The sequence below is a fragment of the Carex rostrata genome, chromosome 22, assembly GCF_964058835.1.
Source record: "Carex rostrata chromosome 22, lpCarRost1.2, whole genome shotgun sequence".
NCBI classification, from domain to species: domain Eukaryota; kingdom Viridiplantae; phylum Streptophyta; class Magnoliopsida; order Poales; family Cyperaceae; genus Carex; species Carex rostrata.
Genome location: NC_135939.1, coordinates 7,182,690 through 7,468,400, shown reverse-complemented (window position 1 = coordinate 7,468,400; position 285,711 = coordinate 7,182,690). Strand labels below are relative to the sequence as shown.

The 285,711-nt window shown below is 33.7% G+C and overlaps 30 protein-coding genes, 2 long non-coding RNA genes and 1 pseudogene across 49 annotated transcripts; 18 read left to right on the top strand and 15 right to left on the bottom strand.

The window, feature by feature from the left end:
* Positions 1–1,658: 1,658 nt before the first annotated feature.
* LOC144574109 (uncharacterized) lies at positions 1,659–3,639 on the top strand. 2 transcript variants are annotated; one of them, XR_013518133.1, is made up of 4 exons: positions 1,659–1,873; positions 1,959–2,083; positions 2,261–2,312; positions 3,239–3,639. It is a non-coding gene; the product is annotated as an uncharacterized LOC144574109 (long non-coding RNA). The 2 variants fall into 2 exon arrangements; XR_013518134.1 differs by lacking the exon at positions 2,261–2,312 and having other exon boundaries at positions 1,663–1,873.
* Positions 3,640–6,079: 2,440 nt separating this feature from the next.
* Positions 6,080–13,568, top strand: LOC144574449 (Prolyl oligopeptidase family protein). Its single transcript, XM_078324420.1, has 11 exons — positions 6,080–6,548; positions 7,267–7,457; positions 7,879–8,101; positions 8,361–8,502; positions 8,792–8,974; positions 10,259–10,393; positions 10,464–10,592; positions 11,053–11,465; positions 11,988–12,204; positions 12,678–12,868; positions 13,159–13,568. Exons 1-11 carry the CDS (start codon positions 6,193–6,195, stop codon positions 13,331–13,333), a joined length of 2,355 nt encoding a protein of 784 aa, XP_078180546.1. The 5' UTR covers positions 6,080–6,192; the 3' UTR covers positions 13,334–13,568.
* Positions 13,569–15,387: 1,819 nt separating this feature from the next.
* Positions 15,388–19,009, bottom strand: LOC144574448 (uncharacterized). The gene has a single exon (XM_078324418.1). The coding sequence runs from the start codon at positions 18,397–18,399 to the stop codon at positions 15,676–15,678; it is 2,724 nt and encodes a 907-aa protein (XP_078180544.1). The 5' UTR covers positions 18,400–19,009; the 3' UTR covers positions 15,388–15,675.
* Positions 19,010–23,433: 4,424 nt separating this feature from the next.
* Positions 23,434–27,006, bottom strand: LOC144574139 (uncharacterized). The gene has a single exon (XM_078324004.1). The coding sequence runs from the start codon at positions 26,436–26,438 to the stop codon at positions 23,715–23,717; it is 2,724 nt and encodes a 907-aa protein (XP_078180130.1). The 5' UTR covers positions 26,439–27,006; the 3' UTR covers positions 23,434–23,714.
* A 23,348-nt stretch (positions 27,007–50,354) lies between these two features.
* MEE14 (maternal effect embryo arrest 14) lies at positions 50,355–51,532 on the top strand. The gene is made up of 4 exons (XM_078324233.1): positions 50,355–50,666; positions 50,796–50,869; positions 50,973–51,134; positions 51,177–51,532. The coding sequence occupies exons 1-4, from the start codon at positions 50,438–50,440 to the stop codon at positions 51,333–51,335; spliced, it is 624 nt and encodes a 207-aa protein (XP_078180359.1). The 5' UTR covers positions 50,355–50,437; the 3' UTR covers positions 51,336–51,532.
* A 1,963-nt stretch (positions 51,533–53,495) lies between these two features.
* LOC144574243 (hydroxyproline-rich glycoprotein family protein) lies at positions 53,496–57,815 on the top strand. 3 transcript variants are annotated; one of them, XM_078324168.1, is made up of 7 exons: positions 53,496–53,711; positions 54,949–55,231; positions 56,016–56,130; positions 56,305–56,745; positions 56,840–57,308; positions 57,415–57,455; positions 57,579–57,815. In XM_078324168.1, the coding sequence occupies exons 2-7, from the start codon at positions 55,002–55,004 to the stop codon at positions 57,615–57,617; spliced, it is 1,335 nt and encodes a 444-aa protein (XP_078180294.1). In that variant the 5' UTR covers positions 53,496–53,711; positions 54,949–55,001; the 3' UTR covers positions 57,618–57,815. The 3 variants fall into 3 exon arrangements, with proteins under 3 accessions (XP_078180294.1, XP_078180290.1, XP_078180293.1); XM_078324164.1 differs by having other exon boundaries at positions 53,509–53,705; XM_078324167.1 differs by lacking the exon at positions 53,496–53,711 and adding an exon at positions 53,990–54,129.
* An 8,285-nt stretch (positions 57,816–66,100) lies between these two features.
* Positions 66,101–68,871, top strand: LOC144574447 (putative thylakoidal processing peptidase 2, chloroplastic). 2 transcript variants are annotated; one of them, XM_078324417.1, is made up of 6 exons: positions 66,101–67,250; positions 67,360–67,428; positions 67,535–67,603; positions 67,701–67,787; positions 68,131–68,198; positions 68,380–68,871. In XM_078324417.1, exons 1-6 carry the CDS (start codon positions 66,390–66,392, stop codon positions 68,486–68,488), a joined length of 1,263 nt encoding a protein of 420 aa, XP_078180543.1. In that variant the 5' UTR covers positions 66,101–66,389; the 3' UTR covers positions 68,489–68,871. The 2 variants fall into 2 exon arrangements, 1 of the variants encoding a protein (XP_078180543.1); XR_013518218.1 differs by having other exon boundaries at positions 66,106–67,250; positions 67,701–67,857; positions 68,380–68,435.
* A 1,091-nt stretch (positions 68,872–69,962) lies between these two features.
* Positions 69,963–74,025, top strand: LOC144574111 (golgin). Its single transcript, XM_078323974.1, has 12 exons — positions 69,963–70,030; positions 70,114–70,176; positions 70,268–70,315; positions 70,396–70,488; positions 70,866–70,952; positions 71,055–71,648; positions 71,961–72,434; positions 72,643–72,704; positions 72,796–72,883; positions 72,967–73,046; positions 73,514–73,747; positions 73,829–74,025. The coding sequence occupies exons 1-12, from the start codon at positions 69,986–69,988 to the stop codon at positions 73,860–73,862; spliced, it is 1,902 nt and encodes a 633-aa protein (XP_078180100.1). The 5' UTR covers positions 69,963–69,985; the 3' UTR covers positions 73,863–74,025.
* An 11,993-nt stretch (positions 74,026–86,018) lies between these two features.
* LOC144574119 (histone-lysine N-methyltransferase, H3 lysine-9 specific SUVH6-like) lies at positions 86,019–92,320 on the top strand. 3 transcript variants are annotated; one of them, XM_078323982.1, is made up of 3 exons: positions 86,019–86,189; positions 86,746–86,815; positions 89,999–92,320. In XM_078323982.1, the coding sequence occupies exon 3, from the start codon at positions 90,066–90,068 to the stop codon at positions 92,118–92,120; it is 2,055 nt and encodes a 684-aa protein (XP_078180108.1). In that variant the 5' UTR covers positions 86,019–86,189; positions 86,746–86,815; positions 89,999–90,065; the 3' UTR covers positions 92,121–92,320. The 3 variants fall into 3 exon arrangements, with proteins under 3 accessions (XP_078180108.1, XP_078180109.1, XP_078180110.1); XM_078323983.1 differs by having other exon boundaries at positions 86,035–86,185; XM_078323984.1 differs by lacking the exons at positions 86,019–86,189; positions 86,746–86,815 and adding an exon at positions 89,647–89,843.
* Positions 92,321–93,126: 806 nt separating this feature from the next.
* Positions 93,127–94,963, bottom strand: LOC144574118 (signal peptidase I). The gene is made up of 2 exons (XM_078323980.1): positions 94,424–94,963; positions 93,127–94,089 (listed from the first exon to the last, which is right to left on the bottom strand). The coding sequence occupies exons 1-2, from the start codon at positions 94,898–94,900 to the stop codon at positions 93,322–93,324; spliced, it is 1,245 nt and encodes a 414-aa protein (XP_078180106.1). The 5' UTR covers positions 94,901–94,963; the 3' UTR covers positions 93,127–93,321.
* A 4,809-nt stretch (positions 94,964–99,772) lies between these two features.
* LOC144573903 (uncharacterized) lies at positions 99,773–103,300 on the top strand. Its single transcript, XM_078323684.1, has 11 exons — positions 99,773–99,781; positions 100,392–100,675; positions 100,919–100,988; positions 101,210–101,269; positions 101,376–101,428; positions 101,532–101,598; positions 101,677–101,728; positions 101,964–102,035; positions 102,251–102,303; positions 102,537–102,593; positions 103,159–103,300. The coding sequence occupies exons 1-10, from the start codon at positions 99,773–99,775 to the stop codon at positions 102,570–102,572; spliced, it is 756 nt and encodes a 251-aa protein (XP_078179810.1). The 3' UTR covers positions 102,573–102,593; positions 103,159–103,300.
* LOC144574249 (transcription factor HHO3-like) lies at positions 101,701–195,239 on the top strand. Of its 3 annotated transcripts, XM_078324176.1 has the most exons (6): positions 101,701–101,721; positions 192,852–193,051; positions 193,147–193,358; positions 193,452–193,794; positions 194,372–194,448; positions 194,690–195,239. In XM_078324176.1, exons 2-6 carry the CDS (start codon positions 192,868–192,870, stop codon positions 194,942–194,944), a joined length of 1,071 nt encoding a protein of 356 aa, XP_078180302.1. In that variant the 5' UTR covers positions 101,701–101,721; positions 192,852–192,867; the 3' UTR covers positions 194,945–195,239. The 3 variants fall into 3 exon arrangements, with proteins under 3 accessions (XP_078180302.1, XP_078180303.1, XP_078180301.1); XM_078324177.1 differs by lacking the exon at positions 101,701–101,721 and having other exon boundaries at positions 192,692–193,051; positions 194,375–194,448; XM_078324175.1 differs by lacking the exon at positions 101,701–101,721 and having other exon boundaries at positions 192,692–193,051.
* On the top strand, positions 103,180–103,770 carry LOC144573902 (uncharacterized). The gene is made up of 2 exons (XM_078323683.1): positions 103,180–103,431; positions 103,612–103,770. Exons 1-2 carry the CDS (start codon positions 103,180–103,182, stop codon positions 103,768–103,770), a joined length of 411 nt encoding a protein of 136 aa, XP_078179809.1.
* Positions 106,463–108,097, bottom strand: LOC144574026 (autophagy-related protein 101-like). Its single transcript, XM_078323845.1, has 7 exons — positions 107,944–108,097; positions 107,811–107,847; positions 107,619–107,704; positions 107,423–107,518; positions 107,182–107,341; positions 106,932–107,097; positions 106,463–106,787 (listed from the first exon to the last, which is right to left on the bottom strand). The coding sequence occupies exons 1-7, from the start codon at positions 107,974–107,976 to the stop codon at positions 106,718–106,720; spliced, it is 648 nt and encodes a 215-aa protein (XP_078179971.1). The 5' UTR covers positions 107,977–108,097; the 3' UTR covers positions 106,463–106,717.
* LOC144574160 (serine/threonine-protein kinase Aurora-3-like) lies at positions 110,774–112,414 on the bottom strand. Of its 2 annotated transcripts, XM_078324031.1 has the most exons (4): positions 112,260–112,414; positions 111,210–111,282; positions 110,967–111,112; positions 110,774–110,881 (listed from the first exon to the last, which is right to left on the bottom strand). In XM_078324031.1, exons 1-3 carry the CDS (start codon positions 112,412–112,414, stop codon positions 111,011–111,013), a joined length of 330 nt encoding a protein of 109 aa, XP_078180157.1. In that variant the 3' UTR covers positions 110,774–110,881; positions 110,967–111,010. The 2 variants fall into 2 exon arrangements, with proteins under 2 accessions (XP_078180157.1, XP_078180156.1); XM_078324030.1 differs by having other exon boundaries at positions 110,774–111,112.
* LOC144574425 (uncharacterized) lies at positions 115,030–119,979 on the bottom strand. 2 transcript variants are annotated; one of them, XM_078324393.1, is made up of 18 exons: positions 119,612–119,979; positions 119,361–119,504; positions 118,919–118,984; positions 118,700–118,828; positions 118,515–118,604; positions 118,338–118,433; positions 118,184–118,240; positions 117,974–118,042; positions 117,781–117,858; positions 117,598–117,690; positions 117,404–117,499; positions 117,236–117,322; positions 117,045–117,140; positions 116,040–116,126; positions 115,905–115,931; positions 115,690–115,752; positions 115,498–115,566; positions 115,030–115,323 (listed from the first exon to the last, which is right to left on the bottom strand). In XM_078324393.1, the coding sequence occupies exons 1-18, from the start codon at positions 119,771–119,773 to the stop codon at positions 115,318–115,320; spliced, it is 1,515 nt and encodes a 504-aa protein (XP_078180519.1). In that variant the 5' UTR covers positions 119,774–119,979; the 3' UTR covers positions 115,030–115,317. The 2 variants fall into 2 exon arrangements, with proteins under 2 accessions (XP_078180519.1, XP_078180521.1); XM_078324395.1 differs by lacking the exon at positions 117,974–118,042.
* On the top strand, positions 115,473–115,859 carry LOC144574426 (uncharacterized). Its single transcript, XR_013518208.1, has 2 exons — positions 115,473–115,558; positions 115,685–115,859. It is a non-coding gene; the product is annotated as an uncharacterized LOC144574426 (long non-coding RNA).
* Positions 120,871–124,032, bottom strand: LOC144574184 (mitochondrial phosphate carrier protein 1, mitochondrial-like). 2 transcript variants are annotated; one of them, XR_013518138.1, is made up of 4 exons: positions 123,695–124,032; positions 122,869–123,218; positions 122,342–122,441; positions 120,871–121,712 (listed from the first exon to the last, which is right to left on the bottom strand). XR_013518138.1 is itself a non-coding variant. In XM_078324072.1 (4 exons), the coding sequence occupies exons 2-4, from the start codon at positions 123,024–123,026 to the stop codon at positions 121,462–121,464; spliced, it is 453 nt and encodes a 150-aa protein (XP_078180198.1). In that variant the 5' UTR covers positions 123,027–123,218; positions 123,695–124,032; the 3' UTR covers positions 120,871–121,461. The 2 variants fall into 2 exon arrangements, 1 of the variants encoding a protein (XP_078180198.1); XM_078324072.1 differs by having other exon boundaries at positions 122,398–122,441.
* On the bottom strand, positions 129,751–133,707 carry AUR3 (ataurora3). The gene is made up of 6 exons (XM_078323906.1): positions 133,498–133,707; positions 132,404–132,646; positions 131,881–131,976; positions 131,070–131,284; positions 130,005–130,077; positions 129,751–129,907 (listed from the first exon to the last, which is right to left on the bottom strand). Exons 1-6 carry the CDS (start codon positions 133,597–133,599, stop codon positions 129,806–129,808), a joined length of 831 nt encoding a protein of 276 aa, XP_078180032.1. The 5' UTR covers positions 133,600–133,707; the 3' UTR covers positions 129,751–129,805.
* On the bottom strand, positions 134,265–134,940 carry LOC144574066 (dof zinc finger protein DOF3.6-like). Its single transcript, XM_078323907.1, has one exon. The coding sequence runs from the start codon at positions 134,859–134,861 to the stop codon at positions 134,271–134,273; it is 591 nt and encodes a 196-aa protein (XP_078180033.1). The 5' UTR covers positions 134,862–134,940; the 3' UTR covers positions 134,265–134,270.
* On the bottom strand, positions 144,916–148,531 carry LOC144574250 (putative N-acetyl-gamma-glutamyl-phosphate reductase, chloroplastic; annotated as a pseudogene). Its single transcript, XR_013518152.1, has 11 exons — positions 148,329–148,531; positions 147,546–147,632; positions 147,325–147,375; positions 147,165–147,236; positions 146,948–147,067; positions 146,780–146,862; positions 146,364–146,443; positions 146,039–146,128; positions 145,411–145,539; positions 145,196–145,327; positions 144,916–145,073 (listed from the first exon to the last, which is right to left on the bottom strand). The product of XR_013518152.1 is annotated as a putative N-acetyl-gamma-glutamyl-phosphate reductase, chloroplastic (transcript).
* Positions 150,331–154,459, bottom strand: LOC144573974 (L-ascorbate oxidase homolog). Its single transcript, XM_078323771.1, has 8 exons — positions 154,228–154,459; positions 153,595–153,704; positions 152,482–152,752; positions 152,295–152,391; positions 151,731–152,076; positions 151,040–151,405; positions 150,866–150,944; positions 150,331–150,684 (listed from the first exon to the last, which is right to left on the bottom strand). The coding sequence occupies exons 1-8, from the start codon at positions 154,366–154,368 to the stop codon at positions 150,481–150,483; spliced, it is 1,614 nt and encodes a 537-aa protein (XP_078179897.1). The 5' UTR covers positions 154,369–154,459; the 3' UTR covers positions 150,331–150,480.
* On the top strand, positions 161,776–164,849 carry LOC144573975 (uncharacterized). Of its 2 annotated transcripts, none has more exons than XM_078323772.1 (6): positions 161,776–162,290; positions 162,927–163,047; positions 163,124–163,292; positions 163,752–163,832; positions 163,921–164,066; positions 164,490–164,849. In XM_078323772.1, the coding sequence occupies exons 1-6, from the start codon at positions 161,947–161,949 to the stop codon at positions 164,607–164,609; spliced, it is 981 nt and encodes a 326-aa protein (XP_078179898.1). In that variant the 5' UTR covers positions 161,776–161,946; the 3' UTR covers positions 164,610–164,849. The 2 variants fall into 2 exon arrangements, with proteins under 2 accessions (XP_078179898.1, XP_078179899.1); XM_078323773.1 differs by having other exon boundaries at positions 164,504–164,750.
* A 12,541-nt stretch (positions 195,240–207,780) lies between the features above and the next one.
* On the top strand, positions 207,781–212,560 carry LOC144574247 (mitogen-activated protein kinase kinase kinase 5-like). 2 transcript variants are annotated; one of them, XM_078324173.1, is made up of 10 exons: positions 207,781–208,466; positions 208,871–209,407; positions 209,505–209,592; positions 209,810–209,872; positions 209,988–210,151; positions 210,265–210,340; positions 210,452–210,511; positions 210,589–210,711; positions 210,990–211,202; positions 211,503–212,560. In XM_078324173.1, exons 1-10 carry the CDS (start codon positions 207,979–207,981, stop codon positions 211,944–211,946), a joined length of 2,256 nt encoding a protein of 751 aa, XP_078180299.1. In that variant the 5' UTR covers positions 207,781–207,978; the 3' UTR covers positions 211,947–212,560. The 2 variants fall into 2 exon arrangements, with proteins under 2 accessions (XP_078180299.1, XP_078180300.1); XM_078324174.1 differs by having other exon boundaries at positions 207,793–208,466; positions 208,874–209,407.
* Positions 212,561–212,956: 396 nt separating this feature from the next.
* LOC144574246 (vacuole protein) lies at positions 212,957–217,166 on the bottom strand. Of its 2 annotated transcripts, none has more exons than XM_078324172.1 (7): positions 216,624–217,166; positions 216,454–216,549; positions 213,889–213,929; positions 213,679–213,790; positions 213,509–213,589; positions 213,298–213,415; positions 212,957–213,119 (listed from the first exon to the last, which is right to left on the bottom strand). In XM_078324172.1, exons 1-6 carry the CDS (start codon positions 216,819–216,821, stop codon positions 213,359–213,361), a joined length of 585 nt encoding a protein of 194 aa, XP_078180298.1. In that variant the 5' UTR covers positions 216,822–217,166; the 3' UTR covers positions 212,957–213,119; positions 213,298–213,358. The 2 variants fall into 2 exon arrangements, with proteins under 2 accessions (XP_078180298.1, XP_078180297.1); XM_078324171.1 differs by having other exon boundaries at positions 212,957–213,102; positions 216,624–217,163.
* A 1,125-nt stretch (positions 217,167–218,291) lies between these two features.
* CAO (chloroplast signal recognition particle component (CAO)) lies at positions 218,292–219,800 on the bottom strand. The gene has a single exon (XM_078324170.1). It carries the CDS (start codon positions 219,632–219,634, stop codon positions 218,495–218,497), a length of 1,140 nt encoding a protein of 379 aa, XP_078180296.1. The 5' UTR covers positions 219,635–219,800; the 3' UTR covers positions 218,292–218,494.
* An 8,320-nt stretch (positions 219,801–228,120) lies between these two features.
* On the top strand, positions 228,121–228,728 carry LOC144574076 (uncharacterized). Its single transcript, XM_078323925.1, has one exon. The coding sequence runs from the start codon at positions 228,182–228,184 to the stop codon at positions 228,602–228,604; it is 423 nt and encodes a 140-aa protein (XP_078180051.1). The 5' UTR covers positions 228,121–228,181; the 3' UTR covers positions 228,605–228,728.
* Positions 228,729–229,872: 1,144 nt separating this feature from the next.
* Positions 229,873–230,927, bottom strand: LOC144573901 (uncharacterized). The gene is made up of 2 exons (XM_078323682.1): positions 230,898–230,927; positions 229,873–230,280 (listed from the first exon to the last, which is right to left on the bottom strand). The coding sequence occupies exons 1-2, from the start codon at positions 230,925–230,927 to the stop codon at positions 229,873–229,875; spliced, it is 438 nt and encodes a 145-aa protein (XP_078179808.1).
* Positions 230,928–231,822: 895 nt separating this feature from the next.
* LOC144573900 (uncharacterized) lies at positions 231,823–232,245 on the top strand. The gene has a single exon (XM_078323681.1). It carries the CDS (start codon positions 231,823–231,825, stop codon positions 232,243–232,245), a length of 423 nt encoding a protein of 140 aa, XP_078179807.1.
* Positions 232,246–233,517: 1,272 nt separating this feature from the next.
* On the bottom strand, positions 233,518–233,940 carry LOC144573899 (uncharacterized). Its single transcript, XM_078323680.1, has one exon. The coding sequence runs from the start codon at positions 233,938–233,940 to the stop codon at positions 233,518–233,520; it is 423 nt and encodes a 140-aa protein (XP_078179806.1).
* Positions 233,941–235,658: 1,718 nt separating this feature from the next.
* On the top strand, positions 235,659–236,381 carry LOC144574126 (uncharacterized protein At5g01610-like). The gene has a single exon (XM_078323990.1). The coding sequence runs from the start codon at positions 235,778–235,780 to the stop codon at positions 236,198–236,200; it is 423 nt and encodes a 140-aa protein (XP_078180116.1). The 5' UTR covers positions 235,659–235,777; the 3' UTR covers positions 236,201–236,381.
* Positions 236,382–240,950: 4,569 nt separating this feature from the next.
* Positions 240,951–244,738, top strand: LOC144573877 (casein kinase II subunit alpha-2-like). The gene is made up of 10 exons (XM_078323652.1): positions 240,951–241,317; positions 241,489–241,618; positions 242,008–242,202; positions 242,587–242,744; positions 242,836–242,926; positions 243,255–243,320; positions 243,869–243,951; positions 244,040–244,103; positions 244,193–244,261; positions 244,497–244,738. Exons 1-10 carry the CDS (start codon positions 241,046–241,048, stop codon positions 244,554–244,556), a joined length of 1,188 nt encoding a protein of 395 aa, XP_078179778.1. The 5' UTR covers positions 240,951–241,045; the 3' UTR covers positions 244,557–244,738.
* Positions 244,739–262,506: 17,768 nt separating this feature from the next.
* Positions 262,507–264,476, top strand: LOC144574055 (putative N-acetyltransferase HLS1). Of its 3 annotated transcripts, XM_078323884.1 has the most exons (3): positions 262,507–262,900; positions 263,000–263,172; positions 263,279–264,476. In XM_078323884.1, the coding sequence occupies exons 1-3, from the start codon at positions 262,715–262,717 to the stop codon at positions 264,138–264,140; spliced, it is 1,221 nt and encodes a 406-aa protein (XP_078180010.1). In that variant the 5' UTR covers positions 262,507–262,714; the 3' UTR covers positions 264,141–264,476. The 3 variants fall into 3 exon arrangements, with proteins under 3 accessions (XP_078180010.1, XP_078180012.1, XP_078180011.1); XM_078323886.1 differs by lacking the exon at positions 262,507–262,900 and having other exon boundaries at positions 263,043–263,172; positions 263,255–264,476; XM_078323885.1 differs by lacking the exon at positions 262,507–262,900 and having other exon boundaries at positions 263,048–263,172; positions 263,259–264,476.
* The last annotated feature ends 21,235 nt before the right edge of the window (positions 264,477–285,711 follow it).

Below are 285,711 nucleotides of genomic sequence, written 5' to 3'. Positions count from 1 at the left end.
CACAGATCTACTGTGCGAACGTGGCAGAATCTGAATTCGGAATTAACGGGTGGTATTGATTTAATTCTGATTTATCACGGTGGTACATAAAAAAAAACGGGACTATATCTATACTAATATTAAAGAGTTCTCTGAGTTATAGACTGCAACCAAATTGGCTCTGTTTAAAATCAGCCAACCGAGATGCGTTAACCCAGAAGATGCTCTTTTGAGTTAACGCAGACGATGCAGACTCTAACGCTAGGTGATCTCACCTTTAAATATGCCGGGATGGGGACAAGCCAGCTCAAATTTCAACGAAAATACTTGACAATGAGCTCATGACTTTATGTACATCTTTGATGCCAATACATATGTGAAAACATAAATGGCAGTAAATAAATAATAGTAATGTATAATTGTAAGTTACTAAAATATTTTCTTATTTTTTTCATCGGATCTGGCAATCCGGTAACCATCTGAAGTCTTAACCTGTTAACCATAATCTGGTTTTAAGGATACTAAGATGTACAGTATTTTCAATAAGATCTACTCAAGTTGTCTAATCAGTATTATTTCAATAACTTGAGTAAATTCTTATTGAAATATTTACAGTGTCCTTAAAACCAGTATTTTCTTTTCAGTTGATAGATCTTATTATTTAATATATGCTGCGTTTTAAGGATTTTATTTGAAAAATACTTGAAATGAGTGCTTTGATATTTTTTTTTTTTTTTTTTAAAACTTGGTAGTAGCTACCAAGGTTCGTGAGGGGGAATCGAACTCTCGACCTTTAGGTATAACAACTCTAGGACATTTTCCTAGCCAATTGTGCTACCTCCCCTTTCTCGTACTTTGATATTTCATACATCAAAATGAATAGGAACCTTATCCTTTAAGCACTCTATAATTTTCTCCTCTTTCTTTCTTTTGCATCCGATTGCATTCTTAACAATACTAAGATGTTACTAATCATGCTGTAAAATTAAAATAATGAGTCTAATAGATAAAATGAATATGCATAAGCATCCAAGCATCTGATTTGTAGTATAGTTTTATTTTTCATGAATTCAATTTCTTTCCATTTTTACATTAATACACATATATTCGGCATAAACATTATAAGGAGTAATATGAAAATAATATAATCAAGGACTTAGCCACTTAGACTCTTGATAAACAATATAATCCACTTTTCTCTCTCATCTAAGGAAACTTTTCTCTGGAGTTATTTTTTTTATTAGTTATTTCATTAAATGAGTGAGAGAGAAAAGTGAAAGGACAAAATTGATATTTAAAGAAAAAAAAATTCTCCTGCTTCTCAAAATCACAAAAGATGCTCTTAGTATAGCACCCTTCGAAACAAATCTGCTGTGATTGTTGAGAATCACAGGACCTGCTTTTTCAAATCTACCTATTAATTTGTTTTGAGATTTGTGCATATAAAAAAAATAGAGGGGTGGATTTGAAAAAAGCAGGTCCTGAGTCCTGACAGCAGATTTATTTCCTGATGCAGAGGATACGAATTCGTAAATCTGAGTATAATATACTCTCAGGTGAGGCGCGTAGCTTTAGGCCCAAGGCTCTCCAAATAATTTTCTGGACTCACATTTTTCTCGGCTTGACTTTCTAAATCTGGCCTACCGATCTGCTTACGGGCTTCGGCTTACCTTTCCAACCTTTTCCCTTCTCTTCTCTCCGCAACTAAAAAACCCAAGCCAAAACCCTCTCTCGTCTCGACAATGGCTTTTCGTGCCTCCATCTCGCGATCGCTTCTCAACACTGCGCGTTCTCTCCAATCACCATCATCTGCCGCCGCCGCACGTCTCCGCCCTGCTGCTCCTCCTTCCGCTCCACGCCTTCCCAGACGTCCCCTCTCGGCAAACCCTTCCAGGTGACTAACTGATCATCCAAATGGGGTTGGTTTTTCTTGTTTAACTTTCCTTCGATATCTCATGTAGATGTTTATCGTTGTGTAGAAATGTTGGAGCTTTGGCTGGATCTCAATCACTTCTTCTTCCATTTGATGGTTTGGTGAAGGTGGGACCTCGTCTCACCTCCTACTTATCAGTCAGCGCCAGAGCTTTTTGCGAATTATCACACGGTTAGTTTATCTTTGTGTAATTTTATCTATTTTATGGTTGTTTCCCACGGTTTAATTGCATTGAGAGATGTGTTTTACATATGGTGATTTCAACCTTTTGATTGTACCTGTGCGGTGTGAGGTGTTAGCCAGGAGCTATTTTATAAGGTTTATTTAGGATCGGGATTTCTTTTATAGGGAAAAGGGGGGAAGATGGCTGAAGCAGGATGCTCAACGACTTAATTTTAATGTAGGTTTTTATCCTGTTACATGTTTCTTTCCTGAATCTGCTTTGCAAACTATCAGTTCTGTTTGAAGAAAAAATGCTCAACAATTATGTCATTTAAAGTCAATCAGTAAAGAATATAAATTCAAAATATTTAGTTCGTTCTGGTCATTGTAGAGGATGTACAGTAAGGGATATATGCTGATAAGAATTAGCAGTTATTATGGTGGCACTTCAGAGAACTCTTTCATCACTCGCCTTTTTCTTTTCGTTTTTATCTAAAGCTTTGGCCATGCAAGACATCAATATATGATATTCTATAGACCTAGATCGCATTTTCCCTAAAAACATGGAAAATATTATATGTTGGCTCTATCTCATTCTCATGCTTGAAATACTCAAATTATGTCTCTTCAAACTTCAAATTTGATGGGGATGGGTAGAGTGAAACTTCATGTTTTTAAGGAAATTTGATGTCATTCTTCTTATGTTTTGTGTGCTATGGATTTTGTTGGTACTTTTTCTTTTGTTCCTTGAGCATTTTGAGCTTTTGCAAGGGTTTTTGTATAGATGCCCTGCCAAAGAAACAGTATTTATCAATTGCTTTTGTGCCTCTTTGTAAAGTCTTCTTTATTGTCCTCAGAAAAAAATGTAATTTTCTTAAAGCTTCAAGACATTATTTTTCCACCCGGTGTCTGCACATACTGGCCAGTATCTATCAGTAAAAGACCAACCCATATGAAAAATGCTGCGGGATTATATTATGGCATGTTTTACTGAAATTGCACTTCATTGGAAGAACACTGAAAGAAGCAAAATATGCTATAAGTTAAAATCCTAGTAGGAACCTTGAAACCGAATAGGATTAAACTCAAAACCCAAGTCAACCCCAGCCCCTCTTTCCCTCTTGTACTACTTTGATTACTGATATAAGTTTTTTTTTTTTTCAGGTACTTAGTGCAAGATATTGATGATTTAATTGTTGGATGGAAGTGTTCCTTTGGTGGTCCTCGGTATTCTCATGATCTAGGTCCTCAGCTGAAGTAGGAGATCTACCATTTTTTGTTACTATGATGAAATGGGGTATCACGCCCTTTTTTTTGCTGCTTTAATTCAGTGTTTAGTGTCTTTTTATTTTGCTACCAGTCTTGGTTTTGGTCATATGCGGCCATAGAACTTCTATGACCAGAGAAGATACCCCCGTAGTAGCTAAGCTACATCACTTTTGACTTTGTATTCTGCAAAAGTCCCAGTTCTAACTTGTTTCTTTTCATTTAGTTTTCGTTATTAATAAGACGGGGTTGTTTTCATACTTCACTTAGGAAAAGTAAAATTTTATTGAAAGAATTTTTATGGTAAAACAGTTATAAGATTCTTTTTAATAATTTTAGACATAAATAAACATCTTTTCTGAAACGTTAAATGTGTGTATAAGTATGAAAAATCCTACAGTGACAGAAGTGTTGTAATACTTTTTTGAGTTTTTTTTGGGTACCTTGTAGAAAATAAAATTATGCATCTATCATACCTCATTTTTATTTCTTGTCCAAACCAAATCTAATTTTTTTTTAAAAAGATTGTTTATGTATTGTTATGCATACAGAGTTAATTTATGCAATTGATATAAATTAAGTTATAAAAAGAGAGTTGTTATTGCAGGATTCCTTCTATTGTTAGGCATATAAAGTTAAAAGATCAATGTACTTTCTTTACTAAATTGTTATGCAAAACCTTGATCAGCACCTGTAAAAATTGAAGCAATTTAAACGGTACACAGTAAAACAACTTTAAATGTTCGAAACAATTCGGGTATTGTATCAGATACGGGTACGGATACGGCAATACAAGTATTGGATACCGAGAGAGAACTCAAATTGATGGAAGGTATTTGGATTGATTAGGAGTCGAGAGATAGTTGACATGACGGAGACAATCTAACCGTACAGCCGACAATCATCGTCAATAGACATTCATTGTAATATTAATTTGTATGGTTAACATTTTGTTTGACGTGAGAAGTGAGAACTGACCATCTAAATTGTTCTCTCTTGCGATTCTATGAAAAAGTACATCAAGTCCACTAAAATTGAAAGCTCCGTAACAATATTCCACGTGCTGAATAAACTGGTGTGATTGTTGGAATGTCCACATGAATTAGCTCAGAAATTGACATATTTATTGTGAGATCAATTGGCTTCAAAATCGATATATTTTTTATTTGGAATCCACTGATTTACAAATCGGAACGTGAACGGAATCAATAGTTTCTTTTTTAAGTAAAGGTTGAAGATTAAGCTATTTAATTATTTAATACTTATTTTTAGAGAGCTGATAATATTACTTACAGGGAACCATTGAAAATTAAATGTAAAAAGATAACTTTCTGTGGGATCGTAAAAATTCCACAATTTGATTTTTTTTCTAAAGTATTAATACCTAAGCACGGAAGTATTTATAGCTACGAGGTGAACAATTATTTATTGCACGGGTACTGTAGCGGAAAGATAATAGTACTCACAGTACTGTAATCGCACTGTACTCATAGGGACCACTGAAAATTAAATGCATAAAGATAACTTCGTGCGGGGACCACAAAAACTCGACAATTTGAATTTTTTTTCTAGTTTTTTTAATACCTACGTAATTTTCTCTTTCAAATAAGATCCATAATGACGTATTTTCAAGCTCGTCATCACGCAAGTATTTATACCTATACTTGTAAGTATTTTTTATATATGACACTGAAAGTATTAATATCTATGTATTGAAAGTATTTATATTTATATTGAAAGTATTTATACTTATATTGAAAGTATTTATACTTATGCACTGAAGTATTTATACAGAGTATGGCTAATATAACACCAGTGTCATTTTAGTCTATATAACACCAGCTCCAAAACCTATCAAATCGAGTTCAAATGGTGAATCCAAACCATTCAAACTAATTTACTTTATGAGTGATGCGTTTACATGCAAACTTTTTATATTTTTGAGTTATTTTAGTATCAAATCAAGCGGCAAAAAAATTAAAAATGAATGTATTAAAATTAACTTAAAAACTCACACATTTGATCGCTTGACTTGATATCAAATAAACTCAAAAACTTATAAATTTTACATGTAAACGTACAACTAATGAAGTAGATCGGTTTGAACGGTTTTGATTCACCATTTGAATTCGATTTGATAGATTTTGGAGTTGGTGTTATATAGATTGAAATGACACTGATGTTATATTAGCCATACTCATTTATACATATGAGATCAATTATTTTTGTTAGATGAAGGTTGACGAGGTGATGAATGGAGAACTCGAAAAGGAATGATCATAACATGTTACGCATCAAAATATTAATATCTTATTTTTTAAGTGTTAATATATATCTTCAAAGATATAAATATTTAAGTATTTTTTACATATGACACTAAAAGTATTTACACTCATGCATTGAAGTATTTATTCTTATGAGGTTAACTATTTTTGTTAGAAAAAGATTGATGTGGGGACAAGTGCGGGGACTATGAAAGGGGACCATAGAGAAATGGTGTTGCTGCGATTTTAGAATTAATAATTAGAGGAGACTATATAATATCTTTTTATAATAATAATGAGTGAGGATCATATAATTAGTAGAAATCATAATACAATCATTCCTCTAAACGCAGATGCTGTAACGCAGGTGCTAAAATAATTATTTTTATTTTTATTAAGTGAAATTATTTAAACCATAATTAAACCGTCAAAATCAATACAAAACCGGAGGAATAAAGAGTAATTTGCAGTAGTAGCAACCAGACATGACATATGACTTGCGTTGAACTAGGAACAACACGGAGCTTAAACCCTTGCTAAAATCCCATTCCCAAATTCCCTCCTCCCTGCTCCAAATCTATACACACCATGCTCCGACGCGGTTTCATAACGCCGGCGATGGTGTCCCGCCGCCTTATCCACCGTCGAGCCACGAAAACGTCCAAGCCACAACCGCCTCCGCTCCCTCCGCCTCCATCGCCGCCCAAACCCCCGCAAAAACCCACCCCGGTCTCTCTCCACGGAGAAATCCTTCAAGACCCCTACGCCTGGATGGCTTCTCTTTCTGACACTGTAGCCATGCGTCACATGGACCTCCACATGGAGCAGGAGGAGAAGTACACTGAGGCAGTGCTTGCTTCGTTAGGTGCTGATCGATTGGTCAGGAAGCTTCAGATAGAGATGGCACCACGACTCGCATCAGATCTTAGCACGCCGCCTGTTAGGTTGTATGATCAACTCTGATTCTGTATTTTTTTTTTACTTAATTTTGTGAGAGGATGTGATGTATATTTTTTCAGGAACATGAGAAATCAGAAATGTGGCACAAACGATCCCTCTGTAATTTAGTCCATTTTCTTTGTTTTGTCAAAAAATACACAAACAACCCCTATTTCTCTGTCCCTCAGAGCACAATGAGAAGAGAGTGAGGATGAACCAGATTGAACATTTTTAAAGACAATGAGGGACTAACTTGCAATGGGAGGTACTCATCTTGAGGTCACTGCGCATGTTAGGTGGAACCACAGTTGATTGTTTTACTATATCATTCAAACTCTCACAATAATGGAATTTTATGAAAGTATAATTATCTATCAGGAGTTAATTTATACTTTCTCATCTTCATGTATAAAATGCCAAAATGCTGGAATGTTGTGTGCATTCCGATTCTACCCTCTTTTTACATCTTCTGAACAACATATTTTCCATGTATCATGCAAAATGAAAAAAAAAAAAACCACACGTGTATAGTAGAACCCAGTAAAGCACAGGATAGTATGGCAAATGTCTCTTCTGCCACACATGGAAAAGAAAAAAAGGTTAGTAAGGAGCGGCAGTTTGCACAATTTTTTTTAGGAGCATATTTCCAGCAATTGTAAATGCCAACTGGAGGAGTTCATTATGGTTAAAATGCTATGAAACTGAAGCTTGGTACTTTAATAGGTGGGGCCCATGGTTGTATTACAGAAGGGTTGAAGAAGGCAAACAGTATCCAGTGCTGTGTAGAAGAAAGGCAAGTTTACATGAGGAGTTCATTTCTTATAGCGATCCCTCAGCTGGGTTTGATTTTACTTCTGGTAAAAAGATTGAACAGAAGATCATTGATTATAATCAAGAAGCAGAGCGATTTGGAGGTAGTTAAGACATAAGATTATAAATTTTTCGTGCACTTAATATGAATATGTCAACTTGAGATGGTCAGACCAATTGGCCATAAATATCTGGATGTTTGTGAGAGTTCATTAGAAGTTTTGTGGCGCCCTGGGGGCATGGGGTTGGGGAGGGGTGAACCAATTGCAGTTATTTTAATGTCTTTTTGTTCTGTTGGAAGTTTCAAGTTAGATGATGTCTTTATGAGTTGACAAGATAGTCTATTTATGTCGTAGAAAATCATCCATCTACAGCTCTCAGTTACATTCTGATGAATTAATAGCTTATAGGTGAAAATAAAATAATGTTTGAATCTAGGAACAAATCATGAGGTACAAACATGAAAAATGCACCAAACTTAACAACTAGATTGCAATCTGCAACTTAACCTCGTCTGATGCACAGGATATTCATATGAGGAGCTTTCAGAAGTATCTCCCGACCATAACTTCATTGCATATACCATGTATGACAAGGACAAGGACTCATTTACACTACTGGTACGGGATCTGACTACTGGTTTGCTTCTCAATCGACCCCGCGCTGACAGGGTTGCCGCCCTTTCTTGGGCCATGAATGGTCGTGCCTTGTTGTACACAGTTGTAAATGATGACAAGAGGCCATATAGGTCAGTACATTTACTGAATACACATAAGATGCATATTTTTTATTACCTCCAGAACAGGATATCATACACACTACAAATCGTATTCGTGATTCTCTTTATTCCCTTTCTGTAGCGGTACACAGGATTCTTTCTTTTCTTTTTTTAGTTTTTGAAAGGGCAACAAGCATGTATGCTAAAGATATATATATATATATATTTTTGCTAGTCATAATATGTAAACGTTTTCTTTGTTACTTATTCGTTCTTTTCCTTTGCACAGAATCTATTGTAGCATGCTTGGGTCAACTGAGGATGATACCATAATTTTGGAAGAAACTGATGAGAATATTTATTTGAGCATTAGAAATACCAAGGATTTTTCACTCATTACTGTAAATATATTTTCCGACAGTTCATCCAAGGTACAATAACTTAATCCCTCCTTCCTTTCTTGTAGTTTGGATATATCCTCTTTAGCCCCCGAGCTTCAGATTCTTGCACAATTCTTTGCCTATCAGCCAGCAATTATAGAGCAGTGCTTCTAGTTGTTTAAATTTAAGCCATAATTAAGCCACATGACAAAAATAAGAGCAAAAATAAATAAACAAATAAGTTGGAAGCAACTGAAGGATGGTTTGTGCAAAACTTGTGGAGTTCAGATTCTACTAATTGAATTCCACATTTTACTTTTCATACTTATTCTAGTTGTAGGTGTACTTAATAAGAGGAGATGATCCCTTGTCTGGCATGAAGCTTGTATGGGAAGGTGAAACCCAATCACATTGTGTTATAGAACATAACAGAGGAAAGCTTTTTCTATTTACTGACTCTGCAAGGGACACTCACTGTCTCCTATTTTCTGATGCCAATTCATCTTCAACAAACGATTGGCAGGTTGGTCTTCTTACTTTTTACGGTTCTGTTAACAGCTGCATGCAATGCATTCGTTAGAGAAGGCATATATTAACAGATGGTGGTATCATTTTGGTTGTTTATTTTTCTACTTAGCAAGCAAGCTTCATAGATCTGGGTGTTACTAAAATAATGAAGTTTTAAGAAATAATGACAAACGTGAATATTTTTTTTTTGATGGAAAATGTTGTAATGCATCTGAGCATTGGGTGCTGACATCATTGGCCACTTTTGCATAATTATGCAACCAATATACAAAAGGCTAATTTATATCCACTCAAAAGCTGAGATATCAAATGCAAACGGCGAACTAAATCTTACTTATAGTTCCAATTAAGTTTTATGACATTTCATCGTTTGTTGTTTCTAATTTGAGTAGACCTTTGGCGATTAACATTTCCCCTTTTTTGTGGATTTTGCTCACCTTTAAATGGTGACAGCAGTAAGCTAGTCTGCTTTTATTGTTACTTGTATCTTTGAGCTTTGATTTTTTTTTCTTTTCCGTATGCTCCTGCAGTACCAGGGAAATGATGTAAAGCCCTGGAAAACAAAGAAACATCATTGACCTTAGCTTATTATTGTATACCGCGCTACAATAATAGGGTTATCGTGTAAAACACTGGTAAATAAAGAAAATAAATTACATATCTAGCCTGTAGAGAATGAGAAATACTGTCAAATCCCCCACGTTGCCTACCTTTCCTCAAAATTGTTCTCTATCTAAAGGGGGGTAGTTTTGGTACTTGAAGAACTGATGGAAGGGATATAGGTGACAGTCCTTGCTTTATAGGGATATCTGAGATATATTTCGATCTGATGGAGGGATCACTTGACAATGGTTTTAGAAAAAAATAAAATAAAATTGGAAGAGTAAATTTATAGTTATGTTATTTTCCATTAAGATAGCCTAACAATCAAATTTCATGCAATTTTAGCTTTGTTTTATGATGCATTAACTGTTAATTTCAGACCATTGAAATTTCAAGTCATTGGATGTATGGTGAAACATACCCAAAATTTCATTATTTCTTATCGACATGATATGTGTGGATAAATATCGATCATGTCTATACTGTTGGATTTCAAATTTGAGCTTTATTTTTTAAGATTGTCAAAATACAAAAATTCCAAGTGATCCTCCCTCTATGCATTTTTTTTAATCTGTTCTAGGGGGTACAGAGCAGGCAATTTTTACTCATATTGTTTGTCAGTTTATGTATTACCTTAACTTCCTTCTAGATCACAGCTGTTTCTTATTTATGTCAGAACTTACTTGATGAAGAACCTGGGACAACTCTGTTGGATGTTGATTTTTGTGACTCGCACATGGTGCTTATTCTCAAGCAAGAGAATAAATTTCAACTCTGTTCTGTGAAGCTTCCTTTACCTTCAAATATAAAAGTACGCTCATATATGTTATTATTTTTTTTTCTTTTTAATTTTTCAGAGGACTAATCCTAATCTATTGTAGGGTCCTGTGCGGCTATCAGATCTTTATCCTTGCAACTTGGCACTTCCAGATCATGTTTGTCAGATCACATCAGGCCCGAATTACGACTTTTTTTCCTCTGTAATGCGTTTCACCATATCTTCACCTGTGGTAGCTATTTCTTCTTTTTGTTTTCTGTTAACTTTTATTCGTTGTTCTCTTTTTGTACTTTTGGCAAATTGCATCTGGTATTTGTAAATTACACCTTATTACTTTCAGATTTTTAACTGCTTGATAGTGAGTTGCGATGAACATCCAACTGTTACACTGTCAAATCAAACCAAGAGGATTCATATATTGGTTCAAATTTGTACAAAGCTGGTCATTTCACCTTGTAAAATATGAGATATTGCAATCAAGTTAATTTTTGTTGCGTTAATCTTCATTTTTGAGAGTAGTTTTTTTACTGCAAATACTCCGGACAATGCTTGCTACTAGATAAAAATATAAATAATGTGGGTTTTTTTTGCAACAAGGTAAAATGCCAGTATATAAATTGCAAAAAAAGATCTTTTAAAGCTTAATTTGGTTTGTCCTTCTTTTAATAACATTGTTTCCCCTGTGTCTGTAGATGCCTGATGCAGTTGTAGATTACAACTTGTCGAACGGGAAGTGGGCCACAGTGCAACAACAAAACCTGCTTTACGAAAGAACAAAAATACTTTACGGCACATCCTTTGCATCTACCACTAAAGAAAACCAAACTATAGACAATAATAATAGTATTCGTGACATCACCGATGGTAACAACGTATGGAATGATCTGCTTGATTACTATGAATGCCAGTATTACTATGCTGATTCTAAGGACGGGGAGATTTCAGTACCGTTAACAGTTGTTTATTCAAAAAAGCACAAGGTGGAGGGTGGCCCAGGATTGTTGCATGGACATGGTGCATATGGTGAGGTTATGGACCAGAGGTGGCGTAGTGAGCTAAAGAGCCTCCTTGACCGCGGATGGGTCATAGCTTTTGCTGATGTGAGGTTGATTTTTTTTTTCATTTGCAAAATTAGTTTTCTTTACAGTTCAAAATAAATAGATCTGATATTTTGTCCTGTAAAAAAGACCTATCATTTTGTTTGCAACTGACACCAAACAGTGGAAACATACATCAGACCATTAGTTGGTTGTGATGAAATGCAGAGAGAAGTTTGTCCCTGCGCTAAATTATCCTTTCAAGAAGTACCAAATTGGGCTTAAAATCAAGAGAACAGATCGCAGGTTTTAAACTGATGCCAGGCTAGTTATGAGGTGTCAACAGACTTAATGGCATTAAAATGACAAACCAAGTGGGTACAGAACATAATCATATATAAATTTTTTTGAGGTAGCAGAATATCATAATATTTGTTGGCTTAATGTTAAAACATTGGGTTTTTTCTTGTCAATAACTGAATTTATATTGGTTGGTAACTGCAAATGTGAGAAATTATGGGCTTATTTTCAAAGGTAGTGAAATATTGAGTTCAACCTGATTATACTCAAATGGTGGTTTTTTTGGTCAGGGGTGGAGGCAGCCATGGAAAAAAGTGGCATCAAGATGGGACCCGGACAAAGAAAATAAATTCCATAAATGATTTTGTTTCATGCGCAGAGTTTTTGGTAGAGAAAGGAATTGTGGAGGAGAATAGGCTAGCTGCCTGGGGCTATAGCGCTGGGGGTCTCTTGGTTGCTTCAGCCATTAATTCTAAACCAGGTTTATTCCGGACTGCAATAATGAAGGTAATTAAATTGTTATGATATACTGGATGTATGTTACTAAAAAGTATCCACGAACAAGTTATTCACGGAGTAAGCTAGAAAAGCAGAAAAATATTTGCAGTTGGTATCTCTTAGAGAAGTACAAACATAGTACATAAGAGTAGAGACTAAAAGTGAACTGTTTGTTGTTGGCCTTTTGTTCATAAGTTCTATAAGGGGTGGAGTTGTTGACTTGATATGGAGCAACTGAAGCAAAAACAGAACTCGCTGTCATATAGTAGCTGACACACCTTTGGTTTACATTTGCATAACATTATACAGTGCTTGGCTTCCTAGTAAAATCTCTTTGGTTTATAGGGAGGCCAAACCCAAAAGGCATTTGATCAGAAAAAAAAAACTCAAAAGGCAAAAGTTTGAATGGATGGGATGTTGGATTTTTTATTTCTTTTAAAGATTGATCTCGTAAAATTGTAAAATCATTTGTTTCGTTTCAGGTACCGTTTCTAGATGTACTGAACTCACTTCTCCGCCCAATACTGCCTCTGACACCCATTGACTATCACGAGTTTGGATATCCTATATTTGAAGAGGATTTTCTGGCAATAAAAAAATATTCACCATATGAAAACATTCAAAAAGATGCGCTTTATCCAGCTGTAATGATCACCTCCTCCCTTAGCACAAGGTAGTACCGGCTCTTGTTCCAGTGTTTTTGTTATTCATGCACAATCATTTATTTATTATATTTTTCTTAATTCTCAATGCACTCTAATTAAGGTCTGAATTAATTATTAACAGCAATACGTGGATCTCAAATCTTTAAAAAGAGAACATTGGAAATTCATAACATATGTACCAATGAGGTTTTGTTTTAGGTATCCAATAGCCCAACAGTATCCATCTCAAAAGGATGCATGAATTGTGGTTGGTCCTCAAGACTTGCACTAAAAGTCAGAGGGTTTATTGGTTATGTAGGTTTGGAGTATGGGAAGCTGCCAAATGGGCTGCACGGGCCCGTGATTTGACAGTTTATGACCCTCAACGGCCGATTGTACTCAATATGACAGCAGATATTGTAGAAGATAGCAAATATTTACAAACAAAGGAGCTAGCCATTGAGACAGCATTCCTCCTAAAGACGGTCACCTGATCCCTGAGATTAAGTGGCTTTAAGGATATATCAGGAAATTAGAATTGTAGAGCATGAATAGAAGATAACAATCCCTGAGATTAAGTCTTGATTTTTGTATACCAGCTGCCCAGTATGTATAGAAATTACTCATTCAGGGCATTTAGCAGTTTAGGTAATTATGGCAAGATCAAGACTATAGCCACCTATTGATTCCTTTTCCTTTTTATCCCATTGGTGAATGCAAAAAACCAAATATTTGTGGAAGTTCTTATTTTTGTCTTTTTTCTTTTTCAGTGAATGAATAGAACTATGTAATATTGCAATCAGAAATATTGAATTGTGGCCTTATGTGGGTCTCAACTCTCAAGGTAGTGTTGTCATGTCTGTTTGTCTGCTTGTGCTTTGAGTGTGTGAATAGATGGAGCCAAACAGAAGGGAATTCACAGAGGATCGTAGAAACTTTATAAATTGGTTACTTTTAACTTTTAAGCCTAATTTGAATGACATCTTTTTGTTTTGGCACCACTGGTAAATTGGCTTATCCGTGAGTGCGTTTTTATGTGAGAGAGATTGAGAAAAGTGAGAGAGAGAGAGAGAGAGAGGGGCCCCCGTAGGGTGCAACGGATTGGGTATTATCCGACCGTATCCGAATCCGTATTCAAAAATTAGATTCGGATATACGATATGGATACAGATACAGATATGGTTTTAAATTTTAATTATCTGTATTCAAATAATAGATATATACTATATAATTTAATATATATTATTAAAAAAATTATATTATTCACTATTATAAAAAACGGATATCCATATCCGTATCTGTTTAATATCTGATCCATATCAGTAATCGTCTAATATCCGATTTGTATTTGTATCCGAAAAATAAAAGTGGATATGGATATAGTTTTACCACTATCCGATCCGTTTGCACCCCTAGAGGGGGGTCGAGTAGTTGGTGGCTAATCAATGAAGATATGATGGTGATACTTTTACAGCAAGCCTAATCTTAAGCAAAGTGTGGTGACCACCATCCCCATTTCTTGTCAACAGAAAACCTCATAACAGTAGCTCTTGTCTTCCATTTCAGTTATGTCATATATCCCACTTAAAAAAAATGGTTCTATTAATCAACGACCTATCCTATAATCTTTTCCTTTTTGAGATTTGTTATGACTTGTGACCCTAAAACTAAACAACATGAATTGCATAGAAATATTGGAACTGCTAACCTTATGATGGGAGCCTGTAAAAATAATATTGGTCCATGTAACTTCTAGAAGTGCCTCTTCATTCTTTGTAATAACTACCTGATATTACTACAGTCATTAGAGGGCCTGTGTGTTGCTTTCAGTGTGTTTGGTCGTTATAATGGTCTTCATTGTGTGGTTCGGTACCAGAAAAAAACAAATAGCTTTAGTTGACATTTCATGATGGTTTTTTTTTTCTTTCTGGTTGAAGTTTGGAGGTTGATTTGTTCTTTTTATATTATTAATTATGTGGACATTGTGTTTGAAAAACGATTGATCAAAGAAAAAAAGATCGGACAAAAGGAGACGACTTGTAAGATGAGGCTAAATTGGTAGCTGTTTCAATCACTTAATACTCAACATTGAAAACTACTTGAAATATGACTGGTAACTCCCGTTCAGTCTCAACTGTTTGGTTTTCAATAGCATTAGACTGGGTCTTCCTTTTCTTATAAACAAATATTCTGTATAACGACAACACTCGAATGCCCCTGCTTCAAAATTTTGCATAATTTTCCCTCGTAAAGCATGCAACTGTGCACTTCAAGCAAGACTTCTTGTACCAGCATGTATGATAATGCTCCATAAACAACAACAGCAAAGAGAATATGGGCACAATTTAATACAAACAAAATTCATGCTAACTTCATAAACCAACACAGCATCTCTAAAATTATATTGTTTGTATATTAATCGTAAATCATGTTTTATACGGTACAATGAACAATGACGTTTTCTGATACCAGAACAAATACTAGAGCAGCAGGGGTAACCTCAATGTCAGACATCTATTTAATTGACTTCAAAACAAAATAGTAAATACCAATGACGAAGTATAAAAAAAAAGATACTAATTTCTGCTTTCCTATCCCAATCCAATCATAAAAACCGCACAACTAACTTTACATATAGATCTTATCCAAACTCTACACAAAAATAATTTTTAAAAAAAATACAAAACAAAAGTTTTAATCTCCCCATCCCACCCCTCAAAAAAGAAAGTACCAAAGAAGGCAAGAATGAATAAATTTTTACCATCTCAAACCGCACTACCCAAATAAAAGAGAAGAGGGAAGATACAAGCAAAATCCTAATATATGTTTTGTTTTGCTACAATTCAATTGGGATTTCCTCCTCTTCTTCAACAGTGGATAGCCGATCTTTCTCAAGAAAACTCGGGTCCAAAAATTTCGCAACAAAAGCCCACATTCTATACACATCCTCAAAATTTGTAAGAAACCCTAGTGACGCTGTCACCACCTCCACCTTCATAGTACCTGTACCACCCTTCTTACTGTCACGCCTTGACCCATTTGTACCACTCTTATGACCCGTATCAGCCATCCTCACATGGTTAAGAAAACCTAAGCCAAGAGAAATCCCCTCTTTCTCAGCTAACTTCTGTACCGTCTCAGGACTTACCACTGTCCCAGTATTTCTACAATCTCTCACATTAAATGCCACAGCAGCCCCCCTCTCGTACTTAATCTTTGGTCCATATATGTGCACAAGCTGTACCCCTTCAGTATCATCAGCATTTACTGGTATTCTCAGTTGCAACAAAGAGGTTACCAGCCAATTAATTAGAAATCGAAGCCTTAACGTGGTTTTATTCAGACCCAATTTATTGACATGGTCTAGGTGCCGGCACACAATTTCAGACTCTCTTCTCCCATCCCATTCCTGACCATCTGATTCGGTCAGCACTTCATCCTCGTAATCCAAATTTGCATGGCCTGACGACTCCCCTGGTTCAAAATTATTACTGCTTTCAAATGGCTTTTCATGATTCTGTGTTGCCTCAGTTGTGAAGGAGACCCTGCGCATACTTTGATCCGTTCCTGATTCGTCCACACCGACAAACCGACCCTCCCGTCGGCCCAAAAGACGAAACTCTCCCTCAGTTTCTCTCCTTATTGCAGCATGGTTCTCTTCACTGGTTGCTGGCATAAACCCATTTTTGTCATAGGTATGAGGCCCATTAGGCAATTTCGACAAGTGGGTTACGGGAACCTTTTTAATCTCTCGATCATCCTCTTCTATTTCCTCTTGGATCTCACTAACCGTCCACGGACTCTTCCGGGAGGTTTTAGAAGTTTCATGAGAACTAGTCACAGATGCCACTGCCGCATCAAAAGACATCACATGGTGGTTATTAGTATTGTTGTTGCTATCATACATTGGGCTCTTTGGTATCTTCCTACTATTTTTGTTTTTTCGACCTGAAAGCCATGAAGTGGTCAAAGGCGAACTGAACCCTAATCCAAACCGCTGCCTCCCACCATGAGGGCTTGAGTGTTCAGACCCGAACGGGCTCTTTCCCAGATCAATCCAGAATGAGTTATCTGACGAGCCATCAGAGAAAACTGGGCTCTTCATTACCTCCCCAACCGAAAGATTCTCGCTCTCCTCGTAAATAGTGCTAGTACCATCACGATCTGACCCATTATCTAGATCCATCTCACTCTCTACGACATCCCTCACCTGTGCGGATGTAAAAGCGCCAGAGAAGGCCGGCAAGCCAGATTCTTTGTGGCTGAGGGAAGCCGTGGTTTCCTGTGTGGTCATTATTGTGTCATCTTCAAGCCCATCAACCGTATTATTCGTGTCTAGTCCATCGATAGAATCACTGAGGTATTGCGGGAATACAGGTAAAATCCGCACCATCCCTGATCCGGTACCACCATTCCGGTTCTGCAAACAACTTATCACTGATTTCTTGATCATTAGGCACCCAAAACCCGTCGGATCTGACCCAAAAACCCTATAGAACGAGGTAATGATAAAATCTGGCCGAAATAAAGATAAACCTAAAGAATCCATGTCCTTCGGCCCAAGCGAACCCGCATCCAATAACACGTGCCAGTTGTTCTGTTGTGCCAGAGCCATCCACTGGTAGGAGTATTTTGAGCCAGTAACCCGCGATTGGACTGGGAAAACAAACAAGCCAACAGCCGAATCCTTCTTTCTCCTTTTCTTAACCGTTATTAATTTTCTCAGCTCCGACCCGCACGGCTTGAGACTCGGCCATTTAAACGAAGCAGACCCCACCTTTGCACCTTTCTCTCTAGCCGCCTGACCCATCCAATTGACAGATTGGCTCTCATGGTCAAACATAGCAACAAGCCTCTTATTGGTCTCAAACGGGTAATAATCTGCTAACAGCTTGAAAGCCGACCCACGACTGACAGTGAACACGAGGCAATACTCATTTTCTGGTATGTTTAAATAATCCATGATCCTGACCCGTATATCATCCTCAGCTGTGCCTTTCTCGGCCCCACCATCCAGAGCATGGTTCTTCAAATTTGCAGTGATTTCAGTTAAAGTAAAAGCAGACGACTCATAAGGCTGGAGAGGCGAGAATAACCCAAACCCACAATAGTCGAGGCAAACCCTTGAATTATCCTCTGACAAATGCGAATATTCTTCGGTTCTCAAGTTGTCGACCTCATTAGATGATGTATAGGTCGGGTACATGGTAATGAACTTTGCATAGGCTTCTTCTAGTGTTGGGATTGAATCAAGAGTGAGAAACACATGTTCGGCTGCAAGAGCGGTCCGGCGCAGAAAATCTCGCTGAGCCTGGAGCCGGGATAGTGAGCGGGACCGGCTAACTGATGGTTCATCGTCATCAGGATCAGGATCCTGTGGCTTGGGCAAGGATCCAACTTCGGATGCCTCCTCTAGGGCTTCCCGGAGCTTGGATTCATGGAGTTTGCGCAGGACAGTTGAGGGATTGGTCGAGGAGTCCGATTTGTGGCTTAACAGCCACCTTTTGTCAAGAATTAATGAAGCACAGTGAGAGAGAGGTTTCCATATGGAGAAATGCATGTGGTATGTTTGTGTTTCTTCACTTTAGAGAGAGATGAAGTTGAAATTGTAACCTTAGGTTGGGCCTAGGGGTAAAAATTGGAGTATTTTGTGTGAATTGGATAGAACAAGTTGAAAATCTAGGACAAAATTTCAGCTTTTCAGCATGAGAATGGTGGGTTTTGCTTTGTGAAAGGTGTTAAAGCCAGAAAATTGGAGATTCCAAGCAAAAATGATAGCTTTAGATGTTAACAGAGGTCCAATTAACAAAAAAGATAGAGGAACAGAAAGGTGAGATGATTCCTGTAAACAAAGTCTCACCACAAGATAACAACTTCCGATCAATTAGAGATCAAAGCGAACCTGATGAAGTGAGAAAACCCAAAAATCAAGCGAGGCTGAGATCTCTATATCTCTCTCTCTGTGTCTCTGTCTCTCTACCGCTCCCTTCCTCTCCGAAATTGGGTAGAAATATTTCTCCTTTTTTTTTTCTTTTTTTATCGACTTTCTCCACCAACTCACCTGAGACGAATTAAAAGCAACCCATCTTTTGTTCCAGCGGCTCCATTATAATTTACGAGCAATCCCACATAAATCAAAAGAGCTGCATTCATTATTTCCTACTCTTTCTCTCTCTCTGTCTCTCTCTCTCTATAGTAAACATTCTTTTTAGCTTTTTTACCACAGGAGTTGAAAATGTCGAGTAAAACGGATCCGGAGATTTATTTCCGATTTCAAAGTAGTTTAATGAAACAGAACCATAAGCATCATTGACTTGTATTAGATATTTGGCATACTAGCGCTTATAACCTTCAGTTTTTACAATTTTAATATTTTCTAGATCCCACCTTTCATTAGTGCCAACTTCCTTTGTCAAGGCAACAAGAGAACAAATTTAGAAAGAAAATTGACTTAAACAAATGGAAAATTGTGCTATTAGTGGCGGAGCCACTATGTAACAAGATAGGCAAATTAGAATTTTAAAATCGGGTATGAAGTATTACAAATATGTTGTTCTGCCTACTTCTAAAAATTAAATTGCCTACCACTGTCCTTTGATAATTCAATAATGCAATCCAATCGAATGAACTAAATTACAAATTGAGACTCATAATTGACTCAAATTATTGAGTGTTAATATTTTTCTTGATTTTTGTTTAAATTTAATTTAGTATTTGGTGAGATTAATTAAAATGATTCAAATATATAAGTTAATTTTGTCCATTGACCTGGTAATCCGAAACTTTTTGCCCACTCTTAACTCAAATCCTAACTACGCCACTGATTGTAGTGTTACTTAAATTTACTTCTATTTAACTGGCTTCTTAAATATTCTTTGTGAGTTTTTCCACACAATTTAAAATTCATACTTTAATATTATAAAATGTAATGAATGGCTAAGAGAAAGGTACCCGTTTTATGTAGGGGTGTACAACGGGTGGGTTGATGATATTTTATTAAAATTTGAATCCAACCCGATTACACCGGGTTAAAAAAAAAATTTACTTGACCCACCCATAACCCAACCCAACCCATCTATTTTTTCATATACGGGTTATTACGGGTTATGCGGGTTAGACGGGTTAAACGGGTTAAAATTTTGATCGAAATCTATTATATACTAAGTAACCAAGTAGACTTTATTTTTAAATTAAGACTTGATAAATATACTCACCTTTGTAATTACTTGCACCATACTAGTATACCAACCAATAGCAATATGGGTATGAGATTCTGTTTCTTATACAGAACCTTGTTAAAAAAATTATGCCTAATGGAAATTGTGACCTTAATTCATCCCCTCAAACACCTAACTAGCATTGAAATGCAATAGTTCCAGTCTTAGAAAATTTAGATAAAATTTTACCTAATGAAAAAATCATAACAGCCCCAAAAAACCAGTATCCCGCTGCATCAATCATTGCAATTTGAGTTTACCACACCTGCTACTAATACGAAGAAATTAGGCAATAAGATAGGAGGAAAGGGTACGGGCCATAGATTTGAGGCCGGGTCCGGGTATAAACGGGTTATTAAGAGAAAATTCATAACCCGATCTAGAGTAACGAGTTTGTCAAAATCCAACCCGTACCCGACCCAGTAGCATCTCAACCCGGTAAAATACGGGTCGGGTCGGACGGGTCAGACGGGTTAGGTGGGTCGATAGTATTTTTGTACACCCCTAGTTTTATGTATCAATACTTGATTTTTTTTTTTAGTTTTTAATGAAAATCGGTAATATTATCACTACTTTTAGAAAGAACATATTACAAAATATACATTCAATTAAATGAATAATGTATATTTCGGCTTATTGTAATTGATTTAGAATTTGGATATAGAACAACTAGATATCATCTCTGAAAAATATTAGGAAAAAAATAATTTTATATCTACAAATATTATCTTTAGATTATTTCTTTTATGATAACAAAAGCTGGTCAATATTTGAGAAAAGTCTTTTGTTGTACAAAACTATTCTCCGTTTTTGGACCATCCAGAAAGTGATTAGTTCTTTTAAGAAGAAAAGTCTTTTGTTGTACAAAATTATTCTTCGTGACATCATTCAATTTCTATGCACAAAATTATTTTTCATAACATAATTCAATTTATGTGCACAATACTATTTTTTAAGAGCGCATATTAATTTTCATGCACAGACTAATTCCTTTTATATAAATCATTTTCAATTTAATCAGACCAACAAATACTCATAAAATTAAGTTATAGGAAAGTTCAATTAGCTATATTTAATCATATCAAGTTGACGAGAGACGAAACCAGCAAAAAAATTTTGATGGAGTATTCCGATACACAATCGATTTGTAACAATTTGTTTTCCCATTGAATTGAGGCTGACACTTTCACCACTCGAGACACGGCATAAAATAGAGTTATAGTGTCTCATAACTATTATCGGGTTCCTAACTCCAACTCGAGACGGGTCACCACACACACGTACACATCCAGTTATACAAGCCATTACGGACCTTGTGTCATACATCGACATAGGCCGTATCAGGTAGAAATGACAATAAAATGGATGTAAATTTGTGAGTTTTTGAAATTTAAAAGAGTAAATATGATATTATGTAATTTCAAAGACAAAATAGGTAATTTAAAAGCTTTAGAGGAATATACATGAAATTCCTCCTCCATTAAATCCCACTCTTTAGTTTTCTCAACGATTTTTTTTTCTTTTCCAAGCTCCAACTGATGAGAATATTTATTTGAGCATTAGAAATACCAAGGATTTTTCATTCATTACTGTAAATATATTTTCCGACAGTTCATCCAAGGTACAATAACTTAATCCCTCTTTCCTTTCTTGTAGTTTGGATATATCCTCTTTAGCCCCCGGGCTTCAGATTCTTGCACAATTCTTTGCCTATCAGCCACCAATTATAGAGCAGTGCTTCTAGTTGTTTAAATTTAAGCCACATGACAAAAATAAGAGCAAAAATAAATAAGCAAATAAGTTGGAAGCAACTGAAGGATGGTTTGTGCAAAACTTGTGGAGTTCAGATTCTACTAATTGAATTCCACATTTTACTTTTCATACTTATTCTAGTTGTAGGTGTACTTAATAAGAGGAGATGATCCCTTGTCTGGCATGAAGCTTGTATGGGAAGGAGAAACCCAATCATATTGTGTTATAGAACATAACAGAGGAAAGCTTTTTCTATTTACTGACTCTGCAAGAGACACTCACTGCCAATTCATCTTCAACAAACAGTTGGCAGGTTGGTCTTCTTACTTTTTATGGTTCTGTTAACAGCTGCATGCAATGCATTCGTTAGAGAAGGCTTATATTAACAGATGGTGGTATCATTTTGGTTATTTATTTTTCTACTTAGCAAGCAAGGTTCATAGATCTGGGTGCTTTTAAAATAATGAAGTTTTAAGAAATAATGACAAACGTGAATTTTTTTTCTTTTGATGAAAAAATGTTGTAATGCATCTGAGCATTGGGTGCTGACATCATTGGCCACACTGTCAAATCAAACCAAGAGGAGTCATGTATTGGTTCAAATTTGTACAAAGCTGGTCATTTCACCTTGTAAATATGAGATATTGCAATCAAGTTAAATTTTGAATGGATGGGGATATTGGATTTTTTTTTTTCTTTTAAAGATTGATCTCGTAAAATTATAAAATCATTCGTTTCGTTTCAGGTACCGTTTCTAGATGTACTGAACACACTTCTCCGCCCAATACTTGAATACTGCCTCTGACACCTATTGACTATCACAAGTTTGGATTTTTCTGGCAATAAAAAATTATTCACCATATGAAAACATTCAGGCCCTGTTCGGTTGCACCAGTGGAAATAAAAATGGGTACGGGAATGAAAAATTTTAAACTGAAAATTACTGTTCACGTAGGAAAAAAAAATTCAGTCTGAATGAATTTTTATTTTCCCACGTGAACAGTGATTTTCACGGTGCAGCCGAACAAGCCCTCAAAAAGATGCGCTTTATCCAGCTGTAATGATCAGCACAAGGTAGTACCGGCTCTTATTCCATTGTTTTTGTTATTCATGCACAATTATTTATTTATTATTTTTTTCTTAATTCTCAATGCACTCTAATTGAGACCTGAATTAATGATTAACAGCAATACTACTTGAAATATGACTGGTAACTCCCTGCAGTCTCAACTGTTTGGCTTTCAATAGCATTAGACTGGGTCTTCCTTTTCTTATAAACAAATATTCTGTATAACGACAACACTTGAGTGCCCCTGCTTCAAAATTTTGCATAATTTTCCCTCGTAAAGCATGCAACTGTGCACTTCTTGTACCAGCATGATTGATAATGCTCCATAAACAATAACAGCAAAGAGAATATGGGCACAATTTAATACAAACAAAATTCATGCTAACTTCATAACCCAACACAGCATCTCTAAAATTATATTGTTTGTATATTAATCGTAAATCATGTTTTATACGGTACAACGAACAGTGCCGTTTTCTGATACCAGAAGCTGGGGTAAACTCAATGTCAGACATCTATTTAATTGACTTCAAAACTAAATACCAGTCACGAAGTATTAAAAAAAAAAAAAAAAGATACTAATTTCTGCTTTCCTATCCCAATCCAGTCATACAAACAGCACAACTAACTTTACATATAGATCTTATCCAAACTCTACACAAAAATAAATTTTTAAAAAAATACAAAACAAAATTTTTAACCTCCCCACCCAACCCCTCAAAAAATAAAAGTACCAAGAAGGCAAGAATCAATAAATTTTTACATCTCAAACCGCACTACCCAAATAAAAGAGAAGAGGGAAAATACAAACAAAATCCGAATATATGTTTTGTTTTGCTACAATTCAATTGGGATTTCCCCCTCTTCTTCAACAGTGGATAGCCGATCTTTCTCAAGAAAACTCGGGTCCAAAAATTTTGCAACAAAAGCCCACATTCTATAAACATCCTCAAAATTTGTAAGAAACCCTAGTGACGCTGTCACCACCTCCACCTTCATAGTACCTGTACCACCCTTCTTACTGTCACGCCTTGACCCATTTGTACCACTCTTATGACCCGTATCAGCCATCCTCACATGGTTAAGAAAACCTAAGCCAAGAGAAATCCCCTCTTTCTCGGCTAACTTCTGTACCGTCTCAGGACTTACCACTGTCCCAGTATTTTTACAATCCCTCACATTAAATGCCATAGCAGCCCCCCTCTCGTACATAATCTTTGGTCCATATATGTGCACAAGCTGTACCCCTTCAGTATCATCAGCATTTACTGGTATTCTCAGTTGCAACAAAGAGGTTACAAGCCAATTAATTAGAAATCGAAGCCTTAACGTGGTTTTATTCAGACCCAATTTATTGACATGGTCTAGGTGCCGGCACACAATTTCAGACTCTCTTCTCCCATCCCAGTCCTGACCATCTGATTCGGTCAGCATTTCATCCTCGTAATCAAAATTTGCATGGCCTGACGACTCACCTGTTTCAAAATTATTACTGCTTTCAAATGGCTTTTCATGATTCTGTGTTGCCTCAGTTGTGAAGGAGACCCTGCACATACTTTGATCCGTTCCTGATTCGTCCACCCCGACAAACCGACCCTCCCGTCGGCCCAAAAGACGAAACTCTCCCTCAGTTTCCCTCCTTATTGCAGCATGGTTCTCTTCACTGGTTGCTGGCATAAACCCATTTTTGTCAAAGGTATGAGGCCCATTAGGCAATTTCGACAAGTGGGTTACGATAACCTTTTTAATCTCTCGATCATCCTCTTCTATTTCCTCTTGGATCTCACTAACCGTCCACGGACTCTTCCGGGAGGTTTTAGAAGTTTCATGAGAACTAGTCACAGATGCCACTGCCGCATCAAAAGACATCACATGGTGCTTATTAGTATTTTTGTTGCTATCATACATTGGGCTCTTTGGTATCTTCCTACTATTTTTGTTTTTTTGACCTGAAAGCCATGAAGTGGTCAAAGGCGAACTGAACCCTAATCCAAACCGCTGCCTCCCACCATGAGGGCTTGAGTGTTCAGACCCGAACGGGCTCTTTCCCAGATCAATCCAGAATGAGTTATCTGACGAGCCATCAGAGAAAATTGGGCTCTTCATTACCTCCCCAACCGAAAGATTCTCGCTCTCCTCGTAAATAGTGCTAGTACCATCACGATCTGACCCATTATCTAGATCCATCTCACTCTCTACGACATCCCTCACCTGTGCGGATGTAAAAGCGCCAGAGAAGGCCGGCAAGCCAGATTCTTTGTGGCTGAGGGAAGCCGTGGTTTCCTGTGTGGTCATTATTGTGTCATCTTCAAGCCCATCAACCGCATTATTCGTGTCTAGTCCATCGATAGAATCACTGAGGTATTGCGGGAATACAGGTAAAATCCGCACCATCCCTGATCCGGTACCACCATTCCGGTTCTGCAAACAACTTATCACTGATTTCTTGATCATTAGGCACCCAAAACCCGTCGGATCTGACCCAAAAACCCTATAGAACGAGGTAATGATAAAATCAGGCCGAAATAAAGATAAACCTAAAGAATCCATGCCCTTCGGCCCAAGCGAACCCGCATCCAATAACACGTGCCAGTTGTTCTGTTGTGCCAGAGCCATCCACTGGTAGGAGTATTTTGAGCCAGTAACCCGCGATTGGACTGGGAAAACAAACAAGCCCACAGCCGAATCCTTCTTTCTCCTTTTCTTAACCGTTATTAATTTTCTCAGCTCCGTCCCACACGGCTTGAGACTCGGCCATTTAAACGAAGCAGACCCCACCTTTGCACCTTTCTCTCTAGCCGCCTGACCCATCCAATTGACAGATTGGCTCTCATGGTCAAACATAGCAACAAGCCTCTTATTGGTCTCAAACGGGTAATAATCTGCTAACAGCTTGAAAGCTGACCCACGACTGACAGTGAACACAAGGCAATACTCATTTTCTGGTATGTTTAAATAATCCATGATCCTGACCCGTATATCATCCTCGGCTGTGCCTTTCTCGGCCCCACCATCCAGAGCATGGTTCTTCAAATTTGCAGTGATTTCAGTTAAAGTAAAAGCAGACGACTCATAAGGCTGGAGAGGAGAAAACAACCCAAACCCACAATAGTCGAGGCAAACCCTTGAATTTTCCTCTGACAAATGCGAATATTCTTCGGTTCTCAAGTTGTCGACCTCATTAGATGATGTATAGGTCGGGTACATGGTAATGAACTTTGCATAGGCTTCTTCTAGTGTTGGGATTGAAGCGAGAGTGAGAAACACATGTTCGGCTGCAAGAGCGGTCCGGCGCAGAAAATCTCGCTGAGCCTGGAGCCGGGATAGTGAGCGGGACCGGCTAACCAACGGTTCGTCGGCATCAGGATCAGGGTCCTGTGGCTTGGGCAAGGATCCAATTTCGGATGCCTCCTCTAGGGCTTCCCGGAGCTTGGATTCATGGAGTTTGCGCAGGACAGTTGAGGGATTAGTCGAGGAGTCCGATTTGTGGCTCAACAGCCACCTTTTGTCAAGAATTAATGAAGCACAGTGAGAGAGAGGTTTCGATATGGAGAAATGCATGTGGTATGCTTGTGTTTCTGTTTCTTCACTTTAGAGAGAGAAGAAGTTGAAATTGTAACCTGAGGTTGGGCGTAGGGGTAAAAATTGAAACCTTTTGTGTGAATTGGATAGAACAAGTAGAGAATCTACGACAAAATTTCAGCTTTTCAGCATGAGAATGGTGGGTTTTGCTTTGTGAAAGGTGTTAAAGCCAGAAAATTAGAGATTCCAAGGAAAAATGATAGCTTTAGATGTTAACAGAGGTCCAATTAACAAAAAAGATAGAGGAACAGAAAGGTGAGATGATTCCTGTAAACAAAGTCTCACCACAAGATAACAACTTCAGATCAATTAGAGATCAAAGCGAACCTGATGAAGTGAGAAAACCCAAAAATCAAGCGAAGCTGAGATCTCTATATCTCTCTCTGAGTTTCTGTCTCTGTACCGCTCCCTTCCTCTCCGAATTTGGGTAGAAATATTTCTTTCTCCTTTTTTTATCGACTTTCTCCACCAACTCACCTGAGACGAATTAAAAGCAACCCATCTTTTGTTCCAGCGACTCCATTATAATTTACGAGCAATCCCACATAAATCAAAAGAGCTACATTCATTGCTGCAAACGAATCGAACTTATTTGAGTTTTTTTATTTAAATTAATTTCAAACTAAGTTTAATTTGAATTAATTTCGAATTAAATTTTTTACTCAATTTCAAATCTTTTATGAATTTTTTTACGAAAAGGAAAAGTGATCGTAGTCGCCGAAAACGAAATGTGAAAGTCGTCTAGGATTTTATAACTGAGAGCGAGAGTTATGACTTATGGCTGGACGGCTTTATATTTTAACTTTTAAGTCATCAGCGAACATACGTCATCAGCGGAAATCAACAGTTCACATTAATTTGAATTTCGAACTAGAATAGTTCGCGAACCTATTTCGAACGAACTAAGTCTTGTTTAAATTTAATTTGACTTAATTTCGAACTATTTCAAATGAAATTTTTTACGAACTTTTTTTGAATCAAATTCGAATCGAATCAAAAACTACGACTACAAATTTTTTGTGCCGCCCCTATTTCCTACTCTCTCTCTCTCTCTATAGTAAACATTCTTTTTAGCTTTTTACCACAGGAGTTGAAAATGTCGAGTAAAACGGATCCGGAGAACCATAAGCATCATTGACTTGTATTAGATATTTGGCAAATTAGCGCTTAAAACCTTCACTTTCCACAATTTTCATATTTTCTGGATCCCACCTTTCATTAGTGCCAATAAGAGAACAAATTTAGAAAGAAAATTGACTTAAACAAATGAAAAATTGCGTTATTAGCGGTCCTTAACATTCATTGTGATCAGTGGCGGAGCCGCTATGTAACAGGGATAGGCAAACATAAATTTTAAAATCAGGTATGAAGTAGTATAAATATGTTGGCATGCTTGCTTCTGAAAATTAGATTGCCTACTTCTATCCTTTGAGTCTTTGACAATTCAATACAGCAATCCAATCGAATGAACTAAATTGCAAATTGCGACTAATTATTGACTCAAATTATTGAGTGTTAATGTTTTTCTTGATTTCTGTTTAAATCTGATTTAGTATTTAGTGAGATTAATTAAAATGATTCAAGTATATAAGTTAATTTTGTATATTGACCTGGTAATCCGAAACTTTTTGTCCAGTCCTGACTCAAATTCTGACTACGCCACTGATTGTGATGTTACTTAAATTTATTTCTATTTAACTAGATTCTTAAATATTCTTTGTGAGTTTTTTCCAGACAATTTAAAATTCATACTTTAATATTATAAAATGTAATGAATGGCTAAGAGAATGGTACCTGTTTTAGGTATCAATACTTGTTTTTTTTAATGAAAATTGGGGTATTATCACTACTTTCAAAAAGAACATATTACAAAATATACATTCAATTAAATGAATAATGTATATTTTGGCTTATTGTAACTGATTTAGAATTTGGATATAGAACAACTAAATATCATCTCTGAAAAATATTAGGAAAAAAATAGTTTTATATCTATAATTATTATCTTTAGATTATTTCTTTGACGATGAAAAAGTTGGTCAATATTTGAGAAAAGTCTTTTGTTGTACAAAACTATTCTCCGTTTTTGGACCATCCAGAATAGTGATTATTTCTTTTAAAAAGAAAAGTCTTTTGTTGTACAAAATTATTCTTCGTGACATCATTCAATTTCTATGCATAAAATTATTTTTCATAACATAATTCAATTTTTATGCACAATACTATTTTTCTAATAGCACATATTAATTTTCATGCACAGACTAATTCTTTTTATATAAATCATTTTCAATTTAATCAAACCAACAAATACTCATAAAATTTAAGTTACAGGAAAGTTCAATTAGCTATATTAAATTATATCGACTTGACAAGAGACGAAACCAGCAAACTTTTTTCACGGAGTATTCTGGTACACAATCGATTTGTAACAAATTTTTTTCCTATTTGTAGCAGAGAAATAGAGGTTGAAAAAAGAAAAACATATATTGAGAAAACTAAAGAGTAGGATTTAATTGAGGAATTTCATATATACCCCCTAAAACTTTTTTTATTATGTATTTTGCCTTCAAAAGTTCATAATATCATATTACTTTCAAAAACTCACAAATTTACTCATTTTATTATCTTTTAATCAAAACTCATTTTTAACTTTATAAATACCCATTTTCTCTTTATTAAAAAAAATATGTAGCCTATTTAAGAAAAATATCATTCTTAGTTGGTTGTCTGTGAGGACAAATGATTAATTTGTCTACTTCTGATTTATACACGATAACATTCAGGTATGCATTTGTGTATGTGTTAAAAAAAATGAAATATTTGCTCTCGAAAACTGAGCAAATTAAAGACGATATTTTTCTTAAACATGCTATATATTTTTAGTTTTGATGAAGGGCACAATGAGTCCGGTAGAAATGACAATACAATGGATGTAAATTTGTGAATTTTTGAAATTTAGAAGAATAAATATTATATTATGAAATTTCAAAGGCAAAATATGTAATTTAAAAGCTTTAGATGAATATACATGAAATTCCTCCATTAAATCATACTCTCTAGTTTTCTCAACGATTTTTCTTTTCTTTTTCAAGCTCCATTTATTTGCTACAAATAGAAAAAAAAAAAAAGTTACAAATCGATTGTGTATCGGAATACTCCATTTAAGTTTTTCGTCTGAGCTCTCTTGTCAACCTAGTCAACCCTACGCACTAGCAACAAAAAAGCCTATACATCAGAAATAAATTTGCTGTTATTTCGATCCTGGTCGTTGATCATTATTGAGATTCGCATATGAAAAACTTACTTTGTTGAGATTCTTGTATAGAAGAGTTTTGTTATTTCCAAGGAATAACAGTAACAGCAGATTTATATAACCAACACCTTCCCAGCATGGATTTTTTTTTTTTTTTTAGAATTATGTTAAAATAATTCATTCAAACAAGCCTTCGAAGGGATGATTTTCTGTAACTAGCATCCACTGATCCTAGGGATCGGTGGAGCAAAAAAAATCAAAACTACACCGGTCCCTAGGACTGGTGTAGCTCACTTTTCCTCAGCGCAGTCACTCGGCCACAGAAGATCCCAGAAAGCCCTACACCGGTCCCTAGGATCGGTGGAGCTTTGTTCTCAAAATCCTCCGCGCAGCCACGCCCATTTCTCCTTCTTCTCCCCTGTCCGAGCCTTCTTCTCCAAAACGATGAGTTCTTCTTTCGTTTTTTTTTTTATTTTATTCTTTCAATATACTCAACCATTTGTCCATCCAATTGTTTCAAAATGTTCAGATCGTCGAAGAGAATTAGAAACTCTTCAGATCTACGATTTTGATAAGGTAAAAATTCTTCTTTTTTTAATTTTTTTATTTTAGCCGAATTAAAATAAATAACCATTTTAATTTAGTTTTTTTAGTATTTTTAGATTGTTTTTGTGAAATGTAGTGTGAAATTAGTATTTGGTGTAATTTAGTGTTAATTTGGAGTATATTTAGTGTTAATTTTAATTTAGTGCTAATGTAGTATTAATTTAGCGTTTATTTGATTTTAATTTAGTGTAATGTAGTGCAAATGTAGTGTTAATTTATAGTTCATTTGATGTTAATTTAGTGTAATTTAGTATTTATGTAGAATAAATTTGTGTAATTAAGTATTCATGTAGTATAATGTAACTTTTTAGTAATATGTAATACAATGTTTATAAAATTAGATAAATGTGTGATGACTCTCATGAAGTTTAAAATTAGATAAAATTAGATAAATGTGTAAAATTAGTAATATGTAGTATAAATTTGTGTAATTAAGTATTTATGAAGTTTATTATTAAAATAAAAATTAGATGATATGTTGTTTACATATAGTTAAAATTTGATTATTGTAGTCATATGCTTGAAAAAAATGTTTGTTTATATAATTATGTGTGATGACTCTCATCAGTTGCAAAAATATTGTTTATCAAATTTTCTAACAGAGTCAATGGATAATGTGAATTATCCGGAGCTGTTGAAATTAGCACCACAGAACCACAGAGCATGGAAAGTTCGTGATATGGTAATTTTGATTATATCTATTAATTATTTGTTGCAAATAAATATTATATGAAGTATTTGAAGGGTTTATAATGTTTTATTTCTTTTTGGCAGCCTTCCTCTTCATTGAACCAGATAAATTCACATCAGACTAATATTGCTTACAACAGTCTGATGGATGATGCTCTGAAGAGATTAGGGTTGTATCAAATTGCTCGCCTTAATGATTGCAAGATTGATCCGCATTTGATTAGTGCTTTGGTTGAGAGATGGAGGCCGGAGACCAATACATTTCATCTACCTGTCGGTGAGATGACAGTGACGTTGGAAGATGTTGCATGTCTATGGGGCTTACCGATTAAGGGTAATTAACTAATTAAAGTTGTTTATCGGTTAATTTAAATAACTATTTTTTAAGGTGAATTGTTGATTATATAATTCTTTTAATTTGTAGGTGACCCGATTACTGGCACGAGCGATACTGATTGGAACCCATACTTAGAGTATGATCTAGGGGCTGATCCGGCTATTTTTTACGATAACCTCATTGAGACAATGCCATATAAATATAGGATTTATAATCCTAACACATCGAAAGAAAGATTGTCCGTCTCTGCTTATTCGATTAGACTGAAATGGGTGTGGGCCAAATTTAGTGAACCCTTACAAGAGTGGCACAGTGATGAGAGAGTTGCACAGTACACCCGAGGTTTTTGTATGGATTTATTCGGGTCAGTTATGTTTCCGGATTCTAGTACGGATGGAGTCCCTGCAATGTACTTGCAATTCATTAATGATCTAGAGACTCCACAAGAATACAATTGGGGAGGTGCCGTACTCGCACATCTCTATCGAGAGTTGTCGCGTGCTTGCCTTGCAGGAGTAGACACGATAGCGGGTCCGATGTTGTTGTTACAGATTTGGTCATGGACTCGATTTACTATTGGTCGGCCTAATCCCCGGGACGAGGCACCTCCTTTCGGTGGTGCAGATGAGGATACGAGAAATGCTTTCGGTGTGAAGTGGACCACTCGACATTTGTGGAAACGCAACCCTCACTTAGGTATAAAGATTTATAATTCGAGATGAATTTGATAGATTTATAATTGTTTTTTAAAATTTATATTTTTTTTTGACAGGTGGTACAGCCACATATAGAGATAGCTTCGACAGACTAGCTGATGAGACAGTTAATTGGCGACCATACGTTGATTACTATGATCAGTTACCTAGACATGTTCGAGGACAAAAGAGGTATTGGATGAGCTGCGGTTACGTGATCCATTTCTGGATGGTAGAGTATCAGCATGCGGATAAGGTGATGCGCCAGTTTGGTAAGTACCAAGAGATCCCGCCTCCTCCTTCTCCTCTACCATGGGATGAGATCAGTTATTTAAGACAGGCGTGGCATCACGATGGCAACGCAACAAGGGATGGTTGTTGGAAGATTACTCATAGTGAGTTCATCGAGAAGCCTGCAATACTAATTAGAGAGCGGAGACCATATGACATGGGGAGGCATCATATGTACATGCATTGGTTCAACGCACGTGGTATGAGATCAGCGTATCTATCAGATAACAATCCGGAAGCTCTACGACGTCAGCCTCCCCCGCGAACAGAAGATGTTGCAACAATGGCGTACGTTCCTCATGGTCATAGGCATTCTCGTGTGGTTCGTACATTATTTATTTTTTCAATCAAATTAGATTTTTCAATAATAATGTGCAATATGTCACAGTTCAAAATGTGTTATGCAGATTTCTCGAGAGATACAATTCACTATGCAGGCAATAGATATGGTGAAGATCCCGGGACAAATGGCATATGGCAAGCTGATGATCGAGAATGCCCGTGCCATTATGGAGGATATTGATCAGATTCACATCTTCCGAGGCATACTCGAAAGTGCTGGGATCCCTACGGACCTGGACATGATCAATTTGAATGATGATATCCCTGATCAGCATTACCATCGCCCTTCAGCTACAGAGCCTCCCCCGACGTGGGACAACTTCATAAGCGGCACACAGCATGGACAGATTTCTCAGTTCATGATTGATGAACTAGCGGGAGGCTTTAGTATGATGGGACCATCCACTTCAGGTTATGCTCCATCCACTTCAAATTATGCTCCTTCCACTGCAGATCCAGGAAATCTTACAGCAGATTATGTTCCATCCTACTGGGATCCACCTGTTGGAGACCGTACAAGGCAGCCTACTGACCCGTACACTCCCGGGACTGGTGCCCTTGGACCACCGCGTGTGTGCAGACGAAGGAATTAACATGTTTTGACTGAGTAAGTATCTCTATTAAACATGATACATTTTAATTTTTGGATTGGATCCATCATTTATTGCATAATGCATGATACATTTTAAATTTTTTTTGCAGAGGTACCTGAAGAGTAATTAGATTGGATCCATTAATGTAAGGTTAATGTTAGATTGGCTTTAAATTTATGTTTAATGGACTATTGTAACTTTAATTAGACTTACTTTAATTATCCTTTAAATTATGTTTATTTGAATGTTTGTAGCATGACTAAATATGCTGTTCAAATTATGCTTGTTTGTTGCTGCTGCCTCAATACCAGCAGATTCTCCTGTACAAAAACACATATTTCACATAGCTCTGGACTGAGTTTTACAAAACTGTTTTACATGCATATAGATCATGACTTAAGGGAAATTTTCATATAAAGAACACAAAATTTGGTGTAGCCAATTGGCGGGAATTAATTTTTAAAGTTCAGGTGTGCAGAAAAATGCTGCTGCCATAGAAGGGATATGCTATGGAAGATACAAGTAATAAAAATGTGATACAATAAAAATGTCTAAATAAGATACATCCCTAATGATACAATACAATGTCAACACAATCAATTCTTAGAATACAATAAAAATGTCTAAATAAGAAACATTAATGAGTACAACTTTTACAAATGATGTCAACACAACCAATTCTTAGAAATTCCTAGGAGTTTATCAAGTCGATGCACCTGTTACAGATGAGTACAACTTAGTTCAAATAAAATGGTAATTATGCAAACGAATTGTCTTTTGAATTTTAAAATTGTTATACCCGAATGTCTTGCTGAAGTTGCCTCTTGATTATGTTGTCAAGCATTACGCCTCTTCGCAGGGGCCTCCATCTTGTCCATAGCCATTTTAATTCGCTTGTGTTTTCTCCTACCCTTATTTACTTTATCCGGATCTGGCCTTATAACGGGGCCATTATACAATGGCCAATCCCGTTTATTTCCAAATCCATTGAAACGACCAGACCAAGTGTTTATATAATTTTGTAAGCTGTAATATGGGCTAACATAGTTGTTAGGATTTAGCCTCCTCACGAAACAAACTGCAAGAACATGGTTACATGCGATTCCTGTTAATTGAGGTCTCTGACACAAACATATAGCCATTCCTTCCGGAGGGAATGTAACATTGTACTTCACTTCGCCCCGAACTCCCTTCAATTAAAAAAAATTATTTACATCAAATGTATTACGTGAAAGTAAATAATTAGATTTTTCATATAAGAACTTACTGTCTCGAGAAGTCCATCTTTATCAATAACCTCATAGTTGTTATGGCCATAATACATCGGTCTTACATCATGTTTTCTTGTTTTCTCATTACGACGATGTAAACCTTGTGTAATGTTCATTGAAAAATCCAATCCCGTTGCCTCCCATCCAATCGCAACCTCCCGCCTATTTACAAACCAGTCGACGCACTTATAAAATGTCTTATCAACAATTGCACACACAGGTAGTTGCCTGGCAATCCTAAATACACTGTTTAGTACCTCAGAGCCATTACTTGTCATTATACCCCACCGATTGAGGAATCCATCATGCACTTGTGCCCACTTATGCAGAGCCAAAGGCTCTGCATCAGAGTAGCGGAGCCGTTTGCCAAATTTCATAATGTAGTCATGTACAGCTGCATCTCTTTGCTTAATCAAATCCATCCCCTCTTCAAATCTCCAGATTTTTTTTTTCTCAACAAATTTCTTGAATACCTTTTTGATCCACTTTTGAGGGTATCTTTTCCAAATATTTTCACAAATATGCTGTGAACACAGTCGGTGTACAGCTTCACCTTGTTCCTCACACCATCCCAGATTAGGAGCCTCAAACACCCCTCGTATACCAAGATACTGGTCCGAGATGACACATATTTTTCCTGGTCCGACAACATTGGTACGCAACCAATTCATAAACCAACCCCAATTTTCTATAGACTCTTTTTCACAAATTGCAAATGCAAGTGGCAAGAGTTATTGCTCTGCATCGTAAGCACAAGCCATAAAAAGTTTACCCTTATACCTTCCGGATAAGAACCCGGCATCAACACTGATAACGGGTCGAAGATGAGGCCATGCCTCAATGCATGGCCCAAATGCCCATGCAACCCGGTTGAAAATATTGATATTAAACTTGGTTGATGGTTCACTTTCTAGTAGGTACTGTGTACCTGGATTAGACGCTTTGATGGCAGCCAAAAACGATGGCAGCACCTCGTAAGACTTCTCCCAACTCTCAAACAAGTCCGCAATTGCAAGTTCTCTACCTCTCCACAACTTATTATACGAGGGCACTACTGTCCCAAATTTAACTTTAACCAGATGCTTGACCATTTTAATGCTTAACTCCAGATCATCTTTCAAAGCCGGTTTAATAATATCAGCAATTACTCTAGAAGTCATTTGATGACTATCCAACCTTTCAGCACTGCCAAAACATGTGTGGATAAACGGGTTGGTGGAAATTGTCCATGCACCTGTTGGTACTACAATTGCATACAATTTCCATTGGCATTTTGAAGATTTACATTTAACTCTATACTTGGTTTTGCTGCTGTTTAGCACGTCTAACTCTGTGTTTTTGTTCAGGTGAAATTCAGCAAGTTCTGATTTTAGTTTGGCTTTGGATTCAAACATTTGACCTTCAGCAAATTTTTCATCTAACCTGGGGGGGTTCGCAAAAAATGCACGATCCGCGTATGGCATTGGCAAATCATCGTGGAATGAGGAACATGGATGCTTAGGTCCTCGATTGAGAAATGGGATCGAGTTGTGCCAATCCTTCAATATTTCTCGGTCGTTCATTTCAGCCTCCGCTTCGTCCATATCTGCGTTCCATGTTTCATCCGAATCATCATCATCAAAAGAACTTCTATCAGATTCTGTGTCTTGATCTGATTGCTCACAAAGGTCGTCACCGGTCTGAACCGGATGTGTGTAGGAGGGTATAGGTACACTGCCCGAATTAGGATCAAAGCCGGTCTGAACCGACGATGTGTTACTACCTCCGGGCAAACTATCTGGACACGGGTCATAACTGGTTTGGTTTCTAGCCTGGTGCGCCTCAGCTACCAATTCTATAACCTTAAATCCAGCCACTTGAGCTGCAGTTTGTTTAATGACATTCCAAGTTTCCTCATTTTCTATCCGAAATAGTGAGAAATGGTACGATCCGGGCGGTGCTGTGTTCATACGTACCCTGATTGTCAATTTGACTCGACTTGGAAGCAATTCAAGTCCAACGTATATTTGCCGTCTTATAATGGCAAAACTGGTAGAATCAGATACAGTAAAGGTAAATGCAGCCCCTATGTCATAACCAACACCTGTTGAAGTGCTTTGAAGGTTACCACCATAATACACATTGATCAATAGCAGTGACATTTTGCTGAACAAAAATCAAACACTAAATTAATAAACATACGAGTAAACAAAAATACTAAATAAACATATGAGTAAAAAAAACACACTAAATATATAAACATATAAAAAAATACTACATAATATATGAGTACAGAAAAACAATAAATATAAACATATGAGTAAAAAATAAACTAAATATAAATATATGAGTAAAAAAAATCAAAATATAAACATATGAGTAAAAAAAACTAAAATATAAACATATGAGCAAAAAATAAACCCTAAATCAAACTCTAAATATTTTTCAATTTTATAACACTAAATATAAGCATATGAGTAAAAAAAAACTCACAATAATAATCAGAAGACGATGCTGAGTACAATGGTGGTGGCGATCTGTTCATACGACAACTCCTCTATTGAATCTGAAAAAAACAAAATAAGAAAAAATAGAAGGAAGAAGAAAGAAAAATGGAGATCGGGAAGAGAAGAAGAAGGGTGCGGCTGGTTAAGTGCTAAATGTGAACCTACACCGATCCACAGGACCGGCGGACCAATTTTTAAGCTACACCGATCCACAGGATCGGTGCAGCTTTGTTTTGGTGTAGCCCTGCGTGCAGTCGGTGTGGCAGACACAGAATAGGCTCCACCGGTCCCTAGGACCGGTGTAGGTTTGATTTTTTTTGCTCCACCGATCCTAGGGATCGGTGGAGGCTAGTTACATAAAATCAAGCGTTCCAAGGCTTGTTTGAATGAATTATTTTAACATAATTCTAAATAAAAAAAAAATCCCCAGCATGTGCCGAATTTTTTATTAATACCCAAAATTAATAAAAAATTACGGATTCTAACCAGTTTTGTAGTTTTTTTTCAAAAGTACCCAAACCGGTTAGTAGCTAACCGGAAATTAGCTTATCTTTCCGGTACCCCAACACCGGGATCCATTCAAAATGTCCGGTTATTTGCTAACCGTAAAAATAATACCGGTTGTTGGTTAACCGAACTCATAACCCGGACCCGGTTATTGCATAACCGGAAAGAGAGTGGGGGTCGGGCTGGGGCGTGGACGCGTGGCGGCTTGGGGGCTCCGCGTGGCTTGGGGTGGATTTACTGTGGGCGCGTGACTTTCGTTTATATATGGGTTTTGGGCTGTTTTGGATGGGTTTGGCTGCGAGGAAGAGAAGGGGCTTCAAACAAGGCAGAGGAAAAGAGTTAGAGGACTGCAAATCAGGTTTTTATTTTATTTATTTATTTATTTCGTATTAAAATAGTTTATAGTATTGATTAGATTGTGATGATATTTTTGGAATATTATTTAGATTGTTTGGAAATTTATTTGGAAAATTATTAGAATAGTTATTTGGAATATTATTTAGAAATAACGAAGATAATCAAAGTTGTGGTTCGCGGTTAGCGGTAATGAGTATTTAGCTCGGGTACTGTAAAATACCACATCATCATTGTATTGAATTTCTCTTCCAATATAAATCTTCACACAAATAGTTCTATCCATTTTTAGTTTCAATTGGTCTGGCAATTCAAAAAATAACAACATATAAGTAATTAAAAATTGTCCGAACCTCTGAAAATTATTCTATATTATTTTACAATTTCCTAAATTATTCTAGCCCATTTTGAATATTCCTAAATTATTATGCACCATTTTGCAATATCCTTAACTATTTTCGAATTTTATAAAATATTCTAAACCATTTTGGAATGTTCGAAAAAATTCTAAATTATTTGGACAATATCCTGAACCAGTTGAAATGAACTAATTAATTATATTACAAATTAAAATTAAAATAAAAAATAAACTATTTTTAGTCTAAACAATATATGTAATTAACCTATTTTTAGTTATTGATTGGTACAAATAACAACATAAATAATTACAAATTAATTATAAAAAATAACCTTTTTCTTTTTTATCTTCCTTTATCTTTGCCTGAGTGTCTTCCTTTCTCTCCGTCTGAGTGTGATCGTGTGCTTCGTATCTGTAGCAGATTACAAAACCGGTTAGAAGAAATAATAATTAACATAATTTCAAAAAAATATAGATAGTTAACAGATAAAATAATTAACATAATTATTTATTTACTGATAGAGCAAGTAATATTTGTTTACTGATTTATTTTTGTATGAATGATTATAATTGATTCTAAACAATCTAAACAAATAAATTCTAAACATTCCAAATAAATTCTAAACATTCCAAATAAATTCTAAACAATATTTCAAAAATTTATTTAAATAAATTCTAAACAATCTAAACAAATAAATTCTAAACAATATTATTCCAAATAATTCTAAACAATATTTCAAAAAATTCTAAACAATTATATTTCAAAAATTTATAAAAATTCTAAACAATCTAAACAAATAAATTATAAACAATCTAAACAAATAAATTCTAAACAGTATTATTCCAAATAATTCTAAACAATATTTCAAATAATTCTAAACAATATTTAAAAAAATTCTAAACAATTATATTTCAAAAATTTATAAAAATTTCGACATAATTTGAATACAAAGAACTGGAGGAGAAATCTTCATTATATTTCAAAAATCGATAGTTAAAAAATAATAACTTAATTATAAAAAAAAACTTACTTTTTTTCTTCTTTCGTTTCTCTCTGGCTGAGACTCTTCCTTTCGTTTCTCTCTAGCTGAGACTCTGATTCTTCAGAGTAAAATGTGAGAACTATCTGCGGGTTATATAACCGAGTGATACGAATTTCCGGTGCACTGTTAACCGAATACAAAACTGGTTAATCAATAACCGTGCACATATTACATTTCCGGTGCACAAATAACCGGTTTCATATATTTTCGGTTAGCCTCTAACCGAACATATTGAATTTTTCCGGTGCACAAATAACCGGTTTCATATTTTTTCAGTTAGCCCCTAACCAAAAATATTCAATTTTTCCGGGCACTCATTTACCGGAAAGATTACTATTTTCCGGTTATTAGAAGACCGGGTTGGGTACTTTTGAAAATAAATTACAAAACTGGTTAGAATCCGTAATTTATTATTAATTTTGGGTATTAATAAAAAATTCGGCAGCATGTGCCTCTCTCTCTCCTCAGGCTCAGCTCCCTCCCCCAAATCCACCTTGAAACCTTGAAACCGCTAAAGCTAATGAATGAATCTGATGGCGAGAGGGGAAATTGATCAAGTGGAGAAATGGTGGATTGTAGTTAGTACAAGGAAAGGACCTCTCTCTCTCTCTCCTTGATATATTCAATCTAAAGCTAAAGCATGAGCTCTGGGATCATAGAAGCTGATATTAATTTAATTAAGGTTTCACGCATGGCTCTCTAGACATGTGATGTGAGAAGAACGCATGAAAGATGATGAACCATGGAATCTGTAAGTTGAAGCTGGGGCAACGTGTAACTCAAAATAAAATGTATCTATATGCATGAAACAGAGTACAATTTGAGAGTACTACGTCTGCATATATATCACAAAAATACATATTTAAGTTAACCATTGCAATGAATAATGATAACCAACTCCGTTCAGTTGTCCTATCAATCCGGTACATCACCTGTACCACTCATCTGGTAGATTTTGTAATGTTTAGAGCAGTGTTGTAAAAAATATCTAAACGCAATATAAAAAATCACAGCACCAAAATACATATCTAGCTATCAAAGAATATAAAATTGACTGATGAATAGTCAACTGCATAATTGCATTACTGAATACTTAATGTAGTCAAACTGTTACAAACTTTTCAATTCATCCCAGTGAACTTTGACCATAGAAAAAACAAAAAATCATGCCATCGCTAAGGAATGCGTATCCTCAGCATCAACTCAAAAGAGAATTGAATCTCAACCGTTTAATTTTAAACGAGTTAATCCGGCTAGCTTCTGTTTATAACTTAAGAGGGCTTTTAATATTAATACAGATTTAGTCTTTTTGAATTTTAAAACAGATCAGATGTGAAATTTATTAAGTCAAAAAATTAATACAGAGGATACCAATTCATCGCTAAGGCCTAAGGCGGTGCCGCTGCCGCTTAAAGAAAAAGGCGCCTTCCTCCAAAGTCCTCCATTTTATTTTTCTTAAACCTGTCCCAATTCCCAAACCGTCGAGATCAATTATTTTCGAAAGTGAAACGCCCACGGCGGTTCTAATTTTATTTGTTTTTGAAATGAGCCGTCTAGAATTTGAGTGATTATTTTTCTTTTTTTCTTTTTACAAATTCTCAAATTATTAGCATATCGATGGAAGATTTGATTGAGAAGTAAAAGTGTTCGTCAATTAATTTTTTTTTAATAATTAATATCGACCATATTATATATAATTATAACTAAATGACAGAATAAAAATTGTTTATGTAAATGTATGAAATTTCAGATTTATAATTTTTTTGTTATATTTTCATTTTTTTTAGTTATTCATGTAAATGTTTTCACTTTGAAATTTAATTTAGTGTTTTTGGTATTTAGAAAACATCGGTGCACTTGTGTTCGAATTTTATAAAGCATCGGTGGACTTTGAAATTTAAATTTTTTTAGTTATTCATTTTTTATAAAGCATCGGTAAGTCATTAATGCTTTTGCAAAAAAACATCGGTGCACTTGTGTTCAAATTTTATAAAGCATAAGGTGCATCATCGATTCTTTTGCAATAAAGTATCGACGCATTGTTCCAAATCTTAAACAACCATAAATGTTGATCAGAAACTATGATTTGAGCGTTTGACTACAATTCAGAAAAGACAGGAAGAGACTAAGGATCTAGTGTTCCAGGCATAAGTCTTTGGACCTCAGAAGATTAGAATTGTAAAATAATGTCGTTTAGAGCCTCAAAACTTCAGCTAAGTTGTTTTTGATTCTGGGCATCAAAACCTCAGAAGATTAGAATTATTCATTAGAAAAATTTATTTTAAAATAATAAACATTCAAAAATTATGTATCAATATTAAAAAAAAATAAGGAGCATCATTTACTCCGAAATTTTTAAAAGTATAATTTTTCCAAAAATGATAAACCAAAATACCACTATTCTGTGAAATTTTGAAAAATAGCATGGCCGCATTCCCTAGATGCAGCCACCCTTTTTTTTTCTTCAGGTTGAACTGCAGCACGAGAAGGCAAAAAAAAAAAAAGGTGGATGTCGCCACCTAAAAAGTGGCCGCATTTTTTAGATGCGGTCATGCTATTTTTCGAAATTTCACATAATCGTGGTATTTTGGTTTATCATTTTTGGAAAAATGATACTTTTAAAAATTTCGGTCATTTACTTCTTCTTTTTTTACTTGAACTAATACAATATTTTTATTATGTCTTTGTCATTTAGTCAGGGTTATATACAATAATATTCATCATTAAAATAATAATTAATGAACAATTTTACTCCTCAATTAATCCTTCATCCACATAATATTTGTTTGAGAATTTTCAAAATAAATAAATAATAGAACTGTCCAGACTATAGACGGTTCACTAGGAAGGTAACTGCCCAGAATCTGAGCAGTTGGGGCACATTTGAAGATAAAAAAAGAATATAGAGGACAGTTGTTAATATAATAAAAAAAAATGGAGGGTATTAATAAAAATTTGGGCTTGTGGACTTAATATATTAAAATTTCATTCATATTATAAGAGGGATCTATGCAGGAGTTGCACCTCCCAAAGATTTTCATGATATATTATGCATTGAAAGACCGAAATTTTTATTTTTAGCGCACACTAAAAAAAATAAAAATAAAAACACTCAAGGGGATTTTCATATTTACTCGGGCCGCAGATTGGCTTAGATGTCTCTCAAAAGCACAAAAAATGCATTGTAATATTGAATATATTTTAGTTTTGGGGACCTTTAAGCCAATCTGCGGCGCTCCATAAATGGGCCGCAGATTAGTTGTGCGGCCCGGGTAAATATGGAAATCCCTCAAATCTAGAGTGTTTTGATTTTTTTTTTATTATGGTATTTAAAAAAAAATTCGGATTGAAAGATGTTTACAATTTTGTAAAATCCTTTAGTAGATTTACATAAAACGATTAGCAATTAATAACTTTTAATCATTAATACAACATTCAAAAATATTGATAAAACTCTCGTACGGTAGCGCCAACCACAAAAACAATTTAATTCATAATTGTAAGGCATGATAACTCAGAAAAAAACTATATTTTACCAAACTAACTTGATTACTTTGGTTTTTACAAAAAACATAAGAATCAAAATGTCATTTCGGTCTGATTTTTTTTTTTGAGGGACTGAAATACCATTTTTATCCGAGCCATTTTCACATATTCCGATAAGAAAAAAAAAAGTGATGATAAAACTTGTGAAAACGCCTCAAACCAAAATAACATTTGGGTTCTGAAAAAAAAAATTCAAACCGAAATGACATTTCAGTTCTTATAATTTCTGTAAAAATCAAAGGAATCAAGTTGGTTTGATAAAATATTATTTTTTATTTATGGTTTTTAAAAAAAAAAATCGATAACTCACGTAGAACACTGGTAGAGTGAAAAAAACGTGTCGTGCCATGCCTAACACACTGTGACTTTGGTCTCGTGCCGTGCCGTGTCCAAACGTGACTGGTCATGTTTCTCACGTTTAACTATTTTTTTTATAATTTAAGTTAGTTTCTTCAAGATTCACCATTTGATTAAGACTTAACGGTCCTAATTACACGTGACTCGCGTGATTACGTGCCGTGACCAAAATATCAAGGGATGGTCACAGCACGCGACATGCAAATCACAACACGGAACAGTAACACGTACCGTGCCGTTCTGTAACAGAGCCGGCTCCGCTCTCCAGTGCCATTTTTCCCACACTAAACACAGGAAATAAGTGAACAACAAAAGGACAAAAAAAAGGAGGGTCAACAGATAAAGATTGGACAATTTGAATTTTATTAAACTTAAAGATTGACATGACAATTTATTAAATAACACTGACATAGTATAAGTTTACACTTGAGGATCTTTACCTAACTTCTCATGATACACAAAATCCATAATATCCATATATAATTGGGATGGCGGTCATAATGCTCAACTTGCACTAATTAGTTCGCATTTGTTATTTGAACCTTTACCAACTTTTTGTTTGCTATAAATTAATTAAGTTTTAAATAGCAATTATCCCTTCATCATAGAAAAGCTACAAAAACAGTTATAACTAGCTATTTAGAACACTATTAAAAAAGCGGTTGATAACGTTATAGTTTTATTATTTATAATCCTGAAATTAAGTGACGTCATAATTAAATCGCAGTTTTTAGTAATTAAGGCAAAATACTAAAAGAGGAAACTCACACATGTATTTAATTGATACTTCATAAAAAATTTAAAGCTTCCAAATATTTTAGCTTCATTGCATGATTGCATCATATATATTTTGATCCATCTGATTTAGTTTTATTTTTCTCTCTTCTTATTTTACCGTTGTGTTTGATGTTCCTAAAGTGTAATATAATTCTTACAAAATTACGATATATTCCTCTGTTAAATTATTGTGCAACTATTTTTCTTTCTTCTTCTTTTTTTTTATCACTGTACATGTCTTTAATGTTTGAAAAAGATATTTTATTTTTACTTAAAATTAAGTTTCTAAATGACAATAATTTTTCTACATTATTTCATTTGAAAACTATTTTTCCTTCAAGGATAAGGGCCTAAGATTAAATCTCTTAAATGCTATTAAAGTGCTAAAGACACTAAATTTATCTCCGTGTCACAATTTGGCAATTAAATTGTGATTTTTTTCGAACCATTAAATATTTAGTATATTTTAATTAAGCCGCTATTTTATCTCTCTGTAAAAGTTTATAATGAAGTACATAGTATAATCCGCATTAACAACAAAAAATGCTCATATTAGCAAATGGGTATATAAATAAAATATTGTACATGTTAATAAAGAATTTGGCAATTCCGCAATTAAATTGTGTATTTGATGAATTTAAATTTAGCAAACTTAATAAAACATTATACTAATCCTCAAGCTCTTAGCCATTTATTAGTAATTTTCAACTGTTTTAGTCAAGCATTATATAATATTGAAATGAGCATTATAACAATAGTGTGTATCTTAGAAGAGGAGGGATCCACTTGCACTCTTTTTTGGTGACACCTTATTACACTATACATTTTTAAAGTCCAAACGGTCGATTTAAACCGTTCAACATGATGGATATATTAAAATGTGCTTACAGATTAAATTTTATATTTTTTTTTACTATTTATTAAGATCGGTACAAAAATTCAATAGTCTAAAAACAACAATTTTGTAAAATACTTAATAAATAAAAAAAAATTAAAAATATAATATTTGATCTGCAAATACATTTTAATATATCCATCATGTTGAACGGTTTGGATCGACTGTTTGGACTTTGAAAACTTAAAAAATATATATATATATAATTCGGTGTCACCAAGTAAAGATATAAGTGGATCCCTCCTCATTTTAAAAATGATATATAAGTTTTAAGTTGAAAACAACAAGTGTATATTTTAAAATAACTAGTGTGCAATTTTAAATAAGTTGTAGCAGCATGTGAATACCTAAAAGATGCTTTGGAACACATTATTCTGAGTTTCTGACATTTTTAATGGAAGTCAAAAGGAGCCAATGAGGTCCAATTAAAGTGCTAATTAAGTTAGTTCCTCTATGTTTTTGCACTGAATAAGAAAAGAGATTTATTGAAAAGTAATTATCGCAGCCGACTATCAACGAGTCTTCATTATTTTTTTCTACCACTATGCGTCTAAGTTCAACATCAAGAAACAGAAAAGTAAAACCTTCTCCAATCCGACTTTTCCTAATTACTTGATGCACCACGGAAACAGTCATCCACCACTGAATTTTTTTTTTTTTTCCTAACATGTAAAGTGGGGTTGCAGATTGGCTCTGTGGTCCCTCCAAAATGAGGCCGCAGAGTCAATGTGCAGTCTGGGTAAAGATGTAATTCTTTCAAAACGGAGGTGTTTTAGTTTATTTTTTTTATTATTATGGTATATAAAATAAATTCGGTTTAATCTATTTTAATTTAAAATAAACAATTTAATTCGGAATAACTTTACTTCACAATCAAACATGACCATAAAGAATATCGGTATGTATTGTTTTACTTGTGTCAAAATTTAATAACACAATTTAGATTTATGATAAAATAGTTTTAATTTTCTATAGGAATCTTAATACGGATCAAACAGTTTCAACCGAACATCGGACCAAATTTAGTATAGTGTCTGAAATACCTCCTGCATTTGGATCATTTTATATTTTAAACAGATGATCTGAATTATTAAACAGCAATCAAATCCGTCAATTTATGGCTTCTAGCAAATACTGTGTCAAAAAGGAAAAATTGAATATTATGATATTTTAATGGGAATATTGGATATTTGATGAGATGTGTATCTCTTGTTTATCTTATTTGATTAATTAGCTGTGTATTGAGTAATGTGATTTTGCTCCATGTTCGGAAACTAAAAAGAGAAATCTAAAATTGATTTATTTATTAGGAGACAGCTTTCAGAATAATTAATGAATTTGAATTGACAGACAGTATATTGAACCTTGCAGCCACATATTTGACAAGCACGAGCAACTTATGCTCCAAGATACATGGTTCAGAAAATAAATTCGAAAATGACAATTGGTCCCTAAAAAATACCTTTTTAAGTTTAAAAACTATTAATTCTTAAACATTTCCACCCCGACGCGACTATACAAACTACGTGCATTCATTAATTTTGAATCTTCTTGGGCTCTCTGGGCCGGCCCGGTTTTCCTCCTTTTAGAGGCCTGGCAAGGCCATTTCTTTTATCTGATTTTGCATGTCATAAACCAATTGATGTTTTTGCATCGTCATTTTTGTTAATGATAAACCAATCAGGCCCTGTTCGGCGGCCTGCTAAGGAATGAGAATCAATAATTTTGAACTAATTTTTACTGTTCATCGTGGGAAAAATAACTTGGCTCTGAGTGAATTTTTTTTTTCCCACGGTGAACAGTAGGGAGCCGAACGGGCCCTCAGTGTTTTAATATTGGGTTTATATGCGGTATGCGGAAAGCCACTACATACTCCATATGTAGTATGCGGCTGCATATTCAGATTTTTATACTGACTTATATATACGAATTTTAAATTATAATTCACACACACACATTTATAAACAAATATTCGGTAATATGTGGTATAAACCACTGTTAATATACTGTAAACCGGTATTATGTTCTGAACCGCATATTCAGATCGAATATATAAATTTTTATTCAGATTGCAACCAAATAAGAATATTTGACCGAATATTCGGCCGAAAATACTGAATATTACTACACTGAAACCAATTGAAATTTTGTATGCCAATAAATAAATGTTGGTATACGTCTATTTGATAAAAAGGAAATCATTATATGATGTCTATTTGTGTCCCAAAAAAGAAGTAATTGATGTATATCAAATCCAACTAAATGCTGACATATCAAATCCAACTAATACCTTAATGACAAGCTTACATGATGTATATTTATGCCGCATAATTAAATGCAATAGCTGATATATATCAAATCCAACTAATTATTGACATATCAATTCAAACTAATAGCTTAATGACAAGATATTAAATTGGTTTTGATAAAAAAAAACTGGTTTAAAAAAAATTGAGTTTAAATATCAACAAGCACAATATAACAAAGGATTTGTAAGTTTTTTTTCATCTCTCTCAAAAGAAAAAAAAAAAAAAAACTGATACATCAATTACATGATATGCATTAGTGGATTTAGGGGAGTCTGTATCCCATGTACCGAAATTTTTATTAATACCACTGTTAAAAAAAAACACAAATTGTGGAAAATTCGAAAAATATCAGAGTCGTCAAGTCAATATACGACCCCGTTCTTAGGGGACCGCATATTGAATTGGAGGTCTCGAAAAACTCAAAAATGCACTGTAATATACTGATATTTAGATTTTTGGAGGTCCTCCAATTCACTTATTTTTTAATTCCCCAATTTCAGTGGTGTTTTGGTTTGTTTTTTTTTTTAAATGATATTAAGAAAAATTTCAGCCTCATGTAAAGAACTGAGTACAATATTTCCAATGGTCATATTTGATTGTCGAGTATAATTAATGAGGATTAAATTACTTATTTTATTTTACTGTTCATATTTTACAACTTGTTTAATAGTTTAAGTTGTAATTTAAATTAATTCACTTGGAGGAGTAAGATGCTGGAAAATGTATATCTGACTTTTTGTCTATGACAGCAGGCCTTACAAATAGAGTAAGAGTGGAATAAGTTAGTCCGGATTAACTCATTTCTTACTCCGTCTTACTCTTCATGTTTTACTCTTAGTTTGACTACTTAAGTATAGAGTAAGGGATTTACTCCACCTCTTACTCCACAACCAAACATGACAAATCAGATTAAAACTAATACATTGTTTATTTAAAATAGGAGATCCATTTTGAAATTTGTATCGAATTAAAACTAACAATTCATGAGAAATCACTTTTAATCTAGTAGCAAGGGTAATATCGTCTGTGTGAAAAGTTGCAGGTTTGAATTATGAATGAAAAAATTTAATGTGGATATTAAATAATTGGATGGCTCGACCTCTAATCTTTACTTGAACAAAAAAAAAAAACTAACTCATATGATCATGTCTCGTTGTATTCAGTCAGATGTTGCACTAAGGGGGGAGAAGTTCGGATCCCCTAAAGTAACCCAACTTTTGGGTTTTGGATCAGGATTGTCTGATTCGAATTCGTCGCTTGAGATCACTTCGGGATTCAGATTCGTTACTTGAGATGTGTGCACTCCACTTCGAATAAATTATCATGGATTAGAATCGGACGGTCCGGATTCAAAACCCAAAAGTTGGTTTACTTCACTGGATCTCAACTCGGGGGGGGGGGGGGGGGGGTCATTAAAAATAATATGTATTTGACCTTTTCTATAATTAAGATTCTGCTTAATTAAAATAATAAATATGCTTTTCTAAATATATTTTTATAAACACATATTAATTTTCTGTTTTCTATAAAACTTAGGTCTCCAAATCACATAATATAATTTATTCGCGTATTCGATCGATAATTTGATAACAAAAAAAATGTTGCTACACTAGGGGTCTAGGACTGTGGCACATGGTTTGAAAATCGATCCAGGTTTAACTTTTTTCTGTGGGCCGTGGGCCGTGGGCCGTGCCGAGGGATTAAATGATGTAAAAAAAAACGGGTTAACGGTATTTTACTGAACAAGTGGCGCCTCCAATTCTCGTTCCTATCCCGATTACTGACTTTCGTGCATTCAGATTTTCAGGTTTTAATCCTCTCCACTAAATGGAGCACAATGGATGGTCCTCCCTAATATGAACCGTCCATCTTGATTTTTTCAAAAAGAGCAACAAGGAAAAAGAGGGATTGGAGTATCGGACAGAAATGGACGGTATCTAGAAATCCAAAAGAATCCATCGAATTGGAAGAAGATCGTTTTTAGTTTCATACATTCTCGATTCTACCACTTCGATCTAGCGACTGCTCGACACAACAAAGGTTGGTGGTCCCCCCACAATAAAGTAGTAATCTATCTTCAGAAAAGAATAAGACTCGTGTACACTGCTTTACACACATGTTGTAACTTATATTTATGAGGTACGTCGATGTAATTATGTTTTTTCAAAAAATATATATATATAGATAATTTTTTCCGATACAATAAATCCTAAAATTTTGTAGTTAATCAGTTTTATTTAAACTTAATGTATATATTTAATTAACCAATAATTAGTTAAAATTATGAATTAAGTTATTATTAAGTTAATAAATAACACTAGAATAAGATCTAATAGTAAATAAAAGAATAGTTGATTAATTTTAGTCATCATTCAAATTGAGACAACATAATTGTAATAGTTCTAGACTTCTTTTTGAATTCAAATTTAAGTGCATTAAATAAAAGATAAAAGTTTATTAGTCTTGTTCTTTGGTTGAAGTACACTATAAATTTAAAAATTTCAGCAAAAAAATGATATTATTTTGAAGTATTTTAAATTAAGAATCTCACACACTTATAGTGATATCATTTTTAAAGTACTTATAATTTTTTACCTTATAATATATATAATAAAATAATGTATAGATATAATTTTTTTTAAATTAATAAGAATTAATTGAACCTGGATGCATGTGACTCCGTCTCTATTTAGATATATCAAATAAATTATTATATAGTTTTATAAAAAAATGAATTAGTTTCCTAGAAAGAAAAAAAAATCAATATAGATCCTTCAAACAACAAAGCAATATCAAAGGTTTAAATAGTATTTATTACGTCATAGTGGAACGGTTAACAAAAAATAGTATTATATCCATATAACGTCGTTATAGTACCGATAACGTCATAACTTTAATGATCTCAAAACATTGTTATAGCGCTATTTATAATCATGTTCAATATAGAGAAGTATTAAATTTGGAGGACAATTTTGTGTACCCATAACATCTATCCAAATCAAAAAACAAGTCACACGGACAAATCTCACGCGAAACCTTTCACATGGAGACACGTCATCGAATAGTTGAATTCTCTTGTCCGTAACTTGTGTAGTAAACTTTTACTGGTTTCTTTAAACGTCCGAAATATCTCCTTAATCCTTATCCGGTTCATTCTTTCCTCTTCCCGCCTACTAAAAAAGAAATACACAAAGAAAATATCTAAAAATAGTAAAAGAAGACTTCTAATAAATTGTTGAGGAAGTAAATAAAAAGAAAATATCTAAAAATGCTGGGATCAACGCTTCTTCGATCTCCGGCGATCTCGTCCGGTGCGTTGGTTGGTCCGTCCATGGGGAGAGGTGGCAGATCTGAGCGGAACCGGCCTCTCGTAATCCGTAGCCAGAGAAACTACCCGCAATTTCCAAAGCCTCTGAGGCCTATGGGTCGACCGACGCTCTATGATGAGTTCATAGATCATTTGCCTTTAGTCGATAAAACTAAGGACAAACTTATCGGTTTGTATTTTCTGGAATTTTATTCCCTTTTATTGCCCAAAAGCAAGATGGTTCTCTATCGTTTTTTATTTGTTATGTTAACTAGAGAAAGGAAAGCGAGAGATTTTGATTTGTTATGTATTTTGGCAGATTATTGTACAACACTTGAAGGGGAGGAATGCTGTAGTTGCTGGGATGCCTATTTTGAATTGAAAGAACTAGAAGTAAGTTCGCAAATCCCTTATCTTTTCACTAATGCAATATTGCAATGCCATGTTTTACATTTACAAGTTTAACCTTGTGGGTTCTGATTGTTATATATTGCAGGAAAAATGGCCCGCTGAAAAGTTCAACAGTTTTTTGCGAGATGTTTCGTGTGAAGACATGAAATCACTAATTTTTTCAACACATTTGGCTGCAAGAATTGAAACGGAATCTGACAAGGTAATACAAGAAACAACAAAGGAATTGGGGGAGAGAGCAGTGGAGGTTCCGAGGCACGTGCCTGATAGTTTACCGAAAACAGTGGAGGTTCCGAGGCATGTGCCTGATGGGTTACCGAAAACACAGGAAGAGATCGATGAAGAAGAGCAGGCTCAAATGCCATCTTCTGATTTTACCAGGCTACTTCGAAGCTTGAGAATATATCCCTCGTGGTATGTTCCGCGGCCGGATGTCGAGAATGATTAATAAGAAAGTGTTCTTCATGAGGGTATTGTATGAAAGTTTGTATATATTTAGTAGTGATCTAGTGGTTAGTTTTACTGGTAAGAAATAAAGATTCATATCTTAGTACATTTTTTTTTCTTTTGAGAAATTAGTGTATTTTGTTATTGGATTGTTCTATGACTTGTGGTTTTTTTTGTATATAATATTACTTAGTTGTATATCAGTATAGTTACATCTGATTTTTAATTTTCTGGGTTTTCTTTTGATGAAAGTGGTCAAAGTTTATCTATCGATTTCAATCCGGCACTGAACATTGGTACTGGTATCTAACCCTGCCCAACTTAGGTATCTCACTCCCAAGAATACAGAACCAAATATAAAATCTATAGTAAATTCAAAGATAAAACCTAAAATAACCCGACCCAGATCAGTACCAGTACCAATGTTCATTAAAATATTATTGGGTTATGCTTTTGTCATGCTTTTGTCATGCTTTTGTACTGGACTACTGGTATCTAACCTGACCGGTAATAATCCTACAAAAGCATGACAAAAACAAGTCCAAAAAACTCACAAAAGCAAGTAAAATATAATTAATGGCCATTATGGGCTTATGGCCTAGGTAAACACAATTCATATCACCTAAGGTAACATTAATATTTTTGTAGATTCTGACAAAAATATTAAAGGAGCTTTGTGCATTTATCTCAGACCGGATTGTTCAAATATTATGTTACCATGGTCAATATGAATTCGGATCCACACGTATTCAGGGGAGCAGTCGACTCCCTCTTGGATTTTGAATTTTTATAGAAATATATAGATTGAGACCGAACTGGCCCTCCTCTGAAATTTTTTTTGCTCCTCTAGGATTCTTATTTGTAATTTGAATTAAATTTTCGATTAAAATTAGAATAAATCATTTGAATTATGATTGATAATTAGAAGTAGAAGTTAGAGCATTGAAAATTACAAGTCGGAGAATTATTTTTATTTTATTTTATTTTTATCTAATATCTAATTAGTTAATGAATTTGAATCCAATTAGATATTTAAACCTATCATCAGGTTCTCTTTAGATCCTTTTCAAGCTCTCCTCACTATCAGTGACAAGAAGCATACAATTACAATCCCTATAAAGATGGTCGAGGTCACTGCGTATCTTTCTCCAGTGATGAAATATAGCTAAGATATTGGCATAGATAGTTTGGAAAGAAAACCCTGAGTCCCCTTGCCCCTTGGGATGTTAATCTCTTTCTATATGGCAAAACAACCTTTCATTGTTCCCTATTGAGCCTCAACTATTCCATGAAACCTCTGGATTTTGTAAATTTAAAATGGGAACCCCATCGATGGATTCTCCTTGAATATTAAGGAATGAACGTATCTGATTTTTGTAACTCACTCAGTGTGCACTTGATGGTGCAACAATTCGGATAATATTGTGATTTCAGGAAAAAAAAAAAAAAGGAAACAAATAATGCAACAGAATGGTCCGTGTTTCCTGGGTAGCATAGGACCTAGAAGGTCTTCGACGAATTCTACTAAAAATATGAGACGTACTTCTTATTATTCTTTTAATATATATAGAAAAGATGCTAATTAATATCACATTATTAGTTTCTTAATTAGCCTATTAAATTAAAATCGGGCCTCATCATCGGCCCAATAAAACCCAAACCCAAAGATAAAGAGGCAAGGAAATTGAAAAACATAATCAGGCCTAATCATCGGCCCAATAAAATCCAAACCCAACGACAAAGCGGCAAGGAAAATGAAAAACATAATCGGGCCTCATCATCGGCCCAATAAAATCAAAACCATCCATCACTCCTTATTTAAAATCGGACCTGATTCGCAGATCGCAATCATCTACACTCGAAAAGACAAACTTTCCCTCTTCTATCAAGAAAACCAAGAATCGCACCAAGAAAAACTTTCTTGTCAGGAAGGGGTATCTCCGTCAATCCAGCATTCATGGCCGACCAAGACCCAGAACAGCCAGAAGGAAACAGATTCCCACCCGTGAAGGTCGAATGGCGCGGCCGTTTCCTTTTAGTTTTAGGCGACAATCGCGATCCACATTTTGCGCAAGTGAGCGAAGAAGTGTCAAATAATTTCAGAAGGTCACTCAGCCCGGCCCATCAAGAGGCGGAATCTATATCGGACCTCCAATCCGCCCCAGTTCGAGCTCCTTGGACTCGCTGCCGCAAAGCCTATCGTCCATCTCTTTAACGCAGCTCCAAAATGTCCCAAATTCGGACCCTCCTTTCCCTCCGAGTTCCAATCCTCTTGTTTCCTCATCACAAACGCAAACCCAATCCCAATCGAGCGGCGGTCCTCCGCTCTGTACAAGGTCCCTCCCCTGGCCGCTGGGCGGATCCGGTTTGGGTTCGGGTTCAGGCAGAGGCGGAGCCAGCCCTTTTCAGGGGTGGGCAGTTGCCTATCCCTGAAAATTAATTTTTTTTGGACCGGATATGGTATTTTCAACCGGCCTCTGCAGCCCACAATATATCCTTGGCGTGGCCCAATTAATTGAAAAGAATAGAATAATTGAAATCAAGTGCAAGAAGCCCAATTAATTCCTTGGCGTGGCCCGTTCAAAGAAAGAAGCAGAGGTGAGATTTTTAAGGTCCTGTTCAACACTTCGCTGATTCAAAAGAAAGAAGCACGGTCTGCACGGAGGGTTTACGGAGGCGATTCAAAGCAAAGGGTTTACGGAGGCGATTCAAAGCGAAGCACGGTCTGCACGGAGGCGATTCAACCCTGCTCGCTGATTCACGGAGGCAGACCCTGCACTAGCGACAGATTGACGGTTTGAAACCTAACTCTATTTAATTGATGTTTATCAATTGATAAAATCAGTAGCGACTAGCGAGTTGGATAAAATTGAGTACAAATATGTTTTCATTCTACTCAAATTGGATAAAATTGAGTAGAAATTTCTGTTTACACCCAAATTGAGTAGAAATTTCTGTTTATACCCAAATTTTAGAAATTTCTGTTCATACCCAAATTTCTGTTTCATTCTACTCAAATTGCATAATTTGTATCCTAAATTTCTGTTTATACCGCTTTAGGTTGATTTTGTAAAATTGAGCTGAACCCTAAATTGGTTTAACAAGAACCTCCCTCTGATCCTACCCTAAGGCCACCTATATCTGAATATAATCCAAATGAGCGTGACAGAATTCGTCGATTTTATCTAGTAAAAGGCCCATGTCAACCTAATAACCATGATTTTCCCCAAAGAGATATAGGGGGTACAATGAGAAGATTTAACAAAGATTGGTTTAAACCTGATCAGTATGGCTCTTGGTTGGAATATAGCATTGATAAAGATGCGACATTTTGCCTTTGTTGTTATCTCTTTAGACCAGAAAACCTCGGATCAGGTAGAAGGACCAACTTCGTTGTTATCTCTTTCGTACTTATTGTTGGATTGTTGAAGTTATTAGATCAATAGATGAATTCTTGAATTGTTGATTTTTTTTGAAATTTTCATATTTCTTGGTGAATTGTTGGACTTATCATATCATTGTATAAATCGTTGAATTTGTTGAAAATTTTGTATCTATTGTTGGATTATTCTGCCCACCCCTGACTCAAATCCTGGCTACGCCACTGGGTTCAGGTTCGGGTTCCTCTCGTTTGACACGTTCTGGACCTCCCTTTGCCTCGCTATCGATGGCGTTTTTCTCACCTCAGCCTCAGCAAACGCCTTTCCAGCAACTCCAGACACCGCAGTTCCAGTTCCAGCCTCAGCAACAGCAAATGCAGTTCCCGCAAATGCAGGCGCAGTTCCAAGTGCAGCAACCGCAGATTTTGCTTTACACGAAGGAGAAGGCTCCTGCGGGGTGGAGCACCAAGTTCGAGGATTTGCATCAGGAATCACAAAATGTTTTGCTTCAGATCGAGTTGGTGTTCTATTTAATTATGTTTCAGTTTTTCTTTTCTTTTACGGTTTTACTTGTGTGTATGGTTCTAGGGTTTAGGGTTTTAGGCCAAATGCTGGTCTCTTCTGCGTTTTCCCTTTTGTTTTATAGCTTAAAAACTGTTATCATTCCAGTTAAAGACTGCGAGCTGGGTTTTGCCTTTGAATTCCCATTCCAAAAATGAAGTTTGAGTCTTCTTATGTTTTTTCTAAAGCTACATGTTGGCTGTTCTTCTTATCTTCAAAAAAGAAAAAGAGTTTTCACTTTTCTGGCGTTATAATTTTCTGTGATTTTTTCACTATAGTTTCATTTATTTTGTGAAGAGAAAAGAAAGCAAGAGAATCTTGAATTGAAATATCTGGAAAATCTTGGCTAGTACAGTTGGTTAATTGCTTATGTTTGTTTCCGGGTTTAATTACCTGCCATCAGGTCATGTCAGGTTCAACATGCTTGCAGTTTGGATTGGTGCTCTAACTGTTATGTGCACTAACAAGGAAAACAAATAAATAAAGACAAACTTCTAAATTTGCTCTATTTTTAGTCATTTTTAGTCAATAAGTGCTCAAAAGAATTAAATCCATATGTCTACAAAATCAATTTGAGTCTGGGGATTGTGCATGGCCCGCCTCAATGTTGAATTAATTTTGTTAATTTCAAATAAATAAGTGCCAATGAGCTGACCTGATTTATTGCCACCTTAGGCAATCCATTTGGAAAATATGAGGATGATTTTTTTAACGGTTGATTCAAACTTTCATTTTTTCAGGGAGAGATTAAGGCAATACAGGGACGAAAGCATGAAATTGGATCAATGCACCCGCCTCTATGATTCATCTGTTTCCAACGACAGCTTTGAAGTTGATGCTGCTCGAATTGTCCAGGTTTATTTCCTTTTTTTTTGTTTCTCCTTCACTCTAGAAAAAAAAAATCTAGCATCCTTTACATCTATCCCGCATGTTAATCTGTTTTTTTTAACTTTACATGTCGGTACAAAATTTGAAAAAAAAGAAAATTATATAGATACTTACAAGGATGTTGTCTTTCACATTCTTAAGGAAATTGGAGGTACAAATACTGCAATAGAGAGAGAGAGGGCATCAGTGCAAGAACTAGTTACTAATGTAAAAGACATGATTCGCAACACGGAGCTCGCTATCCATACTTACATGATGCTCCGGCCCCGCTTTGTCAGGCCTGTCAGTGGACCTGCTGAAAATAATGTCTCAGCTGCAACTCAACCGGCCAATCAGATCGTACCTGCTTCCCCATCTATGCCAGTGTTTGACTTCTACAGCGGGGTGCCGAAGAGGCCATCAGCCTTCATGCAACATACAGTTGAGAGGTTACAGAATTTTCTAGAAGAATGCGTAAGGTGGATAGGGGAGCTGGAGCAACTGGTGCAGATTGATGCCAACAGGAGATGCAGCGATTCCCTTGAGGCTCTACCTAAAGTCATGTCGAATGTGCATGACTATTTCATTTATGTTGCGTCCAAGGTTAGATTGTTTTGAGTCTCATGAGCACCTCTTTACAGCCTTCCTTTTAGTTATTTTGACTTCAGTGGAATCACTCTTATTGCCTTCTTAATAGGTGGAGAAGCTTCATCAATACATGGAATCAACAAAAACAACTTATCTGATAGAACAGCGTCGGCATGGGGATGATGCTGACCCATTTCTTGAGGCAAACCGTCGTGAAGCAGCCCGCCTGGAGGCTGCGGCAAGGCGGGTCCACCCAACACTGCATCTACCTGCAACACAGAATCCTCCGCATCAACTAAATGCGTCAAATCCGACACCGACATTCCAACAACCATCCTCGCAACCTACTCCTGCCGGGTTCAGCACACCTGCACCCGCATCATCGGGTGGGGGTCTTTTCTCGACACCTAGTGGGCCGACCCCTTCGTCTGCTCTTTTTGGGACCCCATTTGGATCCACATCTGGTTCTCTGTTCGGGTCTACACCCGCACCGTCTGGGTTTGGGTCAACCACGCCAGCATTGGCATCTACACCTTCTCTAGGTGCTGGATCTACACTCTTTGCTACTCCACAATTTGGTATATAATACTTCTCTTTTTGTTTGCAATTTGCTATATTTGAATCCTACTTTTAATCATTTCTATAATGATTTAACTTGCAAATATGTACCTATTACTTTCATAGGCGGAGCGACTGTTTCAGGAGCTAGCTTTGGGGGTGCATCCGTAAGTACAATTATGTTTCATATGCTATCCTTGTTCCAAATAACTTTAATTATAAATATATATATATACATATCTGTTCTATTTTGCCTAATAATTATATTTAATTTTTCCTTCCTATTGTAGAAGTCCAGTAGGCCAAAATCTCGTACAGCAAGACGCTAGCTAAGTACTGGTGCAAACTACTAGTTTAAAGTTTCATGGCGTCTTGTACCATTCTATTGGTGCCTTTTCATTTTTCTCTCCTCCTTTTTAATATTTCTTAATTTTGATTTTTTTTTTCCCGTTTGTGGGTGATTCAAATACCTACTCTATTTGAGTAATGTGCTGAACTCAGGAAGGATTAGAGAATTGGTTTCAATATGTTGCCGGAATATTGGAGTTTTACTTGCTAAAAAAAATTAGTTGTCGCGTGAAATCTGCCATGTTAAGTGATATATGCTGCATATGCTTGGAATCCGTATCCTCGCATTAACTCAGATTTTGAGTGAAGTTCTTTTGTACAGTGGTTATACGCTTCGGTTTCTTTGGATTGGGTATATATATAATATATATAATATGAGGAGAGCTGAAGTGCTTCCTCATGTCTTTCATGCCTCTCATCATGCCTAACATTTTTTTTTTTAATTTTCAAAGTCCGTTAAATGTGATATCTATCCTAAATGTTCTTGGAGACCAAATTATATATATATATTTTATTTTTTTTATGATTCAAAAATAGTGATTTTGTTCCTATCTAAAAAAAGAGTAAATAATTTTCATAAAATATAAAATTTGATTTTCAAGAATATTACAAATACGAATATTATGTTGAGCGGTTCATCGATTATTTGACCAATAAAAATAAAGATCAGAGATAGAGAATTTGAAGTACGGTGAGGGATGAAAAAACTGGGCATGTGGACCCACCTCGTATAATATTAATTTGGAAATCCACGTGGGCACCAACTTTGACGTTGACGTTGACGTTTTCTATACTTATTAATCACTTGCCCAATTGTGTTGGTGAATGTGTGTTAAATCAAGAAAAGAACCAGTCCACTAGTCCACTATCAAATAACTTATTTTTCGTGGCCATCAAGTCCCTCTAGTCTTATATGTTTTGTCAGTTGACACCATCATAATTTATTGGTGCTACCGTGATAGAGAGCGTGCTTGCTAATCTTGCTAATAGAACACTTACCCTTTATGAGGAAGTATAAGAGAACCACCGCTGCAGTAGTATAGTGGTAATGACATAGCCCTGTCCCCTGAATGTGTGCTATTTTTAAATATATGAATCTTAGTACATTTGAACAGAGGGTAGGGTATTACGCTCTCCAATCTCAGTCCATTGGTGATTGTAGCCTTGAGCATATATTTACTAGTGACTCACTAATCACTATCAGTAAAGAATTTGCGTGCTGCGCGTTGCAAACTGAAGCAGTTGCTTTGAAGAAAGTTGTTGCGTTTACACTTGACCGGGGCATTACATAATGCAAATCATTATGCTCTGTTGGAAGATGTTAACGTGTATGCTTTCTCAAGAGTGCTCTGTTTGATGAAATAAATTAATATTAAGAGTTTAAGACCTGGCAACCTAGCTCAACCACTTGACTTGAGCATGGATTCAATGAACCTACCTAGCCTGTTGACAGCCGCCTCCGCCTTAATTTAATGCATTAAACAATATTTACGATATCTCAACATATATTTTGGTCGTCATGGAACCAATAGAAGAAGGACCCGACCCTTGCTTCCAGTTGACAATTTTTTTGCTTCTTTCCTTGGAGCTTGTATAATTTGCCACGATGTCAAATCTATCTATGTTTCCTGTTTTGTATTTAGGTATATATGGAATCATGCAGCACCAAATAGTTAGAATAGTATAATTTAATTTCATAAAGCCCGGTAAGGTATTTTTATTTTATTCAAATTTATTATTTACAACTGACCACCTTCTGCTCTTTTCCCTCTGACTATGAGTATTTGAACGACTAATTTAAATTGTCATTGTAATTCAAATTTACAGTAAAAATATGCTTAAAATTTAAATTTTCCAGTGTTTTGAATTATTTTTCTATTTGTCTAAAACGGTGTAGGATTTTAAAATTTTAGAATGCAAAACCCAATGGTGACAGGGAGGTGGACTTTGAACTAAAATCCACAAATTCAATGTCTTACTGTGATTGGTTGATTAATTCATTGATTGGGGTTTTAGCTGCTAAATGGTAAAATTCATAAATATATATATATATATATAGAGGTTGGCTAAGATCAAAGTGGTAGTTCCTGAGCTTTGGTGCTATCAATTCATTTTTCAATTTTCAAAGTTTAAAACGTCGATCCGAACCGTTGAAGTTGTTCTCCATATTAAATTGTGCTTGGAGACCAAATTTTACATTTTTCTGAATTTTTTTACTATTTATTAAGCCACTTTGAAAACAGCTGATCCAACGGTGGCTTCTGATGTTACTGTTTTGTTAAGCCACCGTTGGATCAGTGATTTTAAAAGTGGCTTAATAAATAGTAAAAAAATTCAGAAAAATGTAAAATTTGGTCTCCAAGCACAGTTTAATATGGAGAACAACTTGAACGGTTCGGATCGACATTTTGAACTTTGAAAATTGAAAAACGAATTAGTAGCACCAAAGCTCGGAAACTACCACTTTAATCTTAGCCAACCTCTATATATATATATATATATATATATATTTCATTTTTCAAACAAATACGAAATTATTTAAAATCTAAATACATGAGTTGAAAATTATTGGTTGAACGCGCGTTTTCGAACGTTCACCTTTTTGTAATTTTTTAAAATTTAACACTTGATCCAGACAACATTTCTCAAGGCATGTGTTCAAATCTTAGACCTAATTTTTTTTATTTTTATGTTTCAAATATAGCACTGTTGTTATTCTTTGCAAAAAGTTGGTTAATATTTTTTCTAGCGTGGAATAGTGTATGCTTAACAATGAAGGATTTCTCTAGTCAACGAGAGAACGCTTGCATCAAACTTTAATGGTTAAATAAACAATAATTAGTCTGCTTGACTTCAAATAATTAGTTTCATTTATAGACCGTGTTTAATAATATAATAATAAAATAATAAGAGGCCGAGTAAATTTTTTGTTTTACATTTAATTAGTAGGTTCACTGTTCCGGATTATGATCATAATTAATTGGTCCTTTGTAAGTCTCTCCCTGCTACAATATGTTGGAAAAACTTTAAATAATTATTTTTAGAGAAATATTTATCCTATGTGGGCAGTAAACCATAGTGACAGGATTTGGGTATAACTCGTGTTTAATTTGCGTACTAAATATTTTTTTGATGTTTTCGAACTGAACCCCGAATAAAACACAAAAACACTTACAATACGTTTTATTCGCGAATAAAACGCGAGTCATGTACTATTCGCGAGAAAAATGCCAAAAATTGTTTGTGTTTTTAAATTTTTTTTTTAACTTTCTTTTTCTTGCTGGAGTTTTTTTTTGGCTTTCTTATTGTACCGAATCATTCCCGAATTATATTCGAATCACGACATTTTGAACTTTTTGTTTGTCACCATGCAGTGAACTAGTGACAATATTAGAAGGAATATCAAATAAAATAAATAAAGTATTTTATATTTTAGATGTATTAAAAGTACTATAAAATATTTTTTCTTATGATATTTTATGACTGTATAAAAAAAAAAAGATTATTTCTTGATTTTTTACTAGAAAAAAAATAAAAAATGTTTTGGATCTTAATTATTGATCCTGGTTCAAAATTCATTTATGGGTAAATAAATAAATTATCGTTGTCCTTCTAGCACATTCAAATTCAAAGATACTTCATTTATTTGCAAAAAAAAATGATTTGACATCATTCGACAGAGCCGAATGTCAAATCATTTTTTTTTCAAAAATGAATGGAGTATCTTAGAATTTGAATATACTAGAAAGACAACGATAATTTTTTTATTTACCCATAAATACTTTTGGATCAATAACTGAGATCCAAAACATTTTTTATTTTTTTCCAGTACACATCAATAAATAGTTTAATTTATTTTACAACAGCAAAAAATTATGTGCAAAAAATATTTCGTAGTACTTCTAGAACATCTAAATTATAAGATGTTTCTTCTAGTATATTAAAATTATAAATTCTTGGACCGTTCAAAAACAGTGATTTTGTATCTATATTGAAACATAGTAAAAGATTTTAAAAAAATTATAAAATTTGATCTCCAAGTATATTTTAATATAGATATGATGTTGAACAGTTTGAATTTGAATTAATAACTTGAATTTTAAAAATTAAGATATAAAATATAAAAATATGATGAGATATAAATGATACGAGGTATTGAAACATTTTTACGTAGTTTTCATATGTTTAGATTTAAATTATAGGTGTTGTAAGCTCCGTACGAATTGACTTCCTACACGTATGATTTATGATTTATGGAAAGAAACCTTAAAAATCAACATTTTCTTTTCTGTTTGTCTTTAAAAAGAAAAAGAAAATTGGCAGTAACCGGGTCTCTATCTCTATCTCTATATATCTGTAATTAAATGAGAAAAGGTTATTGTCCACAGGTTTTTGTCCACGGTTTGTCCACAACTAACGAATTAGTCTACTTCTAACGAATTTTATCCGATTCCTCCGACCTTCCTTTATAAGAAGTTTCCTTTTTAATTTCTGATCTGTTCTTCAGATCTCTCCTCTCTCTCACCTCTCATCTCTGCTCTCATCTCTCCTCTCTCTGTCACCTCTCATCTCTCATCTCTCTGAACTCTCGCCTCTCATCTCCTCTCTCTGTCACCTCTCTCTGTCACCTCTCATCTCTCCTCTCATCTCTCCTCTCTCTCACCTCTCATCTCTCCTCTCTCTGTCATCTCGCCTCTGATCTCTCCTCTCTCTCATCTCTCTACCGACGGCCGCAACGGCAACGAGAGTGGATAAGAAAGAGATGATCGGATCTCACCTCTCGACTCTCATCTCTCCTCTCTCTGTCCTCTAATATGACAGATGAGCAACGCGACGGTGATCGATGAGAAGGTGTTGAATGAGTGCTTGAACGAGATCTCTCGTGCGTTGCTACAATAAGATGTACAATTCTGTATGGTGAGAGAGATGCAAACGAGATCTCTCGTGTCGAATCATCCAGCAGGTTGGTGATGATTTAATTTAAATTGAGGGAATATGTATTTGATTATATCCTTTAATTGGAATCTTTGATTATCTTGTTCAATTTGGTTTATAAGATACTATTGGGTAATTTTGTGCATAAATTTTTCAGATGTAGGTCTTATGAATTATTAATTGGGTGAATTTCCCTTATTACTGTAGATTCTGAAAGAAAACTATATTAGAATAGTCCTTATTTATATCAACCGTGACTATTTCATGTACCTGCCTAGGTAAACTAATTGTGTCAAATCTATGTTTTTATATCCTGCACTTCTTAGGTGATATAGAGTATTTATCTGTTAATTTTATTGTATTGCCTCGTTAGTTTTACAGTATTCATCTTGTCATTTTACAGTATTCATCTTGTGAAAATCTAGAGAAAAATAGATGATAGAGATGTCATATGGAGTACTGATTTGTTAATTTTACAGTATTGCCTTGTTAATTTTTACAGTATTCATCTTGTCATTTTACAGTATTCATCTTTTGGAAATCTGGAAGAAAGAGATAATAGAGAGGTGATATGGAGTATTGATCTGTTAATTTTATAGTATTGCACCGTTAATTTTACAGTATTCATCTTGTCATTTTATAGTATTCATCTTGTGGAAATATGGAGGAAAGAGATGATAGAAAGGCGATATGGAGTATTGATTTGTTAATTTTACAGTATTCATCTTGTAATTTTACAGTATTCATCTTGTAAAAATATGGAAGAAAGAGAAGATAGAGATGCTTCTTACTCATCCAAACAAAATTCAATTGAAGATTCTACTGTATACAAGATTCAATTGTAAATTTTACTGTGTAAAAGATTCAATTTTACAGTATACAAGATTCAATTTTACAGTATACAAGATTCAATTTTACAATATACAAGATTCAATTTTACAGTATACAAGATTCAACCCAGTGCGGACGCTAATAACTAACTCTAACTGCCAATAACTTCCTATAACTGTAATTTCCGAAAGTACAGTTTGAAAGTACATTTATTTTGTCCTGTTGTGCAAGTTGCAATCTTTTTCTAACTATCATGGGACCACTTCAAATAGTTGCTGAATGTTTTGTGATTAACTGATATATTTTATGTGATATATTGTATAATTATACAATATGTAGAAGTAATTTTACAGTTTTCGCGCAAGTCAAAGCTGTAGACAAATAGTGAACAAAAGGCTGTGGACAATTAGACGCTTCCAATTAAATAGCACATGTGTGATTATTATAGTCGTCGATATCTCCTAAGAAAAATCATAAAAGATCCTGTCTGAACGTCACTGCTTGCATCATCTCTCGAGTCTCGCCAAACCAATCAATCCTCCTCTTATTCTGTTTCTGTTGAGAAAAAGCCAAATTATAAGTATAACGTTTGACATAATATAATATCTTTTGTTTGTTCCACCGGTCAACATTTACGAACGGGTTCCAGCGGATTTCCACGTCAATCAGATCCGATTTGGTTCAATACTACCCCAATCTACACCGTCCGATTAATCTAATATGTTTTATTAACGGTTCACAAATTAAATTAAATCTAATAATTAAAAAATGTTAGAGAGGAATGGAAAAATATTCGCGTGTGAAAAAATAAATATTTGAACAAGTCATATATGTTTATTTCAAAAATAGGAGAAATGTAAAAATATTTGTGTCCTAATCTGTACAGACGGTGTGAGAAATTTCTATTGAAAAATAATATATTCTGAGTGTTTAATATTGACTGAATGATTTATGAATAATTTCACCTTTCGATTTACTATTTAATTTTTTTAATTTATTATTAAAATTATCAAAAATAATTTGAACTACAAAACTACGAAAAAGAGACCGCATTTCGTCGGACGGTTGATTACACTGGCAGGTGGTCCCTATCTATTTGCTGTCAGCACGAACTTTCAACGAATGCACCCGGCGCAGCCTTCCAATACTATTCCAGCCAACGATTACACTGCCAGGTGAAGGGAACTTTCCTGGAAGCAATCCAACTTAAAAAGCAAGAAGAAGAAACAGCGATAGAATAAGGTTCAGCTGTCAACATAGCTCCACGCCCCCACCGTATTAATTGGAGCAGTTAAAGTAAATTAGTTAAATTATCTGGGAGTTGATTAAAATTGCCCTGCTAAATTCATCGTTATATCCGAAATGCCCTCGTCGGTGAAATATTTTTACGGAGTTGGTTTGGCTTTATGCAGCCTACAAACCATACGGATTCTGTAATCAGTGCGCTGCATGGAGTTAAAACTGCTCTGTTAAATTGATTGCCCAATTAGTCCAGGATACTGGGACCAGAAGTTGCATTTGATTTCACACAAGGTGGTTGGATCTCTTTGCAAAACCTTTACTTTTTGTCACTCTGAAATATTTACAAAACAATCCAGCCGAATAAGATTTTATAGCTTGCTAAGCATGGTCAGAATACAATCCAGTCAAAGATTATTTAAATTGAAACTGTGATTGCACAATTAATACAAAACATAATTACAAACTAAAAGCATATAACAAATTTATAAGTGGACCTAAGGAGAGTTCACCACCGTTGTATTAAAAAAGATTTTTTTTTTTTAATAAACCAACTTTCACCTCACTATTTGCATTAAAAAGATTAAAACTTTTACAAACCAAGTCCCAACTTTCATCTCAACTTTTCAAATTCCCAACAAATTAAACGTTAACTGTGCAGACTGTTTAGTTAAACATACTTTCATGACGCTATTTTTAATCAATTGAATGCATAGTAGGCTAATTTGTGAATTTTTGTGTATGTATTCCACTTTAGAAATTACTAGTATATTATTTATATATTTTTGAAAAATACATTTTTTTTAAAATTATTGTTATTAGACCTACATCTATATTATTGTTATTTTTTGAGAAAAAAAACCAAAGGGACATAATAGCATTAGTTTTTTTTTTCCGTGAAATAAAATTCACATGGTTTTCCTTTACCTTTTACAAATTCACACTGATGGATTATAGGCCAGTTCAAGATTCTCTTACCTTTTACGTTGCTGAATTGATTGAAATCACTTCATGAATCTAGTCAAATGGAACTTATTATATTGTTAATTTGTTATGTTACTGAAATATTTTTCTATTATAAATTATCATTATATTAACAATTTTCAGTTGTAATATAAGTTTGGTTCCTGCATTATTAAAGATCAATAGTTGAATCTATTAATTATATTATTTGAGATTCGAATCTAAATAATTTGCGAATCAATTTCGAACAAATTATACTCAGTGTGAATTTAATTTGAATAAGATTCGAACCTAACTAATTTGATTCGTTTCAGAACAAATTAATTTCATTCGACGAACTACAAACTATTTGTTCCGCCCTACGCCCCTACATCTACGTGTGACCTTTACCCGCGCAATTTTCTGGGAAGCCCAGTGGTGACCTTGTAAATATAAAGCAAAACTGTGGTATTTGATTACATTCTCTCCAAATAAAACCACAACCTGTTCCCATTTCTATTCTGTTTCTTTCTTTTTCCTCCATTCAACGCCGCCTCGCAAACGCAAACCCTCCCCTCTTCTCTCCGAGCTCCCTCCTCCATCGAGAGGATCGGCTCGGAAACTAAATCCTAACCCCAATCCGAGCCGATTAGCGCTCAGCCTAACTCCATCTCTCTTTAGCCTCTGCAATTCCCCTTTCCTTTTCCCGATCCTTCCGTTTCCTCTTCACCGATGGTTTTCAATATCTGATCTTCTTCCCCAGTCCACTGTTTCTATTATTTCTCCATTTCATAAAATTCCTACTCATGGCGATCCGAATGACTGTATCCTTCTCTGGATATGTTGCTCAGAACCTGGCAGCCCGGTGCTCCGCCGCCGCGGCCGGCGGCGGCGGCGGTTCCTGTCGCCTCTTCAGTGACGTAACCCGCCCCTTCACCCATCTCTTCTCAGCAACACACCGATCAGACCCGGATACACCTGACCGATCCACCCCTAATTCCCGCAATTCCTCGAAGAATTTACCCTTCAATCCTTCCTACAAACTTTTCTCCTCTTCTGCCTCTGGAGAGAATTCTATGACAGCGGCCGTGTCAACTCTCACGGTGGAATTCCTTTCTGCTGTCTCCAGGTCCGGATCTGGTTCCAAGTCTTCGCATCCAGGTGGATTTTCAGGGCTTGGTGTCTCTCCTTCTCTGAGCTCTTCTTTCCAGCCTTCTTCTCTCCTTCCTTTCTTGCAATCTTCCAAGTGGTTTCCTTGTAGTGAGTGCGTCCCTGGGTCACTGAGTAGCGGGCCCCTTGACAAGGGAGGAACCTGTAGCAGTAACAGTAGCGGTAATTGTTGTAGTAAAGACCAGTTTGTGGTGGCTTCTGCAATGGCCTCTACTGCAGCAGGAGCAAAAGAAGTTTGTCCTGTTGCTAAGCAACCAACTGTTGGTGGTGTTAACAAGGGTCATGGTCCCTTGGCCGGAACAGATCGGTTTTATGGGGAAACCAGCGGGAGCTGGCTGTCCAAATTGGTGCATTCCTGTTCAGATGATGCAAAGACAGTTTTTGCAGCAGTTACTGTGCCGTTGTTGTCTGGTGCGTCATTGGCTGAACCGAGGTCGATTCCTTCGAGGTCTATGTACCCCACATTTGATGTAGGGGATCGAATTCTGGCTGAGAAGGTAAATAATTTTTGTATATGGTTCTCTTCTGAATTTTACTCCTTAATTTATATTACTTTCTGGTATTGTTTTGATGGCAAACTTAATTGATTGGGTGTTGGTATTTCAGGTTTCATATATCTTCAGAGAGCCTGAGATCACAGACATTGTGATCTTTAGAGCGCCTACAGTTCTACAGGTATGAACTTTTTACTCCCTTTTGATTGATGTTGTATTTTCATGGCAGTTTGTATTGTGTATTATAGTATATTATCTTACCATTTGTGTCTTTTTGGTATTCACAGAGATTTGGTTACAGCTCCAGTGATGTCTTCATCAAGAGAGTTGTCGCCAAGGCTGGAGATGTAGTAGAAGTAAGTCATCAGACCATTTGCAATTTTTCTGGTAAAATTAATTTAAACTGAATGTTATTTGTACTAACGAGTACTTCCTTTTAATGTTATATCTTAGGTACGAGATGGTAAATTATTTGTCAATGGTGTTGAACAAGATGAAGATTTTGTGCTGGAGCCACTGAAGTACACTATGGCCCCAGTGGTATGACTACTGCACATTTAGAACTGTTATTAATTTAGGTCGAACCAATTCTAGGCATGTCTAAATGTTGGTAAGTAATACATTCCCCTCAATCATAAGTTTGTTTGCACATTTTCTATGTCGCAGCAGACTATTGTTGGTAAGCCTCAAATTTTACAGTTAGAAACCCGCACAAACAAAAATTCAACATGATTAGTGCAAAGTATCAGAATCAGATAGGGTACTTCTGTAGCTGGTAACCCGTACTGTATCACAATAGGGCAACATGACTCTTATCTCTCTTGAGAAAAAAATGATCTATTTTTTTTAATAAATTTGCTGATAATATTATGAATTTATGCAGCTTGTGCCAGAAGGGTGCGTCTTTGTGTTGGGAGACAACCGCAACCACAGCTTTGACTCTCACAACTGGTACTACTTTTTACTCTGTATTTTTTTTATTCTCTTCAAGGACTTAAAAATCCCAAAAATTTTATATCAGCTTTATGCCCCTGGAAAACATGACAAATGTTATCTATGCTTTATCTCAGAAAAAATAATAAAGAATGTTGTGTTATGTATGCCTAATATTTTACTCTCGGTGTAATTTCAGGGGCTCGCTACCAGTGAAGAACATTATAGGCAGGTCTGTACTTCGGTATTGGCCACCTTCTAAAATTTCAGATACGATCTACTATGAACCAAGAGCTGCGGTCTCATAGCAAAGGCTTCCTTTGTGCCTGGGTCCCATCTTCTGACAACTGGAGCTCTGCTCCATCATGATCGCTTATTTTTCTGTTTTTGTGTCAAAGCCTCTTTTTCCTCTTTTCTCCTATGAAGGCTTAACATTGCCTATTGGATTTGTGAATGGTTAGGTGCTTGATTCGAGCATTTTGCTCGCTTTTTTGGTAATTAATTTTTTTTGTTGTTTTAAAAGCAGCAGCCGGTAAGATTTTGTAATGTTGGACGGTCCTATGTATTTAAGTGCTGCTTCGAGCCTGTTGTTATAAGCCGAACTTCTTTTTATAAATTTTATATGTAAAAACCTGCTCCAAAAAAGAAAAAAAAATTATAAATGAAAAGGAAAAAAAGAGGTAAAAAACAAGTATTATATATAGCCTTTATTGTCTTTCTTTGTTAATTTTAATGCCAATCTGTGGGTATTTTCTATTTACTGTTATGATGTTCTAACTTCTCTAAGTGCGAGATTTTAATTTTGATCTTCTTTAGTTTTTGTATATGTAAGAGTGGAAATAGTTTGTTATGAAGAGTTATGATGTTGTCTTTATATCCGTAACTTGCGATAGTGAGATGTCAGCTGCGAGGCATCGCATAAATTTTAAATATTTTTTTGTTTATACATTTTTGTGCTTCCAAATCAAACGTGCATAGTTTTCGTCTTTGACCGAAATTTTTATTTGTAGCATAAAAAAAATAAAAAAATAAACCAAAACGTTCTAAATTTGAGGGATTTTCACATTTATTTGGGTTGTACAACCAATCTACGGCTCATTTACGGGGATCGCAGATTGGTTTAAAGGTCTTTCCAAAGCACGAAAAATACACTATAATATTAAATATATTTAAAGTTTTGAGGATCTCTAAATTAATCTGCAGTCCATTTATATCCTTTATAAATGGATCGCAGATTAACTGTGCGGTCCGGATAAATATAGAAATCTCTCAAATTTATGGTGTTTTGATTTTTTATTTTATTATTATGGTATTTAAAAAAAATTCGGTCTTTGAGCACTCTAAAATCAATTGGGCTCTAATTTTTCTGTTCTCTCTGTCTCAATCGTTGATACTTGATATATCATCGCTTGTTAGTTACCCGTTATTGCTTCTTACGCGGCAACGATTTGATTAATTCTACCTGACGAGAAACATTCATTTTGCCCTCTGGAAAAATTAAAATCTGGAGCTGTAAAGGAATAGAAGTATATCATGTACCGCGGCGCCCCTTCAGAACAAACATCACAGCGGGTTCTACTGTTACTGTTATTTGTTTTGGGAAGAAACTAAATAAAAAGAATAGACGGCCCAAGATGGCCCAAAACATTGTCCCAGCCTACCGGGATAGCAATTTGGCGCAATGGTCGATGACGGCCCAATATGGCCCAAAACATTGTCCCAGCCTACCGGGATAACAATTTGGCGCAATTGACCATTGCTTAAGCGTAATACAGCAGCAGCAAGCCAGCATTCGGCAAAGAGAAATGGCGCGCCTCTCTCGGCTCTGCGCTCTTATCTCTACCTCACTCGTTAGTATTATAAGCTGTTTCCTTTTATCATGAATCAATTTATCATTCCCTTCTCTTTATATTTTCAATCGCTTTCTTCCTAGGAAACAGGCACTTGCGTTCGATCTGGAGTATCCGAGAAGCGGCTCCTCCTCTCCCTATCCACCGTAGTTCCTATCTTCTACTCAATTTCTTCAGTTTTGATCTTCTCTGTTTTACCTCACAATTCAAGGTAATTTTTGTTTAATTTATTTTCAGGTTTACAAGGAGATCAAGAAATTGTGCCAACTCCAGGATTTGAAAGATGTAATATTCTCACACATGAATTCTTTTTATTTCAAAAAGTTATCTGGATTTTTTGTTGATAATTTGTTTTCTTATGATAGGGAACTCCAGTTATTGCACACAGTTGTGTTGTGCAAGCGGAGAAAGCTTTTCAAGGAAAAAACACATGCTTGGCTAACATTATTCTTACTATGGTATACATAAAGCCTTTCCATTTCGTGCTTAAATGTCCTTCTTGTAATGTCACGAGAACGATGAACATTTCATCATATTTTCTTATTTCTGCATTTGAAATTTATCCTCTTTTTTGGGCTTTAATATCTGTTTGCACTATTGTGGGTAAACTAAACATAAATTAACAACCATTGGTTATAACTTATACTTGCATTAGGTTGAACTTGAAGGAGATTGGTAGTGCCATACTGGTGCTGTTTATGTACTGTACTGGTATTGAGTAATACAGGACTTGTTGATCTGAAAGGTTTATTTCATGATAGCAATTGTTGTATTATATGAAATTTATGATTGGTTTGTTATTTATTATCAATTTAGACGATCTGCCTTTTTTCAGGTTAGTTTCTTTGAACATGACAGTGAATTTGTTCGACATCTAACTGCAAATATACTCTTTACGATATCCACTTCCCTAGTCGAAGCTGTATGGTTTTTATTCATTTTCAAATACTTGATTCTTCATCATTACATCCTTCTATAGATTTTCGGCAGAGCAAGTACATAATCTTATTTGTCACTGTTGCAGGATGGAATATGGGTTAAATTTCTACTGTTCATATGGATAGTTCTTGCAAATACTATATCGAGTATCTGCAGACATGCCTCGTCATGCTGTCTACTTAAAGATACTCCTCTCTTTACAGAAATTATAAAACATAATATACCTCTACTGGGCATGGCTAGTTCTGAAGTGGAAAGCTTTGTTTCAGTTCTCCAATTAACACATGCAAATCTAACATCCAAAACTGTCCTGGGCCTTTTTCAAGTGCTCCATCAAATGGTGAAATATATAATAAACAAAGCAACTCAAGGAGGAGAGCTTGAAGACAAGTTTATCTTGCTCTCGGTAAAATTTCTTCAGAATTTACCGTGGGATTTTTACGGCAAGATTGATTTTGGTTCGTCAAAGTTCAAATCTGTTCTTTCAGGATGTATACTTCAGTTTGTGTGCTCGTTAGTTCAGAAAAATGATTTCGAGGATTCACAAAATTGCTCAATTGAAGTATCGAATTTGTATTTGGAACTTGGCAACATTGTGCCGAAATTTCTGTCTTGCTTCTTTGGCTTGTCAGATGAAGGTGACAAGGGCCTTGTTCAATATATGAGACATAAAACTCTGGTAAGTTCTAAGCTTGTTCATACCAATCAGAGGCTACAAGTTAACCTTATATAAATTAGAGATTTCATTTGGTTTCTTATACTGATAAAGTTGAGAATAAAAAGGTACCAGTTAGGTCTTGTACCTGCAGAGATTTGCTTAGAAAAAAAAAAAAGACTTTATTCTTTATGTTTATTCTTGTTTTGGTTGATCAACATTTCAAAACTAATGGAATTGTTCAGGTCAGTGCCATACAATTCATGTCTTATTTTCAACTCCTGTTTAAGTTTTGGGAGGAAGAAAACTATGTGTATTTATTTTTTATTTTTGTAGATGCTAATGATAAGGCTAAACTTCAATGCATATGAAATAGACATCTCCTGCATTGTTTTGTGGCTTAGGCTTCTCAAGCAATATTTCCCTGATCTTGTATACAAGCCTTTCTCGAATTACATTATCACCCCCAATTGTTGTTTGGAAGAGTCGCCATTCTTCTTGAGTTGCTCTGATGAGTTGGTATCTCAAAATCTACAAAGTCGGCATTTGCAAAGACAAGCTTTGTTACTTTTCTTCAAGTGCTGTTTTGGACTTATTAAAGCAAGCAATGGAATTGAGAAAGAACAGTGTTTGTGTGGGAAAAATACTTCTTTGATTGATTCTGGCACAAAAATTTGCTGTTGTTGCTGTAGTAACACCGGTTTGTCGGAGATTTCAGATTGGTTGAAATGTGCTTTTGTTTGTCAAGCGGATACTTTGAAGTCTCCTATAGATTTCGGTTTATCCTTCATCCAGCTTTTCATGGATGAGGTATGGGCCTCTTTTGTTTTAATGTATGCCCCTTCATATCAATTTAATTCCTAATATGTGATTTAAAATAAAGGAATCCCAGTATATGAAATTTTATGTAGTAAACTGGCATTGTTCATCTACATTTGTTAGTTTGAAGCAAATTCTTCTTTTGCATTTCTTTATACTGGAAACTTTTTCTATTGATTTATTTAACAAAGTGGTGCAGGATGATATGCTGTTTTGTATGCTCTTACAATTTCTAGATGCCTCTGTAGTGGCCTTTCAAATGTAAGTTCTCTACAGTTCCATTAGAAGGATTCCAGATCAAAAGATAATGTGCTTATTTTTCTTTTTCTTTTTTTCTTTTTCTATTTCACAGAGAAAGTAAGTGGGCATGTTATAATGAGCTTCATCTTCTGTCAAGCATTATTAATCCAGTTTGTCTCTTTCACATACTACTCTTCTCAGTAAGTATATAAATGAATTGGCAATATCTTGTATTCTAAAAAATTTTAGCACATCTGAGAGTAATTTTTGTTCTAATTTTCAGCTCAAGTATGATCACATGGTGCTCGTTGATTATCTCATATCTAAAGACACTGGCGTTCTTTGTGCCCGATACTTGTTAAGGCACGTCATTTACTCCTATACGGTCAATAATGAAAAAAGAATGCTGATTTCACTTCAACACTTATACTGTTGACACAACACCATTCAATTTATTCGCTGTTGCCCTCGATGTTTCTCCTCTAACAAGCAATTATTATTTGTTTTCTATACTATAGGGTTTTCTTTCCTTACCATATTTAAAAAAGAATTCAATGCATTAGTATGTTAAATTTATCTGGGAAGCAAGATAGCACATGAAGAGATTTGTGGAAACAATACTGCATAAGATATTTAGGAAATTATTTAGAAGGGTGAATTGTCCTCTAATTTAAAATGGTATGTTGCTGTGTCAATATAAAATATGTTGTGCGAATATCACCTCCCGTGAAAAAAGTTTGCTATATCCCCTATGTGCTCTATTTTGGCATGATGGATCTGAAATAGCTGCTCTTATTTATTTGTTTTTTTTTTTTAATAATTTCCTTTAGGTGCTTAAGGTTTGTATCACAATCATGGCAAAGCTTTGCCAAATTTTCTACATCTGAATCAGAAGTAACTGGTGTAAGTAGCAAAAGACGAAAGCTCTCTGATGAAGATGGTGCTTTTACAAGAAGTAAAGCTTTTGGAGACGCAAAAGAATGCTTAATTTCTTTGAAGAACAAGTTGGAGGAACTCTGTAGGAAAAACTTGTTTCCTTATAACCCAAAGGCTCTTCTTAGAAGGTAATTCACTCAAATAAAATAATGTTCTCTCTACATTTATGTTTCTGTTTGCATTATTTGATTGGCTACTTTCTTATGCAGCTTGTCTAGATTTCAAGAACTATGTGGAGAATGATGCAGCATTTTTCTAAAAGTACTTTTGTTTCATTTTGGTTAAATCATAGATCCAGAGATGTGATTTATTGTAATTTCTCCCTTGTGACTTTCTCGACAGATTACTAATTAGGTCCTTTTTGTTGTTCCTTAAAATTTTCCATAAAATAGTAATATTCTTCTCAGCTTTATTGTAGTCTCAGACTATATAGTATATACTGCCACCACATGCTGGTATGGTGTGAGTCCGGTCAGCATGTACCAGGAGAATACAGTACCACTGGACACTAATACTTTTTAATTTTTTTTTTCTACATTCTGTTGCTTCTTTTGCCCATAGGTTAAGTAAAATTCCTTAGTAAAGCTTTCATAAACCTCAGTTTGAAATTTTTTTTCTTTGTAATTCTAGTTATACCAGTATCAGCATCCTCTTTTGCAATTTGTTGTCATTATAGTGAGGGTCTGCCATTACTTGTATATGTATTGTTTTAGCAAGGCTCAGGTGCTATTGATAGCATAAGAGCTTCGTGCTATGGTCTCAAAAATGAGTGTTCTAAATAGCGCGTTATAGCGCCGCTGTAGCATTAATACACGCTATTTGAGCTACGGACGCTATAGCGGTAATAGCGGTCCGCTATAGCGCATAGCGTGTAGCGCAAATAGCGCGCGTTGTGCAACATGAGCTGTTTTTTTTTTCAATTTATATGGGCTTTAAAATAAATAAATGGTGAAAATATTGTTTAATTTTGATGAATATTACATTATATCAAATTCAAGTCCGCTATAATAAATTTTTCATTTTGCCCTTGTTTTTTTTTAACTGATGATAAATTAAATAAATAATTTCTAAATTATGGAAATTTTAGGGACTAACAAGAATTTCTTCAAGGATCATCTGTTTATTTTACTATAAGTACGAATTATTTTTTCTTTTCAATTTCTAGGTTATTTTGAAATTTAAATAGAAAAAAAAGATAAATTATGTTATGATGTTGAAGATATTTTGAATAGAAAAAGATCGATAGTTTATGATATTTTGAGTCGCAATTTGGACTTTGTATTGGTTCAATATGAATATTATAATTTTTTAACCAATTTGGTATTATTTATTGTTCTATGAGACTAAATAATGTTGATATTTAGTATAAATATATAATATAATTTTTATAAAAATAAAAAAAAGCTCTGTGGCAAAGCTTTCGCTATAGCGACGCTATTCACTATAGCTTTTTTTGGAGGCTCCCCGCTATGTCGCGATAAATGCTATTTAGAACCTTGCAAAAATCTATCGTATAAACTTCAATTAAGTAGCTCAATAAATTGTTTATATAATGAACTTGTAGATACCAATTTTTACTATTATTTATGATTTATGAACCATCTTTCATAAATCATAAAAAATAATAAAAATTGATATTCTACAAATTCATTATATAAACAATTTACTAAACTACTTAATCGAAGTTTGAAGTTTATTTGATAGGTTTTTAAACCGTAGCACGGAATGCCTTATGCTATGCATAGCACCTTAGCCTTGCTCTCTCTCTCTCTCTCTTTTTTATTAGCTCCAGGAAGTATTTTGATAGGTCTCCTATGATGCATGCGGAGTATCCAGCGTGCGCTCGATGCTTGAGCTACTTGTTTTAGCAGAGCCAGTTTCGACCGCAGCAGTGATACTCAGGTTTTTAACCACTCCACGAACATAGATGCCCCAACTGTGGAGCTGACAAAGAAAATTGTTTTTTCTCCTTTTTTTTCCCCATATAATTCCCATATAAGGGATAAATATGTTGATTACAAAGTAATTTGGAAACTGTGAAAATTAACAATAAGTTTTTCAATTAAAAAAATGTAATTAAAAAAGAATTACTCATTCTTCAAGTGATTTGGAAAATTAATGATTTTGTTTTATCAGCCATTTAGTGGTGGCTATATAATTTGCAAAATTCACCAAATATGATTGTCAAATTCTGTTTTTAATCTATAGGTTTTCACAGTTGTCAAATATGTTAATTGTTTATATCTTTCTTCCATATAATCACAGGCACTAGACATGCATCATATCAATAGCTCAAGTACTCTTTGATCTTTGTTAGTGTTTGTTTAGCTTTTAATTCACCAAAAAAAATTAACACTGAACACTTCTTAAGCCTCAGTAAGGCAGTAGTTAGTTAAGGGCTAGTATTGGTTAACATGAAAAATTATCAGTTTGGTTCAATTAGCATTTAATTGGTGGCAAAAAAATTCTGAATACAATTTGATATATCCAGGGGTGTTCATGGATTGGTTCGGTTAATTAAAACCGATAAAAAGAGTCAAATCAAAATTTTATTTGATTTAAAAAATATAATCAAATATTCGAATTAAACTTGTCAACCGAACCAAAATATCCAAACTAATTTTTGATTTGTTTGATTAGACTGAAATACTATAGATTAAATTTTAAATGGTCAAAACTCAATACATGTACAAATATATTTAATAATGATAGAAATAATTATGAATTATATATATCAATTGTTGACATTACACACATTATAAGTTTTACAAGTTCTTGATTCTGCCAAAAACTCAAAAGTAGATAGATTACTTAAACATAGAAATGACTATAAAACTTTATCTATCCAACCGATAGTTACAAATACAAATTGTAGGGTTTAAGTTTTAAACAAATCTCTATTTATCCTCTTTAAATGTTGTTAGAGACAACACATTCAAGCCATTAACCTTCAAAAAAATAACTCTAACACTCCTAGTGCCTACTCAATTCCATATTGAGTAGAATTTAGGGTATTTTTAAGCTCACTGAGCTTTTTAATGAGGTTAACTCAAAAACTTATTGAATTGACTTTAAACAATAAATTCAAAAAGTTAAAAAGTTAAAATCAATCTACTTACGTTTACATACAAAATTTATAAATTTTCGAAGTGAGTAGTATAGAGTCAAATTGATACATGTGAATATTAGTAATTTAGTGTAAGTGTGTAACGTCTAAAAAGGTATTTTGTAATTTGATACAGTTAAGACTAAGTTTCAATAATGGAACTTGTATAAGGAGCGGTATAAAGAGGTTTCATTTCATAAAAGCATGACTTACGTACAGACCGTTCGATCTAAATTGAATAGAATCGACTGATGCTACGTAGAGAGTTCTTTTGTAATCTGATCCGCTTATTGCTGATCAAAGTTTCTGCATAGAAGGAGAAATGAAGAGTTCAGATCTTTCGCTGCGCAGATGTTGCAGTGCAGGGGTCGGACCAGATAATATGAAGATCCGATGTTGAGATGCATTCAAACCACTCCCCATTATAAAAAAAAATCTCGAATGCCGAGCAAGATATTCAAATTATGAATCAAATATAAAATAAAAGTTAATCATAATAATTTTTTTTACTATAAATAAAGATTATTTTATTCGAATTTTTTAAAATATTATTGTTAAAAAAAAAAGATTACTAAATTTTCATAATTTAGATTTAGCATGTTCGCCATTTTACGTTGCAGAATCTGCAACATAAAATGGGGGACCTATTATGGGGTCATTTTTGGTGTCCACTAAACTCATTATGGAGTTTGCAATGACAAATGACGGATTCATTCTTGAAGTCAGCAACGTGAAATGATGGTGCTAAATTTGAAATTCTAAAAATTTAGTACTTTTTTTAAGAGTGATATTTTTAAAAATTTCAATCATTTTACACTACTCATAACATTTTAATATTTAACTATAAATTATATAAACAAATAAGACACAAATAAAATATTTTGAAACAAAAAAAAGAGATTAGTGGTATATTGTGGCTCCGTCACTGATATCCTCTGTAATAATGTATCAACTAGTATCGTGCCCGTGTGTTGCAACGGGAACATATTATAAGACTAAATAGAATATGAAGAGACATTTTTGTTTGACATTAACACATAAAAAAAATTAAATAAAAAAAACATAAATTCAAATAATAAATAACAATAAAAGAAACAACATCAAATGAAAACAACGAATCAAATATAATATGAAAAAATTCTTGAAATATCATTACGATTTAATATCTAATTTTTTCCATAAGCAAGACATGTCATTAAACGATTTAGAAGAGAAATAATATGTAAAGAAACAAAATTAGAAAAAATATGATTAAATGATTCAAATAAGAATTTTCTCTGCATATATATATATATATATTTTTGAGAGAACTGATAGTAGCTATCAGCTCTGCATATATATTTTTGATGGAAATTATTTTAACAATGAAAATTTCTCTACATGGAAGTTCTAGATATTTTTTATTTCCTCTCAAGATCAGAAAGATATAATTGTTTCCATCAACATAAGATATGCTATTTATCTATTCACAAAGATACAATAACCCTAAACAAAATCCGAAATTTTTAAAAATATTATTGTTTCCTTTTTCATTATCGAAATTATAGAGAAAAATGAGAAATGAAACGAAAAATTGAGAAATAAGAAAATAATAGGAGCAAAGTATGTTCAAATTAAAGTCCTTTGGATTGCATCACCGTCCAAAGGGTTTCTTGACAGCCCGATTAAATTTTAATTGTAATGATGTATTTATCCATGTTCGAAACTTGAAAAGGAAATAATATCAATTTTGTTTTATTATGAGAAGTGAAAAATGTACTGGATGTCTCTGGTATCTAGGGGAGTGCTATTTTGAATGCAACATTTCTATTATTGAGAGCTGAGAGATTTTTTTTCTCTTTTGTACCAATTTTGCCCTTAATAAATTTTCTTCCAATCTTTTTTTCAAAGTAAGTTATTGTTAACAAAGGAAACATTTGAGACTTAACAATACAAATAACAGATCTTATATATTTATGGATTCATTAATAAAATGTAATTATTTTAGACTTTTATTCATATGATCATGATTACAATTAAAAGGAAAAGAAAATTGAAAGAAAGAAAGAGAGAGATCTCTTGAAACTAAATCAGACCTTATTTTGTAACACCTCAGTGTCCTCTTTGTTTCATATGAGTAACACTGGTAGCAAAATATGTTCGAACTAAGGTATGTACCAGTGGCATACTGGCGATTCTTCAAATTATAATTAATCTAACCACTTCTACCTTGGACTACAAAAGGACACAAAAATTGAAAAAAAAAATATACCCATCACATGACAATAAATGATCTCCATAAAATAAAATTATCTATTTAATTTACAAATAAAATACTTACAAGAATTACAAAATGTTTATTAACTTTTAAGGAAGTATCATAATTTAACATGTTATATTTTTTTTCATAATTTTAATTACACATATTGAAACTAACAAAATTTGATCATATTTTTTTATTCAGATCATTTTCGTTAGATCAAATAGAGAAAATTTGTTCACCATTAATTTTTTTACTAGTCTGAATGAATTTATTCATCATTTAATTACTTATAAAAAATTTCTTTCAGACGGTTGAAAATTTGAATCAATATAAAGTTGTACCTGACTAATAGGCAGTAATTAATGGCAGGAATTTTTTTTCTTGATATCCAGATAGAGACTATCAGGCAAAGGTTTCAATAGCCTTTATCGTGTCATAGTGGCATGGTTAAAAGAATGGTGCTATGGCCATATAGCGCCGTTATAGTGCGAAATAACTATAGCGCTGATAGCACCATAGTTTTTATGGTTCGAAATCGCTATAACGGCGCTATAGCGCGCGATAATACCTTGTTACCAGATGTTAATGGCAGGAATTACTTAAACAAAAAGCTTCATGAATTATCCTTCCATAATTGATAGCAAGAATTACTTAGAATTATAATAAAAGGGTAAATTTCGCTGTAGGTCACTAAACTTTGTTATTTGTCACGAATTGGTCACTCAAGTTTGATTTGTCCCTTTTGAGTCACTCAACTTTGTTATTTGTCCCAATCAAGTCCCTCTATTTTTTCCATCCAAAATTTTAACGGAATATTCCTATTCCGTCCAAAAAATTAACGGAATATACTCATTCCATCCAAAATATTAACGGAATGAGCATATTCCATCCAAAATACTAACGGAATTAGCATATTCCGTTAAAATTTTGGATGAAAAAAATAGAGGGACTTGATTGGGACAAATAACAAAGTTGAGTGACTCAAAAGGGACAAATCAAACTTGAGTGACCAATTTGTGACAAATAACAAAGTTTAGTGACCTACAGCGAAATTTACCCTAATAAAAAGGTATTTATTAAGGGGTAAAATTGGATTTAAAGCAAAAGTATTATCTTAGCACTCAAAAGTAGAATTTATGCGCTTAGAATAGCAATCCCATTTTTTTTCTCTCTATACAATCATTAAAAGAAAAAAATAATAAAAAGTATCGCGTGTCTATTTTTTTAAGAGAAAGAATCAAAGATGCATAAAGAAATTAGCATTTATAATAACACCTATTTTACTTATGACTGTTGTTTTTTTATTTTTTTTATTTTGCATTGTTAATTTGCAAAAAAAATTATCTTCACATTAAATATATTTTAAAAGTTTATAAGAATTTGCATCTCATATTTCTTTAGAAATGAAAAGTAAAAAAATTAAAATCTGAACGATATATATAATGTTTGTGATCTTTAGAATTGACAACTATATATTTTATATGTAATTAGTTGATAAGGATATTCAAAATAGCAAAAGAAATAACAATTGATGAAATTGAGAGTTTTATTTACAAGTATAAAATTAAAGAAAGTTGTTTTCATGCCATATTTTTTTTCAAAAGTTGTTTTTTTTAATGTTTGTGAGACATGGAGGATTTGAGAAATTAATGGAGACTTCCATTTATAACAATAATGGAGTTTTGTAAGAATGCATTGTGGTTGGATTATTAATTTGCAAACGTGGAAATATTTTATTATTAATGGCCTGGAGCAATTAATGCAAATCAAATTAATTAGTTACAAATGGAATGATCCTATGGTGAAAATGTATCTTTGGATGAATATGGTCCAAAAGACTTCGGACAAGCTAAATTCATAAATAATTTAATTGCAAGAATCCAAAATAGCTTTAATGATAAATAAGGAAATAGATTTCTAGTGATTTATTCAAGTTTAATGTGACAAATCATATAGCAATTTGTGTGGTGGGTATGATTTTAACTAAATTTTGATTTCTACAACTCAATCTCAGCCGTTGACAGATCAGAACAACTGCGTGGATAATATAAGAATGGAGATATACGCAATTTCAGTCCATCGATAGTTTTTCCTAATTAATAGTAAATGCACAATTCATACAGGTTAAAATCGGAATTCGGATCCTATGAAATAATTCAATTTTTGAGTTTTGATCCAGACCGTTGTTCACACAAAAGCGTGCACACAAAGTTTCAGGTACAGCTAGCTGTACCCTTTTAAACCGTGATTGAGCTTTCGTATTAGGTTGCAAGTGCACAACCTTGGTCCAATAGTACAATCAGGTATCGATCCTCAGGGACGGTACAAATCTAGTCTAGATCACTACTTATCCTAGCTAGGTACTAGAAGTGTAGAAAGTTGGGTTTGGTTTGTTTATATTCCCTAATTTCAAGTGGCAATTCAACTAACAGTTGTTACGTTACGAAATTTTTACAATTTAAATTCAAATGATTTAAAAGAAAGAATCGATAAATCATGTTAACAAAATAGAAGTTTAAACCTTAATTAAGGTTCCCCTAAATAAGTAAGTTAAGTGTGAATCAAAACCGCGTCGAAATTTCGAGATTTTGAAACTTTATAGGCTGAGTGCAGATGGGATTGACCCGCAGTGCGGGTGGGTGCATCCGCACTCATGCAATTCTGTGTTGGTCTGAATTTTCTAAGGACTGAGTGCGGATGGATGGACCCGCACTGCGGGTGGGAGGCATCCGCATTTGGCTCAGACTTTTTCTGGAATTCTGTCTAAAATTGATTAAATGTTGAGTGCGGGTGAGGGATCCGCAGTGCGGATGGGTGCAGCCGCACTCATGAATTTCTGTGTTAAATTTCCTGAAATCGGCCAAGTACTGGGTGCGGATGAGGTTGACCCGCAGTGCGGGTGGAGTTCATCCGCACTACGCTCGGACTTTTCCTGAATTTCTATTGAAAATTTCCAAGTCTTGGTGCGGGTCAAGCCACCCGCAGTGCGGATGGGTGCATCCGCATTCAGGGTAATTTAACCCTAAAACTCAAATCCGATTTCTCACTCTCTCCCACTTCATATTTTCACCATTTTTCAAGTGATTTCGTCCAAGAGAGAAGAAAAAAGAGCGCGTGAGTTCCGTTTCTTTCAGACTTCCGGTTGTTGCGAGAAATCGAGTTTGGAACCGAGAAAGCAGCCGAGGATCTCTCCGAACCCTCCTATTTGGTATTTCTTTCTCTCCTTCTTTCTTTCGAAACCTCGAATTTTCTTGATTTCTCAGATTCTCGTTTTAAACCCGAGATTTGTGTTTGAATTGCTCGAGGACTAGTTCCTCTACACTCCTTACTAGTTTGTTTGTCAATCTTTTTCCCGATTTCTTCCGATTTGTGAAATCTGATTTCTAGGGTTTCGTGCCAAAATTGAAAGTTGGCATAATCGTGATTTGATTTGCTTAACCCAACCACTTAGACTTGTAATCGGTAGGGTTGCCTCCTGATCGTAAATTTTTAGAACATTTAACGACTGATTTGAGGTTTTGACCAAATTAGGGTTAACCAAACGGTAAATTGAAATGAACCGAGAACCAAAGTAGTGAAACTGTGATTGAATGGTTACCTAATTATAATTGTGTAGGGTTTGAAGGAACCCGAGGTAAATGGTGTGATTTGAAAGGTTGTAAGTAAGAAATCAGGAATTGAACGGATTGGTACCAAAGGATAGGAAATTGATTAAGGTGTAAGCCTGATGTAACTCGAGTAAATGTTTCCAATAGTGAACCAATGTTAAACCAAGTATACGTATAATATAGGTATAGGATCGGTCGAGCAAGAACTTGCGAGACAATACGAGACGTCCGATCCTTAAATTAAGCGGTACGCTCGTCATACTCAGGTGCGGGATTCTTGGACTTGTTTGATACTTTATTTTCAGGAATTAAACTGTGTTTTCGTTTGTCATGTTGAATATCATTGATTGCATCATTGAATTGTGTAAAACATTTGCATAGCCCAATCAAATTAAACTCGAATTGATATGACTTGAGTGATTTGCATGCTGGTATGGTTGTAGGTTGTGTCGATCTATTATGATCTGATTTGATTGAAAGTCACCACGATTTGATTTGATATGTATGTGAATGGATTTACGAAGTTAAGCACTTGGATCCAATGAATTTGCCAAGTCGGGCTGTATGCTGACTTGGATTCCCAGGATCCTAAATGGCCTTAGGTGAACGGCCCTCGATGTTCCCAGTACCGGTTGGGACGAGGGAGGGTCATTATGTTATGAGATGTGATTGGAAATCGTGGGTGACATGTGTAACGTCTATGGCTCGGTGGCATTCTCCTACGTGTTAATGCATTTGAAAGGTCAATTGAATATTACGACTGTTGGAATGATTTCAGAGAGGATTTTCTTTATATGATTCAAACCAGACCTTAATAAACTGTTAAGCCAAGCGATTGCAGATGGGTGTCAGATAAAGGGTCCAGCGGTTGGCCATCTGTAGGTGTCAGTAACCCTACAGATGTGGGTTTGATAATGGTTCAGCTCGAAAGAACATCTGTAATTGCTACAAGCCCTATTGAATTGAGTTATTGAATTGAGTTAAGCCAAAATATATGTTGTGTTTGAAATTCACCTTGGAAATTCCGTAAACTGTGTTTCAGGTTGATTAAACTGTTGTCGAGCATTGGCATTCTGTTATTTATGATTATATATATCTGTTTGAACTGTTATTGTTTGGGTTTCATTTTTGAATATAGAGTTTGATTGCAAGTCCAATAATCTAAACTGTGGCAAATTTCGCACTGAGAATTTATTCTCACCCCCACCCTCCCAATTATTTTCAGGTTCATTACATGGACGCAGCAGATGAGGATATTGGTAATGCATATAAAAAGATCCACTGCCTTGCGTGTATATGTGACACCAGATAGATACACGCGGCAGGCTGTCAGACCCCGGGAATTTGGGGTGTGACAACAGTAAATGAAAACAATTAAAGGTTTTGGTTTTGAACAATGATAAAAGGCGTTCCCAGGGTTTCAGGTTTCATCCCAAACTTTGCCCTCTCTGGACCTGTCATGTGACTCGTATGACGCGACTCGCATCATCTCTGATGCGGGTCGCTTGGCCCTCGAGCTGAGCTGACATGTGTTCGTATCTAAGTTGATTTCTTGTGCGAGGCTTCAACCTGTAGCTCTCACCTACTGGTATCTAACCTAAATTGATTGTCTGGTTTGCTAGAGGTATCCACAACCTTTCGATAATGGAAAGTTCACCTCTCGGCTACTATTGATCTTAGATCTACCTCAAATACTCAATCACAATTGCAAGAAACATCAATGTCAAATTACTAGAAGAGATGCTATAGACATCTAACAGTAGACAATCAAGAATCAATCAAGCAATCAATGAATACTCAAACAAAGAATCACACAAGTTCAAACTTAGATCAAAACAACATGCAACTCAAAGACAAAGTTTAGAGACTACATCCTAACCCTAGGAACTAAAGATCTACTCAAACATGATAAAAGAAAGCATAAAAGAGGGGAGAAGAGAAGAGATCATGATGAAGCTCGAAGATCCAAGGTGGATTGGAGAGGATCTTGCAATCTTCTCTTCTTCTCCAAGCGATCTCCAATCTCTCTCTTCTTTCTTGATCAACACTCCAATTCTTGAGGTTTTGAATCTTCAAATTCGGAACCCCCTCCCTGGTAGCAGGGGTGGTCTATTTATAGACATTTCAAAACGAGTGCTTCAATTCTGGGCCTTTGCTGTCTGCTCTGGAAGCTCGCGATGCGACCCTCATCAGGTCTAATGCTACCCGCATCGACTCTGATGAGGGTCGCATCAGATGTGATGAGGGTCGCGTCAGATGTGATGAGGGTCGCGTGCAGAGTCTCAGAATTTAGTAAGTTCCCTGATTTCGCCCGTTTTCTGCAAAATAAGAATGAAATCGCAGCAGTACCACATTCTATGGATATTCAATGTAAAATACCCGATTTGGTGGTTTAAAACGCAGATTTTGGTACAAGAATTGGTCGGAACAATAGATCAAATATGGAGATATCAACCGTCTAAAATGTTCTAACACGAATTTTATAGAGCCCCAACTCTTCAAATAATACTAGACCTCTGCACTATCTCCGAGTAAGCATCGCACACGTCTAAACTCAAAAATTAGGTTACTTTAGGAGATCCGGACCCTTAAAATCGACGGTGCTGATATCTCATTTTACACGGTAGGGTGGTGCTCTAATTACGAATTTGTATCCTCTCCGGTATTACAGAGGATCACTCTCACTCAACGGGTTGAGATTAAATCTCAACCGGTTTGAGATTAAATCTCAACCGGTTTGAGATTCTGGTCGCAATAGAGCAGTATTTTGTGAATTTTAGTATTCATAAAATTCCATCTCGACGAAATATTCATCTGGACGAAATAGAAAAATGCCCTTTTTTCTTGTTGATTTTTTTCTTTATTTTTCTGCGCCTCCTTTCACCGTCCCTCTCTATGAATTGCTATCCTCTGCGGAGTTTTTCCGTGCGATGCTTTTAATCTGGTCCGTTCGTTTTGGATCGGACGGACTGGATTAAGGATTCACCAAATTTTGAGTTTTTTTAAAATTCGCGCAAGATCTGATCTGGTCCGTCTGATTCGAAACGAACGGACCAGATTAAAAGCACCGCACAGCTCCACACGGAAAAACTCCGCAGAAGATACTTCCCCCCTCTCTATCTCTTGTACGCGATCTATCAGAAAAAGAATCTCTCCAAAACTCTAGTCTGGTACTGGCCTTGTATATCTGAAGAAAATAAATCTGCTGTAATTCTTGAGAATTTTAGGACCCTGTAATCTCGATCCCAACCATTGGTCTTTCTCAAGATGTGTACATAAAACTTACTTTTTTATAATGTTTTCGAGATCTGTACACAGAAAAAATTGATGTTTGCCCTGTAATTCCTCCTGAAATTACAGCAGATTTGGACTCATATCTGAATCCATAATTCCAAGGGGCAGAACGGGTAGACCGGGCAGCACGGGACAGGTACGGTTTCATAGGGAGGGAAACGTATCCTTTGCCTCCTCTCTCCTTCAGGTTGCCATCCCGTGTCTCTCCTTTGTGCGTGTCCAACTGAGAGAGACTCGTCTCCCCATCGTCGCCCTCTCCATTTCTCGCTGCTGACGAGGCGTCGATTGCTGCCCCTTTCTCTCTCCCTGCGTTTCCGTGAGTGCATTCTCTCTTCTCTATTTCTGTTTTGCTCTCTTAAACCTAAGCTAGGGTTTTCTGTTCTCTTGAATGGCGTGGATGTTCGAGAAAATACAAGTGAAACACTGGTCTTGGTTGGATTATTTGAGGAACTCGTTTCTATCCTCTCCCTTCTCTTCCTTAATCGGTTTGGCTTGAAACCTCCATTAATGGCTGGTTCTTCCATTATACTGGCCTCCGTGACCTAATTCTTGATTTACGTAAAACTGAGTTATTGCTGCAACTTTAGTTTAATTCGAAGTGTTAATCAAATCTCTGTTGGTACCATTCCTCCAAATGCAATTCCAAACTTTTGTAAGACTCACATTTTAAGTGATGCTTTCGATAAATAGAGAATTGATTTTGGGGCATTTGCCGGTTTTGTACTAGTTCGGTATTGAGCCGAGTAGGACAAGTATAGATCAAGGACTTGAGGGTGAAGGGGCTTCTGAAGATTTTAATAAGTTTCAAGGGCAAACTCAAGTTTTAGAACTTGAATTGAAAATTACTAATGAAGAATGTCTCTTGATTTACCTTAGACCTTGTTGGAGCAACAATGCAGGATGGGTGGTAAGGGGAGGTCTTTGTCGGAAGAGAACTCTTATTCCGGTACGTCTTATGCAAATCTCTTTATTATCCTTTTTTTTAATTTCTATAAAGAAATGATAGAAATAGAATGAGGAGGGTTCAAATGTCTCTATTTTTTGTGCCTCCATCATGCCTCCACTTTTTATATGTCAAAATAAAACCATTAGATGAGATCTATATTATTTTCTCTATATGCACATCAAAATTATCACTTTTCAATTTTGGTCTTATAAGTTGAATAATCAACGTCCAAAATTTATCTACATCGGTCGGTGTATTTTTGCAAGCTCTTTATACTACTCAATATAAAATTGAAATGTCATAATCTTTTATGTGTGCATAAAGAAAATGATTAAATCATATCTAACAATTTTAGTTTGACATTTAAGTTTTAAATTGTAAGTCATTGTAGTTAAAAAATTGGAAGCATTATGGAGGCACAAAAAATGGAGACATTTGAACCCTCTTGAAATATAATTGTATGATACTGTTAATTATATTTAAATATTCATATATGTTTGTATTTCTTGTTCATGAAATAAATTTGGCGTGTATTCTTAACTTTAGAGTAAAGCTAGCATATGATGTGCTCATTGGAAGGGGGTGTTGAGCATAAAAGATTTATTGAATTGACTTCAAACAACGAATCCAAACCGTTGAAACTGATATACTTCACGAGTAATGTGTGAACATGCAAAATTTTGAATTTTTGAAATAAAAAAATGAAAGCATTAAAATAACTTATAAACCTTCATTTTTTACCACTTTACTTTATACTAAATAAATTAAAAAATTAAAAAATTTTACATGTGCACGCATCACTCGTGAAATAGATCAGTTACAACGGTTTGGATTCGTCGTTTGAAGCCAATCTAATAGATTTTAAAGCTATGCTCACCAAGTCCCGGTGACCATAACACACACTAGCTTCACTTCGTAACTTCATGATAATTTTATTGAAACCACGAGTAGTTAATTGAAATTCTTGTAAATTGACTTCGTGAGCATCACACACACTAGCTTTACTCCTTAACTTTATCATGATAATTGTTGTTGAAACCATGAGTAGTTCATTGAAATTCTTGTAAATTGATTTTGTGAAGTGATGATTTTAGAAGAGGGTTCAAATGCCTCCATTTTTTGTGCCTAATCATGCCTCCATTTTTAAAACCATAATAGCTTAAATGTCAAAATAAAACCATTAGATGTCATTTTCTCTATGCACACGTAAAAGATCACGACATTTCGATTTTGTTTTGATTAGTATCAAGAGCTTGCAAAAATACACTAATGTGGACAAATTTAGGACGTTGATTTTTCAACTTATTGATATATATATGTTGGCTAATATCAAAACGTTTGTTCTGGAGTCGTGGTGCAACCAATTGGTTTTCCAATTTTCAAAGTCCAAACGTTCGATCCAAACTGCTAGATTTGATCTCTATATTAAAATGTGCTTGGAGACCAAATTTTACATTTTTTGGAATTTTTTTACTATTTATTAAGTCAGTTTTAAAATCTCTGATTTTAATAAACAGTAAAAAGTTTTTGAATCATTGAAAACAACAATTTTAAAACTGTCTTAATAAATAGTAAAAAATATAAAATTTGGTCTCCAATCACATTTTAATATAGATTGAGTGTTGAACGATTTGGATCGACTGTTTGGACTTTGAAAATATAAAAATAGAAGCGTTTGTTCCATAGCCTAGGAACAAACGTTTTAATATTAGCCACTCACTATATATATATATATATATATATATATATATATATGAGGATGGCTAAGCTCAAATCGTTTGTTCCTGGACTCGGGAACAAACGATTCAGTTCTCTAATTTTCGAAGTTCAAATGGTCAATCCAAACCGTTAGATGTTTAATCTATATTAAAATGTGCTTGGAGACAAAATTTTATATTTTTTGGAATTTTTTTACTATTTATTAAGAGGGTTTGAAAGTCGCTGTTTTTATTAAAATTCTGCACCATAAAAAAACAGCGACTTTCAAACCATCTTAATAAATAGTAAAAAAATTCCAAAAAATATAAAATTTTGTCTCCAAGCACATTTTAATATAGATTAAACATCTAACGGTTTGGATCGGCCATTTGAACTTCGGAAATCAGATAACTGAATTGTTTGTTCCTGAGTCCAGGAACAAACGATTTGAGCTTAGCCATCCTCTATATATATATATATATATATATATAGAGAGAGAGAGAGAGAGAGAGAGAGAGGGGGGGGGGGGGGCTATGGTGAGTTGCGAAGTGAGAATCTTGTTTTACTTCGCAATCATATCTCCGTTTTCAAAATCCAAACAATCGATCTGAATTGCTCAACGTGATCTCCACATCAAAATGTGCTTAAAGACCAAATTTTACATTTTTTTTTATTTTTTTACAATTTTTTTAGATGGGTAGAAAATCGCTGTTTTTGGATGGATTATGGACCATAACAGTGATTTTAAAAAATTCTAAACAAATAGTAACAAATTTTTCAAAAAATGTTAAATTTGGTCTCGTAGCACATCTCAATATGTAAATCATGTTGAACGGTTCGGATCAACTTTTTGAACTTCCAAAAGTAAAAAGTATGAGCGTGAAGTAAAACAAAGCTCTTACTTTGCAACTCACCATAACCCAACTCTATATATGTATAAATATAAAACCAAAATTGAAAAGTGATAATTTTTTATGTGCATGTAGAGAAAATAATATAAGATTACATCAAATGATCTTATTTGGGCATATAAATTTTAGAAGTTTTGTTATTAGAAATTAAAAAAATGGAGGCATTTGAACCCTCTTCTTTTCAGAAATGATAAATTTTTATTAAATGCATGGTGTGAGGATGGCGGATGGCCATAGCTATTTTTGGGTGTGTTCTTATGATTTTGGTTAGAACATGGAAATTTGGTGATTTAATTTTACTCCACCTATGGAGGTTCTTTAACTCTGCTCCACCTTAAAGCACCTCCGTTGGCGCATTAAAGTGTCTTGAAGCACCTAAATCGTCACTACACTTTCCAAACACCTCATATAGTTGTATGGTTTGGTATTAGATTTTAATTTTGAAATGAATATTCTTATATAGACTAATAACTACTAAGATGTACTTATCTGTAAATAAAAAAAATTACAAAATTAATAAAATGTAAATATATTCTTTGATCAAAAAACTAACAATAATAATTGAAATTAACAGATAATTCAGTCAGGAGTGAAGGTCAATTGTCACAATCAGAAAGTTGAAGGAGTTTCAATCAATCACCATGGTCGAAACTTTGAAAATTTCCAAGGAAAGTTCAGAAAAAGAAGTGTTTTGTAAAAAGAGAAAGGTTTTGGCACCATGGAGGTTTCAAGAAGGATATGAGCGGTGGCCAAACCGAAACCGGGCTCAAAAATTGGGAGATGGGAGGAAAAGTCACCCAATTAATCAGGATCTTTTAAATGACATTTTAAAAGATGGACATGGTTCAAATAATACGATTAATTTTGAGTGTCTGAATAAGAAAATCAACAACATAGAGGGTTTAGAACCAAACTATGTCAATCAAGGTTTAGATGGAAAAGTTCAACTTGAGAAAAATTCGAATAGTGCAAAGGATTCTGGATATTGGAGTGGGAATTCAACGAAACCCCAAGTTATGTCCAAATTATACAAGGCTGTGGTTACTTGGAGATTTCATCCGGGCTTCAAACGACATTTTTCAGAAGAACGCCTGCAAAGGAAACACCACTATAGTTTTCAAATTTCAGCCTCATGTGAATTGGCTGCCAATCCAGGGTTAGGTTTGCATGAATTCCGGAGCATTTATCGGGAGCTTTTAGTGGAAGAGAAAACACCACAGGTTTCTGGTTCAGGTATTGCCTGTGGTAGACGTGATTGGGTGGCTTTCAGAAAATACAAGGAGAGGAATTCTTATGATGAGACGAAAAAATTTATTGGTGAAGTCCCAGGGACACAAATTGGGGATGTTTTTCATTTACGTATTGAGCTTTGTGTGGTGGGTCTCCATCGTCAGTACCAATCAAGTGTTGACTTCATCAAAAGAGAAGAAGGGAACCTCGCTATTAGTGTCGTTTCCTATGGTAATATGGGTGAACTGAAGAAAAAAAATAAAATTGACATTGTAGAATTTTCTGGTTCTTCTGTGGAGGCCTCCAATGTGACACTTGATGGATCAAACCTGGCACTTGTCAGAAGCTTGGAGACGAAAACCCTGGTACGGTTTATTTACGGCTTTACCCGATGCCTAACCGCTGCTGAGATACTCAAGGTTAAAGCCAAGAGGTTAAATACATACATCTATTGTGGCTTGTACACTATTGAGAAGTACTGGAGAAAGAGGTCTGATGATGGGACCCACTATTTCTATGTTTTCAGGCTACGGCGTGTGACCGGGCAAGCAGACTTGAATATCGGAGAAATTTTGGAATCAAGAAAATCAGAGTCATTCTTGTTTCCTGGTATGTACATGGAGGATCTATCCTTTGGGAAGGAGAAGGTGCCGGTTTCAGTGGTAAATTTCATAGATAGTGAAAAGCCGCCATTTTTCAAGTACATAACGGGCTTGCGGACCCGGGTCCTGCAGGATCCGACTCCTCTTGATGGGTGTGGGTGCACAGACGGCTGCTCCGACTCAATGAAATGTGCTTGTGTGGTGAAAAATGGGGGAGAGTTACCTTTTAATGATAAGGGTCATATTGTTGAGGCCAAGCCACTCGTTTTTGAGTGCGGGCCTGCTTGTAAGTGTCCCCCGACTTGCGTCAATAGGGTCAGCCAGCATGGCATGAAATATCGGCTCCAAGCTTTTAAAACTAAAAATATGGGATGGGGTGTCAGGGCATTGCAATATATCCCTTCCGGGAGTTTTGTGTGTGAATATGTGGCAGAACTGATCTCTGACCAGGAGGCGCAAAGGAGATCAAATGATGAATACTTATTCTCAATCGGGAATAACTATTATGATGAGAAGCTATGGGAGGGGCTGAAAACTTCCATTCCTGCCCTTCAAAAAGGTAAAATCTCAAAAGATCTGGAAGGGGGTGAGACTTTCACTTTGGATGCATCTGAGTTCGGCAATTTTTCAAGGTTTATTAACCATAGTTGCATGCCGAACATGTATGCGCAGAATTTGTTGTATGATCATGATAATAAAAGCATGCCCAGGATTATGTTCTTTGCATGTGAGAATATACAACCAATGGAGGAGCTTTCGTACCACTACAATTATTCTGTGGACCAAGTGCACGATGCCAATGGAAATGTGAAGAAATTGAAGTGTTTTTGTGGTACAGAAGAGTGTACTGGTTGGTTGTATTAGCTAGGACTTAGGAATTTGTAGGAACTTCTCTCTTAGTTTCTCTAGCTTCCAACTTCAATGATGTCAAAATTGTTATTGTTTGTTTGCAATTGATAACAATTAGATGTCAAATTTTGTTTAGCGCCTTGAAGTGATAGGTGCAGCATATTATTCATGGAATTTGTGATTGGTTAGCTATTTTATTATCAATTCAGATAATATGCTTTACGACATCCATTTCCATTTCCAAAATCGAAGCTGTATGCTTTTTATTTGCTTACAAGTAATTGATTCTTCACCATTTTCTATAGATTTTAGACACAAGGCATTTCCCAACTTCGGAAGCATCCCAACTGGTGGGAATTTGTGATTTTTTTAGTTCATTTGGAAAATTTTCTAATCTGTTGGGATACCATTTCTCTTGGAGGCGAGATTGGATGTAATTTCCACTTTCATTCAAATGTTTTTTTTTTTCACAACTTGCTGGTTCTTTCTCCACAAGTTATATTAATAAGTTGGGATAAAAAAAAAAGTATCAATTAGCTCTTATGAGAATCAATATGTGACATACTAGTTAAGAAAATACTCTCCATGTGAAAATTTATAGATTCGAAATTTAATTAGAAGATTTCTTATAAATATTTAAATTGAATGACTTAGATTCTATTTTATCTAGTAAAAAGGACCAATCAGATCTTGTACCTAACAAAGAGGCACTTTGTCCTTTTTTTTGCATGCTTTTGCATTTCTGAGTGCCTACCCAGTGGCCTTTCAAATCTAAGCTATCTACATTTCCACTTCTAATGAGCACCATCTTCTGTGAAGCATTATTAATCCAGTTTTGTCTCTTTCACTTGCTATTCTTCTCGTTAAGCATAACAAATGAATTGACAAATCTTGAATCCTTGTTTTTTATAAAGAAGAAAATGATTCAGAAGAAAAACAAAAATCAATACCTTAGCACTGTCAAGTTTTATTGTAGAAAAACTGTAAGAAACAATGTTAACCATATAAACAACTGCCAATATGAAATATCAACAACAAATTTCCACCTACCAACTATATGTTTGCATATTTATATATATACAGAAGCTTTATAGCAAAAAAATCAAAACGATAACCAAGATTAGAAACAAAATAAAGCAATCCTATGAAATTTACCACAATTACAAAAATTACATCTTGAATTTTGGCCTCTTTTCTTTTAAAGAAGGGAATAAAATCACCATTTCACATCTAATGTCAGTGCCTCAGGAGGTAAATCAAAGGAAGGAAACTGTGTATAAGAAATATTTGACATGAGACTGCTCCAGGCTGTTGATTCAACAGCACTAAATGCTTTTTTTACCTTCTTCACTGATAAAGCTTTTAACGTACCGTCCTCTTTAACCCTAGCTACCACTTCAAGCAAGAAATGCTGATCCTTAGGTTTTGTTCTCCATTCCTCTATCTCTCTCCAGAATTCATCTCTCCTACTAACCTCTTTTTCCAATCTCAACCGGAATTTTACCACGGTAAGAGAAACTACTTTAATCTTGAAAAACCTAACAAAATTCTTATCCAGCACTTTTGAACCAACCAACCTCACTAAAACTTTCTCTAACAAAGCCAACCTTGAATTAACTGAAGGCACTGAAGGAAACACGCTAGAAGGGATTCGGCTAATTTCTCTGTAGTAGCATTTATCAGATAATAACTTGACAGTATCATGGGATATGAATGAGGTTCGGATAGGAGCAGTGGGATTTAGGGATTTATGTGCGATTATCAAAATTGAGCCCACTACATGAACAGATAGTAATGGAGTGCAAGATGCATATCTGGGGTGCCAATATGGAATTTGATATTTTTTTGGGGTTGCGAGGCTGCCGTTCATAAAAAGGCCGATGTCACTTGGGTTTGTTAAAGATACCACTTGTGCACCTACCACCCTTATTTTGATACCATATGGGACTAGTATTCGCTTTAATCTTGTATTTGTGATGTTTATCTGCATATAATAATGAGCAATGCATGTTAGATTCTCCCATGAGCAATGCTCATGTCCATTGGCATGTACTGAACCTACTGGTACCTAAAGGTTGGATCTCAGACTCATTCATTAATTATTTATTGGTTTTTTAATGGCATGCCGACATATTCCATAAACAACATATACTTAATATTGTACCAGTTAGGCCTGATACTAGTTTGCAATAACTGGCAGGTAACTATACTTGAATGGTACTGGTAGATTATCTACCATCTCAATTCTAGATTCTAGTTATTGCTTATGTAATAAATAAAGATTTCAACTGCCAAATCTTGACAAAAGAAACACTCACTGTAGGTAACTGAAGAGAAAGCCAGTCATTATTTCTTCCCTTTACTCCAACTCTCAATTGGAGAGGTCCAATCAACTCCAAATCCTTCACTACTGGTGACACCAAACCGGCTTCATCTCCAGCGATCAGATTGGAATCCGATTGAACCACGACGCTTCCATCTACTCGTTGCCACTGGCCGGCCTCACCAGAGAACCTCATCCCAAGCCTAAGCCTCTTCCCAACCGTAGCGTTGAACTCGTATCTGTTTAAAACTCCAACTTTAGACATCTTTTGGTCGGAATCTGAAACCCTAAGCTTAATTTCTGACTTGGGGTCCCACTTCTCTTTCTGAGCCAAGGCATCTACGATCTGCGAGAGGAAAGCGGAGGAATTGGCGGAGAGCCATGGGGAGGATGAGGATGAGGACGAGGACGAGACGGGAGATAGAGGGAGGAATAGAAGTGGAAGAATAGAGAAGAGAGAAATCAGTGCCATGGTGAATCGGTGATAGGGCCAAGGGGAGGTGAGGTCCCTGTGCTGTCTGTATAAATTACTACCTCCGCAAGAACAGCAACAGGGGAGAGAAAGGGGGAGTTCGCATCCTCTGCATTAACTCAAAAAGAAAATTTTGAGTTAATGAATCTTAACCATCTAATCTGTTTTAAGATTCGTACAGACTAGTTTCGCACTAATATCAAAGGCCTCCTAAGTTATAAACAGTAGTCCGATTGACTCCGTTTAAAATCAGACGGTTGAGATTCATTAACTCAAAAGATTCCCTTCCCTTTTGAGTTAATGCAGAGGATACGCATTCAGGGGGAAGGGGAAAGGGAGGGAGAGGGATGATGCGGTGTGGTGTGCTCTCGGAATCGTTCAACGGGGAAAAAAGATAAATACTTCTTTGGAATGGGTAACACTGACACTTTCATGTCAACGACTCAACGTTACTCCATTTATAAATACTTTTTTGGAATACTATATTTTTATCTTTAAGTTCACAACTTCTAAACAATCCCAACTGTTTTCATTTTTAATCAACCTTTTAAAATAATTTGATCTATATGGCTGTGATATAACTATTTATGCAGTGTAAATGTTGATGTCAACAATATTATAATATGATCAGGAGCTGCCTTGATATTACACTTACTGCTGCATTCGTTGAAAGCAAAAATGAACTGATGAATAAAATTAAGGTTTAGGTTCGGTAGGTTTGGGGCTTTGGGCTTTTCTTTTCACTTTTCTACATATATTTTTTTTCTTTCTTTTTCGGATTTAGTGGTGTGCTTTAATTTTTATTAATACCCTCTAACAAAAAAATAATAGCAAATATGCCCTCTGGGTTGCAAAAAATTTAAAAAATATCCTAACTGCCCAGTGTTTGGACGCTTTAGTTTTTTTACCAAACCATTCAGTGTTTGAGCAGTCATCTACATTAATTTTTTTTTAGAGATCTTAATATTTTCAGATGTTTACCAAAGTACAAACTATTTTATACTAGCAAACAGTAAATATATACTAGTTTTGGAATTGATTGTGACCTTTTTTTTTTACAGATGTTTATCAAACAGTAACTTTTTTTTAATATATATTTCTTAGAGAGATTTTAATATTTTCATCTAAAATGTATATTATATGACACCTATCCTAGACGGCCATTTTTATTAATACCCTTAAAAAAAGAAAATTTTAAAAATATCCCGCATTGGGTTTTTTTTCAAATCTGCCCCGACCGCCTAGCCTATGGGCGGTCCTCTCTCTCTCTCTCTCTCTAGAGATTTTAATATTTTTTATTTAAATAATTTTGTGAAGAAATTTTTTTCTTGTTTAGAGTGTATGCCAAAAAATAAGACATTTGATATATTTATGTAGTGATGTCGTAACTCTTTATAACTTTGATTTGATTTGTCAGTTGGATATCACAAGTCTAAAGATAATACTAATTAAGGATTTGACCTTGATTTTTAATAATTTATTTTATTCAAATATACACAAGGAAATATAGTTAGATTGCCTCAATGATGTTAACTTTTTTTTTAAAATAATTTATTTTATTCAAATATACATATAATACATATATTATACATATATACATATAATACATATATTATACAAAGGAATATGCTAGCATGCTATGCATAGCATATAGCCCCTCCATGCAACGGCTCGGATTTCAAGTTTTCAAAATCCTAACGGTCGATCCGAACCGTTCATCTTGTTCTCCATATTAATATGTGTTTGGAGACCAAATTTTACATATTTTGGAATTTTTTTATTATTTCTTTAGATTTATTGAAAATCCCTGTTTTTTTATGGTCTAGATTTGCTGAAAATAGGGATTTTCAATAAATCTAAAGAAATAGTAAAAAAATTCCAAAAAATATAAAATTTGGTCTCCAAACACATTAATATGGAGAACAAGATGAACGGTTCGAATCGACCGTTAGGATTTTGAAAACTTGAAATCCGAGCCGTTGCATGGAGGAGCTCTATGCTATGCATAGCATGCTAGCATATTTCCTTATACAAATATACATATAATACATATATTATACATATTATACATATAATATACAAATATACATATTATACATATAATATACATATAATACATATATTATACATATATACATAGCCCATGCGGCCGCAAATGTATATGTATATCAAATTTGACATCTGCTGGTAAATCAGCAAGTTTGGACTGATACAAAGGCCAAACTGCAAAAGTGATATTACCAGCATGTAGAGCATTAAAAATACACATAATTGACACAAATTTCAATTTATTTAGATTTTTCTATAGTTAGTTATGAATTTCCAAAGTTTAGCTTTTGAAAAAACTTTAAACAGTCATAACTTTGGCTAGGAAAGTCAGATTTGGACGTATGAACACTTTTCGGAAAGGGGGAGACGAGACGGATCCGATTTTGCCTTGGTGGAACATTGGGAATCGTCATATCTGAAGCATCAGAATTTTAAAAAAAACATCGTTTAGTACCTCAAAAATTCAGTTTAAGTTTTCGTTCAACGGTAGACGTACAACGATCGGTATTTTGTTTAGTCAAAAGCCCAAGAGATTATTCAAGAATTATTCATATACTTATTTTAAAATACATTTACTATTTATTGTGTTCGTTTGCCTATCTCCGAGCAAATGATATATGTCGACAATAATCAAATAATCCAATTATTCTCTAAAAAAAAGTTGACATCATTGAGGCAATCTAACTATATTTCCTTGTGTATATTTGAATAAAATAAATTATTAAGAATCAAGGCCAAGTGCTTAATTAGTATTATCTTTAGACTTGTGATATTCAACTGACAAATCAAATTAAAGTTATAAAGAGTTACGACATCACTACATAAATATATCAAATGTCTTATTTTTTGGCATACACTCTAAATAAGAAAAAATTTTCTTCACAAAATTATTTAAATAAAAAATATTAAGATCTCTAAAAAAAAAAAAGAGGACCGCCCGTGCCAGGGGCGGTCTGCTAGGAGGTGTGGGCCGCCCGTGGGCCAGGTAGTCAGGGTAGATTTGAAAAAAAATGGTTGTATCCTAGATGAGTAGATTATAATTATAGAGAGATTTTGTGATGTTACATCGATCAGATTAGATTACTTTGAAGAGACATTCTAATTTGTCAGATTAGATTGCAAATACTTGAACAGCCATTGAAGACGTAAAATTGAACATCCATGCACCCATTGGAGATGTAAACTGCCCCACTGTGGGGCGGTCAACTAAACATTTTTTTTTAGATATATTTAGTGTGTATAGAATGAATGTTCGCTATAAAAATTGAACATTAAAATTAATGTTTTTATATCTCTTTTACTGTCTTTCAAGTTAGATTTATTACCCATAAGTTATGCGGCGCGGGGTATTGCCTTGACATTTCTCATTTTTAGCACTAAATTGAATATTAAAAAAAAATATCAAAATGAATGTTTGCTATAAAATTGAACATTTTTCATTTCCCATTTTTAGATGAAAATATTAAGATCTCTAAAAAAAAAATTACTGTAGATGACCGCTCAAACACTAGACGATTTGGTAAACACCCAGAGGGCATATTTGGTATCTTTTTTTGTTGGAAGGTATTAATAAAAATCACGGGGTGGTATGGAGATATGTCTGAAATTGGGCTGCCAAAATTTGTTTGGAATAATAAAAAGGAATATTATATGTAATTCCTAATTCATTACTCAAAAGTCAAAACTATCAATAACTTGTTCGTTATCAACATCTATAAAAACTGAATAAACAAGTATAATTAATACAATAATCAAGTGTGTATTGATATAATATTTATATATAAATTGAATAATACTTAAGTATGCATTTTAAGGAATTCGGAAAATAAGCCTGAAAGTTAAAAACAACCGTTGATAGTTGTTAAAATGCATTTAGACTTGGTTAAAACTACATAAAAAAATGTTAACAATTATATTTTAATTGAAATAAGCTAGTGTACACAATAAATAAACTTGCGTCTACATAATACCTGGTGTTCAAGAAAGATGATTATCTGGCAAGTAATATATTAAAAGAGGGAGTAGAAATAGTGTGTTTTTAAGTTCACCAAGCCTCTTGAAAACTCAAGTTTAAAATTCGTCAAATCAATTTCAAATGATGAATTTAAACCGTTGAAATCCGTTTACCTCACGAGTGATGCATCTACATGTGAAATTTTTAAACATTCGAATTAATTTAGTATAAAGTCAATCGGTCAAAATTAGAAGCTTAATAAATTAATTTTAAAGCATTTATTTTTTAATCATTTTTTGACCGCTTGACTTTATACTGAATTAATTCAAATGTTTAAAATTTTCACATACAGACGCATCACTCGTAAGGTATGCGGATTTTAACAATTCGGATTCGTCATTTAAAGCCAATTTGACGGATTTTATACTTGAGTTCACCAAGTTTCATCAAAAAACTAGATGAACTTAAGAGCACCCTAGTTCTACTCTAAAAGAAGAAGGATTCACATAAACTGTTTATGATGACACCTGATTCCACTTTATATTTAATTTTTTTTTAAAGTCTAAACAATCGATCCAAATCATTCAACATGATAAATTTATTAAAATTGCTTGCAGATCAAATTTTATATTTTTTTGAATTTTTTTACTATTTATTAAGTATTTTATTAAATCATTATTTTCAAATCATTGAATTTTCGTATCCATTTTAATAAATAATATAAAAATAAAAAAAATGTAAATTTGATTTGCAAGTACATTTTAATATATTCATCATGTTTAGAAATAACAAAAAAGCTCAGTTGACCCGAAGACCCGTTGATATACACCCCGTCCTTTATCCGGTCGGCCTGGTGCTGTAAGCCTGTAATGGGCCAGGTAAGGCCGAGCCTAAAGACGGGCCAGATCAGACCTGGACTTAACTCTAATCCCATAGGTAGGGGTGTTCAAACGGTTCGGTTTAATCGGTTTTGGACCGAACCAAATTAGTTTGGTTTAAACGTTTCGGTTTATTGGATCGGTTCGATTGGCTTTTCAAAACCGAATTATAACTTCGGTTCGGTTCAGTTTGAAAAATTTCAAAACCAACATAACCGAACCGACCGAACTTTCATATAATATGAATTTGATCGGAACCACCCCGGTTTATTTTTTAATACTCCGGTTTATTTCTTAATCAGTTGCTTTAAATACTTGGTTTATTTCTAAATATCTTAGTTTATTTCTTAATATACTTCGGTTTATTATAAATCAATTGTTTTAAATAAAAAAATTAATATATTTCGGTTTGAACCGAACAAACCGAAATAAAACTTCGGTTCGGTTCGGTTGCAATGCTAATTCGGTTCGGTTCTATTTTTAAAACCGAATTATAACTTTAGTTTGCCAAGTTCGATTTGATTCGAACCGAACCGATGAACACCCCTACCCATGGGCAGCCCGTTGGGCTTATATGTTAATACAGTAAAATTGAATTTAGGGGTTTTAGCAATTAGCACTGAGCAACCGCTGCTCTCGTTCTCTCTCGCTCTCTCTGTCGCTCTCCTCTCCGTCTCTTAGACCTCTCTGTCGCTCTCTCTGTCCTCATTCCGCCACCAGATCGCGCCTCCGCCACCACAGATGTGATTTCTCTCCTTCATTCCATCTCTCTCTCTCTGTCACTCTCTCCGCCACGGTGACTTCTTTCTCCCTCTCTTTCCGCCACCCGTCCTCCGCCAGGACCGCCACGGTGCCACTACTCCTCCGCCACGACGCCACCAGTCACGGTATCTGGTTAGTTTGCTCCCTCTCTCTTCCACTTCGGTTCTTATAGAAATATCCATTTGTCTCAATAATTTATACAACCAAATCACAGAACAGCAGCCACCACAATTATGACAGCAAATATAACAGTGGCTGCTGAATCATCATATAACAGCAACATAAATTGCTAAGATAGAAACACTGATAACAGTATCTTCGCAACTAGATTAAAACATGACTATTCATCATAAATTTGACGCCCCTTCATAGCAGGAATAAGAAACAGTTGCCTCTTCGTTTGTCACTCCCTCCCGTCCCTGCCGCCGCTCTCCCGCTCTCTACAGTCAGCCTCTCTTCGTTCTCTTTCCTCCTTCCTTTGCTATTCTTTTTCATTTATTAATCGTCTTCATCAATCCCTAACTTACACCATCTGATTACTGCAAATTTGCGTGGGTGCGTGATCCATTCAAAGTTAAACCCTATCTACATCAATTTACAATTACATCATAATCCGATCATTTCTCTTATAATATTGTTTGCATTTCTTTTTATCTATCTAGTTAGTTATCTTGGATCCTGAAGATGAAGAAAGAAACAGATACTAAACCTGCCTCTAAAATTAAGGTTATTCTTTTTTCTTTTTTCTTTTTCCTTTTTGCTTCTTTCATTGATATTATATGAAGTGGTTGTGCTTTATCATTTCTAATATCTAATTAATGTATTCTCACAGATGAAATTTGCGCCCAAAAGACCTACACAGAAGAAGCCTACAGTACCCAAAATGTAATGTAGACCAATAAAAGCTCTTACTTTTTTTTTAATCTGTTTTAGTTTAAATACCATTTTCTAGTTATTTGTGGTAAATTTTGTTTTGTAATTGTTTCAGAGAACCGACTAATATCAAGGAGGAGCCTATGGACACAGATTTGCTTCAGCACATTCAAACGGCTAAGGTTCTTACTTCTCATTTTTCTACCAAAAATATTGCTCGAGGTTTGAAAATAGGCATCAAATTATTTTTTTTATGTCAGAATAATGCTGGCTTTGGCAGGAGAATGCCAAAGATAGAGGAAAAGGTGAAAGGTAATACCCTGTCCTTAATATGTGATTAACATATGCTTTTGACAGGCAGTATTGAAGAGTACAAGGTACAATATTTTATTGTTGCAGTGCAATAATGTTCTGGTAAAGGAGTTTTTTCAAGATAATCCTGAAAGAAACTCCGTATCATCATATCATAATTGTAAAATAGACATAGATGGTTCTAGTTATACTGAGAGCTAACTTGTTGTTATTGTCGTGATCGTCATTAATTCAGCTAGCGTGGAGCAAATTGCATTTGGAGCAACAACTTCTTATACAACTTTTGGTGCTTCTGGATCTTTTACTGGTAAAGGTTCACAAAAGGCTAGTTTGCAATTGCAATCATTGATGAATTAGATAATGTCTTTATTAACTAGCATAGTTCCTTAATTGCCATCCTTACCAAGTCATAACTGGTTTATAAATTGTTCAATTTTCTTCCATCCAGGGTGCAGGTGTTTGTAATTATCTAACCCAACTTTTCTTCTTTTATGTTCATTTTTTTTTTAATGTTTTATTCAGGTTTGTCATCCTCTAAAGTAGATAAAGAAGAAAAAGAATATGAATTTCCTTGGGTGAGTACATATTCACAGAACCTGAATATATTCAGCAATGATAACATTTACAATACCAGCAATCAGTCATCAGGTCTCAATTTGTTAGTTCCATTAATGCACTTAATATTTATGTCCTCATCCATTTGATTTTATTTTCCTTGGATTTTTCAAGGTGTTCCTCCAATTGATATGAATTCAATATATAATTATCTTTGGTAGCCATAATATAATACTATATTTTTGTTGTGCAGGATGATATTCAAACTATCCCATCACACTTCCTCTGAGAGAAGATAGAAGCGATCCAAGTACTTGATCTAATTTTTTTTTAAATTTATATTGTGTATTTTGTGTTTACTTATCCTTGGGCTCTTGAATTTTGTCCTTGTAAAAAATACTTAACGAGGAGGAATTTGGTGGGTCAATTGCTAGTTCTTTCGTGTTTGGGACTGAGTTAGATCCAGCCTCCAAACTTGGCTTGAGTGTATGTCTCTTTTCTTTTTTAAATGTATGAAAAACTTCAAGTGCTTTCCTGCAAATTAACTGCTAACTATCCTGTGCATCCCAGTAAAATTAGATTCTTTAATGACAATGAATATAAGAAAATGCCATGCCATACCATTTTTCAATACATTTAGAAAGTTGTGCATGTTATCCTTTTTTCTCTCTTTTGTCAAGGACCAAAAAAATGTACAAAACTTACATTTTGTTTATTTGGTTTTGGTGTGGTGTGTGTGAGGCAGGGGAGAGGGGGGGGGGGGGGGGGGAGAGATAAGGGAAAATTAAAGGTTATTCTCTTTTTTGCAGGGTATCGATGAAATTGGGGTAACTATACACACACTCTTCTTTTAACAAACTCAATCGTTATTGCAGGTAAAGAGTGACATCCCGCAAATGATCTTCTTTCAGTTGCCTGCCGTGTTACCTCTGTCTAAGCCTGATATGGGGGACAGCAGTTTGAGGGGTGCAAAGAAGGATACGGAGGCCAGCAGTTCAAGGTGTGCAAAGAAGGATATGGGGCCCAGCAGTTCGAGGGGTGCAAAGAAGGGGTGCAAGCTAAGGGAATTGTCAGCAGGCTATATGGGGAAATTGCTCGTGTGTAAAAGCGGGAAAGTAAAGATGAAGTTTGGAGAGAATCTCTTTGATGTGCGTGTAGACCCAAATAACATTTTGCATCAAATTCCAAATTGATTTTTGTTATTTTTATTGCAGAGTTGCTTTTTTTTCTATTTATTCACTAAAAAAAGAAAACAAATTACTTAGGCTATGCCAGTCCTGGTTTTTTGTTATCTGTGCAACAAATTTATTTCTTGAATTTGTTTTCAGGTTTATCCAGGGTCAGAATGCAAATTCAGTCAAGATGTGGCTGTTGTTGGTTTAAAAGAGAAGCAATGTTGTGTTATCGGCCAGCTCAGGAAGGAACGTGCTATTGTAATTCCAGACGTTGATTCCATGTTGGATTCTACAGAAGTGAAAACCAAATAATTTTTGTCTTATGTAATAGTAAGATTTAGTTAGTATTGAAAAGAAAAGAAAATAGGTTTTTTTTTTTTTTTTTTCTAATTCATTAATTTATGTCAGTAGTGAAAGAATAGGAAACTTGTAATGATGAATTTTGATTTCATGGGTTTGCGATTGAAGAGGTGCAAGGTTTGAGAATTAATTCATTATTTATAAATGTCGACTACCTGTTATGTTATGTTATGATATTGTCGGCAGAGTATGGCGGTGGTAAAGCCTACGGGTTTCTCTTACAAAATATATATATATATATATAGAGAGAGAGAGATGGGCTATGGTGCATTGCAATGCATAGGCCATGGTGTGTATTGGACCATAAATTACCGATTTAAAGTCCAAATGACCGATCCAAACCGTTCATCTTGTTCTCCATATTAATATGTGCTTGTAGACCAAATTTTACATTTTTTGGAATTTTTTTACTATTTATTAATCCACTTTGAAAATCGCTGATCCAACGGTGACTGTTTGGAACAGTAAAATCAGAAGCCACCGTTGGATCAGCGATTTTCAAAGTGGATTAATAAATAGTAAAAAAATTTCAAAAAATATAAAATTTGGTCTCCAAGCACATATTAATATGGAGAACAAGATGAACGGTTTGGATCGGTCATTTGGACTTTGAATCGGTGATTTATGGTTCAATGCACACCATGGCCTATGCATTGCAATGCACCATAGCCCATCTCTCTCTCTCTCTCTATATATATATATATGGTTGCTGGTACCTGGTAAGCACCTGACTTTCTCCCAAAACACAAAACATAATTTGATGTGGGACGGCTAGTCTCAATAGTTCCAACTGAGTCCAAAACACAATTTAATTTTGGACTTAAAAAGGGCTATGGCGATGGCGATAATTCATGTTCAACGGTTTGAATTGACTATTTAAATTTTGAAAATATAGGATGTAATTCAGTGCTATAAAAAAAATAGTGTAAATGAATCCGTTCTATGTGTGTGGTCCTTTGAGATCATTTTTTTTTTCAAAAAAGAAAAAGACAACAATATAAAATGATGCGGTGTCTGGGGTCAGCATCATTGGATGATACGAATCTTAATGACACTAGCCCACCACTCATAAAGTAATAAGACGGATTTGGAAATTTATAATTTTATATACAACTTTAAAAAACTTTAAGACCAATAACAAATATCTTTTTACACAAATTTTAATGAAAAAATGATAAATTGTGTACTGGACAAGAGTAGACATTTGCTAACGGGTTACCCGTGACCCGTTCCGGGTTACCCGTTAGGGGTAACGGGTAGGACGGGTAAAGGGGTAGGTCGGGTACGGGTAAAACCCGTAACGGGTAGACGGGTAATTTTTCCAAAACCTCTATCCGGTCCGTTTATTACCCGTACCCGTTGCGGGTTGACGGGTACGGGTACCGCGGGTACGGATCCGGGTATCCGGGTACGGGTCCGGTCCGCCCGGTTTTTTTTTTTTTTTTTTTTTCTGTTTTTCCCTTTTTTTTTCTTTTTTTTTTCAAAAAATTCAAATTTTTTTGAAGTGAAACGGGTCGGGTACGAGTAACGGGTACGGGTATGCGGGTAGATGGGTACGGGTAGGCGGGTACGGGTATGCGGGTAGATGGGTACGGGTAGGCGGGTAGACGGGTACGGGTATAACGGGTTTTTTTTCAAATTAGGTTGTCCGGTCCGTTTATTATCCGTACCCGTCTACCCGTTTGTACCCGGGCAACGGGTAGCTCGGGTAACGGGTACGGACCGGGCAAAACGGGCTGAACCCGTTAGGGGTTTAGCAAACGTCTAGACAAGAGAGACGAAATTCTTACACAATATATAGTTAGCACCCTCAATTATTTAATACTTCACGACTGAGTAATAGAAATTTAGTAGTACACGCCAGGAAAAGTTCATTAATTGAATAAATCAACTGTACAAAAATGTCTTGTAATATACCTCTTTTCCCCTTCCCATAAAAAAAAAGTGAAAAAAATTGTTCTTACTTCTTACAGACGGGTGGATCCAGAATTTTTGTCAGAGGGGCAAAAAAATATCGAATCGGATTTAAATAGCTCATCGAATTTAAACCCATTAATTAATTGGATAATCGATAAAAAAAACAATACTTTAACTTATATTTCCAATGCTCTAACTTATAATTTGAGTATGGTTAAATTGCTACCGATAGCACTTCGACCTAAGTGCTTACGGAGTCAAATTTTAGTATTTGATGTTCAATCTATATTAAAATGTGCTTGGAAACCAAATTTTACATTTTTTTGAAATTATTTGACTATTTATTAAGCTGGCTTGAAAACCGCTGTTTTTCAATGTTGCAGAAATTTAATAAAAATAACGATTTTGAAACTAGTTTAATGAAAGTAAACAAATTTCAAAAAATATAAAATTTGGTCTCTAAGCATATTTTAATATAGATTGAACATCTAACGGTTTGGATTTGTTGTTTGAACATTAAATACTAAAATTTGATCCCGTAGCATTTAGGTCGAAGTGCTACCGATAGCAATTTAGTCATACTCCTTATAATTTATGATGCTTTAACTTATAATTCTAATTACCAATCATAATTCAAGAAATTTATTTTGATTTTAATACTAAATCTAACACGAATTACAAATCAAACATCAGAGAGAGGCAAAAAAAATTTCAAGGAGAGGCAAAGTCGATTGGTACCAATAGATCACTAATAAAACTCAAAATCCAGGAGGAGCAACTGCCCCCCTGGTTCTATACCGGGTTCGCCCCTACTTACAAAGAAAGGCCTAGCTAATTTACACAATTTACACCCTGTATGCTTCTCTTGCAAGAAGATAAATTAATGTATCTTTAATCCTCATAAAATCTGTTTTAGAACAGAAAAAGAAAAAAAAAGAGCACATAAATGTGCTCCAAATTAGAGAATAAGTTACAGGAAGAATCAACTGAGTGTAGTCTGGTGTCCCGTTTGTAGCATTCTTTTTAATATATCTAGAGATGATTCTGCTGAACTGCAAACAATATCAAATGTTAACAGAATAACAGATCAAGAAAGATTGCCCAGTACAACATAAATTGTCTCATATCATAAGACAAAAAAATTGGGGTTCTTTGGTAAAACATTATTTTACAGTTCAAGGGATAAGAAACTGAACCTCAATATTGCTATTTCATAAGGATAAGAGATGCCTTCAAAATTAGGAGGTATATGTGGCAAATGATCCATTTTCTCATTCGCAAATTTTATAATACGCAATAAGTTTTCACGAATGGAGGCCTCCAATGCTGAACGGTGTAATTTCTTCTCCTCCAAACTGAATTCTATACAACAAACAGAATAAATAAATCCAACTTTCATCTGGATTAGATACAAAACTTTAAATTCAAATAAAGAGCTACATATACCTCCATGATCAGAACCTACTCTGGTATGCTTAGATTTGGTATTCATTCTCTGGTTAATTATTTGCAAATTAATGAACCATCTTTCCCAATATACCCTTTCGGTTTTGCTACTGGACCATGCCGATTGCTTACTCTTCATCTCATAGAAAGATAGACATATCTACAGAATAAATTCAATAAGCAAGGAATTTTTGCAAACTGGTAAATTTTTCAGTCAATCTATTGATTTGAAAATTAAAACCTGGTTTCTTCTGTTTGGATGTTTGCTAACTTTAGTAATAAATTCATTGATCTTTTCTTCTATTTCTTTCTCTACCTCAGCAACTCCACATTGAACCTTCATAACAATAACAACATGAACTAATAACAGTAAACAGTAAAATTTCTCATAGTAAAATAAATTACATAAATTTGATAAATTTGATAAAGCTACTTACATATGTTAATTCAAAAAGTTCACAGTCAACATCCCTTGGTCGAACAAGGCCTAAAGCTCTGTGAAAAAAAATTGTATGCAGTATACCTGATTCGAACAAAAGTCAAATTAAAATCTCATGATCAGCTATTGATTCCATTGATATTTTAGATTCTTCAATCAAGTAAAAATGGAGATCAGGTAATGCACTTACACCGAAGAACTTCTCGGATTTCAAACTGCTCCACCTCCTACAATTAACCTCAAATTAACCAAATTGCACAAAATTATAAGGAAATAAAACAGTCGAGATCATGATTCATGCAAATGAGATAACAAGAATAAACCAGTTCTTTCAATTCGCAAGATTCGCAGTTCATGTCGAAAATACTGGGAGGCGGAATCGATCAATTAGACCGATCTCGAAAGAACGAAATAGAGGTGGTTTGGTTTGGGAGAAACAGGAACAAGCAACGAGTTTACTTGGAGCTTACACTATCTCATACCGAATTCTAGACTTTGCACCGACTGGTATATCGTATAGGCTATTAGCTGGGTAAAGATTTTTAACAGAGTAGTTTTAACTTCATGCAGCGCACAAACTATATAATCAAAACTAATTTTATATGGTTACTGCGCTGTGTGTAGTCAAAAATACTCTGTTAAAATCTTTACCCTATTAGCTTTAGTTAACCAGTCAATAATATTAGAGCTCTGCGCTAATTGGAAGAAAAAAACAAAATAGAAAATAGAAAATTAAAAATGTCTTTTTAAATTTAGAAGTAAAAATGGGGAAAAAAGTTGGAATTCGGGATTTGCTACGGCGCATTTGTGTTGCCATTCTGTACAGCACTACAGCTTCTAGAAAATTATCAATTAAACCAATTAATTGTAAGTTGATCTGACATATTAGATAAATTTCTAATAATAATTCATACCATTAAATTTTATAGCAAATGTTTTTTTTTTTTGTTGTTTTAATTTTTAATGCAAAATTAGTATGTTATCTCATAATAACTACGGCTCAAATTTGCTTAAAATGACATGATAATTACGTCATCGTTATGTGGCAAGTTTGGTATCTTTTGTGTCATAATTATTTCAACTACATGATAGCTACATGAACGGGTAACGTGTCATAATTATTTGGCAAGTCTAGAACGAGACAAACCTTAATTAGAAGACAGTTTGGAAGAGTTAAGAAAATTAATACAATCTAAAGAGTTTCTTCTACACAGGAAATTTGCTTTTGAATGTTTCAGACTAAGGTTCTAAATAACGATTATCGTGTTATAGTGAAAAGGTTAAAAAAAAATATTGCGAATAACGTAGCTATAACGAAAGGTATCCTACGTAGCGTTTTTTGTTTTAAAAAATATATTTTATATTTCTACTAATTATCAACATTATCTAAAATCTCATAAAGCAATGAGTAACACAAAATTAATTAAGGAATTCGAATATTCATATTAAACCAGTATAAAGTCCAAATTGCTATTCAAAATATCCCTAATAATATCATAAAATATCTATCTTTTTCCATTCAAAATAACCTAAGCATCATAGAATAAACTATCTATATTTTTTTTATTTAAAACAAAATCAATCTAGACCTTGAAAAAATTGATCTTTAAAATTAATTTTCATTTGGATCTTTATATAAAAGTTTATGTAGCATAGTATGCGCTGTAGTGCGTAGCACAAATAGCAGACCGCTATTATCGCTATAGCTGTCGTAGCTGAAATAGCGCACTTTTATCCCATAGCTTAGTGTTCAAAGTCCGGAAACGCTATAGCCTATAGCGCCACTATTTAGAACATTGCTTGTAACTTTGAACAACAAACTATTTCTTATAAAAAGTTACAACAAAGTATAATAAATTTTACAAATTATACTTAAAATATCATTTATTTATTTCATTGGTCTTTAAATTTTAAAATTATTATTTTGATCATTAAAATACCACTCATTTGTATTTTGATTCTTAAAGTTTCAACAATATCATTTTGGTCCAAGTTTTAGATTTGTAACAAGTTTAATCCTAACATTATCATCAGTCAAAAACTAACTGAAGAATCATATTTACATCCATGTCATAATGATAAGATATGCATAAATATTATTTTAAATTTATGTTGGCATAAAATTCAATGCTAGTGATTACATCCGCAAATTAATTGATAATTGATGTCACGGATAAATTTTTACATAATTTGTATTGCTTTGTTATTACATCCGCAAATTGTTTAATGCTACAAAGGACGTTACGTTACATGTAAATATTATTTTTCTTCTCAATTGATGTTCAACATAACACCAAATTAGTACATATTAAAAACTTAAATGGTTCAGATAATGTTGAATGGTTCGGATCGACTATTACAATTTTGAAAATAAAAATATTGATCCATATTATAGACTAATCTGTACTACACATAGTACCATAGACTTACTCTTATGAAAGTTATAAAATTCATTCATTGTCAATATATGTCCAGTTCCTCACCATTAATCTATTGAGAAGAAAAGCTGACAATGTCCTTGAGAACAACTTCATTAAAATGTTTACCCAATTGAGCCAAAATTAGCAATTTTGTAGATAATAGTTTTCTTTGATGCAAAATTTAGGCCAAGCAGGTAATTACATGCCATATGCTATTTTAATAAGGATGCATCATGTATTGAAATCAACTACTGAATTCCAACAGACCTAAAAAAATATAAAATTTAACATAAGATTTACAGTTAATAAAAAAATTCAAAATTTGCAACATTTCAAATTTAATGGTCCCTAATAGAATATCAAATAATACTTAAATTGTATGAAATTTGATATAAACCTAATCTAAGACAAACAATGTCTATAAATCTTTTTTTTTTCCATCTTGATTTGAAAAGGTATTATGAAAATTATAAAATTCATTCAATGTCAATATATGTCCAGTTCTTCACCATTAATATATTGAGAAGAAAAGCTGACAAGGTCCTCAGAACAACTTCATTAAAAAGTTTACCAAGTAAAGCCAAAATTAGCAATCAATTTTGCAGATAATATATAAGGATGCATCATGTATTAAAATCTACTTATGAATTCCAACAGGCTTAACAGAAATTAACTAGCAAACCAACACAAATACACTAAAACTCTTTGTAGACTACATTCAAGATATTATACTAACAAAGAAAATCTCTTTGGAATAACGGAATACCTTTTGTTAATTTTTCCTACACCAAATGTCATACATCAGGTTAATTTTTCATGAAAATCCACCTGTAGAACAATACTACAGTAAACCAATAAAGCTGTAAGTTCCATTCACCAGTAAGTGACTAAAATCGAAGTTAAATTTGGAGTAAGTTCATTGCAACTTCCATTCACCAGCAAGTGATTGAAAGCAAAGTTAAATTTGGAGTTATTCGTTGCAACTTCCAGATGGATCGGCATTGTTCATAATCCATGGATGCATCAAAATCTGTTTTATGGATAGTCTCTTCGATGACTCCTTGACTAAGAGCTACGTTTGATAAAGGGAAAACAAAAAATGATTATACTATAAAATGCATGATTCTTGATCAGTAGTATGTGTCAAATTATGGGCTTGAACATTATACCTTGCAAATGAGATCCTTTGCTTCAAGGGAGACAGGATGTGTGGAAGGGAAATGAAGATCAACCTTCATAATCCTATTACAAAAATCATAATTTGAGTACGTGTTTAGAAATGCCAACATATCCAATGCTTTTGTTGCCCTCAGCCCTCCAGAAAAAAATGACAACTTTAGGGCATAATTTTTTTGTATTATAATATGCCATTTCACGGAGTCAAATTTGGTATACTGTATCCAGCGTACAATTTTACTTTGTAAGCATTTTGCTATTTTGTATAAAATATACATATCTTTTTCATGCTTTATCAGCCAGACAACAATGTTTAGAAGATTTTGTTTGGGGGTTTATTTATTTTTTATTTTTCCTGTTCCATGTGTTTCTTCAAGGCCTTTTTAAGTAGGTTAATCTAATTTTTGTACCATGCTTACAATTACTGACAGCAACAAACACATGCAGTAGTAGAGAAGATTAATGGGAAAACAAGAAAGGAACTATTTCACACATTGCCCCTAAAAATTTCACAATATCACATGTACCCCTGCAAATCAGAAAAGTCGCCTAAATAATTTCACCATTTCCTTGTCATATGCACCTAGGCTAATCCTCCTCAAATTTTCTGTTATTTGGAATTGGCTCGTGGGACCTCCTTCCATCTGGACTGTGCGATCTAAAATGAACACAACAAATCGATTTGCTGACGTCATCAAAACTTCACCTCTAGATGATGTCAGTGGGTTGATTGGATGCATTCGTTTTAGATCAGACAGTCTGTGCATAAAAAGCAGGGTCCTGCAGTCGAACTGTGGAATGACAGCAAATACAGACTCTCATTCTTACCTATATATAGGTAAACAGGACAGAAAAAAGGCAGTTTTGGGCATTTTTAAGGTAAATTAGAGATAGGATGCGGAGGTAATTTCATTTTTGCACAAGGACATGCAATATTTCCTGTGTTCTTAAAAATGCAGGCAAGATATGTTTTATTTTGGAATAGAATACATTGAATTCTGAATGCAAGCATACACGAAATTATCCAATAAGAAACACCATACCTTCTTAGTGTATCATACTGATCAGCGGCTTCAAAAGGAGGCACACCATAGAGCAACTCGTAACAGAGAATTCTGAGGGTCCAGTTGTCGACGCCATGATCATGTGCCTTTTTCTCTACCATTTCTGGTGCCAGATAGTCTATTGTGCCACACATAGTGTGTCTTTTTGCATTTGACTGCACAGCCCACCCGAAATCTGCTATCTTAAGTCTTCCCGGTCAAAAGACCCCCAAAAGGAAATGATGATAATATTAAGGGTTTCTTTATATATATACCTGGCTCTTTACTCTACTGTTTTGTAAAAAATAACTAACTTTTTTTAAAGAAAATTAAAGAAGGCGGATTTTAGATTTGTGTAAAGGAAGAAGAACCAGATATTTAAAATTAGCAAGAGAAATTATAAGTTGCACTTAATAGAAAGCTAGTATGGAAAATTCAAGGCCAAATGTTCTTGTTTTATTTGGTAATATTCATTAACAGTTGAGTTTTATTTACAAAAGCAATGAAAAGGATAATTATTTCTCTTGAAGAATAGGAAAAGGTGATGGGTGTAGTTTGCCAAAAGAAAAACCATTCTATCAATACAATATATCAGCTGAAGACTGTGTATTGTGGTTATGCCCTCATATGTGCTCAGAATAGTCAGTTGATGGTTCGGTAGTGGCATTCAACTGTAATTATTCCCCTATAGCACTTGTGTCTAAGTCCAGGCAGCAAGCAATGGTGAATTTATATAAGAAGTAAGCATAATAGTTTATAGAGAGGAGATTGAAATAGAGAACAGCTAGTAATGTAAAAAAAAGAACTTACATCAAGATCAAGCAATAAGTTTTCAGGCTTGATATCTCTGTGTATGACATGTTTTTCATGGCAATATGCTAATGCTCTTGCCAGGCTCGCCACATACTAGGCCAAATAATGTTAGAAAATAAGAAATAGTAGCATAAATAATTTGTTCAACCAATATCATCATATTCATGCTGCATCCTTGTAGTGGGAATACCAGATACAATTGGTGTGGTGCAAGCTCTGCAGTTAAATTTTGGTGACGGTAATGGGTGGAATAAAATTCTGGACCTCAACTTGTACCTAATTAGTTCATTTGATACATCTCTATGAACCATTGGTTAGTGACTAGAGATAAAAAAAAATGGTATGCTTATCAATCAGAATGGGAGCCATATGGACAACAATACATACCAGAACTATATCCAAATGACACCATACCAGGTATTAAGATCAATCCAAGAAATTTTCAGCCAGAACTGCATGAATGATAATTAATACTTGGGAGGCATGTTTGTAAATTTAGAAATAGAGAAATGGAAACCCACAGTGGCAGCACGCTTCTCAGAGAAGTGTCGAACTGATCTTAAAAGCTTGTACAGCTCACCATGAGCTGCATACTCCAGTACAAGGAAGATACGTGTCTCATCATGAAACCACGCGTAAAGCCGCAAAACATTTGGGTGTTGGAGGGAGCTCTGGATCACAATCTCTCTTTTCAGATGCTCCCAAAATCGGTACTTTTCAAGTTTTGCTTTAAAGATCACCTTCAGTGCCACTGGATACCCACTCTGTATTTAGAATTCAAATTTGAACTGTATAGATTGAATTGAAGCACAGTAGCAAATTTATATTATTCATATCAACAGCTAGCTTTCCTAAAAAAAAATCTGCCAAAATTAACCAAATTTGCATATGATGCCCAGCACATTACCATTTAATGAATCAATTGGCAAATGACATCAACCACTACAAACCAAGGTTAAGAAAATATGGGTCACTTAACCCTAACTTTTCCATATTGACTCAAAAGTAATATATTCAGAACAAAACTTTATAAACTTAGCAACACAAATTGCTTTACTTGCATTTTAGTTTTCTACCTTTACACCCTGTTTGGATGGAAGGTAGAAGAAAAAAGGGGAGGTGAATAATAGAAGGGAATGGAATGGAATAGAAAAGAAGATTAATATATTTAACCTCTTCGTGTTTGGATGATTAATGAGAGAAAATAAATTTAATTTTCATTTCCGTCTTATTTCTTGTTTGGTTAATTAAAATTTAGAAGGTTAATGAGAAATTTGATGACTGTTATAAGTTTGTGATGAAAAACTTTGTATGAGAATTATAATGGTAAGATATAGAGTTAGATATTTGTGTTATTTTTTCTAAAAATATTTGCAACAAAATTTATTTCCATCCGTTACACTCCAAATTGGGAGGAAAACCGATTCTATTAATTACAATGATACAAGGTTAAATCTTTCACCTCCTGTATCCTTCATCTCCGACATAATTTTATCAACCAAACATGATTCGACAGAAAGTTTTCTTTTCTTTCCATTCCCTCCCTTCCTCTACTCTCCATCCAAACAAGGTGTTAAAAAACAAACACTTACAAAAAATTATAGGGCAAATATGGCACTGCACCTAAAGGGTCAAAATTACAAATATGGCACTGCACCTAATTGAAAAAAGAGAGATTTCCTAAAAGTGTGAAATTTGATCTACATTTCAAATTACATCATATTTAATACATATTCTATATTTTAAAAATTGCCTAATTGGCCCCCAAGACCATTTTGTTAATTACATCATATAGATAATTAAATGGAGTTAATATCTTGCCCATAAATACCCCTTGCCTTTATTCAAAGACGATGAATTAAATTCCTCATACCTGAATTTTGTATGATCATATGTATGTAATAATTAAGGGTAAATCAATGACAGTTAATGTCTTCTTTATGTTTGTGCGATCATAGCTCATCTAATTCCGCAAGCCAGATCAATTAAATGTTCATCCTAAATTTAACATCATCTGCTGCAAAGTTGACCTTGAAATGAAACAGAAAATAATAACACAGTAACAAACTAGCAAGCCAGCAAGCAATAATGCCAAGAGACTACATGCATGCACAACCATTTCAACAAATTGAATCACCTGACCACTATATGCACGCAACAACTATGATCCGTACCAAACACACCAAACGATAAGAAGTAACTTGCAATTTCAACTCTACTTCTCAATGCATCCACCATCCTTCAATTAGACCTGAGAAAAAAATGAAATAGTCAACAGAGTAACTTGCAACCTCTACAATATAAAGCTGGCTGGTACTGAGGGTAGTTTTTTTTTTTTTTTGAGGGTTAGTGGAAGGTCCACTAAGATTTTTATTTTTTATTTTTATTATTATAAATAAAACAAAATAAAATGATAAGCACTTACCAAGGTATAATCTACCGTGTAAACTCGGTCATAAAAAGGATGCTCATGAATAATACGGCGCGTCGTCATCTGGTTGACATGATCAAGGGATAAAGAAAGGATGCATTTCAGTACCATAATAACAACAACGAACCGCAAAGATGTGAAGACACGCTACACTGTCTACATAAAATAGAGGAATATAGAGAATACCAATTCATTCAGCCTTGAATGTATATACACAATTGGCCAAGATGGCTCGGGCTCATCCACACTCTGTCATCACAGGCAGACGCAGAGATTTGCAATGAAGAAGAAAATTTCAAAGAAACAAAATTAATCAAAGTAGAGACTGTAGAGAAAGCAATCACTTCCAGTCTTTTTTTTTTAAAAAATGAAGCTGGCTGATATAAAAAATAAGCATGTACCTCATAATAAATGCTCTTCATGTACAGCTGCAAATAAGGATAATATAGATATCTAAATTCAAGCAGAAGAGGCCAAGAAAACAAACGACCAAGGATTTAATTATATGCGAGTGTAAAAGGAAATAAGATACTTACAATAGTTCCTTCTATCACAAGGTGATCTACAATGTTTGGAAAATGATCCCTTTTCATCATAACAATTATATCCTTGAAACCCTCCTCCTACAAATTGGCATTTTTGTTTTCATCATCTTTAGCAACCCAAGAATCAAGATCAAAGATACAGTAATAAAATTAAAAACAAACTAACAAATAAATAAACTCAAATACTTCCATCAATGGCCAAGCTTTCTTCACTAGGGTATCACAATGACGACTAGCTAAAAATTGAACATACTAACAATAAGAGGTCCAAATATTTTTTATAATAAAAAACCTAAAAGGTAAAATAATTAGATCTCATATATATATATATAGATATATATAGAGAGAGAGAGTGTGGCTAATATCAAAACGTTTGCACCACGCCTCCCGTGCAACCAAGTCATTTTCCGATTTTTAAAGTCCAAATGATCGATCCAAACCGTTAGATGTGATCTCCATATTAAAATGTGCTTGGAGACCAAATTTTACATTTTTTGGAATTTTTTTACTATTTATTAAGCCACTTTGAAAATCACTGATCCAACGGTGCTTCTGATTTTACTGTTTGGTTAAGCCACTGTTAGATCAGCGATTTTCAAAGTGGCTTAATAAATAGTAAAAAAATTCCAAAAAATGTAAAATTTGGTCTCCAAGCACATTTTAATATGGAGATCACATCTAACGGTTTGGATCGATCATTTGGACTTTAAAAATCGGAAAATGACTTGGTTGCACGGGAGGCGTGGTGTAAACGTTTTGATATTAGCCACACTCTCTCTCTCTCTATATATATATACATATATCACCATCATTTCAGCTCAGTTCCAATTGGAATTAAGATGATTGTAAACATGTACTGATGCAAAAAATTACAACATGTTGGTTCTCCATACTCTCGAGTGACATCCATTCAGATGAAAGTGAAATGCCAAATTAATTGTTGTTATCTATGTGTATGCATAGAGAAGTGAAAATAATAGTAGCAGAAGCAAGTACCGCAGCACTGTCGAATGCTTTGTCCAAGGGGAAGTTCAAGATGCAGGGGAACTTGGTGCAAAACTCAATCAGCTTTTCGTCGATGTCATCAATTTCCTTTAAATCATAATCAGTTAAACATTACAAATAAGCAGCATAAAGAGTGTAGAACCCAGAGAGAGATAGAGATAGAGAGAGAGAGAGAGAGAGACCTTTTTGCTGTGCTTCTCATATAGTAATTTTAAGTATGTGTTGCATTGCTTATGGTGCTTGATCCACCCTTGAGAATTAATACGTGCCTGCTTAACAAAATCAATTTTTTGTACTATCGGGCTAAGATAAACAAAAATATACACAGATTAATTGATATCTATCGATACCTCCAAAGAGAGCCGAAGAAGTGCAGAATCCAAATCCTTAAATTTTTTTGGAACAATCTCCTCATCACAAATCAAGTCCTCGATAACACTATCAGGCTGCAAAACATTAGCAGACATACCATATACACACATCACTCTCCGGACAACAGTCACTATAATGAGGGTTCCCATGAATTGACAAGAACAATACCTACCTTGATTTTGTCATTACACCACCAACACAGATCCTGTAGATGATAGTCAAAATCCGCCTGCAACTCAATTTGTTTGCGACAATTCACGTACTCCTGCCATGCAAATACATTTTGCATTATTAAATAATCAAAGAACTGTAAAAGTAAGCGAATACTGTTAAAAATTATGGCACAGGTTAGTACCTCATCCCTCAAACCAGTGTTCTGAGACAGATCTTTGAGCACCCTCTGCTCCAGTGGAGAAAAATAACTTCTGTAATTCTGTTGGGACCAAAAGGCAACTTGAGAGAATTAGCATTTAAATTGTGTAATTCTACCTATCTATATGTATGTGTGTGTGTGTCAAAATGGACAGAAATATATGCAAGGAGAGAACCTCAATAAAATTACGGTGTCCAAACTTTGCTTCGATGTCAACAAGTTTAAAAAACTCTTGTTGAAGACTCTGCATTCAACAAAGTACCGGCTTATATAGTATCTTCCTTTTTCCTTAACATGATGATCCAATTTGAATTGGCATCTTTCATGCGATTTATATAATTGAAGTACATTTCGTCCCGGATTCCTATATTACAATTGAGAGTACCTTGCGTATCAGCGGATGAAATAATTTCTCCGTGCACCCTAGAAGTCTTCCATGTATCTGTAAACAATGGTTTTGTATTGAGAGAGCAAAGTCAATTATTAAGAATTATAAACAAATTTATATATGGAATCTGTATGAAGGAAGAGGTACAAACTTCCACTGCTTGATCAATGAGGGAATCTTCGAGGTAAGAAAAAGGTTTGGTTTCAAGGTCAATCTTTTTTCTAGCTCGTGGAATATTATCACGGCACTGCACATAAAAAAAAAAAAAAGAGTTAAAATCCTCTACAGAACATCAAAATAAAATTTTAAAGAAAATGCTCCTACGTACCGTGATATAAGGGATATGTTTATAGAGATGTCTCACTGCTTCGTATTTTTTATTCTCTTCGAAAATTGCCCTATCAAAAATCATTTGTTCCTGCATAGAAATTAAACAACAGAATCATAGAGAGGGAATGGAGGTGAGAGAGAAAGGGAGGGAGGGATGGAGGAGAGAGAGAGAGAGAGATATACCATTATGGAACCAGATAAATAGGGTTCATGGGGAGCAGGGGGAGCATTTTCATCCACATGAAGATTTTTCAAGATCCCAGGAACTTCTTTTTGTAGATCTGTTAGTGTACATAGAGGTGGTCTCTCAGGCTGTGTTCAAAAGATTGTTACCATCATGACAAAAGTATAATCTGATTAGGGTTAAAAAAGTTAAGAAGGAAAAAGAATCATCATATTGACCTCAATGAGGGGGGTGCCACGTTTGCGAAGCCATTGTCTAAATTGGAAAAAAATTTTAATATTTTCCTGCATTAGACAAACATAAAATCTAAATGAGAATGGATATTATATACCTATGCAGAGCCATAGTTAGTCAAAAAAGGCTTATAAATTTTTTTAAAGGAAACTGGAAATTTTACCAAGGAAAAAAAAAAGATATTAAAGTAAATGCAAGAACATGATATATATGACCTTGAAACCAAATTCTTGTATTTGATCTATAATTCTAGATATGTCGGTGGTGAATATATTAATTGCAATCTCAACTAAAAAAATTGGATATTGAATAGGAAAACACAGCTGCGAATTAAGTATGCTTTATGTAGTGGCAACTGGCAACCAGAACAAAGTGATTTATATAAAGAAATGAAGAAATGAAGAAAGAAAGAAAGAAATAAACAACCTCTTCTTCCTGATGATCTACCTCCACCTCCATTGCAGAGCTACTACAGTTGATAACATAGTTCACATCATCAATGAACGGGTTGAAATCAAGCTCCAGCTTCCTCCTCTTATAATTAGCTTCAGCTTCGCCTGAATCATTTTCCTGCATCGATCATCAGCGAGACTCAGACTCATTCTTAGATCAGTCCAACCATTAATATTTTAATAAATTACTAAATGGAGATAGGAGATCGATGCAATAAAATTTACAATTGTAAACAAACTATCTTTAACCGAATCCTCAGCACTCGATCCTAACAAGGGCCAGTTGAGGGGGTTGGGGTATTCTGGGCAGTAATCATCAGACTCAGACTCCTCCTTTTCTTTTCTTTTTGAAAAAGGTTCCTCCCCGAAACACGGATTCAAATTCATGGCAATCGAGTTTATCCAATTACAGATTTACAGCCTACGAATTGTCCTGTGAGAGGATCGGATCAGAGGTACGAAGATCTTAGCTAGGGTTTCTTTCTACGACTACGAGAGAACGCAACCAACGCCCTCACCTAATCGCCTCTTTTTCTTCCGAATTTTTTTTTTTTTTTTTGTGATGTTTGATGTTTCCGAAGATCTAGGGTTTCAGAAATTATTTCACATATTGTATTCTATAATTTAGTGGGCCTAGTATATTTATATTTCCGAAGATTCATTCTTTCTTAGTTCTCGCTTTAATAACAGAGAATTCTTAGATGGACCTGGTATATTTATATATTACTGGGCCTTGACATTATTGGGTCTGTGATCTGATCTTATTACAGTGGAATTTTAATTTCTTTCTTGTTTTCCAAATAATTTTTTTCTTTCTTTCAATTTTTTTCAAATCAATTCGTTATAAAAAGATTTTTAAAATCCCTGTAAATACCAACAAATTTGTAATGCATGCGCCAAATTAGTTATCGTGGGCCGGAGTTGTAATTAATTTTTTTAGATATCACTCTTCTAATCAATATATTAATTAGAGTTACCTTAAGTGACCCTATTAATTTAAGGAGCACTTAACTACATTGAATTGTCAGACATTCGATCGTTTAAATTGATATCATATATGTTATTTTTTTACTATTTCATAAATTGGTCTTTTCGATATAGAAGTGGTTTCAGATTCCAAGTCCTTTGCTTAATTCTTTTTGAGGGTTCAAATGCCTTCATTTTTTGTGCCTCAAATTTTAAAAAACTTAAATAACTCAAAATTTAAATTATAAATATCAAATAAAACCATTAGATGTAATCTATATTATTTTCTCTATATGCTCATAAAATATTATCACATTTCAATTTTGTTTTTATGTGAATTAATAAGTTGAAAAATGAACTTTTAGAAATTATCCACATTAGTGCATTTTTTTACAATCTCTTGATAACAACCAAAACAAAGTTGAAAAGTTCCGCTCAAGACAATTTTCCAACTCAAAATTCTATTTTGCTTCTATATTTTTAAAAAAAAAAATTTTCAGGATATGTTGATGCACTTTTTTTTGCAATTATAAGATTCAAGGGCAAAATCTTCAAACAAAAATTTAGTTTACACAATGATGTTTGTATCCATCTTTATCAGGATAAGCATAAAACAATCAGAACCTTCTAGTACTGATAGTGACCATGAATGGTACCAGACAGCACCTATACAATATGAAGAACTATGCTGCTGATACTATGTTACAGTAGCTAGGGGTGTTCATCGGGTCCGATTTAATTGGTTTAAATTCGAACCGAGAGAGTTTGGATTAAACGGTTTGGTTTTTCCAGTTAAATAGATCAGTTCAGTTTATTTTTTAAAACCAATTTAATTATTTGGTTCAGTTCAGTTTAGAAATTTTTAAAACCTGTTAGACCAAACCAACTGAACCACCCCCTCTCTTTCATGAACTGTTTTTATAAATTTCTAAACTGAACCCATTCCCTTTAATGAAATCATTTTTTAAAACTGATTTAAATGTTTGGTTTGGTTTTAATTTGGTTGATAAGTTTATTTCGGTCGGTTTGGTTATATTTTTGCAAACCGAATAAAATTTTAATTTGCCTATTTTATTTCGGTTTTAACCGAACCGAAACGATGAACACCCCTAATAGTAGCAGTAACAAAGACACATTTGACTCACCTCAAAGACATTTTTAGCGTTGTTATTGTACAGAGACGAGACAATATTATCAGCTGGATTTGAAACTATGGTCCCAATGGCACCAGAGATGTAACCGGCAAAACATGTCACGCCTAGCTGTGGGGCACACAAACAGTCTTTTTTTCTCTTTTGAATCACATTCTCATACAAAAAATCAACTAAGTGCTCCAAAGTAGAAAACATAAGCATCGAAACTGCACGCACAAAAGACACTGTGTTCAATATGCATCTTGAAAAATTCACCACATAAATGGATTCATTCTTCCTTATGCTCTTTCTTCTTTCTAGTGTCTGCTTTGAGTTGCATCCAAATTCTATCAAATAGTACTAAATTTATCCTAGCATTTGTGAGTAAATTACACGCATGACTCTTAAATTACACGCATGACTCTTAAAGTATCACTCTTTTTACCATTTTGGTCCCTGTAATTATCAATATATACCACATTGGTCCTATAATTTAACCAAAAAGTAGATTTAAATTCACATGAACATATCAGTATCATGCTGTGATTATGGATTCTATTGTGGATATAAGTTGTGATATACCATGGTGCCATTGAAGCCATCACCCATAGCATCAACAGAAATGACATAAATATTAATATTATGACCCAGATTATCAAGTACTAGTGAGATGGACATTAATATTAGCACCCAAATCATCTTAGAACTACATAATTAATTCATTTTTAAAAGTATTTTAACCTTTCAACTGGTTACAAATTGATAACTTCAGGGACAAAAATGGTAATTTCAAACGTTTTGAGGACCATTGTGTTATTTACTCTTAGCATTTTCAGATAAAATAATTTTACAGAACCTAGATATTTCTAACAGAGTTGTAAAATAACCATTGCAGAGATAGAAACTCCTTACAAGGGAGATTACGACCCCAAAGAGGTAGAAGCCCTCTGTAAAATCTGTATACAAAAAAAAATTGCTACCATAAATTAAATCTTTGTCAGAATTCATATCACTTTTAATTCAACAGATATCATATAAAGAAGGAAACAGGAAAAAGGAAATAAAAAAGAGTTTCTCAAATATATTAGTGTTCTTATTGATTTTTGTCTGCTGAGTAAAATCAGCTCTTGTTGACTTGAATAAGATACCTAACTTAATATTTATTTGCTAAGGTTTGATTTAGAGAAATGATTAAAATAAACTGCTCTGTATCAACCATATATGATGTTAACAAAATTTTCTATTTTCTGTTCTTTCTTTTTTTTCCCTCATGTGTTGAGTTTGATATTTTGCACAATGGAGACACACAGGCAAATTAGGACAAATGTGGGCCAAACTGAAGTAATACTACTTGAGAATTAATTATAAAATGATGTTACTAACCCGAATAAGCCTTCTGATGCATAAACCCGGGGAAACCCATCAATCAACCCTTTTGCAAACTTCGGCTGGGTTTTAACGCGAACTTTTACCGACTCAAAGGGGCAAAGTGCAATATCTGCAAATACCTGGGCCGATTCACTACTGACAAAATATACCATGCTTCTATTCTGTGGACCTAAAATATCAGAGTATTGTTTCTTGAAGTATTCATACAAGCCAAACCTGCACCCACCTTGAAACCCCTACCCGAAAAATTTGCCGGCCCAGCATCGCTAGAGAGACATTGGCCCTTGCTCCCTTACAAGCGTGCTTAGGCCCGAAAATATGCTAGCATATTTCAAGGGGTTCACCTAAAGAATGAAGAAGAAAGCTAGTTACATTATAAATATTATGTATATTCATGGTAATTATTATCTTTTTTTAAATAGACATAGCAATTATCAGTTGCCTCTTTGTTTTTTGGGGATAGTTCAAAATTACCAGGTGTTTATATGATAATTTTACTTTTTAACATTTTTCTTTAATGTTTTGTGTGTTTGCATTAGTAATTCAATATGAATCAGGTGAAACCAGTTACAATATAACTTGAACTCGATCAATTCACCCTTTTTTCTTTAATTTAATCAGTTTGTCAGGTACTCAATTGCATGATTGGGCATTAGTGAAAGCATGACAACTAAATGAATCTAATACATTTACTTAAAACAACATTTGGGCTAATATCAGATCTTCATTTTTCTGCTAATCCTTGCAAAACCAGTAAAGACTCTACCTCTAAAAGCAAGACTAAATTAAAAAAAATAAAAATAATAAATGAAACCTTTACCTGCATATTGACCTTGAGAACATCTAAAGGGGTAATGGCGAGATGCGTTGTACCAGCACTGAGCATACCACCAGCGGCGCACAACGCATAATACTCTGGTGAAAACACCTTCCTGTAAGGTTTTTGTTTCACCCGTGCAGCCAATTAACCTCGCCATTTCTACTTTCTCGCTCTCGCTCTAACTCTCCAAGGTTCTGGGAAGGAATCCCAAGAGATGCGGAGCGAGAGAAGAAAGATCGATCAAGGCATCAAGGTCCCGGCCAATGGGATGTGACATGTAAGGTTTAGTTACTTTGATTCTTTCTGACTTCTGAGACTAGAAATTGGACCACGTTAACTCGCGGGGGCGGGGTTCCAAGAGTCAATTAAGAGCAACGTAAGCGCTGGCTTAAGCCCTAAACCCATCGATGGGGTATTTTACTAATTTGCCCTTTTATTGAGAATCTTTATTTTGTATAAACAAAAATTTATTAACGGTTCATGATAAAAAATATATACATAAATAAGTGCTCAAAATATTTTTATGGGATTTTAAAATTGTATCTTAAATTCTCATGTGGGTGATATATATCTACACAAACTTATTTATCTCCATTCTATTATTAAGCACGTTGGGTGTCCGATCCGCCAACGGCTACGATTGAAAGGTGAAACTTTGGATTTAATCTCAGCCCTTCAATTACATAAGTTGTCTTTTTTTTATTAAATGCATCTGTTTTATGTATAAAAGTCTAAATTTAGTTAAAAACACACCCACCACATGTGCTGCCACACAATACCTTACAATTAAAATTGAACAAATTCTGAAATTTAGCGATATATTTATCTGTTTTCTTATTTCTTTGTTTCCATATTTCTCCTCTTCAATTGAGAAAACTCCACCTTCCATTTTCTTATTTCTTTGTTTCCTTCTTCTTCGTTTCTCTTTCTTTGTTTTTATATATATTGGTGTTGGCAATTTAGAATATATTTCTAATATATAATATATCGATGTGTGTGTGTATATAGATATTCTATAAATTGAAAACAAAAAAGAAAAATATAAATTGAAACGTGTGTGTGAATACATATTTCTCTTATAATATGTGTGTGTGTGTGTGTATCCTATACATACACACGATAACACTTTTTATTTATGTTTTTTTATATCATATTATATATTGATATTGAATTGTTGTATGATATTTAATATTAGATTCAAATCGAGCTATTATTTTATACCATTGGTACTTAAAAATAAAGAATCATCACATCATCAAATTGTTATCAAAAGTCACGATTAAAGTTAATTAAAAATACATAATCATATAAATTTTCTATTAACATGTGTTTTAATTTTTAAATAATTATTAGTTTTATTGATATATTTGTTTCTTATAATATGTTCCGTTGCAACGCACGGATATGATATATTTTGTTAAGCATTCTAGCGGCAGTGGTTCCATTAATGGAGAGTGTAAAAGTAAGTGAAAATTTTGATCCATGACAGCATCACTCTAAAATTTAACATAAGATTTACCGTTAATAAAAAAAATTCAAAATTTGCAACATTTCAAATTTAATTGTCCCTAATAGAATATTAAATACTACTTAAATTGTATGAAAATTAATATAAAACTAATCTAAGACAAACAATATGTCAATAAAACCTTTTTTTTTCCATCTTGATTTGAAAAGCTATTATTGAAAAGCGTGAGTCTATGGTACTATACATAGCACGGATTGGTCCGTAATACGGATTAATATTTTCATTTTCAAATTCTAACGGTCGATCCGAACCGTTCAACATGATTCTCGTATGAATATGTACTTATAGACTGGATTTTTTTATTTTTTTACAGACTTTTTACTCATTTTTAAAATAGATAGAAAATCATTGTTTTTGAATGGTCTAGAATTGTCTGATCAACTGATTTTCTACTTATCTTACAAAATATTAAAAAAAATCTAATAAATATAAAATCATATGGGGTTCATGTTAAAACATTTCGGATCAATCCTTACAATTTTGAAAATGAAAATATTGATCCATATTATAGACCAATTTGTGCTATGCATTAATACATAGTACCATAAACTCACTCTTATGAAAATTATAAAATTCATTCATTGTCAATATATGTCCATGGCCAGTTCCTAATGATGTGTTGTTTGCAATACAAGCAATAAATCCTAATTTACGCTCAATTCGGTTGCAAGTGTACAACCTTGTCGAGTAGTACTTAGGGATCGTCTCCACATGGACAAGTTGGAATATTAAAGTCTAACCTAACAATTTAATTTAGTAAAAAAAAGTAAAAATGTTTTTGTTTGTTCAAAGGTTGGTTTGATTGCGATTAAACTGAATTAAACTAAAGTCTTTAAAGCAAAATCTGATTTTTAACAAGTATGAGAAATTAGGGTTTCTTAGGGTTCCTATCCACTAGTGTTATGACTAATTGGTTTGTAGGTTCTTTTCTTATATTTATGAAGGCACAGTTGGATGTTGTAGGTACAAAGTGATATCTCTATATTAATACCATCTTTAAATTAGAATAAACGTCACCTCTCGGTACTTGGCTACTCTAATCTAAAGTCATTAAGTTCTTACTGTCCCAATTGATCTAGAAAACTATCTTTCACCTCTCGGTACTTGGCACAATTTTCTAAACTATTAGGTAAAGCCCGTATAAGACAAGCATCACCTCTCGGTACTTAGCCTATCAAATACCCTATTCCTTATGGTCTAGACCTAATATTCAATTTCTCAATTGCAAATACCAAATCCTAAGATTTCATGCGATTTCGATTAAGTCTTCACAATCAATTAAAATAAAGAATAGATCATAACAAAGAACAAGAACATATGAAACAAAACCAACTAAATCATAAAAAAAAGTTTCAAGTATAGCCCTAATCAACCCTAGAAAAGCCTTTAGCCAGTCATGGCTAAAACACAAATGAAATCAAAAGAACAAAAGAGTTCCAAAGGAAAGAAAATAATAAAACCGGTTGATCAATGGTGTTCTCTCCTTCCTTCTTCTTCCTTCCTTGCTTTTCCTTGTTCAAAACCAGAAATTCTCTCCCTAAAAAATGTCCTTAATCTATTCTACAGGTCTCCTTTTATACCCCCTAGCGAAACCTAGAAATAAATCCCTAAAAATAGCAAATTTGGGCTCTGAACTGCCTTATTGCGGGCCGTAATAACATCTATTACAGGCCGCAATGAGTGGAGGCAGTTAAGAATCTGTCGCGCAGAAAACTGTAAACTCATTTCGGGCCGCAATGGATTTGGTTGCGGGCCGCAATGAAAGTGCAGAAAATCTGTAAAAGTCATTTCGGGCCGCAATGGATTTGATTGCGGGCCGCAATGAAAGTGCAGGAAATGAAGAGGCTCTGACTTGTTTGGTTGCGGGCCGCAATAGGTTCATTTCGGGCCGCAATGAATGTTGACAGTTGCTCCAATCTTCGTGCCGACTCACCCGTTTTGCTTCGTTAAGCTCCAAACACTTGATTACCTGTAAAATAAACATAACTAGGGCAGTAACTTGAACTTTCGATCATTTCTAACCTAATCAAACATAATTTCAACAAAACTTGGCTTAATTTACATAACAAATCATAGGTTTCAATAGATACAATTTCGGCTTATCACCTAACCATTAATCTATTGAGAAGAAAAAGCTGACAATGTCCTTGAGAACAACTTCATTAAAAAAAGTTTACCTAACTAAGCCAAAATTAGTAATTTCCTAGATAATAGTTTTCTTTGATGCAAAATTTAGGCCAAGCAGGTAATTACATGCCATATGTTATTATTGTTCTAGCAATAATCTTTTTCGTCTATTTGACTGATATGCAAAACATACAATTATTGAATTTTATGATTTCTTCTATTTTTTGAAAGATATGTAGGTTCAAGTCAAATGTAATTACAATATGGAATACTTGGACTGAAAAAATTATGAAGACACTTATCAAGAATACAAATTGTAAAATTATAAACTTGGTAAAGTAAGTTTGATGATGTTTTAACAGGGAACAAACGTTGGTAACGTTTGTAAAAAGTTGTAACGTTTTCAGCGTGTTAGAAACGCTGAAGTAACAGCTTGATCAAACTCAGAAACAACTTAAAACGTTGTAACATTTATAAAACGTTATAATGTTTTAGGAATGTCAGAGATGCTGAAGTACAGCTGTACCAAATTCAAATTTAATTACAAACGGTTGTAACGTTTGTCAATCGTTAAACGATCTAATTAAATCAGCATTGTAACGTTTGACAAAAGTTATAACGTTTTAATTAAATCTGAGATTCAAACATTCATGTTTTTTATCAAGATTTTACAGTGAAAAACGTTACATAAACGTTATGCAATCATTGGTAACGATTTGATCGATTTCACAGCTGTCAGAAAGTTAAAACACTATATCGCATTTTGAACTAAAACGTTGTAACATTTTAGATCAAACAGCTCATTTTTTAGCTATCTCTATAAATAGGGCTTTGGGCTTTCTTTCCAAAGATCTCAGCCGAACCTAATCTTCTAAAATGCGATTTTCTGAGAGATTTAGTTACTCCATTGTTGTGAGAGTTTAAAACTTCAAAATATCTTGAGTTAGATTATGTTAGAGTAATCTATTGAGTGTTTCTCTTGAATTTCTAAACTTTGAGACCTTATTCTCATCTCTTTGAGTTGGCCGGTTAACTTTCCACTTGGATTGTAAGGGCTCAACGGTTCACAAGTTATAATCCTTTCGTATTGGATAATAAAAAGGCACACCCACAAGAGATTACGAAACTCCGAAGATGTAGGCTTTTGTTTTGTCGAACTCCGTTAACATTCCGGGTGTCAAATTTCTCTAAACTCATCTATTTACTTTCAATTTCATTTTTTTTCAGCTTTTGTAGCAACTAGTGGTGCATTTAGTATAACAACTATTTTAATAAGATGTATTGAAATCTACTACTGAATTCCAACCGACCTTAAAAAAAATATAAAATAAGACCTTAAAAAAAGGAGTTGGCTACGGTGCTACGCGTAGCATAGAGGACCTCCGTGCAACAGCTCAATATTTGAGTTTTTAAAATTCTAACGGTTGATCCGAACCTTTCAACATGATCTCCATAAGAATATGTACTTGCAAACCAAATTTTACATTTTTTAGAATTTGTTTACTATTTTTTTAGATAGGTAGAAAATCATTTGATCTGAAAATTTTGTACTATTTAAATCAAGTGATTTTCTACCTATCTAAAAAAATAGTAATCAAGTTCTAAAAAATGTAAAATTTGGTTTGCAAGTACATATTCATATGGAGATCATGTTGAACAGTTCGGATTGACCGTTAGGATTTTGAAAACTCAAATATTGAGCCGTTGCACGAAGGCCCTATATGCGACGCGTAGCATGTTAGCATTTTTCCTTAAAAAAAAAAAAATAAAATTAACATAAGATTTACAATTAATCAAAAAAATTAAAATTTGCAACATTTCAAACTTAATGGTCCCTAATAGAATATCAAATAATACTTAAATTGTATAAAATTTGATATAAACCCAATCCAAGTCAAACAATGTCTATAAATCTTTTATTTTCCCATCTTGATTTGGAAAGGTAATATGAAAATTATAAAATTCATTCAATGTCAATATATGTCCAGTTCTTCACCATTAATATATTGAGAAGAAAAGCTGACAAGGTCCTCAGAATAACTTCATTAAAAAGTTTACCAACTTAAGCCAAAATTAGCAATCAATTTCGTAGATAATAAGGATGCATCATGTATTGAAATCTAGTTCTGAATTCCAACAGGCTTAACAGAAATTAACTAGCAAACCAACACAAATACACTAAAACTCTTTGTAGATATCAATTATATTCAAGATATTATACTAACAAAGAAAATCTCTTTGGAATAACGGAATACCTTTTGTTTATTTTTCCTCCAAATGTGATACATCAGGTTATTTTTTCAAGAAAATCCACCTGTAGGACAGTACTGCAGTAAATCAATAAAGCTGCAAGTTCCATTCACCAGTAAGTGACTAACATCGAAGTTAAATTTGGAGTTAGTTCATTGCAACTTCCATTCACCAGCAAGTGATTGAAAGCAAAGTTAAATTTGGAGTTATTCGTTGCAACTTCCAGATGGATCGGCATTGTTCATAATCCATGGATGCATCAAAATCTGTTTTATGGATAGCCTCTTTGATGACTCCTTGACTAAGAGCTACGTTTGATAAAGGGAAAACAAAAAATGATTATACTATATAATGCATGATTCTTGATCAGTAGTGTGTGTCAAATTATGGGCTTGAACATTATACCTTGCAAATGAGATCCTTTGCTTCAAGGGAGACAGGATGTGTGGAAGGGAAATGAAGATCAACCTTCATAATCCTATTACAAAAATCATAATTTGAGTACATGTTTAGAAATGCCAACATATCCAATGCTTTTGTTGTCCTCAGCCCTCCAGAAAAAAATGACAACTCTAGGGCATAAATTTTTTGTATTATAATATGCCTTTTCACGGAGTCAAATTTGGTATACGGTATCCAGCATACGATTTTACTTTGTAAGCATTTTGCTATTTTGTATACAATATACATATCTATTTCATGCTTTATGAGCCAGACAACAATGTTTAGAAGATTTTGTTTGGGTTTTTTTTTTTTTTTTCTTCCTATTCCATGTGTTTCTTCAAGGCCTTTTTGAAGTAGGTTAATCTAAATTTTGTACCATGCTTACAATTACTGACAGCAACATGCAGTAGTAGAGAAGATTAATGGGAAAACAAGAATAACCTAACAATCAAATAATAAGAAAGGAACTATTTCACACATTGCCCCTAAAAATTTCACAATATCACATGTACCCCAGCAAATCAGAAAAGTCCCCTAAATAATTTCACCATTTCCTTGTCATATGCACCTAGGCTAATCCTTCTCAAATTTTCTGTTATTTGGAATTGGCTCGTGGGACCTGCTTCGATCTGGACTGTGCAATCTAAAATGAACACAACAAATCGATTTGCTGATGTCATCAAAACTTCACCTCTAGATGATGTCAGTGGGTTGATTGGATGCATTCGTTTTAGATCAGACAGTCTGTGCATAAAAAGCAGGGTCCTGCAGTCGAACTGTGGAATGACAGCAAATACAGACTCTCATTCTTACCTATATATAGGTAAACAGGACAGAAAAAAGACAGTTTTGGGCATTTTTAAGGTAAATTAGAGATAGGATGCGGAGGTAATTTCATTTTTGCACAAGGACATGCAATATGTCCTGTGTTCTTAAAAATGCAGGCAAGATATGTTTTATTTTGCAATAGAATACATTGAATGCTGAATGCGAGCATACAAAATTATCCAATAAAAAACACCATACCTTCTTAGTGTATCATACTGATCAGCAGCTTCAAAAGGAGGCACACCATAGAGGAACTCGTAACAGAGAATTCCGAGGGTCCAGTTGTCGACGCCATGATCATGTGCCTTTTTCTCTACCATTTCTGGTGCCAGATAGTCTATTGTGCCACACATAGTGTGTCTTTTTGCATTTGACTGCACAGCCCACCCGAAATCTGCTATTTTAAGTCTTCCCTGTCAAAAGACCCCCCAAAGGAAATGATGATAATATTAAGGGTTTCTTTATATATATACCTGGCTCTTTACTCTACTGTTTTGTAAAAAATAACTAACTTTTTTTAAAGAAAATTAAAGAAGGCGGATTTTAGATTTGTGTAAAGGAAGAAGAACCAGATATTTAAAATTAGCAAGAGAAATTATAAGTTGCACTTAATAGAAAGCTAGTATGGAAAATTCAAGGCCAAATGTTCTTGTTTTATTTGGTAATATTCATTAACAGTTGAGTTTTATTTACAAAAGCAATGAAAAGGATAATTATTTCTCTTGAAGAATAGGAAAAGGTGACGGGTGTAGTTTGCCAAAAGAAAAACCATTCTATCAATACAATATGTCAGCTGAAGACTTGTGTATTGTGGTTATGCCCCCATATGTGCTCAGAATAGTCAGTTGATGGTTCGGTAGTGGCATTCAACTGTAATTATTCCCCTATAGCACTTGTGTCTAAGTCCAAGCAGCAAGCAATGGTGAATTTATATAAGAAATAAGCATAATAGTTTCTAGAGAGGAGATTGAAATAGAGAACAGCTAGTAATGTAAAAAAAGGAACTTACATCAAGATCAAGCAATAAGTTTTCAGGCTTGATATCTCTGTGTATGACATGTTTTTCATGGCAATATGCTAATGCTCTTGCCAGGCTCGCCACATACTAGGCCAAATAATGTTAGAAAATAAGAAATAGTAGCATAAATAATTTGTTCAACCAATATCATCATATTCATGCTGCATCCTTGTAGTGGGAATACCAGATACAATTGGTGTGGTGCAAGCTCTGCAGTTATACTTTGGTGACGGTAATGGGTGGAATAAAATTCTGGACCTCAACTTGTACCTAATTAGTTCATTTGATACATCTCTATGAACCATTGGTTAGTGACTAGAGATAAAAAAAATGGTATGCTTATCAATCAGAATGGGAGCCATATGGACAACAATACATACCAGAACTATATCCAAATGACACCATACCAGGTATTAAGATCAATCCAAGAAATTTTCAGCCAGAACTGCATGAATGATAATTAATACTTGGGAGGCATGTTTGTAAATTTAGAAATAGAGAAATGGAAACCCACAGTGGCAGCACGCTTCTCAGAGAAGTGTCGAACTGATCTTAAAAGCTTGTACAGCTCACCATGAGCTGCATACTCCAGTACAAGGAAGATACGCGTCTCATCATGAAACCACGCATAAAGCCGCAAAACATTTGGGTGTTGGAGGGAGCTCTGGATCACAATCTCTCTTTTCAGATGCTCCCAAAATCGGTACTTTTCAAGTTTTGCTTTAAAGATCACCTTCAGTGCCACTGGATACCCACTCTGTATTTAGAATTCAAATTTGAACTGTATAAATTGAATTGAAGCACAGTAGCAAATTTATATTATTCATATCAACAGCTAGCTTTCCTAAAAGAATCTGCCAAAATTAACCAAATTTGCATATGATGCCCAGCACATTACCATTTAATGAATCAATTGGCAAATGACATCAACCACTACAAACCAAGGTTAAGAAAATATGGGTCAATTAACCCTAACTTTTCCATATTGACTCAAAAGTAATCTATTCAGAACAAAACTATAAACTTAGCAACACAAATTGCTTTACTTGCATTTTAGTTTTCTACATTTAAAAAACAAACACTTACAAAAAATTATAGGGCAAATATGCCACTGCACCTAAAGGGTCAAAATTGCTAATTGAAATGGTAGAAATCATCTGAGGCAAGTACAAATATGAGACTATTTGGTGTAATTTTGCAATTACAGTATTATTGAGAATTATTTTCAGGTAACCATTTTCTGAAAATTTGTCTATTATTCATTTTAAGCCTCAATTGAGCTCTTAGATTGACTCAGTAGAGCAATTGAACACAGAAATCAAATAATTAGATTAGATATAGCTACACAGCTGGCACTGACAACAATTCATTAGTACAATTATCATTTGTCCTACTTGTTAGGCAGGCACTGAATAGAAAGTTGAAATCGGATTCGAGGGTAATATTACTATTCTATAGAGCTAAAGCCCAATCCAAAGAAGTATTGTCAGTATGATTACATCCAACAGAAATATGCAGATTTATCCAGAGAGATGAAAACTTGCTAGGGTTTCGGAGAATGACGAAACTGGAGAGGTGAGAGAAATAGAGAGAGAGAGAATTGAGAACCTTAATCTCTCTAGCGAGGTAGACTTTCCCGAATTTACCCTCGCCAAGGTACTTCCCGATCTCAAAATCTTCCAATTTCCATTCTTCGTTTTCGTTTGCCATCGTTGATGGATGATCTATACAACTGTGAAGAGAGAAGCGAGCGAGCGCCGAGGAGAGTTTCAAAAGAGTGTTATCGTCGCTTCTGTCGGATCCATCGGTTCAAAATTCAAACGTTCAAAATTGAAAGTTCCAGAAAGAAAGCGAATACTCAGTTAATTGGGCCTCATACTATTGGGCCTACTGTAAAGGCCCATAATTCAGTCTTTCTTTAATTTTTTTTTTCTTTTTGGAAGGAAAAGAAGAAAATCAAAGGTCAGCGGCACTCTGAAGTCTGAACTCAACGGCCAGTATGATGTAGAAACCGCGTTGAATAATTCTGGCACAAAGTGGCTGATTAAGGATACAAAAATTAGTGATATTAATATTATACACTTTTATATATATATATATATATATATGGTTTTGTTGTGACCACATGCAACATAGAGAATTTTCTTGATATTCTCAAAATTTCACACTCATTTTATACATATATAGTAGTCATGATCACAAAATAGAAAACCTTCATTAACTAAACACATTGAACACACAATCTCTTCAAAAGACCTCTCATCAACAGGAAAACAAAAATTAACACACACATATTATGCCTACCATTCAATTGGCGAACCCTCAGAACAACATTAAGTACACTAGAAACAAAAATGTAAGAAGAAAAGAAGCCACTCGACTCAATGGAATGCACCATTTGTCGCAGGATAATCAGGCCAGGCTGATTCTGGGTTCCAGTAGCCAAACTCTGACCCGCTAACCGGCATAATCCCAGACACAGAACCAAATTCGACATTACTATCATATCCATCCACATTGTCATTGTAGCCGCCTAGGTACTGGTTCATTTCTTCAGTACCGAATCCTGGTGCATCAACTTGAAAGGGATGAGCTGGCTCTACCTCGGACTGTATCAATTGAAACCCGTTACAAGCATCCGGTACAGGGTAGCTTGGGTTAGGATTAGCATTTGGTTTCCATATAGTGAAGTTTGGTAATGGAGTGGTGGGTCTGGATTTGGTGAGCTCGGTGGGAACCACCTGTTTGTTCTTGCGGCAACCGCCACCGACAGGTACATTGCGCAAGGTACCGCCTTGGGTCCAGTACCGGCGACAGGTCCTACAGTAGTGTCGTGGTTGTGTGAGGTTGTAGTTGTTGTAGTAGCAAAATTTAGTGTCACAGGAATTGCATCTTGGACATGGTAAAGGTTCAGGAGATGTACAATTAGCAGGTAGAGTTGCAGCAGAAGAGGAAGAGTGTGCAGTGTTCATATTTTTTATGTTGCTTTCTTATTTCATTATATGTTTTTTTTTTCTTAGGAGAGGAAGAAGAGCTTGGTATGGACTTGAAGAGTTGGTGATTGATTGGTTTATATATAAAATGAGTTGCGTTGGCTGTTTAAGCTACTGGAGGGTTGCAATTGCATGATGGCCAACTTTTTTTTGTATGAAAAGGATGGGTTTTGGGGTTATTACATGATGCCCTTGACTATAATTATAATAACCTTTCTTTGCATGGACTGTACGACAACAATATATAAATAATTAATATTAACCATAGTTAAAATTTTATAATTAATATCAATCATAGTCTATCTAGTGGCAAATAGGGGTGGCAACGAGCTGGCTCGGTCCAAGTTAGGCCCTAGCCCAGCTTGTTATTTCTAAATCGAGTTACAGACGAGCGAGCTGGATCTAAAGCATCCGAGTTAAAACTTAAGTTTGAAATCGTGACAAGCCAGTCCGAGCTAGCACATGAGCGGATGAGCTGACTCACTGAGTTTGGCTGAATCTTGTTTTAAGATCAAGAAAATGAATTCTATAAACTTTTTGGATCGAGCTGAACAGAACTGGACCGAGCTAAACAATATAAAATGTACACAAATTCATAAATTGATGCCTAGCCGAGCTAGCTCGCGAGCAAGCTAGGCTCCAGCTTGAACTTGTTAATTCTGGATCGAGCTAGTGGTGAGCTAGCTCGTTAATAGCTTGGTCCAATAACGAACAAGCTGTTAGCGAGCGAGTCAGGTGCGAGTTATGATCGAGCCACGAGCTATGAGCTTTTTTGTCACCCCAAGTGGCAAAGACAATGCTCTCCGTGTGAAAGGTAACACGTTCAAAATTAAAAAAAAAATTGTAAATATTAAATAGTCTGATGACTTAACATCCAATTATTAAAAAAAATTGTTATATGATTTGCATGCTTTAATAATGTAAAAACTACTCCTAGCCTCATATTGTTAACTACATGTGTTAAAATCTAAAGGTTTAAAGGTCAATTCTGCCACGAATATGTAGAATTTAATTAGTTTAATTAGAAATTTTAATTTCTATTAATGCCATATTTATTGGTGTGTTATATTTTTTATTCATATTATATCAAAATAATATTACTTGGTGCATGCTATGTGCATGCCAGATCTAATAAAGATTAAAGAGAACCATAAATTAGAGCTTTAATGGAACAATAACTATATATATATATATAGAGCAACACTAGGGTGTGATATGCTCACCAAAAAAGATTGGTGAGCATACTTTCAAAAGACTATTGGATTGACTTTGAATTACAAATCTAAACCGTTGAAATCTAAGTACTTCATGAGTGATGCATGTACATGTAAAAATTTTAAAGTTTCGAACTCATCTAGTACATGGTTAAGCAGTCAAAAAAATGATGAAAAATTAATACATAAAACAATTAAAAAAATAACTTATAAAATGTTCATTGTTTTGACCACTTGATCATGTGTTAAATAAATTCAAAACGTTAAAAATTCAGCATGTACATGCATCACTCACAAAATACTTAAATTTCAACGGTTTGGATCCACAGTTCGAAGTCAATCCGATAGTATTTTGAAGTTGTGCTCACTAATCTCTTTTGATAAGAACATCACACCCTAGTTTTGCTCATATATATATATATATATATATGAGTGTGGCTAATTTGCTACTGGAAGCACTTCGACCGAGGTGCTTCCGGGGCTATATTAGCATATGTGATGTTCAAACAACAAATCCAAACCGTTAGATGTTTAATCTATATTAAAATCTACTTGGAGACCAAATTTTACATTTTTTGAAATTTTTTTACTATTTATTAAGATGGTTTGAAAATCGCTGTTTTTATTAAAATTCTGCACCATAAAAAACAGCGATTTTCAAACCATCTTAATAAATAGTAAAAAAATTCCAAAAAATATAAAATTTGGTTTCCAAGTAGATTTTAATATAGATTAAACATCTAACGGTTTGGATTTATTGTTTGAACATCAAATATGCTAATATAGCCCCGGAAGCACCTCGGTCTAAGTGCTTCCGGTAGCAAATTAGTCACACTCATATATATATGAGGAGGGATTGGATGACACTCTTTTTTGGTGACATCGGATAACATCGTACATTTTCAAAGTTTTTAAAGTCCAAACGGTTGATCCAAACCATTCAACTTGATGGATATGTTAAAATGTACTTGCAGATCAAATTTTACATTTTTTGGAATTTTTTTACTATTTATTAAGTATTTAACAAAATCGCTATATTCAGGCCGTTGAATTTTTGTACCCATCTTAATAAATAGTAAAAAAATTCATAAAAATGTAAATTTTGATCTGTAAGCACATTTTAACATATCTATCAAGTTGAATGGTTTGGATCGATCGTTTATATATATATATATATAGAGAGAGAGAGAGAGAGATGGGCTATGGTGAGTTGCGAAGTAAAATGCGTTTCTACTTCACGCCGTATTTTTATTTTGAAAGTCCAAACGACCGATCCGAACCGTTAGATGTTTAATCCATATTGAAATGTGCTTGGAGACCAAATTTTATATTTTTTGGAATTTTTTTACTATTTATTAAGCATTTTTGAAAATTGCTGTTTTGCTGTGAACAGTAAAAACAGTAAAATTTTCTGGACCATCAGATCAGCAACTTTCAAAATTGCTTAATAATTAGTAAAAAAATTCCAAACAATGTAAAATTTGGTCTCCAAGCACATTTCAATATGGAGAACAAGATGAACGGTTCGGATCGACGTTTTGAACTTTAAAATCGCAAAATATGAGCGTGAAGTAAAATAGTCGCTTTACTTCGCAACTCACCGTAGCCCATCTCTATATATATATATATAAAAAAATTACGATGAGTTATATTACAAGGATATGGTGATTTGATGAGAAACTTAATTTATGAGACTTCGTACGACTCATACTGAGAGAATTATTATGATTCATAGCGAAACATGTTATGCCTTTTCACGGCCATTTTTTTTAATACCCAAAAAAAAGGATTTTACAAAAGTGTCCACTGTTTTATTTTTATTTTTTTTAAATCTACCCAAACTGCCAGGCCCACGGGCGGCTCAGAATTCTAGCAGACCGCCTAGGGCTGGGGCGGTTCACTAGAGACCTGACTGCCTGGGAACTGGGCGGTCCTCTTTTTTTTCTTATTTTTTTTAGAGATCTGAATATTTTCATTTAAATAGTTTTGTGAAGTTTTAGTTTTCTTGTTTAGAGTGTATGCCAAAAAAATAAAACATTTGATATATTTATTAGTGAGATATCGTAACTCTTTATAACTTTGATTTAATTTGTCAGTTGGATATTACAAGTCTAAAAATAACACTAATTAAGGACTTGATCTTGATTATTAATAATTTATTTTATTCAAATATACACAAGGAAATATAGTTAGATTGCCTCAATGACATCAACTTCTTGTTTTTTTAGAGAATAATTGGAGAGCGAGAGAGAGTAATTGAATTATTTGATTATTGTCAACATATATCATTTGCTCCGAGATAGGCAAACGAACACAATAAATAATAAATGCATTTTAAAATAATTATATGAATAATTCTTGAATAATCTCTTAGGCTTTTGACTAAACAAAATACCGATCGTTGCATGTTTACCGTTGAACGAAAACTTAAACTGAATTTTTGAGGCACTAAATGATGTTTTTTTTTGAAATTTTGATGCTATGAATGTCCGGGGATGTACTCCGAGCAAAATTCGAATTTGTCTCATCCCCCCTTTCCGAAAAGTGGTCATACGCGCAAATCCGACTTTCCTAGCCAAAGTTATAGCTGTTTAAAGTTTTTTCAAAAGCTGATTATAGAAAAATCCAAATAAATGGAAATTTGTGTCAATTCTGTGTATTTTTTAATGCTCTACATTAGGACTGCTCATGAGCCGAGTTGAGGACAACTTGGATTCAACTCGCGAACTCATGAGTTGAGTTGAGTCCGAATCGCTAATCCAGTTCCGAGTCAAAAACTCTGATTTGGAATCAACTCGCGAGCAACTCGAGTCAAAGCGAGTCGACTTGTGAGACAGTCTAATTTAATTCTAACAAAAAAATATTACATAGTTTACTAAAATAATACACAATTAAAGGCAATACATAATGAGATAATGGCCAACACATAATTAAAAATTACGAAAATACCAAAACAGTACATAATCTAAAAAGGCGAGGCAGTCATAAAGTGGGGAATGGAAAATTGGGAATTAGGTTTAGTCGCTTCTCTGATTTTTTTTTAAGTTTTAAGAGGCAATCTGAAAAGCAGGTATAAGGTTTTGGGGGCTCAAAAATTGGAAATATATGAATTAGGGTTTGGTGTGAATCCTACCGAGTTGATTCCGAACTGAGTTGGGAGTAACTTGGAATCGAGTCATAAATCAACTAAGTCAATAAACTCGAGTTAGTTTTGACTCGAGTCAGTTTTAAGTTTTAACTCGAGTTATAGTGAGTTGAATCCGAACTGATTTCGAACTGAGTTTCGAGTCATGAGCTTTTGGTGCACCCCCTACTCTACATGCTGATGTAATCACTTTTGCAGTTTGGTCCCTGTATCAGTCCAGACTTGCTTATTTACTAGCAGATGTCAAATTTGTGTAATTAAGGACTTGGCTGCTGAGTTTGGACTTGGTACCATACCAGAGGTCAGTCTAGAATAATTTATGCATGGACAGAGATCTAATTTGAGGTTTGAACATATTTTAGTAGCTCTAAACTACTGTTTTAGTACCAGAAATAAAGAGAAGAAGATCAAAGCTCCAAGATATCATTTAATCAAAAAATTTGAAATATCAACAAGTTGTCAGAGCTTGAAAATTTATTAATCAAGGCCAAGTCCTTAATTAGTGTTATCTTTAGACTTGTGATATCCAACTGACAAATCAAATCAAAGTTATAAAGAGTTACGACATCTCACTCATAAATATATCAAGTGTCTTATTTTTTGACATACACTCTAAACAAGAAAACTAAAATTTTACAAAATTATTTAAATGAAAATATTCAGATCTCTAAAAAAAAAAAAGAGGACCGCCCCAGTCTCAGGCGGTCTACTAAGACCCGTGGACCTAGCGGTCTGGGTAGATTTAGAAGAAGAAAAACAAAACGGTGGGCACTTTTGTAAAATCTTTTTTTTTTTGTATTAAAAAAAATGGCCGACCTCTTCACATTACAGGCTATATTATGTAGCTCATAAAGTAGGAAAACAAGAGGAAGCTGTTGTCAATTTTCTTATCACAATCAGTCATTGTTCATTACATGTATTTGAGTAAGAAAACTAGAAAAGGAACCACATTCATTTCACAAGCTAGACAGAAAAAGTTATCATTATCCAAGTAATAATCAAGTAAGATAATCAATGCGTTTTAATCAAAAAGAAAAATGATCAGAGGCAATGCCATCAATAATGAGCAGTATTGTAAAATGTGGCAGCATATACTTATGCAGTGGTCTTCCGTATACAAAATCTTATACAGTTAAGTTCATGCAGTTTTGAATATACGAGCACATATACGGTCCACACGGACTTAAAAAAAAAAGACTAAAAACTATTTTGTGGTAGAGGGGATTATAATTTATAACCTTTATAATATGGTAAAGAGTAGAAACTACTAGACTAAACAAGTTTTTAGATATAAATTAGTTTTATTTTATTTATATTTCTTTAACAAAGCATAGTAAAACCGCATATATGCTTCCGCATACAAATCAACATATGCAACTGCATCTGCATGCAGCATATGCAGTAACCTTCTGCATGCATGAATAAAACCACATTTTACAACACTGATAATGAGTGTGTGTGATCAGATTGCATCTTTAATTTGTTCCTTAACGTAATGTCATGGAGGTTTTAACGTATTGCATTTTCATGTCATGCAAATTAACAAAAAGTTTGATAGTACTGCTAAAATAAGATGTATTACATTAATCTATTACAATTAATAGGTTAATCGGGACACGAAATGTTGACTGAATATATATTTTCATTTTCACTGTTTTGGCCCGTTTATGTGATTATTTTGTGCTCCCATTTTTATATATAGGGGTTCAAAAATTCTTAATTTTCTTGTAGTAAGATATCATCAATAAAACAAAAAAAAAAAACAATTTTGTTTCTATTCAAGTATAAAGGAATTGAGAAAGGAGAGAGACAGCACAGTTGGCTAGGAAAAAAAATCTTAGGCTTATTGGTTACTCAAAGATCGAGAGTTCGATTTCCTCTTACGACTTTACAACTTTTGTGGAGATTTTTTTAAAAAAAGTATGAAGGAACTTTTTTTTTTTAATTATAGAATCAACGATTTTTTTTTGAAAAAAAAATGATACAAACACATTTTCATAAGCATGATTTAATGAGTTACAACATTTTGTCATATACGAACAAAGAGTTAGGCTGGGGTGCTATAGATAGCATAGAGGCCTCTATGCTACGGCTCAATATTCGAGTTTTCAAAATTCAAACGGTCGATCCGAACCGTTCATCTTATTCTCCATATTAATATCTGCTTGGAGACCAAATTTTACATTTTTCTGAATTTTTTTACTATTTATTAAGTATTTTACAAAATTGTTGATCCAACGGTGGCTGCACAAAACAGTAAAACCGTTGGATTAGCGATTTTCAAAGTGGCTTAATAAATAGTAAAAAAATTTAGAAAATTATAAAATTTGGTCTCCAAGCAGATATTAATATGGAGAATAAGATGAACGGTTCGGATCGACCGTTTGGATTTTGAAAACTCGAATATTGAGCCGTAGCACGGGAGGCCACTATGCTATCCATAGCACCCCAGCCTAACTCACGAACAAATTATATACTATACTTTTTTTGTTACGAACAACTTTTTTTTTCAGTAACTAATTAATTGTTGAACAGTGCAGAGTGAGGGATTTTTTTTTTTAAATAGAACTCATTTTAATTATTTTAATAGAACAAGCACCATTGAGTTGCTTTTTATTAAAAGCAGCTAGGGAGGATTTAAATTTTGTTCTAAGAAATCTGCGTTGGTCATTTTTATTTATTTCTACCTCTATTTTTTTATAAAAAACAATTCAATAATACTTGTTCTATTAAAATAATTAAAATAGTTTATATTTAAAAAAAAAATCCCAGAGCGATGAGCAGTAGAATCATTCCCTTGAATAATTTGCTCATGACATTCTTCAATTGTGTGGTCATCAACAGTTGACATGAAAGACTTTAGACCACAAATTTGATCCTGTATTTGTACCAACAACAGTGCAATCCAACATCAGAGCTTGTTTGCCGCCAAACAGGGTGCAAATGGAGCCAACAAGAGAAATATCATCTTTGACAATTAATATATTGGATCAACTGAAAGGCAATTTTTTGTCGTCAACTCACAAATCAATATGTCAATCATTTAGTCAAGGGATGAGCTTGTTGAGAATTCATACACATTATTAAACCTAATTTTGTCATGGCTCTAATATTTTGATTCATATATATCCAAGGCGTGATTAAAAAAAAAAATGTAATGTCATGCCACCTGTAGATTCTAGTATTGTGTCCAATAATTTGTATTCTGTGTGATTTTATGAAATTCTATCAACTTTTTTTTTGTTTTATTATCTAAAATACTCGCTCAAAATATGTCATCTCGGTTGTTTTGATTCATCTTTGTTATCAATTATTCCGAAATTTTTATTAATACCATTTTAAAAAAAAAAAACCCTAAAATTAAGGAATTTTAGAAATACTCGACCACCAATTCAATCTGCAGTCCCATTCTTAGAGTTTTTGGGAGGCTCTCAAAAAACCTAAATATCAATATATTACAGTGTATTTTTGGATTTTTGGGGGCCGCCAATTCAATATGCGGCCTGGCCCTCAAAAAATGAGGCTGCATATTAAATTGGCGGCTCATATATTTTTGAAATTTCCAGCCTTTATTATTAGCCAAAATGATAGACTAACCACTATAAAGGAATCATTTGCAAACATCCATCATCAATCCTTATAAATCACTAACCATATAATGATAAACTAACAACTAATTAAATAATTGTGCACGATATTTTAGATTCAAGCTAGTCAAATATTAGATTGACAAGGCACGGGGGGTTTTGTGATCATCTGTTAAAAAAATAGTATTGTCAATTTGGCATTGTTATAGCAACGAACATAAAATGGAATTTACAGGAAAGAATCCTAAGCTGTGACTCAATTGTGAGGTGACACCAATTTGACCAAAATTGGATGATGGTTACGTCTGAATTTGACCATGGTTAAGCACTAGAATTTCTTAATGGTCGGTGGGGCTTTTAGTGCTTCCATGGACCCTTTGAAAACTCAGTTGTGTCAAGTCACGCCATGCAATTATGCATGCATGATCATACTCATACACATTCATAACAGTATTAGTAAAGGTGCCTGTCAAGCTCGTCAGATCATTAGTCTTTACTCTTTTTTCAGTATAGTATACAAACAAATCCACCTTAATTTATACTTCACATGAAAAGATACCCCGATGTGATCCCTTTGTTGGTTTCAAGGGTTGAAAGGATAAGTCATATCTATCATGTATCTTAGAACATCTACATCCCAACCATAGTGACAAACGAATAGTTCGGATTCAATGCCGGATTTAAATATTTGTGATTCGAAATAAATAATTTGAGAATGATTCGGTACAAGAAGAAATCAAAACAAAGGTATTTTATTTTTGGTGTTTTTTCGCCTTTTTCTCGCGAATAATTCGGATTTGCGTTTTATTCACAAATAAAATGCATTATACGTTTTATGAGTTTTAATCGGAGTTCGATTAAAAAATATCCAAAAAAACCGAATAAAACGCAAATTATACCCGTATATTGTTACTATGATTCCAGCAACCCAAATGAGTTTCTAAATAACTGTTGACCACTTTTTAGAAATTAAGGTTTCTAAAGTTTCTAACTCTCATATCCCTAAAATTAATTTTAGAGTTTCTATTAACCACGTCAACAACAAATTGAAAATGAGAAATAATTTGACCAGCATGAAGTCTATAAACATTTTTTAATAAAAGAAATTTTACTATATAATTTTTAAATAAGAAAATCTTCCACGTCCCTGAAACTGCCACGTCAGATTGGCAACTCTAATAATACTAGAGATGTAGTTGCTCTTAGTCAGCATCAAGATTAGACCATGAGTAGACCTCAGACCTTCAAATTTGGAAAATATTTGACCTGCCAAATTAAAAGCAGTGACAAGGCCAAAGCCACATAGAAATGGAACCAAGCACAACCCACACCTTTCTTTCAATAGCACAATATACCATCTCACTTGGCAATAGTTGACACCAGCCCATGTAAGAGGCTTTGAAAAATACTTGGTGCTCCACTCTTGGTTGAGGCAATTTATCGAAACACTTTGCGGGTGTAACCCAGGAAACAAATGTAATTTTGATTTTCGTTTAGGTGATACAGATAACTTCGAGTAAGATTTAGTGAGCCGAACCACCTTGGTCATATCAACTGAAAAGGAGAAGAAATAAATGAAAGAAACTTTTAATTGAGATATTAGAACTGAATAGTGTAGCAAGAGAGAGAATTAACCATGAATCTATGAAAAGAACGGACGAGGCAAGAGGTGAGCTCGTGAGTCACGAGCATCTAAGCACGGAGAAGTAGTAATAATACCAAAAAAGCATGGAGATAGTTTAGGCCTGGCGCAATCAATTACCTTGTTATAGCTTAAAACTGAGTTCAGTATCACAATATTTTGCACAGCTTCATTGTCTTCATTTTAATATTGCTAATTTGCTATCTAATGGCTTCTTGCTGTTGTTTGATAGAGAATGGGAGGTTCTGCAAATATCTCTATTGATTTGTCAATGACTACTCAATTGCCAGAGAATGCCATTATTTAATTCTCTCGATCAATTGGTCAAGCATCACAAACAAAATCCACAAAAAAAAGGAAAATAAAATAATTGAAACGGGATTTTTTATTAATCGGATAAATAGCATCTTGATACTCCCTTGCATTGGAAAAATGTACACAAATAAAAGAAACTACAAGTGCCTCAGAATTTATTCAGCTACAAATGCCACCCAGAAAAATATTAACTAGGCTTACTAGTTAACATTTGTTGGTGTATTGGAAAGTTTAAGAACACAAATTGGGTTTGCTACAACATCAATATTTTAGCGGAGCGCCTTCTTCCTGAAACCACCAACATACCCAATTTATGAGAAGTTAATTCATACACAAGATAAAATTATATATATTTTTTTACTTTGCTGAAAGTTGCAGTTACAAGGGAAAACTGTAACATTTGAATTTACCTTTTTAATAAGTTGCTCTTTGTTTCAAGGAAACAATGGCGGGTCAAGGAGGCCAGTATTTTCTGGAAATCCCATCATCAAATTAAGGTTTTGCAGTGCTTGACCTGAAGCTCCTTTAACCAAATTATCAATCTATAACACAATAAAACCATTATTATCATACTATTTTAAAAAAGTTTTAAAAATATATATATTAACTAGAGAAAAAAACATACCACAGAAATTACAATAGCCCTCCCAGGAATTCGGTCTTCAAAAACATTCATCAAACAATAATTAGACCCTCTGACATGTCTAGTGTGTGGCACCACACCTTTTGCTAGAACTTGCACAAAATCCTCATTCTAATATGCAAAGAACAAGCCAATGCTAAGTGTTTACAAGTATTCTTGAATGTTTCAAGAGTGCATCGGTTAAAACCGTGCTTGAGCGGTCAGAAACTAATCATTCCATTTATGAATATTTTAACAGGCATTCCATTAAAAAATGGGAGTTCATAAGGGTTCTTACAAGTATCTCTACTCTCTCCTTGCTGCATATGTGACTTCTCCAAAAAGTGAAGTTTCAATTTTGTTCTGGGCATTTATTTTGTATCGATGCTACTTCGTGAATTGACATCTCCGTTAATTATGAAACATAACAAAAAAATATATATATATTTCATATTTTCTGAATAGATTAGAAAATTCCTTCCTAGAGTTGCATTTCTGTTCTAATAAGTTCAGTTTTCATATTTTTCTAAAGAGATCAACTTTACATGCAAAACCTCATAAAATAGAAGAATGCTGACATATGATAAAGGAGGCTAAAGTGGGATACCAGAATACGCTATTTCAAGTGTACCTCATATGCAGAGATAAGGTGATGGTGTAAATCGTCAGCAGTTACACCAGTTGGCATTTCCACATATATGGTAGATTGCATACCACGACTCTATTATTGAAAAGTCAAAGTAGAAAAGCATGGATTAAAACAAGAAGAATAAAAAGCATCCCTGGATACCCGTAAATATAGTAATCTCCCAAACTACCCTAAACAAATATACATCTTTCTCAGAGAGCAATTTGATCATCTAATGATAGCACAAAGGACAGTTATTATGGGACATTTTAAGTTTCTCTACGGGTATACAGTAAACATTTTGCTAATTAAAAAAAACCATATGTACCATGGGCATGAGATGAGGTGTGAAGCTTACGGTCACTTTTGAATTAGCCACACCAGCAAGCCCTTGTTCAATCTCAGGTACTGATATTACCAAAGAAAAATAAGAAAATTGTTTTGAGAGATTTTGTGGAGTTTTCTTTTGTACACTGAATAGGTAACATATCGGGGCACTTTGTAGTTTCTTATAAAGTTTGATCTTAAAAGAGGTGATAATGAATTTACAACTATTGCTAAATGTTACACCAACACCTCTTTTATGTATAATTTCAGAAGTCTTGTATACAGTTAAAGCTAAATTTAAGAAAAACTTCCAATTCATATAGCAAGGCTCAAACAAAGAATTAGAAAAGTAAATAGTTATAATAAAATTAAAATCATAAATTGAAAAAATTATGTAATACATATGAAAATCGGTACCATGACGATGTTTGGTTATTCCATAAGAGTGAATTCCTTCAGCAATTTCGGTATATGATATTTCTTAGTTCAATTAGCCCCGCCTAAGATGCAAAACCAACACAATCATATACTATCAAAAACATATTTGCATAGATGTAAAGCACTATAGATTAAGAATTAGAAAACCTTGATTAAAGGTATAAGAGGCAATTGAATTGAAGTGGGATAACACCCCGGGTTCGCTACAAGCCGTGCATTTTCTATTTCTTCTCTAGAGATTTTTGTCAAACCATATACTGCTTCCTCCTATATAAAATAACATCCCTAATGTTATGAATACATATAAAAAAAAAAAAGATTAAAAAATATATGAAAAATGAAAGGTGTATTGAGAAACAGGGGCCTGTAGCTCAGGTGCTTTATGAGGTTGGCCATACCACTCTTCATACTCAGCTATGTTCTTTAACCTAAAATCCTATAAAACCAAAGGAACTTGTAAGTGTTCTTCCTTGCAAAATATTGAAAATAACTTGAAAATGGACACACTTAAAGTAATAACATACCGCTGAGAGATCAACAATTTTTAGTCGCTTTGGTAGGCCTTTAATTATTTCCTATGGAAACAAAAGTAGCAATGTTTAAAGAATGTTTTCATGTTGTTTTCCTTTCTTCTAAATAAAATCCTTTAGGGAATTTTGTTAAGTAAACAACTACATTCTCAAGATTATCAATGACATATAATAAACACAAATTAGTCGAACTAATCAATGAATATAAGAACAACCTGAGTAGTACCATGAGGCAAGCAGCAAAACACAGCATCTACATCTGAAAAATCAGCATCTTTGATTGCAACCATGTCTGGCAATTCCTGTAAAGTACCAAATTGACTTGTACATATCATACAGGTTATTATCAATAGGAAGCTGACTCATCCACTTTTGTAACCTAACAAGAAAGATCAAAACCTTCAGAATTTTAAGTGCTTTTCCAAGGGAAACCTCATCCGTCAGAGCTATGCAAAGGGATTTCACACGGTATTGATTTAACCCTATTTGACCCCCACTGCACCAAACCCAATGCACTACATTTGATAATAAGAGTGACATCACCCTCTCGTGTGCCCAAAATATCCTTTTAGGCAAATCCCCAATTGCAATTTCAATGGATTCCTTGATCTTTTCATTTGAATTCAGACTTATATTTAATAATTTAATAACCAGTCTTAATGCACGTAGAGTACCACAGCAAGCTGCAAGCCATCACAATAGTAAATTCTGAGTATTTCTGAAACAAAAGTTCAGTTCTCTTTCAACAAAGCAAAAGGCAATATAACTCAATACCAAGCAATGCAACCACACCAAACCCAGCTTATAGCATCACACCAAATTATGAACAAAAAGGAAGAATCTGGAAAAAAAATAAGGGAACCAGGCAGGAAAGAAAGAGAGCATACCCAAAAACCCGCTAAGGGTTTGGGTAGGAAGGAAGGATTAGTTGCTATAAGGAGATGATAGGTGTAAGAATAGTTGAGGATAATGGAGCAGGAGAGAATGTAAAGAAGTACCTTTCCGGCCAATTTAGCATCCACTGAAACCGAGTAAATCATTTTTTTTTCCCCCAAAGCGCGCCTCTTTGGTAAAATTATCAGAGTTGTTGTGTGCTTGAGACTTGAGAGAGAGAAACCAAAGCGCGCCGTCTATTTGGTACAAAAAGAACGCTCACTCAGGGTCTGATCGGAACCAACTTTCTTCCTTCAAAACTAGAAATAGAATTGACGAATCTTCAATTTCCAACAATGTTGTATTCCGATCAGGCCCTCATCTTACTCAATTTCCATTTGTGATGAAAATGAAAAGAAGCCTAAACAGAAAGATGAAGCTGATGGGTTGGGCCTGCAAGAGTCATCTGGGCCAAGTGGGTTTTCTTTCTTCATTTTGTGTTTTACTGTGGGCCAATTGGGCTAAGGGCCTGATCGGAATACAACAGTTGTTGTTCAATTGATTTCAATTCAATAGTATTCAATAGAAATGATTTTCAATTGAATTTTGTTTATCAAAATATAAATAGAAAAAAAATTAATTTATTTTTAGTTTATGATTGAAAAGTCTGTACAAAAGAAGAAAACAATTTCACTTTAAATAAAAATGACACTTTTTATCCTTATTCTTGCTTGAGTGTTTATTCGTTGAAATACTTTTTATGTCTAACTAAAATATGTGTACCGCTTTTATTAATATGTATCAGTATCGGTCAAGACCATCAATTGAATAACTCTGACGCTAGATGTGCATTTTTTTTTATTATTTACAAAAAAGAAATGAAAAAAAAGAAAGAAAAGCAAAGATAAGATACATAAAGAAAACAAACAGAAAAGAGACTATACAAAAATTCAAAATCTAAAAGAAAAAAAAAAAGACTCATATATATCATGACTGAATCAAAAAGGGTCATTTTAATGGATGCTGACCCATACTGATATTCCGTATTTTTTACCAGTATGCTTAATTTCATAAAGTATGTACCACTGTGGACAATCAAGGGTAGTACCAATATAAATCTGGTACAGATCTGTTTATGGTATTGGAATAACTTAATATTCATACTGATGAGGTTTTGTGGCAGCGGCGACTGAAAGAGATAGGCCGTGGCGGTGTGAGAGAAGGAGAGATCAGGGAAAGGGCCCGAAAGAGTGAAGGGTTTATTTATGAAAAGGGTATCATCTCTCGTCGCTGTACATGTTCCGATCAGCGAAATTGAAGATTCGTCAATTCTATTTCTAGTTTTGAAGGAAGAAAGTTGGTTCCGATCAGACCCTAAGTTGTCATTATTTTTCTCTTTTGATAAATAGCTCAACCACCATATATATATATATATATATATATGTAACAAGAGCCGGTTTAAATGCCTCCATTTTTTGTGTCTTTATCGTGCCTTCATTTTTATAAACTTTAATAATTTAAAATTTAAAACTTAAAAGTCAAACTAAAACCGTTGAATCTGATCTACATCATTTTATCTATGCATGTATAAAAAATTGTAACATTTCAATTTTATTTTAGTTGTCATCAAGAACTTGTAAAAACGTATTAATATGGATAATTTCTAAACGTTGATTTTTCAAATGATTGATTTCCATAAAAACAAAACTGAAATGTGATATATTTTTTTATAAGTACATAGAGAAAATAACATAGATCACATCTAACGGTTTTATTTTGATGTTTATAATTTAAATTTTGATTTATTAACATTTTGAAAAATAGAGACATGTAGAGACAAAAAATGGAGACTATTTGAACCCTCCTCATGTAACAAAGATGCAACAAAGATGCTAATGCCAATTTAGTCTTTACTGCTTAATGCTTTTCTCTTCTTTCCTTTAAATATATTTGTTACAACCTGCTTAATGCTTATCTCTAACTTTCTCTTTATAATTAAATGCAACAAGCCCTTGTACTGATTTACATTTCTCTTTTGAGCTCAAAGCAACATAAACAAGGACAAAGAAAAAAAAAATTATAATCTAATTACACTAAAATTCAGGAGGCACAACATTTTAGCAATCTGAATACCAAAGATACCAAAATCAATGGTTCAAAATAATTTTACAGAATTTCACCTTTTCTATCATCATGTCACCCTATTGTGACAAAAAATAAGCTAGCCAAATTATGGAATTATCAAAAAAAAATAAAAAATAAAAATAACAAACACTACTAGTGAAGAATACCAGTAGCCTTGCCGCATAGCAAAGCATTGGTTGGAATAGTGTACTCGTTAGACAAGCTTTGTTGCTGAGTCCAAACCTTAAAATAGAACTGGTGACCTAGATATTGCCGGGCCCACATAGATGATCTGATATTCCACATACCTTGGTTATCCAAGGATACCAATATGGCTGACCACCCATTAGGATAAACCTACATATTTTTTAATATACATTAGTATGTTCAATATTTGACATTCTAATACATAAATGTCATCTAATTTAGTACATGTACTGTAGTTATGATTTGGTTTTGCATGGACTGCTATTTTAAAAGTTTTGATGGGTACACTAGAAATTTTCCTTATTAAGATGTATCTTTAATGTCAGTATACCTGAACTGTGTGCCTTGATGTAGCATCAACCAAGTTGTAGCTGCTCCTCTGACTCTCTGTCCATGCACCGGATCCATATCTTCACAAATTATAAAGCAAAAGGATACTGATTACATTTATGCAATTAACTACAATCTAGGATCAAAAAGTTTTTTGAGGAGAAAAGGTTCATACCCGACAACCCAGAAGTCATAACCATCAAGATGCCAACTTTGTAGTTTAGTCTCTGTATTCTGAAAAACAATTTCCACAAATTCATGCAGATTTAGTCTCACAACAGGAGTGCCCAGAACAGCAGGGCCTGCTGTTGGTGTAAGAGATAAACTGTCCCATGCGAAGACATTGGCGAGGTTGTAATTATCGGCAAGTTTTAGAGGTGTATCCGGAATTACAAAGGATACCCCATTGACCGCAAATCGCTGTTTCACATTGATTAGCGGTGCTGAGTTGGCGAGAATAAGGGATCTTGATCTGGGTATCGACCCATAATGAAATGATCCCTGAGGGTTTGGTCTAGCAGCATTTGCTGACAGATTCCACCTACATTGATATGTAGTAATATTTGTTATGAAAAATACCAAGCAAAAGTCGGGACCAAATGTTTGATTATTTGCTAATTGTTTTCTCTCCCTCGTTCTTTTTATTCCAAATAAATTACCAAACTAGAGTGTAAGTGTAAGCAGAAAGGGTAGATTATTAGGACCTTTTTACAGAAAATTCAAGAGAAGAGAGGTAATTTTCCTTTTCAAAGGTATACATCAAAAATTAAACCCCATGCAGCAATAAGTTGGTATATCTGATTTCAGATATAGATCGATTTATATTGTGCTCATAAATCAGTAACAAGAAAAAAAAAATCGAGTACCTAAGTGATCTGGCTTGGTCCATGGACCAGTCAATCTGTCCAGTAGGCCCAGCTGGCAGTGGTCCAGAAGCTGGTGTATTTGAGTTGCTGTAATGGAGAACTCCAGTTGCTGTAAGTACTTGGTCTGTAAATCTAGTTGATGCGATTATGAAGTAATCCTTTGGTGGCTGGTTTAGGGTTACTAGAACGGCCAGTGACTGACCCACATGTAAGTCTAGAGAATCATATGAGTTTTGAAGTGTGTGGGCCCCTTCTACCTCAACTAATTTGAGAGCGTGGCCTTGGATTCTGAAATTAATGGAGGTCTCCAATCCGATGTTAGAAATTCTGATGAGGTATGTTTTCCCTGAAATAAACAAAAAATATTCTCTTAAGTCACTGGACCAAGAGTAATACTGCACAGCCACTAGTAATGCTGAACTGGTACTACTGGTTGAATTGATGTAAGAATAAAATAAAGATAAATAAATTATATCAATCCAGGGCAAAGGTAGTAAACAACTAATACCACAATACATAATTAAAATAAATTATTAGATGGAGAAGTATCATTCTATAGAGTACCTTGATCTCCATTGAAGGATGTTGATTGAGCTCCGTTTATTAGAAGCCCATCAGGGAAAGAAAGAGAACTTCCTGAGTCCAAAATTTGCCTCAATGTCTAAAAAAAGTCGACAGTTCAGGTTTGATTAACTGTTTGATAAAAATCTTAAACAAGGAAAGAAAAACAAAGACTCCAAACTTGATTTACCTTGTGTCCAGCTTTGTACCAGTCACCAACCAACAAGGTGAAGTCACCATCTGGCTTGGGGTACGGCACTGGTATGGCGGGCCGCTGGTACACATTAAGCGCTCCAAAACCGCCAGATGCTCTATGCATGCCAACTGTAGGGAAGTATGTGAACGAACCGATTTGATCCTTGGTTTGAAAGTTGTACGTGTAGTTTGAATTCGGTGCGATCGGGCAATTTGTGCCCAAAACCCCATCTTGCCATGAATTTTTCCTCTGTTTTATACCGTTCCTATGAAAAAATTATTATTGTGGTGAGGCATATTATATAGGCTAATTGATACTCTAGCAAGCGTCTCGTGCTGGAAAGGAAAACACAACTAACCAGTATATATATAGAATTAGAATTGACCAGAATGAATCTAAAGTAGGGGCCAAATTCAATCGAAGCCAATAACAACTATTGAATTAAAAATAACTTTAAAATAAATAAAAGATGCTACAATTCTTTAAAACAATTTCAGGTTTATAAAAGATACAAAAAAAAATTAAAAGGCTAAATATAAAATACTACTTTATATGTTTTTCTTCATGAGATACGATACTTTGAAATACTCTATTATTTGATCATTCTTTACCGTATCAAAGAGTGAGAATTTGATACTTTTTTTTTTTTTTTTTTTAAAGAATTTGGTGTGCTCCCTATTGCAATTTTAATTTTTTTACAAGATTCTGTCTTATGTTATGTGTACAATTTGATCCTAATTCTTTTGACAATTTTGTAATATGGCAAGAAGTGTTTTGTTAAGAAAAGATAGTATTTAGTCCACCATGTTGCCATCTGAAGATATAAAGGAAATATTCTATATGAAACAAAGGGCAATTGAATGCATTATTTACGGATATTGTCATGCACCCCCTCTATCAGTTTAAACATAAATTTATTAGCCAACCAATCCAATACAAGATTAATTCTACAGAAATGAGGGGCCCAAGACTAAAAATAGCATCATTTTCGCATGTAAAAAGTTAAAAACCCAGTAAATGTAGACACTATACATGGAACAAGGGACTGACTGGTATGATACTGAGATCGGAGAATGCACTTTTGAAAGAAGGTAAGTAATTTGGTACCATGTTATGAGGAAAGGCTCGTCAAGCTGGTTTATGACATTGAGTACTATGTTGTCATTTGTCACACAATCGATTCTCGGGCCTGGAAATTGACCATTGATTAAGATTCCCTTCAAACCAAACAAATAAATAAAAAAGCAATGTTAACATATTTTAAAAAAACTAGAACAATTTTATAAATAATAAATTAGAAAAAATTAGAAATTATTATGTAATAGGCTAATAGCTGAAGATAACAAAACATCGAGAACAATAATAGGTGGTGAATTGTTGGGTCAGATAATTCTGGTAATTTGGTTTCTGGTGACTTGTGGATTTTGGGATATTTGGGTTCAGGTTGTTTGCAGTTGCAGCTCATATAGCATCCGGTTCAGGTCTGTACCAGTGTCAATCATTTTTTCTTCTTCTTCTTCTTTCATTTTTTTTTTTTTTTGAAATTATCTTTTGAATTTTTATTGGATTCATCAGTCATCACACATTGTTATTGCATCAAAATAAATTTCTGGCCAATTTTTTTTGGTCAAGTCACAGCTTGCTAAATCTTGACAAAGATAAGACAGCAACTTCAAGCACAAATAGAAGTGTAAATTAAAACTAAATATTGGTTTGAAACTTTGAATGTACCAAGCGTACCTGTTGAACTGTACCGAGAGGAGAGATAGGTCCGTAAGTTACTACCCAGGTGTAGTACCTGTACGGATCGTCAGCTCTGGTAAGTTGAAATTGCACGAAAATGAACAAAATAACCTTAAATATCACCAGAAATTGCCTCATTTGTGAATATCTGTTTGAGTTTCGCAACTTTTAGTTGGAAACTGGATCTTGTGTGTGTGAGTGTGCGTGGGTGTGTGGGATAAGGAATAGGGACAGCGCTGGGGGACTGTGGCTTTTAAGTAGAGAAATGGAGCGGGAAAAAAGCCTTGGGATCCAAAGCGCCGCATTTAACGCGTTTATGAATTTTTCGGTGGCAAGTTTCTTTCTTTTGAGGCATCTTTCCCTGTGGTCTTACATGTGGCTAAGTTCATCTCCATCGATGCAATTAATTAGTAATTGCAAAACAGTTGTCAAATTGAAAGCAGTCACTAATTAAAAAATAGATACATTCATGTAAGAATAACAATTGCAAAGATTTATGTTACATGAATGATAGCGTTTTTTTTTTAAATGATAACCACCGATTTTTGTCATATGAAAGTGTTTCGCATTTCTAAAAATAGAAATGAAATTGTCAACTCAAATTTTCTAACTATCAGTAAAGACTTTGCAATTGTATTTACAAGTCATTGGAGATGCTCTAATAAGAAAGATTTTTCTATTAATATTTAAAAAACATTGAACCAGAACACGAAAATATTAAAGTTTTGGGTATTGTTTCTTCTATAGAAATTTGTGAATATTTCATATACATAAAATGGATGAATTAAAATGAAAAATTATTTCTTGTTGCAATGATTGTTATATTATGTCTTTTTATTGGAAGTGCTACAAAATAATTTTATGTATCTAGTAAGTGAATTTATAAAGAATAGTCTCCAGTTAACAATGAACATAATATACAATAAAACTAAACAATAGCAACTAATGAATAAAACGTGTAGAAATATCGGTGGAAGACACAACAAACATTCATTCATCAGTATTTTTTGCAAACTCTACATTCACTAAAAAAGCCACATGATCAATAATTTTTCTTTTTTCTTAAGGTTGGAAGCATAAGCTCACATGATCAATAATTGATCAATTGAACATAAAAATATAATACATATTTCAAAGTTCAAACAATCAATCTGAACCGTTCAACACGATCTCCATATTAAAATGTGGATGGATACCAAATTTTACTGTTTTTTATAATTTTTTAAAATCACTATTTTTTATGATACACAATTTTTTGAAAAATATTTTTCCTAGAGCAATCACCTCAATTCATATTATTCACATATTCAAATACTAAAGGAAAGATGCAATTTGATAACAAACTGCGATCTGCATTGGAGATACATAATGTACTTAATCATGTTAACTTCGTTGATTTAAATTTAAATTCTTGATCATTTTTTCTACTCTTAATACTTTAGTGAAAATAAGCCAAAAATTTTGTTAATACTTTTTTAAAAAAAAACCCTGTGAAATTGGAGAATTCGAAAAATACCAGAGCCTCCAGTTCAATACGTAGCTCCATTTTTAGGAGGCTGCATATTGAATTAGCAGTCCTGGTATTTTGAAACTCGCCAGAAAATGTAGTTTTTTGTTTTTTGTTTTTTTTTGGGAATATGGTATAAATAAAAATTCGGGAAAATAAGAGATTATCCTATGACATGTAAGAAAGCTACAGGGATGAAGCACATGAGATCCACAGACACAAGGACCAAAACCGGGAGCTATGCTGTCTCCCTGGAAACCACCGACCGGAGTCTCCGACATCCTCCTTTCTTTTCTTTTCTTTTTACGCTAACCGAGAAAAATAGTTGTTATATCATTGCGATTCGATATCCTCTGAGGTAACATAATATTTCTGTTTAAATATATACCGTGCGATCAGAATTCAGGCCAATCTGTTCTCTTAACAGTCGTGCGGATTCTGATCGGACGGTTCATACCTAAAAGGAAATATTATGTTACCTTAGGTGACATGAATTCATAACATGGCAGGAGAACTAAATTATGACTCGCTGACAGCGGTAAAAAGTTGAAGATTATTTTTACTGACATTGTTATGTTATATATATTAATATATATATATATATATATATATAAATATGATATTGCTAGCACATGCTCAACTAGCCCTAATCAAAAGTTTACTTAATCAGATATCAAGCGCTACTGGGGCCCATCACTTCTATAAATTGTCAGTCTAGTTGTCTGTTTACAGTAATTATTTTTGTATAAAGTGAAAGCACATAATTATTAATGATAAAAATGTTACCAAACTTGAATAAAAAAATTTATCTTGCATTTCCATGCTCTGCTTGCCCTAATGAAATGTTTATTTAATAGGGGGGATTTAATGCATACCCCTAAAAAACTTTGAAATTGTATATATTCCCATATTTACCCTTCTAAATTTCAAAATTTACATATTTGCTTAATTTATTGTATTTTCTTTTAATACTCATTATAGATTTATAAAATATCCATTTTATCATTTACTAAAAAATAATATATGTAGCATCTTTAAGAGAAATATCCAATTTTATAATTGAATAATTGTGATGTAAGATGATCATTGTTTGTACTTGTAAAGCACGCACAAATGTGTGCCTGCATGTCACTGTGTTTGTGTCACAAGTAAAGAATGTACTATTTGCCATTAGAAACTGACCAATTGAAAAACTGAATATTTTTCTTATACAAACTATATATTGTTTATTATTTTTTAATAAAGGGTAAAATGGATATTTTATAAAATTAAAATGAGTTTTAATATAAAAGGCAAGAAATTGGATACATTTATCATTTTTTATATTTAAAGGGGTAAATATGATACTATGATTTTTAGAAAAAGAAATACATAATTTTGACTTTTTGAGGGTTGTACATGAAATTTTCCTCTGTTTAATATATCATGGGAGGCATTTTAGATAAACCTTTCATTAGGGCTACTGGGTTCCACACACCTACTATCCAATTGTTAATCAATTTATTTATATAGTAATAGTACATAACTACTAACGATAAAGATATCACAAAACATAAATAAATGTATATAAAAAATTAGAACTTGCGTTATTAACAATTATATATTTTTTTTTCCTAAATAGATCAGATAATTAATATTAACAAATAAGAGAATGAATAATTAATTAAACACTAAGCAGGTGAACACTGCACTTTTTTCATAAATTTAAGTATCTAGTCATCATAAATCATAAAATGATTTAGTCATAGGAATTTTTTTTAAATGTTTCAGAGTTCTAATTTAATAAATAACAGAATCCAATTTCAATCTTTTTGTACTACCGTATAGGCGAAACTCTTCAAATGACTCTTGTGAATTAAAATTAGAAATTAGCTACAACAATTTAATATTTAAAGTAAATATTAAAATTATCAATATGACATAAAAAATATTTTTATACGATTATTAAAAAGATGAGGGTTCAAATGCCTTTATTAATTTGTGCCTCCATCATGCCTCTATTTTTAAGAACTTTAATAACTCAAAATTTAAAACTTAAAAGTCAAAATAAAACTGTTGGATGTGACCTACATCATTTTATCCATGCACGTGTAAAAAATTGTGACATTTTAACTTTGTTTTGGTTGTCATCAAGAGCTTGTAAAAATGTACTAATATGGATAATTTATAGATGTTAATTTTTCAAATTATTGATTCACATGAAAGCAAAATCGAAATGTGATAGTTTTTGTATGAGCACATAGAGAAAATAACATAGATCACATCTAATGATTTTATTTTGACATTTAAGTTTTGAATTTTGATCTATTATAATTTTTAAAAATAAAAAAATAATAGTAGAGACATAAAAAATAAAAGCATTTGAACCGTCATCTATTAAAAAATATAAATGTTTTAAGGCCGCCAATTAAATTCTCTTCAGTTTTTTTTTTTTTTTTTTTTTTTGGTCCAGAGGCTCGTTGGCCATAGCCATAGGCAGAGGTACATTAAAAGTTAAACGGTCATATGACTTGTCATGCATAATTAAACAACCTTTACTTTGCCAAAAAGCAAAGCGTGTTGTTATAATTACCCTTTTCTTTATTTAATGTTGATATAATTACTTCACCATGACCTTCGTCGCATAATCAATGCTCGTTGTAAAGCTTAAATTTTGTCTTTTGACTGGCTGTCTGTCAATAACCGTTATATATATATACCAGGTAACAAATTAAAATGATGTTTAATCATTGCATAAGGCATTAAGGCCTAACCGTTGTATAGATAATTAGATATATGAAAATGGAACGAGATCAGCTGCCCCCAAGGTAGGAAATTTTTGTCTCAAGAGCCACTGCCGGGTGGAGATAGGATCACTTTTAAAATTTAAATATTTGACGGATCCACTGACAGTGACTCTAGGGGTAGAAATTTTCTGTTCCAGAGATGCAGGAGATTTGGTTCCTATGAAAATGTGTCACACCTACCAAAAATATGTAGTTAAAATTTTATGTCCATTGAAAGGAAGGAGGGGTGGCAAAAAAGATTGTAGTTCGTGGCTCGATCATGATTAGTACCTGACTCGTTCTTTACTAGATTGAGTTGTTAACGAGCTAGCTCACCACTAGCTCAGTTTAAAATTAACGAGTTCAAGTTGGGGCTTAGCTTGCTTACCAGCTCACGAGTCGGCTAGGCATTAATTTGTCAATTTATATGAATTTGTGTACATTTTATACTGTTCAGCTGGGTCCAAAAAATTTGTAGCATTTATTTTCTTCTTAAAACAAGATATAGTCAGACTCAGTGAGCTAACTCGTCATCTCTATAAGACTTTAGATAATGTTGTTAATTAGTAGAAATATAAAATATATTTTTTTTAAACAAAAAATACTATATAGGATAACTTTCTTTATAACTACATTATTCACAATAGCTGTTTTTTTAGTCTTTCTGCTATGACGCGATCATCGCTATTTAAAACCTTAGCTAAAACACATAAATAAGTCGTGTTATTAAGTGGCGGAGCCATGTGGAGTGAGTAAGAGGTGGGTTGGGTACTTGCTCACTCTTAGCTTAATTTTTTTTTTCAACAATATGCTATATTTTTATATTTTTTATCAGGAAAAAATTAAAAAAAATTGTCTGATTCTGAGAATATTTTCTCAAAATATGTTTCCATTTCTATAGTTTTCTATAAAAATGTATAAAAAAAACACTTAAAATTATATCTAATCTTAAAATTTTGCACCACTCTGTTGATTATCCTGACTACGTTCTGGTGTTATTGCGTGGACTAATGTGTATATTTCCAACATTTCAGGGTAGGATTCGTTTTGATTTCTACCCGTTTCATGAAATACACACAACTTTTATCTAATCAATTTAGATCTCTGAATTGAATTTTCATCAGTAATGTAAATCTATCCATCAAAATTCAGGATTACAAGAGTTGAATAGTTTGACACGAGTAGAATTGACATTTACAAATCATGTCACGCTAGACTAATAAAATTATTAACTAACGGATATATAAATTGTTTGGCTAAGTTAAATCCGACAATTGTTGGTTTATATCTATATAAATAAAAAACAATCAATATGAAAAATAAATAAAATACTTGCCATTTACATGTTCGAAAAAAGCCCAGTTATATCTAAAGAATTTTGAGGGTCTCCTAAAAAAAATGTTCAATTATTATAATTCAGGCCCATTTCTTTCTAATCCTTTCCGCTTGTTTAAATTTAGGCCCATTTCTTCATGCGGTCCCAAAAAAGCCCATCTTGCAAAAAGTTATTAGAGCAAATTTATATAAACGGGTAGTATAATTAAGAATCTATTTTTCCTTTTCTTTTTTTATGAAAATTTACTGGAAAATAATTTGCATGAACTCATAAATGGGTAATGATGTGTCTATTCTATGGCAAAATCAACACCTTTTAAATGCAACTTCACATAAATATAATGCTTTAAGCATGTTCAGATAAAAAAAAATCATAAAAGTGTGATCAAATGTATTCTGCGTTATATTCATATACATAGAGAGTTGGGCTATGGTGCATTACAATGTATAACTCCTCTTGTACATTGAACTATAAATTGTTGGTTTTAATTTTCAAACAACCGATTCAAACCGTTCAATTTCATATCCATATTAAAATGTGATTGGAGACCCAATTTTACACTTTTTGAAAATTGTTTGCTTTTTTTTAGAATTTTTTAAAATAATTGTTTTTCTATGGTCCAGAAATTTCTTAAAAAAATGATTTTCAAAAATTCAAAAAAAATAGTAAAATTTTTAAAAAAAATATATAATTTGGTCTCCAAACACATTTTAATATGGAGAACATGTTAAGCCCTTTAGATTGATTGTTTAAACTTCAAATCCAAGAAATTATAATCTAATTTACAATAAAGGCTATACATTACAATGCACCATAGTCCAACTCTTTTTTTTTATTTTTTTATTTCATAGCCCAACTCTGCTTATCACTGTTCTTAACTACTAATTATAAATTTCACTATTCTTGACCTGATCAAGACAGTAAGGCAAAATAATTTTGTGTTCAACACATAAGATAATTTCACTATTATAAAAATAATCAGTTGAAATAAATCCTAATATATATAACAAATCCCATCTTACAATACAATTATGAAAAAAAAAATTTAACACAACATTGAAATCATAAATTCGATTAACACAACATTGAAATATTTTTTTAAGCTAATTAATAATTTGTTTGACACAATTTAAAATTAGAGTCCTAGCCAATTAGAAAATCATAGTCAAAGCTTAGATAAAATTTTTAATCAAAATATAAGTATTGAACAACAAAAAGCTCAAAAAGTTTGACCAACCCTTTTTCTTAAAATTGTAATAATTAGTCTCATCATCAGACATTTCTTGTTCTCTTGTTCTCTTTCATTCTATTTATGAAATATAGTATCGCAGATCCGAAAAAAATGAAATACATAGAATCGACCAAAACTCATAAAGAATAAGTTCAAAAATTAAAATAACTTGAATCAGAAGTAGACATCGAATCAGAAATAGACACACTGAACAATTATTACTGAATTGAAATAAAAAATTCAAATTAAAAAATAAACACATTAAACAATTAATATTGAATCGAGATAAAAAAATTTAATTAAAAAATAAATACATTGAACAATTAATACTTAATCAAAATAAAAAAAATTCAAATTAAAAAATAAACACATTGAACAATTAATACTAAATCGAAATGAAAAATTAAAATAAAAAAATAAACATATTAAACAATTAATACTAAATCGAAATTAAAAAATTAAAAAATCAATAAATACATTAAGCAATTAATACTGCATCATAATAAAAAATCTAATTCAGAAGTAACAACTTACATGCCCCAATTAATTTCTACATGGATCAGCGAATGTCTGTGGCGGCTCCACACAGACGAAAGATATAACCTAGTCACTGACCGATATACCCCAGACTCTTAAATGCTCTAAAATTGTGGGGCCGTGGTGTCAGTGAAACGTCGGTAGTAGCAACAGTTGCACGTCCGAGGCAATCCAAGTTTGAGTTCTAACCAAAGTAGATAGAAAACAAAAGGAAAAAGAAAGGGAGGCGAGTCTCTCTCAAGGAAGCAAGAAGAGACGCGACTGAAAAGAAAAAAAAAAAAACTCAAATCAATCCAAGGACCAAATTGCAAATTTATTACCAGTTTCTCCGTTGTTGGCCATGGCGACCGATGAGGAGCTCACGAATAAACTCCAGGAGTTTCTCCGGTCGTCGGACCTCACCACCACCACCACCGGCACTGTGCGTCGCCACCTGGAGGCGGAGTTTGCTACGGACCTCTCACATAAGAAGGCTTTCATACGCGAACAGGTCGAGTTGTTTGTTACAACTGAGCTCAGCCGTAATGGAGAAAATGAGGCGGAGCAGGAGGAGGTAGGAGAAGGAGCTGGAGACGGAGATACCGGGAACGGAAATGAGGAGGAAGAAGAAGAAGAGGAGGATGAGGAAGAAGACGAGGAGGAAGAACAGGAGCCGTCTGGTAATAGTGCAAGAAAGAAGAGAAGGTACTTCAATTAGGGTTTTATGCTTTTCCTGGTCCATTGATGGCATTTCTTAGATCAATTAGGGCTTTTGCTTGATTGAATGAATTGAAATGGCATCGTTTGTTCCCTTTAACCGATTTATGAGAATATTTATATATGATTTAACACTAGTAGTTAAAAGCTGTCTTTGGCATTAGGAAAGCATAAATGGTGAATTCCTTTAAATTCTGGTTTGACTGTCATGTTTCACTGAAAAACTAACAAGATTTTAAAAATTTAAATTAAGAGCCATCATTGATCTCGTTTTTTCTCGAACCTTGATTTTGGTTACAGTAGGTTTAGTTGTCTATAATTAGTACTGGTGCTTAATTAGGATAATATTGGATTGATGGCCATCATATCTTATATCTTCTCCTGAGAAATTAAATATACCAAAAATGGAAATATAAATGATTGACTATGTAGTTTATGGTGACATGCGCCAAATTAGGTTTTTGAATGTCAGAACTTCCTTTTTAAGAATTATGGAAATGTAACTATAGAGTGGGTCAATTGAAGTTGAAGCAGAAGTGCTTTTACTATTCTTTCCTTTGTGCAAAGTTCCAACTTTTTTTCCCAGCATTTAACTCCTTTTCTTTTTCTCTGATTTGGTAAAAGAGTGAACAAATCCAGTAACAAGGAAGAAAAGAAAAGAGGTGGGGGTGGCTTCACAAAGCTTTGTAGCCTTTCTCCCGATTTACAAGACCTTGTTGGTGAAACTACTCTTGCAAGAACTGAGGTACATTATTTGTTGCTTTAGTGCTTCGGGATAAAAAAAAGAAGAAGATATAATTCTGTACGAATTCATTAACCAGGTGGTGAAGAAAATGTGGGGGTACATAAGGGAAAAGGATTTACAAGACCCCAAAAATAGGAAAAAAATAATATGCGATGAGAAGCTCAAGAAATTGTTCAATGTCAATGCAATCGACATGTTTCAGATGAACAAGGCTCTGACGAAGCATATATGGCCACTAGAAGACGGTATTTGTTTTTACTTCCATATCATTTTTGTCAAAACATGCCATTTTGTCAAAGTACCATTGTTCCTCCTTTTCCATGCAGCGTAAATGATCAAAGTAGGAGGGGGTTCGGTATATTTTAAGTTGGTGTAGGGGTTATATAATAGATGAGACAAGATATACTCCATTTTGTGGGAACCCATTTTTACAGAGTAATTTTTGATGCATACAGCGTTCGATTTTTTGATGGACCAAAAGGCCTCTGTCCAGCTCATCTCCTGTCCTGTTTCCTCTTTTTCTATTACTTCGCTGTAGGGGGATTTTGGTCCGTAAAAAATTCAAACGCTGTACGCACCAAAAATCACGCTGTAAAAATGGGTTCCCCATTTTGTAAGGGTACATGTGAATTTTCAAGTTCAGGTTTTAGTTACAGGAACCCATGAAAACTTCTTGTTCACAAGGAATTATTTGTTCAATTCAGGAGATAGTTCCTACGTAACTGGAACAAGTTCAAAATCAAAGGAGAAGGAAAAGCCACAAAAGAAAGAGAAGAAGAGCGAAGGTCAGATAATAAAAAAATTGAAACATTAATAGCCATCTTGGAAAGGAATACTTTTATTTTGCCCCTTAAAAATTTCATAATATCTCAGGAAAAAAGGCAGGTGTGACAGGGTTCATGATGCCACTTCAACTGTCTGAAGAACTAGTCAACTTTTTAGGTACTGGTGAGACAAGTATGGCCCGCTCCGCAGTGATCAAGCATTTGTGGACGTACATCAAAGAGAATGACCTTCAGGTGCAGTTCATTAATTCCACCATTTGGCATGTCAATATTTACCCTTTCACCAACTCATGCTAATAATTTTCTTCTGTGTGCGGTCTCATACCTGAACTTGAGCTTTGATCAGTATATGCACTTGTCTTTGTACCACTACTAGGCAGGTCCCTTACTGGCAGCTGTATCAGATGCAACACTTGAAAATGTATTTAGGATTCTGGTTGAATTAGGGTTTCAGTGAGGATCTAGCATGGGTTTTTGCCCAATTATGGTATGGTCCCTCTAGTATGTGGATCCATAGTCTAGTTTGTTCATCGATGAAATTATGGCTCCATTGAGGACATGATGTACAGTAACAAATTATGGCTCCATTGAAAATTTTCTTGCAACAGAATTATTTTTTAGACTTGTTTTGTGTTATTTTCATTTATTATTTGACAGGATCCTTCTGATAGGAGAAACATAATATGTGATGAGAAGTTGAAGGACCTGTTTAAAGTTGAATCTTTCAACGGTTTCTCTATGGCAAGACTGCTCGTACCTCATTTCATCAAGGAATGAGGTTGGGGGGGGGATTGTATTTTGCAATTTTGTATTTAATGAAGGGGTTTCTTAGTCTTGTAGACATGGTGCTGTTGACACTGACCTATAGTGAGGCCCGGTAGGTTATTGACATCTTTTTCTGTTTACAACAAAGTTAGTTTATGACCTTTCTTCTTTTTGTTAATCTTAATTTAACATGTACTTTTGAACCAACTTAACTTCCTTGTAGTAGTCTTGCTGAGCAAAAATCCCTTTCAAGCTTATGTTAGATGCTTTCTGGTAAAAACCAAAATAAAAGTCTAGGACCTGCTAGGCTTGGATCTAGGTATTCTGTCAAATGGATTCACATTGAATGATAGAATGAGTTTTTTGTTCAAGTAGTGCTCCTCGTCACAGTCAAATCTTCAATTGCAGTTGCTGCTCTTGCATACCTAGTTTACACTAGAGATGAATGTGAAGAAGCCATACTGGCAAATAAGCATGATATCTAAACATATAATAGCTGTTTGCAGACTCCATTAATTAGGCTTTTCTACCAAGTTGTATACATATGGTCTCTGTTGTGCTGGAAAAGGATGGCCCAGTTGATCTATGTAAACCTCATGGTGGTGGGTCCTATATGTTAGAAATAACAAAAAAGATGAAAAGAAAATCATACTTATCATAGTTGGTTTTAGTTATTTATTCTTCATATGAAGAATGCATCTTATAAATTCAATTCAAACTTGAAATAAGAATAAGATATTGTAACAGCACACACTAGCATATTGCATGGTCTATAATATGTTGTGCACCTGTGCTTTCACGATAATGTATGAAAGAAAATTTTACAGAGGATAAGTGAAAAGCAAAAAAAAAGAAAAATGTGAAAAGTAAAAACAATAACATCTCGTCTGAGAGATTTAGCATATAACTTTGACATTGACAAGCAGTTGTAACGAATAGGTTCACGGGACCAGTGTTTCCTTTGCGTACTTGACACAAGTCACAAGAGGTAAATCCAATTTTGAAATATACCAGTAATTCTATACCACATCATCATTTTTGCTTTTTCTAGCCGTTGATACCTTGTGCACTTTGTAAGAATACAAATAAAAATGTAGCGTTGTGGATAGAGGTCACAATAAATGTTGCAAAAGGCCAAAGAGATATGGCACTTTCATTGATCACCATTTTCTTCTTGGGTTGTCAAGTTGTCCCCATAGAAACCAAAAAAAAAAAAAAAAGTTGTCCCCATTCTACCACGTGATAACAATGTTCCATTTCTCTCTCTCCGTCCCTTTTTGAGTAATTTACACAAATAATTTTAAAAATTTCGCTATTTTTTTTTATAATTTAAAAGTATCATTTTGATCTCGAAAGTATCCAATTTGTAAGCATTATTTTTAATTAATTTAAGATTGCAAGGATGTCGATTTTAGTTAGTATTTAACTGATACATGATATTCTATATTTTTGAAAGACTGGCATGCTGACAATTCATCTCACTGGTACAAACCCTAGCTGGTACATCAAAACTTTTGTTTCCTGAAACAAGATTTGAATTAGTTTTGTATTGTAACAAACAAAGCTAGAATCTCTGTTCGAATTCCGTCAATTGAAATCATTTTTTTTTTGTCTTCTTTTCTAAAGATTGAAACTATTTCTCTCTAAATTAGAATTGCTTCTGATCAGACTGTAATTGTGCAATACCAGCACAATATGGTTTACTGGTATCAACTACTTGAGACTTTTACCTCTTTATTTGTACCTATTTTTAAATTATTGCGAGAGAGATATGGTTGGGAATCATGTGTAAGATGGCATCATAGATCGATCCTTGCCAGATTCCAGTTATAGATGGCCTGAAAAATATATGAATTTGGTGCAATGATGCCAAACAAGTCCATGTGAAGTGGGGTCTAAGATTGCAATTGGCAATTGCATGTCAATTGTGAAAAAAATGAAGTCTAGATTGAAGATGCTATACTGATTGAGAGAATCTGAAGAAAATATGAAATAGAAAACATTTGCATGCGTTGTTGAGCCTTGAGACCAGTATGTCGATCTCAAATATCAAATCTCAATGCACATTTACCTTTTATCCACAGTTTACAGCTTGCACAATAAACCAACTATAGAATCAATCTACCTAAGGTATATGTGGTTTGGTACCCAAGCAATGATGCAACAGCAATTGGATTATGTGATGTGCTCTATCAGATGAATATATATATACTCCACTTCATGACAAATCCAAAATACACAGCATTAGATACTGCTGTGACATTATGACTTTTGTCTTGTATTATGATAAGGATATATATATATATATATATATGTGACCGTTGCAATTTCATACCAGTAAAAAGAGAGCAAGAGAACTATGACAGCATCTGGTATGATTCTACAGTACTTCCAGTTAGCAATAATGCCAGAAAATTAGTCATTATTATACATTCCATTATGGGTTTGTTTTTAATTTACATAACTTTTTTCTAATCAAGTTAACAAGCGCAGAATGTTCGATTTTGCTTCAGTGATCAACTGATGAACACATAAGACTTCACTGGTAAAACTGATTTTTGAGAAATAATCAAGGTTCTAAATAGCGATTATAGCGGCATAGCGGGGAGACAAAAAAAAAAGCTATTGCGAATAGCGTAGCTATAGCGGAAACTATCACACATAGCGATTTTTCCTTTTCAAACTTTATATTTTATATTTCTACTAATTATCAACATAATCAATATTAGATAATTGATGTAACAACTAAATAACAACTAATCTAAGTCTATACTTTTTATCAATTACGCAAATAAGAATGAAAAAAAATCTAAAAAGTAACATTATTTAATAGTTTATACTTCATGGTATTACATATTATAATAGACAAAGATCAATTAATTTTATAAGGTAAATGAAGTCAATATACATATTTAAACATTTTATAATTATAATAATAATCAAAATCAGCTTTCAATTGAAACGAACGATAATAATTTTACAAACGAATACTATAAAAAGAGTAATCAAAATGAATAATTAGTATTTGAATATTTCTCGATATAGAATGATAGAATAAATCACAAATAAAAATAGAAGCATATAGTTTGGTTTAATATACTTATTGTAGAAGACCATGTAGCATTAGAAATAAGAATAGAAGTACAGAAGTTCATATAAATTGCAAAAAAAAAGAAACATGTAGCATAGCGGTAGCTATAGCGGGTCTCATATAGCGGTAATAGCGGTCAGCTATTATAGCTATAGCGGTCGTAGCTAAGTTAGCGCAATTTTATCTTATAGCTTAGCGTTTATGGTCCGGAAAAGCTATAGCTAACTATTTAGAAGCCTGGAAATAATAGATGAATTCTTTGTTCAATTTGTACCATATTATATCCATAAATTTACCTAAATTACATAAAATAAATTTGTAATTTATATAACAAGACGATTTTGCTGTTAATATATAATATAATATCATATATCTTTTTTTTTAAACCTTTCTTTGGTGAGGTACCGCATATGGTACAGTAATATCTGAACCATCTATTTTAATCTGATACGCATCTTAAAGGGATCATGTGCATCGAAAGCATGCTCCTGAGATATGATATCACGCGTGTGATTGATATGCACTCGACAAGTGGAAGCGGTAGCAGTAGCAAGGCAACAAAACTGAAACAGTGAAAAAGGAAAGTGGGGTAAGAGGTTGAGAGATTACAGTGAAATTAAGCCAAAAGAAACAAACAAACGACGAAGATAAAGAGATAAGCCTTCTTTTCTCTGTACTGCACAAGTAGCTAGCTCGAATAAATGATAACCCTTGTCGTGGCGATTTGATGCCGTTTGTCATTTTAATGCGTTCATCGTTAGTATCCTCTACAGTTATTTTATGACAGGACATCTCCAGTTCCTCCATTCAGAACAGCAGCACTTACCTGTTTTTATTTATCAAAACAAGGAGAAACAAAAAACAGAGAGGAGAGGACTAGAAATATCTTGGATATCATTTTCTAAATCTTCTTTAGGTAATCAACTATGTATTAATTAATTGAATAATTATATGAAAGTCTCCACTCTCATCCTCCCATCATTCTCCATCTCTTAAACAAATTTTAACTTTTATAAACTAACTTAACTAACTAGTTTAATTAAATTTATTCAAAATATGTGGTCTTCCAAGTTTAATTAAATTCATAAGTATAAATGCTTGAAAAATAATAAATTAATACTTGCAAACTAAGATATTAATACTTGCATGTCTAACTTGATATGACTGTATGGGAGGCCACTCAAACTACATGGGGAGAAAAATCATACACGTTTTTAGAGGTAGATTTTTTTTTCTTTTTTCAATGTCGTTCACATTACTCACGATATATGAGGAATTTTGCGAATCTAAAACCACGAACGTAATATACGCAATTTTATCTTTTAAATGAGATCCATGATGATATACTTTCGAGCTCATCGTCACACAAGTATTTATACCTCATTGTGCAAGTATTTATCCTCAATCGTGGATCCCGCATCTCCGCATCAATCTTCTCCAATCGTCCATGCGTCAACCTTTTGTTCGCTTTTGGAGCCCTCGACTTATCTGTTTGACTAGATTTGCAAAACATACATAAATTGCATTTAACAGTTTTCTTGAGCTGAGATGTATGCAGGTTCATAAGATTTAGAAATGCAACAAGACTATTGAGGCTATTTCCTTTATCCTTGAGATAACTGACTGCATCACTGCTCAAAATCAATATCTACTATTCACAAGCTTTCCGAAAAGTGGTCATATGCCGAAATCGGACACTCGAGCACCAAGATACGCCTGTTTGAAGAGTGCTGAAGTTTTCAGAACAGTTGCTGACCGTTATAACGGTCCAGGAACCATTATAACGAAATAAATACCAAACACGCCACATAAAATCGATGTTAAGTGGTTCCAACCGCTTGTTGAAACAGAGACTTCCATTGTCAGGACCGTTACCGATTTGTCAGCCTGCGCACCTTTTGTATTTTGGCCACCGTTTGGTCATATGAACTCAGATTTGAGTGAATCAAAGCTTAAAATTCTCGGGAGACTGAGATCTACAACTTATATGTATTAATATTGTTCAGAATATGAACGAATGGATCGGTATAAGCCTTGGAAGACAGATGTCAGATATGGAAACAAGAATAAACCTAGATTTGCTTCTCTCCATTTATATAGAAGCCAAAGCTCGGTTTCTAAGGTGTGCCCCAGCCGTCAAATTTCATCTCCTCTATTCACAAGAGAGCCACCATAGTTGCTAGATCTTAAACTTCAATACTCATTCAACAACCGAAGATTTCCTCCACCATACTCAATCAACTTCAATAATCCGAGTGATTTGTGAGAGATCTTTATTTACTACAAACACCTTGTAACCCTTCGAGCCTTTGTGCTCACCCTTGTTATCTTGAGCATCGCGCTCACCTAACAATCCTTGAGTCCTCGCGAATCAGATTGTCTTTGAGCCTTTAGTGCTCCTTATTCAGACCGTGTGACTTTCCACAAGTTTGTAAGGGCTCACCGATTCCACCTTGTATTCCTTTCTCATTGGGTAAAGAAAGGCGCGCCATCTCGAAGGTCTTAGGCGTTAGTGCCGAACTCCGTAAACAACTCTCGTATCAAGCGTCTCTAAACTCTATTATTTACTTTATTTACTTTATATTTTAGTTTAGATTTAAGTTATTTGAGTTTCTGCAAAGAATAACTATACGACACACTAGAACTTTATAACTTAGATTAAAAAGTTTAAAAGACCTATTCAACCCCCCCCCCCCCCCCCCCCCCCCTCTAGGTGCCTTTGGGACCAACACCTTTCTCTAACAAAAATAGTTGATCACATAGGTATAAATACTTCAGTGCATAAGTATAAATACTTGATATTAATACTTTTAAATGTCAGCAGTGTCATATGTGAAAAATACTAGGTATAAATACTTAAATTACGAGGTATAAATACTTGTGTGACGACGAACTCGAAAGTATGTCATCATGGATCTCATTTGAAAGATAAAATTGCGTAGAAGATGTTCGTGGTTTTAGATTCACAAAATTTCTTATAAATCATGAAAAATGTGAACGAGATTGAACAAATAAAATTAGAGAGATAGTGGGGAACAATTATCAGGGCCCTAATTAATTAATATAACTACAGCGAAGAGACGTGTTTAGCTTAAATTTGTGGGATAGTATATATGAAGATGCGCATAAAAGAAACCTAGCTATATCCTGTCTTGCCCACATTTTTATTTATATCCAATTTTTAATATATTTTATCATAAATAATCAAGGTTTGAATTTTTTTTTAAAATACCCAACTGCATGAATTTTCTGCGGTTTGGAATTTTTTTTTTTGCACTATTAAAACCCCGTTGCACTATATCTCTTTGAATTTTGAAAAAAAAAATTATCATGTAAAGGACATATATTGAACAATCATACATAATTTTAATGATCTTTGAATAATAAACGAAACTGTAATCCATTAAAAAAATAAGCAAACGCATACAATAAATAGTAAATGTATTAAATTATTTAGTGTGTCTATAAGTTTAAAATAAAAATTCCAGTTTGAGTATTTTTAAAAAATATTTGAAAAATTAGTTATTTCTGATAAAATATATTAAATAATGGATATAAATAAAAATGTCGGCCTGTGTTGCGTAGACATAAAACTATGAAAGAGATGGTTCTCTAGCTAGGAGTAGTCTAATAGTAGATGCATGCATAAATATAAATATGTACTTAATTCAGAGGCGGAGCTAAAAAGAATAAATAGGGGTTTATTAATCCTAATTTTTTTTTCTTTAATTATATATAAATATATATAGGAGATGGCTAAAATGAGCCATGACCTATATCATGTTGGTGCTTCATGGCTCATTTTAGCCATTTTGAAAATTCAAACAACCGATCTGAACCTCTCAACACAATTTTCATATTGAAATGTGCTTGGAGACCAAATTTTACATTTTTTTCGAATTTTTTTACTATTTATTAAGTCACTTTGAAAATCACTGATCCAACGGTCCAGAAATTTTTATTGTTTTTAACTGTTCACAGTAAAACAACCATTTTCAAAAGAGGCTTAATAAATAGTAAAAAAATTCCAAAAAATGTAAAATTTAGTCTTCAAGCACATTTCAATATAGAGATCACATCTAACGGTTCAGATCAGTTGTTTGGACTTTCAAAATTAAAATAAACGCTTGGTGCTCCATAGCTCACCCAAGTCAATCTCTCTCTCTCTCTATATATATATGAGGAGGGATCAAATTACACAATTTTGTGGTGACACATCTTGACACTATATTTTTATAAGTCATTTTTGCTATTTTTAAATTCAAATAGTCGATCCGAACCGTTCAACGTGATATCCATATTAAAATGTGCTTGAAGACCAAATTTTATATTTTTTGAATTTTTTTTTAGTATTTATTAAGATGTGTACAAAATTGTTGTGTTGAGGCAATTTTGGACCATTGAAAACAGCAATTTTAAAAAATTCTAAATAAATAGTAATAAATTTCCAAAAAAATGTAAAATATGGTCTTTAAGCACATTTTAATATGGATATCACGTTGAACGGTTCGGATCGACTATTTGAATTTTGAAATTATAAAAATATGGTGTCAAGATGTGTCACCATAAAATGGTGTAATTGAAACCCTCCTATATATGAGGGATCAAGTTACAGCAATTTTTGAGTTACAACAAGTTACCACAATCATTTTCTACATTTTTAAAGTCCAAATCGTCGATCCAAACCATTAGATGTGATCTCCACAATAAAATGTGCTTGGAGATCAAATTTTACATTGTTTGGAACTTTTTTTACTATTTATTAAGATGGGTACCAACACTAGTCAAATTTAGACCATTGAATTTTGTACCCATCTTAATAAATAGTAAAAACAATTCCAAAAAATATAAAATTTGGTCTCCAAGCACATTTTATTGTAGAGATCACATCTAACGATTTGAACTTTGAAAATATAGAAAATAGTTGTGGTAACTTGTCGTAACTCAAAAATTGTTGTAAAGTTACACCATGACAGATTTCTTAGAAGAAAGGTACAAAAGAATATATAAATATACTATTGTGTGGCGTTCGACAACCATGGAATTAAGAATAGGAAAAAATAGTAATTTCATCACACATCAAATTTTTTATTACATTATGTTTTGGCATATACACACACACACACGCATTAATTATCATTATTTCTTTAAGGGTAAAAAAGAAACTTTATTATAAAAAACAGTACCTTTTATAAGAAAAAAAATATCACAATTTTTCATCTTCATATTTCTATTTATATATTTAATACCAACTATTAATTCAATCTACTAATAAGGTGATAAAATATCAGTCAATTATTATTGTTGTTGTTGTTAGGAGGGTTCAAATGTCTCTCTTTTTTACGCTTTCATTACGCTTTCATTTTTAAAACTACAATAATTTAAAATTTTAAAAATTAAATGTCAAAATAATACCGTTAAATATAATATATATATCATTTTTTCTATGCACACGTAAAAGTTCACGACATGTTGATTCTGTTTTGATTAGTATTTAAAACTTGCAAAAATACACCGATGTGGGTAAATTATAAACATCAATTTCTCAATTTATTGATTTATATAAAATTAAAATCGAAAAAGTGATAATTTTGTACATGTATATAGAGAAAATAATGTATATCACATCTAACAGTTTTATTTTGACATATAAATTTTAGAATTTATATTACTAGATAATTAAAAAATATACGAGACACAAAAAATTAAGACATTTAAACTCTCCTCAATTATTATTATTATTATTATTTAAATATAATAATATAACAAATTAGTCGTAGCATAGTTATCTAAAACAACTAGACTAGCCGTTGGAGAGCATAATGTCTCCATCCTAGCATTCACTATATATTAACTATTGACTATTGAGTGATATATAGGTGTTAATGCTTGATCCCTTCATTAATTTGAATATATAGATAGCACCTTAAAATTGACTCCACATCTCTAAAATATATTTTAAGTTGATCCATAAAAAATAAGACCGTCTAGATTTCTAAAGCCCAAACTTTTAAACCTACCCATTTTTTATTAATACTTTCGGATGATTGAATAAATGATCCGATTTCAATAAATTCAAAAGTTTTGACTTATCTCGGAAGATACTCTTACAGATTTAACAAATCCATTTTGACTTCATGCAGTGCACGGATTATAGAATCAAAACATCGATGCATATGATATGTGTACTGCATGAAGTCAAAGCAGCTCTATTAAAAATATTTACCCCTTAAACGCCTTAATGCTTCCCATTAACTACCAACTTGATCATAATTACCATTTTGACTGATTTAAGAATTCACTTTCTAAATTAAATCTACATCTTATTAATGTAATTTTTGATTTAATAAGAACTCGAACAGTACTAAATCTTAATTGTGCAATGAGCATTGAACTCTTGAATATAGAATATATTTGATTATTGATTACATAAATTTGATTAATGAGCATTGAACTCCCTGAAGTTATTTAATTCTTAACTTGATTGCTTTGAAACAACGTTCTAAATAGCGCGCTCACCGCTTCAGACCATAAAAGCTATGACGCTATTGACGCTGTAGCGCACTATTTTGCGCTATAACGGTGCCACTATATATGAACATAGCACTGTTCTTTTAGCTATTCTGTTGTGATACGATAAACGCAATTTAAATCTTTGCTTTGAAATATTTATTCTCCAACTTGACATTGATGTATTGATTCCCTTCATCCCTTGGTTCCTTGTGCATCTCAGGTTGATTTCTAAATTATTTTACTAGATGTTAACTGTTTGATTCCTTATATATTTATTCGTTTTAAATATTAGTACAAGCAATATTATTTCAAGCTCTTGAAACTATAAAGTATAATATAATATTCCTGTTTGGAAAACTCGGATTAAGCATCTTTAATTAAGTCTTTGGCCACCTTAATTAATTTTGTCCCGTTTTAATTATTTCCACCTCCTTAAAGAACTTATACTCTTTGAATTAAGATATATTGGTCGCTCATTAACTTTTTTTTAAGGAACAATCTCCTTGATATATTTCGAACACCATTTTGTTAATATATATGAAAACAACCCCATGTTGTATTAAATGAATATGGACACTGACCCATGTTTTTCCTAAAAAAAAAAAAAAACATGTTGTCAGGGGCGGACCCAACTTAGTTCAAAAAGGGTCAACTGCTCCTCTCTAGATTTTAAAATTTTATACAAATTTATAGGTTCAGACTAACTTTGTTTTCCTTTAGAATTTTATTTGCCTCCTTCTGGATTTTTAGTTTGTAATTAATGTTAAATTTAGGATTAAAATTATGATAATTTTTTTGAATTTTAATTGGTAATTAGGATTAAAAGTCAGGTATTGGAAATTAGAAAATTAGAAGTCAGATTATTGAAAATTATAAATTAGAACATTACTTTTTTTTATCTAATACCCGATTAGCTAATGGATTTGAATCCGATGAACTATTCAAATTCAATTTGTTATTTTCTTGCTCTTCTTTGACGAAAATCCTGTATTTAACTATCATGAAAAGGAACTGGGGAGTCCAAGAAAATTTTGTAACATATATATATTTTTTATAGAAAAATATCTTCATAAAGTGGAACCGAATTTTTCACAAGGACAAGAAAGGGCAATTGCAAAGAAGGCAAAAAATAAAGGTGAAATTGAAGGGGAACATAACATTGCGCCTTTAGTAGGTTTTTTATAGAGATGTAGACCGCAAAGGATTTCTTCTGTTATATCCAAACCTTATAAAACCATTGGTAAGTACATGGCCTTGTACCTGTTGCTGCTAATAAAGAATAACAGTATCATCTTCTGTGTGAGAAGTTCAAAATTCAGATAAAAGTTATTTATAGACATTAATTAAACTTTAAATATATGTACTTTGATTTTTTTTTAAATAGAATCAAATTTAAATATTTCAACGAAACAAGTACTCTGAATTTTGTTTTTAAAAAAAGGCAAAAAAAGTAAGCACAGTAAGCATAGTAGTTGTCTCCACCGATCCACAGAATCGATGGAGCTGTTTTTCATAAAAATCAAGTCCAGCTTGCTTGTTTCGTTGAAATATATAAATTTGATTCTATTTTTTTTTTTTTAAAAATCCTAGACTTCTATCTTTCTATTAAAAAAAATAACAATAACAAAAAAGACAAAAGACATAAAATTGCTTAATGGATATTGAGAAAAAAAGGAATGAAAATACTTGACCAGTTAACTCAAAAATAGAATAAGAATTGTACCTAAAAATTGGATTGCATATGATAGCATGAGAATTTGAAGGTGGGAAATTGTAAAAGGTGAAGAAAAGTAGGTATGAACTGGAGATGAGATGATGAGATTTGTTTGTTTTCTCAAGTCTCACTGGTAGAGATTCCTCAAAGCAAAGTGGCTTTTCTTTTGATGATGACAAGAAGCCCCATGTTGTTATTGATTCCTTCTTCCTTTGAAAGAATCTTTGCTCTTTTATTGGTTGGTTAGGTTGTGTGATATCTTTACACAATCATGATGCATGTCTAAGATAATATATCATAAAAGAATGGTATACATTTTGTATAATTAAATTTGCAACAGAAGCACTGTAATATAATTAAGTGCATGTTGAAATAATTAGTTATTTAATGGAATATAATATTTGTCATTTAAATAACTTTCAATCAAAAAAATTGTACTTAAAAACTTTCAGGACTTTTGAGTTTTATCTCATACTTTAAAACTTCTAAATATATTTTTCCTCAAAACTTAAAAACATTATTATTTTCCCATAAAAATAGATATCTTTTTCTCATTTTCTCTTTCTTTAATTCACTTTCGAACTTTTATTTGATTGATTAGAATAACCCTTTTAAACTTTATTTAATTTAAAAATTTTAAACTGCTTCCCCAGTGTTTTTCACATATGATTGATTAAAATCCAAAAAAATATTGATCATAGTTGGACAGTAAGAGCACAGTCGTTTGAAGAGAAGAATAAATTAGTTCTTTTATCTTAAAATAAAAGATCAATAATAAACTCAAATAAAGTTTATAATTAGATTAAAGAAAGAAAAATGAGAAAGATTAATTATTTGTTTTTAGTGGAGAAATAAGCAAGTTTCAAGTTTTGATTGAAATATTAAATATTTAGAAATTATTTATGAATATGATGACAATTATAAATTATTCTAATTTAAAATGAGAAAGATAAATATAGCACAATATTGGAATCTAACTTTGACCAGTGGTACAGAAGATCCATGGTGGAACTTGACTAATTAATATGCTCATATTCAAAACAATATATACCTAAGTTTCCTCATGTCCTTTAGCTTAAAAATGTATATGACCACATATATTCTCCATTATCCTATGGATAAGCTCAACATATATACTTATACTAGCTACCTCCAATAGACTGCCTTCTTTTGCTTGAGAGAAAAGTGTAATTATATTAATTTGATATTAGATCGATGGAATCTTATTTTTTTTTTTTTAGAGTAAAGTGTAGATTTGATTAGCATCAGATGCATCTTTTAGATCAGATAGATATCGGAACTGTCCGATACACTTTAAGGGTGCGTTTGGATCAAGACTTAGGTTAGTGAGAATATATAGTGAGCTAACTCCACCTTTAGTTGAGTCCGTAAAATAGCATACTAACCCACAAAAAAAAAAACAAAGAATAGTCACTTTTTGCTAATTCAAACACGTTCAAGCATAGAATAGTAGTTCGAAATAACCGCTAATCCGAATTAGCACTATTCTAAGATTCGTGCATGTGTGTCCTCTCTGAGAGTAATGCTTTGATTAATTCACAAGTTTTCAGTTAATGAAAGAGCTTAGATTAATTTACACATTTAGTATCCTTAAAATTAGCTACTTATGTCTTAACTAATTGAATTAGATATGTTTATTAAATAGTATAGCAGTTTTATTTAAATATAGATAAAAGTCAAGCTGATCTCACAATTTAACCAAACAAAAGCTTATAATTCTCAATCAATACTCAATAAAATTATCTTCAATGTTTAAAGCAGCTTCTAAATTAATCAAAACTTCAGAAGTAATATTTTGAGCCTTGCTCTCTCATCTATTTTTTTTCTTTTTAAAGAAGTGATCATCTCTTAAAAGGCCACCTTATTCCCTTGAAAAAATCGCTGTTTTTGATGATCCAGAATTTTCTCAAAAACAACCATTTGAAAAAATTCTAAAAAAGTAATAAAAAACTTCCAAAAAAATATAAAATATTGTTTCCAATCATATTTTATTATGGAGATCATGTGGAATGGTTTGGATCCACTTTTTGGACTTAAAAAATGAAAATATGAGCGTAAAGTAAAATATGTCATTTACTTCATGCAGTACAATAGTCCAACTCTATAATATAATATAACATGTAATTTTATTTTATAAAAAAATAGAAAATATTGACGCGGTATAAATTACAAATTTTAATGAACATAATTACAATTTTTCAATTCCTCCGATGAAGAAGGAAGCCTTTACAAACATAACAATAGTTATAATCTATTACAATTGACTATTACAATTATGGCATCTACAACAAGTACAAAACAATTTGGCTTGCTCCAAACTTGATGATCACCACCAAAAACGCATCACGTATTCTCACGGGAACATATTAAAAAAGCGTTGATTGAAGTCATTAAGGAAAAAAAAGAGTTATGGCTCTTAATTAGTTGTCTTAATTTCAATTATTAACAAACAAATATCAAACTCTCCGATTTTTTTATTTTTATCCAAAATTTAAATTAAATTTCAAAAATTAACCGAACCGGCTTTGTTTTTCAAATTCTACCCAAACCGGTCAACCGTTAACCGGACCAAATTTCCGGTTAACGGTTAACCGGACTCTTTAAAATGGTCCGGTTAACCGTTAACCGGAAAATTGGTTTCGGTCCAGTTAACGGTTAACCGGTTTCATTGGTTCGGTGAACCGTTTAGCGGAAAGATTGGTTCGGTGAACCGTTAACCGGACCTGGGTTTTTTTTTTTTTTTTTTTTAGACACGTGGGGGTCATGCCGATGGGGTATCGACACGTGGCAGATGGGATGGGTTCGGTGAACCGTTAACCGGACCTGGGTTTTTTTTTTTTTTTTTTTTTAGACGCGTGGGGGTCATGCGATGGGGTGTCGACACGTGGCATATCCACTGTAGACCCGTGGCTGATGATTTTATAATGGGGTGCCGTTTTTTTTTTATAACTGGGCAGTTGAGAAGGTTTTAGCATGGGGGTCGTTTGAGAAGCAGAGCAGAGATCATCTGAAATCAGGTTTTTTTTTTTTTCATAAGAAATAATTTTTTCAAATTACAGTGTACAATCTACCAGGGACTAGTTTAATTAGGAAAATGCTCAATAAGCCTTATTCCATATAAATAGAAATTAATAATTTTGTCCTTTACAAAATAATTTTGTAAGTGCTAATATTTTAATTGTTTTGGTTCTTTTCCTAAAAATTTCATGTATTACTCCATGGAGAAATAATTAGAGATTATCATCAGATGTTGCATGTATTAAACTTGTTAGGTTGAATTTGATTGAATTTGAAAGATATTCAAAATTCAACCCAATTATCCTTAAAAGGTTTGAGATAATTGAAAAAATTCCAATTCCTTAAAAATGCTTCATATAATTGTTTTTTTTTTTTTTAATTACCGTTGGAAGAAAGGATGCATGTTATCTGTGTGGTTTGAATAGCCGTCTTTATTTTTTTTTTTGGGAAACCCTGAAAGTGATAATGGCTATCTGGTCAATGTAGAGCTGGTAAAAGTGCTTATTAAGTCCGGTTAACCGTTTAGCGGTTTGGGTAGTTTTAAAATTTGAAATGCGGTTCGGTTGATTTTTGAAATTCAATTTAAATTTTGGATAAAAATAAAAAAATCGGCAAACTCTTATGCATGGTAATATTTATTAGTGAATGTACGTAAGAAAAATGCGTGAGGTTAGGATTATTCATTGAAGCATGAGCATGTGTATGCGGCTCACCGCTCTGCATTTGCCATGTCATCACCCACCCACCCGACAATGCCACGTTTGAAGCAGAAACCACATGTTTCAACGGTTTCAATTCTTTCCTCTCGGAATCTCTTCAATTTGGGATTTTTCAAAAACCTAAACCTGATTATTGCAGATATAACCTTATAAATTGTCAATTCGCAAAATTTAGTATACGGTACTCCTCTTGAAAGTTGAAACCCTACCAACAGTTTGTATTTTAAATTTTTAATAGACATGATGCTCGTCCTTTACACAAAATAAATATTCCTACTAGGTCCATTCAAAGAATCTTTAGCAATTTTCTGTACAGAATCTTGTACTTTTTTTTTTTTTGAGCGAATAGAGAATCTTGTACTAACCATTGATCGGAATTCGGAGTTATGGGTAGAAGAGAATCTTGTGGGAATCCCTCAGAAAATTGTACTAGCCAGATCGTAGTTATAAGATTCGTGTTTAATTTACAAATTCAAATCCGTCAAATCTTACAAGAATGATTGTATAATGCGATAAAGATGTAGCAAGGATAGTGTCGGTTCTAACGAATAATTATTGGGGTAAAGATTTTAACAGAGTTATTTTGGCTAAATGCAGCGCACTAACCATATAAAATGTGGTTTTGATTATATAGATTGTGTGCTGTATGAAGTCAAAACTACTCAGTTAAAATCTCTACCTTAATTATTGGGGAGACGATTATCTATTTACTGTTGATCTTTAATATAAACAAAACAACATTTTCTTTTACATCACGGCATTTAAAAGGTGTTTTTAAATTTATTTATTTTTGGGTTTTTGGAGATTAATATGCTCTTGCAGTTAAAGTTTATTTTTATGAATTTATCTATTTTTTCTGTGCAATTGATTTTTATTTTTGAAAGATTTCTGGTGTGCTCATGTGAACTTTTAAAATAATCAATTTTCCTATCAAAATAGCATAATACCCAATATCCACATACAAACTTCACATTATTTCTTCTATCTTTTATTTAATTATTTTAGATATTGAATTGGTGAATATACTATTCTCTTCTTCATCTTTTTTTCTAAGAAGACATTCCAATACAAAAAAAATACAAAAAAAATACAAAAAAAATACAAAAAAATAGCTGCGTATAGAGTAAAAATGATTATTTTTTCAAAAAAATATGACAGTTCTATATTTATATATTTTTAAATGGTAACTAAAATTAATTAGTAAATGCTCATTAATTAGTCGTACGGATAAAATAATTTAGAAGTTGACTTGCACAGTTGCAGTACAGTTGCAGTACAGTACAGTTAATGCCAGGATAAGGCCATGGAGGATAGATTCCCTAGAGCGCACGCATGGGGTTCTCAAATCTTCATTGAATGCTATGCATAATTGCATAGTTCCCTTTCTCTCAAGTCTTAACTGATGTACCCACAAATTAATCAATGAAATCGAACGGCTAATATTGGCTTAACCACTAGTGGCGAGGCTGTGAGGCAAAACATTACGTGTACAAATAGGTGTCGCAATGGGCTGCCTCGTTATGAGTTGGGTCTAATTTGAACTCGTTATTAGCTGGCTCGTCCGAGTCACGAGTAAGTTCATTTTAGAAGTTCGAGTTGAAATCTCAACTTGAAATTGTTACGAGTTGGACCAAGTTAGTTCGCGATATGATGAGCTGATCAAGCTAGTTTGCTTAATTGCATCTTGTTTTAAGAAGAAAATAAATTTTATGAACTTTTTAAACCGAGCTGAATCGATCTGGATCGAACTGGACAGTATAAACTGCATACAGATTCACGAATTGTATCATTTTTAAACAAGGAGAATAATTTTACTTTCCATCGTAGTCATCACCAGATATCTAATGAGATGGAGTCATGATATCAACACTACAAATCTTTTTATTAACACAACACTGTCTAAATATTTTAATATATAGACAAATTTACCCTTCATTAACTATTTCCTTTAGAAATTGTATCTCTCATTTACCATTATAGTATTTTCTTTTCTGAAAAGTTACTTGGTAAATAATAATATTCCTTCACTCTCGTACATTATGATATATTTTTCTTTCTATAAAAGTTAAATTAATAAATTAAATAAATATTTGATCATATTTGTTATTTATATATTTCATCATACTTTTAAGATTTTTAAATATATTACAAAAATGAAATATTTTATTATATTATTGAAAATCTATCATTATATACGTTTATTTTACCCAAATTCACAAATATCTACTTACAAAAAAAATGGCAAAATATTTTTTGTTGGATATAAATCTATCGATACTAATATGTAAAATTTCACCAACAATATTTTTTTAGACAGGATCTTTTCAATTATTTTTCATTGAATATATTCATTACTATATTTGTTATAGATAATAAAACTCATTTAAATGAAGAAATCAAGAAAAAACATGTTAGAAAAAGGATTTTTCAAAATGAAAAACGTTTATTAATATATCTTTTAAATGAAGATTCCATGCTCTATGTTGTAATATTTTGAAGATTTGTGTTATAATTAAAATTATTAATTGTCGAAAAATTATTTTGGTGTTGACAAAATAGATATATACACAAGTTTTAATTTTATTATTATTTTTGGATGGGGAGAGGGTGGGGGAATTTCATGGGATGGTAGTAAGGGAGTATATATGTTTTTTGTGCTTTTTAGATAAACAATATTTCAATTTAGATAATAGAAGAAGATCCATAAAAATCAGTTTGTTTTAAAAGAAAATAGTAGAAAACCAAAAAAGAACCTTCTAATAGCTTGATAAATAACAATAGAATCATTGAAAGCTCCAATCTATTGTTTTTTTTTTCTCTATGAAGAAGATAGACAGATTAAGAAAGTACATTAAAAAATATATTAGCATTAAAAAATTTCCAAATTAAGGGAGCAACATAAGTAATTGATTGTGGAGGGTAATTTTGTCTATCGAATAGAAATTTTAAATTGTGTTGTGTCAATAACATATTTTGTAGTGTTAATATCAGCTCCCTATCATTTTTTGGAATTTTTATTTTGAAATTTTTTTAACTATTTATTAAGCTGGTTTGAAAACGGTTGTTTTTAGTAAATTTCTGCAGCATTGAAAACAACAGTTTTCAAACTAGCTTAATAAATAGTAAAAAAGTTTCAAAAAATGTAAAATTTGGTCTCCAAGTAGATTTTAATATAGGTTAAACATCTAACGGTTTGGATTTGTTGTTTGAACATCACAAAATAAGATATGGCCCCAGCAGCACTTGGCTGAAATGCTGCCAGCAGCAATTTAACCGGACTATATATATATATAGAGAGAGGAGTAAAGCTAGGGTGTGACATGCTCACCAAGAAAGTTTGGTGAGCATAACTCCAAAAGTATATCGGATCCATGTTAAATGTCGAATCCAAACCGTTGAAATCCATGTAATTCATGAGTGATGCATATACATAAAAAATTTTGAATGTTTCGAGTTTATTTACTATACGGTCAAGTGGTCAAAGAAATAATAAAAATTGAATATATAAAATAACTTATAATAAAATGTTCGTTTCTTTGACCACTTGACCGTGTAGCAAATAAACTCGAAACTTTCAAAATTTTGCATATATAAGCATCACTCATGAAGTACATGGATTTCAACGGTTTGGATTCGACATTTGACATCGATCCGATATACTTTTGGAGTTATGCTCACCAAACTTTCTTGGTGAGCATGTCACACCCTAGCTTTACTCTATAGAGAGATGGGCTATGGTGCATTGAAATGCATGAACCCCCTTATGCATTGCACTATAATCACGGATTTAAAGTGCAAACGACCGATCCGAACCGTTAGATGTTTAATCCATATTGAAATGTGCTTGGAGAACAAATTTTACATTTTTTGGAATTTTTTTACTATTTATTAAGCATTTTTTAAAATTGCTGTTTTGCTGTGAAAAGTAAAAAATTTCTGGACCATCAGATCAGCGACTTTCAAAATTGCTTAATAAATAGTAAAAAAATTTCAAAAAATGTAAAATTTGGTCCCCAAGCACATATTAATATGAAGAACAAGATGAACGGTTCGGATCGGTCGTTTGGACTTTAAATCCATGATTTATAGTGCAATGCATAAGAGGGTTCATGCATTGCAATGCACCATAGCCCATCTCTATATATATATACATATAATTTACATGTAATTGGATCTAATGTATCAAAATTCAAACTGACCATAGTCCAAAGATAGGCCGATAAAATTTTTTTTTTTTTTTAGTTGGACGGTAATTTGACTAGGAATTTATTATTCTATTACAATTTGATACTATAATTAAGCACATATATGCAAAAATCAATGATAATATCGAAAATGTTATAGTATATATTTTCTATTTCAAATGTAGCCTCCTTTTGTTAACCTCTTTAGGACCCATTTGATGCAGATGAAATTTTGAATTTTTGACGACTAAATATATTATTTTTTGTGTTTTAACATATCAAAAGATATATTTTGTATTAGAAAAAAAAATGATTTGTCAAAAATTGAATTCTCTCTTTTGTAGGTTCATACAAACTAAGAGTCAACTATTTAATTTAAAATTTTAATTGGTTAGTTGTCTTTACATTTTTTTTATATAAAGTTTTAACCTACTACGTAGTAAACAACACATGCACTAGTGAGTAGTGAGCGGTCAATGGATTCCAAAAGTAAGAGAGAAACTTAAATTTGGATAAATTTTGGTTTGAGTCTATTCAAAGCATATGTACTTTCCCTCAAAGCCTCTTTAAGCTCGTATCTCTATTATATATATATATAGAGAGAGAGAGAGGGGATGGCTAAGCTCAAATCGTTTGTTCCTGGACTCGGGAACAAACGACTCGGTTCTCTGATTTCTGAAGTTCAAACGATCGATCCAAATTGTTAGATGTTTAATCTATATTAAAATGTGCTTGGAGACAAAATTTTAAATTTTTTTACTATTTATTAAGATAGTTTGAAAGTCGCTGTTTTTTTATGGTGCAGAATTTTAATAAAAACAGCGACTTTCAAACAATCTTAATAAATAGTAAAAAAATTTCAAAAAATATAAAATTTTGTCTCCAAACACATTTTAATATAGATTAAACATCTAATGGTTTGGATCGGCCGTTTGAACTTCGAAAATCAGAGAACCGAGTCGTTTGTTCCTGAGTCCAGGAACAAACGATTTGAATTTAGCCACCCTCTATATATATGCTTCACTTTTCTTAAGGGAAAATAAAAATAAAATAAAGAAGATAGATCTACATGTATCCATGTGGATACGTGTCAAATATTGTCCGGTTCAAACACATGGAATTAAAAAATTAAAAAAACTTTTTAAAGAAAGGTAACCTATTGAAGATTCCAAGCACGGTATATCCTTCTTTATATATGAAACTATACATTGAGAAGTTGAAACTTGAAACAATTGAAGTGTGACCAATATTTATTGCGAATTGAAATTTTATCAAAGTGGTCAAAATTTAAATTTTCAGTCGCTATCAACTACTAATTAATTGGATGACTATTTTACTAATAAATGTGAGGTATACCAAATTAATTATTTTATTTTATTTGTAGTCATCTATTGAAATTTCTATATTTCGTTAACATTTATATTACATGTTATAGTATTTATCTTCAATTTAAACATGAACAGAGTTTATAAGCTCACAAATAACTTTTAGGTTATTTGAGAATCAAATTTTGATTGAGTTGCAAAAAATAATATTTTTTTATGTGAAAAGTCACGATTAATAAATCACTTGTGGCTACTAAGGTGTTGCATGACTCTACTCTCAATCACCTATTATATGTATTCTACGTAATATATCTTGTGGAATGAAATGAAACATAATTTAATTACTAGAAAAATAATGTAAATTTTCTCTATTGATTTAATTTTTAACACATTATAGATCTACGAACAGCACATGTTACACATTGTGTCTGTCGGAATTTAGTATGAAAACTATTTAATGTATTCTTTTGACGAAAAGATGCATCAAAGAGATATGTCTAAAGAGATGCGTCCTTTTGCGAAAGGTAATGTCCTTTCGTGAAAGGATGTGACATTTCGCAAGAGTCTTTTCATCTTCAATAAATAGGATGATATATTTCTCATTTAAAGTATCTCGAAGATAAAAAAAATAGAGAAACACATAACATAAATTTTAGCAAAGAGAATCCTGAGTACTAGATATATTGTTTGTGAATCAGCAAGACACGTTTGGTATATTACTATGGTGTGTCTCTAACTAGTGTTCTCAGATGATAGATGAAAAGAATGTGGACTGTACAAACTACGAGAAGGCCTAAACGGATTAGACGTGAAAGGATCCTTCAAGATCAAGTTGCATTTCGCTACAGTAATTCTGATCTTGAATATTTTATAGTTGAATTATTTTTAATAGTGTCAATTCCATTCTCCGTTGAAATTAATACATTTCACAATGTTCCATACCGGAGCACAACACTACACATGTTAAAGCATGGTACATGCTCAATTATTTTTCTAGTATCTGATTAGCTAATGAGTTAAACCCGATTAACTATTTAAACCCAATTTGTTATTTTTTTTTGCTCTCTCTTGATGAAATTTCTAAATCCGTCCCTGATTCTTTTATTTATAATTCAATCAAGTCATACAGATCGATTCATTTAAGAGTGATGCTTCTATGGACATAAGGACCTATTTGTAAAATGAACATATTTTTATTTTCAAAGTTCAAACAGTCGATCCGAACCATTCATCTTGTTCTCCATATTGATATGTGCTTGGAGACCAAATTTTACATTTTTCTGAATTTTTTTACTATTTATTAAGATAGATACAAAAAATATCAAATTAAGACCATTAAATTTTGTACCCATCTTAATAAATAGTAAAAAAATTCAGAAAAATGTAAACTTTGGTCTCCAAGCACATATTAATATGGAGAACAAGATGAACGGTTCGGATCGACTGTTTGAACTTTGAAAATAAAAATATGTTCATTTTACAAATAGATCCTTACCATAGAAGCCTTTGCCTTCATTTAATTGCTCCAATCTCGCCTCCATATTATTAAAATTCCAACCCCTTTCCATGGGATCAATTGAAATTCGAGTCTTCAATCTTCATAGCAATGCAATGGCAACGCGAATTTGATCCTATTGGATGAACCTCACGAGATCCAAACTAAAAAATCCTATCTCAGATTCTCGAATTTGCTACGAGTCAAATTATAAGTGGTAGTTTTGCCATGTGGTACACGGTGGAAATTCTACGTGAAGTGGGACTAAATGGACGGATTATAAAGGAAGCAAAGTCACTGCCAATTTCAAATACCATTTATATTCACTATTATTACGAAAATGCCATCCATTGGAGCATCTTCAAACTAACGCTTTTAGCTCCATCTAAGATCTTCTGTGCATTTCATCAAGTGTTTATTTATCTTTGCACCTAAAATTTGGAGTACATGACATAATGACAATTGAATAATTCGGGTTCGATTCGGCAGAGACAAAAATCTGTGATTCGAAAATAATTCAGATATAATTCGAAAATGATTCGGAATTATCTAGATCAGAGATCCCAGTCCTACAAGTGAGCAGCAATAAAAAAAATAAAAAAAATGTTCTCGGAAAAATTTATAAAAAGTTCGCGAATAATTTAGAAAATTTTTCGTAAAATTCCCCAATTAGTCGCGAATAATTTGGTCAAAGTTCGGTCAACTGAATAATTTGGCATTCGATTCACCATAACAAAAAAAAAAATAATTCGTAAATAATTCGCGAATCTTGTAACTACTACATGATTGAAAGTATTTGGAACATAAGAGGAGTGTCCACAAATGACCACACCATTTATTCTACAGAGAAACAGGTATGTTTTTGCCCAGTATAGCATCTGAAAATGCTCTGTTCATTTACAGAGAAAAAAGAAGCAGCATCAGAATCTGAATCAGAGGCCGTCCGTTTTCCGAAAAGCCTTTTTTAATCAGAAATCTGATTCCTTTCTGACCAATATTTGAAGAGTGCGGACCCTCTGAGATATCTCAACTTTTGCGTAACCGACGTGTCCGGTGCCTATTCGGGGGTCAGTGTCATGTGGGCTTTGAGATTCGTGCAGAACGTCTTTAAACAATTAGGATTTTCCATAAAGTCACGCAAAGTTTGAGATATCTCAGAGGATACGAATTCATATTTGAATGATGACTCTTACCGACATTTTTATTTATATCCATTATTTAATATATTTTATCAGAAATAATCAAGATTTTGTAGTTTTATTAAAAATACTCAAACTGCAGGAATTTCGTGCTAGTCGCAGAATTTTTTTTTTTTTTTGCACTATGAAAACCCTATTTCTCTCTCATCCCTCACAAACTCAGCAGAATTCCATGTTATAGCATTTTACGTTGAATATAAATTGTAGTATTTCATGTTTGTAACTTAGAGGAGACGGTTTCGATAGAATTGCTAAGTTCTCAAACTTGCATCTAATCAAAATAGTTCTCAACGCAAGTTATCAAATAAAAGCTCTCAAACATTCATCCAATCAAAATAGTTCTCAATACATACAAATAAAGTTCATATAAACCTCAAATAAAAATAGTTCGCAAACCTTCATCTAATTAAATAAGTTCTCAACACATAAAAATAGTTCGCAAGTTAATTTCTACTCCGCTTAAAATGCAATCCGAAGAACCGACCAGTTCTCATCAACGATGTACTTCTTCTTGCTGGTTGCTCTGTTTGCACCTGGTTTGGTATTGTATTGGTTGTACCTGATGGCACTATTTGCACCTAGTTGGGTACCGCATTGGCTGTACCTGATGGCCCTGCTTGCGCCTGGTTGGGTACTGTATTGTCTATACCTGATGGCCCTGCTTGCGATATGCCTCTCCTCCCTCCACGGCCACGTCTTGTAGTTGACCTTCTTCATTGGGTACCTGATGGCCCTCCTTGCATCCCAACCGCTTCTCCTCCTGCTAGTACTTCTCCCATTGCCTCTCTAAACATCTGATTTGCATTTTCACGGAATGTACGGCTTCTGGCTGTGCTTCACCGCGACCCTTGCAAGCCACTTGCATCTGCCATAACTTGCTCATTTTCTGTTGCATTTGTTGCGTAATGAGTCTCTGCAGTGCATTTGTTAGTTAGTAAACTATTCAAAATTGGAATGAAAGATAATTTCTTATGAATGTTACATACCTCGCTGACGCCTGTCAGAAGTGGAACAGCGAAGATGGTGCCCCGTTTGCTTACCTTGCATTTCATCCATGGTCATTGAATGACGAACGTATTTTCTCCTACCACGTTGCATCCAAGCTTTGGCTTCTATCAGTAGTGGTCGTAGGTCATTCATCAGGATTGTCATAAGGAACAAACAGGGCATTCTAAGTACTCAGAAGGTAGTCCATCCTATACCAGTGGGCAACAAATTGGTACTCATGCCAGTTATTGTGGCGACAAACCGCTAACACATGAGTGCACAAAATTCCAGTTAATTGGATATCTCTGTATGTATATTCCATTGTGATGTTGGGCCCGCATGTCACGATATACTGGAACCGTCTATGAATAATGTCCATAGTTCTATCAATGGTTTGGACTACTGGAACATATTCATTTGGGCCCATAATTTGATACTGACATTCGCCGTGCAAGTATGAGATCACAGCCATTGATAAAGCTTTATCCCACCGTTTGGTAAACTTATCATGTACCCGTTGAAAAAAATGTCGACTTGCATTGCTTAGCTCTGTCGCTTGTTCATATTTTGACTATCATGTACACTAGCTTGTTGATATTTTGACTATAACTTCGTAATATGAACTCCGATTGAGTTGAAACAAAGTTCATTGGGAAGCTTATAAAGAGATATAGAGGTTAGGTCTTCGCCTTTTATACTTAGTTATTTTCAGTTTTTTCAGCCTTGAACCGTATTTAGGTGCAATCCAAGATACTCGTCCGCACTAGAGAGTTTGGTCTTGTCATTTTTGCTTGATTTCTTCTTTTTCGTTTTTTTTAGCCTAAAATCCTTCCTTTTTGCATATTTCTACAAAATCAATCAAAACTTCGGCAGTTACCATATTCTTACTGAAATACTAATCAAAACTAAGATTTTTGACATATCCTAGCTAAATCCTAATTATTTTCTAGACCATTTTGACACCAATTGTCTGTAATATAAATCAATATATATCTTCATTTTTTAATTTCATATAATCAATTTAAATCATTCAACATGATCTATATATGATAATATACATCAGACTAAATGTTACATTTTTAAGATTTTTTTTACTAATTCATAGATAGCTAGAATATCACTACTTTTGAATGGTAAATTAGATTAATATCTCCGGTGTAGATTTTTTAGATCAAATGATTTTCTATCTAAAAAATAATAAAAATATTATAGAAAAAAATATAAAATTTGATAAATGATTTTGATAAATGAGTTGTAGTATATTCCGAAAATTTTTAGTTAGCACCCTAATAAATCAGAATTAAACAACTATCACCTAAAACCTCAAATTTGAGTTTTTACCACGAACTCATACCCAGTCCGCGCACCGAATTTTGTGCGGACTAAGTATGCATACCGAAATTGATTTTTTATTAACTTTTTTTATTTATTTTTGGTGCGCACCCTCAGTATGCGCACCGATTTTTTTTTTAGTTTTGTTCTGAATTGTTTGAAATTTTTTGACTAATTTTTTTCTGTTCTGCATATAATTTGTAGTATAAAACATTTATCAAATTGTGCATATAATTTGTACCAATTTGATACCAACTCAGTAGAAAATACTGCTCGGATTGTATGTATAATTTGTTGTAGTAATTTTTAGTTCAAATTTAGTCTAGAAATTTATTTGTTAAATAAGTGTATTTTATTTTCTACAATTTCACCATCAAATTTTATGTGTACGTATAATTTTAAATACCACAAAACAAAATATAATAGAATAGAAAAAAATTTAGGTCAAAAGTTTCAAACAATTTAGAATAGAACTAAAAAAAAAATCGGTGCGCATACTGAGGGTGTGCACTGAAAAATAAAAAATAAAAAATAAATCAATTTTGGTATGCATACCCGTTCTGTGCATCAAAAAATTCAGTGCACGAATTGGGTATGCATTCGTGGTAAAAACTCAAATTTAAAGGTTTGGGTGGTAGTTGTTTAATTTTGATTTTTTGAGGTGCTAATTAAAATTTTTTTGGTAGTATATTGGAAGGGTAGATGGATAAGATAATAATTTTTGTCGTTTCGTAAAAGTGATAAGTTATGTTATCATTTCATGTTAGAAAATAGTCTCTCTATATATATAAACAAAACAGAAAGTAAATTGTAGTATATCTAAATCTCAGATTTGTAATATTATATATATTCCCGGATACACTCCGGAAATAAAATACGCATTATAGAGAAAAATTAATTAAATGTTCACTAAATAATTGAAAAAGTAATTAATTATGTACATTAAATTATGTTATATCCCACTTATTGTTGAACATCCTTTAATCAAATATTAAATTTTGTTTATCCATAAATAAAACTTCACAGTAGTTTATCATTGATCAAATAATAAAAATACTTGATGATTTTATACAATTCGTTCAAATTTAATTTTTGAAAAAAAAGAGCAATATAATTCATACGTTATTATTAATTGTTATAACGTATATATGAATTTTGTAGTATATTAAAAGAGTAGATGGATAGGATAATATTTTTTTGTCGTTTCATAAAAGTGATAATTTGAGTTATCTTTTTTCATCATCTTCATATTTTATCTCACGTTAAAAAATAATTTATATAAACGAAAAGTAAATTTTAGTATATCAAAATTTTAGATTCAGTAAGATTATATACCCGGAGTCACTCTGGAAATAGGATACGCAATAGAGAAAAAAATAAAATGTTAAATCTAACATAAAAAAAAAATCTATATAATTTTTAACAATTAATCACTTAATAGTTATTAATTTTGTATGGTATATCACACGCATTGTTGAACATTTATTAATAAAATATAAAATATTTGTTATCCATAAATAAAACTGAACAGTGTAAGAATGCTTGATGACTTTATACATCTTAAAAATTATGAAACCCAAAAATATAAATATCAATTTTCCTCAAGTATTGCTTGCTAACCATTATTTCAACGGTTCAGAGTTATTTCAAACAACCAAAATATAATTCAAGCTTGTTTAAATATCCGAGAAATTACGGATTTCAACTAGTCAAGTACACCAAATACTGTAAAAAAATTGTTCGGGGAAAGCGTAGACGTGCTATGTAAATATAATAAAATATTGGGTTTATTTGAAAGATACCTGAAAAGAGGCAAATCGAATCCGCCCACTTTATTACTGATACCTACACACCACCCAACCCCAGAATCCAAACATTCTGTATCTAAAACTGTGTAGTTATCTATGTGCAACTATTCTGCGCTATTAATTTTGACGCAAAGTAAACTGCCACAGATAAATTATAAAAATTATAGATACATGGAGATGTGACTCATCTCTCAAGGCGAAGAATCTCGTGTTGGCAAGAAAAGCGCGACACGCAATTGCTGTATTCAGTATTTTTGACGAAAATATGCTTAGATACCCTAAAATAAGAAATTATTTGAATAAATACGTACCTTAGTAAAGTTTTACAGATAATATGTAGGCAGAAATGTTGTATATATTTATTTTTATCTATTTCTGGAAAATTAAATGACACGACTGTAGATACAGGTTCAAAAATCCGTGTTATATTATATTGGATTCGGTAAGGGCTTATCCGAAAAAGGGATAAATAATGGCCTGGAATTAAAAGAAGAGATTCCATTCCTTCCATTCGAGTCGCTGCACTGCACCACATCCACAAGAAGAAAGCGGTATCTTTACTGGCGGTGAGAGGACCCCCCTTATTTGGCCCGTACGCGACGAATCGCCCTTGCCTCCGCTAAAATTTTGTCGTTATTACAACCTTTTTTACTTTCCAATTTTACCCCTCCCCGGTTCAATCTTTCTCCCATGGTTCACCTGACCCCATTTCTTCTTTCCCTATTATTCTCTCCTCTCTCTTTCTACATCTATATAAACCCAGAGACGCTTCACTTGTTTTATCCTCATTTCTTGAAGTGAGAGACAAACAGAGAGATAGAGAGAGATCTGAAGGAAAGAGGAAAAAGTGGAAGAGAGGATAGGATGGGTTCGATTTCGACTCAGGATTTGAATCTGAGACCGCATGCAATGCAGGCCATCGGCGATTTGATGAGAGAGAGTGGAGAGGAGAAGATGAACCAGCTCATGAAGAGTTTGAAGGAAGAGAAGGATAAGATTGAGGTTTTCAAGCGTGAGCTTCCTCTCACCATGCAGATTCTTAGCGATGGTGAGTGACTCTGATTTAATTCTTTTTTCTTTTCTTTTTTCATCAAAGGGTTAGAACTTAGAATATTTATTTCCCTTTCCTTGCAAAATTTTCAGCGATTGATGGGTTAAAAAAGGAGATGGAAAGACGAGAGGAAGAGAGATTGAAGGAATTAACACCAGTAAAAAGTGGATTAGTTGAAAAATCGGGGATTAAATCGGAAAAAGACGGCCTTTCCGAGAAGATCAACTGGTTGAGCTCCGCTCAGCTTTGGGTCGATAATCCCTCCAGTTCTAATACCTCCAGTCAAGACAAGACCTCACCAGAGGTATGTACTTCTTACTTCTTACTGGAGAACTTGATATTCAGAACAAGAAGAAAACAAAAAGTTAATTTTGTTGCGGTTTTGGTTTTGAAACAGCGAGAAGAGAAATGGACGAACAGTTATCAAGGCAAATTCATGCCTTTTCCGAGCCAATGGCCATTTGCCAGAGGTTCAAATGGAGAGAGACAACAAGAGGAGGAGCAGAGACTGAATAAACTCTCCATAGGGCTACCTGGCTTCGCACAGATGCCGCCTCCAACAAAAAGTGGGGGCCCCACTGGACGGGTTGACCTCATATCTCCAGTGACAGTCTCAACTGGAGGGAATCTGGGATTGCAAATGCCTCTGCAACAACAGCAGAGGAAGGCAAGGAGGTGCTGGTCTCCTGAGCTTCACCGGCTCTTTGTTTCGGCTCTTGGCCAGCTTGGTGGGGCCCAAGGTCAGAATTTTCAAATTAAATTTTCATCTGTTTTGCTAATTTATGTTAATTAGTAGGTTATGTAAAATGATTCTTGTGAAGAATCTGGTATCTAAACATGTTCTCAATCTAATAATATATATATTGATTTATTCCATTTAGAGCTTTTGGCATTAAAAATATGGTTGACTGATAGGTGATGAACATTTTTATTGGTTGTATTCATTATTTCTAATAACCATTAGGTGTTTAAAGCTTTATCTAGATATAATTGGTAGTAATAATTCTGTTAATATCATTGTGTTTGAGGAGCTTTTGAAAAATTGCTCTATGTATCTAAAATCAAGAGATAGATCCAATTATTAACATTATTCCATCTCCCCAAAAAGAAGAATACAACTTGGTTAACATGACTAATCGAAAATTGCTCAAAATACAACTTGAAATTGGGCGGATTATATAAATTGAACTTAATATAGATTGAAGGCATCCATGTGCGACATTCTTGTTATGTGAAAAGTTATTTAATTAAAAAGGAAATAGGAAATACTTGATGCTTATTTTCATTATTTTGATAATTTGCAATAATTTTCTGCAGTAGCTACTCCAAAACAAATCAGAGATCTGATGAAAGTTGATGGCCTCACCAATGATGAAGTCAAAAGCCATCTTCAGGTAATAATTTTAAATCAGACCTTACAAAACATAAGTAATGACATAGTCTGTCATTTAGTTGACACAGCGGCTTGTTCAGATAATTTATTTATTTTGTATAAAACCTTGCTATCTAAGTTCAAAGTTTTACTAAAAGGAGGAAATAAGATAAAAAATAATACTTTCATTGTCTATTTACACTAACTCATTTGTTATAAATTATCATCAACTCTAATGCATGCACTTCTATTTTTGTTTCCAGAAATATAGGTTGCACAACAGAAGGGTGCCAAATGGCATTTCAAGTAGCGGTGGGACCCGTCCGATGGGCCTGATGGATGCCTTACTTGGGACTTCTAGTGAGCATGGGACAGATTGCTCCCAGCAAAGCATCTCCCAATCTGCATCCCCAAAGGATATGCACCAATTCACTGCCTCTGGCCGCACTGTCTCCACCAATGCCGGCGACAGTTGTGAGGACGAGGATGTCAGATCTGAGAGCTATAACTGGAAATAAACAGAAATTTTTGGAATTGTGAGAGAAATTATAATAATATAGATGCCATATTTTTCCTTCTTTGGAAGTGGAATAACTTAGGAGAGCGGTATATTTCGGTATAGGTAAATTATACTGTAATGAGGTTTTTTTTTTTTTTTTTTTTTTTTTTTCTGAGGCATTAGTCTGTTAGATTATGCATAAAATTTTGAGGTAGAGCGGCAATTTTTCCCTCATGGCTTCCCCTATAGTTCTCTTTTTCATTTAAAATATTTATAATTTATAATGTCAAAAATAAAACTTGACAGAGAAGTAACTAGTTTGAATTACAGCTTCCTTTTTTTATTCTAGCCTGCTGTAGTTTTTTTTTTTATCATTTTGATCTCTGAATTAAATTTGTTAGTGGTACCAAACAAGGCTTAATTAATGGGTCCCTGGTGACTGATGTTATGTTTGAGGAGAAAAGTGTTACAATTAGAAAAATTCCTTGTAATTGAGGCACTAAATAGCAATGTTATAAAATGCGGTTTCTATGCGGTATGCGGAAGGTCACCGCATACCGCATATACGGTATATGGCCGCATATGCGGATTTTTATGCGGATTTATATATGCGGATTTTAAAATAAAAATTCATATATATTTGAAAGCATAATCTCACAACAAGAATAAGAATACACATGTTTGTAGAATTATTTTATATCAATTATTCTTTAATATAAAAACAACATACATATATAAGAATACACAGTAACAAGATCATATGTGGATCACATACGGTTCATATGCGGTTAGGGGTGAGTAAATCGCTCATAACTCGTGAGCCGCTCATAACTCGCTCATTAAAAGCTCATCTAAACTCGCTCATTTATCCGCTCATTTAAACTCGCTCATTAACAACTCGCTCGTTTATTTAATGAGCGAGCATGAGCATGACCCAACTCGCTCATAACTCGCTCATTAAGAATTTGGCACACCTAATCCCTGCCACATTTAATTCTATGTAATTCTGTATAACATCAACCTTGCCTCATTAAAATTGATAGATAGTGAGCATAGTTTCATATTTAATTATGTGTAATATAATGAGTACAATGTAACATTTAATCCTGTGTAATATACTAATATTCATAATTTCATATTCATTTTTTTTGTAAATCGGCAGAACCAAAACCTCCGCCAAAAACCCAAAACAAGTAATAGTCATAACAACTCACTCATTTAAATGAATTATAACAATTTGTTGGATTTTATTACGATGACTTTTAACAAATTTTGTTATGCGTGGACACACTATATAATTTTGTTATGAGTCATAAGTCATAACTCGTGAGCCGCTCGTAACTCGCTCGTTAAAAGCTCGCTCATTTACAACTCGCTCATTTAAACTCGCTCATTAACAACTCGCTCATTTACTTAATAAGCGAGCATGAGCATACCCTAACTCGCTCATGCTCGCTCATTAATCACCCCTATATGCGGTTCATATGCGGATCATACGAACTCATACGCGGATCATATGCGGTTCATATGCGGATCATATGCGGTCAAAAATTATGCGGCCGAATATGCGGAACCGCATATTAATTTTCTATGCGGTTCGGAACCGCATACGCATATGCGGCCGCATAGACCGCATTTTGTTACACTGCTAAATAGTGAGTAGCACAATATATTCATTCTTCTTGATGATAAATTCATGCCTAACATAAAGTTAAATAGATAGCAATATATAGGCATCACCGTGTCTTGTGTGGGTGTGGCATTGTATATAAATTACCTTTTAGTCTTTTCCTAACCGAAATCCAGCCTGTTGCAATGATAACTTCAATTTGGTTAATAAATAATATCCTAGCGAACTGCTCTGTCGTCTCATTGTATAAACTTGGAAACTAAATTTAGCATAAGTATATTATATGGGTTTAAATAGTAGAACTAGGCTGTTCTTAAGTTTATCAAGTTCATTTGTGAATTCAATTCTAAAACTTATCTGATTAGCTTCAAACGACGAATTTAAATCGTTGAAATTATTTTACTTTACGAGTGATGCATCTACATGTGAAAATTTTAAAAGTTTTGTATAGAGTTAAGTGGTCAAAAGTCATTCAAAAAATGAATGTATTGAAATTAATTTATAAAACTTCTAATTTTGACTACTTAATTTTATACTAAATTAATTCAAAAGTTTAAAAAATTTAACATGTAGACGCATCACTCATAAGGTAGAAGAATTTCAACAGTTTGAATTTGTCATTTAAAACCATTTTGATAAGTTTTAGTGTGGAGTATACAAAAGACTCGGTGTACTTAGAAACACCCTAGTTCTACTCGGGTTTAAATGCTTCTATTTAATACATATATATACACTACTTTCTAAATCAGTATAAACATATATTATTAGAATTCAAAATGATATTCGTCTTTTATACGTCCATTGTAACACTTACCTTTCAAATCCATGATGATAAAAGTTATAAAATATAATGAATAAAAAGGTCACTAGATATTATCTAGAGAGAGGCTATGTTACTTTACAAAGCAGACATTGGTCTGTGCTCCGTCATATGAATTCTTATCTTTATTTTTTTATTTTTTATTTTAAAGTGCAAACAGTCAATCTGAATTGATTAACATGACATCCATATAAAATTGTTCTTATAAATCAAACTTTACATTTTTTAGAATTTTTCTTACTTGCAATTGTTTTAAAAAGGTAAAAAAATTATTTAATCTAAACATTCTCAACCATTCGAAAATAGCGATTTTCTACCTAAAAGAATAGGAAAATAATTTAAAAATATATAAAATTTGATCTCCAAGTATATTTTCGCGTCAACATCATGTTGAGTTAGCAGCTCAGTTCAGATCAATTGTTTAAACTTAAAAAATGAAAATATATATTAATAGTATGAAGCGATATGCGTTTTACAAAGTACCATTAGCCTCACTCCATTATCTATATTACTTTGCTCTTAATGCTAATTAAATTAAGACGAAATGTTGTAAACTTTTTTAGATGAAGTATAGAAATGACATGAATCACATTTGAACTCATTTCATATAAAATAGCGAGAATTGGGGTTGCATGTACAATGAATATATTGGAGCACAAATTTAACAAAGAAATAAATTAGTTACAGGGATGAGAAACAAATTTAACAAAATGGAACTAAATATGGATGAAAATTAAGATGGACTAGCTACATGATTATCACTTTATAAAATTCCCTTTTGTAGATATAAATTTTTATTTTGCTTTTCATTCTCCATGACAGCTAACGCATGGAGATAAGAAATGATACCTTCCCTCTTTTTGTCGGCGTTATGACTCATCAAACACTTTGCTTCTCTCTCTTCATTTTGCATGATCTTCATTGACTTTGCTTTCTTTGTTTGGTTAATGATAGAGTTCTTTACTCCTTTTACCGATTCATATGTACCTTTTTTTGGTTATGAAACGTTGGCGAAATTTGTGCTGTTTGTACTACCTTAAGACAATTAATTAATGAGGAGGGTTCAAATGCCTCCATGTTTTTGTGCCTCTATCTCTTTCTATCATTTTCAAAGTTCAAACAGTCGATCCGAACCGCTCAACCTAACCTCCATACTAAAATATATTTGGAGACCAAATTTTATATTTTTAGGAATTTGTTTACTATTTTTTTAGATAGGTACAAAATCAGTAAATCTGAACCATCTAAAAACAGTATTTTTGTACCTATCTAAAAAAATAGTAAAAAAATTCCTAAAAATATAAAATTTGGTCTCCAAACATATTTTAGTATAGAGGTTAGGTTGAGCGGTTCGGATTGACTGTTTGAACTTTGAAAATAATGGAGAAAGATGGAGGCATGATGGAGGCACAAAAACATGGAGACATTTGAACCCTCCTCTTAATTAATTCAGTATTTTACCCTATCTTATTTGATATCTACTTCTATTGTTTCCTTCTATATGTGCTATTCATGAGAGGATTTTGCAAGTGTTTAAGCATACTTGCAACATCCACTACAGACTAATAGCATTATGTTTTACGAGATAATTAATGAGCTTATGATGTATGTGTTATGTATTAATAATATCTTTGTTTACAGAGTTTAAAAGGTTAATTCAAATTACTCAATATAATTTTCGTATGAAAATATATTTGAAGACTATGTTTTTATATAATTTTTTAATTTTTATTAAATTTTTATTATTTTTGGATAGGTAAAAATTATTATTTTTTAATGATTCAAAATATTTAAATGTGGTGATTTTTCTATCTAATTAAAAAGATGGTAACAATTTTTAAATAATGAAAAATTAAAAATTTGGTCTCTAAATATATTTTCATATGGAGATCATTTTGATTAGTTTGGATCAACTGTTTAAACTTTCAAGACAAATGTTTGAATTTATACCAAATACTGTTGAGAATTTGGGTAGGTTATATGAGCAATAATTCGATTCAATTCATGATTTGTACAGCACTACAAATTAGAATCCATGTATAAATTAATTTCAAGATAAATAGAGTTTATTACTAGACGCGTAACGAAAACTTCAAGCCCTAGCCGTTACCTTCTTCACTTCGTACATCTCGTGTCGGATCCACACAACAACAACCGTAGTCACGTTTCTACCAGTATCCACACGAACAAGTTAATAAACAACTACGAGTTGGAGTGCTAGCGTCAACTAACAATCTCCTCTTGTCCTTTTGTTTTTCTCTCTTGATTTCTGAAGTGGTGCGAATTCAGATAGATCAGATTTTCAGTCTAATCCAATAAAACCAAAAATACTATTCTTCTATTTTTCCTGTCTATCTTTCGTTTTCTGTGTGATTGCGGACTAAGTAACTGAACCAACCAAAATCTGAACTGCTATACATATAGTTATAACCAGTATGTAGCAGTTTGTTTTGAGGTTGTTCAATATGGCACCAGTTCATTCGCACCTAATCAGAAAGAGTTATCCATCTGATAAAAGATGGACAGTTCAGATTAATTCTAACTGGGCCAAACTCAATCCGATGTGTATTAAGATTGTAGACGGTCCGCTTTGAGATTTGTGTCAAGGTAAAAGAACAGTTAGGATTTATCAGATACGTGGGTGATACGAATTCGTAGGAAATTGTTGAGAGAGCTAGTTTTGACTAGGAATTAACTGAAGACTAATTACCCATTTTGGGCCTTTATAATATTGGGCTTAAGAAAAGAAGACTTTAGGCCCAAAAGTCCTTTATGAGGTATTTTGCAATGTCGCATATTATCAAGTAGAGCCTCTCTAGCTTCGCACAATTTTAGACCCTGTTTGGTAGTCAAGAATTTGATGGGAAAAAGCAGTAGTTAGGTATTTCTTACCATTCGACAGCTAAGGATTTTTCCAATTAATTTCCTATGAAGTTTCCATACAATTCTCATTGATCTGATTTGAAAGAGAAAAAGTGAATTGTATGGAAACTTCATAGGAATTTAATTAAAAATTTTGAACACTTTTCAAAATCACTGTCCAATTAAATTCCTATGAAGTATCAGCTAGCATATCACTTTGCATTGTATCTTGTAATCATATAGGCAAGATTAATAAAAGAAATTCTTCTTTGTTTCTCTATTTCTCTTCTCTTTATGTTCTAATGAAATAAATTAAATTGAGTCAGAGATCATTTTTTTTTCCAATTAGAACAGCAACAACTGCTATAAAGACTTAATAAGTTTTGTTAATTCTTAAATAATTATACTATTTTATCATAATTATTAATATCAAATTAGATTTAGCTACCAGTTCAAAATTTTGAATGCTTCTTAACTTGTCCGTGATATATAAAAAAATAAAATATATATTTTATCATTTGTCATGTTGTGATTAAGCTAATAGTTTAAAATTATTAATATAAAAATTCAAATATAAGACTAAAAATAAGCCAATATGCAAGACATCCTAAGAAATATTTAATGCATTTTAAAAGAACAGTTAGTTTTTTTTTAAATATTTAATTTAAGAAATAATTAATAATAAATATTATCATGTTATTGTTTAATAATTTTATTTTATTTTATTAATAATTATTTCTATAGTACAACTATTTCCACAGTACAACCGAACACTTATTTCAACATATTCTCATAATCAATCCTATGTGTACCTGTGTTCATGAGTTCTCACTTTTTCAAAAGTGAATTTTAATCCCTGTCAAATCTGATCCTGTTTTATCCTGCGACAAACGAACATGCCCTTAAAGACCCAAGTTTTATCCATCAAATTGGTACTCTATAAAGGGAATTCATATAACTGGGTTTATATTTAGATATTGATTGTTTGATTAAAATTTGCACAAAAATTAAAGAGCTAATACACCTCAGACCGAATTGATCTGATCTTTAATCGGACTGTTCCAATCTAAACAGAAATTTTGAATTACCTCAGATGATATGGACTCCCGTAAAGGCGGTTCAGTTTTAAAGCTTCTCAGACATGCCAAACCATTAAATATTTTAAATCTTGAATTAATTAATAATTATTTTGGAATGTAATCGCATATTTTAAAAATAATGTTTTTTTTTTCTAAATATTCATCAATGTGAGATATATCTAATTAAATAATCACTGTGTTTAGTAATATCCTTAAAATTTTGTTTACAATTTTTTTGTTTGAATCGGTTTAAATAAGCACTGTAGAGTAATGTTATTTTCCTTAAATGAGATCATCATTTCAACTCAGTCAAGCTATTTATTAAAAACAATATATGATGATAAGTGATAACACATTGGCGCTCCCACGGTTTCCACGGTCCTTAGGTCTGGCGGGTCTACTAGTTAGCACGGATCGGATCCGGCGGATCTAATTTAGAAGAGTTGGTCTAAATCCGTGCTAGATCTTTGGTCCAAAATTTGCACAGATTGGTCTGGGTCGGGTCCAGGTCTGTTTAAAAAAAAAAAAGTGGACTGTTTATGGTCAAAAAAAGTCTGTTCCTGTTTAGTCCGGTCCGGTCCGAGTTTAGGTAGTCTCGGATTGGTCCGGTTCGAGTCTAGGCAGTCTAAGGTTAGTGCAGGTCGGGCTTGGACGGGTAGTGAAAAAATCCGACCCAAACCCTACTAGACACGACCTAGAGTTAGTCCAGTCCGATCCAGAGATCTAGCAAGAGTTGGGTCCGTCCGAATCCAGATCCCGTTTCAGCCGGTTCGGGTCTAGTCCCCTCAGATTTTTTCAATACACTATTGTTGAGAACATGTTAATTATGACAAAAATGAACTTAAAATTACGAGGTCAACTCTCCTTGAATAGATACAATCCTTATTCCTGAAGGTGCACAATGCTTGGTCGACTGGCTATATCAAGGTCATTCAAACCACAGAATGATTGCCACGTGTTAGTTTTAGAACGGAAAAATAATTGCCAAGTATGGAAGATGCAATTAAGTTTGTACAACAAACAAACAAGTAGTTTCTCCGCAATTGTTGAAAAGTACAACTTTGACGCAGATACCATTTCTCATCTCAGTGCAATACCTGAGGTGCAATTAATGGATTCGGATTGAGTCTGGTCTAGATGGAATTAATCTGGACCGTTGATTTTTTATGTAATAGTCTCGGGTACCTGAGAGGATACGGACTCAAGGTTTACATGGTTCCAAATTTAACGAACACATAATTTCAGCATTTGTTTTCTTTGTTGCTAGTTTGACCTTTAGCAAAATATGGACGTTTAATTCCTTGGCCTGTTCGGCTGAAAAAGAGAAGAGAAATTGATAAGAATGGAATTGAGTAGACTTATTAAAAAAAAAAAAAAGTGAAATTAAGTTTGTACTTTGTACTCTTTTTTTTTTTTTTTTTCTCAGCGCTTTCAGCATTCCAAAATTGAGGGATGAGAAGTCAGAAGACGGCTGCGCAATTTTATTTCTGGAAAGGTGGATCTTGTCAATATTCGGAAAACAAAGCATCAAACTTGTTGCAATTTCCTGCTACAGCTGAGGTCAGCTGAGAAGGGACAAGTATTCTGCCGAGTACTGTAAAAGATTCTGCTCACTTTACAGTTTGAGATTTACTCTCAGCCACTTTGAGATTCGGACTAGCACGGAACAGTATTATTGGGCTTTGAGATTCCCTTTTCAGGTAATGAATGGGATGTGAACTCGCTGAGAAGCGGATTAATATCCTCCGAGGTACTGTAGAGGATCTCCTTCACTTTATGGTTTGAGATTCGAGCTAGCGCAGGAGACAGTGGAATCAAATCTGAGCACCCTCCTATTCTTCCATCCGGATCGTTCAAAATCTATCACACGGCTTTAATTACTTTTTTATTTTATATCAATATAATCTATTAAAACGAATCAGATGTAAAAAAGTAATTGAAACCGTGTGATCGATTTTAAACGGTCCAGATGAAAGAATAAAAGGGTGCGAAAAGGAGCAGATTTGAATCCAAGGGACAATATTATTGGATTTTAAGATTCGTGCCAAGTTAAAAATAATAGTCCAGATACATTAATGAGTTAGGCTACTATGACATTGGTGTTATTTGAAATTAAATAACACCAATTTTTAAACCCTTAGATCTGCCTTGAGATTCGTAATATCCGTTTTTACTGTTCAAGCACTTTATTTTGTACGAATCTCAAGGCAAATCTAAGAGTTTAAAAGTTGGTGTTATTTAATTTCAAATAACACCAATGTCATAGTAGCCTAGCCCTTAATTAATTGTTAAAGATTCTCTTTTCTGGTAACGGAGAGGATGTGAATTTCGATGAGCTGCCACATCACCAGTTCTATAGTTTGTTTTATGATTTTTTTTATCTACGGCAAAAGAGATCCAGGCATTTGCTTTGCTTGCTATTTCGATTTTGGAGCAGCAAGCATGTGCCCGTGTCGCCACTCGTGAGGAATAAAATAAAACAATAGAGACTAATAGACAGCGAGCGAGAGCCACTGGAGATAATAACGAGGTTCTTTTAGTGGGTACACGTAGCAATGTAAGTATATATGAAGTGATCGTTGACTCCAAACTCCAAAGCGTATAGCTTGAATTTGAACCAATCAACAAGTCAAACTTCCAAATTCAAACAATGTACATTTTATTTGTACGCAGACGCAGTGAGATAATAAATGAATGGTTTTGTTTTGGTAGGTGAAAATGAAACCTCAAACCCTGTGCATGGACCAAGTCCAGCTAAGCTCATTGTTTAAAATTAAATGTCTCATCCACACGAGAGCAACACACAACTGTTAATTAATTCACTTGAGAAATTCGAGAGGTGCAGTGAATTGACTTCTAACTCTTTTATGGTGTTGACTTCAAAACTCGCAATAAAAATCATTCAAGAAATTCAGCAAAAATTAAAATAAATTGGCTTCTAACACGTACCGTTCACATTAGGTTCCATGCAGCTTTCCGTGTAGATTTCATCCGTACGCTGCGCAGATTTTCCATTTTTAGAAATTATATAAAACCAATATAGAATATTAGATAGATTATGTTCTCATAGAAATAATATATTTTTGTCGGTTAGAGGATTTTAAATAATTTTCTTTAGCGTGAGATGGATTATTTCTAAGACTCTGCTTCAGACGAAGGGATGCGAAAGAAGAAAAAGAGAAAATCATTGTGTGAGAGAGATGCTCACCTCAGACCGGTGCTACCTGATGATTTCTTCTGCTCTAGAGGAGAAGAACTACAGAGGGAGAAAAGAGCGGAATAACAAGATTGTTAATTTTTGATGAATTTTATCACTTTCAAATCAGAGTGTAAAAACACTGTTCGGAGGTTACCTCACCTCTGATCTATCCCCTTTCTTTCTTTTAATCAAGAATTTACTTCTTTGTTCTGAAGCACAGCCTAAAGGAACCTATTCTTTTAGGATTGCCTCAAGGAGCAAAAAAAAAATTGGTTCATTGAGATCAAAATATAAATGTAATTCATCTAATATCTCATAGCATTTTTATATAATTTTTTAAAATAAAAAAATATGTTGCATGGTAGAAGATTAATAGGCATATTTTCTGATGATTGACTTTTATATACGTGTCAAATCTTACCTTTTGGAATTATTATAATTTTTTTTGTGTCAATTAGAAGAAAAATACATATTATTTAAAATTTTATGTAAAAATATTTTCGTCACACTAGCTAAATTTGCAACTGCAACAATTACCTTCGGGATTTTTTTATATTGACAATTTTTTCCTTCAAATTTATGATTTAGTGATTATTATTACATCTTCCAATTATTTTTCTTACCTTCAACGAGGACCACAAGTAGGGGTGCAAACAAATCAGATATTATTCGGATTTTTCGAATTCAAATAGTCAGATACAGATTCAGTTTTAATGTAGAAAGTGTAGCTTTTGCATGATGAGTCAGCGATTTTGATGTGTACTTGGCCTTTCAAATCAAATTTCCTGCATCAATTATTACTAAATGCTCTCTCTTTTATTCAAAAAATGTCGTCAGTACAGTTGGAATTTGAGTTAAATAGATATATAACACGTTAATTATATATATATGTTATATTAATTATATATATATATATATATATATAGGGCACGGCTAAATTGCTGTTGGCAGCATTTCTGCCGGCGGTGCTGCCGCCGTTTTTTTTATTTTCTGATGTCCAAACAACAAATCCAAACCGTTAGATGTTTAATCTATATTATAATCTACTTGGAGACCAACTTTTATATTTTTTGGAATTTTTTTACTATTTATTAAGCTGGTTTGAAAACTGCTGATTTCAGTAAATTTTTGCAGCATTGAAATCAGCGGTTTTCAAACCAGCTTAATAAATAGTAAAAAAATTTCAAAATATGTAAAATTTGGTCTCCAAGTAGATTATAGTATAGATTAAACATCTAACGGTTTGGATTTGTTGTTTGGACATCAGAAAATAAAAAAAACAGCGGCAACACCACCGGCAGAAATGCTGCCGACAGCAAATTAGTCGTGCCCTATATATATATATATAGAGGAGGGATCAAATTACAACAAGCATTTTCTACATTTTTAAAGTCCAAATCGTCGATCCAAACCATTAGATGTGATCTCTACAATAAAATGTGCTTGGAGACCAAATTTTACATTTTTTGGAATTTTTTTACTATTTATTAAGATGGGTACAAAAACTAGTCAAAATCATAACATTGAATTTTGTACCCATCTTAATAAATAATAAAAAAATTCTAAAAAATGTAAAATTTGGTCTTCAAGCACATTTTATTATAGAGATCACATCTAACAGTTTGGATCGACGATTTGAATTTTGAAAATGTAGAAAATGCTTGTTGTAACTTGTTGTAACTTGATCCCTCCTCATATATATATATATTAACTAGGAATTTCAATTATATCTGTTTCCATATTCGTATCCGATTATATTCACTTTTTATTCATATCCGTTTAGTATCTGATTAATATTCAATATGTATCCGTATCTGAAAACAAATACGAATACGGATATGATTTTACCACTATCTGATCCGTTTGCACTCCTGGAACTCCACTAGTAATTGGATTAGAAAATAATCAAAATACATTTATACCTTTTCAATGTAAGATATTTTCTTAAACTTCTAGGAAAAAAAGAAATTATTTCACAAGCAATATTTTTTACGGAGCACACAAATAATGCAATGGCAGTATATTTATTTTTTGATAATACCTTTTTCGGGTGAAGGAATTTTTTTCTTCTAAATACTCATATGACAAATTATTTATATATAAAATTTGGCGAAATTGGTCAACTAGATAAAGTACACATTGTTATTTTTTTACTTTTATGAAAATAATATGAAAACTTAACATTAGAAATCAACAGGAGGCCTTCATTTGTCAACTATCAGGCAACAGTGCTTTGATTATTTAATGAATTGAAACTGTGCTTTGATTATTTAATGAATTGAAAATGATTAGCCATTTAAATATGACTTAATAATTTCTTGTTCTTATCCTGATAAAAAGTCTGCATTCATCCCTGTCTAGCTATCTACAACTATAGGAACAATATACACGAATAATTCGTATTTTATTATTTTTTTTTATGTTTTCGAATTGAACTCTGAACAAATCGCAAAAAAATATAATACGTGTTATGAGCAAAGAAAACGTGAGTCATGAATCATTCCCGAATTATATCTGAATCACAAATTTTTGATCCTGTAAAACCAAACCCGAACTATTTGTTTGGTACTATGCCTACAACACATAATATAGACAGTTTATCTTTTACCTTGCATAAATTTAAAAGATATCATAAAAAAATCATATTTTTGTGGGCATTTGATTCGAATGGAAGGGATAAAATTACATCTTATAGTTGTGATGTGAATATGTGATGCTTTTGCAGTTAATCTCATATTTTTTTATTATATTTTTAGACCCAAGATGGACTGAAAGTAAACAGTTTCCCAATGCTAAAAATATTTACAGAATCTGTTGCGCTTGCGCACACTGTTAAACTGCAGGTGCAGCCAACGAAGACTAACCTGTGCCAACAGCTTCGCCGTTTGGTCGCTGATCCTACAGGCTACACCGAGTGAAAGTCCTGCACCTATTTTGACTGTTTCCCTATTTCCTATACACGGGTCCCGATCCCCTAAAGTAACCCAATTTCTGAGTTTGGATCGGAACCGTCCGATTCGAATTCTGGCCAATCAGGCCCAAAATGGAGCGGTCTGATTAGAATCTGACGGTCCGGATCTAAACTAAAAAATTGGGTTACTTTAGGAGATTAGAACTCGAGATACACCCGGTTTAACTAATTTTATATTTGCTGCTTCTTCATCAAGCCGCGTGGTTCAGACTTCAGACACGCGCAGACACCAGTCCGACACAGCCCGAAACTTATAAGTAAACTAACCAAATACACCTACTTAACTGAAAACAAAAAAAATTAAATATCTCATAAAAGGTTTACAATATAATACTGGTAATACAGCGAAAGAGAAAGAGAGAGACAAACAGGTCGTCCCCCACCCCCGACGTCGATTCCCAATGCCCGATCTAGGGTTAGGGTTTCAAATCAAACCCTGAATCCAACCCCTTTCACACTTCCATACCATGACCTTCTCTCTCCATTTTCACCATGCCTTTTTGGAAATCAAGCACCTGCAAGTCGGACACTACATCTCCTTCCTCACCTCAACGCACCATCACCAGCCGTAATCCCTTCGTCGCTAGGCGTGACCTGGCTCCATCTACGTCTCAGCCCCGCCTCACACGTCAGCGCAACCTCAAGTACCTCGACGATCTTGGCGAACGGCGATTCTCTGACGTTTCCGCCTCCTCCACGCCAGGGGCGATAACACGGTCACCGAGCAACCTCGATCCAACTGAGCCCCCAGCTAGGTCATCGTCCTCACCTTTGCCTCAGCCACTTCCGTTGCCTGATGTGGCTGGACCAGGGGCGAACCCGTCGTTTCTGGCTTCTCCTCAAAGGGAATTAGGTCTTTCCAATGGAAGTTGTCGTTTGCCATCTCCTGCTGGGATTTTTTGTAAAGCAGACGGAGAAGAGGAAACTGGGGTTGCTATTGCTGTACAGGAGACCTCCCGTTCTGTGCATTCTAAATCCTTGTATGTGTTCTCCTTTGTTCTTCCTTATATAGTTTTCAATAAAATCGATTTATAGGAACAATGGTTGCAGAAAAAACTAAAGTATATTTTTTAATAGAATCAGGATCAGCCAAATATATGGATGTCTCTCATAAAGAGGGTTGATTAATAGATCATGGGTGCATTTATGATATCTCATTATATTTTATCTTTATGGATGTAAGCGAACTATTACTAAACTCATCTAATAATAACTAGTTCCTTTATAAAGAGAATGCAACTCAACTTCATATCTATAACTTTAAGCTTATTTCTGTAATTTATTACTCATATGAATTATTAGTATTCTTTTCTAATTGATTAAAATGTCTATTGTTCTCTTCAACTATAACAACTAAAATCATATAATCCCTATCTTTCTGAAGTAGGATTGGCAATCCAAGTAGAAGTCCTGAAAGTATTGATCTTTTCTCTACCGGGGCATATAATCATAATAAAAACAGGCCATCTCATCACCATAATTCGTCTGAGCCGTCAGATTTTCGGCTAACTGTGCCCATTAAAAGTGCGCCTGGTAGTGGGTTCACTAGCCCAGTCCGGAGCCCAAGAAGATTTAGCAATGTTGACCTCACACAAGGCCTCAATATACCTGCAGCAGAGTTTCTCACCTCCGGTGAAAATTATGTAAATAGCCCTGAAAGGTCGCCCAGGTCGAGCCCATTAAGGAGCCCAGGTTTGAGGCCAAGGAACCTTAGTGGGCCTCCATCTCCTCTCCATTCAAATGGAAATGGAGGGTCGAACAATTTTCACCGCTTGCCACTTCCACCTGGTGCGGGGGGCACTGCCTCTTCTTCCTCTTCTTCTTCTACTACTACAAACACTTGTTCATTGGCTGGTCAATGGCAGAAGGGTCGTCTTATTGGGAGTGGCACCTTCGGAAATGTATTTGAAGCAACCAATCGGTATGTGATTGGTAATGATTTGCTATTTTGTATATTCGATCTGTAAATCCTGTTTGATTTGAGAGATTTATTGAGCTTGAAATTGGTAATATGTTAGGCATACTGGTGCGTTGTGTGCTATGAAGGAGGTGAATATTATTCCTGAGGACGACAAATCAATTGAATCTCTAAAGCAGCTTCAACAGGTCAGTTGTTTATTTTTTTTAGGTTCATATTCTTGTAGGTTATTCAGTGTTGTTACAAATGTTCATACATATAACATTTCTTAACTCCCTAAATATATAGGTGTTGCCCAACAAAATATCTAAAGCAAAAGTTAATTATGTGGTGGTTTTTGGAATGTAAATAAGAATATTGGAAAAACTGTGCATTCAATCATCTGAAAGTATGTTTTGATTTCAGGAAATTTGGTTCCTGAGTCAATATCAGCACCCGAACATTGTGCAATACTATGGCAGTGAAATTGTAAGTTCCCTTCTTCTTCCTACTTGGGTATCTGTTGTTTTTTCTTTAGAAAACAATATGTGATATAATTTTTCTATCTACTAATTGAAGTGTTAATGTTTTTCTGAAAATTAAGACAGAAGATAGGTTCTACATATACCTAGAGTACGTTCATCCAGGTTCCATTAACAAGTATGTGCGCCAGCATTATGGGGCCATGACAGAATCTGTTGTTCGAAATTTCACACGTCATATCCTCAGTGGACTAGCATATTTGCACAGCAAAAGGATAATGCATAGGTACTTCTTATGTTAATTTTTTTTCCTCTTTGTCAGTCACTTGGTTTAAACTTCCTCAATTCTGCATGTCCTTGATCTCTATTTTTGGTGTATCTTTTTTGAATTAATTGCAGGGATATTAAAGGAGCGAATTTGCTAGTCGATGCAAAAGGGGTGGTGAAGCTGGCTGATTTTGGGATGGCTAAGAGTGTGAGTATTTGCATAATGACCCTGGAAACTGTTGTACTTTTGTATTACTCTGGAGATGTGCTTGTTTCATGCCATTTATGCTCCTTATTTTGATTTTCTCCTTTTGAGCAGTTGAGTGAAGCTGCCCCAAATCTTTCGCTAAAGGGGACTCCTTATTGGATGGCACCTGAGGTAAATTTTTTCTCATTTTAATTTACTTGTTGATTTTTTAGTTGTGGTAGTCAATTCCTTGTTGATCTTGGATGCAGGTGCTGCAGGCAACAATTGTGAAGGATAGTGGGGGTTATGACTTGGCAGTAGATATATGGAGCTTGGGTTGCACCCTTATTGAAATGTTTACGGGCAAACCTCCTTGGAGTGGCCTTGAAGGGGTAAGTTATTATTTTCCACATTAATTTTGCGCATAAAACTGCATATTGTTTCTAACAAAAAAATTTGAATTTTGTAAATGCATTGTATATTGAGTTCCCTACTAAGAGTAATGTTGCATTTAAAGCCATAATTGAACCTGATTGTAGCCTGAGATTGGTTGCTAATTGTTTAATTTAATTTCATCCAATTTCACCTCACTTGCTAATGTTTTATGTGAGTTCTATATAATCCTGGACTGAAGCTTACATGGACCCCTTTTTTTTTTTTTTTTTTACAGCCAGCAGCTATGTTTAAAGTATTGCACAAGACTCCACCAATTCCAGACTCTCTATCATCAGAGGGAAGGGATTTCCTCCAGAAATGCTTTAAGAGAAATCCAGTGGAGAGGCCCACTGCAGCTGTTCTGCTGGAACACCCCTTCATCCGCAATGCTAGTTACTACAATGCCCATGGTGCAATTTCGCCCACCATCTCTGCAATGAAGATATCTGTATGCGTTCACGTCTCTTGCTCTATTTACTTTTTTCAGATGTTGTTTTTAGTTTTTTACAATACTGAAAAAAGGCATCCTTCTTTGTTAGCAAAGGAAATCAGCTTTTCATCATTAAATATGGGAATAAGGAAAGTAGTGGTCATTGATTTTAATAATTTCATGATGAAGCTCACAACCCATGTAGGTAGTTGCTCTGCTGTTTTATGAACATGTATTTTGTTCAAGAATTAGTTGAGAATTTACGAGTTTTTTTATAAATTAGTTCGTTCTCTTATTTTTTTTTTCCTCCTTGGACAGGATGCAACATACAGTCAAAGGGAAAGGAGGCCCTCCAAGAGTGACCCGTGCGTGAAGGGAAACGTGACACACTCGTACCCAAAATCACCAGAGCCCTTTGCTTCTCACACCCGACCGCACTCCAATCCCGACATACCTTGTAACTTCTCACCTCAGCACCCATCATATGTCCCATCAACAAATACAAATACAAATTCAAGTCCCGTGAATGGTAGTTCATACAACTTGTCTTGTCAACATCCAGTCTCCATTTCGTGTAAAAATACAAATACGATTTTCATGAATGGTGGGCCCCAGTATGTTGGGTCTAGTGCAAATACAACCATCATGAATGGGTCGAACTATATAACATCAAATGCAAATGCAAGCATAGTTAGTAGTTCAATTGCTGGAAGCTTTCACCCGACTGTATTACCCCGGCCAAAGGAACTTCATAACCCGTAGTATATTGAAATTATTAGTGGAATTTGCTTTGTTGTTTTTCAGAAAATATGAAGGGTGTAATGACCCTTCTCTTTTCTGCTCGGGGCAATTGCACAGAAGTCACCGAAACAATAGTATTTATACTGAAGTAAAAAAAAATATTATAATCAGAAACTACATGGCGCTTACCAAAAGAATGGGACCATTATGGGGTTGAGTGGCGCAACTTCAGTATATTATGGGTTTATTGTAATTTGCCCTTTATAGTGACTCAGAACAATAGAAGAGGTCTGGGTAATGTTTGCATCCTCCAAAAGGAACTAATGAGTTTGTACAGTAGGACAGGTTTGGCAGTACCTTGTATTCTTGTACTTTAACATCTTTGTGTCCTATTTTTTATGTATCATGTGTTGTGGGTCGTGGTGGTTAGGTTTAGGAGTTGGAAGTAGTTAGGGACCTCTTGTAAATGAAGGCATTCACGTCTCTTTTGTTTCCTTTTTTTTTTTTGTTTGTTTTTTTGTTTTTGTTCTCTGAGGGAAATCATTGAATAGTAGCAGTTTGTGTTGTACCATCAATATTATTTGTTGCAACTAAATAAATAAATAAAAAATTAAATGTTCGTGCTTGAATTAAAATCAGTGATCAAGGCCTGTGGCCTGTCTGTGGGTGATATTTATAGGGAAATATTTGAAATTTGCGGGAAACAATGTTTCATTCAAGAAGCGTCTATCTCAGTTCTTTGAATTATCCCGTGTATGATTAAATTTATATCAATGTGACAGCTATTTGTATATTTGAATCAGGCTTAACTAATTTAAGAGATGATGTATGTATTGGTGTTTTCTGTAGTTCCAAGTAATCAGAACCGTTGGGTTAGTGGATGTTTGCTCGACGAGTTCATGACAACTGCGCTGTACGTTTTAATCTAAAATCCAATTTGTGTCACAGGTCATATCAAGCCCCTACGTATGTACATGCTGAATGACATTTCATTTTATCATGGCATTATATTCCGTAATAGAAAATTCGAGTACACTAAAGAAAGATTAAAATAAATGCACCTTGTAGGAAAATATATATACATGCCGAGTCTTACCATTGCACAGATACTATCTCATAAAAAAAAACAAAAAAAAAACTTGAGCAGTTCACAATGCCTTCTAGTACAGCCATTTTCCTGCAAAGTGATAATACCTAATGAGGATAAACAAGACCCAGATTCTTATATCTAAAGCAAAATTCAAATTTGGCTACCAATACTTGGAGAATTATACAGAAGAACAGAAATGGTTGCTAATCTTTTCATGAACGAAGGTGCTGGTAGCAATGCAAGGTAGTTATTGAATTGTATGATAAGAGATTAAAAACATACCTTTCACACACCCCGGGACAAGATCAATGGAATTAGTTCAGAGGTGATTGAATATTGCAATTTAGACATTTTCTTCAAGTAACAAAGCCTCCAGTTCTTCCCGACGCCTCTCCAGTTCCTGAATAACATTATACAAGAGACAAAACATGGCAATTAAAAAAAATAGCTATGTTTCTTTATTTTTATGACTTCAAAAGGAATGTTTTCTCACCTCAAGATCTTTAGCAGCTTGTTCTCTTGAAACTTCCTTCTTTTCCCTTCGTTGTTTCAAACATTGGATACATAATACTCCCTGTATAAAACTCACAACAATCAGTATATACAATGGGGTAACACAAAGATCTGATCCAAAAATCACAGCTCCATATTAAATAATCTTACACAAATGATATAAATGAGACCACAACCGAGGAGCAGGTAACTGGAGATCTCCTGTAGCAAAATCAAATCCTGTCTTTCCACTTGTGGATAAGCTCTTGTCATCACTGCCACACTACAAGTAACGGGCACATTTGACTTATAAGTGAGCATTACACAAGAAATGATACATCTTTCATTAGAGAAAACGTAATTACAATAAATTGTACTTACAATATCTGAAGCATGCCTCTACCAACCCAGTATTCCAGTACCTAGTTTAAAATAATAATTAAAATTAATAGATAGAGGCCAATTTGAATTGTAATTTGCACAAGGACAGATTTTCACTGTCTCCTATAAAACCTCAAATGCCATGTACACCCACCGCCTACAAGACCTGAAATTTCATGCATGCCAGTCAGTGGCGTAGCCAGGATGAAAGGGGTAGGCAAAATAAATTATTATTATTTTATTTTATTTAAATTATTAAATTATAAAATATTATTAAATAATTTTTATTGGAAGCGGAATCGGTAATTAACCATGAATTAAAATCGAGAAAATCGGTAGAAATCCACCGAATTAGATCAAAAACTCGAATTTTTTAAAAGTTTACTTTGAAGCATAGTTCACAAGACTCTTCTATTAAAATTCAGCTCATTTTGAATAGTTAAACATAATAAAAATAATTTAATGCATTACATTAAATTTCAGTATATTACTTTATAAAACATTTTAGTCTATTCCTTTTACAAAAAAATAACAAATTTATTGTAGTCCCACTATCATACCATTCTTTTAACCTTCTTCTTGTCAGAATATTTCAAAATAGATAGCTGAAAGACTACCAAAATTGTAACGACTCAGCCAATTTCACTAATCGAGAACTTTGACTCAATCAAGAATAGACAAAACTCAAATCCAAACCAACTATATACAAACTTCATACCGTATTTCAAAATTCATGGGTAGGCAACTGCCTACCCTTGGATATAGGTGGCTCCGCCACTGATGCCAGTGCAAAGCCACCAAAATATCGGAAAGGACCATGCTATCATTCCTTTCTCACTAGGCTTTTATGGCTCGCTTGGCAACCATTGGAACAGCAAAATAACAGAATAGCACGGTATTCCAACTCAAAACAGTTGACAAACATGGATTAGTGGGATAAGGAACAGCGCTAAAATAGGCGAATCCTCTTTTCCAGTGAATACGTTCAATTTCCTTCTACGAATATTAATGGGCTCATCATTACTCCCATCATCATCATCATCATTAATATTATAAAATCCACCATTCCACTATTTCTAACTAATATTTTACCAAATAATGTATTTCCTATTCCAAATAATGCAAGAAAGACACTATCCTAACTCCTATCAATACATTTATCCACTATACTACTTTTACTATTCAAAAATCACTACTTAGTACTGCTCCTTAATTAGTCAAACCTTGAATATCTCTCATCTCGATCTCTGCCAGGGTTTTGATGTTCGGCTAAGAATGTTCATATTCTTTAGTCAATGATAAACAGTTGGAAAATACTGGATATAATTTCATTTGTTCTACCTTAGTCATTGAGTGCCTCTTTAGCCTTCCTTTTCAAATCAAATAAGATTCGTGCTAACTGCTACCCTCTCATGCATGAGCCTAGGCTCCTCAATAATAATAAAAATGATAGCGTGCAAAAGCAGTGTAGACTTCTTTGTAAGTATCTAATAATTTGAGATGAAGGATAATTCTCGGACCAGGTATGGCTGAAACTGATTGGAAGCATTATGGAAAATAATTCAGCAATAACACGGAAAGACGCCCAAATTAACATGTCCAGCGACAGGATTTTTCATTCTAATAAGGAAAGGGAGAGTCGACTCCACCATTGAAACAACTTTTTCATGGAAGACATATACATGAATGTAAAGAGACATAATTAATTTAACTTTCCTTGCCAAGTGAGTTAAGAGTAATGTTGATATAGGTTAAATAAAGAACAATAGCTTTCTTTCAAAAATAAATAAAGAATAATAGCAAGTAACGATGAGTTTACATATCACTTTAGTAGTTGTATCATAATGGCATCCATGAATTTCAGTTTCCAGGATAACATGATATATTGTAATTGCATAAGAGCCCTTTTAATTTTACTAATCTAAACGACCATTCAATTTGCAAACAAGCACACAACTAGCAGTACTATGTCCTTGTACAACAAACCCAAATACCCAATTAATGACCAGAATTCCTACATCAATTTTGCATACTTCCCTTTTCAATTATACTGAGGTCCTAACTGCAGTACAAATCCAAAAATTTGAGCTTCTAACCAGGGGTGAACCCACATGGTCCCAGGGGGACAGCTCCCCCCTAGATTTTGAGTTTTAGTGGAAATTGGGATATGTTCTGATCGACTTTGCCCCCCCTGGAATTTTTTTTGCCACCCTCTGGATGTTTGATTTGTAATTCGGGTTAAATTTAGGATTGAATTATGATTGGTAATTAGAATTATAGGAAGTTAAAACATTGTTTTTTATCGAGTACCTAATTAGTTAATGGGTTTAAACCCGATTCGATATTTTTTTTGCCTTCCTGATGAAAATCCTGGATCCCTGCTTCTAACCGTGATTACAAAAAACATATACAAGCGACAAGCCTAACATGCAAAGTCCTTTGATAAATTAACAAAGTTCATAAAGTAATTGTAAGCACAGATTCAGCTTTTTTACTTCTGATAACAAATATTTAGGAGCTTGCACAAAAACTTTAGCAATAAAAAATTAAACAATAAAACCTCACCTTCCAAAATTTGGTAATGAAGCTCCATTCAGTCTCAGCTACAGCCACGAATAATGCGATTACCACCGCATAACACCGAAAAATTCCACCAAATATCTGAATAACAAAAGATATTATCTAAAAAATAGGAGGGTAAAAGATCCAAGTAAAATAAAAATAAAAAAGATTACATCTTTTGCGTGGTAGAAGCATAGGACAGCGGAGAGAACATTAACGGCGACGCAAAGTAGCGCTGTGATAGCCGTGACCAGACTGAAGCACCGACAAACTATCAGAAACGGGTCGGATCTGCTCCGAACCCTGGTGGGGGAGGGAACCCGAACCGGCGGCGGCTGCGAGGTCTCGCCAAACTCCTCCTCTGTCGACATAGATATAACGGGTTCGGATCAATTGCAAACTTCCTTTCGGTTCTTTTACTTCTTTTTTTAGCAAGAAAATGGGGCACATGAGTTAATGGCTCTTTCCCTTTGCATCCGATAAAGGCGGGATAATAATAAACGGATCCCTTCCTTACGAATTCGTATCCCCTCAGGTTACCTGACTGAGTAAAATTAAATCGGACGGTCCTAAAATGGATTCGCACTCATCTCAAAGCAAAAATAATCCTGCCCCCTGTCATCCCGAATCGCGACCAGATGATAGTAAATCTGAGCCGTCCATTTCAATTGTCTTGAGTCAGGTACCTGGGAGAATACTGATCCCTTCCTTACCGACTAGTCTCTGTCCATCTGTAAAGCGAATCAAGATCCTCTGTAGTAACTCAAATTTTGCGATAAGATCACAACCATCCGATGACCAATCCTGGTCCGAGATGACACGTGGAGCTTTAATATTCGTGCCAAAACAGATCTGACGCGAATTCCGATAAAGCAGAATCTGGGACATTTAATATTCCCTGCTTTCCCCTTTTCTCGGGTAAAGATTTTAGCATAGTAGTTTTGCCTTCATGCAGCGCACGGACTATGGAATCATAATTGCACTGCATGTGGTCTGTGCGCTGCATGAAGTGAAAAATGATCTGTTAAAATATTTACCCCTTTTTTTTTTTGAGGAAAATATTTCCCCTTTTCTTGCTCAATCAGTTGGCATAGGATAAAAAAGCGATCCGATTGTTTCTTATCCATTCGATTGTCGAATTCAATCCAGGTGTCATCTAACCTTCAATTCAAAAATTAGATAACTAATAATATTTGGACCACCTTTCCTCTCAATCATAGAGAATCTGACACCTACAGTATCAATAATTATAATGGACCATTTATAGTCGGCAATTGAATACCCTTATTATTAAAACATTGAAATGATTAACCAGTTCTAATCCAAACAAATTAAAAAAAGTCATTATTTAAAAGATATTATTTTTCTAAGGGTGTACAATATATTTAAAGATATTATTCAATCACCATAAAGATATTATTTTTCTAAGGGTGTACAATATATTTAAAAGAGTATTTTAATGTCACATGCTATATTGCATGGACTAAATGTTTTTCTGATATTTGGTATTTTAGTTTGATGGAAATGTTGTTTAATACTCAATTATGTTTACACATGTAATCTTATGATAAAAAAAGATTGTAAAAAGCTGAATTGGGAAAAAAAAAATGTACGATGGTGGGGGTGCAAATGGGGCTATACTAAACCAAAATTTATCTAACCGGTCTTCGATTGTGTAACACTCTATTGGATACTGATATGGACTGCTCATTTGTTTTTGCTTTTGTTTTGTTAATTCCAGGGCTGCATTGATGGAGTTAAGTAAACCAAATTTTATCTAACCGGTCTCCGATTATGGACTGCACATAATAATAATTTTATCAAAGAAAGTTATTACTATGGATGATGCCAAAATGTTCCAAAAGGAGATGCTTTTAACATCTCTGGAGTACGTAACAATATAAAAATCAACTTGCAATACTTCCTAAATACTTTCAAAATAATCTTACATCTACCCTATAGTTTAACAAACCAGATCAGAAACAATTCTGAATAATTCACAGATATTCACCAAAATCGTCAGCGACACTGTGTCGCTGTGTGTTCACCTAGCTTGCTGCCTCTCAAACTCCTGTACAAGCTCAGGATCCAAATTCTCCTCAGGCTCCCATGTTTTCTCCTTTAAATCAATCCATTTAACCAAATACTCTTTCTTCCCTCCATCTACCTCACGCCGCCCCACCACCGCCTCCGCCACCCCGTACTCCAACCCTTCTTCGTAATCTCTAACCAAATCCTCAGCCACCCATTCCGCCTTTACCCATTCCCTCTCCCCTCCATCCTTCCACTCCACTAAATACTCCCTGTACTTCCCTTCCCCTCTACCATCCACCACCTTCTCTACCTCTCCCCACTCAAACACCACCTTCTCCAGCTCAGCCGCTGCCTCCTCTAACCCCATTCTCCTCCCGAACGCCGCCGGGTTACCTTTTGGTGTCGCCACTAGAACCTCCTTTACCAAGTCCAACGGTGTTCGTCCCCTGCCATCTACTATATCTGAATCGGCACCAGCTTCCAACAATGCCTTCACTGCTAGCGGCCGACCATAACCAGCTGCCACATGGAGGGGAGTTAACCCTCCACCGGCTCGCTCGATCTTGTTCACATCAGCACCAACTTCAGCTAAAACTTTTATGCATTCTTCCGAGCCAAGACCTGCTGCGAAATGCAGAGCCGTACGGCCATCTGGATCCTCTGCATCGGGATCACGAGATATGGAATCATCGGAAAGAAGGCTTGAAAGAGCCGCGTCATCGGCCTTTTTAGCAGCAGTCCACCAGGGTGTTTCGTATTCCGCAACCAAATCTGCTGCAATGCCGTCAGCCGGGACCCATGATGGAGTGTGACCATCCTTCCATTCTATCAAGTACTCTGTTAAAATGTCAGTTGTAACAGAGCCATCGTCAGCAAATACGGGCGACCGCACAGTTCGTCGGCCAATTATGCGGTTAACCTCTCCATATGCGTCTTCCTCTTTGATTTCTTCGTTTTGCGTTACTTTCTGGGGCAATTGGTCTTGGAAGAAAGCAAAAGGCATGCGGAGGCGGAGGCGGAGGCGGAGGCGGTGATGATGCGGGAATGAGCGATAAGTAATGGAGATTTGGCGGGAGGAAGATGGGATTAGTGGGTTTGGTACATAGATTTTGAGACGAGAGAGGGAAGGGTTTATGAGCACTCCCTCCATTTGTGAGTCTGATTGTGAGGTTGAGAAGTGTGCATGGATGCTCGAATGAAGTTTGATTTCTGATAATACGAGCGGATAAGGATTTCTCAAAATTATTTTTCTTTTTGCACTGTTCTTTCAAAAGAATTCTCAACCTCAAGATGTTAGAATGAAATAGGCCCACAGGAGTTGCTAACAAAAAAGAAAAAAAGAAAAAGATAAGGTATGTGATACGTGTGGATGCCTGATAGGCTACATCATGAGGAAATCCTGAGGAGATATCCAGGCCCACAAATTGTTTGTTATTAGGTTGGGAGAAGATGTGAGGGCAGCTAATGGACAAAAGCCTTGTTCATGACCGGCTATTTGTATATTTGAAATTTGCGGGAAACAATGTTTCATTCAAGAAGCGTCTATCTCAGTTCTTTGAATTATCCCATGTATGATTAAATTTACATCAATGTGACAGCTATTTGTATATTTGAATCAGGCTTAACTAATTTAAGAGATGGACGCATTAATTAATTATGTATTTTCTATTCATTACACCAGAGTAATTGATCATCTTTCAATCTCATAAGCTAAAGATAATTTAATCAGAAGCACCATTTCTTTTGGCTGCCGAACATTAATTAAAAAACCCTTTTCTTTGTTATCAAACATTTGGGACCCAAAAGAACAGTTCAAACATGGCAGTCATGTTAGCGACTAATATGGAGAGATTCAAAATATATAAGCTACAGACACCAAAGCTACTATAGCATGCGAATTATTACATTGACGTACTAATGATTAAATCAAAGAAAATTACATGCATTCAGGAATTAATTAAAGGGTGGCAATGGCGTACAGGAAATTAAGAGCGATCATGTCGGTCTGACTGAGCCCATTTGCAAAGAACAAGGAGTTGAGCTGGGCTAGGCAAGCTAGCTGTACTTCACTATTGCCCGTGTTGACACCTTCCCATCGAGCCGGCCAAGCTCAACCGGGTATACGTAAGACAGTCCTCCAGTCTGCCGATTTGAAACATAAATATTGTGAGAACTGAAGTAAACCAATACCAAAATTACTAAAAACAAATTTAAATTTCTAAACCATCAAAACATCATATGATATATGTATAGGAATATCTCGATGCATGATGATTAAGTAAAATATTTCATGTAGTTCAAGTTTCCAGAGTATGTTCAGTTCACTAATGGAGTTTGCAAAATGATGATAGTTCATAGTTGTAAAAATGGTAGTGAGAGCAACAAAGACAGAGACAGTACTGTACTTAATTAATAACCATGTAGTGAGAGCAACAAAGACAGAGATAGTACTGTTTAACATACCATACTGCATATATAAAAGATGTACTTTTACTGACCTGGACCTAAGAAGGGTGACTGACAATGGGGAGAGGAATAGTTCCGATGCCCATCGGACCTATTTTGGGTTCGATGAGCATATCTACCGTTCAATTATCACTGAGAATCAGTCTTTGATCTAGTTATAATTAAAAATAATATTGAAGGTTGATAAAAAAAACAAGTTTTATAAGAATATATATATTTTTTTGGCAACTTTTAGACATCCTTCATTCGATTTCAATTTATTTATTTATTTTTCTGAAATTTATGTATTTTCGGTCTGGTCCAAAATAAGACCGAGCGTCCAAGCACCCTAATTATATTCTCTCGTAACATATTCAAAGATGTACTAGAGTGCTAAGCCCAATATACTAATTTAGTAATATTTCAGTGATGAATTAAATATCTAAAACTGCTAAAATAATAATTCAAAATGCTATTTTGAAAACAGTGCAATGTTTTTGAAATGGAAGTCGGAGGTTTAGCCTATGATCAGCTTTTTTTCAAATCTCTGTTTATATTATAATGATTTTTTTAATTTGTGGATTTCGAGCTTCCATATGAAAGTCAAGTGTGAAGTGTCTTTGTCACTAGATCAAAAACTAATTCTCGAAGATAATACAATATTAGAACTTGAAAATGACTGAAATATCGGGAATGTGCAAAACATACTAATTTTAGAAGAAGAAAAAACAACGAAACAAAATATAACAAATTTAATTATTATCTGGAAATAGAAAATAAAAATAAAATTTTGAATGGAATAATGATTTTATAACAAATATGGTTGATATTATCTGATCCCCATCAAGCCAAGGGATCCAAATCACTTGTCGTTATGAGTGTAAACAGTGCGAGTGATATTTTTATTTTAAAGGTAAATATAGCGGATACTTTTGTAGATCCGAATTATTATTATTAATTTTTTGGAAATGAAGAACATATTCGAATTCGGAAATGAATAAATTTAATGATTTGTGAAAGGATATGACATTTGGTTCTTTTCAGAACGAAACGAAATGGGTAATATCTATCCGAATCTATTTTATTTTTCGAATATTTCTTATTCAAGCCATATATAAATGTTCTAAGTTCTTTTTAATTTTGGAAGCGTCTAATTGTCCACAGCCTTTTGTCCACCATTTATCCACAGCTTTGACTTGCGCGAATACTGTAAAATTACTTCTACATGCTGTATAATTATACAATATATCACATAAAATATACCAGTTAATCACAAAATATCCAGCAACTATTTGAAGTTGTCCCATGATAGTTAGAAAAAGATTGCAACTTGCACAACATGACAAAATAAATGTACTTTCAAATTGTACTTTCGAAAATTACAGTCATAGGAAGTTATTGGCAGTTAGAGTTAGTTATTAGCGGTTATTAGCAGCTATTGGCAGTTAGAGTTAATTATTAGCTTCCGCACTGGGTTGAATCTTGTATAATGTAAAATTGAATCTTGTATACTGTAAAATTGAATCTTGTATACTGTAAAATTAAATCTTGTATACAGTAAAATTTTCAATTGAATCTTACATATTGTAAAATTGAATCTTGTATACTGTAAAATTGAATCTTCTACACAGTAAAATTTACAATTGAATCTTGTATACTGTAAAATTGAATCAGCAGAACTGTAAAATTGAATATTGTATACAGTAGAAATTTCAATTGAATCTTGTATACTGTAAAATTGAATCTTGTATACAATAGAATTTTCAATTGAATCTTGTATATTGTAAAATTACAAGATGAATACTATAAAATTACAAGAAGAATACTGTAAAATTAACAGATCAATACTCCATATCACCTATCTATCATCTCTTTCCTCCAGATTTCCACAAGATGAATATTGTAAAATTACAAGATGAATACTATAAAATTAACAGGGGAAAAACTGTAAAATTAACAGATTAATACTCCATATCACCTCTCTATCATCTCTTTCCTCCAGATTTCCACAAGATGAATATTGTAAAATGACAAGATGAATACTGTAAAATTAACGGGGCAATACTATAACATTAACATATCAATACTCCATATCGCCTCTCTATCATCTCTTTCTTCCAGATTTTCACAAGATAAATACTGTAAAATGACAAGATGAATACTGTAAAATTAACGGGACAATACTGTAAAATTAACATATCAATACTCCATATCGCCTCTCTATCATCTATTTTCTCCATATTTCCACAAGATGAATACTGTAAAATGACAAGATGAATACTGTAAAATTAACGGGACGATACAGTAAAATTAACAGATCATCACTCCATATTGCCTCTCTATCATCTCTTTCCTCTAGATTTCATTTGAAATGCTAGATCTGTTACTACATACAACGAAAAACAACAAATTCACCAGAAATAACTTACTAGATTTGAATTTTGCCGTGCTCTTCAACAAAAACAACTTCTATTCGATTGCACTCCACGATTGAAGGTTCCATTGCGATCATGTATAAAAAACGAGATCGAGTCAGTAATCTCAATTAAAATCGACATTGCAAACGAAAAATGAATGACAGAAGCAAAATTTCAGTGACAAATTAGTAACATATCAATCTATACACTAAATCTGACAAATTTAAATATCAAAATCGCAAATCTAAATTGGAAAATCACAAAATCGTAACATTTCAGAAAGAAAATTTTCAAAATATCATAAATCTACAGAAAATTATAAGAATAAGTGTAACCTTGAGTATGTAGAGCTGGCCTTGGTGCGGATGTAGAGCCGGCCTTCGCTGTTGAGGATCTGAAGATCGTAGAGCAGGGAGTAGAGAAGCGATTGCGACCACTCCAGGCAGTACAGCTCTGACCAGTGCTAGTTGTGCGCGTTCATCCCGTCGGGGCGGGCGCCTCCCGCTCTCTTTTTCTTTTTCGGTCGATCGAGAAATCAAATTAAAAAAAACGAAAATAATGAAGGAGAGGAAGAACGGGAAGTTTATATGAGATAGTTACGGGAAGAAAAGGTTAAAAACAGTTTAGTGAGACCGAAGTCGTTAAAACTAAATGGATAAGACGTTGTGGACAGATAGTGGACAAAATCCAGTGGACATAAACCTTTTCTCTTTAGTATTACACGTGAGACTAATTTTCCGGTCTGAAGCAAATTCTCCTTTTCATTCGCTATTTTGTTGTCTTTCTTTTTTATTTCTTAATTACCTCTTATTTGTTCTCTTGCTACTCTTATGTTCATGGACATTTTTATTTTACTTTTTTTTTTTCTGATTTGTTTTCTTAATTTGTTTAAATTTTCTTGATTAGTATTTTTTTTTAAGTTTATATGACACATTTATTCGTTTCATATCTGTAGATTAACCGTTCCTCCGTATTCGTATCTATTTAAGAATGATTTAGTTTTAAATTTTAATACTTGCTTACTATTTGTATTCGTATTAATATCTACTTATTAAAAGACAAATAAGAATTTGTTGGGATCCATCTCACCTTTGAAAGAGTGGGATGTTGACATTATCCACATGGCCGACTCTAGTGCAGGATTTCCAGGACGACCGCTCCGGGCCTCAAGATCTAAGAGGCTAAAAAGAATAATTAGTTTGTATATATATTTATATATAAACAATTTATTTATATATATTAAAAATAAATATAATATTAGAGTTCAAATTTTGTATATATAAAGTGTTCAAACTTTTGTATAAATATGTATCATCTATTGGCATATCAATAACGAATGAGACTGGCTAATACGCTTCCATGAGTACTTCAACATCATATATTTATAAGTTGTTTTTGCATTTTAAAAGTCCAAATATTCGATCCAATCGTTCAACATGATATCTATATTAAAACGTGCTTGGAGATCAAATTTTTACATTATTTTGAATTAGCACGTATCTTAAAGCATAAATAATCATGCCTCCTCTGTCATCTCGAACCCCGACCGACTGAGAGTAAATCTGAGCTGTCCGTTTCAATTGTCTTGAGTTAGGTACCTGGGAGGATACAGATCCAGCTAAGAATGTTTTCTTTATGGCATCACAAGTTATATCTAGAGGATGCGGATTTCTATTATGGGAACTGCATCTAGGGGATGCGATCATTAATGGGATTCGTATCTCCTAGATGCAGCCTCATTTTTTTATTCAAATTTTCAATTTTGTCATAGGATACGAATGATTCCAAACTTTTGATATATTTTATTATAAATTAAATTGATTATTTTATTTTATGTTATTATTCACTGAAGATCCTAAAAAATTATTCGCCGATAACCTAAATTAATTTTTATTACAAAGAAGTCCAATTACATATATTATTTTATTTTATAGTTATTTTTCACATTAGAAATTTATTCGCCGATATCACTAAATTTATTTTTATTTCAAAGAAGTCCAATAACATATATATTATTGTATTTATTTTTTTTAATCATTTTTCTCCAAAGATCCTAAAAGTTTATTCGCCTATAGCCCTAAATTATTTTTTTATTGCAAAGAAGTCCAATTACATATATATTATTTTATTTTATGGTTATTTTTCACCGAAAATCCTAGAGGTTTGTTCGCCGATATCCCCAAATTTAGTTTTATTCTAAAGAAATCCAACAACATATATATTATTGTATTTTATTTTTTTTTATCATTTTTCTCCGAAGACCCTTAAACTTCTAGGGATATCGACAAATAGACTTCTAGGGTCTTCGGTAAAAAATAACTATAAAATAAAATAATATATATATCTAATTGGATTTTTTTGTAGTAAAAAATAATTTAGGGTTATCGGCGAATAAATTTTTAGAGTTTTTGGTGGATAATAACCATAAAATGAAATAATTAATTTGATTTATAATAAAAATATATCAAAAGTTTGGAATCATTCGTATCCTCTGACAAAATTGAAACAAAATTGAAAGTTTGAAAAAAAAAGATGGGGCTGCATCTAGGGGATACGGACTCCATTAATGGTTCGCATTCGCTAGATGCGGTCCCTAGAATAGGGATTAGCATTTTAGGGATGAGGCTATGTCAAAATTCAAAATTTTCAAAATTGATAGTTTTTTTTTTCTAGGATTATGGTATTTTTAAAAATTTCTGCCAAGATACCAAGGATCGATATGCTTGATAATTCAGAAGTTATTGCAGTAAATCAAGGTAACAGGATAATTACATTTTTTTTTAATTTTGACTTTGGATATGGGTTATGATATATTTTCACCTGTAATTGCAAAAATAGATTCACTTGATGTTCAAGGAAAGAAGGCTCAATCATACTATGGTTTATATTGGTTATGATTTATTTCTATATTTTAAATGTTATTTAAGAAAATTTTGAATTGATTGATAATTATTTGATTATGTCTTCATTTTTTTATATCATTTAAAGAATGTTATTTATCATTTAATATTTCATTTTATTTGAGATTTGTTTACAAAATAAGTCAAAAATAAATAAAAATATGCATATATATGTCATTTAAAGAATGATATTGACGTGTAGAGGTCAATTTAAAAATATTATTTGTCATTTAGTTCTTTTTTTTTATGAAAATATGTCATTTTGTATACGACTTTTTCTTCTTTTATAATATGTTTCCGTCGCAATGTACATGCATGATACTAGTATTAGTTCTTTGAATATTTTAATAAGTACAATTTATTTGTTTATCATGGTTTATTTTAATCATGATAAAGAGTGCATTTTAATAATTTTGTCTTTGTGCATGAATTGCAGGGAAGGCTGTTGTAGTAAAAAGAAAAGTTCATTGTTGATGTATATCTTCCCTTACTGCCACTGACTTCAGTGCGGAACTAAAAAAACTTTAATAGAGGAAGCTGAAAATCTGAAAATTAAAATGCGAGTGTAATTTGAACTCAAGATCTCTCATCTACAAAATAAAGTTTTAACCACTGAACTATAAATAAACATTTGATTATTATTGAGAGGATGAAATATATTGAAAGTTCTTAAAAAATGAATTTTAATTAAATTTCAATATATATAAGTATATAACTAAAACTTTAAAATTAAAGGGGTGACTTAGCCACATTTCCAATACACTGAGATCCGCCTTAGGAAGCTATACATTTTAGCTAGATAAACAAATATGAAATATGTTATAAATAATAAAATTATCCGACAGTCGTACTGATCAAGATAAAAAAAAAAAATACTGGAAATATATTTCATAATTTATATAAATTGTATATCAAATTTGATGAATTGACTGATCTTCTTTCAAGCAATTAATTTAAAATAGTTAATAGTAGTTCAATATTAATGATATATCGATTGTATATTTCTTTTTTCAAATTGCATCAAATTTATTACACAAATATGAACATTATGAAGAGTATAACTAGGGTGTTCTTAAGTTTATCAAACCCCTTGATGAACTCAAGTCTAAAATCAATCGAATTGGCTTCAAATGAAGAATCTGAACCGTTCAAATCCGACTACCTTACGAGTGATGTGTCTACATGTGAAAATTTTAATCATTCGAATTAATTTAGTATAGAGTCAAGCGATCAAAATTAGAAGGTTAATAAATTAATTTTAATGCATTAAAATTAATTTATTAACCTTCTAATTTTGACCACTTGACTCTATGCGAAATTAATTTTAAAATTAAATTTGTTTACATGTAGACGCATCACTCATAAGATAGACGGGTTTCAACGGTTCAAATTTGTCATTTGAAACTGATTCAATGAGCTTTAGACTTGAATTCACCAAAAGCCTTGATAAACTTTAGAACACCCTAGTTTTACTCATATTATGAATAACACTTGAAATTTATATTTCACGTAATTTTAATTGCTATCTTATCGAATATTCAATCCCGTTAAATATAGTAGAGTATTTGCTACTTGATATATATAATATATTCAAGTTCTTATAAGAAAGGCCAACTGGGTAAGCAGCATAGAAAAGTCAACCTGGCGCCTTCTGCCGTGAGTTGCCCGGTCTAATTAACCAAATAGGACTAGTTTCTAGTACACGTCAGACTCGTGATGAGCCAAGCTTGACCAGCTGACAAGTCCATTATGGCAGCAAATCAATTTCAATAAACAAGCCTCCAAAATTACACCAAATCAATTTCCCATACACACTCTAGCTACATGCATAACCTCCTGCCACATCCCCTGCTTAATTCAGACCCTCTATATAAGCCTAGTCCCACTATGCTTCATTAACTCCATCAAACAACCACACATACCTCAAACATCTAAATGGCAGCTCAAATCATTAACACCCACCGTGAAGGTGCCGATATCACCGGAGGAGATGCCGATTGCAAGAAGAAGTCTATTCAGATGCTCGAAGAGCTGGGTCTCCCGAAGGGCCTCTTTCCTCTTGAAAATATAGAAGAGTTCGGTTATAACAGAAATGCCGGTTTCATATGGTTCATTCAGAAGAAAAAGATAGAACATACTTTTAAGAAGATCAAGCAGGTGGTGTCATACGCAACCGAGGTGACGGCTTTTGTGGAGAAAGGGAAGGTGAAGATGATAACCGGGGTTAAAACTAAAGAACTATTTCTCTGGCTTTCTGTGGTTGAGGTTTACAATGAAGAGGCTTCTAAACAAAAGATTACATTCAAAACTGGTACCGGACTTTCTGACAGCTTTGATGTGTCTGCTTTTGAGATTTAAGTGTAATTGCTACCTGCTCTACCTTTTAGGTGCATTAAAAAAAGAATTCCAATTTATAATACTGGTTATTTATTCAAGCAATTTGTAATCTTTGATATTACTCTGTTACTGATTAAATGCTTGTTGTAAGAAAAATTAAACAATTCTTGAATATAAGATATAATTTTATGTTTTAATTAACTATCGGATGTCATTCTTGATGGAGAGGTGGTTCTGGTGAGGATAATCCAGTCTGGACTATAGAAAGACAAAGTTGCAATTTGAAGCTCAACAACAGAGAAATTCAACGGAGAAGCAATTAATTCATTTTCATGTGATTATGTTAAATACAATGATACATAATATATCATTAAGTTTTTTAATCACATCATGGAAACAATATAAAACTATAATCGAAAGCATTCACTTTGCTATTCCAGTTTCTTAATACTATCTATATACATATATCCAGTGTTTTAAAATGCGGTTTTGTTCATGCATGCGGAAGGCCACTGCATACCGCATATGCGGATTTTAAAATAAAAATTCACGTATATATATATATATATATATATATATATATATATATATATATTCATATATTTGAATTTATTTTTACATAATAACATAACCAACAATAATTTTTTGATTTTTTTTAATATAAATTTTAATTAAAATACAATCAAATTATCAAAACCGCATGGAAGACTGCATGGCCGCATATTTCAGTCCGCATGGCCGCATATTCAGACCGCATGGCCGCATATTCAGACCGCATGGCCGCATATTCGGACCGCATGGAAAAACCGCATGGGCATTCTGAGCACGGCTGCCGACCGCATACGCATATGCGGCCCATGTGGTCGCATTTTAAAACACTGCATATATCAATTGCACAAGTTATTAAAATGACGCCCGGGCTGATTATCTGGTTTCAATTTCAATTGCCAAAAGAAAATATTGTAGGGCTTGATATGAATTTCTCCAAAAACCTAGATTACTATATTAATTACAATTCTTATAGCTAATTTTTTCTCTTTTATGTTCTTTTTCTCAATTGAATTTAGCACATTTTAATGATCAATCCAATTATCCAAAGATAAGAGATATACACGCGTATCAATTAGATCAGCAATTTTAATACAACAAATTTTACAGTACAAATTTATTTCACCCAATGAAGTACCATTATAATATGTTTACAGGAAATTAATTACCACTCCAAATCAAAATGTAATTAACGAAAAGAAAATCCAAATCCTTCATAATTTTTTTAATTAATTTATTACTCAAGGAGCTCTCGGAAAGACCAGTGTCCATCTTAAACGTAACTTCTCTTTTGAACCCTCTTCAATGTAAACCTCAGCTATCAAAAACCAAATCAGCAGCTCTTTAGTTTTAACTCCACTTATTTTCTTCAGCTTTTCCTTCTCCACATAAGCTGTCACCTCAGAGGCATACGACACCACTTGCTTGATCTTCTTGAAAGTGCGTTCGGTTCTATCTTTTTCTTTTGAATGAACCATATATATAAAACCAACATTTCTATTATAACTGAACTCTTCTACATTTTCAAGAGAAATGAGGCCCTTTGGGAGGCTAAGCTCTTCCAGCAATTGAACCAACTTTTTCTTGCATTCTACATCTCCTTTTACAATTTCTGCACCGTTGCAGTTGACGTCGAAGTGTACATAGAACTATTCAGTGACGAAGCTATAGTCAATCAGAGATAGGCAGTTGTCTACTCCTAAATTTAAAAAAACAATTGTAATCTATTTATAATGGACTAATTGCCTATCTAATTCGTGAGTTTTGTATGATTTTGAGGTGTTGATTTGCGGTGGCTGTCGCTTTTTGAATTGAGGTGCTGTTTTGAAAATAAAATTAACAAAAGGAGATGGAGGAGACAAATATGATATGGGATGGGGCCACACTTACAACTTTAGTAAAATATCTTTGTACTTGTTTAAATTGAATGAGCCTAATTTACTGCTCATCTTTAATTGAAGCCTGCTATTGAAAATGCATCAATTGGACCTTTTCTTATTTACTATTTAATTATAGTTTTGTTTAAATTCAGTCGAATTTTGATTACTTTTTTTTTTGGACATTTCAATTAAAATTTGAAATTTCTTTTCATGTATTTAATTTAAGCACTTTAATATAAAATAGCTTTCTGGTTATTTTGTGTATGATTGTAATTATTATATTAATATACTTTATTAGTAAAATCTTTCATCCTTAATTTTTAAAAATAAGTTTTTGAATGTTAGCTTTAGTTATTATACTAAAGCAGGTTAATATACTAACTTACCTGCTGTAAGAACTTTACAGTATTGTGCATTATTAATTGCTTTCTCATTTTATTTACATATACATAAGTTATATTTCTAGATTTACATCAAGTTTTACAACACTTTGCTCAATTAAAATAATCACCATATCTTCACTATAAAAAAAAATATATCAAATTCAGACCATTGAATTTTGTACCCATCTTAATAAATAGTAAAAAAATTCAGAAAAATGTAAAATTTGGTCTCCAAGCACATATTAATATGGAGAACAAGATGAACGGTTCGGATCGACTATTTGAACTTTGAAAATAAAAATATGTTCATTTTACAAATAGGTCCTTATGTCCATAGAAGGCTTTGCCTTAAAATAATCACCATATCTTCACTAAAAAAAATAAAAAAATAAAATAATAATAAATCAATATGTTTTTTTCCTACCTCTAACAAAATTTTTGACTTCGCCACTCAAACTATTGCAGTATGGTTCATATCGTTTGTATGACCGAGTTGGTCAATTTTGCACTAACGAGACTAGCTAGGATTCCCTATTTTATTTTAATACTAATAAAGCTATATCATCATCATTATTTTTTTTTTATGTTGGTGTTCCTTACCGGTGGACCTTGGACAACATAATTTGTTACAAAACGAAAACAAAACACATTAATTGGCGCCATCTACGTACCGTGAATTGCACGGTTGACCAGCTGGCCGGGCAGAGGCAGTCGAATATGGGTAACTGTTTCAAGCCTCCAAATTACACCAAATCAATTCCTCATACACATTAATTCTACATGCATGACATCCACTCACATCCCCTACTTCAGAGCCTCTCTCTATATATAAGCCTAGCTACTCCCACTATATATGCAATCTTAATCATATTAACAACACTTCAATAACTCCATCCATAAAACAACCACACAGACCTCAAACATTTAAATGGCAACTCAAATCATTAACAACCACCGCGAAGGTGCCGATATCACCAGAGGAGACGCCGATTGCAAGAAGAAGTCTATTCAGATGCTCGAAGAGCTGGGCCTCCCGAAGGGCCTCTTTCCTCTTGAAAATATAGAAGAGTTCGGTTATAACAGAAATGCCGGTTTCATATGGTTCATTCAGAAGAAAAAGATTGAACATACTTTCAAGAAGATCAAGCAAGTGGTGTCGTACGCAACCGAGGTGACGGCTTTTGTGGAGAAAGGGAAGGTGAAGACGATAACTGGTGTTAAAACTAAAGAGCTATTTCTCTGGCTTTCTGTAGTTGAGGTTTACAATGAAGAGGCTTCTAAACAAAAGATTACATTCAAGACTGGTACTGGACTTTCTGACAGTTTTGATGCGTCTGCTTTTGAAATTTAAGTGTTTATACTTGCTACCTTGTAGCATTAAAGAAAGAACGTCGATTTACAATACTGGTAATTTTTTATAGCAATTTATAATCTTTGAGACTCATATGTTTCATTTCTCAATGAAATCGGGCTATGGTCTTATTTTTATTTTTATTTTTAAAAAAAAATGTAATCTTTGATATTACTCTGTTACTGAATAAATGCTTCTAAAACAACACTTGTTTAATATAAGTTATAATTTTTTGCTTTAACTATTAGATCGTATTCTTGAGGGAGATGTGGCTCTGGACAAAACAAAGACAAAGTAACAATAAGAACCGGAATAACAGAGAAATGAAACGGAGAAGCAATTTCATCTAAAAATAATAATTAATTAGAGCATGTTCACTTTCATGTGATTATGTTAAATGATACAGAATTAATCATCAAGTTTTTTAATCACATCATGATGGAGTTCTAACTCAGTTGAAAATTTCCGGGATTTGAATATTATGATTTGGAGACAATATAAAACACAGGACACGTCACACACATCTGTTATGCGTCTATGCAAACCTCATACAGTAATCAATATTAAAGCTCTATTCTTTTGGAGCAAGATAAGGTTTAAAGCTTATACAGGAGACGCAATACATTCAGCATTCCATAATGCTATATATGCTCTAGCAAGAAAAAAAAATATACAAACAGACAAAAAAACAGAACAAAATATTTATTTTCAGTTCTAGCAAGAAAAAGTAAATTTATATATATAAATGAATAATATGGTTTTGACATTTAGTATTGTGGCATTAGAATAATCATCACCATTTAATTTATCATCAGTTTGCTATTCTAGTTTCTTAATTGCAAACGAGTAATTAAAATGACGGTCGGGTTGATTATCGGGCTTCAATTTTAATTGCCAAAAGAAAAGAACCTAGATTACTATATTAATTACAAATTTTATAGCTAAATTTTTCTCAAATGAAATGAAATGGGTCCAACTTAATCTGCGATAATGGGTTTTAGACTGAACCCGTTTCGGGCACCGTATAATGGAATGCTATATCATTCTTTTCTTATTTTGTCCGAGGAAAGTAATTAAATCACCTGTCTTTGAATTTAGCACATTTTAATGATCAATGCAAAGAAAAGAGATACAACAACAGTTATTGTACCAAATTTTACAGGACAAATTTATTTCACCCAATTAATTAAGTACCAGCATAATATACAGGAACTTACCACTCCAAATCAAAATGTGACAAAAAAAAAAATCCAGATTCTTCACAATTTTAATCTATGCCATGAAAGCAGACACATCGAAGCTCTCGGAAAGACTGGTGCCCGTCTTAAACGTAACCTTCTCTTTCGAACCCTCCTCAATGTAAACCTCGACTACCGAAAGCCAGAACATCACCTCTTTAGTTTTAACCCCAGTTATTTTCTTCAGCTTCTCCTTCTCCACAAAAGCCGTCACCTCGGGGGCGTACGACACCACTTGCTTGATCTTCTTGAAAGTGTGTTCTATCTTTTTCTTTTGAAGGAACCATATAAAACCGACATTTCTATTATAACCGAACTCTTCTATGTTTTCGAGAGGAAAGAGACCCTTCGGTAGCCCCTGCTCTTCCAGGAATTGAACCGACATTTTCTTGCATTCTTCATCTCCTTTTATGATTACAGCACTATTGCGGTAGCTGTCGATAACTTTAGATGCCATTTTTAGGGGATGTAGTCTACTCGTTTAATGGTAAAAGTTGCTTTTGTTAATGGAGGATTTGAGGAATTGTGATGGGATTAGAAGAAAGAGAGGCTTGGGATCGATGTTTATATATTACTTGAGTGTACATGGAACTATTGCTATTGCAGTATGGATGGTTCATGTTGTTTGTTTGACCGAGTTGGTCAATTTTGCACTAATGAGAATAGGATTCGTTATTTTATTATTTACTATTATTATATATATATTTTTTTTTTATCTCTGTGTCCTTAACCGCTTGACGTGTGCTTAACGGTTGATCTTGGGCAACAGAATTTATTACAAAACGAAAACCAAATACATTAATTGGTGCCGTTTACAAATTAATTGCCCGGCCGGCCTGACCAGCTAAGAAGTCGATCCATTATGGTTATAACTGTTTCAATTAATTAACAAACCTCCAATATTACACCAAGTCAACTAATTCCCATACACAATCAACATGCATGACCTCTCATTCACATCCCCTACTTATTTAGATCCTCTCTATATAAGCCTACTGATCCCACTATGCAATCTTATTCATATTTATCAACAAAACTTCATTAACGTAACTCCATCAAACAACCACACAGATCTCAACCCTTAACGAGGTTGGTAATAAATCCAACATTATAAAGTTGTTGAAGTAAAATACAAGGTTGCACCTTAATATATTTCAAAGAATAATTTCATCGAACAGTTTGTGTGAATACACTAATACTCAACTAAATAGAGATATATGATAATTGAACGAAACAAAAAAAAACAAGCATAAGAAATATATAGGAGAAGATACAATATTTATATGGAAATTCTTTCAAGAGAAAACAGATACGAAGTTGGTCTATACATAGGGGTGTCAATAGCAACGGAAGACAGATATAGGTAAGATTTTTTTTCATAAACTGATTGGGTATGTGTACGAGTAAAGATTTTTTTCGTTATCTAAATGGGTAAATTCTATTCCATATCTGTTATCTGATTATGTAATTATAATATATATATAATATATGAGGAGGGATCAAGTTACAACAATTTTTGAGTTATTACAACCATTTTCTACATTTTCAAAGTCCAAATCGTCGATCCAAACCGTTAGATGTGATCTCTACAATAAAATGTAATTGGAGACCAAATTTTACATTTTTTGAATTTTTTTTACTATTTATTAAGATGGGTACAAAATTCAATGGTCTGAATTTGACTAGTTTTTGTACCCATCTTAATAAATAGTAAAAAAATTCTAAAAAATGTAAAATTTGGTCTCCAAGTACATTTTATTGTATAGATCACATCTAACGGTTTGGATCGACGATTTGGACTTTAAAAATGTAGAAAATAGTTATTTTATTATTTACAATATTATGTTTTTCTATGTCTGTGTTCCTTGACCGGCGACCGCCTGACGTCTGCTTAAGGGTTGACCTAGCTTGGACAGTTGGACAGCACAATTTATTACAAAATGAAAACCAAATACATTAATTGGCGCCGTTTACCGTAAATTGTACGATCTGACCAAATAGGACTAGTTTCTAGTACACGCCAAACTCGCGAGCCCACCCTGACCAGTTGAGAAGTCCATTATGGCTAACTGTTTCAATAAATTAACAAATTTAACCTCCAATATTACACCAAGTCAACTTCCCATAAACAAGCAACATGCATGACCCCTCATTCACATCTAGCTCCCACTTCAGACCCTCTCTATATAAGCCTACTCCGACTAAGCAATCTTATTCATATTTATCAGCAACACTTATTCATTAACATAACTCCATCAAACAACCACACATACGCACGTACCTCAAACATTTAAATGGCAGCTCAAATCATTAACACCCACCGTGAAGGTGCCGATGTCACCAAAGGAGATGCCGATTGCAAGAAGAAATCTATTCAGATGCTCGAAGAACTGGGCCTCCCGCAGGGCCTCTTTCCTCTTGAAAATATAGAAGAGTTTGGTTATAACAGAAATGCTAGTTTCATATGGTTCATTCAGAAGAAAAAGATAGAACATACTTTCAAGAAGATCAAGCAGGTGGTGTCTTACGCAACCGAGGTGACAGCTTTTGTGGAGAAAGGGAAGGTGAAGACGATAACCGGGGTTAAAACTAAAGAGCTATTTCTCTGGCTTTCTGTGGTTGAGGTTTACCTTGAAGAGGCTTCTAAACAGAAGATTACATTCAAGACTGGTACCGGACTTTCTGAGAGTTTTGATGTGTCTGCTTTTGAGATTTAAGTGTTCCTACTTGCTACCGTGTTTGCGTATTTAAAAAAGAATATCAATTATATTAAGAGTATTTATTTCTAGCAAGTTGTAATAATCTTCGATATTACTCTGGTACTGAATAAATGCTTATAAAGAAATAACTTGTTGAATAGTTTTATGTTTTAACTAATATTAGACGGCATTATTGATAGAGTTCTGGAGGAAATTTCATCTCAATTAAAACCTGAACCTGAACGACAGATAATTTTTTGCCTTCTCCAGAATTGGTTGTAATTTGTAAATTTTCATTTTTTGCTTTTGGCAAGTGCGCACACAAAAATTGTTTTTCCATATGTTTTGTTATTAATCTTTAACACTTTTCAACTGTAGATTGTTTGGATAAATTATAGGACTCAAGTTTGAATCTTCATACTTACCGCTTAGATCATTTAGATCGTCCGATTTGAAATACATAATTCTTATTTGTTTAGGATCAAAAAAGCCGATCAAGGGCCGAAAAACCAGTAAAAAGCCGACTAAAAAAACCGACTGGACCAAAAAACTCTATCAAGGGCCGAAAAACCTATAAAAAGCCGACTGGACCAAAAAACCTGTAAAGCCTATCAAGGGCCCCAAAGCTAATTTTAGCTTTATTTTGGGCTGAGACGCTAGTGTTCATATTAGACTTTGTTGTAAAAAATAATCAGTCAATTAGTTATTAGCGGTAACTAAATTGCTACAGTTTTTTTCGATTAATCAGTCAATTATTTTTTATTATGGCTGATTATTTTAAATTATTCTCGATTAATTGCTTGACGGTACTCTGTCCGTCCGATAACTGCATACTGTTATTTACAACACTGATATTTATTAGGTGAGGTTTTCTTAATTTTCGTAATCCGACAAAATTGGGGTACCTGGTTGCCGAAATTATTTATTCATAACATATTAAGCAAAATAAAAGCATACCCTCTTTTCTAGCCTATTTTAAAAAATATCCAGCCCGCTGAATTATTTAACGAGTTACAGAGCGAGACTCGCTGTATAATTCAACAGACTTAGTTTTTAAAATTTTGGATTTTTCCACTGGATTATTTAACCGTTTCATATAATATTTACATATATTAATGTTAGTGTGGTGAAAGAGTGCTTGACGTTCAATCTTTAGGTTTGAGTTTGATTATTGTTTCTAAATTTTATGGTTAGTTTATTTAATTTTTAGTAAAGAACAATTAAATTATATCTTGGTCGTGAATTGAATCTTGAACTCCTAAATGGAAGCAGAAAACACAAACCAACTAGATTACTACAACTGTACGAATAATTTCAATTTCTATAAATTATATGTAATAATACTTTGTATTTTTTTATATTTGAAGTAAAATAAATAATATTAAAAAACTATTACACTAAATATCATTGGCATAATAATTTTAGCATTAATAAAATTATATTGTGATTATAATATTATTTCAATAATTATATGAAGTACACTGTATAAATTTAGAGGAGGGTTTCAATCAGGAGTGAAAACGGAGCGGATACGGAACGGGTAGTGAAAAAATATATTTATATGACGGAGTACGCAGCCTTGTGATTCTCACTGCAAGTCAAGTGGCGTATGCAGTTCTCGGGTTGAACAAGTGGAAATTTGTTGCCAACCGCAACCCTCATGCTGTTGTCGACATGGCACATGCTTACTTGCAAAGTGACACCCATATATTATTTCTTGCAATAACTGGAAGGGGTTTGAAACCTTGTGTGTCACTATTTAAAGTGGATGAAGCAAATCCTCCTTGTCAGGTTGATTTGCGGATTGAGTCCATAGTGACTGCCAGCATCAATTTGGGTATGGCACCGCTCTTGTGGGACGTAGTATCTCTGGTGGAATCAGATGGGGTGGTGTTATTGCTCTGTCAGATGTGTGCTGAAAACTGGATTGTTGACTCCTATTTTTTATGGGTATTTAAGGTTGTCATCGAGGCAGGTGTTGGTGGTGAGGAGAAGGCAGCTCACCTGGTTCCCTTAAACAACATCGGTAAGCATGCTGTATTCATCAATAAAGTGTATGGAAGCCTCTCTGTCTCCACAGATGTCTTCCCTTGGATTAAGCCAAACTCGATATATTGCTACCAGGCTAATTCACTGAAAATGTAACATCCGGGAGGTCTTTGCTGCACATCCCTGGACCCAAACATCGCTTCACCTGGTTACTGTTATTGGCTAGATCCAGATGATAATATCCAATTCATCAATGAAGCCATTTTTGTCTTTCCAGCCTTTCAATCTCCAAGTCTAAGGGGTAGCAGCCCGTACCAGTAGGAAGAAAACTGTTCATGTCCCTTATAAGCATCAATACTACTTGGTGATATTTTTTAGCAGGATTTATGTAAGTTGAATGTCTTTATGTTTCCACGAAGAAACAATATGATTATTGTTCTAGCTCTTTTGTGACTTCGCTTTCCAGCTTAAGGTTGTTATTTTTTCTATTAAGGGAAGTAGTTTACCATTTATTAGTAGGTTAAGAGCTTTGGACTTATCAGCTCTTAATATAACTCAACAAAACTTATATTAGTTTATTAGTTTCTTGAATGAAACTGAGCTTAGCCCTTTTTACTCAAAAAAAAATAATATTGTTCTAGCTTGCTTAATAATATTGATTGATATTTCTAGTTGTAAAGATCATAGTAGGGACTTTGACTATTTCGGTGTTTGGTCCTGCACAGGGGTTTTAGAGTGTTAATTAAATATTAAAAGCCAAAGATAATCGTATGCTATATTGTTGAAGTTTGTTGTTTGATGTTAGAAGTGGGGAAAATTTTCTTTATATAGTTTTTGTTTTTCTAATATTCTTGATTTTGGGGTTATGTATGGCTTGTGTTGATTGGTGTTATTATTTTCAAATTAAACTGGTTCAAATGAGCTACTAATCCATTTGTTAGTACCCTGTCATGACATTTCCTATGATTCAGTAGAATTAGATATTCATGTTTTCATTAATTTTCATACTATTTTGTTAAATTAAAGGCTACACAAGCTTTGTACAGTTTTCCTTGTTTGGTAAAAAAATTATGGTAAAACTGGGATTTTCTGAGATTTGAAAACCTCACCCGTTTTCTGGAACAATATTTTTTTTAGAAGTCAGATATCAGGCATCAAAAGCTCATAAAAGCCTAATTCATTTTTTTTTAAATGTGGGAAAGCCCAACTAAAGGCTTGGCAGTCTGGCACTGAAATAGTATTCAAAATTTAAAAAAAAAAAATCTGGGACTATGTCAGATTAAGTTGAGTTGATCCAATGAAATCTAACCATATTTGGGAAAGCTTCTAATATTGCTATTGTATTTTTTTTTTTAATTTTGTGTTCGCTTTTTAGAGCACAGCAACATACCGGGGTAGTGATTTGCAAACGGGACGAGCCGGTCCAGTTCAAATCCGGTCGATCCATGGCTTTTCACGGTTCAGGGGTCTCTCGGTCTACAAGTTGGCACGGTCCGGGTTTGACAGGTTTAATTTGGAGAGATTGGTCCAAACCCATGCCATGGACCATGGTCCAGACCCACATATATTGGTCCGGTCCGTACGAATTTACACGTTACATCGAAAGGTTATAAATACTTCACGTTGGATCGATGTTTAGACATAACCAAATTTGTTTTGACAATCTTACAAAATTAGTAATTATTTACATGTTTATAACTTAATTTTGATGATCATCTTAACATAGTGGTTTGCTAACGGGTAGGGTACGGGTAACTCGGGTATACCCGGGTCGGGTAGTCGGGTAGGGCGGGTACGGGTAGGACGGGTAGTCGGGTAGACGGGTACGGGTAGGTCGGGTAGGTTTTTAAAAGAGTGTACCCTACCCGTTTCAAACCCGTGCCCGTCTCGGGTAACGGGTACGGGTACCTCGGGTACGGGTAGTCGGGTAGGGTACGGGTATTTTATTTTTTTTTTGGCTTTTTTGGTTTTTTAATATTGTTTTTTCTGTTTTTTAGTTTTTTTTTTCTGTTTTTAATACTATTTTTTTTGGCGGCAAAATAATTTTGAATTTAAAAAAAACGGGTAAACGGGTAAAGGTACACGGGTAAACGGGTAAAGTTGGTCGGGTAAACGGGTGCGGGTACGGGTAAAACGGGTGCGGGTTGGCGGGTTTCGGGTACGGGTAAGACGGGTACGGGTTGGGCAGGTTTTTTTTCCGAATCCTTGAGTCCGGTCCGTCTCAAACCCGTACCCGTTTACCCGCCTATACCCGGGCACGGGTACGGGTACCTCGGGTAACGGGTACGGGTCGGGTAAAACGGGTCATACCCGTTCGGGTTTTAGCAATTGTCTATCTTAACATATTCATTTGCTTTACAATGACAATTTTATCCTTTACATATTTTTAAAATTTTATACATCTGTCATGTTACTATTTCAGTCAACATTTACCAAGCAATACAGCAATTCTTCCGAATCTATAAAATATCTGGTTTTCCGGTCCCCCACTTTTCTACACAAGTGTAGTGTGTTAAGACTATTTTATAATTTCGTGATTTTTTTAAAAGTTCCATACATACAAAGAATTACAGTTGGAAAATTATTAGGTTCGCTAATTCTGTCCGACCCCACCAGCCAGTAGCCACCAGGACGACAAAGGAATTAAAAGAAGAAAAGCGACCGTTCCCATAAACACTTCTACTTACATTTACAGTTACAGGCTTACAGCACGAGGACCGCTCTGTTGGTCGAATTTTACCAATCATTTTTGTACAAATAACAACTCCGTAAAAAGTCGTAAAATAAGAACGTTGCGAGCTGTTGTTTTAAAAAAATGGGATAAAGATGAGCTCGCCGCCTTTTCCCCCCGATTAGACACCTTTCTCCATTTTCATGGCCTTGGGCCTACACCGCCTCTTCTCGGCCCAAACTTTAACCCTAACCTCTCGCAATTTCCTCCTCCGTTTCGTCTCCGCCGCCGCCGCCGCCGACAGCCGCATCCGCAACCGTTCGGCTCTCGCCACCCTCGCAGAGCCGATGTCTCAGCGCATCGGCAAAGCCACGCGCCAGGCTGGCGCTGCGTCTAAGGCGCGCGTCTATGCCGATGTCAACGTGGTGAGACCGGCTGAGTATTGGGATTACGAATCTCTCTCTGTCAATTGGGGGTATTGATTTAGTAACATCACTCTGTTAATTCAATTCTTCTGTTTGTATTTAATTATAGTGCATTGTTGATTGCTTCGTGTTAATGTAGCCTGATCGAAATCTGTTCTGCAGTGATCAGTTTGTTATTTGATGTTTCTTTCATGTGATTTTTTTCGTTGTTTTGTGTAAAGGGAACAAGACGACTATGAGGTGGTACGCAAGGTCGGGAGAGGGAAATACAGTGAGGTCTTTGAGGGGTTTCATCGCACTAACAATGAGAGATGTGTGATAAAGATTCTTAAACCTGTCAAGAAGAAAAAAGTACGCATTCAACAATATTTTCGTTTACTTCAAATATTAACTTTTAAGCATGCCAATATTCTACTACTAACCAGAATTCCAAATATGAATGGAACCTGAACCTGCAATCAGTACAACACATGATTGAAACACTGAACTGGCACATACCACTTCACATGGAATTGCTGATTACCTGCCTATTTGTTTGTTTTATTTTTTTTATCAAGTAAAGTCGACAGTGGTTAATTAGGCAAAATTGTGTTCTGTATGCACATTTGAGTGTTAATTGAGGCAACGTTTGTTAAATTGATCATAATTATCTAAATTCTATCAATGTGCATTAAGATTTTAATAGTTTCTTAAATTGAAGTTTTGACAATTCATGATGGCCATGTAAAATGATGCAACAGATAAAGAGGGAAATAAAGATTCTCCAAAACTTGTGTGGTGGTCCCAATATAGTTAAGCTACTCGACATAGTGAGAGACGAAGAATCAAAGACTCCAAGCCTCATATTTGAGCATGTCAACAACATGGATTTTAAACTTCTCTACCCTACCTTGTCTGACTTTGACATCAGATATTACATCCATGAATTGTTAAAGGTACACAATTTTTTTGTCTGGTTATTTAATCTGCTATAGTTTTGGGTTTAAAATACTGACAATCCTCTCATTTGCAATAAAGATATCACCAGGTTTATGTTAAATCAAGCATAAGATGGCTTTTCATATAACATAACCAGGTTTGTTTCATATATAGTTTAAATAGATTTGAACCAGACAGTTAAACGCATGGTTAAAGAAATAAGCTTCTATCAGAGTTAACTGCCACATTTTAAATTTTTTACAGAACATCTGTTTTCCCTCACACACGTCTACAAGTCAGTTGTTATTTTCAATATTCCAAAATAAGTTGTCTTCAACTGTTGAGTTTTTCAAGTTGCGAAAATATATACATTCTTGGGTTGACATTACAAAAATGTTTAGGCGCTGGAGTACTGCCATTCACAAGGGATAATGCACAGAGATGTGAAGCCACACAATGTCATGATAGATCATCAACAGCGCAAATTGAGGCTGATAGATTGGGGCCTGGCCGAGTTCTATCATCCGGGAAAGGAGTACAATGTTCGTGTTGCCTCTAGGTATCTTTTATTTGTTTTGATTCTTACTTTTGGGCGAATTAATTAGAGATACTGAAGGGTTGAGATTGGATCTTTTTAAATGACAATGTAGATATTTTAAGGGGCCAGAGCTGCTTGTGGATCTGCAAGATTACGATTACTCACTTGATTTGTGGAGCCTTGGCTGCATGTTTGCTGGCATGGTAAAACTGTTTATTCTTTGTAGTTTGTTACCATCTTTTAGAAGTCATCTGTACTGTTATGTAATCTTACTGTACGAGTAGCTTTCGGGTTGTGAGGATGATATTCTATTTGTGTTCTTCCGAGGGTTCTGTTTTATCTTATTATTCTGGGAATGTTTTTTTCAGTTTTCTGTGGCCTGTTGTTGTTATGATTATTTTATACCAAGTCCAAGTGAAGATAAATCATACTCGCAATATTATGGAAATTTGATTTACCACAAGGTTCTTTAGAGTCCAAAAGTTGAATGATATTTAACTTTGATTACTCTTCTTTGCTTCAACATGACAGATATTTCGGAAGGAACCATTCTTTCATGGACAAGATAATTATGACCAGTTAGTTAAAATAGCTAAGGTAGTTCTTTTGCTTTATTTGTAATTGTTTAAAAGGATAGAATTTTTTTTTTGTTATAATAGGGGCACTCAGTGCTCCTTCAGGTAATTGGTGCCCCAAGTAGCAAACAACTTCACTTTGCATTATTTCATAATCTGAAGCCCAGACAACAAATCTGAGCCATCTGTCATGATCATTGTCATGTGCAATTCTTGTCCAAAATTTGTAAAATTTTAATTTTTGTTGTGCAGAAGATAGAAAGTGAAAAAGAAGAACTAAAAGGAAATTAAAACATCAAAAGTCAGATTGCATTGAATAAATTTTAGTGCATAGGTTTGAAAAGCCTCCTGAGTTTTACAAAACCAAGATGTGCATAGCAATAGGCATATAGAACAAGCTTATTTTGGATTAGTTGTTCAGGCTTTAGATTTTAAGTTCTCATGCCAAACTAGAGCTGTGGCAACTTGGGGCACTGTAAAACAGAATGCTTCTTTCATATTCATACCATTGGGAGTATTGTGTATAGGTTACAACAATATACATGTTAATCTGAGGAGCAAATATCACAGGTTCTTGGGACAGATGAATTATTCAGTTACCTTCATAAATACAAGATCGAGCTTGACCCACAACTCGAGGCTCTTGTTGGGAGGTTAGACATGTTTAGTTTTGTTGTAAAAACACTATTTTCCATGAAATTATGTTAGTCTGAGGATTATGTTAAATTTTTATTGGCACAGGCATACAAAGAAACCATGGGGAAAATATATAAATTCTGACAACCAACATCTAGCTGTTCCAGAGGTAACATAATCTTTATAAATCTCATATTGTCATGTTAATTTATTCTTCAGAAAAATTATTATGAATGTCTTAATTTATGTCTTCGATAGGCAATTGATTTCTTGGGCAAGCTGTTAAGGTATGATCACCAGGAGAGACCAACTGCTAAAGAGGCAATGGTACTGATACTATATATTTTTTTTTGTACTTATTCATTTGTTTATTGTTCCACCCTTTTTGTGTATCTTTTTGTGCATCTTTTTACATGAGCTTGAATTAGACCTGCCTGTATGTAGTGTGACCCTTTTAGCCCCAAGTGCCAGTATGTAGTGTGACACTGTAACCCTTTGTTGGCCCAAGTGCCAGACTAAAAGGTGCTACTACTGTACACTAATGCACACTAAATTATCACAGGCTCACCCATACTTCAATCCTGTGAGAAATGCTGAAAGTAGCCGGGCCCGTGCTCGGTAGCTTCTCCGACCTTCAATTTTCAGCTGTGTTCGTCTTTTTTATATATTGTTTTTTTCCTTGTTTCATATTTCATTGAAGTGGTGAGAGTGTGTAACCTGTGTGAGCGTTTGTGATTTGTTAATTATTTTTTCAGAATGAGAATGACATTTTCTATTCCATTCAATCTGACAATTTGACAAGTTATGTTATGCAATAACTGAGGTTGGTTTTTAGCTTTGAAAATGCGTCCTATTTTAAATCTATACTAATTAGAAGTAACTTCTATTTCAAGGCTTGGATCGTCAATATCAGAATAGTATCACTATTCTTATTCTAAGCAGACTCAATCAGAAGTTGAGAATAATGCCGATTCAAATAACGACCTATATTTGTATTATTTTGAATCATATAATTCCGATAATATTTGTACTACTGTAATTAGAGAACAGAGTAGGTCAGATACCTATTGGATCTACCTTTGGATTCAACGAGCTCCAAGACTGTTAGATCCATGCTTTCAGATTTGTGTGTATGAAAATTGAATCCGGCGTGTACAATTTTAAAGTAAAGTGCATACATCTTTAAGCGGATTGGATGATAATTGAGCCCATCAAACCAAAGTAGGTCCGATGGATGTCCATCGGACCTCTCTGAAGTCCTGTAAATAACCCTTGGTTAGCATTCTTTCTTCACTTGGATTAATTCAAGTAGCTAAGGAGAAGAAAGGGAAGAGGAGGGGAAGTAATTTTTGTAACCTAAAATTGGAGTGGGAAGGAGATATATTTCTAACGTTGCTCCTTGCCATCTGTTTACATGTCCTTGTCTGGAGCCGCCTTTAGAGTCGTGTTATTGAATACTCAAGACTTCAATGAGATGGCAACTGTGAAAGTGCCCTGGCTAGAATATGATTATGCTTGAAAGGCGACAGTCGTTATCACCATCAATTATATATGATTGTCATATCAGAGGTGGTTATCAAAACAGCGTTTGTCGTTTGTTTCACATATTTTGTTTAGATAGAGAATAATATCTATGCATTTCTGTATGTTAGTGAAGACAATCTAAAATCAATTTTTATCAATTTGTTTTGAAATGAAAGTGTATGGTTATCATTTGTTTCTTTGTATTGGGTTTTGAGTTGATCTCTTACAATATATGTTTGGTGGCTGTCATTGCAAAGGATATATAATTAAGGTTGTCTTTTTATTGTCTACTTGGTTGATTTTTACAAACAGCAATTGTTTTTGGTGTTCCAAACAGTACACCAAGCAGCTAGAAATAGGATAAAGAAAAGCGACGCTACAGCTTCAATCAGAGGTATGTGTGTCACATTTCAATTGATATACTTCTGACAATCCAAATCAGAAAAGATTGGAGGAGTGTGTGGTGTCAATTTTGGAATGTTTTCTCCTCTTGGCTGCTTCGATCAGATATTTATTTACCTGAGATGCTTCCAAGCGATATCAGCTAACCATTCAATTCAAAAACCAATCCAATCATTCTTCAAGTAAATAATAAACCAATGACACATATTATCTTTGCTTATTCCTTTAATGAGCTCATATATTGCAATTGCATGAACCATGATCATGTGGGCTAATATTATATACACTCAAATTGGTTCAACTAAAATGAACTGTGCATGAATGCCACATAATTTAGGTTGTTTAATGCTTATCCATCTTACCATCTAATTGACTACTTTCACAATCACGGGTCATGTCTGACCAGGGCACAATGCTCAACTTTTAAAAAATAAAAAATATAACTGAGAAACATATTAGTCATTTAAGTCTCTATGTGTGAAACCTTTATATCTACGTGAAACACTAACAGTCTCCGACAGAGACTATATGGTACTATGCATAGTGCGGATTTGTCAGTATTATAGATATTTTTTTATGTCAAAGTGTAAACAATCAATTTGAACTGTTCATTATATATAATTTTTATATGAAAATATATTTGTAAATCAAATTTTCCACTTTTTTTACAATTTATCTATAAGTTTTTAAGATAGGTAGAAAATTCTAGACCTTTCTAAAGTAGTGATTTTTTATCTACATGAAGAATAGTAAAAAATTCTAAAAAATATAAAATTTAGACTTGAAATATATTTTCATATAGAGATCATGTTGAATGGTTATGATTGATTATTTGAATTTTAAAATAATGCGGACCAACCCGCGCTATACATGTATTAGCCTCATTCAAAATAATTATCAGAAAAAGAGGTTTTATGGTTGGAGTAAAGCTTGGGTGCTATGGATAGCATAAGGTCATCCGTGCTACGGCCTCAAAAACCTATCGTATAAACTTCAAACTTCGATTTAAGTAGTTCAATAAATTGGTTATATAATAAACTTGTAGAATACTAATTTTTACTATTTTTTATGATTTATGAAATATGACAAAAAATGGTCTAAAATATTGACAATTTTTTTTTTTTTTTAGGTTTTGGCCATCTTTCATAAATCATAAAAATAGTAAAAATTAGTATTCTACAAATTTATTATATAACTAATTTATTGAGCTACTTAAATCAAAGCTTGAAGTTTATACGGTAGATTTTTAATACCGTAGCACGGATGACCTTATGCTATCCAGAGCACCCAAGCCTTACTCGTTGGTTGCTATAAAAACTAACAGTAGATGACAAGCCTTTCAACTTTGGGGAAATTGGATTTGGGGTTTTGAAATGTAATTTTATGAATTTGTGTAGCAATTAATTAATTTTATGAGACGAATAACCACCGTTGGATCTTCAAGTAAAAGCACACATGGAAACCAGGGACGACACATTACAAGATCTAAGGAAAAAGCGCCATGTGTGATGTGTAGCAGCATATGGGTCCCACATTTCATCTCCTTGCCTCTTTCTAACACACAAAACGCCAGAGATGAAGATGTTCTATGATTTCCCCTTGTCTCTAAATAAGATCTATGTAAAAGACAAAAATTTAAAAAGTTAAGGTTTAGTCCCTGAAATAATCCTTATTCAATGAACAGTTGTTGAAAATGGTCCCAAATTCTTATCCACAATCTATGTGACATGTACGGATCATCATTTATTGTTTATGACTCACATCATAAATTTTAATTACACAGTTGAACTGTCAATTTAAAATAATTGCTTCTAATTGATCTGTAATACTATGTAGTTGTGATTATTGATAACGTTACTATAAATCTGGTTCATGTAGGACCTGTTCGGCTGAGAGAGAATAAGAGACTTGTTTGGAATTAGCTGTCTATTCTCGCCGAACACATCTGAAATTGATTGGATTTAGAGAGCACTCTTTCAAACTTTTTAATTTCAACAGGGACATGAAATTAGGTTTTGAAGGGGAATAAGAAATTAGATGAGACTATTTCATCGTTATTGGATTGACGTGACATTTCTTACACTGTGCACGCTTTCAGAGGAGAGAAAATTTAATTCCACTATTCCAGTTCACCAAACACAATAATTGGAACTAATAAAAAGAGGAGTCAATTTCATGTAGAATTTTTTTTTTGAAATACCATGACAGAAGCTGTCAGGTGTTGTTGCAATTTCATGTAGAATTAGTCTTTAATTTTATGATCTGAACAAACACATAAAAAAACAAACAAAATTTTACAATCTGCATCTACAATAATAGCGAAGTAAAGTGGCAATCAATCTTATCATAACATTTGTTTTTGAAAGAAAGCATGCATGATAGGCCGTTTGATTTTTCAATATTATTATAACATATCCACATCTTTTTTCTGATCAAATAAATTGATCGTTGATGTGACGAGTTGTCTATTTTGTCTGTATTTGCTATTGTTTCAAATATTGGAAATTGTGCTAATGCCATTGCAAAATCCTATATTTTGAAAAATGCCACTGCAAAATTTAAATTTCTGCCAATGCCACTGCAAACTGATTTTATTCCTAATTTTGCCCCAAATACTGTATTCTTATAAATTTTTATTGAAAATTAAATGAAAAATTCTGTTTTGCCCCTTATACAAATATTTTGCCCCTTTCCTGCATCTATCGTCTCCTTCCTCATTAGCGTCCTACCTCTGTAGCCCCGTTCTCCATTAGCGACTCCTCCATGAATCGCACCTCCTCCTTAGAGCGTTGGATCCGCAGCGAATTGTAACCCCGTTCTCCATTAGCGACTCCTCCTCATCAGAGCGTTAGATCAGCGCGACTCCTCCTCATCCTTGTAATCGCCTCGTCGGCCTCCTCCTCCTCCTACCCAGCACCCAATTATACCCTCATTGAACCCATGGTGTCCCGAATTTTAATGCAAGCACTGCCTTAATTCAGAGAGTTGAGGTACACTACCACCAGACAAAAACTGTGCTAAGTAAACTGATTTGGCAATAGACCAGTTTGGTAAAAGATGGTCTCCTCTAAGTATAGATCGACATGGTATCACTAACTTTTGTTAAATTAGACATGAGAAAATATGTACCATGTAGTCTAACCTTGATTGTGACCATAATACCTTGTTTGTTTCACCCTAGATTGTGACCATAATACCCTGAATTAGGTAAATATACTTAAATTTCCTGCTACGTGTAAGCAGAAAAAACAAATTGAGCAAAAAGAAAGGTTACCTTTTTCTTAATGTTTTGCATTAGGAAAAATAATAGCAAAAGAATAGAGTTTTTTTAAGTTAAGTGGCTCTTTTGATTTTATTAAAATGTGGTTTTATTTTATTTTGCAGAAGACATTTTCGTGCAAATTCTGAATGTGGGAAGATGACTATGAGGCATAACTTCGTGACATTGAAGTTGTGGGCATGCAGAGAGATCCCGAGCATGACCTATCCCCCCCTAATCGAATTGTCGCTCGATTTGATAATGAGTTTGAAAAATTGAAGAAACAAATCTCCAAAATTATTGCATTAGCGGAGAAGATAATATTTCTTCTGTTTATAAATGTTGTTGTGATGATTAGTATTTTGATTATAATTATGCGCAAGTAGTGTAGAAGTGTATTTAGTTATGGTTATGTAGTAATGTAGTACTGCTTTGGTTATTTTATGGGTATATGGTCCCAGATGTATTGTTAATGGTACTAGTTATGCTTTGCCTTTTGATGGTAACTTTTATGTAGCACAAGAACATAGCATGCTTTGCCTTTTGAGATGCAATTAGAGTTTGATTTAGTCTCTTGGATTATGTTTGGTTGTGGAGTAAAATTAATTCCTATCAAAACATCCATCTTTATGGTACTTCCATCTCAAATTCAGATCCAGTGTACCTAACTGAGTGCAATAAGATTGGAGTCGTCAGTTTTAATTGGTACAAAAGCACTAAGCAAATATCTGCAAACGACAAGTACAATTTAGCAAAGGGAAAATTGCAAAATTTGCAACAAAAGCACTAAGCAAAATTCAGTTCAAACTCTAAATCCTAAAAGCAATAAGCACTAAACAAATCTGCCAATTATTAAAATCCAACTATTTTGCAATATTACAATTTTACCAACTATTAAAATCCAACTCTAAACCTGAAAAATATCATAATTTTGCAAAATAACCCCTGCCAACTTTCAAAATCCAAAAACACCAAGCATTGCGAGATCTTCTTTATCTTCACCTTAGCCATGTCTCACAAGCATTGAAAATAGTCAGTTCTAAGACATTATAAGACATTGTGACTATATCAGTTCTAAATCAGTTGTAAGACATTTTTTGTGTAGATTTGTCAGAAAATCAGTTCTAATTCAAATTTGTGACTATATCAGTTCTAATTCATATTTCTGACAGTAATAACAAGTAATAACAGGTCCAGCTTTGCAATTATGAAAACAATATTCGTTCACACTACAAATGAGAGTATAAGAGAATTGAAAATTAATGTCATTTCAAAGGATAACTGCCTAACTAACATCTTGTTTTCCTTTCCAAGGACATTTTACAGGACATGGGCAGAAAGTATACCATGACAGAAACTAAATTTACTTGTACCTAAATTTAACATTAAATTCAAACTAAGTACAAGAAAAGTAGAGATAAATCAGTAAAATGATAAAAAATAAGAGATAAAAGGAGGATAAAATGATAAATCACCAAATTAACCAGTACGCTAAAACTAGTGACACCATTAAATTTATAGTACGCTATAAACAGTATGCAAATTTACCAGTAAGCTATAACCGGTGACACCAGCAAAGGAAGAATTGACGAATTGGAGGATTGCTGAGGTGAATTGGCGGATTGCAGTCTTGATGAGGCTGCGATTTTGAATTGACTGATTCTTGCTGAGGCGAATCAGGTTAGACCAAAATTAGAGAGGGAAGCACGGGATTAGTAGTTGGAATCTGCCAATTTTTGGAATCCAACTTACATATTCATCCTTCGTGATTTTGGAGAAAGAGAAGCACGGGTGTAATTTTGAGTTGGAATCCGCCAATTTTTGAGAGAAATAAAGGTTCATGAGTTGGAAGCGCCAGTAGGAGAGGAAGTTTTCAGTAGTAGGAGAGGAATCTGCTAGTTTTCGCTAGTAGGAGATGAAGTTTTCGTAATTAGGAAAGGAAGCGGTAGGAGGAGAAAGCACGGGAGAGGAATAGGGGGAGGCTAGGGTTCGTGATTATGAGAAGGGTAGTTATGTCATTATTATTATTTTATTTTTTTAAAAGATTAATAATGTATTTGGGGCAAAATTAGGAATAAAATCAGTTTGCAGTGGCATTGGCAGAAATTTAAACTTTGCAGTGGCATTTTTCAAAATAGAGGGTTTTGCAATGGCATTGGCACAATTTTTCCAAATATTAAATATTTTTGAAATTTCTCAATTTCAGAAGTGTTTTGTTTTTCTTTTTTGAAATGGTATTAATAAAAAATTGGGCTGACAAAATTTGTTAAACAATTATGAGTGAGCTACATGAGATTGATGAGAAAATGGCCACAGAGAATCTATCTATCTGATCTTTGATATGGCCTATGAATAGGCTTTCCCAAAGGGCGTGGGTTGGTTGTGTCATTTAAAAGGATCCTCGGGTGCAAGTGAATTTCGTGAGGAAATAACTTTGTGTCGTTTTCTCTTGTGTTTGAGTTTGATCATTGATGCCATTTCTGATTTGTCCAATAATCAATCTATTGGGAAATTTTGTGTACTGCCTCTTTCAATGATCACTGTAAAAAACAAAACCTTTTCCGTTTTCAAAAATTAAAAAATTAAAAAATAAATGTGCCTTTTCGCCTAATCCAAAGTTGGTTAATTAAAAAAATATATAAATTGGGAAACCCGATTGACTCGGAAATATAACCAATCATATGGCTTCATCTTCAATTCTTGCATTCTAATATTATTATGGTAAATGAAAGGCTGTTAGTCTGTAAGATATACAAAATTAATAAAATAATATCTTCTACAAATAGAAATCCAGCCAGATGTACCAAAGTCAAGTGTTGAATTCTTGAGTTTCTGACAGTTGACAAAAATATAATCTATACAGAGGAGGGTTCAAATGCACCCAAATTTTTGTGCACCCAAATGCACCCTATCTTTCAAATTTTTTTTCTCCTTTTTCAAAGTCCGAAGAGTCAATCCGAACCGTTAGATGCGATCTACATATTAAGATGTGCTTGGAGACCAAATTTTACATTTTTTGGAATTTTTTTACTATTTATTAAGCCACTTTGAAAATCGCTGATTTTACATTTTCTGGACCATTAGATCAGCGATTTTCAAAGTGGCTTAATAAATAGTAAAAAAATTCCAAAAAATGTAAAATTTGGTCTCCAAGCACATCTTAATATGTAGATCGCATCTAACGGTTCAGATTGACTATTCGGACTTTGAAAACGGAGAAAAAGGATAGGGTGCATTTGGGTGCACAAAAATTTGGGTGCACAAAAATTTGGGTGCATTTGAACCCTCCTCATCTATACATGAGGTTAACCTTTTTACTGGGATGAAGACCTCGAAATAATATATATTTTTTTAATCTTTTTACAGCCTCACTGTCTTTATTTTCATAGCTCAGCTCCACAAGGGGTACGCGGAGGGAGGGAAAGAAATAATTACTGTGCAAGGGTGAATTTTATCTCGGACTATTTCTATTCGTACGATTAAGAGGTTTATTCGAACATGAATTTCAATCTCGGAAATACAGCATTCTACTTTTTTTTAATACTCGGGGCTTCAAGACATTTCAAAATCGAGAAATTCTGATAGGAGCTGATGCTATTAGAGAACAATTAGGTGATTTAGATTTGCGAATTATTATCGAGAATTCATTAGTAGAATGGAAAAAATTACCAGACTTAGCAGACAAAAGATATCTATTCTAATTCTATTATCAGCTATGGGTTCGAATATGAAAGAAATTCTCGAGAATGTTTGTTACCCTGAGATTTTCTTGTCTATCCTGGACAGAGAGAAAGATAACGAACTCTTTTTTAACATTAGTTCAACAGAAAATGCTATTTCGGAGTTTATAAAAAGTTACGTTCTATAGAAGAGGACGATTTGGTATTTTCAGAGTCCATATATGAGGAGGTACAAAATAAATTTGCTAAACCAAAATGCGAATTAGGAAGGATTGGTCGACGAAATATGAACCGGAAACTCAATCTTGATATACCTCAGGACAACATATTTTTGTTACCACAGGATATATTGGCTATTGTTGATCATTTGATTGGACTGAAATGGGAAATGGGTACACTTGATGATATGAATCACTTGAAGAATAAACGTATTAGTTCTGTAGAAGATCTCTTACAGGATCAATTCAGACTGGCTCTCTCTCGATGGTTTCACCTGCTTCAGAAGAAAAGAACAAGAAAGGGAGCAGAGATAAACAAGCACTGTTCGGAGAAAAAGAAAGCTCAGCGATGTATTGATTTTTGGTGACAATCTTCACTTTCAAAATTTGAGTGTAAAATCATTGTGTGGAGGTAAATCTTACCAGAGTCACCTCTGATCTCTTCTCTTCCTCTTCTATTAATGAGATTTCACTCTCAATCTGTGAAGCCATTTTATTAGAAAAATTAGACTGAAATATGAACAGTACACTATCCTTATAAATTCCTTAAAATTTTTTTTTTTAAAAACAATTGTGTAAAAGGACAGATCACTCGTTATGTATGGATCATTCATGCCCAAGGTATATGTATCTAGCTACTTACTTTGTCATCTAGTACACCTCAGCATCACTTTAGATTTGCCATCCAAAAAAAAAGAAAGAAAGAAAAAAAGACATGAGGCTCTGCAAAAACATGAGGGCCCCAAAAGGTACCCCATAAAAGGAATGGATGGTGTTTGGTTGTTTTGACACGTTTTGGCTTCATTATGTAATCCCTCAAACAGTTTTGAGTAACATTTTATAATCCCTCAAACAGTTTTGAGTAACATTTTATAACCCTAATTAGGTACTTAAAAATTTGTCCAGATGTTGAATGCTTTAGGGTTTAAATAATAACACTGCTTCCAATTAAGAAAGAGCATGTCTCACCCATTTCCCCAGGCATTTTCTTTTAAGTCAACTTTGCTCTCTTAATTAACTTACCACCACTTCTCTTTTTCTAAACCCTAGCTAGGTGAAATCATATCCAAAATTCCAACCTTTGAACCCATTAAACAAACACTACTCCCTATTTACCGCAAGATTGTTTCTCTACTTGTCGATCAGGTATCACTAGGCTACTTGTCGATCAGGCATCACCTCCTAGGGGTGCCAAAAAAAAGCTGCTAACTTGTGACTCGATCATAACTCGTATCTGACTCGCTTGCTAACAGTTTGCTTGTTATTGGACCGAGCTTTTAACGAGCCAGTTCGCCACTAATTCGGTTCAGAATTAACAAGTTCAAATTGAGACCTAACTTGCTCGTCCGCTAGCGCGGCTAGGCATCAATTTGTGTGCATTTTATACTGTCCAGCTCAGTCCAAAAAGTTTGTAGATTTTTTTTTTCTTAAAACAAGATTCAGTCAGATCCAGTGAGCCAGCTCGTCAGTTCGCGAGTTAGTTTGATCCAACTTGTGATGATTTCAAGCTGAGATTAATTTCAGCTCAAACTTTTAAAATCAGCTCACTCGTGACTCGGACGAGCCAGCTCATTGCCACCTCTAGTGAGACATCCCCTCCTGTGTCTGGTGCGGGTTTCGGGTGTTGGATCCGAATGGAATGCGATAAACAATTGAACAAATTAAAAAAAAAAAAAAAGGATAAGGAATCATAGTGCATGTGAATCATAATTCATTAGAGACTCCGAATTACGAGAGCTTTGAAAACTTCTTGTATCATTTCATTCGCTGTATGAAATTAGATAATTTGCATGACAAACAAGTTATTAGGTTGGTTTTGTTTCTGTAATTAATTTGTTTGATGCAGATACAACCATCCATGCACTTGTCGGAAAAATATCTAACTTGTTCGTATTACTTGGACACTAAATATGGTTGTAAAATATCTTTTTTTTGAAAACTTGGTAGCTACTACGAAGGTAAATATGGTTGTAAAATATCAAAGACTAAACCAATGCGCTTTGTTCAACAAGGAAAAAAAAAAATCAAAGACAACTTATACCATGTGCAAAGTTATTGAATAAACAATTTTGTTCAGCATTAATTGCTACTTCAGTAGCAAATAAGCACAGCAGCAATATTTTACTGGCAGTGCCGCGTGTAGCAATTAAGCAAAGTGTTGTTTTTCAGTGTTTGAGAATTATCTAAAAAAAATATTTTTGTAAAATATTTAATAAATAATAAAATAATTAAAAAAAACTTAATATATATACACACGTCCTTTACTTTTATATATCTCTCCTCCTTATTAAGGAGCTTAATGTCTAGATCCTGCAAGAGTCCTGCTGTTTTTTTTTCAGAATGATGCTCAGCCGTTGAATTTTCAGATCGCATATAAATGAATTTTCCAAATTATTAGTTTCAACACTTAAGTATGGATTGGTCGCGCCGCATATGATCCCAGTGCCCGTAGACCGCGCGCCGCACCTGTGGACCGCGCCTCTGAACCACGCATGGCACCTGCAGACCGAGCCTGTGCACCGCGCACCCTTTTCTTTTTTTCTACTGAAGGCGGGATTCGAATCCAAAATTCTTACCACTACACTAGAGTTCACATGTGTTATCTTGTAGATAAATATAGTATTTAACTATTTTTCTCTACAAATTTGATTTAAATTATCTTTCCTCCTTATTAAGGAGCTTAATGTTTTCTACTACATAATTTGCTCCCGTTGCTGTGCACGGGCACAATTACTAGTATATATAGAGAGAGAGATAAGCTAATAAACAATCGATTGTTCCTAGCCTCCCGTGCAACCAAATCGTTTTCCGATTTTTAAAGTCCAAATGATCAATCCAAATCGTTAGATGTGATCTCCATGCAAGAAGACCAAATTTTACATTTTTTGGAATTTTTTTACTATTTATTAAGCTACTTTGAAAATCGCTGATCCAATGGTAGGTTCTGATTTTACTATTTGGTTAAGCCACCGTTGGATCAGCGATTTTCAAAGTGGCTTAATAGATATTAAAAAGTTTTCAAAAAATATAAAATTTGGTCTCCTAGCATATTTTAATATGGAGATCACATCTAACGGGTTGGATCGATCATTTGGATTTTAAAAATCGGAAAACGACTTGATTGCACGGGAGGCTAGAAACAATCAATTGTTTATTAGTCTATCTCAATATATATATATATATTGAAAGGCTTGGTAGTGTTTAGTTTATCAAAATTGCATTAATAAAAAAATAGATTGCAACATCCTTTTAAATATTCCAGCTAGATCTCTCTGGTAAGCCCCTCTGATCCAACCCTCCCCTGTTTGCATCTAAAATATTTCAACATCAACATTTAATATATGAAATTGCTATCCATCTAAACTTGAAATATGATAATCAGGGGCGGACTCATATTGTATCTAGGGAAGAATGGGGAGGACGTGCAACTGTCTTTTTTGGATTTTGAATTTTAATAGAGATATTTACCAGTTTCGACTGATTTTGCCTTCTCCTGGAAATTTTTTACCCCTCTGAATGTTTGTTTTCTGAATTCATTAACTCGATTAACCATTTAAACCCGATTCGATATTTTTTTAACCCCTCTGACAAAAATCTTAAATCCGCCCCTAATGATAATCCCCCGTGGAAAGCAAAAAATCCTATAATATTTACATACCATTTGATTAGGCTAATTCTAGTTACAATGGTGATTGCATTTTGACAAACACACCAAAAGTAAAATTATACTTTTTTTTCATTTTCAAAATATGGTAAAAAAAAAATAATATCTTATCAATCAAATATGGGTATGCATTATCATTTTCCTCCAAAAAAACAAATAGTGGCATGCACGTTCCGAAAATTTTATTAATATTAACTTTAAAAACTACCACTCTTTGCGCTGGAACTTAAAATCTGATCAAACCCGTACTTTTTTCTCCGATTTCTGACTAACTTTCCAGTAAAAAATTTTTTGGTTTGAAACCGGTCAAAACCGACAAAAAACAAAAAAAAAAAAACTAGATTTTATCACCGGTGATTTTAGCACGGTTTCTAAAGACTTTTTTTTTACTAAACAGAAAATTAGAATAAAACATTATGCAGTACATTTATGTTAAGAAAAAGACTTAGGATCTCTATTTTAATATCCAATCGACAATATTTAATTAATTGGTTTTTGATCATGCATCTTTGGCATCAAAAACATTATATTCAACTAAATTAGATATTATTTATGATATTATATTCTAATACTAATCATGCATCATTTTAATTTTGATGAGAGTAACTTCTGGTCGGCATGAAATATGACTCGATCTGTATATGGACATTAATTAAAAAAAAAATCTATAGTATATCGAATAACACAACGCAGCTTTTGTTGTATATATAAAACAAAAGATGGAGACAGAATGCATGGTTCTTTTGTTATATTATAGGCCTTAAAAAAATCATGAGAGACTTTCCAGTTTCCACCTCTTGGTTTAGGCTAACCGTTTCATTTGGAAGCTTCCGTGCATTTAATTAATACGCTATCTAGCTACTTATTTCATTCATTACTTTAGTGCGTGACCTTCATTACTTTTATTAAATAGCATGGTTCTTCTGTGACCCTTTTTATTAATCCCACTGTCCAAAAAAATAAAAATAAAAAAAAACCACAAATTATGAGGAATTCGAAAAGTACCAGGACCGCCAACTCTGCGGCTCCATTCTTAGATGGTTGCAGATTGAATTGGAGGCTCCCAAAACTCATAAATGCACCGTAATATACAGATATTTAGATTTTCGAGAGCCTCCAATTCAATATGTGGCCCCCCTAAGAATGGAGCCGCATATTGACTTGAAGGCCCTGGTATTTTTTGAATTTCTCAATTTCATTGGTGGTTTTATTTTTTAAATGGTATTAATAAAAATTTTGGTTCTGCAACAATACTGGTTATAGCTACATAAGGGCAAAGGCGGAGTTTAAAAAATAATGAGGTTAATTGATTATCATTTATTTATATATATAGAGAAGAGAGAGAGAGATGGGCTATGGTGAGTTGTGAAGTAAAGCGCGCGACTATTTTACTTCACACTCATATTTTGTGATTTTAAAGTTCAAAACGTCGATTCGAACCGCTCAACATGATCTCGATATTGAAATGTGATTGGAGACCAAATTTTACATTTTTGGAATTTTTTTACTATTCATTAAGCCACTTTGAAAATCGCCGATCCGGTGGTCCAGAAATTTTTACTGTTTTTACCGTTCGTCGAGATTTTCAGATTTTCAGAGTGGCTTAATAAATAGTAAAAAAATTCCAAAAAATGTAAAGTTTAGTTTGCAAGCATATTTTTATTATGAAGAACATGTTGGAAGGTTTGAATCGGCTATTTGAACTTTGAAAATGAAGATATTGTGTGGAGTATAAACATGTTTTACTTCGCAACTCACTGTAGCCCATCTCTCTCTATATATATATACATATATGTATGTATGTATGTATGTATGTATGTATGTATGTATGTATGTATGTATGATTTGTTATATGATTCAGAGTAAAATATTATGGTATTATAAAGTTGATCTTAAAAAAAATATTATGGTAATATTTAGAATAAAATATTATACAGGTGCGAAGTCAGACTTTTAAATTATAAATTAAACACATTTAGAAATTATTTCAAAAAAAGACTCCTAAATGTGTTTAGTTTCTATAGTTTGAAAGTCCGACCTCACACCTGCATAACAGAATGAAGCATGAGTACTTTCATAGTCATTCTTTCTATATTGTTTTAGCTCAATGGCAACAATTTACCACTCTTAAGATCATGAATACAAAAGTCTAACAAATATATACACATATCTGTATTATGAACAATTAAAGTTAAATGATATATTATGAAGCACATGAAAATGAACAAAGCCTGTCTTTCTGTGGTGTCTTCATCTCTCTTGCAATTTGAATCCACATTCGAAGGTTGACCACGCACACAGAAACAGAAACCTAAACTGCTCCACTTGACTTTCCTATTTATGCACAGTTCACATTAATATTCAATTCGCATGCATTGTATAATATATTCTTTTGATAAATGTTTTACTGAGGTTGAATTTAATAGTGAACTTCAGTATTAAATTGAGCTTTTATTAATGGATATTCTGCCAAATTTTGTTACATTTCTTAGGGGTGTCTATGGGTACGGTAAAGATATGATGAAAATAATTTTGTATTTTATCTGTCTAAAATTATTTTATATTTCTCATATTTTTCTCCGTTAAATGTTATTCTCATCCGTACTGAAATACAATAATCTTACTTAAATGTTCAATAAACAATTAAATAAAAATATTACTTTATACACATCATGTACATTATAGCATAAAATATATAAAAAATATATAATTTTACCATTATTTTTTAAGAGAATAAAATAATAATAATAAAATAAAACTATATACAATATTGTATAAATCAATCTAATGATTAATTACTAATTAAATAAAACTAAATAAATGTTGTATATAAATCATTATATATTGTATAGTTAAATGTAAGAATAGAAAACTAACTTATATAATTTTGTATTTACTAATTACTTTACATGATAACATGTACGATTAAATATTATCTATACATTGCTCAATCAGTTATGAAATATATATATATATATATATATATATATATATATATATATATATTATCAAAATCCATGCTTGATAAGTTAACGGAATTTTTTTTTTATCAATATTCATAGAGTTAAACGAGTAAATGTATTTCATTGTCGGGTGAGGATACAATATCTCTTGCTACATCACAAAATATCTTCAAAAGTGATCACAAATTCAATATATCTATAAAGAGGAGGGTTCCAATGCCTCATCTTTTTTCATGCCTCCCCATACAACATATTTTATATCTTTATTTTCAACGTTTAAATTGTCGATCCGAACCGTTCAACATAATATTTATACTAAAATATGCATGGAGATGAAATTTTATATTTTTTGGAATTTTTTTACTAATTTTTAAGATAGGTACAAAATCATTATTTTTTAACCGTTAAAAAAACAATGATTTTCTACACATCTTAAAAAATAGTAAATTTTTTTTAAAAATTATAAAATTTCATCCCTAACCATATTTTAGTATATATATGTCATGTTGAACAGTTTGGATCGACAATTTGGACTTTGAAAACGAAGATATAAAATACGAGATATGATGAGATATGAAAGGCATGAGGCGTTGAAAACAAAGATATAAAATAATTGATGCATATTATTCAATGATTTTTTAATAAGTTGGTTGAGGAAGTGAATTATTTTGTTATAACACTATCTTGACGCATTAGACTTACTATATATAACATTTTACATTGTTAATTAATGCTTATTATAACAATATCCTTTGACTAACATTAGACTTATTATAACACTTTATTTTGTTTTTGTTAATTAATGTTTTTAACTTTGTCATTTAATAATGAAATATTTTGTCAATATATAGAAGATTTTTTTTTTGTTTTGTTTTGCATAAACCCCAAACAAAACAATAAATAAATTAATATATATCTATGTATGCGCTAGCTAGGTGCCACTGCGACATAAGCTGAAAGGAAAAAGGTGTAGAGCCCCATCCAGATCCAAACCGTTTATAATTTATTGGTATTTGGCAAGTTGTTTGAAGAACGTACCCATCCATCATCCATCATGCGTGACCCATATCATCATAGCGCCGTCACCTTCATGATTTCGATAGGCCGTTAACCGCCGCCACACCCGCCACGTGGAGCTCTCTCAAGGCCAGTCGCCGTATCTCCCTCATTTATCGAAGGCGCTACTCACGCCACGCCGCCACTAGCTATTACTGCTCTTCATTGATTATCATTAATCCTCAGACTGATGATCAGAACGTTGTAGCCTAGCCTGCCGCCCTGCCCTGCCCTGCTTCAATTCAAATCAAATCAAATAGCCAAATAAATATCTTCATTGTATCTGCGGTACACAAATACACGGTACATATATGATATATGATGAGGCTCTTCTCACAGGATGACAGCTGTGGAATTATTGTCGTACAATATCTCTGGAATCCTCTGTTTTTCCTCTTTAGAAAATCTAAGCCTGCAACATAAGTTTTTTTTTCTTTGTCGTAGAATATAATTTTAGTTGTTGCTGTTAATCTTTTTATTTAATTGACAGATTATATGAAAAAAAATTGTTTGATAAATAATTGGTTTACAACTATTTATGACATAGTTGTTTGTTGCATAAAATTTAAATTAAATTTTAAATTGTTATATAATTGATTTGTTTGTTAGACCATTCAACAATTAGGTAATAGTGAAACAGTTGCTCTAAGCGATGGAATTAATTACAAAAATCCATATTTTGTCGACATGTATACGTGTACTGATGCGTATATCTTATAGTTAAAAATCCATATTTTATCGTATGAGAATCGCAGATGATATATCGGATGATAATTGCGCAAGTAATAGCAACCGATTCGTGTCAGACATGAATAAGGTAGGTTAAGTAGAGCATTCGATAGAATATCCTGTTACATTCCTTACGTATCAAATAATGAATCGGGTCAAGTAAAAGAATGAAAAAACAACCCGCACCAGGGATCGTCGTCAGAGGAGCGCAGAGATTAGTGAAATAATGGTAATTAATTGACTACGACAGCTGATACAAACAGCGGCGCAACAGACGCATTAGACCCCTAGCTTGCACGGATTTGTATCCTCTCAGGTATTACAGAGGATTACCCTCACTTTACGGTTTGAGATTCGGGCTAGTATAGAGGGCACTGTTATTAGACTTTGAGATTCGTGCCAAGTTAAAAAAGAATGGTCCAGATCTAGTAATTGTAACAGATTCTCTGATCAGGTATTGGAGAGGATGTGAATTCAGCTAGCACTGGACTGCGCCTATTAGTTCTTTCCATTACAGCTGTTCTTTTTAAACGAAAATGGACCTGCTGGCTACTCCCTCTGTTGTTCCCAGGGATTTTTCTACCATGGAACATCAAATTTTTCGCTACATATTTTTGTGGTGGACAGTGGACCGTGGACCGGTGGTTCCATGACATTTTTCTTTTTCTTTAAATAAAAGACCCTGAAAACCGTACGTTCCCCGTAGAAAAAAATTACATTAAAAATATCTCAAAGTACGGAAAGTAACACGAAATACGATAAAATTTATGTTCTTGGCAAATTCTTTTTGGATTTTGGAAGCAACGAACCATTGAACCGTCAGCAAGTTGATAATCATTATCGATAAAAGCGTGCATTTTGACAGCATATGAACCGGGTTCAAGCAAGCGGCGGAGACTCCATCCGGCCAAAAGTCCAAAAATCATGATACTGAGATATGAGAGGCGAGACGATTCGAGATAAAGAGATGGGCCCACAGGGCTCGTGATCTCATCCGTTCATCTATCTGTAAGTCCGGGCCCACTAACTCCCCTTCCTATCTCACACTATCACTTTAGCTTCCGACTCTTTATTCCTGCCACTATAAATACTTTCTTCCCTTCCCCTCATTAAATCGCGTATTTCTTCTTTCTCAATGATCACGAACTACTCCTCACTTACCTAAACTGAGCAACGAAAAGCCCCATCGCCTACCACTTATAACAAAGAGGATAAAAAATCTAAGAAAAATATAATCCTGAAATATGAGAAAGCTATGAACTTTTGACCCTTCTTTTCATAGAAAATGAGAATGGAAGAAGACAATTTGAGGATCGAAATTAGAGAGTTTGATCCTCGGATGGATAGAGAGAGTGTAGAATCGGTGGAGCGCATGTGTGAAGTGGGTCCTAGCGGGAAGATTTCTCTCTTTACTGATCTCTTGGGGGACCCACTTTGCCGCATCCGTCATTCCCCTTCTTACCTCATGCTGGTACTACTGCCTTCCAGTTATCATATAACTTGGCATTTTTTTTATCAATTTCAGTTTGATTTTTGATGCAATACTTATTCAAACTAATAATCGGTACAGGTGGCAGAGATAACTGGGTCATTGAGGGAAACCGTAGGCCTGGTGCGCGGCTGCATAAAGACTGTGACTTGTGGCCGCAAGCCATCTCTCCGGAATAAGAATCACACCGGGTCTACTCCAATCGCCACTAAAGTAGCCTATATTCTAGGCCTCCGAGTCTCCCCTGCTTACAGGTACTTAAGCTCATGTCTTGTGTCATATCACCCCTGTAAAGTCGCAAATTTTGTCACGACAGTGTGACTGAGAATATAATAGTTAGCATTTACAAATTTGAAACAGGAGGAGGGGTATTGCGCAGAAATTGGTGCAACAAATGGAGAACTGGTTCAAGCGAATGGGTGCTGAATATTCGTATATGGCTACAGATGAGGACAACGAAGCGTCAGTGAAGCTCTTCACCGACCGGTGTGGATACAACAAATTCCGAAAACCATCAGTCTTTGTGAACCCGGTGTACCGCCATCGTGTACCAGTCCCGCACCGCGGAGTCCGTCTAATACGTCTATCCCAACACGAGGCTGAAGTTCTCTACCGGCACCACTTCGCCTGTACCGAGTTCTTCCCTCATGATATAGACTCGGTGTTACGCAACCCGTTATCTCTTGGTACTTTCTTGGCTGTACCGGCACAGCAATACGGCTTGGCTTGGAATTGTATTGAGGAGTTCTTGGCCTCACCGCCCAGTTCATGGTCTGTGCTGAGTGTATGGAACTGTAAGAATTCGTTTCAGCTGGAGGTACGAGGCGCTTCAAAACTGGTAAAGGCCCTGGCCGGTACGAGCCGGTTCATAGACCGGATGTTGCCCTGGTTTAAAATCCCTTCGTTTCCCAACCTGTTCAGACCGTTTGGCGTCTACTTTTTGTATGGAGTCGGCGGTGCGGGGCCCGAGGCTCAGCATTTAATGCGTGCACTGTGTGCGCACTCCCATAATATGGCTAGAGATGGTGGGTGCGGATTGGTAGCTACGGAAGTGGCTGAGTGCGAACCCATCCGAGCTGGGGTGCCACACTGGGAACGGTTATCGTTCTCGGATCTGTGGTGCGTGAAACGGTTGAGTGAAGAGTACAGCGACGGGGAGATTGGTGACTGGACAAAGGCTAGACCTCCGCCGTCAATTTTTGTGGACCCCAGAGAGGTGTGATTGATCGGACGGAGGAGAAGCATTTTGTAATTTGCGTGCGGATAATATCCGGCTTTTGAGTGATGTAACGGCTGTAACGGAATGCGGGTGACGGGTTGTTGAAAGCAGCACGGCTTTTCAATGGCTTTTAACGGTTCGGGATATAGTTAATGATATTATGTGGCTCTTTTAGTGTAGGTTTTTTGTGTGGCTATGCTCTGTTCACAAGGATAGCTATCTGTATGACACGTAGTAGCTTAGGAAGCATAGGATAAGTGTGGTGGTGGTGTAGATGTAGATGGAATGTTGTGCATCTTTTTTGAAAAATGACACATGAAGTAATGAGGTTCTCTTTTTTTTCCTCTCTGTTTTGGAGAAGATATTCTCATTTGTTGTATTATTATTCTGTTTAGGTTTTAGAATTTTGCTCTTTTAATCTTTAGGCCGTTAAAGATGATTCTAGAACTTTTTTTAAGTTGGTTTGGAATCAAATGCGTTGAGCTAGGTTCTCTAGGTATAGATTTTGCAAAATTGGATCTCAAATCTAATTAAAGTTTGGTTTGCAAAACTTCAGTTTGATATTATTACAGACTTAATTGTGTCATTAAAATTTGGCGGCTTTTCCATTTTTGGGGCTGCCCACTTCTTAAGATTTTAATTTAATTGTTTACCAAAATAGGTTTTCTTTTCTTCACCAAAAGCGCAAGTTTTAAGGGCGTTGATATTTATTATTCTTAACTTTTTTTTTTTTATTGCTAAAGAAAGATGTCATGCTAATGATGCTCCTCCTCCTCCATAATCTTTTAGGCTTTTTGTATGGTCTAAAATTTATTATCTTTATTTAAAAAAAGATAAGAAAAAAAGTACCAATCATCTCTTGTTTGCTAGCATATGAATTTTAGTTTCTTAATCTTACCTCATTTAACGTTGCACAACTTTCCCAAGGGGAAAGAATAAAAAACATCTATTTTGTACACTTCTGGACGGACGGATTTAGAATTTTTGTCTACAAAAGATTATCGAATTGGGTTTAAATCCATTAACTAATTGGGTACTTGATAAAAAAAATAATATTTTGACTTATATTTTTCAATACTCTGACCTATAATTTAAGATGCTCTAACTTACAATTATAATTATCAATCATAATTGAAAAAAATATTTTGATTTTAATCTTAAATTTAATCTGAATTAAAAATTAAATATTCAGAGAAAAATATTTAAGAAGAACAAAGTCGATCAGAAATAATAAATCACCAATAAAATTTAAAATTAAGGAAAGGAGGAAACGACTGCCCCTAGCTCCAGATGGGCCTGCCCCTGCTTCTGGATTGAGCTGAATTTTTGTTGGTGAGAATTAATTGAGAAAACGCTTTCTAAAAGCATATCTATCTTGCAAACATATAATCCGTGACTGCCCTCTGTTTGCTTCTGTGCCCTGGACCTGGTTTTCTCCAAATATCTCTGTCTAAATAAACCTTATCGTTGTACATATATACCGCAGATGGCTCCTTTTTTACTTTCAATATTATTGTTTGCAAATATGATATTTAATAGAATAAAATGGACTTAGTAAAATTTTGTTTACCTAAAAGTCAACAACTATATTTTGATTTTCTTGGTATAAATCATAATTAGAAAAAAGATTTTTATGAAACCTACATGATTTTTTTTTACAAAAATCATAAGAACCGAAATGTCATTTCGTTTCCAAAATATTTTATTTTTTTTTGAACGAAATGACATCTTGATTCTTATGGTTTTTAAACAAAGCAATCAAGTTGGTTTGGTAAAATTTATTTTTTTATTCATGGTTTCTAAAAAAATTCTTTTTTTAAGAAGCATATATATAGTATCGTATCTAATGTGTTGATTTTCTTTTTTGAGATAATATCTTTTGAATTTATTTAAATGGGAATAGCGAATGGAGACCCACCACTGTACTTATATGGGGCATATATTCCCTCAAAATAATGTTGTATTTTTGTGTGTTTAATTGACAGTGACATCAAAAGTTTATCTTAAAAAGATTTTAAAAGACAAACAAATAAATAGGAACCAAAGGACACATGCCTTAAATGTACTGGTTCTGTACCTCAGTACCTCTATCTGTTAAATTTGCATGCGACCTTCTTTTATCCCTTGGAGAATTTTAATATGTTTGGATACAGCGAGAATAGCGAGAACAGTGAGAATAGCGATGTTCCGATCCATTCAAACATACTCAGGAACAGCGAGAATAGCGCTATTCTCGCTATTTCTACAAAAACATGGAATAGTAAATGAACTCTCTCAAAACCTCAAACCCTACAGTAGCTATTCTAAATGTTCAATCCAAACAACTTCTCGAATAGCTTTGAGTTAGCGCTATTCTTAAATAATAGCTGTTCTCGCTATTCTTAAATAATAGTTGTTCTCGCTATTCTTAATTTACTATTCTCAACAGTAGCTATTCTCGCTATTCTCTAGTGCATCCAAAATAAAGTAAAGAAAGTGCAAGAAAAATGTGATTTGCAGTTTCGGTAGTTCGTTTGTTTCCCTTCATTATTGTTGTTTTTTTTATCTTATTTAATACATATTCGTTTTCTTGCATCTCTCGGTCAGAAGCGGAGTCAGACTTTTAGACTATAGAGGTCAAACGTAATTGGAAGTCAAATATATAAAAAAAAATTCTACTACGAATGAAGATTAATTTCACATTACCCATAATATTTTATCTTCAAATATAAAAAATTGAAAATAAATAGAGTCAATTGACCCCATTCATATAGGCTAGATTCGCCTCTCTTCCCAGTATTATATAATTTATACTTGAACGACCTGTTGGTAGATTACACAATAGGATCCAATAGATCTAGCGTTGCAAACAGAGGCGGAGCTACATTCATGGAATGAGGATCAATTGACCTTCATTTATTTTGAAATTTGTTTATACTTATACACGATTTTTTATATAATATAGAGTAAAATGCTATAGATACGGCAATATTGACCCCCATTCACAGTATGAAAAATTTATATAACTTATTCAATTCATATTTGACTCCCATAACTTGAAAATTCGGCTCCACTCCTAATTGCAGTTGTATCCGGAATTTGATCGGGAATAGACAAAAAATAGAAGTAATAGCGAAAAAATAGTAATAATAATAATAATATGCGAGTCTGTGGATGGGAAGAAATGAATTGAGCTGGAAAAATAAATGATAAGCTTCCAACAAAACTACGCAAATTTGTTTACCAAGGATAGACAAATTAATAGTCCAAAAATACATGCAATATATATATATACATACAGAGAGAGAGATGGGCTATGGTGCATTGCAATGCATAGAGGGGTTTGTGCATTGGACCATAAATCTAAAATTCAAAATCCAAATGACCGATCCAAACCGTTCATCTTGTTCTCCATATTAACATGTGGTTGGAGACCAAATTTTACATTTTTCTGATTTTTTTACTGTTTATTAAGTATTTTACAAAATTGTTGATCCAACGGTGGCTTAACAAAACAGTAAAATCAGCAGCCACCGTTGGATCAACAATTTTGTAAAATACTTAATAAATAGTAAAAAAATTCAGAAAAATGTGAAATTTGGTCTCCAAGCACATATTAATATGGAGAACAAGATGAACGGTTTGGATCGGCCATTTGGATTTTGAATTTTAGATTTATGGTCCAATACACAAACCCCTCCATGCATTGCAATGCACCATAGCCCATCTCTCTCTCTCTCTCTCTCTCTCTATATATATATATATATATATATAGTGTGGCTAATTTGCTACCGAAAGCACTTCGGCCGAGGTGCTTCCGGGGTTATATTTTAGTGTGTGATGATCAAACAACAAATCTAAACCGTTAGATGTTCAATCTATTATAAAATCTGCTTGGAGACCAAATTTTACATTTTTTGGAATTTTTTTACTATTTATTAAGATGGTTTGAAAATCGCTGTTTTTATTAAAATTATGCACCATTAAAAAATCGCTGTTTTTATGAAAAAAATGTTGTTCTAGCAATAATCTTTTTAGTCTATTTGACTAATTTGCAAAAACATACAACTATTGAATTTTACAATTTCTTCTATTTTAGAATTATGCAGGTTTAAGTCAAATGAAATTGCAATATGGAATACTTGAACTGAAGAAATCATGAAGACTTATCAAAAATGTAAATTGTAAAATCTAAACTTGGTAAAGTGTTTTTGAGTGGTATCAGAGCAAGTTACTCAAATTAAGACACACTTAATTAGAGTTAGATCAACTTGTCAAATGGCACCCTATAGACCCGTGAAGGAACCCCTAATTTTTGGCAATTCGACCAAAAATTTTATGCATTGGAAGAAAATCATGATCAATTATTTAAACATTCTTGAGTTATGGGATGTGGTTAACAAGGAGTATACACCAATATTCACTACCACTACCACCGACATTAAAATCGAGACTCCCGAATCCAAAAAAACCAAGAAAGACAATGATCTTGCAATTAATGCCATAATTAACTTGGTTAGTGAATCGGTTGCCTTAATCTTTGGTAGCTCTTCAACCGCAAAAGAAATGTGGGATGCTCTTGTAAACCGGTATGAGGGAAATACCCAAATTAAACGAACTAAATTAACCGGTTTAGAAGCCAAATTTGAAACCTTTAAGGTTGAAGATGGCGAAAGCATTGAGGATATGTATAATAGACTTATGCATATCCAAAATGAATTTACCGAGTTGGGAGAACCGCTTTCTAACAATAAAATTGTAGGGAAGCTATTGAGGATCATGCTCATGAGAGACAAATGGTCCGGCTTGGTGAGTGCGCTAGAAGCAATTCAAGGCACACATAACTCACTCACACCGGATGACCTCTATGCACACTTACGAAGTTTCGAAGAGAAACTTCGGCAATCCGGAAACCCAAAACAAAGTTCAAAATTCAAAACCATGGCATTTCCGGCTCAAAACCGAAAACCTTCTAGCTCCTCAAACACTTGTCTCTCAAATGATCAATTTATAAACAAAATTGATCATAAGACCTCCAAAAATACCATTCTCCTATCCAAAATGTTTCAAGACATGCTTGATCTCGAAATAAATTACAACAAGGAACGAGAATAGAAGAACAAAAGAGTGACGTGCTTCGCATGTCATAGAAAAGGGCACACCACTCAAACTTGCTTCCAATTGGATGGGTATAAGGCCAAGAAAAAGGCTAAAGCCTTGCAGGCCTTACTCTCGAATGAGAGCGAGGCGGAGCAATTCGACACGGAGTCGGAAAATGAACAAGAGACAAAACTTGCATTGATGGCAAGTGTAGATGAAGGTCTCTCGGCAATAGATGTCGACTCGATTATTGCAAGCAAGAATATCACCGATGAGACCACCATAGAATTCCTTAAAGACCTTGTCAAATCAAGGAATATCAACAAGGAAGGTGATGAAATTGAAGCCTCAACTAGCTCCGCTAATGAGGTACATTTAAATTTTGGTCTTAATGATCTTGATACCGAAGATGAATTGACCGATGAGGAAGAAGGTGGTGAAGAATATAATGATTCAATTGATGAGACCAAACATGACTTGTGTACCAATCGGTTAGAAACCAATGATACAAGCAATTTCACAAATGAGATTCTAACACGGTATGATGATGAACCTAGGTGGCAATCTCTCATTGATGAGTCCAATAGAATCTTGGTTGAAAAGGAAGGTATTATTCAAAAATTGATTGCTAAAAATGACATGTTAGAATGTGAAGTTAGGAATTTAAAAACATTGCACATAGGTGAAATAGGCATATTAAAGGTTAAAGTTCAAACCTTAGAGACCGAAAATAGGGCATTAAGGTCTCCTAGTGAATTTTCAAATGTCACTAGTCTAGATCCTTACTATGTGGATAGTTTGATCAATGGCCAATCTTATTGCAAAATGGATAAAATTGGTCTTGGATTCGAGAAGGGTCAATCCTCATTTGAATCTAACCACATACAAGGCCCGAAAGGAAAAGGGGAACATACTCAAACTTCAAACAACAAAAATTTTAAACTTAATTTTAATTGTGATAAGTATTATACTTATCAATTTTTTACCAAAAAGGGTAATACTTCCTTGCAAAAAGAGTCCAACAAAGGAAATACCTATCAAACCTCAAATGCTAAACCAAATCATGCATTTAGGTATAAGTATAATCATAAAAATTATAAGAGCAAAAATTTTCAAAATAGTGATAGGAACACATTTAATCCAAAAGAGTCAAACAAAACTTATTTCAAAGGACCGGATGGATGGTTTTATGAACTCAAAAATAAAAATGTTTTACAAAATCAAACTCAAAGAAATGATTTAACAAAATATGTTCCCCAACATCACAATAGAATCGAGTCTAACAACACCAAAAGTGTCTCATCTAGAGTTGCAAATAAGTCGATTGGTAATCATAAGAGTAATTTGCATGAAGTGAAATATCAATACCGATCCACTTTCAAGCAAGATTATATAGCTCAAAAGTCATCAATTACATTTTGTAATTATTGTTGCAAAATTGGTCATACCTCATTAAAGTGTAGGTTTAGGAATGGAGACAACAATCCAAATGTTGTTTGGGTTCCTAAATCTAAACTAGCTTGAGTTCATACAAAATCTCCCCTAATTTATTCAAATTACCAAAAACAAAGGGGGAGATTAAACAAGGTATATGTTAGTTATTAACCCAAAAATAATTAATATATACTCTTCGAGATGTGTTTGATTGCAACTCATAAAGAAAATACTTGGATCATTGATAGTTGTTGCACACAAATATTATGGATATTCCAAACTCTACATAATTATGAAATACGCTTCCGCAACGCACCAATTATGTGTGACAACACTAGTGCTAAACTGATTTTTTTTTTTTAAATGTGGTTCTTCACTCTAGAACTAAGAACTCATATATATCTACACCAAAAACCAAATTGTCAATAGTCTCACGAAACCCTTGAATTGTTGAGTCTCATGAATTGTGAACTTTTTAATGGTTTAAATGCAAAAATGTTAATTGCTTGAATTGCTACATCTTAGTTAATTTGGTATTTGTTGTTGATATGTATGAGATGTATGAATTATTTGAATTGTGTGAATTGATAACTTGTCAAGGGTTAAATTGCAAAATTGTTGAATGAGTAAAATTGTGTATCTTAGAATCTTGACAAGTTGTGTGATATATTGAAATGCATGAATTGAATTATTTTATATGAATTGATATGCATTGAATTGATTTGTCGATTGATAATCATTGCTTTAAAATTGCGACATTTAAATGGATTTGTAAAATGTTTGACATGAAGTATTAGAGTAATCCCTCAATTTTATCTCATTTGTGAATTATCGGTATCATATTACTAAATTGAGGGGGAGTGCATATTTTGAGGGGGAGCACTTTTAATTTGTGCTAATTTTTCTCCCTTTCGTCGATTTCCAAAAGGGGGAGAAATTGCTAAACGTGCAAAATAACAACTGGGTAAACCAAATTGAGAAAAAAAAAATTCATTTATGCACTTACTCGCATTGTATGTTTTTGCAAATCGTCAAAAGGGGGAGATTGTTGTTCTAGAGATAATCTTTTTAGTCTATTTGACTAATTTGCAAAAACATACAACTATTGAATTTTACGATTTCTTCTATTTTAGAATTATGCAGGTTTAAGTCAAATGGAATTGTAATATGGAATACTTGAACTGAAGAAATCATGAAGACTTATCAAGAATGTAAATTGTAAAATCTAAACTTGGTAAAGTGTTTTTGATGTTGTTTCAACAGGATAAAAACGTTGGTAACGTTTGTAAAACGTTATAACGATTATACCTTAAGAAAACGCTGTGAAACAACTTGATCAAAGGCAAAGAAATCAAAAAAATATGATGTAACGTTTTAAAAAGTTACAACGTTTTCTGTAACGTTTTAGAAATTGTGCTGTAACGTTTTAAAAAGTTACAACGTTTTCTGTAACGTTTTAGAAATTGTGCTGTAACGTTTTAAAAAGTTATAATGTTTTCTGTAACGTTTTAAAACGTTATGTAACGTTTTAATTAAATTCAGCCTTCAAACAATTCCTTTTTTTAAATTAAGATTTTACAGAACAAAACGTTATGTAACGGTTTATAAACGTTGTAACGTTTTGGATGAGTTAGCTGAGCTGTCAGAAAAGTGTAAACCTAAAATCTCATTATAAGCTAAAACGTTGTAACGTTTTTGAAACGTTTGTGTAACGTTTTGGTGCAGCTCTCGGACTTTTGAAGTTTAGTAAAACGTTACCAACGTTTCTGGAAAACGTTGTAACGTTTTAGCTCAATTTGCTCAGTTTTGAGCTGTCTCTATAAATAGAGCAGTGGGGTTCTCTTCCCACTTAACCTAGCCGTCCCTAAACTTCAAAAGAGGCGATTTTCTGAGAGCTTGGTTCCACCATTGTTGATTGAGCTTAAAACTTCAATATCTCTCAATCAATCTCAAATAACCTCAAATCCACTTCACTAATCTCTAATTATATTAGGTTAGAGTGATCTATTGAGTGTTTCTCTTGTTCTTGAGTAGCTCGTGTGACTTCCCTTGGTTGTAAGGGCTCGCCGGTGCTCATCTCTCGTTGGCCGTGACTTCCCATTTTGTAAGGGCTCACGGTTCACAATTGTAATCCTTTCATATTGGGTAATAGAAAGGCGCACCTAGAAAGAGGTTGCGACGCCCCGGAGACGTAGGCCATTGTTTTGCCGAACTCCGTTATCATCCCGCGTGTCAATTTCTCTAAACTCATCTCTTTTACTTTCAATTGCAATTTATTTTCAGTTTTTGTTCAATTAGAGGTGCATTAAGTATAACAAAAAAATGAGGCATTGAAACCCTCCTCTATATATATATATATATAAAGAGAGAGAGAGAGAGAGAGAGAGAGATGGGCTATGGTACATTGCAATGCATAGGCATTTTTGTACATTGGACCATAAATCACCGAATTCAAATTTCAAATCACCAATCCAAACCGTTCATCTTGTTCTCCATATTAATATGTGCTTAGAGACCAAATTTTACATTTTTTGAAATTTTTTTACTATACATTAAGCCACTTTGAAAATCGCTGATCCAACGGTGCCTTTTGATTTTACTGTTACCGTTGGATCAGCGATTTTCAAAGTGACTTAATAAATAGTAAAAAATTTCCAAAAAATATAAAATTTGGTCTCCGAGCACTTATTAATATGGAGAACAAGATGAACGGTTTGGATCGGTCATTTGGACTTTGAATCGGTGTTTTATGGTCCAATGCACAAAAATGCTTATGCATTGCAATATACCATAGCCCATCTCTCTCTCTCTATATATATATCTATTTTTTGTTTTCCAAAATTCATGATTAAGCAGTTTCTTTACCCTTGAACTTTATTGAATCCGCCCTTGAGTGGATATTCTCCAAAAAATATGAATTTTTTGACTAACATATTGATTTTAAACGATAAATTCAAATTGTTGAAACACATATACTTAATGAGTGATATGTTTACATTAAAAAAAAATCAAATGAATTTAGTATAAAGTCAAGTAGTAAAAAGAGAATGTCTTCAAGTTAATTTTAATATGTACATTTTTATTATTTTTGACTGCATGGCTTTATACTAAATTCATTTGAAAATATAGAAATTTAATATGTAAATACGTCACTCGTAGAGTAGAATGGTTTCACAATTTAGATTCATCATTTAAAATCAATTTAATATATTTTAAAGTTATATTTACCGAAGTACTTGATGAGTTTAAGAACACTTTAGTTCTATTTATATTTCTATTATATATTGAAGAATTGGATTGAACAACTGCTAAGCTAGATTTCACATGGATATCTGATCTAAAGTGGACCAAGAAATAGAGGTAAGATACTGCCGGGCCCCCATGAGAACATGTGCCGAGATTTTTATATTTACCCAAAAAACAATATTTTTTATTAAAAATAACCACGATTTGGCAAAAATTTTAAAAATACCCAACCCGTGAAAAAAATCCGCGATCCGGGATTTTTTATTCCGCCCCGTGGAAAAAATCCGCGGCCTAGAAATTTTAATAATTTTTTTTTTTGGAGATTATGCTTTTGAGCCCAACTTTGCACATCTGGTTAACATAGCAAACCATCTTCAAAAATCATGAAAATTGACCGACATGCAGTCTTGACATCGTAAAACAAGACTGTGAAGTTTCACACAAAATATCAAAACAGATCACAAGATATCATCTCTAAAAAATTGCCCGAACTGCTGAAGGAGTGCTTCTGAGCCCAACTTTGCACCTCTGGTTAACATATCAAAGCATCTTCGAAAATCATGAAAATTGACCGGCATGTAGTATTAACATCGTAGAACAAGTCTGTGAAGTTTTATTTAAAATCTCTGAACAGATCGTGAGATATCATATCTCAAAAATTGCCCGAACTGCTGAAGGTGTGCTTCTGAGCCCAACTTTGCACCTCTGGTTAACATAGCAAAGCATCTTAAAAAATCATGAAAATTGACCGACATGCAGTCTTGACATCGTAGAACATGACTGTGAAGTTTCACAAAAAATCTCAAAACAGATCGCGAGATATCATATCTCAAAAATTTCCAGAACTACTAAAGGAGTGCTTCTGAGCCCAATTTTACACCTTTGGTTAACATAGCAAAGCATCTTCAAAAATCATGAAAATTAACCGACATACAGTTTTAACATCGTAGAACATGACTATGAAGTTTCACAAAAAAATCTCAAAACAGATCGCGAGATATCATATCTCAAAAATTGCCCGAACTGCTGAAGGAGTGCTTCTGAGCCCAACTTTGCACCTCTGGTTAACATAGCAAAGCATCTTCAAAAATCATGAAAATTGACCGACATGCAGTCTTGTTCTACGATGTCAAGACTGCATGTCAGTCAATTTTCATGATTTTTGAAGATGGTTTGCTATGTTAACCAGAGGTGCAAATTTGGGCTCAAAAGCATAATCTCCAAAAAAAAAAAAAAAATATATTAAAATTCCCGGACCGCGGATTTTTTCCACGGGGCGGAATAAAAAATCCCGGCCCGCGGATTTTTTCCGCGGGTTGGGTATTTTTAAAATTTTTGCCAAATTGTGGTTATTTTTAATAAAAAATATTGTTTTTTTGGGTAAATATAAAAATCTCGGGAACATGTGCGTCTTTATGCACAAAATTAAAATAATCCGATTATGTCCATACTCACCTTTTTGTTTTATAAAGGGTATATTTGGATAATCAAAGCAACAGAGTAAAAAATTACAATTGGATTAGTGTGCTAAAATCTCATATCATAATCATCACGTGCTAGCTCACAATCTGGACCGAGCTGACTCATTGGGTCTAGAGGTGTTTATTGAGTCCAGTTTAATCAGTTTTGACCCGAACCGAATTAGTTTGGACCAAACGGTTCGGTTTATTCGGTTTAATAGTTCGATTCGGTTTACTTTTTAAAACCGAATTATAATTTCAGTTCGGTTTGATTTGAAATTTTCAAAACATAACCGAACCGACCGAACTTTTATATATTATGATTTCGGTCCGGACCGCCTCGGTTTATTTCTTAATATCCTAGTTTATTGCTTAATCAATTGCTTTAAATACTTTGGTTTAGTTAATTATTTCTTAATACTTCGGTTTATTATAAATCAATTGCTTTAAATAAAACATTTTGATATATTTCGGTTTGAATCGAACAAACCGAAATAAAACTTTGGTTCAGTTCGGTTCTGTTTTTGAAACCGAATTATAACTTTTGTTTGGCTAATTTGGTTCGGTTTTAACCGAACCGATGAACACCCCTAACTGGGTCTGGCTGGACTTTGTTTGAAGAAGAAAATAAATTCTACAAACTTTATAGACCGAATTGGACCGAACTAGACAGTATAAAATGCACACAAATTCATACAAATTTAAAAAATCATACCTAGCCAAGCTAGCTCGTGAGTTGGCAAGCGAGCAAGACCTCAGATCGAACTCATTTAATATGGACTGAGCCATATCGAGCTGACTTGTTAACAACTTGGTTCAGTAACGAGCGAGCTGTTAACGAGTGAATCAGATAAGAGTGACGATCAAGTCAGGAGCTTTTTTGCCAAATTCAGATTAATTGTTTTGAGATGTTGGGTACTATTTCAGTTTATTGCGATGGTAGGAATTGCATGGATACTCTCTGTTAAGGATCTAATGTAGTTTACTGTTATTGATATGTACATGTGGCTCCAATTAAATTTGTTTAGTTTTTATGAAATTGGTGGTCATAATCACTTCTTCAAAAAATAAAAATCATAATAGAATAAAATAATCTACCGACACTTTTTTTCCTATAGCATGTCTGGAAAACTAAATCTAAATGTCCTTTATTACTGCCAAAAATTTACGAGGAGGGTTCAAATGCCTCCATGTTTTTGTGTCTCCATCATGTCTTCATCTCTCTTCATCATTTTCAAAGTTCAAACAGTCGATTCGAACCGCTCAACCTAACCTCCATACTAAAATATGTTTGGAGACCAAATTTTATATTTTTAGGAATTTTTTTACTATTTTTTTAGATAGGTACAAAATCAGTAAATCTGAACCATCTAAAAACAGTATTTTGTACCTATCTAAAAAAATAGTAAAAAAATTCCTAAAAATATAAAATTTGGTCTCCAAACATATTTTAGTATGGAGGTTAGATTGAGCGGTTCAGATTGACTGTTTGAACTTTAAAAATAATGGAGAGAGATAGAGGCATGATGAAGGCACAAAAACATGGAGGCATTTGAACCCTCCTCAAAATTTATTCATGGAGAGACAAGTCACATCCATGATATGAGGCCAAGTAAAAATGTTATACATTTCCAAGACAAACATTCCTATCAAACTAATCTTGTTGATAGCTTTCATTAAGCAAAAGCAATTTATAGGCAATAATTACATTATTAAAAATAAAGCTATCATTATCTAGAGTATATGGCTCACTAAAAGAAATATACATTTTTATCATTTTTATTACTTTTGCTTTACCAAGTTTTGTAATGGTTAATGATCTTTCAAACATTATCTCAGTGCACCAATTATCTATTTATTATTAATATAAGCGCTGTGATGTTGTTCGGCAGAGAAGGTTGGCTTAAAATTTAATCCATATTAAAGACCAACAAATCTTTATTTAATCCATATTTATTTTTCTAGTTCCATTTCCGTCCGTGCACGTAGCGATAGAGTGAGACTTGTTGTGAAAGTATTGACTGCTTCTTTGAGTGGGTAATCGATTGCAACTCATTTTATTTTGTAAAGTATCTTTATAAATGGTAAGCTATTTGTTTAATTGAAGAAACTAGATATATGAATTTACTGAATTATAGAAAATATATTTATATTTATAGGGAAAAATGGTCACTTACATTTCAAGTTGTTGATAATTTTTTTTTTCTTTCAAAAACCTTAAAGCTCATCATCATCTTGTACAAAGTGTCGTGCTATCGAACGGATATTGTCAATCGAAGTTAGGTATCAGAGAGATGTCGACGATTGCTTATTTAGTGACTGGTGATTTAATGACCTCATAAGCATACCTAAATCACTTTTGTAGCAGTTAACCTCCTTGTGTTAATATTGATATTTTATGAGACTAATGCAATGAATATTTGAATTGCCAAAAGAAAGTGCTAAAAGTGTTCCACTATTTTATAAACCTTCTTATTGTTTTTTTTTTTTTTTTTTTTTTTTGCTTGTAAGTCCTTAGGCAATTGCATTAAAACATTGGAGCAAATTACAAGTCTGTTCCAGTGTAGATATTTAATTACACATAGATAGCATCCTATACACTGAACTACTTGTAAAATCTCTGACTGCTAAAAATTAAAGAGAAGAAGAAAAGTAAACAAAGTAGTTGCAAAATGTTTAGTTCACGCCAGATAAGCAAGTCAATGGGCCTATTCATTCTCTTCTCTTGATATGCAACCGTAGCAGTTGAGTGAGTGTGACTACACCATGTCGACACTGCCCAGAAGAATGTGCACCCGAGAGGCACTGAATCAAACCAGACTAGAAACTGAATCAACCGGACTAGGACAGTCACCACTCGGCTGAGGAGGCACTGAATCAAACCGGACAGAGAACTGAATCAATCAGACCAGGACAGTCACCACTCAGTCGAAGAAGCACTGAATGAAACCAGACCGAAAATTGAATCGGCTGGACCAGGACAGTCACCTCACACGAGTCACATCAGGAGAGGAGGGAGGAAGAAGAAAGGGAGATAAGAAGAAGAAAAAGAGGAAGAAGACAACATATTCATCATCATCGTCACAACCATAACAACACGTACCTTATTCATATATAGCTATATTAGATATTACGGAGGCGAAGTGAATTTACAACACCCTCAATCGAACCCGGAGAGTTGAGGCAGATCAAAGAGCGGTGACCATATCTGTTGGACGGAAGTACCTGCTCGGTTAGAGTGAGGCAAAATGAAACAATAAGAGGTGGCTAGATCTATACTTTACCTATTTCTTTACAATCTGTGGGACGATGTGGAACCCTCAATAAGTCTGAACTGAATACCTGAGTGGCCTCGTACTTATCATAAATTGAGTCTTATGAGGACCAAATTTGGGTCCACATAGTAAACTACTAAACTTGAATGTTGAAAGTTGAAACTGCTTTGTTGGCCCAGCATGACCATCTGGGGACAAACTTGGGGGCCACCAATAAGCCTTGAAGACTGACTTTCGGGGCCCGTATTGTAGGTTCTGTTTGGATCCTTTGGGGCCTCAGTGTCTGCCACTAGGGCCCAACAGTATCTCAGATCTGGGACTGGGACCCACATTCCTTTTTTTCGTTGTGGAGTGGGGACAATAACTAATGGCGCTTTACTCGTGCGATCTTCGAGATAATATTGTTAACAATTGAAATAATCTATTTAATAATGTTTCCATGCACTAGCGATGATACGCCGCGCCGGAGTTTGTCCCTGGTCAATAGTTTGCTCAGATAATTAGACGTGCAGTAAAGTCATACTTTTAAACTACATTTATTAAATAGTTAACATGAATATGTAACAAATATTTTATAAAAAGAAAAAAAATAATGATATTGAGAGAAAATTTTATCGGAATAGAAAAGACAAAAACCGAAGAATGGAGGCGACAAACATATCTGGAGATGATGATCGGATATTGCAATTTTTTCTTTAGAAATTATAGAGACTATACAGTCTACACAGCTAGTGTACTTGGAAAGTTCTATACACAATTAATGTTTTTAGGAGAATTTCATGTATACCCCTCCAAAACTTCAAAATTACTTATATGTCCCTCTAAACTTCATAATATCATATTTACACTTCTAAACTTCAAAAACTCACATACTCATTCATTTTATCACCTTTTCTAACGTTTCTATTGTGACTCGTTTTAAATTCATAAAATACCCATTTTACCCTTTATTAAAAGAATCAAAAAAATATGTAGCATGTTTAAGAAAAATATTGGTCTTCTGGTTAGTCAATTTTCGAGACAAATGGTTAATTTAGGGGTGCAACCGGATCAGAAATGGATCGATAGTGGTAAAACCATATCCGTATCCGCTTTTATTTTTCAAATACGGATACGGATCGGATATCCATAGATTTAAACATAAATATTTTCATAATATATATTAAACCATTTGGTATATATCTACTATTCGGATACAAATAATTAAAATTCAAAACCATATCCGTACGTATATTCGGATATCGGATATCCATATCTAATTTTCGGATATGAATCCGAATTTGGTCGGATATTATCCGATCCATTTGCACCCCTAGGTTAATTTGTCTACTTATGATGTATATATACAGTGACATTACATATACACTTGTACATCTGTTAGAAATAGAGCAACAAATTATTTTCTCTCCGAAACAGACCAAGTGAAAGACTAACATTTTTCTTAATAAACTACATATTTTTAATATTTTTAATAAAGGGTAAAATAGGTATTTTATAAATTTAAAATGAGTAAATTTGTGAGTTTTTGAAATTTGAAAGGGACGATATGATATTATGAACTTTAGAAGTGAAAAATACGTAATATTGAAGTTTTTGAGGGGTATAAATGAAATTCCCGCGTGATTTTTAATAGTGGTCATTAAAGTTAAAGCATAGACAATATTTATGGTTGACTACATGCTGTCAAGCACTGCCCATTTGGGTCTCGGGGACCTTTTTGTTTAAAATTATATATTATATGCTAACCCCTTAATGTTAAGCTGTGTTTAGGATCAGTGCGGAACTCGACTGAGGTCTGAGGAGCTAACCAGATAAATATCATATTTAAAATACTTGTATATAAACTCAAAATTATATAACACATTATAGTATTAATTGTTTCTTCACTATTTGAGTTTCTTTCACCATACAGTATGATCGAGTTTGAGGATTGACCCTTCTTGTTTTCATACTTCGACAAATTTTGTTTAGGGTTATTAACTAATTTGTTTGTTTCATCCAGATTATTATTATTATTATCTTTAGATTCATTTGCAGATTTTAAAATTCTATTTTCGGTTGTTAGATTTTGAAATTTAACTTTTAATAAACCGATTTCTCCTTTGTGAGATTCACAATCATTTGTTTCTTTTAAGATATTTAATTCACAATCATTTGTACCTACTTAACAAATAGTAAGAAAATTGAAAAAAAAATATAAAATATAAAATTTGATATCCTAACATATTTTAATATACAGATCGTGTTGACGGTTTGAATTTACTATTTAGACTTTGAAAAAATATATTATAACTGAATGTTGTAAGTGCATGGATCACTCTTCATTTGGAGGGATCCACTTACAACATTCTATAATTACAACATCTAATTACAACATGATTATTCTAAGTACAAATCGTCGATCCAAACCGTTCAACATAATATTTGTATTAAAATGTGCTTGGATATCAAATTTTATATATTTTTTTAATGTTTTACTATTAATTAACCAGGGTACAAAATTCAATGGAAATAATAGTTTTAAATATTTTCATAAATTAGTAAAAAGTTTAATAATTTAAATCTAGTTTCAAATATTTTCATAATTTAAATTTTCAATATTTTTAAAAACTTTAATAACTCAAAACACCGCACCAATCACAATTTAAATTTACATAGAAAAAAATAGTTTAAAGTATTTTTATATATAAAGAGACAAATAAGCATGAAAAAATTGTATTTAATTTGGTTATTGATATAGCCTAAATTTTTCTCTAGCACAAAACTTTTAGAATTCAAACATCACCTATTCTCTAAAGTAACGCAAATTATAGAATTAAATCCGACCATCAGATTTCAAGTAGAACGAATATTGACATACATAATTGCAAATCGAACAGTCCAAACCTAAACTCAAAGTTCGCCAAACTTTAGGCCCAACTCCGCAGTACAAGTCTTGTCTCAAGAGTTATACATCGCCATCGTATTGCGCTGATAGCGTTAATTATATATGTCATCGGTTAGTATACGGAGTCGATGGCGTTAAGTATATACGTCATCGGTTAGTATACGGAGTCCATGGAATATGCATTTTTTAAATTTGATTTTCACATATTTCATAAGTATTATAGGTGTCATTTCACATTCTCCCCCAATATTGACTGATCTCTTCAGAGGTCTCTCTTTCTCCACCGCAAGTAGTCCAAAGATCTTCAAAGCTAGTTTTCTCTCTCTCACTTGTACTTTAATGAGCCAAATGTGACTACTATTTTAGTATAAATTAATATATCTTTTAACTCTAATTTTAACTTGCAATCGTATTACAAATACATAATCCTACCGCGTTGTATAATTGGAGTGTCAATCCACATGGATAGTGTATTGGATTATAAACAATTTTCACTAGTTTATGTGCTCTAAAAAAATAAAGTTTGAGGTGGTGGTGATAAATGCAATCAAGGAATTATAACTCGGTTAGATTAAACAATAAATAGAGAGTCTCTAGGGTTCATGTTTACTATCATTTTGACTGTGCAAAATATAAGTTTCGATGTATCTCTATGTCGCATGTGGCATTGTCACTGTCGTATGTGGCATAGATTGCCCCATAGCTACCCGCATGCGGTACTGTCACTATCTGCAGGCGTGCTGGGTGTTTGTTTATGCGATTTGAAAGATTTTGCTTGTTATCTCTAACGGCACCTAGAGGGGAGGGGGAATAGGTAGTCTCAAAGACTAATAATTGTTCCTTTCCTATTATTCAAGAAATGATACAACTTGTGACGCATGAGCCCAACAACGGTGGAAAGTCACGGCCTAACTCGTTGATGAAGCCAAAACATATAGCAAAAATAACTATATTTTCTTCCTAAAAATGACGAAAAGCAAATGCAAAATAGCCATTTTTTTAATTATTTAACGCAAATGTGTTTTTAGATTTTTTTGACAGGTTTTGAAGAAAATTGCATTTTTAATGGCAAAATCATAACAAAAATGTAATATTTAGACGATTTTCAAAGAGGACGTCAAAATCATACATTACATGAAATATGCAACACCTCACACAAAGTGCACAACAAGCAAAATAACAAAATATAAAAAAAAATTCCCCAAGCATCCACTATGTCGTATGCGTCATAGGCTATGCTGTATGATTCGTAAACTGTTATGTGTATACCTTCTCTATCAGGACGATAGCCATCATAGGCTATGCTGTATGACCGAAATTTTTAAAAATACCATTTTCGGAAAATTAATAAACCAAAACACCCTTTTCGGAATTTTTTATTAAAAACAGCATGGCCGCTTCTGTGGAAAGCGACCACATACAATCGGGCCGCTTTGGGGGGCAGCGGCCACTGGAAAACAGAAATTTTCCTTTTTTCCTTTTTTTTTTTTTTTTGAAAACAAAATTTTGTTTTATTAAAATATTAGAAATATTGAATATATTTCTTTGAATATAGATGGAATGCAATATAATTTGATTTATTAGAAATACTGCAACAAATAACCCGGATCAATATTTTTCAGACCGGATTTTTCGTGGCTGTAAGAAAAATTAATATATTTCTTTATGTGTTATTGGAAAAAAATAAAAATGTTTAGATTCTGAGTTATTGATCCCGGTTCAAAAGTCACTTCTAAATAATTCAGAAAATATTGTGATCTTTCTAATACATTTAATTTATAAAAAATTATATCTATTTTGAGAATTATTTTTTAAAAACAATCATTAAATAAATTAAAGTTTTTATTTTTTTTCAAAAATAGATACAACTTTTTATAAATTAAATGTACTAGAAGGATCATAATATTTTCTGGATGACCTAGAAGTGACTTTTGAACCGGGATCAATAACTCAGAATCTAAACATTTTTATTTTTTTCCAATAACACATAAAGAAATATATTAATTTTTCTTACAACCGCGAAAAATCCGGCCTGAAAAATATTGATCCGGGTTATTTGTTGCAGTCTTTCTAATAAATCAAATTATATTGCATTCCATCTATATTCAAAGAAATATATTCAACATTTCTAATATTTTAATACAAAAAATAAAAATAATAAAAAAAATTCTGTTTTCCAAAAAAAAAAAAAAAAAAAAAGCAAAAAAGCAAAATTTCTGTTTTCCAGTGGTCGCTGCCCTCCAAAGCGGCCCGATTGTATGTGGCCGCTTTCTACAGAAGCGGCCATGCTATTTTTAATAAAAAATTCTGAAAAGGGTATTTCGATTTATTAATTTTCCAAAAATAGTATTTTTAAAAATGTCGGGCTGTATGATTCGTAATCTGTTCTATGTATACCTTCTCTATCAGGACGATAGCCATCAGTTCAAAAGCCGATTGTAGATTGCGATTTCAACCAACAATAAAATATTTTTTGTACAGTAGTAGTGCACTTGCAATTGTAGACATGCATGCGGATTTTTTATCGTTTGCAGCTACTTTTTAATTCTTTTGAGAAAATTTGTATAGATCGATATACAGTGTTGTGGGCCAAAATTTTGTTTTATTTTCTGTAAAATTAAGCACGTGTTAAAAATCCTCAGTTTTCCTCAGTTTTAAGAATAGATGAGAACATTAGATGTGCAGTAAATATGAATTAATGTTTGTATATATATCGTGACACATATGTTCAGACATCAGTGATAGAGTAATTAAAATTATATGTAATTTTAATTTAAAAATACGGAATAGACAAAAAAATATTATACACATTTTCCATTTAGTTCAAACAATTTTCTAAATCACATTTTTGCATCGCCGCATGAGCTGCACAAATCTTACGAAGAATATTACAATTTGTCTGCAGTGGTAAAATCTACAGGTGAAATGGTACATTCATTTGTCTTTTATCGCAGCATGAGCTGCACCAGCAGGACAAGCTACAGGTAAAATGGTAAATGCAACTTGGATAACTTTAATTTGTTAAAATTAAAGTTATTTAATTCATAAAAAATTTACATTTGTAAATGTAGATGTTCGGAGAATGCATTAAAAATTTGTTAGGATGTTTGTTTGTTTCTTTTTCAATAATTTGTTGTTGCTCTTTTTGAAGGACCCAAAGGCCTATGCAATGTTGTTATAAATTTTGCCCACTAATTTCGTTTATATAATATATGAAACTCACAGACTAAGCAATATGTAAAATCTAAAGTGAATTTTAAGTCAACTTTTATTGTACATGATTTGTCTTCCACTGTGTCCGCTGCGGTGTCAGTGACTATATATATATATATATACACATACACACACTGTGCAATTCCAGGCTATTTGTAAAATCAAATATGGATGTAATCATGTAGTTGTTCTGACATGCTTTTCTCAAACTTGCTGAGAACCAGAAAAGTGTAATTTAGAGCAATAATTAATTAGCCGACTAGACAACATGGAAAACACTATTCACAGCGCCGCAGTACAAAAAGAAAGAACAAATGATGAGATATGATATCTAATAGTTGGCAGTGGAACAGAGTTGGGTCGGTTGGTTGTTCGCTCCAATCCATGATTCCATGTGCCAACTGCCAAAGGCCAAGTCAAGTTCTTTGTGTTTGACTGCAGGCTTATTAAATCTCAGTATTTTTTGCTCTGTTCCTGTCGCCAAAAAGTAGATTTTCAAAGATCTTTTCAACTTGGCTGTACTTTCTTCAACAATCTTTCAAACCATTTTGAATAATTAATGCAAGACAGTCTAGTATCATTATTGTCCTAGGCATCAATAGAGTGGAAAAAAACGTGTCCCGTCCTACCGTGTCGGACATATTATGATAGCATTAACTCAAAATATAAAAATGTATATCAACCGTCTGATTGTAAATAGAGTCCATCCGGTCTATGTTTATAATACAGGGGATCTTTAACATTTGTGTGATCTAATTCGTGCAAATTTTAAAACTGATTAGACGGTTCAGATGTATTAACTCAAAAGATTCCTTTTTGAGTTAATGCAGAGGATACGAATTCCTATGATATTGGTTTCGTACCATATCGTGATCAAGTTAATTTTTTACGTACCGTAATCAAAATATCAAGGTATAGTCAAGGCACACAAATAATCACGTCATGTGAGTCACACTATGTTTAAATGTGTCAATGATCAA

What these genes read in the sequence shown, in the direction of transcription:
- LOC144574449 (XM_078324420.1), top strand. Translation starts at nt 6,193, where the DNA reads ATGCTCCGACGCGGTTTCATAACGCCGGCGATGGTGTCCCGCCGCCTT. An exon ending in CTTAGCACGCCGCCTGTTAG is followed by an intron (nt 6,549 to 7,266) that starts GTTGTATGATCA and finishes GTACTTTAATAG; the next exon opens with GTGGGGCCCATGGTTGTATT. An exon ending in ACCTCCTCCCTTAGCACAAG is followed by an intron (nt 12,869 to 13,158) that starts GTAGTACCGGCT and finishes TTGGTTATGTAG; the next exon opens with GTTTGGAGTATGGGAAGCTG.
- LOC144574448 (XM_078324418.1), bottom strand. Translation starts at nt 18,399, where the DNA reads ATGCATTTCTCCATATGGAAACCTCTCTCTCACTGTGCTTCATTAATT.
- LOC144574139 (XM_078324004.1), bottom strand. Translation starts at nt 26,438, where the DNA reads ATGCATTTCTCCATATCGAAACCTCTCTCTCACTGTGCTTCATTAATT.
- MEE14 (XM_078324233.1), top strand. Translation starts at nt 50,438, where the DNA reads ATGCTGGGATCAACGCTTCTTCGATCTCCGGCGATCTCGTCCGGTGCG. An exon ending in TTGAATTGAAAGAACTAGAA is followed by an intron (nt 50,870 to 50,972) that starts GTAAGTTCGCAA and finishes TATATATTGCAG; the next exon opens with GAAAAATGGCCCGCTGAAAA. An exon ending in TGGGGGAGAGAGCAGTGGAG is followed by an intron (nt 51,135 to 51,176) that starts GTTCCGAGGCAC and finishes AAAACAGTGGAG; the next exon opens with GTTCCGAGGCATGTGCCTGA.
- LOC144574243 (XM_078324168.1), top strand. Translation starts at nt 55,002, where the DNA reads ATGGCGTTTTTCTCACCTCAGCCTCAGCAAACGCCTTTCCAGCAACTC. An exon ending in ATGCTGCTCGAATTGTCCAG is followed by an intron (nt 56,131 to 56,304) that starts GTTTATTTCCTT and finishes CACATTCTTAAG; the next exon opens with GAAATTGGAGGTACAAATAC. An exon ending in CTTTGCTACTCCACAATTTG is followed by an intron (nt 57,309 to 57,414) that starts GTATATAATACT and finishes TTACTTTCATAG; the next exon opens with GCGGAGCGACTGTTTCAGGA.
- LOC144574447 (XM_078324417.1), top strand. Translation starts at nt 66,390, where the DNA reads ATGGCGATCCGAATGACTGTATCCTTCTCTGGATATGTTGCTCAGAAC. An exon ending in GAGCGCCTACAGTTCTACAG is followed by an intron (nt 67,429 to 67,534) that starts GTATGAACTTTT and finishes TGGTATTCACAG; the next exon opens with AGATTTGGTTACAGCTCCAG. An exon ending in AGGCTGGAGATGTAGTAGAA is followed by an intron (nt 67,604 to 67,700) that starts GTAAGTCATCAG and finishes GTTATATCTTAG; the next exon opens with GTACGAGATGGTAAATTATT.
- LOC144574111 (XM_078323974.1), top strand. Translation starts at nt 69,986, where the DNA reads ATGGCGCGCCTCTCTCGGCTCTGCGCTCTTATCTCTACCTCACTC. An exon ending in TCCAGCTTTTCATGGATGAG is followed by an intron (nt 72,435 to 72,642) that starts GTATGGGCCTCT and finishes AAAGTGGTGCAG; the next exon opens with GATGATATGCTGTTTTGTAT. An exon ending in CCAAAGGCTCTTCTTAGAAG is followed by an intron (nt 73,748 to 73,828) that starts GTAATTCACTCA and finishes TTTCTTATGCAG; the next exon opens with CTTGTCTAGATTTCAAGAAC.
- LOC144574119 (XM_078323982.1), top strand. Translation starts at nt 90,066, where the DNA reads ATGGTCGAAACTTTGAAAATTTCCAAGGAAAGTTCAGAAAAAGAAGTG.
- LOC144574118 (XM_078323980.1), bottom strand. Translation starts at nt 94,900, where the DNA reads ATGGCACTGATTTCTCTCTTCTCTATTCTTCCACTTCTATTCCTCCCT. An exon ending in TTTCTCTTCAGTTACCTACA is followed by an intron (nt 94,090 to 94,423) that starts GTGAGTGTTTCT and finishes TATTATATGCAG; the next exon opens with ATAAACATCACAAATACAAG.
- LOC144573903 (XM_078323684.1), top strand. An exon ending in GCCACCAGTCACGGTATCTG is followed by an intron (nt 100,676 to 100,918) that starts GTTAGTTTGCTC and finishes CCTTCATAGCAG; the next exon opens with GAATAAGAAACAGTTGCCTC. An exon ending in TGCTTCTGGATCTTTTACTG is followed by an intron (nt 102,036 to 102,250) that starts GTAAAGGTTCAC and finishes TGTTTTATTCAG; the next exon opens with GTTTGTCATCCTCTAAAGTA.
- LOC144573902 (XM_078323683.1), top strand. Translation starts at nt 103,180, where the DNA reads ATGATCTTCTTTCAGTTGCCTGCCGTGTTACCTCTGTCTAAGCCTGAT. An exon ending in TTGGAGAGAATCTCTTTGAT is followed by an intron (nt 103,432 to 103,611) that starts GTGCGTGTAGAC and finishes ATTTGTTTTCAG; the next exon opens with GTTTATCCAGGGTCAGAATG.
- LOC144574026 (XM_078323845.1), bottom strand. Translation starts at nt 107,976, where the DNA reads ATGAACTGCGAATCTTGCGAATTGAAAGAACTG. An exon ending in AACTTTTTGAATTAACATAT is followed by an intron (nt 107,519 to 107,618) that starts GTAAGTAGCTTT and finishes ATTGTTATGAAG; the next exon opens with GTTCAATGTGGAGTTGCTGA. An exon ending in AGTAGGTTCTGATCATGGAG is followed by an intron (nt 107,098 to 107,181) that starts GTATATGTAGCT and finishes TTTGTTGTATAG; the next exon opens with AATTCAGTTTGGAGGAGAAG.
- LOC144574160 (XM_078324030.1), bottom strand. Translation starts at nt 112,414, where the DNA reads ATGTGTGGCACAATAGACTATCTGGCACCAGAAATGGTAGAGAAAAAG. An exon ending in CAGTATGATACACTAAGAAG is followed by an intron (nt 111,283 to 112,259) that starts GTATGGTGTTTC and finishes TTTTTGTAATAG; the next exon opens with GATTATGAAGGTTGATCTTC. An exon ending in CAAAGGATCTCATTTGCAAG is followed by an intron (nt 111,113 to 111,209) that starts GTATAATGTTCA and finishes TATCAAACGTAG; the next exon opens with CTCTTAGTCAAGGAGTCATC.
- LOC144574425 (XM_078324393.1), bottom strand. Translation starts at nt 119,773, where the DNA reads ATGAATTTGAATCCGTGTTTCGGGGAGGAACCTTTTTCAAAAAGAAAA. An exon ending in ATTTATCTGGTTCCATAATG is followed by an intron (nt 118,605 to 118,699) that starts GTATATCTCTCT and finishes ATTTCTATGCAG; the next exon opens with GAACAAATGATTTTTGATAG. An exon ending in ACACTGGTTTGAGGGATGAG is followed by an intron (nt 117,691 to 117,780) that starts GTACTAACCTGT and finishes TTTGCATGGCAG; the next exon opens with GAGTACGTGAATTGTCGCAA.
- LOC144574184 (XM_078324072.1), bottom strand. Translation starts at nt 123,026, where the DNA reads ATGGTATATTTTGTCAGTAGTGAATCGGCCCAGGTATTTGCAGATATT. An exon ending in GCATCAGAAGGCTTATTCGG is followed by an intron (nt 122,442 to 122,868) that starts GTTAGTAACATC and finishes TTTTGTATACAG; the next exon opens with ATTTTACAGAGGGCTTCTAC. An exon ending in TTGGGGTCGTAATCTCCCTT is followed by an intron (nt 121,713 to 122,397) that starts GTAAGGAGTTTC and finishes TTGTGCGTGCAG; the next exon opens with TTTCGATGCTTATGTTTTCT.
- AUR3 (XM_078323906.1), bottom strand. Translation starts at nt 133,599, where the DNA reads ATGGCAAACGAAAACGAAGAATGGAAATTGGAAGATTTTGAGATCGGG. An exon ending in CAGTATGATACACTAAGAAG is followed by an intron (nt 130,078 to 131,069) that starts GTATGGTGTTTT and finishes TTTTTGTAATAG; the next exon opens with GATTATGAAGGTTGATCTTC. An exon ending in CAAAGGATCTCATTTGCAAG is followed by an intron (nt 129,908 to 130,004) that starts GTATAATGTTCA and finishes TATCAAACGTAG; the next exon opens with CTCTTAGTCAAGGAGTCATC.
- LOC144574066 (XM_078323907.1), bottom strand. Translation starts at nt 134,861, where the DNA reads ATGAACACTGCACACTCTTCCTCTTCTGCTGCAACTCTACCTGCTAAT.
- LOC144573974 (XM_078323771.1), bottom strand. Translation starts at nt 154,368, where the DNA reads ATGAGGCAATTTCTGGTGATATTTAAGGTTATTTTGTTCATTTTCGTG. An exon ending in GAGCCTTTCCTCATAACATG is followed by an intron (nt 152,753 to 153,594) that starts GTACCAAATTAC and finishes ATTTTTTCATAG; the next exon opens with GAACGGTATAAAACAGAGGA. An exon ending in ATCCTTCAATGGAGATCAAG is followed by an intron (nt 152,077 to 152,294) that starts GTACTCTATAGA and finishes TGTTTATTTCAG; the next exon opens with GGAAAACATACCTCATCAGA.
- LOC144573975 (XM_078323772.1), top strand. Translation starts at nt 161,947, where the DNA reads ATGGCGACCGATGAGGAGCTCACGAATAAACTCCAGGAGTTTCTCCGG. An exon ending in TATATGGCCACTAGAAGACG is followed by an intron (nt 163,293 to 163,751) that starts GTATTTGTTTTT and finishes TGTTCAATTCAG; the next exon opens with GAGATAGTTCCTACGTAACT. An exon ending in TCAAAGAGAATGACCTTCAG is followed by an intron (nt 164,067 to 164,489) that starts GTGCAGTTCATT and finishes ATTATTTGACAG; the next exon opens with GATCCTTCTGATAGGAGAAA.
- LOC144574249 (XM_078324176.1), top strand. Translation starts at nt 192,868, where the DNA reads ATGGGTTCGATTTCGACTCAGGATTTGAATCTGAGACCGCATGCAATG. An exon ending in AAGACAAGACCTCACCAGAG is followed by an intron (nt 193,359 to 193,451) that starts GTATGTACTTCT and finishes GTTTTGAAACAG; the next exon opens with CGAGAAGAGAAATGGACGAA. An exon ending in AAGTCAAAAGCCATCTTCAG is followed by an intron (nt 194,449 to 194,689) that starts GTAATAATTTTA and finishes TTTTGTTTCCAG; the next exon opens with AAATATAGGTTGCACAACAG.
- LOC144574247 (XM_078324173.1), top strand. Translation starts at nt 207,979, where the DNA reads ATGCCTTTTTGGAAATCAAGCACCTGCAAGTCGGACACTACATCTCCT. An exon ending in CTCTAAAGCAGCTTCAACAG is followed by an intron (nt 209,593 to 209,809) that starts GTCAGTTGTTTA and finishes TTTTGATTTCAG; the next exon opens with GAAATTTGGTTCCTGAGTCA. An exon ending in ATTTTGGGATGGCTAAGAGT is followed by an intron (nt 210,341 to 210,451) that starts GTGAGTATTTGC and finishes CCTTTTGAGCAG; the next exon opens with TTGAGTGAAGCTGCCCCAAA.
- LOC144574246 (XM_078324172.1), bottom strand. Translation starts at nt 216,821, where the DNA reads ATGTCGACAGAGGAGGAGTTTGGCGAGACCTCGCAGCCGCCGCCGGTT. An exon ending in GCTTCTACCACGCAAAAGAT is followed by an intron (nt 216,550 to 216,623) that starts GTAATCTTTTTT and finishes TTTGTTATTCAG; the next exon opens with ATATTTGGTGGAATTTTTCG. An exon ending in GTCTCATTTATATCATTTGT is followed by an intron (nt 213,590 to 213,678) that starts GTAAGATTATTT and finishes AGTTTTATACAG; the next exon opens with GGAGTATTATGTATCCAATG.
- CAO (XM_078324170.1), bottom strand. Translation starts at nt 219,634, where the DNA reads ATGGAGGGAGTGCTCATAAACCCTTCCCTCTCTCGTCTCAAAATCTAT.
- LOC144574076 (XM_078323925.1), top strand. Translation starts at nt 228,182, where the DNA reads ATGGCAGCTCAAATCATTAACACCCACCGTGAAGGTGCCGATATCACC.
- LOC144573901 (XM_078323682.1), bottom strand. Translation starts at nt 230,927, where the DNA reads ATGCACAATACTGTAAAGTTCTTACAGCAG. An exon ending in CTGTAAAGTTCTTACAGCAG is followed by an intron (nt 230,281 to 230,897) that starts GTAAGTTAGTAT and finishes GTCACTGAATAG; the next exon opens with TTCTATGTACACTTCGACGT.
- LOC144573900 (XM_078323681.1), top strand. Translation starts at nt 231,823, where the DNA reads ATGGCAACTCAAATCATTAACAACCACCGCGAAGGTGCCGATATCACC.
- LOC144573899 (XM_078323680.1), bottom strand. Translation starts at nt 233,940, where the DNA reads ATGGCATCTAAAGTTATCGACAGCTACCGCAATAGTGCTGTAATCATA.
- LOC144574126 (XM_078323990.1), top strand. Translation starts at nt 235,778, where the DNA reads ATGGCAGCTCAAATCATTAACACCCACCGTGAAGGTGCCGATGTCACC.
- LOC144573877 (XM_078323652.1), top strand. Translation starts at nt 241,046, where the DNA reads ATGGCCTTGGGCCTACACCGCCTCTTCTCGGCCCAAACTTTAACCCTA. An exon ending in ACATCCATGAATTGTTAAAG is followed by an intron (nt 242,203 to 242,586) that starts GTACACAATTTT and finishes AAAAATGTTTAG; the next exon opens with GCGCTGGAGTACTGCCATTC. An exon ending in CAACTGCTAAAGAGGCAATG is followed by an intron (nt 244,262 to 244,496) that starts GTACTGATACTA and finishes AAATTATCACAG; the next exon opens with GCTCACCCATACTTCAATCC.
- LOC144574055 (XM_078323884.1), top strand. Translation starts at nt 262,715, where the DNA reads ATGAGAATGGAAGAAGACAATTTGAGGATCGAAATTAGAGAGTTTGAT. An exon ending in CCCCTTCTTACCTCATGCTG is followed by an intron (nt 262,901 to 262,999) that starts GTACTACTGCCT and finishes TAATCGGTACAG; the next exon opens with GTGGCAGAGATAACTGGGTC. An exon ending in CGAGTCTCCCCTGCTTACAG is followed by an intron (nt 263,173 to 263,278) that starts GTACTTAAGCTC and finishes AATTTGAAACAG; the next exon opens with GAGGAGGGGTATTGCGCAGA.